Source organism: Doryrhamphus excisus, linkage group LG7, assembly GCF_037039965.1.
Source record: "Doryrhamphus excisus strain RoL-2023G ecotype Guam linkage group LG7, RoL_Dexc_Guam_v1.1, whole genome shotgun sequence".
Taxonomy (NCBI): Eukaryota; Metazoa; Chordata; class Actinopteri; order Syngnathiformes; family Syngnathidae; genus Doryrhamphus; species Doryrhamphus excisus.
The window spans coordinates 7042625-7328496 of NC_136363.1; the positions used below are offsets into that span (position 1 = coordinate 7042625).

General features: G+C 42.0%; 17 protein-coding genes and 3 long non-coding RNA genes across 38 annotated transcripts in view; 11 read left to right on the forward strand and 9 right to left on the reverse strand.

Moving 5' to 3' along the window:
- Positions 1-2032: 2032 nt before the first annotated feature.
- Positions 2033-15099, forward strand: col1a2 (collagen, type I, alpha 2). Its single transcript, XM_058047741.2, has 50 exons — positions 2033-2239; positions 3890-3891; positions 4497-4532; positions 4731-4814; positions 5114-5170; positions 5245-5289; positions 5374-5427; positions 5508-5561; positions 5650-5703; positions 5782-5835; positions 5924-5977; positions 6065-6109; positions 6199-6297; positions 6373-6426; positions 6561-6659; positions 6840-6884; positions 6959-7057; positions 7141-7194; positions 7285-7392; positions 7470-7523; positions 7599-7697; positions 7782-7835; positions 7918-8016; positions 8103-8156; positions 8244-8297; positions 8410-8463; positions 8702-8755; positions 8848-8892; positions 9419-9517; positions 9685-9792; positions 9878-9931; positions 10019-10072; positions 10301-10354; positions 10447-10500; positions 10612-10719; positions 10808-10861; positions 11892-11945; positions 12033-12194; positions 12270-12377; positions 12468-12575; positions 12662-12715; positions 12798-12905; positions 12984-13037; positions 13128-13235; positions 13321-13374; positions 13503-13610; positions 13694-13937; positions 14018-14202; positions 14307-14549; positions 14671-15099. Exons 1-50 carry the CDS (start codon positions 2170-2172, stop codon positions 14815-14817), a joined length of 4056 nt encoding a protein of 1351 aa, XP_057903724.2. The 5' UTR covers positions 2033-2169; the 3' UTR covers positions 14818-15099.
- A 1423-nt stretch (positions 15100-16522) lies between these two features.
- Positions 16523-25952, forward strand: casd1 (CAS1 domain sialic acid O acetyltransferase 1). The gene is made up of 18 exons (XM_058047767.2): positions 16523-16769; positions 18471-18567; positions 18676-18796; positions 19348-19392; positions 19481-19543; positions 19612-19656; positions 19741-19864; positions 21431-21645; positions 21735-22154; positions 22220-22309; positions 22385-22504; positions 22572-22728; positions 22797-22876; positions 22951-23052; positions 23135-23275; positions 23835-23912; positions 23992-24084; positions 24587-25952. The coding sequence occupies exons 1-18, from the start codon at positions 16547-16549 to the stop codon at positions 24860-24862; spliced, it is 2490 nt and encodes an 829-aa protein (XP_057903750.2). The 5' UTR covers positions 16523-16546; the 3' UTR covers positions 24863-25952.
- sgce (sarcoglycan, epsilon) lies at positions 25871-35782 on the reverse strand. 6 transcript variants are annotated; one of them, XM_078791981.1, is made up of 14 exons: positions 35764-35782; positions 35446-35631; positions 33811-33906; positions 30634-30756; positions 30252-30409; positions 28660-28732; positions 28012-28210; positions 27771-27933; positions 27491-27705; positions 27178-27204; positions 26759-26947; positions 26570-26613; positions 26345-26382; positions 25871-26215 (listed from the first exon to the last, which is right to left on the reverse strand). In XM_078791981.1, exons 2-14 carry the CDS (start codon positions 35480-35482, stop codon positions 26165-26167), a joined length of 1413 nt encoding a protein of 470 aa, XP_078648107.1. In that variant the 5' UTR covers positions 35483-35631; positions 35764-35782; the 3' UTR covers positions 25871-26164. The 6 variants fall into 6 exon arrangements, with proteins under 6 accessions (XP_078648107.1, XP_057903772.1, XP_057903774.1 ...); XM_058047789.2 differs by lacking the exon at positions 35764-35782 and having other exon boundaries at positions 35446-35728; XM_058047791.2 differs by lacking the exons at positions 26345-26382; positions 35764-35782 and having other exon boundaries at positions 35446-35726.
- A 2433-nt stretch (positions 35783-38215) lies between these two features.
- ppp1r9a (protein phosphatase 1, regulatory subunit 9A) lies at positions 38216-74351 on the forward strand. 4 transcript variants are annotated; one of them, XM_058047742.2, is made up of 19 exons: positions 38216-38694; positions 40205-41681; positions 53913-54045; positions 54491-54611; positions 56141-56245; positions 57809-57944; positions 61455-61607; positions 63242-63295; positions 63855-64084; positions 65657-65753; positions 66368-66503; positions 67789-67868; positions 68531-68657; positions 68736-68799; positions 69004-69046; positions 70451-70564; positions 70722-70745; positions 72154-72336; positions 72714-74351. In XM_058047742.2, the coding sequence occupies exons 2-19, from the start codon at positions 40350-40352 to the stop codon at positions 72879-72881; spliced, it is 3300 nt and encodes a 1099-aa protein (XP_057903725.2). In that variant the 5' UTR covers positions 38216-38694; positions 40205-40349; the 3' UTR covers positions 72882-74351. The 4 variants fall into 4 exon arrangements, with proteins under 4 accessions (XP_057903725.2, XP_057903727.2, XP_057903728.2 ...); XM_058047744.2 differs by having other exon boundaries at positions 61458-61607; XM_058047745.2 differs by lacking the exon at positions 70722-70745.
- A 611-nt stretch (positions 74352-74962) lies between these two features.
- On the forward strand, positions 74963-77629 carry asb4 (ankyrin repeat and SOCS box containing 4). The gene is made up of 6 exons (XM_058047796.2): positions 74963-75348; positions 75429-75728; positions 75913-76155; positions 76224-76471; positions 76530-76643; positions 76713-77629. The coding sequence occupies exons 1-6, from the start codon at positions 75039-75041 to the stop codon at positions 76899-76901; spliced, it is 1404 nt and encodes a 467-aa protein (XP_057903779.2). The 5' UTR covers positions 74963-75038; the 3' UTR covers positions 76902-77629.
- On the reverse strand, positions 77229-84769 carry pdk4 (pyruvate dehydrogenase kinase, isozyme 4). Of its 3 annotated transcripts, XM_058047808.2 has the most exons (11): positions 84441-84769; positions 83984-84125; positions 83019-83090; positions 81782-81966; positions 81526-81615; positions 81207-81284; positions 80772-80848; positions 80601-80699; positions 80396-80509; positions 80007-80120; positions 77229-79855 (listed from the first exon to the last, which is right to left on the reverse strand). In XM_058047808.2, the coding sequence occupies exons 1-11, from the start codon at positions 84556-84558 to the stop codon at positions 79709-79711; spliced, it is 1236 nt and encodes a 411-aa protein (XP_057903791.1). In that variant the 5' UTR covers positions 84559-84769; the 3' UTR covers positions 77229-79708. The 3 variants fall into 3 exon arrangements, 1 of the variants encoding a protein (XP_057903791.1); XR_009119413.2 differs by lacking the exons at positions 77229-79855; positions 80007-80120; positions 80396-80509; positions 80601-80699 and having other exon boundaries at positions 80779-80848; positions 81766-81966; XR_009119414.2 differs by lacking the exons at positions 77229-79855; positions 80007-80120; positions 80396-80509; positions 80601-80699; positions 80772-80848 and having other exon boundaries at positions 81258-81284; positions 81756-81966.
- A 620-nt stretch (positions 84770-85389) lies between these two features.
- On the forward strand, positions 85390-128790 carry dync1i1a (dynein cytoplasmic 1 intermediate chain 1a). Of its 4 annotated transcripts, none has more exons than XM_058047778.2 (17): positions 85390-85648; positions 85977-86110; positions 86180-86294; positions 87376-87463; positions 89313-89372; positions 89441-89556; positions 104002-104094; positions 107660-107834; positions 107955-108054; positions 108126-108251; positions 117008-117154; positions 118548-118661; positions 118736-118869; positions 119291-119435; positions 120896-121036; positions 123546-123671; positions 128114-128790. In XM_058047778.2, exons 2-17 carry the CDS (start codon positions 85991-85993, stop codon positions 128222-128224), a joined length of 1911 nt encoding a protein of 636 aa, XP_057903761.2. In that variant the 5' UTR covers positions 85390-85648; positions 85977-85990; the 3' UTR covers positions 128225-128790. The 4 variants fall into 4 exon arrangements, with proteins under 4 accessions (XP_057903761.2, XP_057903763.2, XP_057903764.2 ...); XM_058047780.2 differs by having other exon boundaries at positions 107663-107834; XM_058047781.2 differs by having other exon boundaries at positions 104005-104094; positions 107663-107834.
- LOC131102298 (uncharacterized) lies at positions 107667-120474 on the reverse strand. Its single transcript, XR_013627684.1, has 3 exons — positions 120124-120474; positions 107894-108061; positions 107667-107817 (listed from the first exon to the last, which is right to left on the reverse strand). It is a non-coding gene; the product is annotated as an uncharacterized LOC131102298 (long non-coding RNA).
- Positions 123489-157411, reverse strand: LOC144899519 (uncharacterized). Its single transcript, XR_013627683.1, has 3 exons — positions 157356-157411; positions 128689-128754; positions 123489-123674 (listed from the first exon to the last, which is right to left on the reverse strand). It is a non-coding gene; the product is annotated as an uncharacterized LOC144899519 (long non-coding RNA).
- A 25579-nt stretch (positions 157412-182990) lies between these two features.
- On the reverse strand, positions 182991-184904 carry sem1 (SEM1 26S proteasome subunit). Its single transcript, XM_058047862.2, has 3 exons — positions 184738-184904; positions 184191-184284; positions 182991-183110 (listed from the first exon to the last, which is right to left on the reverse strand). Exons 1-3 carry the CDS (start codon positions 184811-184813, stop codon positions 183068-183070), a joined length of 213 nt encoding a protein of 70 aa, XP_057903845.1. The 5' UTR covers positions 184814-184904; the 3' UTR covers positions 182991-183067.
- A 31242-nt stretch (positions 184905-216146) lies between these two features.
- dlx6a (distal-less homeobox 6a) lies at positions 216147-217573 on the forward strand. Its single transcript, XM_058047838.2, has 3 exons — positions 216147-216714; positions 216938-217131; positions 217205-217573. Exons 1-3 carry the CDS (start codon positions 216399-216401, stop codon positions 217442-217444), a joined length of 750 nt encoding a protein of 249 aa, XP_057903821.2. The 5' UTR covers positions 216147-216398; the 3' UTR covers positions 217445-217573.
- A 2673-nt stretch (positions 217574-220246) lies between these two features.
- On the reverse strand, positions 220247-222729 carry dlx5a (distal-less homeobox 5a). Of its 2 annotated transcripts, XM_058047832.2 has the most exons (4): positions 222645-222729; positions 221161-221419; positions 220759-220943; positions 220247-220600 (listed from the first exon to the last, which is right to left on the reverse strand). In XM_058047832.2, exons 1-4 carry the CDS (start codon positions 222687-222689, stop codon positions 220283-220285), a joined length of 807 nt encoding a protein of 268 aa, XP_057903815.2. In that variant the 5' UTR covers positions 222690-222729; the 3' UTR covers positions 220247-220282. The 2 variants fall into 2 exon arrangements, with proteins under 2 accessions (XP_057903815.2, XP_057903814.2); XM_058047831.2 differs by lacking the exon at positions 222645-222729 and having other exon boundaries at positions 221161-221867.
- A 516-nt stretch (positions 222730-223245) lies between these two features.
- ago2 (argonaute RISC catalytic component 2) lies at positions 223246-234972 on the forward strand. The gene is made up of 20 exons (XM_058047766.2): positions 223246-223486; positions 224323-224370; positions 225461-225641; positions 225729-225849; positions 225934-226115; positions 226263-226399; positions 226476-226610; positions 227194-227281; positions 227373-227520; positions 227598-227717; positions 227882-228004; positions 228105-228238; positions 228313-228497; positions 228581-228740; positions 228828-228918; positions 228997-229191; positions 229275-229409; positions 229489-229590; positions 229938-230137; positions 230211-234972. Exons 1-20 carry the CDS (start codon positions 223468-223470, stop codon positions 230317-230319), a joined length of 2613 nt encoding a protein of 870 aa, XP_057903749.1. The 5' UTR covers positions 223246-223467; the 3' UTR covers positions 230320-234972.
- A 3150-nt stretch (positions 234973-238122) lies between these two features.
- LOC131102299 (uncharacterized) lies at positions 238123-250439 on the forward strand. The gene is made up of 3 exons (XR_009119422.2): positions 238123-238301; positions 238408-238485; positions 250012-250439. It is a non-coding gene; the product is annotated as an uncharacterized LOC131102299 (long non-coding RNA).
- On the reverse strand, positions 238662-255445 carry pals2b (protein associated with LIN7 2, MAGUK p55 family member b). 2 transcript variants are annotated; one of them, XM_058047787.2, is made up of 14 exons: positions 255303-255445; positions 249422-249471; positions 248058-248314; positions 246248-246348; positions 245721-245873; positions 244934-245086; positions 244602-244829; positions 243094-243225; positions 242925-243021; positions 242032-242100; positions 241797-241958; positions 241519-241721; positions 239812-239940; positions 238662-239746 (listed from the first exon to the last, which is right to left on the reverse strand). In XM_058047787.2, the coding sequence occupies exons 3-14, from the start codon at positions 248191-248193 to the stop codon at positions 239570-239572; spliced, it is 1740 nt and encodes a 579-aa protein (XP_057903770.2). In that variant the 5' UTR covers positions 248194-248314; positions 249422-249471; positions 255303-255445; the 3' UTR covers positions 238662-239569. The 2 variants fall into 2 exon arrangements, with proteins under 2 accessions (XP_057903770.2, XP_078648110.1); XM_078791984.1 differs by having other exon boundaries at positions 248058-248326.
- A 103-nt stretch (positions 255446-255548) lies between these two features.
- Positions 255549-257937, reverse strand: npy (neuropeptide Y). The gene is made up of 4 exons (XM_058047861.2): positions 257814-257937; positions 257534-257721; positions 256586-256675; positions 255549-256458 (listed from the first exon to the last, which is right to left on the reverse strand). The coding sequence occupies exons 2-4, from the start codon at positions 257719-257721 to the stop codon at positions 256437-256439; spliced, it is 300 nt and encodes a 99-aa protein (XP_057903844.1). The 5' UTR covers positions 257814-257937; the 3' UTR covers positions 255549-256436.
- A 7989-nt stretch (positions 257938-265926) lies between these two features.
- On the reverse strand, positions 265927-268176 carry fam221a (family with sequence similarity 221 member A). The gene is made up of 5 exons (XM_078791745.1): positions 268100-268176; positions 267631-267804; positions 266723-266913; positions 266583-266653; positions 265927-266524 (listed from the first exon to the last, which is right to left on the reverse strand). The coding sequence occupies exons 1-5, from the start codon at positions 268156-268158 to the stop codon at positions 266195-266197; spliced, it is 825 nt and encodes a 274-aa protein (XP_078647871.1). The 5' UTR covers positions 268159-268176; the 3' UTR covers positions 265927-266194.
- Positions 268177-268487: 311 nt separating this feature from the next.
- On the forward strand, positions 268488-273562 carry ccdc126 (coiled-coil domain containing 126). Of its 2 annotated transcripts, none has more exons than XM_058047853.2 (3): positions 268488-268810; positions 270872-271336; positions 271415-273562. In XM_058047853.2, exons 2-3 carry the CDS (start codon positions 271108-271110, stop codon positions 271654-271656), a joined length of 471 nt encoding a protein of 156 aa, XP_057903836.1. In that variant the 5' UTR covers positions 268488-268810; positions 270872-271107; the 3' UTR covers positions 271657-273562. The 2 variants fall into 2 exon arrangements, with proteins under 2 accessions (XP_057903836.1, XP_078648111.1); XM_078791985.1 differs by having other exon boundaries at positions 268500-268519.
- Positions 273563-273796: 234 nt separating this feature from the next.
- Positions 273797-277632, forward strand: tra2a (transformer 2 alpha homolog). 2 transcript variants are annotated; one of them, XM_058047822.2, is made up of 9 exons: positions 273799-273986; positions 275153-275286; positions 275369-275525; positions 275603-275653; positions 275944-276132; positions 276381-276496; positions 276593-276751; positions 276817-276887; positions 276964-277629. In XM_058047822.2, the coding sequence occupies exons 1-9, from the start codon at positions 273951-273953 to the stop codon at positions 276972-276974; spliced, it is 924 nt and encodes a 307-aa protein (XP_057903805.2). In that variant the 5' UTR covers positions 273799-273950; the 3' UTR covers positions 276975-277629. The 2 variants fall into 2 exon arrangements, with proteins under 2 accessions (XP_078648112.1, XP_057903805.2); XM_078791986.1 differs by lacking the exon at positions 275603-275653 and having other exon boundaries at positions 273797-273986; positions 276964-277632.
- Positions 277633-282071: 4439 nt separating this feature from the next.
- The window catches only part of igf2bp3 (insulin-like growth factor 2 mRNA binding protein 3), a 13892-nt gene continuing 10091 nt past the window's right edge, over positions 282072-285872 (forward strand). The window contains exons 1-2 of one of the 2 annotated variants that reach the window (XM_078791987.1): positions 282072-283329; positions 283762-283822. In XM_078791987.1, the coding sequence (XP_078648113.1) occupies positions 283155-283329; positions 283762-283822 (236 nt within the window). In that variant the 5' untranslated portion in view covers positions 282072-283154. The remainder of the gene's footprint in view (positions 283330-283761; positions 283823-285872) is intronic. The other variant, XM_058047786.2, reaches the window with a different exon arrangement.

A 285872-nucleotide genomic window follows, 5' to 3' on the forward strand; every position in this document is an offset into this window, starting at 1 on the left:
TACATTCATTCATTCATTTTCTATCGCTTATCCTCACAAGGGTCGTGGGTGCTGGAGCCTATCCCAGCTGTCTTCGGGCGAGAGGCGGTGTACACCCTGGACTGGTCGCCAGCCAATCACAGGGCACATATAAACAAACAACCATTCACACTCACATTCATACCTATGGACAATTTGGAGTGGCCAATTAACCTAGCATGTTTTTGGAATGTGGGAGGAAACCGGAGTACCTGGAGAAAACCCACACATGCACGGGGAGAACATGCAAACTCCACACAGAGATGGCCGAGAGTGGAATCGAACTCGGGTCTCCTAGCTGTGAGGCATTTGCGCTAACCACTCCAAAGCCGTGCAGCCGACTTATTAACAGTAGATATTAAATCTATACTGCTGCAGAAGCTGTACACTGACTACTCTAATGATTGATAAGTGTATTTGGCTTCCTGTGTAAATTGGTGCTGTAAGAGTCCTATTGGTAACGTAGTGGTTCATGTAAAGCTGCTGCTTTTTCAATTTACAGCGACATCAATTACTGAGTCTTTTTTAAAATTTAAATCTCTTTAGTTTTTTTCCCATCTTGCCATCTGGCCAACAGGTGAACAGTCACCCCGGACAGGCTCCGCCTCGAAACCCCTGCATTTGCTGCTGCCTCATGATGAGAAATATGAGACACACAGAGTCTTGAGGTTGGTGGGGGGAGATGAGAGGAGTACCGCACATCTGGAGGAATCTGCCGGACTCAGATATGCCGTTAGAAAGTCAAAATGGCTGATTTTTACAGCAAAGATGAACAACTGCAAGTATTTATCTGGTATTTCCAGGCACTATCTGCCTAAAGGTGTCCTTTAGGAGAGGTCAAACTAGTTTGTGAAAAAAGCCACTCAGCTTCAACCAGATGTTGACAGAATTAGTATCAGGTATCTAAAACTATAAGTCCCGACCCACAGGGCTCCTTCAGATGCTTTAGTCGAGTGTTGAAACATCACACACTGATGATGTGGAGCTTCAGTCTCAGTTCTTTTTTTTTTTTCCCTCCCCGCTGCTTGAAGCTATCATGAGAATGTAACTGTGCATGGAGTGGGAGCTCGGCCATCTTTAAAACACGTTTCATCTCTACCCGCCCCTCCTTGCTTGCTGCTTCTTTTCTCTCTGTACATCTTCGTCCTTTCTTTGACTGAGGGAAGTAGCGAGGTGAATCTGGGAGTGTTCAATGGTTGCACAGAGGGGGTTGGGAGTGGAAGAGTCCATACAGGAAAGCAGCGAAAGTGAAGTGTCTCTTATAGGCCTCATTTACCAGGTCAATGTTTGTGCATATTTGAATATATACAGCATATATTCATGTATGTACATATAATATTGTGTGAATCAGAACTTGGTGTTCCTAGTGAGGGGATGGCAAGTCTGGTCATGTGGAGATGTCAGCTGTATAGTGAGAGAGCTGCAGTATATGTTGTATGTTTTATTTCATATACATTCCATTATAATGGGCTTTTCCTGTTGAGTGTTTCGTGGATCAAAAACATTGTAAAATTGTTTTTAAAATATATTTCATAACCAAAAACAAAGAGTTGGAATACTGACTAGTATGTCTGCAAAAAAGTAAACATTTAGAAAAGCTACAATACACTTAAAATCCAAAAGCCATTGCGCACCTTGGGTACATTTTACGCGCGGACGCGCAGCCAAAAGCGCGCCGAGTTGACCGCCCGGTCTCCCTGCGCCGCTCAGCTCAAAAGAAGAGCAAGACGTGGGCCTTCCTCTCCTTTTTAAGCCTCGACGCTGTCCACGTCCTCAAAAAGAATGGATCTAATTAAATCGATGCACTCGTCATCACGGCTCAAGTTTTGCCAAACGGTCTCTAGTGGTGGTGGTGGTGGTGCAGAGGAGGCTGGGAGATGCAGGACCACATGACTGACTGCGAGCGAGAGAGGGATGGGAGTCAGATTGGGTTTCTCCTCTCTCATTGGCCGGTGGGCCGACTTTTGACACGCAGACCCGGGACCCTCCTGCCATATAAATAAGCCCGATAGAACTTTATTATTCTAGCATCACGGCTGCAGGCTTCTGCTCAGTTTGGAGTTACTAGCGTCACCTCAACTGTATGCCTGCTTGAAGGTGGTTTAAAAACAGGGGCACAGCAGCACAAGGAGTCTGCATGTCTGCGTAGACATGCTCAGCTTTGTGGATACCCGGATTCTGTTGCTGCTTGCAGTAACTTCATACCTAGCAACATGTCAATGTAAGTTTCATTATCTGATCTTTTCTCTCATGGATATTTACACCCACGCTGCTTGAGGATCTTTTTTTTTGGCTTTGGTTTGGAACTTACATCAACATGAAGACAGCTCAAATCTTGCTGATATTTAAAAAAACTCGACGGAATGAGTTCATGCAGAGGAATCTTCTCTTTTTTTCCACGGATACAATAATTATCATAGGAGAAGTTGCACTCCTGAAAAAAACAGAAAGTTGTTATTGAGTGAGACATCGAAAGTAGTTGTCTAAGATTCATTTTAGTGCGATTAGATTTGTAGTTTTGGAAGAATTCAGAGATGAAAAGATTTGGGGCGTTGTACTTATTGTTCCATGCAGACATTCAGGGATGAAGATTTAGTATAGGAAAACTGCATGGGGTCCCCCTGGTGGTCACTAGTGCAAACTACAACTTGGAACCAAATTGATTTATTCATGTTTGATGTAAATTCAAGTAGAAATAGCACTAATATTATATTGTATTTTTTTTAATTTATCATGCAATTATTTGGGGGTTAGATTTGACTTTGTATAAATTAGAAGTTTAAATGTAATTATTGAAGGTTTAATGTAATTATGTAGAGAATATGCATGAGATGTGCGGTTGTAATGTAAACGTAGCACGTGTTTTAACGTTGAAATGCCTGAAACACTTTACATAAACAGCCTCAAGTCACCTAGTGGGTCCATTGGCGCCACCTTGTGGTGTATATAGGACACGACGCTTTCGAGTTCAGGGGGAGGTCCTGCCCAGCCAATACCCAACCAGAACCAGCTGGTCCGCATTCAGAGATGCAGAGATAGTAGCACTGTGAGATAAGACATAAAAACAATCGTCATTAAACAATTTTTAAACAATTTGAAGAACTAATTTGACTTACTTTTCACCCAAATGGAATTCATTGGCATAATATTCCACATGTATCTAATTCCTACCTGCAAATGCTGTAGTCCTAATGTCGTTTGCAGGCTGACTATACATGTCTAAAGGAGATGGACTGTATACATGCTGAGGCCTGTTCACAGCCTAATTCCAGCCTGGAATGCTTTGATTTACATTGTTGTTGAAGACATTTTAAAGTAAGCTATGATGAAGATCTGGTGCACATTTCTAGTAAATAAAGCTCCGCACATAACCTTGCAGTTCTGCTATCTGGTAATACAATGTATAAATAGATGTAAATGATATAAAATGACATTGTTGCTCTTAAGTTGCTTGTGTTCTAATGGAATATTCCCTTTTCTCTCCCCCACCCTGCTTTTCTCCCTCTGCCTCCTCTTCACCTGTCCATCACCACAGACTCGGTTAGTACATGCATGCATGCAATCATGAACACCACATGACTTACCTTGTCTTGCAACTAAATTCCCAAACGAAGGACACCTCTCGTACTGGTCCTCTTTTGAGCAATATCGACTTCAGCCAAACTTGTGCCCCCCTCGCCGAAATGAGTGTGTCTGGGTGAGGGTCCGATTGGCTAAAGACTGTCAGTGAAAGCTTAAACCGCCTGTGCTGAGGCGCCCGCTGGGGCCTGCATGGCACAAAGGATCCTTTCTAAGGGCAGCCAATACACTTCAGGATAATATCTCATTCCAGACCAGCAACTGAAGCTTGATTTCGATAGCGAAGTCAAAGCTGTACCTGACGATGGCACATTTCAACTCACAATTGAGATTGCCCAAACTATAATGGCGGAATACATGTTTGCAACTTCATCTGCATTAGTAGACTCTTGAAGTGACTTATGTGGACTATGATGCTCTAACTGCTGCTCCATCTACATGACATTTAGATGTTCAGTTATTGTATAGCCACACATGCACCTCATGCTTTTGCAAAGCAGACTTAAGGAGTGAAGAAATACATAACACTTACATGTATTTATCTTCTTTCCTTATTTAGGGCAGCATGAAGGTGAGCACATAATGTTGTTCTTATGTGTGCTTTAACACCACCAGCATGGCACATCACAGCAATAGCTTTAGCCTAGACGAGGTCAGAGGGCAATATTTTGTCGTGTCACGTCACTCGGCAATGTGTCCTAACTTGCTTGTCCTGCGTCTTGTAAGGTCAAGTTTGTTTACATGCACATTTGATATACATGCTGTGCGTCTATAGTGTGCTTTATTCAGTTCTATTTGGGCTACGTAAGCAAGGAAAGGAGAGGCCCGCTTTGAAGCAGTTAGGCGGCGAGACATCTGGTGTGTATTTTAAGCTGACTGACTGTGTTTTCCTACTGCAGGGCCCCCGAGGAGACAAAGGACCTCGAGGTGACAGGGTGAGTTCAAGTGATTCGGATCATTTTGAATATTGTCGAATGTTTTGAGATGTGAAACACAGCACGTAGAGTTAATTAGGTCAAGTCTCATTTTGCGTAGTTTGTGTACTTAATACCTGCAGTTACGCATGTCTGCTTGCTAATCATGGACATGACAGCAACACAAGCATCTCATGGCCACATTTCGCTCTTCTCCAGGGTCCCCAGGGACCTGATGGAAAAGATGGAAAACCCGGACTCCCCGGCCCCCCTGGCCCCCCTGGCCCCCCTGGACTTGGAGGAGTAAGTTTATATATATGTATCATATCATGTATTGACAGCGTGTGATCACCTGTGTAGTTCAAGTTCAAAAGTTCAAAAACACTTTATTTATCCCCGAGGGGCAATTTAAAGGACACAGAGAGTAGCATATGGAATAAAAATGTAGAAAATACATTGCAATTGCAAATTGCAATGTATTAATGCAAACACACAATCTGATCCAAAGGTCAGCCTTGTGTCCTCTTAAATGATTGACATTCATACTGTAGTATTACAAGCCTACACTGTGTCCATAATTGACCCCATTTTTGTTGTTGCAGAACTTTGCTGCTCAGTATGATGGCGTTAAGGCTCCTGATCCCGGCCCCGGACCCATGGTGAGGAGCGCTCAATTTAACCAAAGCTGATTGAATTATTTGAACAAAAATGCTAAACCATTGCTTCTCTTTAGGGTATGATGGGAAACAGAGGCCCACCCGGACCTCCTGGACCCCCTGTAAGTTGGCATTTTCACTCAAATCCCAGTTGTTGCTGTAACTTTAGCATGACTGATTGTTCCATCTTGGATTTGTTGTAACAGGGTTCTCAAGGACACACCGGACACCCTGGTGAGCCCGGAGAGCCTGGACAGACTGTAAGATTTTTTGGTTATATAAAACACTCCACCAAGCAATCCCTAAATGTTTGGTGAATAATATCGATTGTCTGTTGTAGGGCCCCGTTGGTCCTCGTGGCCCCCCAGGACCTCCTGGTAAAGCTGGAGAGGATGTAAGTAAACATTTTGTCAGAATGGCTGCACAGTAAAACTTAAAAGTTCTCTCTCTTGGAATTAAATTGAGTGATTTTTGGCTTTCAGGGTAACAATGGCAGACCTGGCAAGCCTGGAGACAGAGGTACCCCCGGCCCTCAGGTAGGCACCACTCATGCTTGTTTAGGAGGAATAATTAACAACACCTCTCGGTAATAGTGTGTTTTTTTGTAATTACAGGGTGCTCGTGGATTCCCCGGAACCCCTGGACTTCCTGGAATGAAGGGACACAGAGTGAGTGGAAGCTTGCCACATGGATGAATGTTTTTCGATAATAATAGCATATTATAAAATGTCTTCCTTTTTCTTTTGCTTGTTTCAGGGTTACAATGGCTTGGATGGACGCAAGGGAGAGTCTGGTGCCGCTGGTGCCAAGGTAGGAAAGCCATCAATAGGCAATATTCATCCTCCTCTGCTATTGCACATGTATATATTTTACATTGTTTTCTTTTTTCTCATGTAGGGCGAGCCTGGTGCCCATGGAGCTGCTGGAAGACCCGGACTTGTTGTGAGTGTTGCATCCAGCTCCACGGCCATTATATACTAGTGTTATTTCCTCTCACCATCCATGTATCATCCGTGTCTCCCCACATTTAGGGACCTCGTGGTCTGTCTGGTGAGAGAGGCCGTGCCGGCCCTGCTGGCCCTGCCGGTGCTCGTGGTGCTGATGGCAACACTGGACCTGCTGGCGCTGCTGTAAGTAGCTTCCCAGGGTAGAGGCTAATTTGGGGAGTTTACTGTACATTCTGACACTTTATTTACTCTGCGCAGGGACCCGTTGGTTCTGCTGGTGCCCCAGGTTTCCCCGGTGGCCCCGGACCCAAGGTGGGTCTATCTTCACATTCTATACTTTTTTAGGAGTTTAAATCAGTTGTAATTTAAACTACTAGTCTAATGTTGAGCAGTGTTTTATAGGGAACTGGAATGTGTATTGATTGGATGTATGTGCTCATTGACAGGGAGAGGTTGGAGCTGTTGGTGCCTCTGGTCCCTCTGGACCTCAGGGAGCAAGAGGAGAGCCTGGTCCCAATGGTGCTGTTGGCCCCGTTGGACCTGCTGTAAGTGCACTTTTTCATGCGTCATTGTCCGCTATCCATAGCCCTTTAACTATCATTTAAATCATGTATATTCCCTTTTGTGTTTCTCTGAAATAACTCTTTTCATCCTGAAGATGGAAGTGAATAATGTTGCTAGTATTTACACTTTGTTGAATAAACATTATTGATGCTCTTTCCTAGGGTAACCCTGGTGCTAATGGCCTGAATGGAGCCAAGGGAGCTACTGTAAGTCTTCAAATAGGACTTCTTTGATTTTCTGCAAAGTGATACTCAAGAGTCCATCATGGCTGCCGTTTTAGGGTACCCCTGGTGCTGCTGGAGCTCCTGGTTTCCCCGGACCCAGAGGAGGACCTGGACCTCAGGGACCTCAGGGTGCCGCTGGCCCCAGAGGCTTGGCTGTAAGTACACATGCCCAGAAAAAACATTGTGTACTTGGATAGTATTTGTACTGAATGCTTCTGTGTGTCTGCGTCGGTTTTAGGGAGATCCTGGCGTTCAGGGTGTGAAGGGAGATGTTGGTGCCAAGGGAGAGCCTGTAAGATTTACCACATCCGGCTTATGTTTTACCAGTTTTTTTTTCATGTCGTGATTAAATTCATTGTTCTGGATCTGCTGCTTTCCACAGGGTAGCGCTGGACCTCAGGGAGCCCCTGGATCTCAGGGTGAGGAGGGCAAACGCGGACCCACTGGCGAGATCGGTGCTAGTGGCCCTGCTGGTAGCCGTGGATCTAGAGTGAGTGACCATTGGAGTTCAGTATCATTTTTCTTGGATCACCTCTGACAGTGGTCTTGATGGTGTCTCTCCAATAGGGTTCTCCTGGTAGCCGTGGAATGCCTGGTGTTGAGGGAAGAACCGGCCCAATTGTAAGTCGAGCTTCACACGTGGAGTGAAACATGCTCCTCGTTTTTCTGACGTATCTCCTGGTCCGTCCCACCTAGGGCATGCCTGGTGCTCGTGGTTCCACTGGCTCTGCCGGACCTCGGGGACCCCCTGGAGATGCTGGCCGTGGTGGTGAGCCTGGTCCCGCTGGTCTCAGGGTGGGTATTTTGTGGAATTTCTCACGGATATCCCAGCACTCCAAAGTGAAATTGCTATAACATTCAACTTCTACATCTCAACAGGGTCTCCCCGGAAGCCCCGGAAGCTCTGGACCCCCAGGAAAGGAGGGACCTTCTGTGAGTGACAAAAATGCATAATTCAGTCAAATTATGTGTATATTTCATACTAATCACAAGGACTTCCTGTTTCCTTATCTAGGGTCCTGCTGGACAAGATGGCCGCACCGGTCCTCCCGGCCCAACTGGACCTAGAGGCCAGCCCGGAAACATCGGCTTCCCTGGACCCAAGGGACCTTCTGTAAGTAGACGCAATACCAATATACACAATATATAAACATTATATTTATGATATAAAAATCATCTTTCCCTGTTTGTATCTTTTAGGGTGAGCCCGGCAAACCCGGAGAGAAGGGATCTACTGGACCTACTGGACTGAGAGTAAGTCAGTTACATATTCTTACTATATATTATATAAATGATGATTTATTATAAGCAGTTATTGAATTGCGTGATCTCTGTGTGTAGGGTGCCCCTGGCGCTGATGGCAACAATGGCGCCACCGGCCCCATGGGAATTGCTGTAAGTATGCTTGCGGCCATTTAACAGTTTAAAGAAGTCATTTTGATGATAGCAGCTTCGTGGACTTTTAACACGGTGTCCTTAATCGTGGTTCGCTCTTTCTTTGCTACAGGGCGGTCCTGGTGAGAAGGGAGAGCAGGGACCTTCTGGCGCTCCTGGTTTCCAGGTTTGGATCTGTTTTGAGCATTCAGTCTGCATTCACATGTATAGATAAAAATGAGGTTTAATGCGTCAATCAGGTTTAATAGTAACAAATCATTCTCTGTGTTTTTTTTTTTAAGTAATCCTTCCTTTGTGATTACTTCAATGTTAGTTAATTCAATGTAACCTTGTGAAGCATGTTCTAAAAATATACTAAACCATTACCATTAAATGCCACTGAAGTCACTGCTTGACACATTCAGGGTCTGCCTGGTCCCGCTGGTGGCGCTGGAGAGGCTGGCAAGCCCGGAGACAGAGTAAGAAACCATCAGAAACACAAATATTGCAAACACAAAACCACTTTCAAAGCTTACGACGTGTACTAACCAGCATGGTGTGTCCCTAACAGGGTATCCCAGGAGACCAAGGAATCGCTGGACCCGCTGGTGCCAAGGTATGTTAGAGCAGTGATTTTCAACACAAGTGTGCCGTGAGAAATCGTCAGGTGTGCCGTAAGGAATTATTCAATATCACTTTTTTTTATTAATATGTATTAATAATTTTCTGCAAATATTATGTCATTGTTGCGTGTCATTGGTGTAAAGACTAGTAGAGCAATGTAATATTCGTCCGTGTGGCAACACGTAGCTGATGGCCTCCTTCCTCTAATAGACTTAGTGATGCACGTGAGAGGTAGTGGTGACATTTTGTAACACTGTTGGTTAAATTAGTATGCGGATCAAAAGGATCTGCTGTGAGGAGTCCGTAATCAGGAAAAAACTGAAAGAAGCAAATAATGTTGGTTATTGGTGTGCCGCAAAATTTTTCCAACGTAAAAAACGTGCCGTGGCTCAAAAAAGGTTGAAAAACACTGTTAGAGCATCATGATGATAATAACCATAGAGTATCTATTTACACACACACACACAAGACCCCGCGCTGCTAGACTTTCTGCTGACTCTGTGTGTGTGTTCTTACAGGGTGAGCGTGGTAACCCAGGTGCTGCTGGATCTGCTGGACCTCAGGGACCTATTGGAGCCCGTGGACCTGCTGGACCTCCTGGAGCTGATGGTGGCAAGGTAGGATGTTGGTTGTGGTAGACTAGTTTGGTGAAGGGTTGCTGCCAGGCTCGTAGTGCAACTGAGCGAAGGAGACCTGACACTTTAGCTTAAGCAGAGCATAAATATGAAGTTATTGTAGAGGAATCCTCTATTTTAGATTTTTAAAAAATCAACGTTACTTCCAGGGAGAGCCTGGCCCTGTTGGACTTGCTGGTGCCCCTGGACACCAAGGAGCTGGTGGCATGCCCGGAGAGCGTGGAGCTGCTGGTCCCCCCGGAGTCAAGGGAGAGAAGGTCTGCACCCACATAAAGTATTTTCATCCTCTGTGGAATTTCAGTGAAAGATTTGGCTTCAACTATGCTCTTCATCCTTCCACAGGGAGAGGTTGGACACAAAGGACCTGATGGCAATCACGGCAGAGATGGCGCCCGTGTAAGTGCATCTTCCATGCTCAAGCTCCTGGCGCTCCGATTTGTCAAAAAGCAGAGGTTTAACATCTTCTGCCGTCCTGCGTTCTAGGGTCTCCCCGGACCTGGTGGACCCCCTGGACCCACAGGAGCCAACGGTGACAAGGCAAGTGTTTTTGGATCATCACATGATCTCCTCTTAACCCCCGTTAATCAAACAATTATGCTAACAGTCAATTCCAACCAACAAGTAAGCAACAATGAAGGCTATATCTCGAAGAAATAAGAACCAAAAAGTAGCATTCATATCATGTGGTTTTGGTCTGGGCTTGGTATTATAGTAGATGTCCCACCATGTCCCATGTCCCCGCTTCATAGCAGTTGTCATTTGCAGGGTGAGGCTGGATCCTTCGGACCCTCTGGCCCAGCCGGAGTCCGTGGTGCCCCTGTAAGTTGCCATTTTTGTTCATATCAACCTTTGTATTGTTTTCAGCAGTCTCCGTTATTTTGCTGAGGTTGCATCTCTTTTTCTGTACATAGGGCGAGCGTGGAGAGGTCGGACCTGCTGGAGCTCCTGGATTTGCCGGACCCCCTGTAAGCCAGCACACTTACAAGCCATTCCTGTCTGAGCATAACAATCTTACATATGAGTAAACACTGAAATACATCATCAGAAAGTATTGCTAAGCCTGCTTGTCTCTACAGGGCGCTAATGGTCAGACTGGAGCAAGAGGAGAGCGTGGACCTGCTGGAGGAAAGGGAGATGTTGGACCCTCTGGCCCTGCTGGGCCCTCTGGACAATCTGGACCTGCTGTTAGTATACCGTTCATTCTGGGTTTTTTCAATTAAATTCACAAGACGCCAGTATGGATTAAATGTGATTATTTTACCTGCTTTTCAGGGTCCTTCCGGACCTGCTGGACCCCCTGGTGCCCGTGGAGACAACGGTCCCCCTGTGAGTATTAAATAATACAGTATAAGAACACTACTACCAGCTAGCATATATTTCCAAAAGTGGTTTCAGAGAACAGATTGTACAAATGTATACTTATATTCTTTACAATCATCAGATGAACTGAATGACATTTGTGGGTGAGCGCCATCAATGGCTGTCACTCACTCATGCCTGTCGCGCCCACATACACATACACAGTCTCAGAAAAGCTACCGACCATTAGCAGTCATGGCTGAGCAAGTACATTGGAACCCCAGCAGTACCTAACCACGCCAGCACCTTAATAGTGTTCCACTTGGACAATCCTATTACCCAAACAAAGGGTAGTATTTTGTATTCCTGTTAAATGTTTCTGTTACTACCAAGTACTGTCATCTTTCATCGTGCTGTTACAGCCCATTATTAGTCAAAACATATGCATATTTAATTATTATTGACTTAAATGAAGCATAAGAAGAAAAAATGTCTGATTGAACTAAAATACCAATTTTTCTAATGTATTAACTATTATTGTATTGTGAGAGACACACAAGCACCAGACTTGAATTATCTCACAACCGGCACAATAATCTCTAAACACAGTTGCAGGCCTTAACCCACGCCACGCCACACTAAAACTCAACTCTAAACCCCCCCGACATCACTTCCTGTCTGCCACTCACTCTGCTCTTTTAGGCAACACAGCCATAAGCATGACTCTTATTCATGTCTTGTGGCTTGTTTACTCATTATGTTATACACTATTACATAATATGAGTGTAAATGGTACTATAGGGGTGTTATTTTATGTCTCGAGGGCTCTAATAATGTTAAAGCCCCATGTAAACAGGTTTCACTATGAAAATGTTTCATTAATAAATAAGGAACCCTACTAATTCCAGAATCAATGAAGTGCAATAAATGAGGGATTTGTGTATTTGTATCCATGACTACATCTTGTAATATTTACTTTTATATTTCAGGTAAATTCATCTTTTATGGGATTTTCTTTTTAGAGGAATGATTGAGCTTGTGTTTTTTTTCATGTTAGGGTCTGACTGGTTTCCCTGGAGCTGCTGGCAGAGTTGGACCTGCTGGTCCTGCTGTGAGTACATTTTAAATGGCCGACACCAAGCATAAAAAATGATATTCAACATTTGATATTGTCGCCTCTTCCCTTCTCCACTATCAGGGTATTGTTGGCCCCCCTGGCGCTGCCGGTCCCGCTGGTAAGGATGGTCCTCGTGGTCTTCGTGGTGACGTTGGTCCCGCTGGTCCCAGTGGAGAGCAGGGTATGGTCGGACCCCCTGGTGCATCTGGAGAGAAGGGTCCTTCCGGAGAGTCTGGTCCTGCTGTAAGTTGGAGTGCACATGGTCACATGGTCCATCTTCATAATCGTAATTCATGCTGTTTTGGGTTTTGGGTTTAGGGTCCTCCTGGTCCTCCTGGAGCATCTGGACCTCTTGGACTTCAAGGATTTGTTGGTCTTCCTGGAGCTAGAGGAGATCGTGGTACTCCTGGTGGTCCCGGTGCTCTTGTAAGTACTGATTTCTGACTCTAAAACCTTCTTTGGAGCGTCTTTGAGACAAGTCATCAAATGTGTGTTACTTCGTTTTGATCATCGTAGGGAGAGCCTGGTAGAGTTGGACCCGCTGGTCCCGCTGGAGCCCGTGGTGCCCCTGGCAACATTGGCATGCCTGGTATGACCGGACCTCAGGGAGAGGCTGGACGTGAGGTACAGAGTCCGATTCACCTCCATGCTGTTTTGAATAGAACTTGTACAAGGGCTTGGTATTAACGTATATGCTGTCAAATTGACAGGGTAGCCCTGGTAACGATGGACCTCCTGGTCGTCCTGGTATTCCTGGAGTCAAGGTACTGTCCTCTCCAGCACCTGAACATGCATTGTACAGAAAATACATTCTGACCTTCACTTGCCCTCTTCTGATGTTTTTAGGGAGACCGTGGTGACCCTGGTCCCGGTGGTGCCATGGGACTTGCTGGTGCTCCTGGACCTGCTGGCCCAAGTGGAGCTTCTGGAAGACCTGGAAACCGTGGAGATTCTGTATGTTTTGCACAGAGAAGTTTTTCAACGTATTTCCATTAATGACTGATGATTGATGATGTCTTTCTGCATCAACAGGGCCACACTGGCCCCACTGGACCTGCTGGAGCCGCTGGAGCTAGAGGTGCCGCTGTAAGTAGCGCCATAACGCTGTCAAGGGGATTGCGGTATCGGAGTGTCATTCTGGGATGTCTTCAAACATGGTGCGTGCATGTGTTCTAGGGACCCGCTGGTGTCCGTGGTGAGAAGGGAGGGGCTGGAGATAGAGGAGAGAGAGGAATGAAGGGTCTTCGTGGACACCCTGGTCTCCAGGGAATGCCAGGACCTTCTGTGAGTGAAGCATACCTACCACCATCAAACATAATACAGTATTGTATTACTTCATTGTCATTTACAATGACGTATCTCCCTTTAGGGACCTCCTGGTGACACCGGAGCTGCTGGTCCTCATGGACACGCTGGACCTCGTGTAAGTGAAATGCTGATTCTAGTACTTATGTACTGGACTTGTGTATTCTCAGCATAACACATAGTAATAGGTATGGTATCATACTGATAGACATATGTGATAAAAAAAATGTTGATTTCCTTCTTCAGGGCCCCGCCGGACCCCACGGACCCCCTGGTAAGGATGGTAGAGCTGGTGCCCATGGTTCTATTGGCGCTGCTGGTGCTCGTGGAGCCCCAGGACACATCGGACCTGTTGTAAGTATATTTTGGAAAACCAGACAGATGACTTGTTTTACATGAAGGAGATTCATCGCAAAGCCTTATCTTGTCACCATTAGGGTCCCGCTGGACCTCCCGGTCTGCCCGGACCTCCCGGCCCTGCTGGTGGTGGCTATGATCTGTCTGGATACGATGAGTACAGAGCTGATCAGCCCGCCATGAGAGCTAAGGATTACGAGGTTGATGCCACCATCAAGTCCCTGAACACTCAGATCGAGAACCTGCTCACCCCCGAGGGCTCCAGGAAGAACCCTGCCCGCACATGCCGTGACATCAAGCTCGGCCACCCTGAATGGACCAGCGGTACGTTCACAATCTTCCAGAAGTCATGCTCTGTTTTAAATCGTGCAGAGTAACCAATCCACCATCTTCCTGCCCTGTAGGATTCTACTGGATCGACCCCAACCAGGGTTGCATCAATGACGCCATCAAGGTCTTCTGCGACTTCACCACTCGTGAGACTTGCATCCATGCCCACCCTGAGAGCATCGCCAAGAAGAACTGGTACAGAAGCACAGAGAGCATGAAGCACGTCTGGTTCGGAGAGACCATCAATGGTGGCACTGAGGTGAGCAGCACAGACGACACATTCGTGGTGCACCTTTTGACTAATTGTCACTGCAGTTCAGTGTTACAATTGTTACAAGTGTTACATGTGGTGTGTTTTTACAGTTCACCTACAACGACGAGACCCTCAGCCCTCAGAGCATGGCCACCCAGCTGGCCTTCATGCGCCTGCTGTCCAACCAGGCTAGCCAGAACATCACCTACCACTGCAAGAACAGCGTTGCCTACATGGATGCCGAGACCGGCAACCTGAAGAAGGCCGTGGTTCTTGGCGGCTCCAACGACGTGGAGCTGAGGGCCGAGGGCAACAGCCGCTTCACCTTCTCTGTGCTGGAGGACGGTTGCACTGTGAGTAGCGTTCTTTATCGTTATTCTCCGTGCACCCACTTAGCCTTGCTGAACACCATACTGAAACTGGGTCTCTTTTCCTCCTCGCTCACCCCCTCCTCCCCCCTCCTCCTCCCCGCAGAGACACACTGGTGAGTGGAGCAAGACAGTGATTGAGTACAGAACAAATAAACCATCTCGCCTGCCCATCCTCGACATTGCACCTTTGGACATTGGTGGAGCTGATCAGGAGTTTGGTTTGGACATTGGCCCAGTCTGTTTCAAATAAATAGACTCATGATAAATTAACACCCCAAAAGAGAGAAAGAACGAAAAAAAAAGAAATCTCTGCCCTTTCTGTGTTTTTTTTTTTAAATGCTGTTTTCTCACTGCGCATCCACTTGCTTAAGATGGGCAACTATCGGAGAGGACTGAACGGACTGAAAGGAGCGATTGTGCAATGCAAATTAATACAGCAACCCCAAAGGGACGCGGGAAAACACCTTGTTGTGGGACATCATGTCATCCTTTTGTAAAAAATCAAAGAAGTGTAATAAAAACGCTGAAAGTACGCATCACTTTGTGGTCTTTGTATATCTTCCAAAGAGGAGGTTTAAAACCACAATTTCCATGAAAATAAGGTTTAAACTACCTCATGCATGTACTTAAATAGGCACAACCGCGGATCCACAACAGAGATGTTTGGGCTTCTAATGCTTCAAGCGTATACAAAGGTGCTCGGTAACGTCAAGCGGAGATCAATGGTGCTAATATGCAGCTGTGGACAAAACCACTTGATTCTGTATTACTTTGTATTGATCTTTAAAGAGTCTCGCATTGGTCCTCTGGTACTCTCCCACTTTAAGCAGGTGGAATACTCCTAAATCTGATGTCTAGTGTTTTGTTTTATGGTTTTTTTTGTTTGTCTTGAAATTTTTAGTTTGTTTTGGGGTTTTGTTCAGGCTTTTTATCCTTCACACCCCACATCCAGAGTTCATACTGACATCCATTTTTTTTCCATCCCATTCTGAATGGATTTTAGGCCACTGATCTCTCTCGCTCTCGCTCTCAAACAAATGACATCACAAAGTCTATTGTACCTATTTTGTATATGTGAGATGTTTAAATAAATTGTGAAAAGTTCTGAAATAAAGCATGTCCAATGTTCCAAAACACACTACTCACTGACTTAAGTGCTTTCCTGTTGACACAAAAGTTGGTGTCACTTACTTTTTCTTTTAGTTTGACTGATGACTGACGGATCAACATCAGTGAAAACATGCTCACCTCATCCATGCCAATGTGTGATTACTAACATGCCTCTTCTTGTACGGTTGCATCCTCTATATGTCTTCTTTTCCTTGCCTATTACTGCTTTTGCATCCAAATAAATATGGATTGCAGTCAGCCCTTTGACATTTTCTAAATAAGCGTCTCATTCAGGAAGTTGAAACAAATTGTAAGACTTTATAGTCATAAGAAATAGTGTTATCCATTCAAATTTCGAATTTCATATATAATTCAAAGCAGCTAAAACAGAAATAACACCACTGTATTAGTACATTAGTATTCTGCGACCAACGCTGCAATCCTACGTAGACCTCCAGAGGGCAGTGTTGTCACTATTTCGGTTATGTCCTGCGCAGTAAGCCTAACAGCAAAAGTAAGCACAATGATTCAAATGTTGTTCTTTTTTGTCTTTGTTGGACTGGTAACGATGATGGTTTGATGAGGTATCTTCATGATACAAAGACCACTCGTCTTTGGAGAATTGTTGTCATTTAGACATTAAGGTAATTGAGAGGCTTTTAAAGAAGTGGCAGAAAGAGAATCGAAAGGTAGGTACACCATTCAAATAAGAGTCGATCAAGCAAGAAGGACCAGCAGTTAGCATTTTCTGGACATATGAACCTCCTGTTCAGAAGGTGGCGGTAGTGCACACCAAAGGCTGCTTGCCAACCGCCCCAATAAAGAACAGCCGTAGAAGAAGAAGGAGAACTACTCTGTTGCAGCCTAGGATGGGTCTGACGACGGAAGAAGGGAGGGGGGTCGTGGCGTCTGACGCGTCGGTGGAGCTCACAGCTGCTTGTTGTCATGGAGGAGCAAAGATGGCGGGTCTTGCCTATAGCCTGGGCAAGCGAGAAATAAACCAACATTTTACCATTAAAAACGCCAAGTTGATATCGCTGGCGCTTGTTATTTTACTCGTCATATTCCACGCGGTTTCGCGGTATTTTGGAGGTGAGTGGTCGCCCTTTCCTTTAAAGTTCTATAGAGCGAAGGCTTGACACATGCTAATGCTAAAGCTAGTAAGCTGGTTGTTTATGTCTACCTTTTCACCCACCTTGGGTGCAGTCCCGTTACGGTCACGTTACCTGTAAGGTGGAGGTGTGGCTTTCAAGTATGAAGTTAGATAGCTTTAGGCGACAAAGCTGACTGGTATTTGCGGTCTTGGCTAACACAGTCGAGCCAGCGCTAACGTTCACTTAACGGTGTTTACATGCTCCTGACAGCATGCTTGACCGCTTCACTTCTGCAAAAGAACTGAATGGTGAATGAAGTCCAGCGAAAACGGTTTTATTTCCGTTATCCACATAAATTTTGTACACTGTCATTTACTTGAACAGCTTGGCGGTAGGGGATTTTATTGCTTAAAACCCCGACAAAAGTCCTAACCAGAGTAAATGGAGAAGCATGGCTTTGCAACATTTTGCATTTTGAAATTGTGTTCACTTCCTGCGTGAAAAGGGGTGGGAAAGGTATCAGAGAATCATATGCTTCCAATGCTACCTTGTTTTTTCTGTTGTCGAAATTTATGACAACGACAGGTGTTGCTTGTTATTCCTGCCAGACATTGCAGGCTGTTTGCATCCACACCCACAACTCTTCGACTGCAGAAAGTCGATCACCTGTTGGTCTGTTGGAGCAACATCTTGTCCTCCTCCGCTATCATGTGGAGCCCAGTCACTGACACTGTTCATGCATGTCGGCTAGACTATACACATACATGTGGGTAGTGCATGCACATACAGTCATTGTGGGTTTATTTATGATGGACAATTCAATGGTAGCGAGTGCTGGCAGCTAAACTGTGTCAAATCGCTAAAAGTCACGGACAGCAAACATACTTAACTTGTGCGTGTGTTAATTTGGCACATTTGTGTTTACGTATTGGAAAATCTTTTTGAGTAGTCAGAGGTCCTAAATGTGACCTGTGTTGTGATTGGATGAGCCGGGACAGGAAGAGGGAGCTTTTTTGTGTGTGCAGACTGTGGTTGTATTTTGGTATGGTGTTGGTTAGGGCTGCAACCAATTAATGGGTCGATTAATTTTTTTTCCTGATTAATCAATATAACTAATTAAGAAAACTGACAGCATCAGAGGATATTTGCATATTTAACTGAAAACTATTATGATTATCAAAAATAGTTGTCGATTAATTGGATCATGGATTAATCGTTGCAGCTGTAGTTTCAGTTGAACGTGACTGTTTGGTTTGAATAAAGCCATTGTTCATGGACAAGCCAAACAGGTGTGCCTAATAAAGTGGCTGGTGATTGAATGTATATACAGCACATGGGATTGTGTTCGTGGGAAGGGAGCTTTGTTTACACGCGGAGAGCAGCTGCTGCATCTTGTGATGACACTAAATGGCCATGTCTCTCTGCACTCTGCCAAACCTTCCATAGTCTCCCTTCCTATTGATTGATTCAATTGCAGATGACTCTTCTCATTTGGCACACACAAATAAACGTCTGTCTCCGAAGGCTTGCTTTATTTTGTGCCCTTCTCCATAGCGGAGCCCAGTGTTACTGATAGCGCCGAGTGGGTACAGATAGGGGAAGCTTCATTCAAGCTGATGGAAATTATTTGAGAATGCAGAGCATTGTTTAGAGCCCGGTCTTACCAGTAGCTTCTCTGTGTTCTGCCCCCCACCCCCAGGCGGAGATTCATGTGAATGGCTGCTGTCCAGCGGACGTTACTTGGGGGAGAACGTTTGGCAGCCTTATGGCTGCATGATGCACAAATACAGAAGCATGTGAGTAGCACCAACTGTGGGGGATATTGTAAGTGCATGTGAAACTAAGTAGACAATGGGCCCTGCTTGTGCATTTGTAGTGTATGACTCTCTTTCTTTGTTTCACAGTGAAGCTAAAACATGCCTTTCAGAAAAGCGAGTGGCCTTTCTAGGAGATTCCCGAATAAGGCAGTTGTTTTATTCCTTCATCAAAGTTATTGACCCTGGTCAAAGAGAAGAGGGTAATAAGGTATGTGTGGTATTATGTATTGTATAGCAACGGGCAGTTTTAAGCCAAAAAAACAAAACCAATCATTTTATAAGAACTCGGCCTGTATCTCTTCCATTGAAATACAAACCAGGAAGTGAAAAGGCATCTCACTGTGTTGTGTGAAGGAGGTTAAACCTGTTTATGGTGTTATATTTGTATTAAAAAAAAATCATGTGTTGGTTAAGTCGTGGCATCGTTGTTTAGACATTTTGGCTAAATATATACGCCCACATTTGTTTCAGATGAGTCTACCCCCTTTTTTGGGGGTATATACAATGTCAATATAGCTGGGAACACAATATTCTGTGTGCCTTGGAAAATCAGTCAGCTCAGTTCTTCATGATCCGTCAATCAACTATGATGCCCATTCCTGAAATGCCATTCAAAGAATTCCAGTCAAACATAAACACGTAGCAACATACTTAGTATTAGTCAATTGCTACCCACAATAAAAGCTTTCCGGTTTGAGTTCAAGCTGGAGAGTCACGCTCTGTTTGTCCTTTTGTGTCCCCATGTCCGACCGACTGAAGCATGCAGAGATTTCTTTTGAAGAAAAGAGCTCCTCTCTTTACGTGGTGAGCTATTTGTAGATGTGTTTTTATATAAGCCGTGGCCATCATCTGACAGCAGAGGAAAAACATCCGCCTTTCTTTGTGTTTCAAGGACTTCCTGTGGTATCCTGAGGCAAATAATTCAATGAAGGAGCGCGTGATATCATGGACACGGGTATGTATGGATATTGTTGATTTTAATATTCTGAAAATGTTTCCGCAACTTATGCATTGTTTTTGCAGGAAGGTTCAGCAAAGCCAGATGTTGTCATCCTCGGTGCTGCAACGGTACGCCCTTAAAAAAAGAAGTCCAATGGCACATTTTTAAACTGAAAGCATCCTTCATTCTCGCTATTTCATTATTTACCACAGTGGTCTATCAAGTTGCATGGAGGCTGCGGTGAGACGCTGCAGCAGTACAAAGACAACATGACAGCCATCGGCATTCACCTGGAGAGACTGGCCAAGCATGGGGAGATCTATTGGGTCCTGCAAGGTCTGCTTCTAATTCACAAAAGTCAAAGAAAAATACGGCTGCTGGCGTTTCCCTTTCACCTCAGTGATGAATCTCCCATGTGATTGCCACAGTCATAGCGCATGCCATTTAACCACAGAGTTGACTTTGTGTTTTTCAGGCTCATTTGTCTTTGCAATCATCACAATTATGTTGTGCAGCAGAGTCTTCATCCCGATAGTCAACAATTACTGAGACGTTTGCTTGGCAAAGTAAATCTAAACCAAATGGTGCGCGCTCACAAACAGTGTCGTTCACTACATGTTAATAATACCCAATGTACCCAATCTGTGCATAAAAGTAGTGATGGAACTTTTTAATCTCCCTTCCAAGGCTGATGGCATTTCACAGTCCACCTGTGCATAGTTGCGTCCTCTGCTTATCAGTGATCTTGACGGACATGCGATTGTCCTTTTCAGAGCTGTCTTTCACGGTATGTGAGAAAACACAACAGGTGCCATAAATACTAGCGTCACAGGCCAGTCTGATGGGTTTTAGCCGGGCAAAATGGGTGAGCAGCTCATCTGACACAGTCTCCTTAAGTGCTTTCTCACATACCTCAGACCACACCCACTTTGCATCGGCCTGCATCAGTGCATTTATTGGGTTCAGATTGGCTCAATTTGGGAGAAATTAATAATTAATTATATAACGTCAGCTGTGACACTGTTTCTATTTTCTCTGTTGCTATATGCACACCGTGCTTGTCAATGATGTGTCCACAGTCTGAGATTGAGTTTTTGAAGGTATTTAAAACTCAAATGTACAGGCCATATTAGCCAAGCAAGTCATTTGAGGTTCTCCAGGTGGACGTTACCACTTGAGCCATCAGTTTCTGTCGTGCTGCTGAGATGCTGCTTACACAGTCCTTCAGGAGTGTTTCATAATGAGGAATTTCCTGTGTGGCTCCTCCACTTTCATTTGTAGGTAGGCTTGTGCTAAGCCAGTCTTTTGAAAACCTGTAGGGTCACTTAAAAGTCACCGTATATTCCAACGCCTTCAGTATTTCCTTCTTAGTTACTGGGGTCCATTCAACTATTGACAAGCTCTCGGATGTTACCAAGTTCTGCTTCCGCCTTTTGGATGCAGGTCCAAATTCCGATGGAGGTTAGAATCAGGCCATATATGGCACTGGGCGGTCTTTGTGGAATCTTCACATACTAAAATTGGTGGCTCTCCACTTGTGGGCACACACGGCATGAGATACATTGTCTTTGTATGTCTTCAGCTTGGAACCTGATACATCTGGAGTGAGCCAGATCATTCCAAACAGGTTCTTTTGCAGAGCAGAGTTGGCTAGTTTGATTCCATGTCCTGTATGTATGATAGACCATATCAACCTCATTGGATTATGAGACCTAGATCATCTCTCGTCTCAAGCTATTAACATCATTATTGTCTGATCTTGGTGCATGCATGCATCTTTGTTAGAATTTAGGCAATAGAGATGTAAGGTGGTGTAAGTTCTATGTGGTTGTGTCATTTCCAAAAACAGCCAATGAAACCCGACAGTTCCTCCTAAGTGACCTAATTACCTTTACCTTTTAGACCCAGTCAATGAGGAAGTGTTGCGCAGCGACAGGAAGATGATCACCAACCAGCAGTTGGACCAGTACAATGAGGCGGCCGTGCACGCCCTCCGCAGCAGCAAGGGTTCCAACGGGTCCGGAGTCAAGCTGCTCTCTGCGTCCCGCCTGGCGGCGTTGGAGATGATCAGCCAGTCAGACGACGGACTGCACGTCCCAGAAAGCAGCAGGAATGTGGTTCGTTGGATTCAAGTCAAGTTCACGCCGTTGAATAATATCATAATAATATCATAATGTCTGTCATAATAACTGCTGTGTCGTGTCAGGGAGCCATGGTCCTGATGAACGCCGTGTGCAACAAGCGCCTGAGGCCCATCGACGGCTCCTGCTGCCAGACGTTACCGCCGCCCAACTTCCTCCAGAAACTATCCGCGTGCTTCTTCGTGGGTTCCGCCCTCGTCCTGCTGACCCTTCACCTCCTCTGCAACAACCGCCACCACCGGCCCGTTCCGCCAGACGTGGAGAGTCTGGAAGAGAAAAAGCCAGCCACGGCAGCTGCCCCGCTGGGTCTGAAAGCCACGTTGCAGACCCTGTGCAAGATGGGAGTCATCATGGCGTACTTTTACCTCTGTGACCGGGCTGATGTGTTCATGAAGGAGCAGAAGTTCTACACACACTCCACGTTCTTCATTCCGCTCATCTATATATTTGTCCTGGGGGTGTTCTACAGTGAGAACAGCAAAGAGGTCCTGAGATAACTTTAGTTGTGCCTCCATGGAGACTTTACTGAAGTTCTTTCCTTTCCCCGCAGACCAAATTATTAAATCGAGAGCAAACGGATGAGTGGAAAGGCTGGATGCAGCTGGTCATCCTCATCTATCACATATCAGGAGCCAGCGCTGTGAGTCCTTCTAATATCATCACTACACACGTCTTAGGGACGGGCTTTAATACAAAGTCAATGACTGTCTTTTAGTTCATTCCAGTGTACATGCACGTGCGGGTGTTGGTGGCCGCATACCTTTTCCAGACCGGATACGGACACTTTTCCTTTTTTTGGCTGAAGGGAGACTTTGGACTGTATCGAGTGTGCCAGGTGAGACTTTATCTGCACAGGACAAAGCCATCAGCACGGTCAATTATTGTCTATTCTCTTCCTCCAGGTTCTTTTTCGTCTCAACTTCCTGGTGTTGGTGTTGTGTGTGGTGATGGACAGGCCGTACCAGTTCTACTACTTTGTTCCACTGGTCACCTTCTGGTTTGTCATCATCTACGGCACGCTGGCCATGTGGCCTCAGATCCTCCAGAAGAGGGCCAACGGTACGTGCCTGAGCTCAAAGACGTTGAAATGTGTTTGGATTTGAGCTTATCTTTTGTATTTTGTGCAGCTAGCAGCATGTGGCATCTTTGTGTCCTGGCCAAGCTTCTGGGCCTCCTGGTGTTCATCTGCATCTTTGCGTACTCGCAGGTCAGCCTTAAATACCTGCTGTCAAACCAGGCCATCACCTGTTCGTGTCATCATCTGGTCCTTGTGCTTCCTAGGGTTTCTTTGACAGTATCTTCTCAGCCTGGCCCATTTCCAAGCTGTTTGAGCTGAACGGAAGCATCAGTGAGTGGTGGTTCCGATGGAAGCTGGACAGATTTGTAAGTGGCATCCCATCACTGGCATCAGATGGATGCCATTTTTCCTTTGGGAGCCGACCGCTTTGGATGTGTTGTGTTGCAGGCGGTGATACACGGCATGTTGTTCGCCTTCATCTACCTGGTTCTACAGAAGCGCCAGGTGCTGTCCGAGGGCAAAGGAGAGACGCTCTTCTCAGCGAGGATCTCCAACCTGCTCCTCTTCCTCTCTGTCATCACCTTCATCGTAAGACAACTCTATAATGTTTCAACTTGGAACTTGTAGCTTTTTTACCTCTGTTTTATCGTTTATGGTGGATGCTCTGAAAGCTTTATTGTCACTGTAGTCAAGACATACAAACCAATGGCTGACCAGCATAGGGATTATCATAAAACAGAAGAATTCAGGTAAAAATGGAGGAAAAACAAAAACCCTTTGGCCAATGTCACAAGTAAACGTGCAAGAAATTGGTTGTGTTGACAACCACTTATGTTTACATCAGGCAATCCAAGGGGTGTTGACATAAAGAGGTTCCACTGTAATAATTCAGGCCTACATTTGTTACAATTTGTTGTGTCGATAATAAGTTATAGTATTAAGTTAATAATTTTGGTTGCAAAGGCAGAGCTGTGAGGCGCTGGTGTACCTAATCCTTCAATTATTCTAATTACTAAAGTCAACTGGCTTGATCAGGAATAATCTTCCTCAATGTCTTCATCTCGGTTACAAAATCATAAAATAAAAAAACCCCAAACCATATTATTGTGAGCAAAAGATTAAAGGCTTTCTTCTGCGTTCATTCCAGACATATTCCGTGTGGGCGAGCAACTGCAACAGCAAAAGCGAGTGCAACGAGATGCATCCGTACATCTCTGTGGTGCAGGTACGCATGCTCCTTCATGGATCCCGTTTCAAACCTTCACGCCAGGACCTAAGGGAGGTGTTTGCTGTGTCATCCTCAGATCTTAGCCTTCATTCTAATTAGGAACATTCCCGGCTACGCCCGCTCCATCTACAGCTCCTTCTTTGCCTGGTTTGGGAAGATCTCTCTGGAGGTAAGACAAACCCGAATGGCTCCAATGTAGAACTCAATGAAACGGGACTACACTAAATGTGCCATTAAAAATAGCAGATATGTGAGTAAAACATAGAAAATTGGGATTATAAAATGCTAATTTTAGCTCCAGTTTCATTACATTTGCATAGGTCCAACAATAACATAAAATATTAATAAGTGATAACTCATATTATGGACCTTACAACTATGAATGCTTAGAAACACTAAACCACCACCATTTGTCATCTCTATTTAATAATAGATTATAAAATAAAATATTAATTAGCTAGGCTGTGATGATGAAACTGTTGTCCTGCCTTGCTGCAATACCTTGGATTCTATGTACAAATATTGTAGTAGCATACTTGTTAAGATGAACTTTTCCTCTATATAATTATTGGCACATTATTTCATATTTGCAGTGTACACAAACACATGCCATAAAAACAGCACTTAACTTCTGTTTTGCTGCCACCTGGCGGCCAAATGTGTCCTTGCAGCTGTTCATCTGCCAGTACCACATCTGGCTGGCGGCAGACACCAAGGGGATCCTGATCCTGATCCCCGGAAACCCATCTCTGAACATCATGGTCAGCTCGTTCATCTTTGTGTGCGTCGCTCACGAGATCTCCCTCATCACCAACGACCTGGCCCAGGTGATCATCCCCAAGGACACCGCCGCTCTACTCAAGAGGGTGGGTGCCATGGGGGTCCTGGCTCTGCTGGTACAGCTGACGACCAGAGACAGCTGGACCAAGTTTGACCACAGGGTGTGACTGAAACCCGCTGACTCACTCTTGAGACGGTACGAGGGGGGCGGGGGGCGGCGGAGGGGCCACCTTTTTTGAAAGGCTGCTGAAAATGTGTTGTGAGACAACGCTGACTTTTCTGACTGCTGTGATAGTCACACACTGAACGACAACTTCCATGTAGAAGAGATTGTTTCAGCTCCGGACTGGACGTCCCTGCAGGGAAGGATCTCCTAACTACAAACTCCGTCCGCTTCTCAACACGTGCTGCATTCTGCTTCCACCGAGACTGTGTGAGTATTTGACTTTAAACAGGAAAATATGCAACACACAGACCGAGAACAAACCCCCCCACACACACGCCCCCTTTGACATATTTTTGCTAATAATGTTGGAGTAATCTGGTACTGTGGTCATTCTGCTGTAGCTCTGAAATTCTATGTGATATGTACAGTATTTAATTATTTAAAATGAAGCTTATATTTTATACTTTTTTTCTTTTATTTTGTACTTTTTGTCAAGTGAAGAAAAGTATTGCAGTGCTCCAGCTGTGTTTTAGTGCTCGGTCTGCCTCATAGAACACGACTCCAAAAAAGGTTAACAAGCAGCGCTTCACTCTACAACGTAGCCTCATGTACCAACATGTACCAACATGCACTGACTGGCCCGACTACCACGCAAATATTCTTTTTGTTATCCTCTCCGATTTAAAGGTAAAGGCAGGATTTAGCACTTTTATTTAATGTAAAAAATGAGTTGGACGTGCAGCTAATTTTCTGCACTCAATCCAACTTTTATTAAGACAATGAAAAGACTGATGCTTTTTTATATTTGTAATAATACATTATTACATGGATCACTTCCAGTCATGTCAGCGTTTCACTTGTTTACTTTCTCATTGCAGTACAGCGCTACTTTTGGTCTCTGGCCTTAATTGTTGGTTTTGGTAGTGTAAAAGCAACAACTATTTATACTCTTTGAAATGTTACACGAGTAACCTTTTTTTTGTGATGTCTTAAAAAAATGTGAAATGTATCCATATTTATAAATGCCTTTATTCTGCTGTTCATAATGTTGGTAATAACTTGATAAAATGTGCACTTTTGCATTCTATTGTTGTTTGTTTACTGAATATTGGGACAAAATGAGTGAATTAATAGTGTGCGTTTAGTGGAAAAATCCCTTTTCCTTGTGCAAAGAAAGTATAAATATACGTGACTTTTTGCAAACAAACTACAATATTGAAATGTTCCCTTTAAGACACTTTGGAGGCATGCTGATTGGCACAAACGTTAGTTACGTACGTGGACAAACATGGCATTTTTTCAGTTACAAATTCAGTGCTTCCGCCACCTTTCTCTCCTCAGGAATACCATTTACCTAAAAACAAGGAAAATACAAGGAGTTACTGCAAGTCCTTGCATGCGAATCATCAACAGTTTAAAAAAAATATATATATATATATATATATAGACCAAGTAGTCCAAATAAATGGACTTCCAGCCCTACCTCCAACCTTCTAAATGTAGACATGACATAGTTATCTCCTTTGTTAGCAGTGAAAAGAAAGAGGAGCGTGTTAATGCACCATGCACACCACAAGAGGGCGCACTCGCATCAAAATTAGTAGCTTTGTGATTACATAGCTGGAATTAAAAGTAGAATAAGACTGAGTCCAGGATTATTCCTACATGCAAGCAACGCATGCACATATGTCATGCAGGTAACACACACCTGATGGCTGCTGTTGTGGTATAGTAATCTGATTTTGCAGGTTCCTGAAGTAGAAATGCACATGCAAGAGCCTTAATCCACATGTGAAAAACATGTTCCACATATTTGTCTGCTCCAACTCATTAGGCCACATCATGGGACACCTTAAACCTCTTGAGGAAAAAAAAAATGATTAGAAGCTGTACTCACGTCTGCGTCTGCATGAGTGGCATGCTGGTGGTCTCGTAGTTGTCCGGGTGGATGGGCGGGACTACCTCTCCGCTGACGGGATTGAAGACAGGTAGCGTGGAGAGCGGCCATGAGATTTCCCGGTTCTTAGACATGCTGCGCATCTCTTTGGTGGACTTTTGGATGGAGCTGTGGTGGACCAGCTGGATCCTGGAGATGGTAGACGGTAGACACACACACGTTACATTCATGTTGTTCAGCCATGTCTTACATCACAGAAGCTTTTTAATATTCTTTTTAATTGTTTACTATTGAAACTAGATTTAGGGGCAGCCCACTAGATGAATGGATGCTAACACACAGAATGAACAAGATGCTGATGAAAAAAGCAAAATGGAGGACAAAAAGTAAATAAGACACAGGAGAGGTGAAAGACTTACGCTGATGTTTGCATGTTTCTTTTTTGCCTAGAAACAAAACAAAAATGGGTGAATTAAATACTAATAGCAGTAGTAACACACACACACACACACACACAGACATGATGGGGTGGACACGCCTCTCCCAAGCCTGTAAAAGGTGAAATGATGACATTGGGGTTGATGAACAGCCATCGCTATGGCAACGCTACACAAGTGAATGGTCATGAAAAGCTGCAGTTCCCGGTCCCAATTGGCGCTAACTCCCTAGCTCCCCCCCCACCACCCCCACCCTACCTGGATTGCATACCAAAATACAAAGAGACACACTTACACCCCCTCCCTTCGGCAGCACATAGTGTAGCCGAGGATGAAGAGGAGCGCAACCGCCACCGCGGCGGGGACAGCCAGCGTCACGATGAAATCTGTGAAGTAGTCCCGGCTCTTCAGGGACTCAGACGGGGGGTTGTACTCCCCGAATTCAGGTAGGATTCCAGGGCCCGGTTCGACGCGTGTAACGTACACTGGGACCACTTTGTTGATGTCGACCTACACGAGACAAATTGCATGTTAACTGCGTGCTAACACGAGGCTAACACGTGCTGCTTCCTCACCAGGGAGATTTTACACCAGTCGATGTGAAACTGAGCTCGGAACTTCTTGTCACAGCTGATGACGGGTTCCATCTCCTGGCTGCAGCGGAGCTGGTTGTGAGGGCTCTCCACCTCGCGTAGGCACGACGAAAAGGGAACGTCGGCACCAACCATCACGTACACGCTGTGCACAAGTAAGTCACATGACGCTTTCATGTGGTCTGCATCAGAGGTAAGATTTCTTACAGTCCTAAACGCTCACCCTTCCTTCAGGTTATTAATGGGCAGTGGCACACGCCCGCCGCGGTCTAACGCTGATGTGATGTTGATGGCGTTCAGGCGCTCGGGTTGCCATACGTTCTTCACGGCACCTAGGAAGTCCCCCAGCACCTCACTGGCCAGCATCTCCTCAACGTTCATGTTTTTGATGTAAAACTCAGCCTGGTAGGGCAGCGGGAACTCTGGCGGTGGAGATGAAAAGGCGAGAGAGAGGACGAGGGCAAATGTTAATCCAGAAAGCTCTGACCAGGAGATCTCGCCACATCCTGCTGGGCCAGATGGAGCATGGTAGTACAGTTCCATGTACAGTAGCACATACATGCACACATGTGAGGTGCTGGTCCAGGCATTACAAGGAACAGCTGGTTCCCTGAAACCGCCATCTTTCCACTACAAGATGATATCATTAATCGTGACGTGCCATTATCTCTTATTTTCATTATTAAATACAATCAAACATTGTCATCAATAATACATATAAAACATTAATCTTAGTAATGTCTTATATGTATTAATGATGAATATGTTTCATATAAAATGACACCATTCCACAAGTGATTTTACGCCCAGTGTTTAATCAGGCATGTTTGAGTGTGTGTGTGTGTTAAGCTCCCACGTTGGCGCTGCTTACCCTCGGTGGCCATGATGTTTATGACCAAGTTGTGCCGTGCCGTCTCGAAAGTGCGTCGGTTATAGGCGGTAATCTGCAACACACACAGAGGGTTGAGGGTTTAAGCTCAGATCAGTGAAGCTTATACAACAGCGGTTCTCTGGACGGGCCTGAGCAGGGTAGGCCTCTCTACACCCAGCCGGGACGCTGCGTGGAGGAGGAGCATGCTGGGACCACTAAGCCTTTTGGGAAAGGAATTTCTGCTGTAGCTTACAAAGAAAGCACAAACAACGTAATGGCATTAAGCCCAAAAAGCAGAACATTGTATCATGCTAATTACAGCAAATTAGCTGAGCTCATTAAACCAGCACTATATCTTTCACTCTGCATTGGTTCCATAGTGGAATGAAAGGACAGAGGGAACCCTCCTGTCATGTCAGCTTTTGTCACAGTACGTGGAGGCGGGGCTATGAGAGTGGATCCACAGGAAGTGGAGTGCTAGCAGTTAGCAAGCAAATGCGTGCAAGTGTGGATGTGCAGCAGAACCCACACTGTGTATGTGTATTTTTAAATGCATGAAATGGCGATGTTTGAGGGGTTACTATGTAGTTTTTTGGGGTTTTTTTTTTTTCAACGTGCTTCTAATGCCAGTGTTTGAGGGCGGTGATTTTTGACAAAAAACGTAAGAGGTTAGTATGTCGTTTTTTTCATTTTTTCAACTTGCTTTTAATGTTCTTTTCTGTCAAAAATAAAAGTGGAAACCTCACACACACTCAACAGGGGACCCAGAAGCATCCAAAGATGGCATAAAATGCCAGATTTTGAATTTGGTGATTTTTGAAAAAAACGTAAGGGGTTAGTATGTCGTTTTTTTTTTCATTTTTTTCAACTTGCTTTTAAAGCACTTTTCTGTCCAAAATAAAAGTGGAAACCTCACACACACTCAACAGGGGACCCAGAAGCATCCAAAAATGGCATAAAATGCCAGATTTTGAATTTGGTGATTTTTGAAAAAAACGTAAGGGGTTAGTATGTCGTTTTTTTTTCATTTTTTTCAACTTGCTTTTAAAGCACTTTTCTGTCCAAAATAAAAGTGGAAACCTCACACACACTCAACAGGGGACCCAGAAGCATCCAAAAATGGCATAAAATGCCATTGTTTGAGGGCGGTGATTTTTGACAAAAAACGTAAGGGGTTAGTATGTCGTTTTTTTTCATATTTTTCAACTTGCTTTTAATGCACTTTTCTGGTCAAAAAGCATATGGGGCAAGGTTTAACATTAATAAAATGGCGCTTTCATCGATATTACCCACAAATGCATCGAGATGAATCTAGATTTCACCCGCCAATTGCCATACCCAGTGAATGACCGATGCACTTGCATTGCACACATCGATTAATATCTAATATTTTCCACACCCTTAGTCTATACAGGCAACTTCTGTGTGAAGCTAATGTGTCTCGTGTCTTTTGTTGTTTCGGTTAGCAACATAAGATAATAGCATATACAGTGTGAAGTGACTATATTCTAGGGAAAGTTTTCATTTGTTTCAAGTGGATGACACACCTTGATCAGTTGAGAAATGGTGTCTACTTAGAATGGATGACACACCTCTATGACTGTGGGCTTGCCCACATGCTCGGCGGTGGGGGAGCCGTAGAGCACCCCATCACTATGAGGACTCCTCTGGATGTAGCGCAGCCAGCCGGGCCGGTCTGGGAAACCCATCAGGTTGGTACTGAAAGTGATGGGGTCGCTCGCGGCATCACCTGCGGGCACAGTATCTTAATGAGATGTACTCCAATGTTCTGACCTATCTAATGTTCATTTAGATCTACGGGACGGAATGTGAAAGTGTTGCCAGCAAAGCACTTTTCCTCGGGTGGAATATTATGAACGCCGCTTTAGCATTTATAGAGCATGACTTTCAACAAGCTGCATGAACTGTAAAGTATTCCAACACACTAAATCACCACATTTGGAAATACTCTACCTGATTTGGGGTAGAGAGGAAATTCCCCTTTGAAGTATTCTCTTTCCAAGACGTGGACAAACAACACTCCCGCTGATGGGTACACGTTGCGGTCTGCGTGGGACCTCGACAAGATGGTGAGCACTGAAACAGAGTTTGCATGTTTTACTTATTATCATGTTGCTAGTACGCTACTGATGATTAGTGTCTATGCTATTATTTGTATGGCTTTGAATATATAAATATTCCTTAAAACACTGGCATTAAGTCAAGGGGTCCTGATGGTCACAGACCGGAGTCCTGGAGCAGGCGCCATGGAGGAAGAAGTAAAGCAGAGACGCATTGAAGTGGTTTCATAATTTTCCTGGCCATTGCATTTTTGGAATAAGAAGGAGGAAACACAATCAATCACGTGTCCGCAATTAAAGGCTGGAGGTTATTTGTTCCTTTTTCTCAAGTCAGCCAGCCCTACTCTTCTACCCACTTATCATCCCTTCATTTCTATTTCCCCCTTTATGTCCTGCTGTGGGTGGGCACTCTTTCTTTAATCGCCATCGGAGACTGAGTGCACGAGAAAGAGAAAAAAAAAGAGGAGTGGGAAAAGAAAAGCAAGTGTGGTCAGGAAACGTGCCTGCAGACACACAGCTCGGCACGCATACAGTGGAAGTCTGTAAACATACTGTACATGTTTTGTATTCTCATCAGCATCAAACTGGCATTGCTAACCCAACTGTCACTATCACATAAGAAGGGGACTGAGGAAGATTCCAAGGAGAATCTCATGAACAGATTAATAGAGGATTTAGCTTCTAATCCGTGGCCACGAAAGAAGAAATCACCATTGTTGAGAGCGACCAAAGTCAGAGAGGTTAAAACAATGATGAAGGGTCACTGCTAGATTTGGATTATTAAACTGTAGTCTTGCTAAAGTGCATTGAGGAGCTGTGAGAAGTCTAAAGCGTGAGCACGCGCATGTTAAATGGGGCAACATCTGACACAGACGCTGACCCGGCCATATGTCTGATGTCCCTGAGGGCTCAGTCACAGCTGGGTATAATCAATGGAATTTTTCATGACACTTGCCATGGTGTTACTTGGAGAAATCAGGCCAGATTTTTCTGGAAATACTTTGGTTTGCATTTGATATGTAAACAAAGGATAGCATATCAATCAGCATTAGATAATACCCAACGTCGTGGCTGGTGTTTTTTTTTTTTACGACAGCACCCTAACATTACAAGACCAAAAACACACACAATGGTTGGTGCCCTCGACAAACCCACACTTACACATTCTATTCTATTACCCACCCCTTCAGTCAGCACACAAAAGAGACAAAGGGCCTCCAGCTTGCACTCAAGCTCAAGAACCGGCTATTCCATGAACAGCCCATCCACACATAATGTACAATGTATTTTTTTTTATGTCAATCACAATGGGTAATAAAACTCTAAAGGTGACTGCATGAGTATTATTTCATGTCTAGAAGGCTCTAAAAATATTTAAACCTGTATTTAGAAGAAAATAAATTGGTTTTCTATGCCATAACTACAGAAAATATACCTATACAATACAAGCAGTTTGCTAAATACAAGGATGAAGAGTCTTGAACCAGTCATGATGTGCTATATATATCACTATATTGACACTTACTATGTATGGTCAAATCACCTCGTACTTCGGTACGTGACAAAAATAAAATAAAAATAAATAAATAAAAAACTTTAATTATATTAGGAAAGCAGGAAGTGAACAAATGTAGCAGTTACTGATTGTAAAAGTACCAGATGGAGGGGTAGGATTTAATAAGCTTTGCTTCTTCCTACTCCTTTAGAACATGTGGAACTTGGAACTGATTATGTGATGCATTCAATTGTAATCTGATGCATGTTCAAATAAAATAAAACCATTACCATTACCAATTACTAATATTGAATTCTATTTTGTGTAAATTCACATGTACATGCAGGTCTGGAATCCTGATAAACAAGGGACACAGAGTTACATTAGATGCCTTCTGCTGTATTGTTTCCCCATTTTTGGTTAATTTTATGCAGCGGCGAAGGAAAAAAAATAACCACCGGCAGAAAAACAGTCCCCAGAGCTCTGTCTCGTGTTTTTATTATTATTATTATCAACGACAGAAAGATTAAATGAAACCAAAATGTGTACCTAAAGCAGCAAAGCGTAATAGCGTATCATCTTTCCAGGTGCCAGGTCTGCTCTCTCAGTGGTAGACGGAAGCAGGTTCGCTGTTTCGCTGTTAGCTACCTTCTCTAGCTAATAGGATATCAATGTGGTTGACTATGATGGACTGAGCCACTGTGAGGCTCTGCTGACAAATCATGGCATCCTGACTCTCTGCCAAGATGGTCTGCAGGGTTCTTACTGTATGTAATACATCAGCCATTCCCGGTTAATGCGTAACTGTCCAATGTAGACTGCGGCATCTGATCCAACAGAGCTTTCTAATGTATAGAAAGACAACAAAAAGGGCTGGAATGTGCAGCCAAGTGTCTTCTGCTAGTCATGTACAGACTTATTCTCTTTACATTTCAGAAAATATCACACTAACCGTTATTAAAAGTGATTTCCATTAATGACTAACAGGCCTTGGGGGGATTTTGGAAATAACTAACCTTGTGCAAGCTGAAGTCTCAGGCGTGATGCCATTGTACCTAAAGTAGCAGAGAGGCCTCCAGCAAGCTGACGCACAGTCAAGGCAAGAACATCCTTTAGTTCCTTCAGCTTCATGTGTGCAAGTCGCTCCAGTCAGGAGGAATGCATGTGGTGCTTTGGTGCTCAGCCGGGTCGTGAGGAAAACAACGATCGCTACTGTTGAGATCAACGCTTTGGCTTTGTGCCGGTGCTGAGTCGCCACTGAGAGCACAACCTGGAAGTGAAAGTAGACTGATGGCGATGGCAGAAGACGAGCAGAGCTGAAGGTAAGCTAAATCTAAGTCAACTATTATCATTCGCTAGTTTTGGAGTCAGAAGACTAGGCCCATGTGTCTCTATGACCATTTCAAGTTGAGTTAATCAGTTGGAGCCGGTAAACAACTGAAAACATTCATGCCAGTATTAATGGGGGGAACCAGCTGAGCGTGACATTGTGTTATGACAGCAAGGAGGAGGGCAGTGGGGAGGGAGGGACAGCGGGTCAACACATGAAGTGTACCACTGCACATGCCCACTCACCATTTCTGTACAAGGCTGTTCTCTGCCTCCAGCCCACGGTTCTCTCCTTTTGGACATGTCTCTCATGCATGACGCTACTGGCATGCACAATGTAGACTAGAGGATCAGTGGATGAAAGAGTGGCCATTTGTCAATGACAGAGCAAATTAATTATTGCAATACTTTCTTCAATTGCACCTAAACCTAACATAGTTGTGATATGACCATGAAGAATAATAGCATCTGAGTTCATTGTAGCAACGTCAGATTATAGGACAAGGACAGATTATATGATGATGGCAGCAGCTACAATTTAGGGCACCTTTTATAATGATTTGCATAACATTCAGGCCTGAATTTGCCTCCATTTTAAGTTTAGCGAGACATAAACAGCTTGTTGCCGATATAAAATGAGGTTATACAGCAAAACTGGTGTTATGAATGAATGACAAGCTTACTAAATGTAAGCTTTGCTGAACAATACACATAAAACAACAATAAAAGGTGGAAGAGGTGCCATTTTTTTGGTTAAAAAAACGTTTATGTCTTGACACTTTTCTGATCATGTTTGTTCGCACTTTGTTCAGCAGCCTTTGAACACACCATAGTTACTGTGGGATGCACTAGCCCACAGGTGTCCAAAATTTTACAAGCGAGGGCCACATAGTGAAAAATGAAAGGATGCAAGGGCCACTTTGATATTTTGTAAAGCTAGCTATTTTGTAAAAATAGAAAGACTTATTTATTTAATAATTCCACTGCATGCAAATAAAATGTTATTTTTCCTCAAAGTTTAAGATGTATTTTTCTCGTGTAATATTTTGACTTTATTCTCCAATTCTGCTGTTTAAAAAAATATAATTTTACTAATATTTCAATGTCATTCTTGTTAATTTTCTTATTATTATATTATGACTTTATTCCTGTAATAAAACCTTTTCCTCAACCTATTTACAACTTTGTTACAACTGTTATTTTTGTTAATATTTGAACTACTAAATTGCATTATTTTTACCCTGTTCTTTTTTTTAAGCCTCTAGGCTGTGTTTAGGCATATTTAAACCTAGATTATGCATTTTGAACAAGAGTGGACAACAATCAAAGAGAGAGGGTTATGAAGCTGAATCTAACGTAATATTATCAACTAATTGCAACTTTTAATGCAAATGTCAATCCGAAAACTGTGTTTGCTAACATTCTAGTATGGACTTGCACATTTTACAATTATTTACATTAACATTCAAAGCTTAACTTGCCTCCATTTTGTAATATTTAGTAGCCTTATGTTGTGAATGAATGACAAGCGTGCTAGAAACAAACAAAATGGGTGCTCCAATTATCTTTTCACAGCTGCCCACACGAGCCAATTACCATAAACCTGTCATTCAAACCAAGGCACGCGCCATCACATATTAATTGTTATTTTAATGGTAGTTTACAATGAATAACGTGTCACGAAGCAACGCAATGAAACAAGCCAAAGAGTGTTATTACAGGTTTAGCGTTGAAGGCACTCCACCCGAATAGCGGTTAAGCTGCATTTGAAACGTTAGCCATTTTCCATGACCCTTCCACTGCGAGCTAACTAGCTAGGTAGCTCGCTAGCAGGCTTCCTGTCATGGAGACCGCATCGAACGTCAACATTTCGTTACATACCGGTCGCCAGCCACACCGCGACGACTGCAGCCGACATGGTGCTTTGTCCTTTGTCCCGAGTCTCACATGAAGCTAGATGTTTCTTCTCAAATCGCCACTGGGTTTGACAACCATGATGTTAAAAAGCATCCTGCAGCATTCCTTCCTCCGCCTCCTTCCTTCGCTCTCACTGGCTGGCTGACACATCTGTATGGAAAAAGACGGCCGTCACTAAAAGGGGAAAATGTTGTAAAATACTGGTTGGGATGGAACGTTCTATTTACACCACGCCTTCAATATCATCAGGGAGAGAAAGAAAATATCTCAAAAATATTTTACCCCTTCTTTTAGGGCACAAAATACGCTTTTTCTCTCCTCAATTGACCTCAAAGACGACACTTTGGTCCAGTGAGCCACGTGACTGACTTTCCAAATATGGAAGTTAGCTAGATAGCTAGCTAGCTAGATCTTACTAACATATTTAAATCGTTTTTTATTAAGATAACAGACTTTATTTAGCCCACATTGGGGAACTTGGCAAACAGTGGCAATAGAAAATAAACATGATGTAAAAGGGATTAAAAAATACAATACAAGTAGTTGGTACTCCGGTTTCCTCCCACATTCCAAAAACATGCTAAGTTAATTGCCGACTCCAAATTGTCCATAGGTATGAATGTGAGTGTGAATGGTTGTTTGTCTATATGTGCCCTGTGATTGGCTGCCCACCAGTCCAGGGTGTACCCCGCCTCATTCCCGAAGACAGCTGGAATAGGCTCCAGCACCCCCGCGACCCTCGTGAGGAAAAGCGGTAGAAAATGAATGAATGAATTAATACAAGTAGGAAAATAACATAATGCAAGATTATACTGTCATTTTTGACAGTTTGCTTATATACATTACAGCATTTACTCCTTTCATATTGCCCCTTTATTTATGTGGTTGTTCTGTATGACCAGTACACGGAACAGCAGATAACAAAGCTCTTTCCAATTTTCTGATTTCTGAGGTAGCATCCGAAACGTAAGAGATGTTTGAAAGGGAAACCCACCACATTTTCTGTAATTTTGCAGAATATCTGTGTGAAAGGTTTTCTCCTTAGTGGCTAGAACCCTTACATTCAGCTGTATAACCGCTAAGACCTTAGCCAGAACAGTCTGTTCAGACCCCCTGCAGAGATGGTCCCATCAGACAGATGGTCATGTTTTGGCCCCTTGGCTCCTAATCAGGGCTGCAGGGCCCTTTATTCAGCCCCATGCTCTCTTGGTTAATGACCACTAAAGGGAACACTTCGATCCAACAAACAAAAAATCTAATAAAAAAAAAAACCCACACTGCATGCTTCCCTTGCCTGCTGATTCACATCCATTGGCAGTGTTGCCGTTCTGTTCTCACCCTTGCGATTATTTTTAAGTTGCTTAGCAACATCACCAGCGTTGAGGCTGTGTGACACGACGCTCCTTATATAGGTCAATGCATCCTTTAAGATGTGTATGAATATCGTATATGAAGCTTGCGAATAGAGCCCTGATTTGGACAGACTGTAAGCTCCTCATGTGGTGTTGCCAAAGTACATTTGGAACTACCAATACTCTTTTTTGTGTATTTGTAAGCTTTTCTGGAATCATGTTCAGTATTGAATTGTATGTAGCAATGCACGGTGCAGCACAGCCAGACAAAACACATTTTAGGTAGTTGTAGCATTGTGGATGCAGCAGAAAACAGCAAAAATAATAACAGTTAATAACGCCAAAACAACAAACTTGGCTATCAGGGAGGCGAGCACTGGTAACCGGGGGTGGTTGAGTGATTCATTATCAATGTAGTATCAATACCATGTGTAGTATCAGTATCGGATCAATTTTATATTTTATTGTTGTGTTGTTGTTAAATATTATATTGTTTACAAAGAATCCAGATCATCCTCGGGAGTGTGCTCCCATTAATGAAAAATTTTATTTTTGCAAAGAACATGCGTGAATTCAGCGTTTATGCTGTTGTTCTTGTCTGTTTTTGTCCCCCTGTTGTCCCCGCACTCCCCCCTCTGTTTTCTTTTTTTCTTCTTTTCTATCCCCTCCTGCTCTGGTCCGGGCGCTCCAAATTTGCACAACAACGAAATATCTAATAAAGCCAAATAATACTAATAGTATAGCGCTTTTCAAAAATACTCAAAGACGCTTTACAGAAAAATGGAGTTGAATAAAAGCAAGTAAACAGAGTAAAAGATACAAATAAAAAACAACATTCATTTGTTTATACGCAGCTAAAACACGGGTAAAAGCGGGACACAACAGTCAGGTACAAAAAGTTAGACATTAAAAACAGATTTAATACTACTACTAATACTACTACTAATAATACTATTTACAGTGTGTACCTGCACAGGCACACTATGCAAGAATAAAGCTAATATCGCTTACTTTTTGGATTTCATTATGTCTCCCAAGCAAAGAAAAGGAAAGCCATCACCATGGAAGTGACAAGGGACCTCATAAAATAGCCAATATTGCCAATATTGGCCGTTTTTTGCCATATATGTTATGAGATATTGATTTTTAACTGCTCCAGATGATTAGTTTTGTAGTTGATTAGTAATGAAGTGCTATAATTCTATCCTTTGCAGTAACAATGTACTATATATTTATAGATTCACGTTAAGCAAGTTGCACATAATTCATCCATCCCGCTAAGCCATATTTTCCACATATTCCCGAGTGGTCCTTGACCCTGCTTACCCCACCCACAGCCCACTGATGTGCAGCAGGCAGCGTGTGAAGTTGCAGAAGCTGCGTGCTGCTATTTGTGCCAGACTGCAGCCCACCGCGCAGGCGGCCAACAGCTTATCGGACCAAACCATTCCAGCTCTCCGGGTTCTAACACCTGCGGACACCGGGCGGTACACTAAAGAAAAAAGAGCTTATATTGCGGATACGGGTGCCTACTTTGCGGTACCGTGGGAGTATTTGGGACGCTGCCGCCCTGTGGACATCCGCAGCCGAGGAGCTACGGCGATGATGCGCGTCCAAGCTGCGCCGGTACCCCCACGGTGAGAGCGGCAGCATCGCACACCGCCTGCAATGGCGCTGTAGCCGCTTCCGAGTGTGTTCACAAGGGCTCCGTAGTGGACTGGGACTCTTTTAAAAAAAACGTGGGCTGGAAATGTTCGTTTGTAAAGGTTGTGCAGCGAGAGCGTTGGAGTGTTGCTTTGTGCACGTCTAGGTGCTTTCACTTCATGTGCATCAATCGTCAACCGGAGCCGAAGCCATGACTGTAAGTGGGACTCTTTTGTTATTGTTGCTGCGTGGGATTGTGGTTAGGCGTTAAACTTATTTTTTTTTACGTGTGCAGTGTTGTGGTAGATCCTCCCGCAGTCAGTTAGGTCCGTAAACAGACACATAAATGGAACCCGAAGCTGTCATATTGTATGCACTGTGGCTGATGTGCATTGCACCGCCTGTTTGTCTCGTCCAATATTATTAAAAACCCTCAACTTTCCTCCATGCAAATGTCCAATTCCCCATGCAGGTTGGGACTCTTATTTGCATTTGAACAGTATGCGTTTTTACACACACAACATTCCAGGGTGCACAATCCAGCATGGTAAACAATGAATATTAAAACAGGACACTAGATTTCAGCCAATGCTGCTGCACGTCACAGATCAGAGTATGTATTGTGTGTGTGTGTGTGTGTGTGTGTGTGTGTGCCCCTCTCTGCCTCCTCCCCCTGGAATGTATTGCCAAGCAGGATTAAACATTAATGGATGTAGGTATGGAATTTTTTAACTCCTGTTGCCTTCCATCCTGGTGGTACAGAACATGTTAACACTTTCAGTTCATTTGGTGTGTGGGTGGTATTATTAATGAAGTCATCCTTTACAGTATTAAATGACTTGACATACTATGAAAACATGATTAAGTAACCAGTGATGTGATAGTTTTTTGTTTTGTGTCTTAAGGACTGCCATACTTTTCATACTAAACTGATAAGCTCTTTACAACCATGTTGCTTTTTTGCGTTTATGTAATGAAACACATGTTTCAAGTAGGGAAGTCCAGTAATTATCGGTACAGCGAGTTATCGACCCGATATCAGCATAAAAATGCAATATCCACTATATTGACAGTTGCTATGGTACCCATTATGTCATTGTATGGTCAAAAAAACCCCAAAAACCTGTATTATGGAAAGCAGGAAGTGAACAAATGTAACAGTTACTGATTGTATAAGTACCAGATGGAGGGGTAGGATTAAATAAGCTTTGCTTCTTCCTACTCCTTTTGGACATGTGGAACTGTGAACTGATTATGTGATGCATTCAATTGTAATCTGATGCATGTTCAAATGAAATAAAACCATTACCATTACCAATATTGGTTGATATTGGTATCTGTTTTTTCCCCAATCTTGAACACTGATAAATGATGTATACAACATATATGTGTTCATTCCACCACAGGAAATATGTCATGTCGGTATTGGAAATCGGCATATTGATTTTAGGCAAGCCAATATCGGACGTCCCTAGACTCAAGTATAAATTCGGTGACCTATTATTCCCACTTCACATTGGGCTACATGAGTATAAAGCAGCCAATCACTGAACAAGCTATAATAGCTAGCTTTAAACTGAGGGACGAGTCTAGAATTATTATTAAAACCTGGATTTTCGTTACTTTTGGTCAAAACGGTGCAGAACATAGTGCCCCCTTGATGACACGTCTATGTTGCATGTCTTCCATAGATGATGTCTCCTTACAAAATGTCTCTGTCTCCGCAGGTGTGAGCAGTCCTGAAAGAATTGGAAAAAGACCCCAAAAAATCGATTTGGCAGCACTGCAGTAGGTCAAACGAGGCCGCTCACTCCTGCGTTCTAATGAGGCCACGGCGATGCTGACACCCCCACTGAATTCAAAGACATCATCATGCTGAAGACGGAGGCCACGGCGGAGAGGACCAGCCTCCGGAGTGCCTCCCCTCACCGCAATGCCTACCGGGCCGAGTTTCAGGCTCTCAAGAAGGCTTTCGACCAGCCTCAAATCGATGGAAATTCCAAACCGAAGGACCTTGAACGAGCGAAACAACCGAGGGGCCGCCAGTATGGCACACATGTCAGTCGGATTAAAGACATGTTCATGCAGATGGGCTCGGAAAATGCCAGCGGCAAGACAAGAGGGCAGGATGAGACCTCACCTCAAAAGCTGGTCAAGCCCACTAACTTCATTAACAAGGCTGATGGATCTGTGATAAAACTCCAGCATTCCTCATCAGCGGAACGGGTAGGGGGCGCCGGAGCAAAGTTCTCTGAAACCAGGAAGTTGTTTGAACAGCAGTCACGTGATCAGTCCCAATCACCAGTCTATCCTTACGGACGTGATAAAAGGGGTTCCCATGAGCACCTCGATGATTGGCGGGGTGCGAGGTCCAACAGAGGCAGTACGGACTCGCTGGACTCACTGTGCTCCAGAACCGAGGCTTCATCGCCGACTGTTAGCCAACTTAGCGCTGTTTTTGAAAATGCCGACCAACAGAACCAGGGTATGCCCTTCAGAGGGGTCAGCAGACGGGCCTTGTACTCACCGGACGGGTTCCATCGCCAAGGAGGGGATCTGAGTGAGGATGACGCACGACAATCGCCAATACGTGGAACGTACCGTAATAGGATCGGGGGTAAGTTCCCTACGTCGTTGTCTGCGGAGGACCTACTGAGTCCAAGTCCCGGGGTGGAGACCGCAGAGCGAAAACCGGTCCTACGAGACATGGAAGACAAAGCTGTAAGGAGGCAACTTGCTGGTGCCACCACCAATGGAAGCCAGTTTAATGGCTCGTGTGATGATGAGGAGGAGAAAGCCTCGGGAACAAGACAATACATCGAGGAGGACATTGACGACTCAACTACTGATGTGATTAACAACAAACATTTTCAGGATGCAACCCCTGAGGTCACCCCAAGTTCTCCAGTTGACCAAGAGGATCTTACCAGAGAAGACAAGTCTACGGAATCACCCAAAGAAGCAGAGGAACCTGATGAGGAATACACCGGGAATGAGCGAGTGATTTTTAACGCAGACGGGGACGCATGTTACCAGGGTTGGGGGGAAAGTTGCACTGACCCCGAGGACGACTTATATGGCGATGATGAAGATATTGTCTACGATCCGGGCTCTGATATGACACAGATTCCTGGTCTTCCAGAGGAAAACAAAGAGGACATCCCTGCAAAGAGGAAGATCTGCTTCAGCACTGCTCCTATTACTGTAAGTTGGGCGCCAATCAAACACCTAAACCCTTTTTAGGTCTTTTCACAAGTAGATTAGAGAACAGAGAAAGCAAAGCTTCCTATGATTACTACGCGCTTTATGAACCTTGTCCTTGTTAGACCTTGGTTCTCCACGATACTAGATAAAACACATCATCATGATCATCTGTGGAGTTCTGGGTTGTGGGTGTTTTATGACCCCCCCCGGGAAACAGACCAGCATTCACGAGCATCTGCGCATGTGTTAGTCGTGCCGGTTGTTCACCTACACACTTTTTCCACACATGATGGTGTGTTGCCAATCTCTTTCAAGTCAGCCATATCTCCACATATCTGCAGGTATTGATTCCAATCAGTCTACAGTAGGTTACATTGTGCGTCTCAGTAGTTGTTGCATCATCTGACTTGGAGTTTTGTGCTTATTTTGGACACAATGAGGCGAGTGTAGGTTGGGAATTGCGAAAATGGATTTGGAAGATTACGGGAAATATTTTCCACTCGTAATCCTCAAGCCTTTAGAATCAACAAGCTTAACGTTTGTGGTAGTAAACAGCATATTTCAGTGAAATTGTGTTTTTTTAAACTTCTTTTTAGGGTGGGTGTGGTGACTATCGATATCGTATATATTGATTTCCTATGTGGACTAAAGTAAGTATTTTATTATAATATTTATCAGAACACAAATAGAACCAAATGGACGTGCTCGCAGTTCCCTTCAACTAAATTCATATTTGCATATGTATCATGATGTAGAGGCACTTATGAGGAGATGTTTCTGTGCAATTTTACACACTACAAGTATTGAGTGTTGCCATTAGTCATCATTACACGGTTTGGGATGCTACAAGCACTAGATTTAAGTCATTGTTTTTTTTCCAATGTGCAGCTTAGTCCCAATATATCTTTTTAGAAACATCATTTCATTTGTTGAAGTAGTTGATGTTGTACCTCATAAATTGAAGCTACGCACATTTTTGTGGTAGTAAACCATGTGTTTTTTTGCACGCAGACAAATTGGGACATAAAAAGACACTGAGGTCAAAGATAGACACTCCTATTGGTGCTGTCTCCTATTTAATGGCCTGTGTTTTCTATGAAAGGGACTGACGCTCATTCATCATATAGAATATTTAAGACCAGCACACGCGGCCTCACAATCAGACATGCACCCCCTCCCTCATTTCCATCAACCAACGCCCCTCCCCTCAGCACACAAGGCACAAACAGGGTTCTGTCTTTTGTTCGTCCATATAGTGAAGGAGACAAAGCCATTTTTTTTGCAACCCTGTACGAGTCCAGCTTGACCCCCCACAGGGAGGGGACCGCGAGAGAGGCAAAAAAGAAAAATAGCCCACCATCTTTTAATCTTAACACTTCTTGTAATATTTCTTAGTGGCGCTCCCTAAAGCGGATAAATCATTTTAACATCCCAGCTTTGCAGCCTTAATTGATTTAGAAATCAGTCAGTGCAGCTGCTGGGAAGAGATGATGCAAAACAAGCTTTTTGGCAACAGTTTGTCAACAACCTGATTGCCGCTGTTTGAGAACAGCATTTACAGTACTCTTTTTTTTGTATTCTTAAATGAATGTTTAATATTAATAGGGGTTACAAATGCTTTAGTGGCAGGTATGCCTACATAATCATGACATCTGCTCCAAATATATCACCAGAAAATAAAAATAGATATCAAAAATGTAAATAAAAGAATATAATAAAATCAGACAAAAATATTACCAATGTTAATATTTATATGAATATTGGTATTATTAGCAATACTATTGAATATATATACATACAAATATATTAATTTGGTTAAAGTTTGCTTTTTTGACACCCACAAAACGGAAATATGAAATAAAAATAAAATGCAAATAAAATAAATATTTAAATGTGTATATTTTGAAATAACAAAAAATTAAATATTTAAAAACCTGAATAAATCGGAATGATGATATTTAAAAAATATTTTAATTCTAATTTATTTAACATATACGCAAGACATACTAGTAGAGTGAAAAAACTATGTCAAAACATCCACAAAACGGAAATATGAAATAAACATAAAATGCAAATAAAATAAATATTTAAATGTATATATTTTGAAATAACAAAAAATTTAATATTTAAAAACCTGAATAAATCGGACTGATGACACTAAAAAAAAATATTTTCATTCTAATTTATTTAACATATTCGTAAGACATACTAGTAGAGTGAAAAAACAATGTCGAAACGTCCACAAAACGGAAATATGAAATAAAAATAAAATGAAAATAAAATAAATATTTAAATGTGTATATTTTGAAATAACAAAAAATTAAATATTTAAAAACCTGAATAAATCGGAGGGATGATATTTTAAAAAATATTTTCATTCTAATTTATTTAACATATACGCAAGACATACTAGTAGAGTGAAAAAACAATGTCAAAACGTCCAAAAAACGGAAATATGAAATAAAAATAAAATGAAAATAAAATAAATATTTAAATGTGTATATTTTGAAATAACAAAAAATTAAATATTTAAAAACCTGAATAAATCGGAGTGATGATATTTTAAAAAATATTTTCATTTTAATTTATTTAACATATACGCAAGACATACTAGTAGAGTGAAAAAACAATACATGAATAAATAAGTGCCATATAGGTAATATTTACAAGAAAATTAAACACATGAACTAATATTTTGGATCACATTAGATTGTGCAGGTGTATCTACAATCTATATTTTTAGTCCATGATTCCTTCCACATCCTTTCACCGTAAGATACTGACCCAGTGAGAAGTGACTTTAGTGGGCTATGTGAGGAAAAAGACAGCACGCCTTCCCGAAGGCACTGACCTACAGAAAAGAATCCTATCACATGTTCATTCAAGCAACTGGTTTTTATCCTTGGCATTAGTCTCTCTAGGTCGCCTTGCTCATGCCTTCGGATTGATGTGCCGCTTACTCAAGTCACGCTTTCCATGCCCCCCTTTTCCACATCGCGATGCTTTTATGGCTGAGAATAGGATGTTTCATGAGGGCGTATCACACTTATCGCCATTCACTTGCTCCTGTCTGGTAGTCAGGGTGTCAAACATGTTTGATCAAACTTCCATCTCACACTTGAGGCCTGAATTCTTTCTTTGCTTTTACTTCCTCTCTTATCGACTCGCACTGCAGGAGTTTGACAAAGCAGGCCCTCTCCCTCTGCATGCTTGTTTTCACCCTCTCCTCCTTCTCTACTTGAAATCAATTTATTGCATGGAGGGCATTTTTATCTCTGGTGATATTTTGCTAAAAAAAAAAAAAAAGAAGAAGAGTGAAGCCCATGTGGAGAGTGGAGCTTCAGGTAAACAAACAGTTCCATTAAAGGCTCCTCCACTGGATGGATTAGTGAATAAAAAAAGGGGTTTGTCTATTAGATTGTGCTGCTGCTCCATTTGGGGACTGCTGAGTAGTCTCATCAATATGATAGATGTGTGTCAGTCCTCTTCCCTGTGGCAAAATGTGTGGACTGCATTATTTAACTGGCGTGGTTTGTTATAAAACCACACCAGGTCCCTCTACTTCTGAAGAAATAAACGAGTCTGATGTTTTACATTTGTATGATATGGTCCACAGGGGGAATTTGGTGTCTAATACTATGCGGCGGTCCCTTTTAATTCAATGCAAGGGTGTGAATTGCTTAATTATGGCCATGTTCTAATCTTGTGACACATTGACTCGCGAGTCATTAAGGAAACAATGACTCTTTCTTTGGCCAATCACGAGCTACAAAGCAACAAGCTCATCTTATCTTGGAAATAACGCTAAAATCATCACACAGCAGCTTAACACTCAAAAGGTAGTTAATGTGGAAAGTGTGGGAGCGTTTCAGACTAAAGAGCAAGTTGAACACCTCCGCCGCACCAACACACCAACAGCACCTCCAGAAACATCTAGAATGGAGCAAATGAACATAGGGCAAATCAATGCGACTAACATTAATACGCCTTGCTAACATAATATTAGCCATGTGGAAGGCTACGGTTCTCTTCATTATGAATACAGTTGTCCCTCGCTACTTTTGCATCTTTTTTGCAGCCAAGTTTAATTGGACAAAAGCCCCCAGATTCCTCTAACACAACACAGAAATATGCAGTGCTCTTGAAAGCCTCATTAGCGTACGGCGCACTGTGCTTATTAGGAGGACGGAAGGAGACAGATATGAGTTGTTCATTGTTCTGTGTGAGTTCAAATAAAGCACACACACACACATAATAAAGATGTCAGGATTCCCTAGCCGGAATCTGTCTATTGTGCCCCAACTTTAAAACAATCCATTCTCCACAGAGACCGAGTCCCCAACACGTGGATGCTTTATTTAAGCTCTTGACTAGACTAGTTTGTTGGGCGATACTGTGACAAGACAGCGTACGAAAAGCAACACAACAACAAGCTTTACATGTTTTCTGCACCTCCGCAGTTTCACAGCCTCAGCAAGTACTTTAGTGGAGCATGAAGGAACAAAAAGCCATTCTCTAGTTGCTGATGCTTGGAATCTGAGAAATTGGAAACTAACACCCTTGCCTGTGCCATTTTACGCTTGCAGCTCGGACTTAAAAGTTATGTCCAATGCTGATTTGGGAGCTAAGTTGACAGCTTCATCCTGCTCCCTGAACACACCACATCGTCGTTATCCACATCGACGTACTGTAGCAGTTTGCCTAAGTCAGGGGTCTCAAACTCAATTTACCTGGGGGCCACTGGAGCTAAGGTCTGGGCAAGGCTGGGCCGCATCAGGTTTTCCAAAAAAAAAAACGCATTTATTAAAAACAGAAAAATATACAAACTATGTCTGTGCTTTGGTTCCGATTTTCTACAAGAAAAGCTCTGATAAAACATTCCACTGTTCTCAAATATCTTCATTTTTATTTTTCTGCACAAAATAATATGAAAAATAAATAAACAAATCAAGAATAAAGAAAATCAATCAATCAGTAATAAATAAATATAATAATAATAATAAAACGGCAAATAATAAAAACTTAAGAAACCACATATAGTTGGTGGGTAGACAAATTATTTTTTTCTGATTAAAATGAACAAAGCATTATTAGAGCCCTGTAGACATGACAAAACACGACTATAGTCACATTTATACTCTTTTTTTATTTACAACATATTGCGCAACTGCAGGGTCTTGAGACACATGCTAACTCGCAAACTAGAGATGTAGCGACCTAAAAGGTAGCCTTCAAGTTATTTCCTTTAAACTTAAATAGCCAAAAACTTACCACTTCCACATGGATAGGGAGGATAACTATTAACAGTTATTTAACCTTTAACATGAACATTAATCAAACGTAATAATTTTTTCTGAGTACATGATACCATACAGCATCCATATCAAACTTGCGTGGGCCGCACTAACATTAAACTTTCATATCAAGGCGGGGGCCTCAAACTAGTGTCCTGCGGGCCACATTTGGCCCACGGGCCGCGTGTTTGAGACCCCTGGCCTAAGTCCTACATCGGCATACATTGCTGTTATAGCTGCTGTATCCGAAGCATCTCTCTTAATGCAGGCTTGTGATTCCCAAACTGAAATGAGGTGGGCCAACAGCCAAGAACTTTGCTCTCTGACCGGGCTCTGATTGTGAGGATTACTCCACTTTAGTGGCATCGTTTGGCACCATGATATATACAGTGGAACCGCAACAAACCCTTCTTGGGCGATGGTATGCTTGTTTCGATTTATTTATTTATTTATTTTGCCGAAAACTGATACGCCGATATTGTCCAACTCTAAATTTCCAATACCGATATCAGCTGATACTGACATGTGTAACATAACATATCCCCTGTGATTCAATGAACAGTATTTTTGGAATAACTGTAAATTCCTATTTATCTAGGCTATTCTATCTTGGTGTCAAGTTTGACGCCATTAATAACGGTCGACAGCAAAAAGCAAGTTGGTATTAAACAGTATTTTAGCTAAGCTTCTTTTCAAAGCGGCTGAATCCAAATCTTTCACTAACAGCTTGACTCCTTCCAAATGATCAAGATGCGTTGAACTTGTGTTGTCTTTACACATGAGATGTTTATCACTGAGGTGAAAATGGGAGTACAGTACATTAGTTTTGATTCCTGAGTTAGGAAAGCTCTGAGTTCTAGGTTGGATATATGGGTGTATAGTCACTGAATCATTCATGATTGGGTGTTTTTGTTTGCTTGTTTCTCTGCCACCTGATAATCCCACGGGGATGCAATTTTAATGATCAGTGAAAGTCGAGCCATGCCTTGCTTCCATCCTGGTCAGTTTTCACCTCATACTCTGTCATGAGCCTAATATTTACGTATCACCGCACTTTTATTTTAATAGTCTGGTCAGTGGAATGCCAAATTTTATACCTATCTCAGTGATCAAAACATGTATATTTTGTGGATTGTTGTGTTATGTGCGTTATTATTATTATTATCAAAACAAAGGGTAGTTCCAAAGCCGGCATATTGTGCCACTTAATTAATTTGTGGGAAAACCACGCTGCTTTGAACGCAACACAATGAGACACTAACACTAACAAACAACAAAAGGTTTGCCGTCAGGGCCAGCAAAGTCTTCTCTGCTGGCCTGAACACTATCAGAAGCTATCTATATTTTATGGCGTATCTCTTGGTTCCAGCACATGGATGTGTTGGTTAGATGTTTTTATTGTCCAATCAGATTTCATCTTGTACGTGTTGCCATGTCAATGTAATCTGCCCATGGTCTTCAGAATCAGTAATGCTGGACACTCAAAACTCAACCCAACACTCAATTGATTCTGATGTAACTTTATGTTTATTTTTGTCACTTCCAGCTGCAAAGTATCAGAAATAGTACTTGATATCATCTTGTTTTGGAAATGGAAACGCATCTCCTGTATTTACTTAATATAGACTAGAGGGGACTGAGGGCAGCAAGAAAACCGACAACTGAAGCAAAGTGGCCATTTCTAGCCACAAACGTCTGGACGTAGTACCTGTAAGTACCTGATTTTATAGTAAAAAGATAATCATAATAATACTGTAGTGGTGACCACGCCATCTAACACTGTTGTTGTGGTACTAGTAACCCCCCCTCCCTCTCCATCCATGACGATACAGACAGTGCATAAAGCAATGCATTGTCTCCCCTCAATGAATTGTGCTTGTTTACTATTCTCTGCCCCCATGTTGTAGTCTGGGAGCTCCCCTTTGTCGTCTTTGTCCACTTGACCGAGTAGGTGGGGGGTCATGGCAGTTGGCATCAACTCGTATTTTTTTTTTCATTGTATTATGAACACCTCAGCCATTTTTCCTGCTCACCAAAAAAGTGTAACTTCTCTTTGTGTGCACTCCTAAAAATAAGCCAATGCTGACTAAGCTTATTGGCGTTCCCGACATGTCAGATGTCAGTGTCAACTTCCTCACACGCAGGATGATGCTTGGTAAGATGACAGGAAGTTTGGCCTTCAACTGGACTGGTCACTCTCGCCCCGTCACTTATCTTTTACATAAGACTGCTCTCCCTGTCTTCACACCTCCTTATGTCTGTCAAGGTCAGTCTTAGACTCCCTGTGAGACAGGCATGCATTTGCCTCATCATCCCCCTCAGTGGCTGCAGCTTAGCGCGACAGGATGTGTGAGGGCGGGTGGTCACAGGTAGAATTAAAGCAATGACTGAGCTCCACTGTGATTTATGCTTGACATTATCACATATTATTCATTCATTCATTCATTTTCTACCGCTTATCCTCATGAGAGTGCTGGAGCCTATCCCAGCTGTCTTCGAGCGAGAGGCGGGGTACACCCTGGACTGGTCGCCAGCCAATCACAGGACAATTTGGAGTCGCCAATTAACCTAGCATGTTTTTGGAATATAATGGTAATGGTTTTATTTAATTTGAACATGCATCAGATTACAACTGAGTGCATCCCATAATCAGTTCACAGTTCCACATGTCCAAAAGGAGTAGGAAGAAACAAAGCTTATTAAATCCTACCCCTCAATCTGGTACTTTTACAATCAGTAACTGTTACATTTGTTCACTCCCTGCTTTCCTAATATAGTTTAAGTTTTCATTCATTCATTTTCTACCGCTTTTTCCTCACGAGGGTCGCGGGGGTGCTGGAGCCTATCCCAGCTGTCTTTGGACGAGAGGCAGGGTTAGTTTAAGTTTTTTTTTATTTAAAATGTTTTTATTTATTTGATTTTTGTCACATACCGAAGTGACAAAACCGGAGTACCCGGAGAAAACCCACGCATGCACGGGGAGAACATGCAAACTCCACACAGAGATGGCCAAGGTTGGGATTGAACTCTGGTTTCCTAGCTGTGAGGTCTGTGTGCTAACCACTCGACCGCAGTGCAGCCCTGAAGCATTATTATTTTAATAAATACGTATTTTCATATACTGTACAGTGGTTCACAGGCACACATTTTGGGTCAAAGCACATCATTTATAAGTGTACTTACCGCTGTGACGCACTGATGTATCCTCATCAAGCGTAGTTCAGCACTTCCTTCAATACACCATAGTTGCTGTGAGAAGCAAAAGTGAAACTTATATATACAACATGTACACCTTCATTCATCAGTGTTACATTTTAGACTTGAAACTTGCAAATGTTTATCCAAAATCAGTTGATTTCACTCATACTATTTTTTTTGTCTTTGTTCAAGTATTGGACCAGATTGCACAGGTGTACCTAATGAAGTGTCCTATCAGTATGTTTGTGTGCATTGTGAGGCTTTGCGGTGAGATTTCCCCTGGGATTCGGTCTTATCACTGCAGGCTCCATCCATTGTGACTTGAAGAGACAGCAGTGTGGACGAAGGCCCGTCAGAAGAAGATGGAACGCAAAGGAACGCAAATTTCTCCCATCTTGAGACACTATTCAACTTTTCTCTCCTACCAACTGACCAAGTCATCAGTTGCATATCTGTGTGATGCTGCTCTAAGCCGTGCATCTAAGCCATCTCTTGGACTCTTCCTATGGAATTGCTACTCCTTCAATCCCTCATCACCCACCCACCATCCACACTTGCAGTGTCCTTTTCTGTATTTAGAACCTCCTCCACATGTGCTCGCCCATTTTCTGCTTCCCTGTGGGGATCTGCTCTTTCCTCCCACTGGGAGGCTGACTGACATTTTCATTTTCATGCTAAGATGAGTCTTCAGCACACTTGTTTTGTTACACTAGCATGTATAGACTCGCACCTGCAAGGAAGCCACAAATCCCACATGCATACCTTTTCTTTCTATTGTTGCCACCAGAATGCCTGGCATGCATTTTCTGCAAACACATAAGAGGCACAAACGTGTGGGGCAGCTGCAGCATTGGAGTAATACACCAAAGGGACATCTAGTTATATATTATTTTAACAAGCCTGTCGTTGATGACACCTATTCCGCACGTCTTCTTTTCAAGATTGACCCTCATCTGTCCTCAATCCCTCTTCCTAACCTCCTCCCTCATGCACATGATAATGTGTTTGTAGCTCCAGCCTTCAGTGACTGAGAAAAGCCATTAGAGCTAGCACTGACTGCCAAAAAGGTAGCATCTGTGCAGTTACGAGAAACCTCCAGGAGCAGTCAGTCATCACTCAGACGGCCGCCCGATGTACAGCATCTCAATCAATCAGCAACAGAAACAACCTCAGTGTTACTCGGATTAAGGAAAAATGTATTGGATTTATTGGATCTGACTGATATTTTAATTGGGGAGGCTTAACAGGGATTTGTCCTAATTGTATGTGTGTGGCGTATACTAGACTTTTCCATCATTACGGCTTTATACAATATTATTTCATTATAGTGATGCATTCCTTGTTAATTGGTACCAGACCCGACCGAATTGAATATTTACAACCTTCTATGTACATTTGTTTAACATTATTGGAGCCCCCTACACATGAAATAACACCCCTATAGTAGCCTTTACACTGGTTTTATCCAATATAGTGGACGTAGTAACAGAAAAGCAGCATCATTTATGATATAAATACGATTTGTGCTCGTGTGTGTTGCTGTAAATGTGTTCGACTGCGAGGAGAGATGAGTGCAGGGCAGACAGAAAGTGACGTTGGGGGTCGAGTTACGGCTGCAACAGTACAGTGCGGATTATTGTGCTACGCCTGGTGCTTTTGTGCCTCACAGTACATTATAGCAACTACTGACCTAGTGTACAGTAGAATACTACATAGTGTAGACATAGTGTTAGGGAAAGCCTATGTACGATGTGCATATTTTTAATAATAGGCTGTTTTCAAGCACAAAACAGCATGTATATTTATATATTTTATATATAGCATGTACATTTATATTTTAACAGCATGCATTTATTAGTATATGTTTGAACAATTGGAAGAGTGAAGCCATGAAATTTGAAGCACAAACTGGCGAGGGATTACTATAAATCATTGAAATGCGATGGATTTTCATCTCATTAGTTTTTTTTAATATTACAATGGAGTAGTAGTAATTAGGGATGTCTGATATTGGCTTTTTTTTGCCAAAAACCCTTATGCCGATATTGTCCAACTCTCAATATTCCGATACTGATACCGATATGTGTAAGATGACACACTGTATAATGTGGTTTGAATCCCATAACAGTATCACCTGATATCACATTTTATGCTGATATCGGACATCCCTAGTAGTAATAAATACTACCGCTACAGTAGTTTCATATCATCAAGTAGTACAGTCAAGTAAACTGAAAAAAAGGAACTTTTACAAAATATAGTACATGACTTTCTGCCTTGTGAGGATTTTAGCACTTATGTTTATTTGTGTTGAGTTCCCCAGAGGCAAGACCATATTGGCGAGATTATTGTGTAGTTTGTATTTGTTTGCCTCTGAGGCATGACAAGATGGAATGCCTAATTGAGAGGGCAAACCCCCCCGGAACACAGGCCCAAAACATTCTCATTTCCAGATGAAAAAGCCATTCTTGCTACTCTTTTAGTACGCTTTAACCCAAATGTTTTTTTTTTTAATATTAATATCCTTATAGTTTTGTGGCTATAACATTTATGATAAATGACTTGTTTACCATCAAAACAATTTTGTAGAGCTGTGCACAAAGGCTATACACACACATACTCAGTGTGTGTGTATGTTTGAGCGTCAATAATGCATGGCTGCTGATCACGCTGAATGATTGATGACAGGAAGGTCAGACAGAGCTCACACGGAGGAAAGAATAGAAACAAAGCTGCAGCGGCGGAAAGTCGCATCACAGTGTGCACCAACTTTTGCAACCAGTACATCGTTTGCATGTATGTTTCATTTATTGAGCACCTGCGGTTTGGCTTTTTGCATCGTACATGCGACAACAGAGCACGTTTCTTGGAGGCAGCTTGTGAAGCAGCGCTCAGCTAGCTCTCAACAGCGATAGCGCTCTCCTCCTTCCCCGGTGAAGGGAGCTGTGAGGGCATCCTGCTGGCTGGGATGAGATGTAAAGTGACAGCTGACTCTTGGAGAGGAGGAGAGCCTCTCGTGAGGCTTAGAGAAAAAGGAAACAGCCCTGAATGCTTCTGTGTAGTGCAGCATGTTGTCAGTAAATATGCTTATCTGTGGTTGGGGGAGATTTGTGGAATATTTGCAGCAGTTTATTTCACTTTGCATGTATTTATTAATACAGATTCTAATCCCACGAGGGCCACAACATCAGCCAGACCCACATAATGAAATGAGAGCCTTTCTGCCATTGCATAGTGATGCAACAATGCCAAGAAGTGTGTTTATTAATGTGGTTATATATGCAAGGGTAGGGGGTCCAAACCAGGCCGCATAATAAAACATCAAAGATTGGACGGGCCATTGATTTTTTTTTTAGTAAGTGCAAAAAAACAGCCTGCAGCTTTGTGATATTAATCACACTTTTTTGTTGTTATTTTACCGAATATTTGTCACACATTTTGACATTTAAATTTCCTTTTTTTATATTATTTTATATGATTTATTTCGATATTTTGACTTTATTCTCGGATCAACCAATTTACCAAAAATTGCAACTTTATTTTTTTATTTTTGTGCCTTTTTTCTGTAATATTTGAACTTTAATTATTCTTATTTTTGATTTAATTATTTTAAAGTTAATAATAATAATAATAAATATTATTTAATTATTTTAATAATTATGTTTTTTCCTCATATTCCAACAATGTTATGTTGATGATTGCCTTTCATACAGCACTACAATGTTTGTTACCTCTGCAGGTGTTCAACACCTACTCCAACGAGGATTATGACCGGCGTAATGAAGAGGTGGATCCCGTGGCTTCCTCAGCGGAATACGAGCTGGAGAAGAGAGTGGAGAAGCTGGAGCTCTTCCCTGTGGAGCTGGAGAAAGGTGGGAAGGAAAATATTACAAAAGGCACAAAAACCCTTTTGTGAGGTGTTGGATTTCCTAAGAGGTCCATGCAGATTTTCTTTTGTTCCGTTTCCCTTTTCTGTCGTTTATTCTTTTGGATTGATGCTTTGATGCTGCATATTTAAACATAAAGCACAGCGCTGGTGCTTTTGTTGTCCATTTGTGGCCCTGACCTAAAATAGAGTGGCTTTGTGTTGTGGGTTATCACCTTCCAGTCACTGTTATGTAACTGTAAGCTCTTATGAATAATGAATGTGGAATACAAATGGGGAGGATAGCAGACAGGAATGGAGCAACTCTTGTGTGAGTGAAGGTCAGCGTACGCTAAGTGGAGGTCCCTTCCTTCGTTTTCATGAATAAATCACTATTTCATATGTTACCCATGTCATGCTTATTTGTGTGTTCCGTACAACTGTACCTCCAGATGATGACGGTTTGGGGATCAGTATCATCGGGATGGGTGTGGGTGCAGATGCAGGCCTGGAGAAACTGGGCATCTTCGTCAAAACTGTCATCGAGGGCGGAGCTGCAGAGAGGGATGCCAGGTGAGGCTTGTTCTCTTATTATCCCCCCCTTTCCCTCCCCAGTTCCTGTCAGATTTAGCAGCAGGGGTTGAGATTAGATCCACGCAGAGAGGCACATGTGATGGAATATGCAGAATGGTGTCTCTCCTGATTGGATTCCTACATTGTGCATGAAAGCGTGCTTCTTATTATCCGAGCAGAAGCGGAAGTGTAGTGGTTCACGTAACTGACATAACACTACATGTCCCCTAAATGGCTCTGTAGTTGATTTGCCGGATATCTGTGACAAATAAAAACCCTTAACACCGACTGTAAAAGCTCTACAACAACACACTCACGGTTCAGTTAGTACCGCTCCATCAGCTGTGCGCGTATGTGGACGCTCTTTTGCTGAGTCGGGTTTCATGGTCTAAGGCGCACAATGGCATGCAGACGGATCGATGGGCTCGACCGATGCGCACTGCTACACTGTGTGCGGCTATGGTGACACACCGTCACGTTATTTTTTTTCTAATTCACCACCCCGTCACCGTCTTTGGCAATGTTTATGCCAGAAGCAGCTGCAGTGGATGGCTGACACACAACCAGCGTGTTGTGTTAGGTGGATGTGACAGGTCTGTTCCACGTCTGCAGTGTCACGGGTAATCCCGGCTCTGGAGCTGCTGTACACTCCAACATCCATCAATTTTTCACTTTGCGTAGTCTTTACTGGGAGGTTAAATGGAAGTCATACATGCGTCAAAGCAAACACTAATTATCAGGGCGGCACGGCGGTCTAGTGGTTAGCGCGCAGACCTCACAGCTAGGAGACCAGGGTTCAATTCCACCCTCGCCCATGTTCTCCCCGTGCATGCGTGGGTTTCCTCCCACATTCCAAAAACATGCTAGGTTAATTGGCGACTCCAAATTGTCCATAGGTATGAATGTGAGTGTGAATGGTTGTTAATCTATATGTGCCTGTGATTGGCTGGCGACCAGTCCAGGGTGTACCCCGCCTCTCGCCCGAAGACAGCTGGGATAGGCTCCAGCACCCCCGCGACCCTTGTGAGGAAAAAGCGGTAGAAAATGAATGAATGGTTTTAATGCAGATGTGAATGATAATCAATGAAAGGGATTTCACTCACAATTCTGTTGTTCCTATGAATAGGAGATGATCTGTAGCGGTGTTCATCTGAGGTCATCTTGTCAGTCCAGAATGGACCAAACACGGCGGTTGTGTTGTAGCTCAGGGCGAAAGGCAGGCTGTGGCCACTGTGTCCTTGTTCGACCTCCATGTTTGTTTAGTGCCTCATTTCCTCCGTCTCGTGGATTCTGGAGCCATCAGAGGGGATTTTATTCCTGACATCAATCCCAATCCTGAAAAATAATGTGCATGATTGGCCACTTTTGTCTCTCCCCTACTTGTCATGCATGTCATATTGACATGTCCTTTTCTATTTTCATTTTCAAGAAGGAAATTATGAACTATATGAGCTGTTTTAATTCATGCAGAGACAATTATATTCACTCTCTCGCCTTTTAAGTGTCTGATTTTCTTGTCCATGTTTTAGGATCAAGGTGAACGACCAGATAGTGGAGGTGGATGGCACCAGCCTGGTGGGTGTCACACAGAGTTTTGCCGCCTCTGTCCTGCGGAACACATCTGGAACTGTAAGGTAAGTAATTATATTACACAATACATCATAGTGTATTGAGAATATATAAAGAAAAACAGCAGTGCAGAGAAAATAAGCAATTTAAGACAGATTTAAGAATGGGTGGCGGACAGGAAGTGACATCGGAGGTTCAGAGAAGAGTTTAAGCTTGGTGTGGCGGCCTGTAATTACTATTATGTTATTCTCATAGTGCCCGTTATATTTTACCTGTATTTTACTATTTTTACTTGCTAAAAATATGTACAATTTGGTTAAATATGTTTATTTTTTATACCGAGAAATTCCAGAAGCGGTACAAGATGCTGAACTAATGGCTACAGTGTGATTTCAGTATCATCGTTGATATGATATGAGAGTACATGAAAGGGTTAAAGTGTATCACCAGACCTCTTCCAACTCCGAGCTTTTCTCTCGCTCTCTCCATCATGTCACCCTCCTCTTTCTCGGTAAATCCTTCCCTCTTGGAAGTTTTACAGCCGGCTGTCCTACATTAGACGTTTTATCTATATTTAACTTTTCAAATTGTCAAGGTTGTGTAGTTTGAAGTCCCATCCACATACATCCAATGCTTGTACGTTTTTATAAGATTATATACTGCACTCAACCAAATCACAACAGGTATCCAGTGCAGTACTGCATCTTATTGTACTTCGTAGATGCACCCAATGTTGTGACTGTCCAGCGTGCAGTAATAAAAAATGGAATCGTTACAGATAGAAGGTCTGTCGGCAGCTTGTTTGTCCTCCTTGCTGTCCAGAGGTTTCCACCACTATGACTGTGTATTTTTCCTTGCTCAGTTGTTCCTTCACATGTAGATCAAATTATGGAAGCAGACTTTCAGTTGGAGCGTAGCGCCATGTCTGCATTGCCTTCATATTACAGCTACACCGAAAGGACACACACACAGTTAGTTATAGGGTCCATCCTAGAGTAAAGCTTACTTGGAATAGTCTGCAATATATATAACCTATTTTCAATGTATTTTAAAATAGTTTTTGCAAACGGGGGAGCAATGACCGTGAGATAGGTCTTTAGCTCCACTGAAAATGTAAAAAATCTTCCCATTGATATTTTACTGTGGGTTAAAAAACACTCTCTGGCTGCCATTTTCAAGAAAACACAGCCAACAGCAGAGAGCAGCGGTCTCAGATTACCATTGTAGATCATAAAGTTGTTTATTCATTCATTCATTCATTTTCTACCAGCTGTCTTCAGGCGAGAGGGGGAGTACACCCTGGACTGGTCGCCAGCCAATCACAGGGCACATATAGACAAACAACCATTCACACTCACATTCATACCTATGGACAATTTGGAGTTGCTAATTAACCTAGCATGTTTTTGGAATGTGGGAGGAAACCGAAGTACCGGAGCTCACCGGAGTACATGCAAACTCCACACAGAGATGGCCAAGGGTGGAATTGAACCCTGGTCTCCTAGCTGTGAGGTCTGCACGGTAACCACTCGACTGCCGTGCAGCCCACCCTAAAGTTGTGACGTGCGAAATTCAAAAGATTGTGTCCTAAAAGTGTCGTAAAAGCAACACTCTGTGTGTAATTGCAGGTTTGTCATTGGGCGAGAGCGACCGGGCCAGCAGAGTGAGGTGGCCACGCTCATCCAGCAGACCCTGGAGCAGGAGAGGCGACAGCGAGAGCTCCTGGAGCAGCAGTACGCTCACTACGACGCTGATGATGATGAGGTAATGACTATACTCAAGATGATTCAGTCGTCTTGGGTGGGGGGCGTGGCATTGACGGGAATGCACACCACACACTTCATGAGAATTCCATAATCAGATATTTTAAAACCTGAATTTGTGTCCTATTCTTCTGCAACTATAGTACTAAGAGTCAAGGACATGGGAACTGCTGCTTTAACACACGCCCACACCATTCCACCATAATGTCCCTCTATGATTCTGCAACACTAACACGTGCCCTGCCTTACATCAATCAATACATAGCGGGCGACCGCTAAACACACACCACTGTCACACACACACACACACACACACACATCCCTTCCCTCTGCTTGCTTGCTTTCATCAGTGGCATTCCAAGTCTCCCATTTCATGGTGGGCAGTGCAGAGAGGCTTGTCATGCACTGGAAACTCTTCTCCAGGCCATGGAGGCTTCTCTCATGGCTGACATAATCCCAGGAACACACACACATGAAAGGCTGTCTGTTCTAATTAAGGTCCTTTTGGAGAGGGACTTCATGGACTGAACAGTCACGTTTGGACATGCAAAGGAACACCACTTCCTGTATCGTCCCACTGTCTGACACCATTTCACATTCTATGTACAATGTTCAATGTGGGGCACAGACCTCCACCAAGGCATACAGTCCTAATTGGATTTGCTATTAGAATGTATGCATTATTCGCTGAAAAAAAAAGAACTGTATGTCCTTCGCTGACTTGCCAAATATATATTTTTTTCTTATACAGCTATGAACATGTATTGTGTCCTGCGTCTTGATTGGCTAAGAGACTGTAGACCGTGGCCTGCCAAATATACATAAATGTTGGATTACTAGCAGTGTTACTCTGAAGCGCTGTATGTTTGCAAGTTTTATCCCTGACAACACCCACAATGTCGGCGAAATGTTCCGCACAGACATGTATGAGAAGATACGACGACAGGAGCAATATGTTTTAACAAGGATACAGAAACGCAACAGGATGACGAAGAGGCAGGTAGTCAGAGGAGGGAAATAGACTAGTCACTTAATCATTTCTTGTGTCCAACCTGGTTATTCATTCATTTTCTACTGCTTTTCCTCACGAGGTTCGCAGGGGTGCTGGAGCCTATCCCAGCTGTCTCCGGGCGAGAGGCAGGGTACACCCTGGACTGGTCGCCAGCCAATCACAGGGAACCAACCTGGTTAATAATTAAAATTATAATCAAGGTTTGTAATAATAATAATAATAATAATAATAATAATAATAGGGCTGCAAGTCGAGTGGTTAAATTAGAACTTTTTTTGGGAGAATATACATCCGATTTATCATCTATTTAACATCACGTTATCTTTTGGCGGCACGGCGGTCTAGTGGTTAGCGTGCAGACCTCACAGCTAGGAGATCCGAGTTCAATCCCAACCTCGGCCATCTCTGTGTGGAGTTTGCATGTTCTCCCCGTGCATGTGTGGGTTTTCTCTGGGTACTCCGGTTTCCTCCCACATTCCAAAAACATGCTAGGTTAATTGGTGACTCCAAATTGTCCATAGGTATGAATGTGAGTGTGAATGGTTGTTTGTCTGTATGTGCCCTGTGATTGGCTGGCCACCAATCCAGGGTGTACCCCGCCTGTTGCCCGAAAACAGCTGGGATAGGCTCCTGCACCCCTGCAACCCTTGTGAGGATAAGCGGCAGAAAATGAATGAATGAATTAATAATAATAATAATAAGTCCAACACCAATTTTCTAGCAATTTTCAATCTGCATACAGATTGCTAACACTTTGTGTTCATTCATAGCTTTGTAGGATAAAGCGTTACAAAGCATTACCCAGATCTAAGGGGCAATAAGTAGAGCTCATCAATATTAAAATGGCTATAAATTTTACAGCAATTCCTTCCCTGGGTGGGATAGAATGAAGGGTAATTCTCACTCTCAACGCCGCGTGGCCTGATGTGACAGACAGCTCTTTATTGGCATCCGGTCCCAAGAGAAGGACGCACGTCTCTCACACAGCAGCCTACTTTTATGTGGAATTATTAGTCATCTGATACACAAGCATTATCATATGTCGTGTGTTAAACGGGAATGTGCACACTTGAGGGAAATTGTCAAGGCATTTTGTTATGAATATCACTAGTTTGCTTGTTTCACATGATTTTAGTGTGGATTAATACTGAAATATCGATATGCCTTTATGCTCTAAAATCGATTCTCAAATGAAAATATTAATACTTGAATATGCTAGAGTATATTCTTACACTTTACACTTTCATTCTGGAAACTCGATTAACATAGTTTTTTGTTGCCACGCCCATGGATTCAAACCTCTTTCCTGCAATGATGAATGTAGCGCCCGTTTATTCATCACACTATAACGTTGTTGTGGCACTCTGCCTTCATTGAATGGGACCCTAATATAGGATGCTGGTGCCATGGCAACAGACGGGCCTATTGTAGCCATGCATGCTAACATATCAGGCCTGTTATCTGAGTGGGATTTGGATGAAGAGCAGTGCAAGGACGAGGGATGAGAGGAGGAGGAGGGCACGCTACCATGATGGGTGCGATATCTGCATTTTTGTGAAGGCAAGAGTTTACACATCAGATGGGTTGATTGATGGTGTGATGATACAACGGTGCTCTGTCGGTCATGGGCCAAATCAATTCATCGACTGATGCTCTTAGATGCAAAGGCAATGGATGCCACTCTTTATCTCAGACTGACATACATGCAACCTCATGTGTAGGGAACATTAATGGGATCTTTTTAAGCCCCTATTCTAACCCAACTGTCATTTTAGGGAAACAGAATGGGTTATGTAGATTTTGTAGCATTAAAGCAGCATTATTTATGCGTGAAGTGAAAACGAGGAAGTCGGAGGAAGATGAAAAGCTGACTTTTGGGAGAGCTTTGACATGCAGTGTGAAGCGGATCTGACTCATGTAGCCCGAAGAAGAAGAAGTTGTGAGCTATAGCAAGTGCTGTACTACTGTTTCTAATATTTTGGTTATTTATATTTGAGGGGCTGAAATGAGTTTCCTCCGTAGGGTAGCTGGACTAACCCTAAGAGATAGGGTGAGGGGCTCAGAGTAGAGCCGCTTCTCCTTCACATCGAGAGGAGTCAGTTGATGTGGCTCGGGCGTCTAGTCCGGATGCCTCCCGGACGCCTCCCTGGTGAGGTGTTCCGGGCATGCCCAGCCGGGAAAAGGCCCTGGGGCAGACCTAGGACACGCTGGAGGGACTATGTATCACAGCTGGCCTGGGAACGCCTTGGTGTCCTCCCGGTGGAGCTGGAGGAGGTGGCCGGGGACCGGGAAGTCTGGGCTTTCCTACTAAGACTGCTGCCCCCGCGACCCGGACCCGGATAAGCGGAGGAAAATGAATGGATGGATGGATGGACATTTGAGGGGGAAAAGGCGGTTGGGACAATACAGTGCTGCAAAACTACACCCACAATCATAAACTTCCCGTATGAATACCTCTTTCCTCCATCCTTGCCGACTTTGCACTTCTTGTCCTTCAAGCAGACAGGTGAGTACGCCACGGATGACGAAGAGGCGGGGCCTACCGCGGCGAGCGGGGAGAAGAGCATAGAAGTGTTCGACCTCCCGGAAACGGATGACGTCCTGTCCCCTTCTGATTTGGACGCCACCAAACTCTACCAGAAATTCAGAGAGGTAAATAGAACTTTTTTTTGTGGAGAATATACATCCGATTTATCAACATCATGTTATCTTTTGGCGGCACGGTGGTCTAGTGGTTAGCGCGCAGACCTCACAGCTAGGAGACCAGGGTTCAATTCCACCCTCTCAATTCCACATCTCTGTGTGGAGTTTGCATGTTCTCCCCGTGCATGCGTGGGTTTTCTCCGGGTACTCCGGTTTCCTCCCACATTCCAAAAACATGCTAGGTTAATTGGCCACTCCAAATTGTCCATAGGTATGAATGTGAGTGTGAATGGTTGTTTGTCTATATGTGCCCTGTGATTGGCTGGCCACCAGTCCAGGGTGTACCCCGCCTCTCGCCCGAAGACAGCTGGGATAGGCTCCAGCAACCCCCGCGACCCACGTGAGGAAAAAGCGGTAGAAAATGAATGAATTAATGTTATCTTTTGTACTTGAGCAAAACTAAAATGGAAGACTTAAATAATGGTTTATTCTCTGCCGACTTGTTTATGCTGCTGCCGTGATGTGTCTGTAAACAATGTAATTGCACTGCACGCTCCACCGGTGAAGCAGACAAGCGGAATACAGTACATATGCAGTTGCCATGCATTTACATTTGTCAGTTTCATGTTTCACTGACCCAGAAAGCCAGCAAATTGCTGCTGACTTTTTACATTCTAATCAGGTCAAGATGCGCTCAAATACCAAATATGTCGTACAGAGCTTTGAGCAGACGTGGAAGGAATAATCCTGCTTTATGTATGTTTCGTTTGGATTATGCAGTCAACTTTTTGGAAACATCACTTTTTCTTATTTCAGCTTTGTGCGATAAAAAGGACGTCATCTTTTTCTCATTAGATAACAACATTCATTCATTCATTTTCTACCGCTTATCCTCACAAGGGTCGCGAGGGGTGCTGGAGCCTATCCCAGCTGTCTTCGGGCGAGAGGTGGGGTACACCCTGGACTGGTCGCCAGCCAATCACAGGGCACATATAGACAAACAACCATTCACACTCACATTCATACCTATGGACAATTTGGAGTTGCCAATTAACCTAGCATGTTTTTGGAATGTGGGAGGAAACCGGAGTACCCGGAGAAAACCCACGCATGCATGGGGAGAACATGCAAACTCCACACAGAGATGGCCGAGGGTGGATTCGAACTCGGGTCTCTTAGCTTTGTGACCTGTGTGCTAACCACTCGGTTAGTGCAGCCCTAGAACAGATTTACCTTAATATTTTGATTTTATTCTTGTAAAATGACGACTGATTCTTTTTAAAGTATATTTTTAGAATGTGCTGCGGTCCAATAAAAAAATAGCCATAGACCACAAACATCCCCCGGGTCGCATTTTGGACAGCCCAATAAAATCTAAAAGTGTAAATGAGAACTGAGAAGTGTTATCTTAGTAATGGTACAATTTTGATGAATAAAAGTATGAAAAGTTTTGTTTCAAAGTTCAAATCTCATCCTATGCCCCCCTGTTTTGCCTCTCCCCCGAGAGAGCATGTCATCGCTGCTATTGGACCGTCCGCCTCGGTCCGTCACATTGTATCGAGCCTGCCCAGCCATGCGTTTGATTATCTGACCGTCCTCTCTCTACTCCTCTCCTCTCCTCTATTCTCTCTTTTTACCAACAGCTCCAGATCAAACACACGGTGACCGAGGCCGAGATCCAGAAGCTTAAAAACAAGGTAGGCCATCAGAACTCCTAATGTGACTTGTAGGTTGGCTTGGTTAAAGTTTTAAGTTTTGAAATGCATGGTAACTTTGGATGCACCATTTGAGAATCCAAACCTTTTTAACCTGATTGGAGAATGTTTTTTTTTGCAGCAGCACTATTAACTGTGTATTTGTATTCATTGCTGATATGCTGTTGCATTGTTATAGTTATGTACAGTGTGCACTCATTGGCTGCAACGTAATTTGTGAATTAATACCACTTCCACACTAATTAATTCATTTATTTGATACATTTTTCAAAATCCATGTATTTTTTTAATAAATAAATTTTATTAATTCATGTATTAATAATTATAATATATAATAATATTAATATTATTAATTATTAATATTAATACACTACTTTTTTAATTAAATAATTAATAATAATAATAATAATAGTATTTATTTCAGGTAATAAATGTTTCATGGTATTAATTCATTATCATTATTTTATTATTTATCATTTATTGATTTTTTTTACTATTATTTTTCGACTTTATTCCAAAGTATTCATTGCATCTCTTCCAGCTTGCCTCCGTAGAGAGGGAGAAGCAACGCTGGGAGAAAGAGAAGAGCCAGCTGAAGGCCAGCATCGAGGAGAACAAGGAAAGGATGCTGAAGCTAGAGAGCTACTGGATCGAGGCGCAGACCCTCTGCCACACAGTCAACGAACACCTGAAGGAGGCCCAGGCGCAGTATCAGACCTTAGAGAAGAAGTACAACAAAGCCAAGAAACTCATCAAGGACTTCCAGCAGAAGTATGATCAAATGCAGTACCTTGCCTTGCTTCACGACAGTACTGCCTCCATAATATAGCACTCACACATGTATTATAACTCCTACACTTGAACCACGTGTACATTTCTAAACGAGTCCCTTGCCTCCATCTTGACACTTAATGTAGTCAGATGAATAATGTCCAAAGAATTCCTTTTACTGCAATCTTTGCTTGCATCAGCGCGCACAGAATGTGAATATCCTCGGCAATCCCATCTGTCAGGCAGCGTTACACTTTTTTATAGGCAAGATCTTATCCCATCACGGCACAAAGAGCTGACTTTCCACTCCTCTGCGGCACAACTTGTCGTTTTGTGAGCCCCTTCACAACTTCAACTGCTCTGCTCCAGTCTGACTACATCTAATTGGCTCTCAACCTGCAGGCCAAAGCCAGGCGAAAAACAGACTGATCTGTAACAAAGAGATGTCTGCAGAGGAAGAACTACAGTATGGGGGGAGTTGGCATGCAGGAAAAAGCGTCAGTGTTTTTATAGACAGTATGCCGATTTCCAGGATTTTCTTCCAAGGGGTCGGACATGGGCCAAGGATAAACGCATCACAGTCGTCCCTGGCCACTTTACGGTTCAAATTTGGCAGCTCCTTTGCAGCTTTTCAACAATGCATTCATAAATCATGGTGCTTTGTGCTTGAATATAGTCAAAACGTATGCAAATTTAAGATATTGGGAGGTACTTTTTTTGCCAAATGGTCAAATGTACTAGAATACAAATAAAGTATAAGGCATTCGTATTTTACACTATTCACCAGGTGTCAGTAATGTCACTGTAATTTTCGGTGAGACACACAAGCACCAGACTTGATCGCACAATAATCCAGAATAAATCCCAAATAAAAATGCAGGCTATTGTTAATATGATAATAGATAATAGATAAATGTTGATTCCTGTCTGCCCCCCCACTCACCTCGCCTTGGGAACACATTAATAACAACACATACAGGCACAAGTCTTATTCATGTCTAAAATGGCTTACTTACTCTTATTATGTCTACTATATTGCATAATACGAGTGTACAGTTGACTATAGGGGTGTTATTTCATGTTTAGTGGGCTCTAATAATATCGGAAAATGCATTGAGAAAGAGGTAAACTGGTTTTCTATGATGTATGCTGTCAGATTATAGTAAATCATGAATTAAGAATGTATGTGTATATACACATGTAATACACAAAAAGTGTATATACAATTTTTACTGTACATTAAAGATATTTACACAAAGACATTTTGGAAAGTAATACTCACATAAATAATATCACTAATGTAATTGCATTACATTAATTTCATTTCTTGGCTAGTATATTTGGGAGTATTTGCTTTTCACATTACGGAAAGTCATGAATTAAAAAAATAGTATATTGCTAAAATTTCATTAGATTTTACGATATTATTTTAATTTTTTTACATTAATTATTGGACAGTATTATCCACAAAAATTATACAAACAAAATATATAAATACAGGACATTATATATTTAGTTAGTATAGTCCTGCTCACCACTGTTCGACCACCTTGTCCATTTTTCCACCTCCAGGGAGGTGGAGTTTGTCCAAAAGGAAGACGCAGAGAGGAAGCGACTGGAGGAGGCGGAGAAAGCTCACCTGGCTGAGATCCAGGAACTGCAAGTCAGGGTAAAGCCTGCATATATTATCTGTTTATGTCTGACGTTTTATGTAGTTATTCTAAATACGTCTGCCAAATTCTTCTAAGTGGTCTCCAAAGGAAACTAAAGGAAAAACTAAAGGAAACTAAATATTGCTGCAGATGTTGTGATGCTAAGCTAATTAACTCTGCAGTTCCTTTAAAAAATAAAAATAAAAATCAGCATCCCTGTGAGATTGTATTTTTGTTTTTCTTTTGCAAAGCTGTCACGCCTGTCCTCATAGCATGTGGTCAGCTCTGTTGTCACACGTCAAGTTGACTTTTTTTTTTTTTTTTTTGCTTTCCTCGCCGTATAACATGACAGAAGTGTTATTGTCTGCTCAGCTAGATCTCCAGTGCGGCCAAATGTGCTGTATCATTATTATTCTTCACACATGCAGGCTGCAACTCCACCTAGGTTAAAAACACACAGGCTGGAGTGAAGGCAAAAGCTCCATTCACTGTTGTCACATTTTTATGCTGATATCGCGCCCCTTGTTGCCGTTACCTGTTCACATGCTACCAAGGGTGTCAGTCATCATTTTGTTCAGGTTGTACCACGCGCACAGCTGATTAACATTGATCGGCTCCCTCCTCTCACCAGATTGCAACATTGGAGTCAGAGCTGATGCAGCTGATGAAGCAGAACAACATCCAGGTCAACAACAACAACAGCAACAGCGCCGAGAGGCATCGCGCTCTGCCGCACAGTCCCATCAAAGCTGCGGCGCCAGGCAGAGGTCAGTGTATCCCCGTATTAATGCTTCAAAAGGATCAAGCGGCAGATAATGACTATTAAGGCTCTGTCTGAACAACAAACTTGAAGCCTGTTTATACGGGTTTTTTTTTTTTTTTTTTTGCTCTCCTCTCGTGCTCAGTTGGCTTTCTGTCACACATGGTAAAGTGACATGTCTGACCAGTAGAGGCAGGATAATGGCGTGACTGAATCTGTTCTGTACTGATCCAAATGACGCCGGCCTATTATGCAATATTAAAACTGAGGTGGCGAAGGAGACAGCTGGGACATGAGAGAAATGGGAGCATGTGGGAGGAGAGAGAAATCTGCAGACAGAATCTCTTAGAAATGAAAATTGGTTTGGTGTAATATGACATATCGGTGCTTGTAATCTCAGTAAATGATATATATGACTAATTAATAACGTTTGGAATATTTTAATTCCAAGGTTGGAATTAAAATATAGATTATAACTTAGCTTGAAAACAATGAAAAACGTTGACCTGACATTTCTGCGATTTTGTATTATTGCATCAGCAGCCTGAATCATTATTAGTCATACTCATTTCTGCAAAGTAAGATTCCCTATTTATAAATCAAATATTTTCATGACCTTGTAAATACGGGTTTTAACATTATTAGAGCCCTCTAGCCATGAAATAACACCCCCATGGCACCTTTAACTTCATTCATTCATTCATTTTCTACCACTTATCCTCACGAGGGTTGCGGGGAGTGCTGGAGCCTATCCCAGCTGTCTTCGGGCGAGAGGCGGGGTACACCCTGGACTGGTCGCCAGCCAATCACAGGGCACATATAGACAAACAACCATTCACACTCACATTCATACCTATGGACAATTTGGAGTCACCAATTAACCTAGCATGTTTTTGGAATGTGGGAGGAAACCGGAGTCCCCAGAGAGAACATGCAAACTCCACACAGAGATGGCCGAGGGTGCAATTGAACTCGGGTTTCCTAGCTGTGAGACTAACCATTCATCCGCCGTGCAGCCCCCACCTTTAACGTGTATTATCCAATATTGTAGCTATAACAACAAAAAAGCCACAAACGAGCCTAAGACATACATAAGTAAGGCTCATGCATGTTGCGGTAAAAGTGTTCCGGGACTAGAGGCGCTAAGTGGGGAGCGGACAGGAAGGTTCTTGGAAAATTCAAGTTTTAGCTTGGCATTGGATTCCAGCTGCAACCTATTGTGAGATAAGTCTGGTGCTTGTGTGTCTGACCAACTATTGCAGTAACTTGTTTTTCTGTGTGTGTGTGCGTAGAACTGAGGGAGGGCTCTCCCCACTCACCCAGGAAATTGAAGGGCTTCAGAGGAGACAGCATCAGTTCCACGGAGGGAGAGGTTTGTGTTTTACCACACACACACACATACACACACACACACAGTTGAATAGAGTGAATAGAGCTCATCCAATTATTTCCCTAGTGGGGACCTTCCTGCATGTCCACACAAAGATAGACAGACAAGAATGTGCATTCCGACAAGCCTCTGGATCACACAACATGTCTTCAAATGTGTCCATTATCACGAAAGCAGATACCCCCCCCCCCCCCCCAACCCTTATTATACCATAAAGGTCAACACATTGTGTTTAATGACTGTTAGTGTATCACGTGTCTCTAAGCTCTATTCCTTCTCTTCATTTAATGGATTAATTGCTGCGTGTCGCTCAGCCGCACTAATTGAGTGTACGGCGCTGTCACATCTCGTTTTCCCTCTGCGACCGTGATGAGAGCCGCAGTATGTTTGTGGATGAAAGGCTCTCGTCTGGGTAGTGTTGTCACTTTTAACACAGCTTGAGACGGGAAGTAGTTCAGATTAGATAAACAACTTCAAAATCCCGATCGGCAGCGAGTCAAAAACACGGCTTCCGAGGGGGGAAAAGAGTAGACGGAATTATAAATGGTTGAAGTTTGTTTTGTGAGGTTTTTTTACTTTTCCGTTCTATTTTGCTTCTTATTTTTGTAACTATGGTCCTTCAACTCACCCCTTTACATCCTCAGGTTTCAGAGGGGCGCAGCAGTCCAGCGCATAGTCGCTCCGGTTCCATTCGTAGTGTGTCTTCTGTGGATGGAGCGGCCCCCAAGGGTCCGGCCAGTGCTGAAGGCTCCCCCCGGCGACTCAACGAAGGTTCGAACACCTGTAAGCACATCACAGCCACAACATTGGACTGTTAGAATAGTGACCTTGCAGTGCTTTTGATCATAGGTTGTCTTGCAACGTCGAGCCCCTCTCGACGTGGGGAGGAGCAGAGACCCGCCCCTGATTCTGGGTGAGATGCTGAACACTTTGAGGGTGTTGCTGTTTTTATTATTATTATATTATTATTAGAAACAACATCAAGTGATAAACAAGTGATATCTACCTTATCAAAGCATTAACAATATTGGAAGAAACCAAAAAGGGTTGTATTTTTGTTTTACATCAGATATGATTATTTAGTAAAGTCAAGTGATTGTGTATTAATGTCTTTCAGTTGCACTGAGCCATCAGCAGAGGACAGCCCACGGAAATTCAAGGTAAAATTGCAACAAATATACATTATTGGACATTTGATACATTATTTTAATGCAGTGCTTCTCAATTATTTTCTGTCACGTTCCCCCCTAAAAGACAGAAATATCCCCCCGGTTTGAAATACTAGAGGAACTGATAATATTTATTCATTTTTAAATAATTTTTTTGCCTTGTTTTAGCTCTGAATGAATGTTTGGATATTGTATTAGAATGCATCTTTGACTCTGTTTTTACTCAACTCTATTTTTATTTCTTTTTCTCTACTGTAAAGCGTCTTTGAGTACTCTGAAAGCGCTATACAAATAAAATGTGTTATTATTATTATTAATCTGTACTGTACAGACTGAACAAGCATATTCAAGAGTCAAATTGCATGTTGAGTACGTACTGGAATTTTTTTAAAAAGCCTCTTCTGTTCCCCCCAATGGGGGCCCCGCCCCACTGTTTGAGAAGCACTGTTTTAAGTAACATAAAACCCTCAGAAGTATTTACAGTACGTAAAGTGATAAAGTGAGTTCAGGTAATCTGATTTCAGTAACTATTTGATTTAAGACTAGTCAGTGCACAATTTGTTTAGCAGTATAGGTTTAGTGAAATCACGTCACACAATGTTGTGCTTCAGAATGTGGATCGTACAGATTAGAATTCATGTTTCCCCAATGCCGGTAGCGCTCATGCAGCCCCAGACCGTGACTTAGATTACTTACCAGCTATTAAGCTAGTAATGGCTGTGTGTTGAGTCATTTTCAGTGGATAGTAAATCACGGTCTACTCTAAAGTACATCCAGGCTTCATTTCTATGGTAATGTCTCCTGATTATATACTGTAATAATACTTGCACCTAATGTTGTGGCTAGAGTACATATAACTGATGTTGACGTTTATATTTTGTCTTAAACAGACTTTGTTTACACGGCCACACTTCTTCTCCTATTCATATTACCTGGTACTGTATTTCATGTAGTATTTAGTGCTGTGACATTTTAATTCATTCCATTTGGGTGATTCTGAAGGAAAATCTATCAAATCATGTTGAACGTCACGCTAACTAGGACACGGACTGGCATCATTTCCTGCAGTACCCCTTGAACAATGACCGATATGGCCAATCCTGTCTTTATTAGACTCCTGATGAACTTTTACTGAATGAATCAGTCAATTCATACGCGGACATAATCAGCGCCGCATCGCCTGATGCACCCACTCTTCATCCTGCCTCCTTGTTTAAACCCCACAGTGAATAACCCAGCCTTGATTACATTTGCAAGCTCAACACACTAATCAATAACATTTCAAGGAAACATCAATAACATAGAGGCCTTTTTGTCCAATTAAGGACATTCAGCCTCCCGGTGCTCACAGATGGATCCCACTGTGAGTTTCTAATTGTGTTTGTGCTTTATCAGGGACCCACTATGAGTGAGGATCTGAGTGCCAGCAGCAGCAGCTCGGTGGAGATCAGCGGGCTGCTCAGCGAAGCCAAAACTTTGGGACACAACTTGGCGCTCTCTTCTGATGAGGTACGCTCTCTTAGGAAATGCTGCACATGAGTCATCGTTTAATGCATCAGACGCGCACGTCTGTCTGATCAATACACAAAAATCATGCGGCTTATTGCACTGTTTACAACCCGCGTCTGTCCTTTTGGTTTGTTTTTTCCTGTGCTGCCACTTGCAGAGTCTGGATATGATAGATGATGAGGTGAGAACAATAAATGTTTATTCTCAGTACTTTTCTTTCATTTTCACAACATTAGGTGCACCAGTGTTGATCTAAAATGTGTTTTTCACAACGCTAAATGCTATGTTCTCCCGTCAGTCTTCTTCATTTACTCATTCATTCATTTTCTACTGCCTGGAGACATCCCAGCTGTCTTTATTAGAGCCCTCTAGCCATAAAATAACACCCCTATGGTCACCTTTAACTTAATTCATTCAATTATTCTCTACCGCTTATCCTCACGAGGGTCGCGGGGAGTGCTGGAGCCTATCCCAGCTGTCTTTGGGCGAGAAGCGGGGTACACCCTGGACTGGTCGCCAGCCAATCACAGGGCACATATAGACAAACAACCATTCACACTCACATTCATACCTATGGACAATTTGGAGTCACCAATTAACCTAGCATGTTTTTGGAATGTGGGAGGAAACCGGAGTACCCGGAGAAAACCCACGCATGCACGGGGAGAACATGCAAACTCCACACAGAGATGGGCGAGGGTGGAATTGAACTCCTAGCTGTGAGGTCTGTGCGCTAACCACTAGACCGGCGTGCGGCCCTTCTTAATTTATATTTACTAATAATAATGGGGCTGCACAGCGGTCGAGTGGTTAGCGTGCAGACCTCACAGCTAGGAGTTCAATTCACCCTCGGCCATCTCTGTGTGGAGTTTGCATGTTCTCCCCGTGCATGCGTGTGTTTTCTCCGGGTACTCCGGTTTCCTCCCACATTCCAAAAACATGCTAGGTTCATTGGCGACTCCAAATTGTCCATTGGTATGAATGTGAGTGTGAATGGTTGTTTGTCTATATGTGCCCTGTGATTGGCTGGCGACCAGTCCAGGGTGTACCCCGCCTCTCGCCCAAAGACAGCTGGGATAGGCTCCAGCACCCCCCGCGACCCTTGTGAGGAAAAGCAGTAGAAAATGAATGAATGAATGAATGAATATTAATAATGTATTATTTTTGATAGCACTTTTCAAGGCACCCAAAGCACCCATTGTTCATTCACTCCTCAGTCACATACTGGTGATGGTAAACTACCTCTGTAGATACAGCTGCCCAGAGGTAGTCTAATGAAAATGTGGCTGCCAATTTATGCTTACGACCACCAAACATTGATACAGCAGCGTGAGCAGCACTTGTTGAATTCTTCACAACTGGATTTGTTCAGGTTGTCCGAGCAAGCTTCATCAATTCATGCTTAAAGTGAGCCAAATCACACTAAATAACAGGTGAAGTCTGAGAACTCGGTGCAAGATCCAGTGGAGAGAATTCTTATTCGTGTCATACAATACAGGTCTTGTATTGTATTTGATTGTTCATTTAAAAATCATGGTCAAATATGATTGGGGTATCACTGTGTTGGACTCACCAAGCTTCATCTACAGATCCTGGATGAAGGCCGGCTTTCCAAGCAGTATCAGTGGCAGAACCGCAGCGTCGCAGAGTGGACCATTCAGCAAGTGTCCCGCTGGCTCATGGGCCTCAATTTGGAGCAACATATCCCAGAATTCACTGCCAAAAACATAGATGGTGAACAGCTGCTACAACTGGAAAGTGCTGACCTCAAGGTAAATGTAAATAAGGTAAATCAAGGTAAATAAGTACCTGAGGGAGGTAGTGCTGTTGGATCTGGGGTGTCCAAACTTGCATGCAGGTTGCATGTTCTCCCCGTGCATGCGTGGGTTTTCTCCGGGTATTCCGGTTTCCTCACACATACCAAAAACATGCTAGGTTAATTGGCGACTCCAAATTGTCCATAGGTATGAATGTGAGTGTGAATGGTTGTTTGTCTATATGTGCCCTATGATTGGCTGGCGACCAGTCCAGGGTGTACCCCGCCTCTCGCCCGAAGACAGCTGGGATAGGCTCCAGCACCCCCACAACCCTCGTGAGGAAAAAGCGGTAAAAAATGAATGAATGAACATCTGTGTTGTCCTTATTCCAGGTCCTTGGAGTCACTTCTTCCCAGGACCGCACCTTAATCAAGAAAAAGATTAAGGACCTTAAGGTTCTGATGGAGAAGGCCAAGAGGAACCGTGAGAAAGTGGAGAAACAACGTGAGAAACTCCGAAAGAGAGAGCAGGAGCAGCAGCAGCAGAAAGAAGCCCGATAAGACAACTTGTATCGCGTATTACTCGCGGGTACCGAAAGTCAAAAGGCCCCACAAATGAACCGTGTGGGATACCTTCTTACAGGTTTAAGCTCCAAAATTACTGTTGGAGATTTTGGGGAGAACTTTTTCTACCACCAAGCAATTTAAACCAAAACAAAAAGCTGGGTTAAAGGATTCTGCCCTTTCATTTTGTCTCATTTTACATCGATTCTTTTTAGGCATTTACAAAATGACTCTCTTCTAATTTATTTTAATGTTTGTTGCTGTTCATCGGTTTTATTTATTCACCTTCAGAACATGTGAAATAGTCATTGCATCTTTATCCTATATCCAATGCAGAGCTACCTGTTTTAGCCCTCCCAGGACCTTTGGATGCATCAACCCTGTACAGTGATGATTACTAATGTGCCATTTTAATAATATTCCTCTTTATGCTACTCTGATACATAGATCACTAGTAGAACATGGAATGATTCGACAGAAGCTGGACCATACGGAGGCAGTGCTCGGATATCACCACTAGGTGTCGCCATGCTGCTTTGTTTGACTGGAACTTTCCAACACTGGAAGTGCAAATACTGTAAATGTAACTTTAGGTCCTTGCAGCATAAATGTACCCAACACTTTATGACTGATTCTAATGGAGAAATTTGTAAATGACCAAACCTATTCCATGAAAAACAAATACAAAAAAAAAATCACCTAATACTTCCCTCTGATATATACAGTATACTGTTGCTTGTAACCCGCTTTGACCTCTTTTTCTATTCACTTTAAATACCCAAATGCTGCCTTTAGAAATTTTAGAAAATTTCCCCTACAGTGATCTTTTTTTTTCCTGACAGACAAATCACAAATGATGTAAGACTACAAATATATTTAGGACGGCAGCCATATACAGTATATATATGATGTGTAAGGTTCTCCTCTGTGCTCAGGCATTGTGATAAAAAAAAAATCTCAATATAGACTTTGATGTTACACTGGAAAGGACATGCAATCCCTACCAGAGCAACACTGTTTGATTTCTTTCAACAGGATTCCGATTAGTTGCTTCCGTGCAATAATGCAGTCCATCTTTATTTATGTATGTATTTAAACTAAATCACAATTATTTATCCTGGATTGTGGAATTAATTTCCTCTCCAAATGTTATATAAATTACTGTTTGAGCAAAAATGTTAAGGCATTTTAAGAAATTTGGGGATGCGTACGGGAGAATTTATCCCACTTGGTGTGATGAATCCAACGTATATAGATGAGACACTGGTGCTCATGGCAGGCCAAAACAAAAACAATGTTTGAGTCGTGCCCATAAAGGGCTGAGTTGACATTTTGTCTTTCACATAGTTGCCACAGTATGCTTATGTTCCTCTTCCTTTATCTTGCTCAAGTTTTTTGCATTCTGAAAAAGTTTGAAAGGGCAGCTATGATTAACCTGTCACACCCAATAAAATGTGCTGTCACTGACGTGTTGGATTATTCTTTACAAAAACTGGTGTGATTTTAGGTAGTGGTTGGATTTTATTCGCCCCCCCCCCCCCCCCCCCCACACTAAATTATGTATTAAGATAATTGATATGAAGGCCCTCTGCCAAGTCTTGGGGTCATAAAATAAGCTGCCCGTCCACAGGAGGCCCATTTTGCAAAAAGGGGGCGCATTCTCTGCAAATGTGCAAAGGATTCTCACAGCTGCCATAACCTATTTAGCACCAAATCAGCACGAGTGAATTGTTGCCATGATGTCTAACAGCACACAGCAGAATAAGAGAATAAACTGGCAGAATCACTCCCAGTTTAGTTTGAGTTCACAGCAAGAAAAAAAATCCATATTAATCCTGATGTTTAATATTCTGGCTCCGCTCATGTTCTATCTGTCCCAAAACTGTCATGGAAATCAGTTGGGTAGTTTTTGGAATGGGCTGAAAACATTACTAATTAGCATGTTAAAATGAATAGCTTTCAGCATGTGGCCTGCAGACTCCCTGACCCAAATTCAAACACACAGGCTCCAGCCCTGCAGTCCCTCCCCTTCTATTTATATTTCACTCTGCTTCAATTTCTTTCTCCTGCCACTTGTTGCCTTGCGTTGTTTTTGTTGTTTTCCATCATGTGGCTTATGGCGTGGAAACCTTTGCAAAGCTTCCAGTGCGGGTAATGCTTGAATCTTTCATTATCGTTCTTTGCACATGTATTTCCAATCTCCTCCATGCGGTGAGAAGAGTATTTGTGGCTGAGTTAGCTGGTGTAGCTAATGTAGGCCGAGGGCCCTCTTGTCAAGAGGTGTTCATGGAGGATTTGAGCTCGAAACAAGTGGCTGTCAAACAGCTGAAGCAGCAGTACTTGGCGGCCTTGCAGACCAACGATGCACAGGAGGTCCTCCGGATTCTGCACACGAGCAAGCTCGATATTGACACTGTGCTGGAGGTGGAGGACCCTAGCATGGTCCTGGCTTCTTACAAACAAGGTAAGGTAAACCATTGTGTAGTTTATCCACTAGATGGCGCTAGGAAGTCATACATGTACAGTGTGTCTGATTCGCAACAGGGTACTGGTTACCAGGCTACAAACTGGAGAAATCCTGGGCGATGGGTCTTCATGTTTGCATGATGAACAACGATGTGGAAACTGCACTGGTACTCCTTGAGGAAGGTGCTGCCGTTAACCGAATGCCCAACGGGAAGACGCCCTTGCACGTGGCCTGCGAGGTGTCCAACGCCGACTGTGTGGCTCTGCTCTTAGAGCACGGCGCAAAGGTCAACAGTCTGTCACTGAGCGGACACACAGCGCTGCACTACTGCATCACCAAAGAGTCAGTGGAATGTGCCAAGTTGCTCATCCTGAAAGGTTAGTAACCTTAGTAAGGGTTTCTGTGGGTACTCTGGTTTCCTTCCGTATTTGTTTGTCTTTCCGAATGACTGATGATCATGACTGTGTCAAAGCACATTGAGAACCTTGAAGGCAAAAAAAAAAAGCCCATTCATAGGTTTGTACCAAAAAGACACAGGAATCTCTTTCTTCTCTCATGGAGGTGCCAAAGTTAACGCCCCCAGCCACAACAACGAAGAAGACACACCGCTACACACCGCAGCCAGATTTGGAATCCCAGAACTAGTGGCCCTCTATTTAGCCCACGGAGCATATGTAGATGGACTCAACTCTTTCCAAGAGAGCGCCCTGATGACCGCCGCCTTTTGGGCCTTTGACCCCAAAGAACAAACCTACAGCCAAGATCACCATCTGGTCGCCCGCCTCCTGTTGGATCACAAAGCAGGTCTGGATGCAATTTCCCCTCATAATCAGTATACAGAACAGCAGGCCTATTTTGATGTTTTCTTGCAGATGCCAACCTTCAAGAGGAGGACCAGAAAACTGCTCTGCACAAGGCAGCCTGGAACTGCGATCATATCTTGATGCAGATGTTGCTAGAAGCCGGAGCAGATACACGAGCCATGGACATGAACGGCTGCTCTCCCATTCAGTACCTCATCAAAGTGACTGATGTAAGGCACACGGCCTTACCTGAGATCTGCTATCAGCTGCTGCTCAACTACAACGCAGCTAGGATCTATCCACCACAGTTCCACAAGGTACGGAGACCATGGTGGTGGATTGGAAAGCTTGGGTGTATCATGTTTTCCTCTGCAGGTCTTGCAGTCCTGCCACGACTACCCCAAAGTTGTCGAGATCATGGTCAACTCTTATGGACTTTTGAAGCCTACAAGAAAGTGGAGAACTGCCATTCCTGATGACTGCTATGAGGTAACTCCAAAATGAAGACTTTCATAGATTCGCCTGTCTTTTAATCATGTTTTCTCTGTCCTATCTCAGCGACATAAGGAATTCTACGACTCTTTGTACGCCGTTTGTACCAACACCCCTCGTAGTTTGCTGCACCTGACCAGATGTGCCATAAGAGGCAGTATGGGCGGCGGCTGCGAACGAGGTGTAGCTCATCTCCCATTACCATCCAGCATTAAGAGCTATTTGTTGTTGAAACCTGAGGGGATACTGTACTGACTCCTGGACAAAAGAGGATGTGAACTAAGAACATTCAATACCAGTCGGGAGGATGACAAGCCTTGCTACTTTCTCTTTACCTACCTGGCAACCAGCCTGCAGATATTTGCAAGAACAAACACTTGACAAACACAGTGGACTGCACTGCATACATAAGTAGGGACGTCAAGAGACACTTCATGGGACAGGACGATACACAAGAATGAGATGAGATTTTAACATTAAGAAAAGAGCAAGGAAAAAATATGAAAAATAAATTACCTTGAATTGCTCCTCACAAGGATATGCCACTGTGTATGTCACTGGCACTGTCTTCACCCACCGAGATTGTATGACTGAAAAAGGGGTTCACTCCGTTCATTCTGTTGTTCTATGGAAGAAACGCGTCAAGGTGCTGAAACCAATGCATGGAGTATACCATCTTCTTGTCTGTTTGGGGGCGAGAGATGAGGAAAACAGACACGCATGCACATGGCAATACATTGAAGCCAGCAAAATTATTGAGTTAAATTTACATTTATGGTGTGTTCAATTAATTGATCTATGGGAAGCATACTTATACATAAGCCTGCTGAAGGACTGACTGTTGCCTCATGTAACAAACTGGTCTGTTTGCCCGGTATTTGTACCGTAAAAAGTGTTGCTGACGCACTGACTGCAAAGCAAACCGCCATGGGGCAAAATAAAGTTCCGGTTGATAGCAATTTCTGAGAAAAGCTATTGAATTTGACCCCGTACCGGAAGTCTGCATCAACAGTAAGTTCCATCCTTTGTGTAAAACTTGATTTATTTCATATATAATGTATTTCCTGCCCTGTGATTGGCTGGCGACGAGTCCAGGGTGTACCCCGCCTCTCGCCCAAAGACAGCTGGGATAGGCTCCAGCACCCCCCGTGAGGAAAAAGCGGTAGAAAATGAATGAATGTATTTCCTGTGTATTTTTGCGTGTATAAATGGAGTTTACCTTATTTTCAATGGAAAGGAATCGGTAAAGTACCCATTATTAATTCCTTTCAAAAGTAAACACAAATGTAGAAGAAAAAACAACTTTCAAAACTGTCCTCAAGTACCCTTGTGCTTGAGGTCCTTCAGGCAAATACTTTTGGACTAGACTACAGTTGACGGAACATTATCTATCTGGCTGGCGCTATCATGCAAATAATTGATGTGAACATAACCAGGTTGGGTCATGACATAACAGCCCACTAATGAAGGGAGCAAACATAGCCAGTGGACTGTGTCTGCTGCATCTTCCTTAATACACACTGTGATGGCACGTAGCTCTATGAAATGTTTGCTTTATCTAACTGTTGCCAAACTGTGTACGAATCTGCTGGAGGAAAGAATAACACTTTGGAGCAGTGGTGTGGTTTTTTTTTTTTTGTATTTTCTTAGTTTTGTTATTTTATTTTTGGGGGGTTAGTGTTGAACCAGATCATGATGACAGAGACTTTGTTAACTTGTGAAATGGAAACCTTTAGGTAAGAGGAAATGTATATAAATGATAATGAAATTAATACAGGGAGAGGTAAAAATGCAATATCCAGCTTCCCTAATATGCATATAAAGTGATGTATTGTTTGTCAACATACAGTAGAGTATATGCGGGTTAGTTCCAAAGGTCATTTGTTATTAGATAGCACTTCCTCCTGGCTACAGTAGGAAAGTGCTCACGTGCAAATAATACAGCATCTCTCCTCTTATTTCAGTTGTTCAAACATCTTCACATTACATAACAGCACATCTACTTTTTCCATATGGAATTGAACATTCCTGGAGTACATTCACGCAAATATCTCACCTGGCTTCAGTACAGGACAGGTCCTATTTGCTGATATTTTTAAAAAGTCAAAAATACTAAAATATGGCACAGCTCAGTTTACATTCATCAGCGGTCTTATCCATGAAATTTTCCAGTGGTTGAATTTGTTTAGATTGTTGATGAGTTGGGCCACAACGGCAGAGACATATGACAGAGAGAGTGACTATGTAGATGAAGGCAAATAGTGAAATCAACAAATGAACAGAACCATGGCAAAATACTGGAGGGGTGGTTCTGTTTGGAATAGGCCTTTTGGTTGACATTCATATGACCTCAACTTGATGACTTGACGGGAAGCAGAGTGTATACAGCTAAAAGTAAAAATGTCATAACTTATTTTAAAATTAAATAGCATTTTTCTTTTGTATGTAAAACAGCTACCACCTGTGTTGAAGAAATGTTGCTCCCAAACAGCAGGTTGCATGTTAGCTATGATATCGTAATTAAAGATGCTAAATGTAAAAAGCTAGGTAGTATCTGCCGGTCCCTTTACCAAAAGGATGAGATGCCAAAGGCTGTTGCAATAAACAAAGAGTCAGTACTTCCATGAAAAACTGTAAAAAAATAGTCAAAAGTTAACTGTACAAGATTGTGTAAAAAAGTTAAATAAAAAGGATCTTATGATCTGTTTTACTATGCTGGATATTAAAGTGATGTGACAACACTGGCTTTTACAAATAGCACCTTTAACACAGTATTTGTTTTATAACCCGCTTCTGCACCACCTACAAATGTAATGAATCTGTTTTCAATTTAAAAGACCGTCAATTATGTGCAAGTCTCCAGAAACATTATAGATTTCTTTAAAATGAAAAAGCATAATTCAACACAGCTAACTTCAAGGGGTGAATACGTTAAAAGCGGATAGTGGCAAATGGCCACTCAATTGAAATGATGTCACTTTCTGACTGGAACTGGCCAAACTCTTGTTTCCTCTATTTTTTTTTTCAGTCCCGTTATTTTCTGCACTACCTCCTTCAATCCATTATGAGTGTGTCCTCTCGCTTCTGCCTAGCTTCTTTGGCTCCTTGCTCGGCATGCACCAGTCGTCGGCCTCCGTGGTGGCCTGGTAGTGGCGCAAAGCCGACTTGTTGAACACGGGCAGCCTCTCCACCGACTCAGAGGACAGGGCCTGTGAAGGAGTTCAAACACATAAGAGCGCTGACAAAAGGGCAAATCCAGTATCATCTGTGTTACATCATTCCTTGGCACGTGTCGAGGCTGCGTACGTGAGCAGCTGATGGGTTATTTTTGACATAGTTGGACGGCTGTGCTGTTGTCACCTTCAAGTATATGACAGCTGAGGTTCCATAGCCCTCCATCGAGTAGAGCTGCAGGTCTCCTTGGAAATACCTGGCATACAGACGGGAGATGGGGAGGCCGTAACCGAAACCCGCCTGGGGGCGGAGGAAGGTAAGATCAGGATAACAACCCTACTGTGTTTACAGTAGGAAGTTAAAACATTAAACAAACTGTTAAATAGTTAGAGATTGCTTTGCAGTTTTTGGACTGCACCTTGTAATATGCTGATTAACAAGATGATTAAGATGCACCGCTCCCATAACGCAATGACACAGTGCTGGATGTCATGTTTAAAAAGCAAACACAAGCTTGAGGTGTTAAGAAACACAGTCAATGGGAATCAGAAGGCCACTAAAGCGCTAAGTCTCACCAGAGGAGCGTTGCGAGCATTGTCTATATGTACAGGACTGGGAGCTGTGGAGTACATGTAGCTGAAGAGACGCTCAATCTTCCTCAGAGGGACTCCTCCTCCTCTGTCAGACATCTAAAAATAAAAGAAATGAAGGAAACACATGCTATGTAAGGAAATAGATTACTAGTTTATCTACAAGGTCATAACTTTTGGACTTATCTACCTTGATAGTCAGGTCCTCAGCGCCCAGTGAGACTCGTACTTTGATGGCAGGCAACACTGGACTTGACTCGTGGGTCTCTACTGTAGCTCGCATGGCATTCTGATGGGACAACATAATACAGGAGGTCGTCGGAGTGTTTTGTTTAGCCTGGTATGCTATTGCTAACTGTACCTTGAAGAGCTCAAACAGCATATGGTAGAGGTGCGATGGCACATAAACAATGTGGAGGGGCTGGTCAGGGTTTTTGGCTGTGTGACATCGAGTAACATGAAGGGGGAAAAAAAACACAACATGTTGGAATTACAGCAATTCACACTTCACTCTATCATGTTGTTTCATCATTTAATATACGTCGCCTACTAAGTGTCACTAATGTTACTGTAAGCATCAGGTTTGATCACCAGAACAACAGGCTTTTATTGCAGGTTTGAATGATCCAAAACAGGCTACCATTGCGGCCATAACCAACGCAGTCACTTCCTGTCCACCGCCACCAACACACACAAGCACGAGTCGTATTTATGTTGCAAATGGCTTATTTTTTGAGACAAACTTATGGCAAGTTCTCAAGTAAAAATTCATTTAAATATACGGCAAAGTACTTACAATTGACTTGTGTGATTTCCATTTCAGGGGAGGTCAGGTAATACTGCTCACACAGCATCTTTGACGTTTCATATGCATCTATGTGGAAGAAATACAAGTAACTCGTTGTGTAAACATTGTGTTTTCGCTCCCTTAAATGAACTCTTCAACCCAACAAACAGACCCGTTTATGTCCTGAATATATAGCACGCACTCCATCCTTTATACCCACTATAAAAATTTTGATTAAATTCAGACATGAATCTGTACAAACAACTGGTGCTTGACAACAGATGATCCATCTAGTATGTGTCTGGAGGATCGAACCATCATTCATTACCTTTTACAACCTCCCCCACATCGCAGGTGGGATCAATGCCACCGATATGCTTGGGGTGGGCCGGGTTCACGCTGCCGTCGAAGATTAAAGCTACAGGACACAGTGCAAAACAACGCTGAAGTCAGTAAAGTGCACACGAAAATAAAATGAGTATATTTTATAGACAACAGTGGAGTGCTGTGGGTCGCAATGAAGGTTTCTAACAAAATCTAATGTGATGATGAACTCACTGATAATCACCGAGTACTATACTGACTGTGCTGGTTCATGAGCATGCGTGTGGAGATGCGGCTCATGTAGAAGCGGTCCAGAAAGTACTGGACATTCTGGTTGGTCACGGGGTCCACGCCAAAGGCCTCCTTGTACTCCACCACACCCTGAGCCATCGTGGGCACCACATTGTTGTGCCGATTGCGGATTGTAATCAGATTCTGCGTGAAGCTGAGGATAAAGACATGATGGATATAGTGTTAGTATTTGAGCTATACACCAGAACGGCTTAAATAAACAACACAAAGTGTACGTTGAAAAAGGGCATTAATGAATCATCACCGTCTTTATGACCTTTATGATTTTTATTGGTGAACAAAGGTTGCTGTTTTATTTATTTCCACATGTGGAACACATAGTATAACTGTCATACGGAATATGCGGGTTACTTACACACTAATATACATGCAAAACATTACCAGTTTACAAACCGCAAGGCATTCTGGGAAGCCCACACGCACATACCTCCAAAAGAAAATTACCCAGCATGCCTCGAGGGTTACAATTCCATGTAAAACAGTATTGTTTTGCAGGTATATTATAGTGTAAGCATTCGTTTTCATACCTGTGGAGTCCATGTTGTGCAGTTATTTTGTATGCCCCACTTTTATTTTTATGTTTATTTTTTATTATGCTTTTGCTGATTGTTTGTTTGTGATCAAAATAACTTGAAAAGGTCCGAATGGATTTCGATGACATTTTCAGGACTTGTCAGAAATGGGATATAGAATAACTGATTAAATTTTGGGGGTGATCTGTATCACTGTCTGGATGATGGATTTTTTTTTAAATGACCATTGTAGGCCATTTGTGCATTTAACTCCACCAAAAATGGTCCAAGCACAGTTCCATTTATTTTTGGTTGCACCGTGAACGAGTGAGGCATTTGGTTTGATGATAATAAAACTGACCTCCTAAAGCAAATCAGAGTTATCGACAGCAAAGCCTTGATGCAGCAGTGTAGACCATGAATAGACATTTTCACGGGCCTCTCTATTACAGTTAGTGAATAGCAAGGTTCTATTGTGTAATCATTTTGTAGGCACTCATTTCTGGTTGTGTAACAGTATCTATAGCCACAATAGCATCATCAATCTTTTGACAGTAGCTTTTTGGGACTGCATATAGTGTATCAGCTGTTTGCAGAAGTCAGACAACTCAAGCCAGTTTTTCTTTACAACAACCTGGACTCTTGTTTATGTTTGTGTGAGTGGATTCCTTACCTAGTCAGGACGTCTTTATCATTTGGATCTTTCTCTAAAAACTCTATAAGCTCCAACAAACTCTGTGAATACCTGAGGGAAGCAAAAGGAAACAACCTTTCAGAATCATTCAGATTGTTTATATGTGTAAGGCTTCTTGCAAAATCACTAAAAAGTTCTTCATGTTAGATATCTGGAGTTAAGGGCAGTGAATGAAGGAGACTGCAATATGGAACTTGCGAATGACAGAAACACACACACACACTCAAGTGCAGGAGAAAGTAGGTGAAAGGTGAACAGCAAGGATGTGTCTTTGTCGGGCTTGCCCGTGAACTGACCTCCACTTCTCTATTTCCTGTTGTAAAAACATAACTAACATAACTACTAGTTTGCACTCATCTGAAGATCATTAGGATGAAACTGTGCTGCAAAAATCAGATTCTTGAGCAGCACAAAGGGTGCAGTTGGCACGGGTGCCAAATATAGCGATAGGACACCGTTGGGGGAATAGTGGGGGAGGGGTGCTGACCTTTTCTTGTGACTTCACGTGACTCGTGCACAAACACATAACAAGGGAGTGATGACAAAATAACCGTCATACTCGGGAAATGTCTGTCATGGAAGAGTGCTTTTCTGGCATACTTGTACGGAATTGCAAAGAAAGTTAAGTACTGTTTACTGAATGAATGAATGTCAAATTAGTGTGATTCATTGCCTTGGGATGGATAGGAAGGTGAATGAATGGGAATGACTGATGTTTGGGTGTTCCCTCTGTGTGCATCATCTTCTATACTTGAGGCCATGTACGCACAAGTACCTTGATATGAACGTGTACGGCCTCAAACATGCGAGTGTAAACCTGCCCCGTCTGAATGTTACTGCCGGAGTCAACAAAACAACAATGGCTGACACAAACGACCACAAAGATGCGTGGCATTTACTTTTTGAAAAAGTTACTGTAAATTATGATGTGTGGCGTATCCTACCAACTGGTGAGGAGTTTTAGGGAAGGAGTGCTGAGGAGCTTGTCCGGGAGGAAATCAATTTCCTTCATGATGTTAGCCAGTCTGACAGGGAGCTCCTGCCGCAGGAACACAAAGGAGGTCTTCTCACACGCATTGGCCGAGCCTGCAGTCACGTGGGGGGGGGGGGGGGGGGGGGCATAAAAATTCACTTAGCAAACAAACAAACTTTGACCCAGTTCTGTCAAATCTAGTGATTATGGATTTGAAGTAGCCTTGTCTCAAAGGTCCATTGATTCCATTGGGTTTTTTTATCTTTTAAATCCACAGAAGTGGAGAGAACTCTTGGAGTGTGGAGTACAAAATACCAAAAGTGCATTTTTTTTCTGAATCAGTATGGATGGTCTTCTTTCAGCAAAGCTACCCTTGCATTGAATAGAAGAAGACCCTGTCCAATAAATGACAGACAAAACACACTTACCGAAGTCAATGAATTGCTTCATTGACAAAGGCGATGGAGAGAACTTGGAAAACCTCTCCACTTGCTTGGGTATGCTGGCCACCGAGCTGTTTTTCATCAAAAACTGAGCGAACTTCATGGTTGCTGTTGAGATGCCCAACTGTCAGCGCGCAAGTGACATGTTTGGTTGCTGCCTTTTACCTAGCATATACACAAAAAAAGAACCCCCTTGGCTAACATTGTCTCATCTTTTAAAGGTGGCTGCTCTCAAATCTTCGTTTACTCCAAGCCTCTTCGACTCGCGTGGTTGAACCCTTCAAAATGAACTGTTTGAACTGTTGTTGGGCGGAGACGATGACAGATTGACATTCAATCGCACCAATGGCCGCCGTGTTTGCTGGACGAGGGCGGATCTTAAGTGTAACGTTTTTGCAAGGTTGGTAGCATTGTTCCCCAAACCAGCGACGAAATGCATCAATTACATAAAGTGCTATATGTATCTTCTTTTACGAAATTACGTCACAGTAGCTTAACTGTAGGTAAACTGGTACAGGCAGGCATCACAAAAGCGACGTACAATGATTGACATGTCATCTGGCCAATAGTGGCATAAAACGCGGTGACGTTGCACAGATATATTGATTTACCTGTAGTTTGGCCAATAGGATACGTCTACAACCAAAGTCCTTGAAATAGGAGCGAGGACAAACACAGACGCGAGTCAAGGCGCAAAGTATGAATTAAGAATGGATGTGTGAACAATTTTCAAATCCCCAGAGAGTATTTGTGTTAAAATATACAATTTGTTGGCTAAATTAGGACGTCTGGTCACCACATAGTTGGTTAATTCACTTCTCCGTGTGTCCAGAAGATGGCAGTGTAGCAAAAGCCATTACAAAAGAACTGTAGTGAACTTCTCCGTGTGTCCAGAAGATGGCAGTGTAGCAAAAGCTACTTACTATAGGCGCGTTCTTCTCACAGGGAGGTGGGATTTCCTCCTCCGTCTCAGCATCATCATTTTCCATCCTCCTTTTGACCACCTGCTTTATGTTTGATTAGTCACCCACCGCCGAGATGCTCTGTGTCAATCGCTGCTCTCAGTAGCAGGTATATTAAAACAGCTCGGTTTAAATGTCATTTGGATAAAGGATGTGCTAAAACCGCTTGGGCGCAGCAGTGAGACAGCATCTTTTTCCGGTGATACGTCATTATCATCACGCGTGGACAAGGTACGAGTGGAACGTTCTGATGTACATTTGCTAGTATGTTTTTTAACGTAAGTATAAATGTGTAAAGGTTAGAATGTGAGTAAAATTGACAGTTTTTGAAGCTACCATGTTGGTTAAAGGCAGACGAACTTGGCGTTGCAATGCTATGTTAACGTAGCATATGATGCATGGTTACTTGTTCTGAATTGTGGAGTGCATTTATAAGCAGTGAATTATGCAAATGAGGTCTAATATAAGAAAAAGGCCCATTCTCCATCGTGTATGATATAATAATCATACACGGTGACATGTGCATTTTGCATATAACATGGTGTCATATTTCCCATAGCCCCACTGAAGACCATGTCAGACAAAAGTGACCTAAAAGCAGAGCTGGAACGCAAAAAGCAGCGCCTCGCCCAGATCAGGGAGGAGAAAAAGAGAAAAGAAGAGGAGAGGAAGAAGAAAGAGGTCACCAAAAAAGTAAGTATGCTGCACAAGTGGGCATTCTCTCTATTTTTGGTATATGGAAAAAGAATCTTCCTGTTGCAGGCAGAAAGCCAGCAGAAGACAGACATGACCCCAGAGGATTCAGACTTGGACCGCAAGCGTCGAGAGACTGAGGCCCTCCTGCAGAGTATTGGCATTTCACCTGAGCCGCCCCTAGGTGTATACACTTTAATACCTTTAACAATGAAAATATGCTATAAGGATATTGTGAGTTAGCTGTCTCATTGGAAGCCCTTCATTTAGATCAGGTGTCTCAAAATCAATTTACCTGGGGGGCCACTGGAGCTAGGGGCTGGGCGAGTCTGGGCCGCATCAGGTTTTCCAAAAAAAACCAAAAAAAAACGCATTTATTAAAAACAGAAAAATGAATAAACTTTGCTTTGGTTCCGATTTTCTACAAGAAAAGCTCTGATAAAACATTCCACTGTTCTCAAATATCTTCATTTTTATTTTTCTGCACAAAATAAGATCAAGAATAAAGAAAATCAATCAATCAGTAATAAATAAATATAATAATAATAATAAAACGGGAAATAATTAAAAATTAAGAAACCACATACAGTTGGTGGGTAGGCAAATTATTTTTTCAGATTAAAATGAACAAAGCATTATTAGAGTCCTGTAGACATGACAAAACACGACTATAGTCACATTTATACTTTTTTTATTTACAACATATTGCGCAACTGCAGGGTCTTGAGACACATGCTAACTCGCAAACTAGAGAGCTAGCGACCTAAACGGTAGCCTTCAAGTTATTTCCTTTAAACTTAAATAGCAAAAAACTTACCACTTCCACACAGATAGGGAGGATAACTATTAACAGTTATTTAACCTTTAACATGAACATTAATCAAACGTAATATTTTTTTCTGGGTACATGATACCATACAGCATCCATATCAAACTTGCGCGGGCCGCACTAACATTAAACTTTCATATCAAGGCAAGGGGCTCAAACTAGTGTCCTGCGGGCCACATTAGGCCCGCGGGCCGCGTGTTTGAGACCCCTGATTTAGATGAATCTGACTCCTTCCTGCTCTCTGAGAAGCTTTCTCTAGTGGTCTGATGATGCAACAACACCCTTCAACACTTGGCTGTGACCACAATTGGGTCACAGCCATAAAAGATGGAGTTATTTTTAATGCATCTGTAAAAAAAAAATAGTCAAACACAAGCGGTGAACACGAGCTGAACATCCCGTAATGTCAAACCACTATTTTTGTGATTTTCTGTAGTGCCAAATCCTTTGTCCCCGTCCAAATCAATGAGCACACCCAGCGAAACGGGGAGTCAGGATTCAGCAGAGGGGGGAGCAGCAGGCAGGTACGGTACAATACAAGGCACTCAAGAACATTTGAAGCATTTCAACCAGCATAACGTACACCACATTATTTGATTTAATACCATTATGATGCAGGCCAAGTGTCATGTATCCATGTGTTCTGGGATGAGAATAATATTGCTTCATTATGGTTTATTTTGACATGTATTCTCCCTCTTGTTTTGCTCATGACACCACAGATTTAGGTAAGAATCATTATAGTCTTCTATGTGCTGTGTCACAGTGTCTGGTGTTCTGATGACCACTGAACGCAAACAGTACCCTCTGCGGCTGTTAGAGAAAATATAATCCCAAATACATCCCGTCCATCCAGCGAACTAATTCTGACAAACATTTTACTGCTCAGTTTTGAACAGCGTTGCTTATTTGATGTCTAGAATTATGTAAAATATATTTAGTTGGTTGTAAACAAGTTTCTTATGCTCTAGTTATAGGTTATCACATGGCTACCATGATACTGGGCCTGATACCAGACAAACCATGTGATGATCTTATTATCACATACTATTTAATCATGAGCTTATTATCACGTACTATTTAATCAAAAGACCATTTTGTTTCCAGAAAATGTTCAGTTTATTACATGTATTATATCTAAACAGTGTAAACACAATAATTGCAAAAATATTTCAACAATAATATTTTATCAACAGTCTTATCTTATCAATGTCTGACAATTAAAGTTCCATTAATCAAGTTTGGGTTTTTTGGTGACTGGAGAAGCACTAGGCACTAAGCACTCGTGCGCTGTTCTCTGATTGGTTGTTTCACGGGCACGATACCAGAGCAGCGCGCTCTGAGTGGACATCTACGGGGGCTGATACTGGACATGGTTAAACTCTATATTTTATCAGTATCACTGCCCTGGGCTTTGACACAGTATCATTTTGGCTTTTTCCCGTATCATTCATGGGCGGTTTCTAGGGGACAGGGCCAATGAATACTGTAGTATGTGATAATCATGAAAATATTTCATTTAGAAACATGGTCGTGTCAATCGAGGGATTATTGTATTTGGAATAATAACATTTTGGTGGAGACACCTAGATTGTATGCCCCGTTTGTAAGTCTATGAGCACTGTATCTGAGGTATCAATCAGAGTTTGCATTGCATCATACCGAGAGGTGTTTCTTACATAAGATTACCATCACTTCAGTATCCCGACAAGGATGATCGAAACACATTCATTCATTCATTTTCTACCGCTTTTTCCTCACAAGGGTCGCGGGGGGTGCTGGAGCCTATCCCAGCTGTCTTTGGCCGAGAGGCGGGGTACACCCTGGACTGGTGGCCAGCCAATCACAGGGCACATATAGACAAACAACCATTCACACTCACATTCATACCTATGGACAATTTGGAGTCGCTAATTAACCTAGCATGTTTTTAGAATGTGGGAGGAAACCGGAGTACCAGGAGAAATCCCACGCATGCACGGGGAGAACATGCAAACTCCACACAGAGATGACCGAGGGTGGAATTGAACCCTGGTCTATGATCGAAACTGAACAGTAATATCTTTTTGTTGTAAGGGTGGTCATCAAGCACGTCACGTCTGCTCCACACTGGCAGCTATCTGTTGAGGTGTTTGTGTGAGTGATAATACTTGTGTGTAGCCAGGGTTGGAATTCATCAAAAAAAATATAAAAAAAAATAATTGGTGAGCTAGTTGTAGTACCTGGAATGAAATACGCTTGCTTCTCACAAATCCACTCTGGATTGATTCATTGTGAGCATCTCCATTTGTGGCGGTGTGTGTTTGTGCCAATGTGTTTTGTTGATATAACTGTTGGTTTATGCTCTCTTACCCCCTCCGCTGGCCATGCAAGGACACTGCAGTGGGACACAGACCCCACTGTGCTGCAGCTGCAGGCTGATTCTGAGCTTGGGTATGTAACATTGCAAAAACATAGCATGTAATATTGCATTTTGTAAACACCATTTATTTGTTTCCTAGGCGAAGGTTGCAGAAGCTAGGAGCCTCTAAGATAACACAGGTGGATTTTCAACCAAAGGAAGTGGTCTTGTACAGCAAGGAGACACAAACCCCGCTCACTGCCCACCTATCTGAAGGTAAATAGTGGTGTTCAGCAATAAATAATAAACACAAAAGAGTCTCACGGTAAAATCGTGCAATTATGATATTTTCAGGGTCAAGTATAGAGGGGCTCCAGAAGTTAAAGGCACAGGGTTTCACGTTGCGTTAAACTGTCCTCTTTGGGCGATTAAATTTGATACTCCTTTTGGTTAGCCAAGTTCACAGCCTGCAAACCTGGAGTGATTTAAAGACCTCACAAAAACAGAGAAAGAGGGCAGAAAGACAATGTCTGTCTGTCAATTGTTGTGTCTTGAAACATAGCGCAGAATGGTTGTGACTCCTGGTTCTAAGTAGAAACAGGCAGATACTGTAGATGGAAAGATGACCCCAAAAATGATTCCTGATGGATGTTCTCGGCTGACTACGTTTCTCCAAGTGTGTTTGGATATTAATTGAGGCGTGTGAGGTTTTGTATGCATATGCACTGTGAGTCCTAAGCATATCCATATGGTTAAAACCAAGGTTTGATTCTACACAAATTTGTTTTTATTGGACAGGTGAAGGGTAAATCAATTTAGAACAAAAAAACAACTGTTGGCAGCGTACTTGTACACCAATGCAAACTACAAATGCAAAGCAGTAATCCCACACCGCTCTATCATGTATTCATTAATAAATCAGGCTGTTTTGTGGTTGAATATGGCCTATTATTTGTAAGAAATATGCATAGTTACGCAACCCCCTAACATACACACAAAAAATGGTTTAAAACTCAAATCCGAACCCACAACGTCACTTCCCATCAGCCCCCCACTCAGCTCCACTCATCCATTTAGAGCAACACACACAATCATGCATATTATTATGTCTACTATATTGGGTAATACAAGTTTAAATGGGGGTCGTGTGGTTAGCGCGCAGACCTCACAGCGAGGAGACCCGAGTTCAATTCCACCCTCTGCCATCTCTGTGTAGAGTTTGCATGTTCTCCCTGTGCATGCGTGGGTTTTCTCCGGGTACTCCGGTTTCCTCCCACATTCCAAAAACATGCTAGGTTAATTGGCGACTCCAAATTGTCCATAGGTATGAATGTGAGTGTGAATGGTTGTTTGTCTATATGTGCCCTGTGATTGGCTGGCCACCAGTCCAGGGTGTACCCCGCCTGTCGCCTGAAGACAGCTGGGATAGGCTCCAGCACCCCTTGCGAGGATAAGCGCTAGAAAATGAATGAATGAATGAAGCTTAAATAGGACTATAGGGGTGTTATTTTATGTCTAGAGGGCTCTAATAATGTCAAAATTCATATTTAGAAGGTTTTCAATGCTCGAACTACGAAATCATTCTTTTTATAAACAAGGAATCATACACTTAATCAATGAACTATAATAACCGAGGGATTAATTTTAAACTGAATACCTGTATGACCTTGTATTGGTTCTCACTAAAGTCCGCCATTTTAGCTAAAACTGCGGGTGGCGAGTGTGTCTACTGTATGTCCTTAGTACACATTGTATGCACATGGTGGTGATGATCTATTCCTAGATCTGTCAAGGAAATGGGAGGGGCAAAGGCGGGATGCTGATGAGGACAGATGTATATGTGTGTGTGTGCTTGGCGGTTGCTGGTAGAAGGGGGCACTGGAATCCTGCACACCAGACCATGTATTATAATGACAGGAAGCAGGAAGTACAACCCCTACAGTCACATGGCTGCCAGCTGTCTTAGCAACTAGAGGGAGGAAGATAGAGAAGATGATAGAGAGTGACTGAGTGTGTGTGTGTGTACGTGTGTAAAAGAACATCTGGGAGCCAGAACCGAGGCGTGCTGGTCTATAGGGAGCTGACCCTGGCCTTAGGAGACCTTGCTTTGCAGATTACTACAAAGCCAGTGTGTGTGCAGCAAAGAAGAAAAAAAAAGTGATGTTACCACCTGCCCGTGTTTCTGGCTGTCTGGCCGTGTGTTTGTTTAGCCCAGATTTTGTTGATTACTCGATCTAACACAAACAACATTCTTAGCTTCCTTATTCCGTGCTGTATTCTGAAGCTATACATTAGACCTGTTCAATTCCTTATTTCTAAAATCACAAATTCTTCATCTTGCTGATATAGTTAATCTTCAAACAGCTAAAATCCTGCATAAGGCTAAAAATAACCAATTACCTAAAAATGTCATTCAATCTCTACAAGAGAGGAGAAATATGATCTCAGGGAAGAACTACATTTGAAACACTTATATGCTAGGACTACGTTAAAAAGCCATAGCATTTCAGTATGTGGAATCAAACTATGGAATGGATTGAGTAAAGAACTCAAACAATGCACAACGATGAGCCAATTCAAGAAACAATACAAGCAGTTGATGTTTGCTAAATACAAGGATGAAGAGTCTTGAACCAGTCATGATGTGCTATATATATCACTATATTGACAGTTGCTACGGTACCCATTATGTCATTGGATGGTCATATCACCTCGTACTTCGGTACATGACAAAAAAAAACAAAACACAAAAAAAACGTAAAACTATATTAGGAAAGCAGGAAGTGAACAAATGTAAAAAAGTACCAGATGGAGGGGTAGGATTTAATAAGCTTTGCTTCTTCCTACTCCTTTTGGACATGTGGAACTGTGAATTGATTATGTGATGCATTCAATTGTAACCTGATGCATGTTCAAATGAAATAAAACCATTACCATTACCATGAAATACATGCACATTTGTCTGTGATAATCCCCGATCTGCTACTTCAGGTTGTTAAATACTCTTATTCTTTGGTTACAAGACACTGGGATGGCTGTGTGTTTAGTCATTTTTATTGGATAGTAAATCCAGTTTAATTTCTACAGTATTGTCCTTTGAGAAGATATAAATGCGAGGGGGGCTGCACGACGGTCTACGTAGTGGTTAGCGCACAGACCTCACAGATAGGAAACCCGAGTTCAATCCCTCGGCCATCTCTGTGTGGAGTTTGCATTTTCTCCTTGTGTGTGGGTTTACTCCGGGTACTCCGGTTTCTTCCCACATTCCAAAAACATGCTCGGTTAATTGGTGACTCCAAATTATCCATAGGTATGAATGTGAGTGTGAATGGTTGTTTGTCTATATGTGCCCTGTGATTGGCTGGCGACCAGTCCAGAGTGTGCAGGGTGTGCAGGGTGTGCACTACGGTAGATAGAGATTGGAACAATATGGTGAATTGTTGATAACATACAGTAGTATCTTGGTTTTTGTCATTAATAAGTTCTTAAATGCCACACGAAAAACAAAATGGATGAAAACCGAGGCAGGAAATAATGTAAATCCAGGTAATCCATTCCAGATACCCAATGTATGTATTAACAAGACACATTTTATAGAGAATACTTATAAACAATGCAGAATAGTTCCAAATGACGCATGTTGATGTGGACTTTCCGTACAGCCTGGTGAGATCAAATTCAACAGCATTTCTGACCTTCTTCGCCAAAGTGCCGGCACTAGCAACTTTCCTTGGCCCCATGGCAGGCTTTTTGAAGAAAGATACAGTAGACCAGGGGTCTCAAACTCAATTTACTTGGGGGCCACTGGAGCTAGGGTCTGGGCGAGACTGGGCCACATCAGGTTTTCCAAAAAAAAAACCAACCAAAAAAACGCATTTATTAAAAACAGAAAAATGAGTAAACTTTGCTTTGGTTTCGATTTTCTACAAGAAAAGCTCTGATAAAACATTCCACGGTTCTCAAATATCTTACTTTTTATAAAATAAATAAACAAATCAAGAATAAAGAAAATCAATCAATCAGTAATAAATAAATATAATAATAAAACGGCAAATAATTAAAAATTAAGAAACCACAAATTGGGTAGACAAATTGGGTAGACGAATTATTTTTTTCAGATTAAAATGAACAAAGCATTATTAGAGCCCTGTAGACATGACAAAACACGACTATAGTCACATTTATACTCTTTTTACATACATATTGCGCAACTGCAGGGTCTTGAGACACAGGCTAACTTGCAAACTAGAGAGCTAGCGACCTAAACGGTAGCCTTCAAGTTATTTCCTTCAAACTTAAATAGCAAAAAACTTACCACTTCCACACGGATAGGGAGGATAACTATTAACAGTTATTTAACCTTTAACATGAACATTAATCAAACGTAATATTTTTTTCTGGGTACATGATATCATACAGCACCCATATCAAACTTGCGCGGGCCGCACTAACATTAAACTTTCATATCAATGCGGGGGCCTCAAAATAGTGTCCTGCGGGCCACATTTGGCCCATGGGCCGCGTGTTTGAGACCCCTGCAGTAGACAAACTGAGTAGTGCATGAAAACCTAGGCAAAATTTCAACAAAAACTGAGGTTTGACTGCCCAACAGATGTTAAAAGAATTGTAAGGACGAGTGACAACTGTAGTCCGTAAGATTAGTCTTGAGTGTGATCTCTATTAACTGTTATTAGGAACAGAATTCCCCCTGTGGATAATCCTTAATGATATTACATGTAACTTAAGTGTTGACATTGTGTGTGTGTGTGTTTGTGTGTCGCCGTCGTCGTAATTGCTTTAAGACTCTGATGCTTGACTCAGAGATTCTCATGGCTTCAAGTCCTTTGTGAACTTCTGACCTCTTCCAGTTGTGTTTCAACATACAAGTTTATGTGTGCGCTAGATGTCACATTTAAGTTGACGTGTGTGTGAAGTTTGCGCATGTGACTTTTATTTCTGCCACTTAATGATGAGGCTTTTCACTTCCGTGACCAATTCCATTCCCTGTCATCGTCATGAGTAGCCGTCTATGTTTGCTGACCGTTTCCCCAACAGCTTCTCAGTCATCGGTTTGTCCCGAGTGTCCATTGTGTCGCTCAATCAGATTAGGCCCAGTCACGGTTGGCTCCAGTTATTTACTGTTTGCTTAATGGTTTTGAATGGGGATGCTTGTCGTGCACTTGCCTCAGGACACAGCAGGGAAATAAAAGCTCGAAAATGCTGTGTGATAGTAAGCTCATCTACTGAGGTCAAACAAAGTGTGTGTGGACGGTATAGTTGCATGCTTATGCTACTGTCCGTGTTAAAGCGCTCCATATAAAAGAGTCTTTATTTCAACGTTTTCCATTCAAAAGCTGGGGTCATTTTTTGAATTGGCTGCCCCACTATTTGAAAAGCACTGATATATACCAAGGAAGGAGATGGAAGTCAAAAATCTATTATGGTTTATGCCAACATATTTCATTTACATCGTCAAATGGTAACAGTATACATTCATTCATTTTCTACCGCTTATCCTCACGAGGTTCGTGGGGGTGCTGGAGCCTATCCCAGCTGTCTTTGGGCAAGAGGCGGGGTACACTCTAGACTCGTCGCCAGCCAATCACAGAGCACATATAGACAAACAACCATTCACACTCACATTCATACCTATGGACAATTTGGAGTCGCCAATTAAACTAGCATGTTTTTGGAGAACATGCAAACTCCACACAGAGATGGCCGAAGGGTGGAATTGAACTCGGGTCTCCTAGCTGTGAGGCCTGCTTACTAACCATTCAGCCCCCCACCTTTAACTTTAACCTTTTACAACCATTCACACTCACATTCATTCCTCATTCATACTGCCAATTAACCTAGCATGTTTTTGGAAACTGGAGTCTCCGGAGTAAACCAGTAATACACATGCAAACATGCAAACTCCACACAGAGATGGCCGAGGGTGGGATTAAAGTCAGGTCTCCAAGTTGCTCAGGTCAGGTCTCAGGTCTGCGTGCTAACCACTCGGCCGCCGTGCAGCCTGGTAACAGTATGTATGAGTAAAAAAAAACAACAACCTCCAGCCTCACTTCTATCCAGATTCTCACCAAATTTGAGAGAGCTATGTCTTCATTAGGCTGCACGCTGAAGAGTGGTTAGCACACAGGCCTCACAGCTAGGAGACCCAAGTTCAATTCCACCCTCGGCCATCTCTGTGTGAAGTTTGCATGTTCTCTTCCTCCCACATTCCAAAAACATGCTAGGTTAATTGGCGACTCCAAATTGTCCATAGGTATGAATGTGAGTGTGAATGGTTGTTTGTCTATATGTGCCCTGTGATTGGCTGGCGACCAGTCCAGGGTGTACCCCGCCTCTCTCGTCTGAAAACAGCTGGGATAGGCTCCAGCGTACCCGTGACCCTCGTGAAGATAAGCGGTAGAAAATGAATGAATGAATGTCTTCATTAATGTTGCTACCAATTGCTACACCACAATATCCGGACTGTTGCATTATTTGCCCCACACAGCAAACAGGCGATTAGAGCATAATACGGCCAACATTTCTTTCTATCTGTCTTTGTTTCTCCATTCAAACCTCCTTTGGCGGTGATCACAACTCATGTCTGGACTCAAGTGATCCCAGTCTGCAGATAACTATCGCTGGGTGTGCTTAGGCGAGATGTTGGCAGTGGATGGAAAGGTCAAGGAAATTGTAGGCTTGCGGTTGTGCACGTATCCATGTGTGCAGTGTGAACGTGACCTTAGTAAATTGGTTCTGCTCAGTTTTGCCTTAAAAGAGCTGTAATGGACCACAATGGCACTTGCAAAAATAGAAAGAAACGTGGAATGTGAAATGTGAGCAAGGGAGAGAAAAAAAACAACAACATAGGTCCAAAATAATGCATAAAATAAACTTGTTTTGCCCTCAAATCATTCAATAACACAAAAATAACAGCTAGAGTAAAAAAAAAAGACATTGAATGTGTCACATACAACCTGTGGCTGGTTCCACTGTATAACATAAAACCAAATCCACTTTCTGAGGCCTATCTCGAGTCACCTTCCGACCTTCCTGGACCACCAGACTTTCAACACACAGGAGGAAACCCTGAGTTATGATTCCATCAGTAATTGTTTGCAGTGAAGCAACAAGCGGGCCATCAGCAAAACAGCTCCTTGTGTGTTCTAATGCGATATTGCAAGTTTGGAAAAACCCTTCTTAGGGTTAAAAGTTCACGGAGTCTGGAGAGTGGGTAAATGTTTGTGCATCTGTCTATCCTCTTATAGTGTTTTCTGGACCATTAGCTTTCAGGGTCTGTACAGCTTGAGTGTATAGTTGGCCAGTAATTCACTCCTTAAGTATATTTACTGCAAGAAAATGCTGGCTTTTGACATGCTGTGGATGGTAATTGCTGCTAATTGCTTAAAAAAAAACACTTCTAAAAAGACACCCTTGCGCTTTACATGTGTAGTAATGTAAGTATTACATTTCATAAAAGTAATCATTACTTGTCCTGTACCGTACCGATCGCTCCAACAATCTAAAACTGCAAATTGATCTACTTAGGTGTTTCAGCATCTTTCACACAGCTTACATCGATTTATAGTGGAACATCTGAGGCCGAAAACACACATTTCCCGAATAACAAGTCAGGGAATTAGAAATAATCTGTTCCAGTGTCAAATAAAACATTTCTGGGTGGCTAAAATGCCGTGAAATGCAAACCCCACTGTAAATGTAATGAATCTTTGAATCATTTGGAGTAGAGCACATGTATCAAACGTTCATCCGGACTGTTGGCACGCCTTATGGACTTTATCAAACAAAGTGCTTGCAGCGATCTGCGTAATTATGCAACTGGAACCAATATTACATATAACAGATTCAGACTAAAAGTCAAAATAACGGACAGCACTTCAACAATCACAGCCTGTTTGTAAAAAATAAGACAGTCAAAAATCATCATTTTAACTTCAGCAAAGCATGCTGGGAGATGCGTAATATGGAAACTCTTCCGGGGTTAAACAGGAATGGTGGCAGAGCCGGAAATGTTTGATTGGGGTGGCCAAGGTGAGACAATTACTCACATAGCAGTGGTAATAAATTGGTACCTGAAATGTGGGGTGGCCGGAGAGTGACGAGGGGTGGCTTCTCCCAGTAATCTCTTGTTTAATGCTGTTAATCTGTTCCAGACCCGACCAAGTGGATCACAGTGAAGTTGGATTCCTTATTTCTAAATGGAGTATTTTTGTAGTTAGAGCATAGAAAACATGTTTATGACCTTTTTTTGGTAAACATTATTAGAGTTCTCCAGACATGAAATAGTTACCCAGTGGGGATCTGTCGGCGTGTTTACATGCTCATCCAGGAAAAGCATCGATTGCATGTGCTGCTTAGTGAAGTTTACAAATCCAAGACGTGATCCGTCAGGAAGGTCTGACGGTGTCGGTCTTATGCCAAACACTTCCAAGGTCGTCCCTCAGCCCCGAGTTCTCCTTTGTGTCCAGTGAAGCAGCGCTGCAATTCCAAATCAAAGTGAATGTAACACACGCCCCATCAATATGAAACACACATGACTGCGGGCTTTGTGGCCACTTTTCAAGGTTCTGCAAAGAGGAGTGCGGTTTCATGAGTTTTGTATGGTTAGGTAGTTACTGTATATGCTTCGCTATCTGGGTGTATGCAGCCACATATGGAAGTCGTTCTCTCTTACATTGTTGTTGTTCCAGCAAGGCGGCTAACAACAGGCCGCATGCATGTACGTGCGTGTGTGTACTTGTGTTTTCCGAAGGCAAAATTCACATCGAGGCTAACCACAGCGCACGGGAAGCTGAACAAAATGTACTATGTTTGTTATATTACAAATTTATTCTACTGAAAGTGTATGGAGAAATTGTCACTTTGCATTTGGGGACTGTCTGACTTTAGTGGAACGTCAGAGCGGCTTCTGGAAGTATGTTGTGAAAAGCCATGTCGAAAGGCATTCCGAATGAGCCACAGATGACTGTAATTTTCCCTCAGAGCAGCGTATATAGTAAGGTACGCGGACCCCCGATGCATTGTCCAAAAGAATATTTATCACCTCGCCCTTCAATTCTTGACTTTTTGACATGTGTGCCAGTTTTAATTTGTGTGGAAAACAACAGAGGGCCTAGGACGTGTACTTGGGTGGTCCACAGGTTGTCGTTTGAGAGGGTTGTCGGTTCACTGCCAGTTTAATGTCCATTAAACCTTTCTAAAAGTGGTTGGTGATTGTAGTTTTACACTTTCAGTAGGGGAAATGAAGTTTAAAAAAAAGTGTGAGGCAGCTGCAAAGGTTGGCATAAACATGTTATGTCTGTGGTGGTGGTGGTGGTGGGGGGGGACATTAGCAATTCAATATGCATTGAAATGGTCTGTTCGAGTTGCAACTGATCCGCGCCTTAATTTCCAAATCATCATCATGGTTTATGGCTTGCCAGTTGAGCGAAAAGAAATGTGATGACTGTGCCGGTTCACTGTGCTGCTGGGGTTGGACGTGCTATATTAAAGTTCTCCAGTAGGGGGCACTCTTGGCACATACAGCAATGCTCAAAAGGCGGTCTGATACTCTGCCAAGTGTCAAAGGTTTTCATAAATAGGATTACATTAAAGCAGTCATTTAGTATTAATAATTTAATGTATGAATACAGGCGCAGCGGACTTTTGTAAATGTATTAATATAGTTGATCTGTATATTATATTATTAGGATTATACATAACCGGGCCTATAAAAATCTGGCCACCCACCATTTATTAAAATAAGAGCCAACACCACCGCCTTGCAAGTGAGTGCACTCGGCCGATCACCGAAAGACACACACAGATTCAAACAACTCTTTCTGAGTGACACAAAACGCCTGCATGGCGGTGATTTTATGTAAGGCCTTTCTGTTGCTCTCCTCTCTCTTTTGACAGTTTGGAAAGTTTGAAGTCATGGGTTTTAATCAGGGCCTTGCGGCTGGGCTCAGAGCATGCCGTGGTGTGGTATGATGGCTCAGTTTAAAGATGTGGGTCTGGGCCGGGGGCCAAGCCTGGGTGCCACTGCTTAGAGAGAGCGAGAGAGAGAGAGCGGAGGGAAAAGATAGGTGAGAGGATCAGTCTGCTGCCGCTGCACACAGCAGAGTGGCCCGCAGACCACCAATGGGCTGAATAGACTCCTTTAATGGAATGTGATTATGTGCGGCCATGCACGTGTGCAAACTTGTACACATTTCATTGTTCTCATCAGTGTGAAGAAATGCGGTGGCAAAAACTAACTCAATCATCCTGTGGCTTTTTGGTCTCAGCATTTGACTCAGGTCCTGCTGCTAATGTGTGTGTATGTGTGTGTGTGTATGCATGTGAGAGAGAGAGCCCTGCGGGGGAAATATTGACTTGATAAACCATGAAGAACTTAGGTTTTGTTTCCTATTAAGGAGACATTTAAAAGGAGAATCATCCAACTTGACCTTTTTAATGGTCTTGTTGCTTTTCTTTTTGCATTATAATAAACAACCTAAATAAATTAGATACAAAAATTTAAAAAAAAATTCCACAGAGTGCAGCATCCTAAAAATCAAAGGAAGCAAGGGTCCATGTTAGTATTTTTGGGTATTATTTTTTTTTTTGTAAATAGCAGCTTTTTTCTTTACATTTTGCCCTTTTTGTCTATTTTTCCCATTTTTGGCTTATTTTTACTTCTACCCTGGGCTGCACTTTGGACATAATATTAATATAATATAATATATATATAATATAAACATATTATACTGATACGGGATGTCCCGATAAATATTGGTACTGATAATTATTGGCCAAATATCAGTATCAAAATGTCATATCGGTCGATATCGGTATTAGATTTTTTTAATACTATTTTTTATACTATATAATATAATATATATTATATAAAAACACATTACTAATATATAGTAATATATACTATATATTACTATATATATACTAATTATACTAATATCCTAATTAGTATAATCATTAAATATTAGTATTACTATTATTAAGTATTATTAAGTATTAGTATCCTAATTATTAGGACATATCCTAATTATACTGCATTTCCGATAAATATTGGTACTGATAATTATTGGCCCAATATCAGTATCAAAATGTGATATCGGTTGATATCTGTATTAGATTTTTTTTTTTCTTCCCGATCCTGAAAACCCATTCCACCACATGTTACATGTATCGGCTGATATCAGTATCGGATATATCGACATATCCCTAATTATACTGCATTTCCGATAAATATTGGTACTGATAATTATTGGCCCAATATCAGTGTCAAAATGTAATATCGGTTGATATCGGTATTAGATTTTTTTTTTCTTCCCGATCCTGAAAACCCATTCCACCACATGTTACATATATTGGCTGATATCCGTATCGGAAATATCGACTTATCCCTAATTATACTGCATTTCCGATAAATATTGGTACTGATAATTATTGGCCCAATATCAGTATCAAAATGTGATATCGGTCGATATCGGTGTTGGATTTTTTTTTCTTCCCGATCCTGAAAACCCATTCCACTGCATGTTACATGTATCGGCTGATATCGGTATTGGAAATATTGACATATCCGTAATTATACTGCATTTCCGATAAATATTGGTACTGATAATTATTGGCCAACATCAGTATCAAATGTGACATCGGTTGATATCGGTATCAAATCATCATATGATTATATATATATATATATACATATATATATAATGATTATATTATATGATATCATATCCTTAATTATATCTTTTTCAGGCAACATTTAACTTGCTGTTGCAAACACACACACCTCTGTACTACAAGGATTAAATAGCTGTAAATTGAATGCATAAAAAATTCCCATGTTGCATGGGGTTATATATATATATGCAACATGTGTATGACTCCAACAGTAAGAGTTGTTCTCATCGGGACTGTTTTGTGTGTGTCGTGCCAGTGCCACATTAGAGAAGTCTTTCAAGTCGAGCTGGCCTCCTCCTACTCCTCTGCGTAGTGCGTGTGTTGTGGTCTGTTCTCCAGCCAACCTCCCAGGACCCCTGCGAACTATGTGTTTATGTGTGCGTGCCACTACAAGTGCATTTATCATCATCCCGGGTTATTCCCAGTGCATAGCATCCCCCAAAATCCATCTGCTCTGTTTCCTCCACCACCTCCACTCACATACATAGCAACTCTGATTTTATTAGGATTAGCACATTTGACATGTGTAGAAATGACAAAGTCTGCAAAATCCAGCTAGTCCTATAATCGTCTCTGTCGTGATACGCAAAAGCTGTATGAGGTAAAGGCTGTTAAAGTGGAAATATACGTACATACCTCTTGTCAAAATTCCGATAGGAAACAGAGCGGTGTATTGCTGGACGTTATGTCTTCTCCAAACCTTCCGTCTGATGTCAGGCGGCGTTAGCCTGCACACATCAGGCAGCATTTCCAGCAGATGGATGCATGGAACTTTCCATACCTGTGCAAAATATCATGACGTGAGTGTAAACCACATGAATGTCACACTTGGAATTATAAATTTATATCCATAAACATCTCAATTGCTATGTAAAAAAGTAGTTAGCCCGTTCTGCAGGGATAAACCATTTTAACCTGTAGGTGAGAAGACAAGCATCCCTGTTTAAACTTATCTAGCTTATAGTAGTATGACCATTTTTTTTTTGGAAAAATTCCATCTGGTCCTCACAGTGTCTGCCGAGAAAAATTCTGGCCCTTGGACAAATGTCTGTAGATGTCTGTAGACCGACCAACAACATGAACAGTGACTGACAGTATTCCAATTTTGATGGAAATGTCATCACAATGCATTGGAAACACAACTTTCTTTGGCCCCATGGCATGTTATTTAGCATTCACACTGAATCACAATAGAAAATGCACTGAACAGTAAGTCCGGGCAAAATGTTAGTGAAACTTACAAAAATCAGGGCATACAAAAACCGAGGTTTGCCCGTATTTATATATCCATCCCTATCTGGTCTGGCCTTGTCAGATGAAAGTGTATCACAGCAAAGTGAAGTTAACTTTAGCCTCAGAGGTTCCCCTTCCCTTTACTCGAATCATTTATCAGCAACGAAGACCAACTTCTCAGCGTCACACTGGTACAACTCAAGCACACATGAATGTATGTTTCCATCCAAAAGAAACAGTGCTGATATTTTTGGTGCGGGATCGTGACAGAGGAACTTGATGTATGGCAAATGGCAGCAACATCAACCATTCCTTCATGGGAGAACTGGACTGTCAAGCCATCAGTGAGGTAACCCATCGGCCATGAATCACACAGCCTCGCGCTACAGTATAGAGAGGCCTTGTGGCCCTCCTGGGATTTGACAGTTTGATCGCCCCTTCGATGCGGTCGATCTGTCCTCTCTTCTCGCTCCTCCCATCTTACTCACCACACATTCCTTAACCACTGGTCTGGACATGACAGGGTCAAGAAAATAGGACAGACATAACAGAGGGAAACAGGAGAGGATACCATGCTTATGTTATTTTTCCACAGTTTGCAGAGTAGTCACTGATGCAATGAGCTAACTGGAGTACTATATACATTTGGAAGGACCCAACTTGTTATTTGTTGTGTTTTTTTCAAGATGTGCACGTCATATGGAAATTAGACATCAACAATAACAATAAAGAATGAGATTGGCCGTCTTGACTAGCAGGTGGCAATGAGGTCATGAACAGCTTCGGCGACTTGGCGAAGTGATAAACAGACTGTTCATCCGGCGAAGCAGCAACTTTAAGCGAGTGCTTTAACATTGCCCAAGGCCATACTCCAGCTGAGTTAAACACACCCTGACTGTGTGTGTGTGTGTGTAAAGGGAGGGAGGGTGTCACGTCTGAGAGTGTGATGCAGTCACTTCCTTCCACTGGACTAAGCGCCTGTTGTCAGTTTGACCCTGCGCCAGTTAACCCCTTACCACCCCTGGTACTGTGGGCGAGGGCCCCGTGTGTGTGTGTGTGTGTGTGTGTGTGTTGGGAGACCACAGGTGTCTGGCAGCAGTGTCGGGGTAGTCTTCAGAGAGCCCCCCCCCCCCTCCCGACTCTCAGCATCTGTTTTAGAGGGAGGCCGCAAAAGAAAAGAGGAGGGGAAGTTGGCAAGGGTTACCAACACACGGCCTGAGGGGTGTTGTGGGGGGGTTTCGGGGGGTCAGTAGCTGACAAGCAGGTGTCTGTGTTGACAGTAACCTTTCATGCTTGAACTCCCACCCGCTTCCAAACACACACTGTGAAGAAATCCTGCAGAGTCAAGTGTAATTGCCGAGCCTGATTGGAGGGAATGTAAAGGGAATCCCCTTTTACTCACACATCCCATTGCGTGGGGTCAAAGGTGACGGAAAGACATGAAGGGGAGGCCTGCACACAAGTAGTTCCTATTTCCTTTTTTTTTTTTTACATGCATATGAGCAGTGCACACATGTGGACCACATGAACACATGCTAAGCACAGCACGGAAATGATTTTGTTTATGTTTAAATGCACATACTGCTCAATTTCTACACTCATATCGGGTCCCTCAGGTTTAAAATAAAAAAAAGTGGAGCAAATGTTAGAAAGTCAGGTGTACCGTAGTACATGTCTGGCAAAGATTATTTTGGTAAGAAAGGGGGTGGGAGGAGGGGCACAGCGGGAGGTCAAAGAAAATTGGAACAGCTGTTGATTAACACAAGCCACCTCTCCATCTCTTGTTCTTTTTCTCAGTAGAGGAGGAAGACGAAGATGAAGAACTGATGGAGTCAAAACCAGGCCCTGAGCTGGAGCTTCAGGATGAAGATGACAAGGAAAATAAAGAAGGTAAAGAATGGAGCAGGGACTGCAGTACTATAGTGACTCCTGTCTTTCCAGCCATTTAAAAAAATACTTTTGAACCCTGTTGGAGAGTTGGAGCCTATCCCAGCTTATTACACCCTGAATGGTCAGTCAGTACAGTGTTAAGGAAAAGGAAAAAAAAAGATTAAAATTGAACAAGGGCTGCACGGCGTGCGAGTGGTTAGCACGCAGACCTCACAGCTAGGAGACCTGAGTTCAATTCCACCCTCACATTCTAAAAACATGCTAGGTTAATTGGCGACTCCAAATTGTCCATAGGTATGAATGTGAGTGTGAATGGTTGTTTGTCTATATGTGCCCTGTGATTGGCTGGCGACCAGTCCAGGGTGTACCCCGTCTTTCGCCTGAAGACAGCTGGGATAGGCTCCAGCACCCCCTGCGACCCTTGTGAGGATAAGCGGTAGAAAATGAATGAATGAGTGAATGCACATTGAACAAAAGTGACAAAATAGGAATGTGTTAAATAATAATGATAATAATAATAATAAGTGATGAACAAAATTATGACGATTACTGTAATTTCTGCTACAACAGAGCGTACTCGTATATAAGTTGTACCCACTATATTTAAAGAGACAAAAAGATTTGTACATACACTACCGCTCAAAAGTTTGGGATCACTTGGAAATGTTTTTGGCTAGTCTTGATATGGCTTTTTCTTGCTATGAAGTCCAGCATCCTGAAGTCCTGCTTCACTGTTGATACTGACACTGATGATTGACAGCTACTATTTAGTGCAGCTGCCAGGTGACGACCTGTGAGGCGTCTTTGTCTTAAACTACACACTCTCAGATATTTGTCTTCTTGCACAGTTGTGCAGCGTTTTTGTGTCCTTGTTAGACCCAGTTTGTGCTGCTCTCTAAAGGGAGTAGTTAACAGCATGGTAAGAGATTTTAGTTTTAGTTTTAAATTTTTAGATGGCTTTTCTAATCATCTATTAGCCTTATAAAATGATGAACTTGGATTAGCAGCCATACCAGGAGATTGATGCAGAGGACTGACAGTTGTTGATAGTAGGCCTCTATGCAAAAATGTACATCCTTCTTTGAAAATCATCTCATTCATTTTCATTGTTTGTGAAATTGATATAAATGTTTGCGAAATGGAAAAAAAAATAGTTTTTCTTTGGAAAACATGAAAATTTCCAAGTGATCCCAAACTTTTGAGCGGTAGTGTATATATATATATATAGTATATTTTGGCATATTTGGCATATTATATTTTGTACACAAACAGTGCATGTGATAAGGCTAGTCGTTCATCGCTGTCCTCATCCTCCTCCTGGAAAATAAACCACTAGTTTAAGGAAAAGTAGCGTCTTATACACTGGAAATTATGGTATGTTATTGTCAATGGGTGGCCGCACGGTTGGGTGGACGAGTGGTTATCGCGCAGGCCACACATCTCGGAGATTTTCCGTTCGGGTATCTCTATGTTTGCATGTTCTCCCCGTCTGTGCGTGGATTTTCCAAAAACATGCTAGGTTAATACCATAGGTATGAATGTGAGTGTGAATGGTTGTTTGTCTATATGTGCCCTGTGATTGGCTGGCGACCAGTCCAGGGTGTACCCCACCTCTCGCCAGAAGACAGGTGGGATAGGCTCCAGCATACCCGCGACCCTCGTGAGGATAAATGGTAAAGATGTGTGGGTGTTTCTAATGTTGTGTCTGGTTAGTGTATATGATTGCATCCAATCCCTTGCACGCGTTATGTCCCTTGACTTCTCACATGTAAGCTGTTCAAGCTGTCACCAAACACGGCCCCATTGTCTGCAACCGTGTTAGCGAGTGTATCAGATGGAAGAGTGGGAGGTGGGGGGGTTAGCTTGGGGTTAAGGCTCATCCGCCGTATCAACTCTCTGGCATGTAGAGGTCAGCGCTGATGAAAAACCTTCCACATGACCCCCGGACCGTACTTCAAAGCCAAGAACAACAGAGCGTGTGCGTATGCTTCTGTGGAGTTTTTTTTAGTAATAAGGAAATGCACTCAAACGCAACACATAAAGGACTTGATGAGAGATGACCATATTCAAATGCACGCATGCATAATCATCAGCGAGCCGTGCGTGACTCGAGCACACACATATGCAGTCATAAACACACAGTCATCCGTCTCGTCTCCATCGCGGCCCGTTAGAAGGTCCCCCCCCTTTGATGTGTTCCACTCTATTCGGTCTTTTCTGACAACTCGTAACAAACACAAATGGATGAGGGGGATCAAAGTCAAGAGGCAGGGGAAAGGTCCGTATTTGTGTGTTTGAGCACACCACGCTCTAAAATGCCGCGTGTGTGTGTGTGTGTGTGCTCGGGGACAGTGACTTCAATAAGTGAACGCCATGCTGTGCAAGCATTATGTTCAAAGGGAGGCCGTATTGTTTTTGTCCGTTTTATGAAGTTCTTTACTGTGGTATTTTATTAAACCTGCATTACGAACTGTTTGTAGTTCATTAGGTCCTGCTTGTTGTTCTGGATCTGGATCCGCTGAACATGCTACAAGGAGCACATGATGTAATAATAATAATACATTTTATTTGTATAGCGCTTTTCAGAGTACACAAAGACGCTTTTATGTAGTCTTCACTTGTCATCTTGTTGGCTATCAATATTCGCTGACATTCTATCTCAGAATGATCTTTAATGGCCAACGGTCATGAAGGAATTCTGATTGATTAATATGATTGCTGATTACTATACTTCCCCAGATTTGTTGTACTTAGTTATTGCTGTTATGCTTATAGTCGTTCCTCCTTCATAGAGATTAATTATATATATTTTCAAAGTTAGAGTATAGAAAATGTTTTATATATTATAAAATAAAATAAAATAAATGCCAGTCCAGGGTGTACCCCGCCTCTCGCCCGAAGACAGCTGGGATAGGCTCCAGCACCCCCCGCGACCCTCGTGAGGAAAAAGCGGTAGAAAATAAAATAAAATAAAATAAAAATTAGAACCCTGTAAAAATGAAATAACACCCCTATAGTCACCATTACACTCCTATTATTTTTTGTTTACAACATAATTCTCAACTCTTATTCTGGAGGAGCAAGCTAGCCAGCTAACAAGCGAGTGAGCTAACCAGCTAGCCTCAAATGTATTTCTTCTAAGCTGAAAAAGAAACCAAAAATGTACCACTTCCAATTGGAATAGGAGAACCTTTTTTCACTCTGCATCCATCGAGTGCAAGGTGAGCTAACGTAATGTGACATTACTGCCACCTAGTGACCAGAATACAACATATCAGGTGTATTTCAATTTGTTTTGTGTCATAATTGATCATAGTCTAGCACAGAAAAGCGATCTTTTGGTGGAAAAAAGCCATATAGCGAGGGAGCGAACCACAAGACTGTGATGGAGAACTGTTCAATACATTTTCAATAGGATATATAATTATTTTCTCTTCATTTTCATCAAGTTCTGCCATCTCTTAACCAAAAAAGATGAAATGTTAAGCTCTGCTACTTGTTTTTATTGGCCAAATAAGGATGTAAACCATATTGAAAGTAAGAAGACATCAATTATTCCTACCAGCAGGTCCTTTCCCCACGCTGCGGGAGCTGACGGAGGAGGAAAGGCAGCAGATACTTCACTCTACTGAGTTCCAGAGTTTCTTCGACTGCAGCATCCGGGTGATGGAGAGAGCTCTTGCCGAAAGCAGTGACATCTTCTTCGACTACAGCGGTCGAGCCCTGGAGGACAAGGAAGGGTGAGTCTGGTATGATTACGTCTTATTTGCGGATGCGGCGCTACAAAGAAAAGGTGTACCGTAACTCTTAGTTGTCTTGAAGCTGGTAAGATTCACGTCATCCCTGTTGTGTGTTTCTAGAGATCTAGCTGGAGGCTCCAGTTTGTCCTTCAGTAGACTTTTCTATGATGAACACTGGTCCAAACATCGTGTTGTCACCTGTCTTGACTGGTCCCCTCAGGTGAGACCTTCATTTTATGAAACAACACAATATGATCATTATTACGTTTTACTCTCTACCTTTTACCGTAGTATCCTGAGCTGCTCGTTGCCTCCTATAATAACAATGAAGATGCCCCACATGAGCCAGATGGTGTCGCCCTGGTGTGGAACATCAAGTTCAAAAAGGCCACACCAGAGTACATCTTTCACTGTCAGGTACACTCTGCTTTCCTATTCTATTGAAGGGGTGTCCAAAGTGCATCCTTTCATATTTTAGTATGTGGACTTTGGTGGGAAAAGTTCTATTGAATGCAGTAATAGAGTAACAACCACATTTGGTACATTTTTACTGACCCCCCCCAGTCTAGAAATTAACTCCAATATTTCTATGTTTGGCTTAAGACCACCAAACAAAGCATCCACCATCTTCAATAATGCGCACGCTGCTACCGGAGGCCACTTCTCTGGGGGAGAAATACATTGACAGGTGTGATGGTAATAGCAAGTGACAGTTAGAAAATGGTAGACGCTCGGTTGATGACTGACGGATGGGGGCGGGGGGAGACCGGGGAGCCTTTGCAGAAACTTCTGGGTAGTAAAATGATGTGGCCTACCACTTCCTAATCTGACGCCACAACATGTGTGTGAGTGTTGGCCCACCCACAACGATGCTTGCCGTGTTTGATGTGAGCCCTCCCGTGTTTCCCCAATTACGACCATGGGTAGAAATATGGAAATTCATTCATTCATTTTCTAACGCTTATCCTCACAAGAGTCGCGGGGGGTGCTGGAGCCTATCCCAGCTGTCTTCGGGCGAGAGGCGGGGTACACCCTGGACTGGTCGCCAGCCAATCACAGGGCACATACTATAGACAAACAACCATTCAGACTCACATTCATACCTATGGACAATTTGGAGTCGCTAATTAACCTAGCATGTTTTTGGATTGTGGGAGGAGTACCCGAACACAAGGAGAACATGCAAACTCCACACAGAGATGCCCGTGGGTGGAATCGAACTCGGGTCTCCTAGCTGTGAGGCCTGTGTGCTAACCACTCGTCCACGTACAGCCTAATTATGGAAATCATTCATTCATTCATTAATTTTCTACTGCTTTTTCCTCACGAGGGTCGCGGGGGTGCTGGAGCCTATCCCAGCTGTCTTCGGGCGAGAGGCGGGGTACACCCTGGACTGGTGGCCAGCCAATCACAGGGCACATATAGACAAACAACCATTCACACTCACATTCATACCTATGGACAATTTGGAGTCGCTAATTAACCTAGCATGTTTTTGGAATGTGGGAGGAAACCGGAGTACCCGAATACAAGGAGAACATGCAAACTCAACACAGAGATGCCCGAGGGTGGAATCGAACTCGGGTCTCCTAGCTGTGAGGTCTGTGCGCCAAACACTCGTCCACCGTACAGCCTAAATATGGAAATCATCTACAAAAAATATCAATATTGGGAGCATCGATCACACTGCTTGGCCTGCATGCAGCTAGCCAGTCTAATCCAACCTCTTCTGTCAGCAATTCATTGTTTGACTGCTGTAATTTACACAGCTGCTCAAATCTGGTGGTTTTATGGATGGATTGTATGGATTGTATGTCCATTTCTTAGTCCAAATATGTCTTGTATATATGACTTTATCAACATGCGACTTTCCGAACCTATTTAGTTGTAGTCATAATGAAATATTGTTTGGGCAAGCAAGTGATCCATGCATGAAGAAGGGGCAGCCAAGTCCACGCAACAGTTGAGCTGCATTGTAAAGCTTGCAGGACCACATTTGCACCTGTGTGCAATAAAAATGATTTCAGAAAATGACGCACAGCACCTCCATACAGACACTGTTTACAGGTTAGGTATGATCAGTGCATCACATCAGAGCAATAATATCCAAGCAGGATACATGTTATACTTGAAGTTGCACACCCTTATCATATGTCACTCCTGTGACTGTTTGCACGACCTGGTAAAATATTTAGCAAAAAGACGCTCTGTAGCGATCGGAATGGATTAAATATTTATTGAACATGCATGAATGCTGTGCCATTTCACCCTTCTCCAAACCACTAAGCCCCACTTTCTCGATGTTGTCCTCTTCCTTTGTTTGCACTCCACATCCCGTTTGAATTAAAAGTAACAAATATTTAATATACTGTCCATCCCTGATCAAACAAACACAGTATTGACTGTATATGCATGCAGTACACCAGGGGTCTCAAACTCAATTTACCTGGGGGCCACTGGAGCTAGGGTCTGGGTGAGGCTGGGCCGCATCAGGTTTTCCAAAAAAAAAAAAAGAAATTTATTAAAAACAGAAAAATATACAAACTTTTTCTGTGCTTTGATTACGATTTTCTACAATAAAAGCTCTGATAAAACATTCCACTGTTCTCAAATATCTTAATTTTTATTTTTCTGCACAAAATAAGATGAAAAATAAATAAACAAATCAAGAATAAAGAAAATCAATCAATCAGTAATAAATAAATAAATATAATAATAATAATAAAACGGCAAATAATAAAAACTTAAGAAACCACATATAGTTGGTGGGTAGACAATTTTTTTTTTTCAGATTAAAATGAACAAAGCATTATTAGAGCCCTGTAGACATGACAAAACACGACTATAGTCACATTTATACTTTTTTTTATTCACAACATATTGCGCAACTGCAGGGTCTTGAGACACATGCTAACTCGCAAACAAGGGGGCCTAAACTAGCGTCCTGCGGGCCACATTTGGCCCGCGGGCCCCTGCAGTACACGCATACACATATGCATGAGTTGGTTTGGCAGATCCTTTCTGTTGGCGTTGGCACACCCAGAGAAACGCTTTCATGGCATTTCATCCATTTTTGTTTATATAACATGCCCACAGAAGGATTTTTCATCTGGTGTATGGATAGGTAGATGGTTGAAAGCTATAAATGGGTGTGTGTGGGGGGGGGGTGATAGAAAAGAAAGACAGTGCTGCTGAGTCTTTGGGGTTTGTGGTTGATGTCTGGTTCATTTTGGGGCTTTATTGTTTTAGGCTTACAGACGGTTTGATGTTTCAGTTGAGGTTTTGGTCTCCTATGTTTTCTGCAAAGCCAAGTGAATGGGCATAGAGATGCAGAAACAGTCCTTTCAAATGCAGCTTGCTTCCTGTTTGTGCTAAAACTGTTTAGATTTGGTTTTGGTGACATTTAGGACACTTATGTGGTCTTAGTGGTCTTATTTGTGAGATTATGTTGAGGTGCTGTTGCTACTAAATAATGCAGGTGGTTATTGAATTAATCGTTGGTTATATTTGGCATCCTAGTTCTCCGGGCTTTGGACTGGGCACTGGACATCTCTAGTAGAGGGGCATTGGATAAGCTAAAGCCTATCCCAGAGTAGATGCTAAAAAAGGTCACCAGCCAATCAGCGCACATACAGACAAACAACCATTCATACTCACATTGAATATAGATTGTAAATATTTTCAAGGGAGTAGTAAGGCATCTTCCTTTAATACTGTAATTGCTGGTGTAAAGGAAACGATTTTATTACTTTTGAATTTTTCTAAACTTTGAACCCTGGAACTGATACTACGGTACAGATAATTTATGGCTAAATTCTAATCTCATTTTCGCATAATGCATTGCACCTGAGCAACGCATTAATTGGGGTGCTGCAATGACATCAGCCCTTTTCTGGGATCTGGGCCCCTCTGGCTCCCCCTGTTGGACAGAGACAACATCGCAGTGCCATCTATCCATTTTCTTTTTGATGGCTATTTTGTTGAGGCAAAATGTACCGAGTGCCATTCTAGTAAGTAAGTGTGTTATAAATTGGAGGTCTTAAATCACAACAATACTTTTTTTATTTTTGGAGAGTCGTCATACTCCAAGTGCTTCTTGTGAGAGGCGTAGCTGTCCCGGCCAGTGAACCTATCATAGCCTCATCCCAGTTAGGTCCAATCTTGTAACTTCACACCAGCCTCTCAAGTGGGCGAAGTCACTCCACATTAAAGAGCCCGTTTGACTTAAAACCAATGCCCACCCCCCCACCCCCCGCCTTAAAACCACACGCTTCCCAGTAACAACCCCCACTGCTACTGTCATATCCCATTGAACTCAGTCAATTTTTCTGTATTAATACCTCCACTGCCTCACATGTCTCCATAGGCCTTTTAGCATGCGGTTAACTGTTGATTAAGTACTGACGAGGAGAAAGCAGAGACAAGAGTTTGAGGGACTCGATCGACAACCTTTGTTAACATTGTGATGGAGGACCAAGAGGCGTTTGATGTGGTACTGAACATCAGCATGTAAGTTTTCTATGTGATAAAGATAATTTCGGATGATGCGTACATAGGAAGCCGATCCAGATGCAGCACTATTTGTTAACTTTAATACAGAAGTCATCACAAGTAGTGATCCCTTCCTATGGGGCAGTTATAATTGAGCGCCATGAACCCTGTCTAGCAACAAGTGAGGGGACTTGATCACCGGAAAAACAGGACTTTATTGCAGGTTTGAATAATCCAGGTACTGTGGTAACCCACGGCAAGTTAAACATGAACTCTTCCTGTCCAACAGTGGAACCCATTTAGTCTTATTGGGTGTCTTAAATGGCTTATTTTCTGTTATTATGACTACTATTTTGAGTAATACGAGAGTAAAGGTGACTATAGGGGTGTTAATTCATGTCTGGAGGGCTCTAATAATGTTTGAAATTTTATTCAGAAAGTCGTAAGCAGGTTTCTCTGCTCTAGCTACTACCACTAATCCTTTATTACCTTTCTAAAAAAAGAGTTCTACTTGTCAGAAATTCACTTATCACTGTCAGGTCTAGGATCAATCAACCACAATAAATAAAGGATTACTGTACTATATTTTAACACAATGTAACCTAAATAGTTTAAATGATACCTTCAAGGGACAAAATCATAATAATAACGTCCTGATCATGAAGGTTAAAATTACAAATTTACAGTGAAAACTGAAGTTGATTTAAATATTTATATATAAATACCACCAGTTGATAATATTTAGTAGATAAACAGCGAAAGCTACAATAAACCATAAAGGGAAAGAGAGAAGTATTTTTAAGGCTTTTATTCTTGGCCTGGTTAAAATAGAGACCGTGCCTGGTATTTTCTTTTTCCGAGCCTAAAACCGCAGAGTGACAAAATGTGTGGGGTGTCATAAACGAGCAAAGTCAGGGGAGGTGGTGGTGAGGATGGGGGCGTGAGGGGGGAGGGGGGGGCAACGCAGAAGAAGACATATCCATCTGGTCCTGATAAGGCAGAGTGGAAAACAGATGAGTGCGGTGAAGATGGAGCAGTGGGCTGGATGGGGATGGAGTGTGGATCTACAGTATCTGCTGTCTGTAACCCCCCCAACCCCCCACCGCCCCACTTGACTTCACTTCCTATTCTTTTCTCAACATCTCTTCCTCTCCAATATGACTTCAGAGGCCAGGAAAAAAAAAAGGCAACAAAAGAGGGAGTGGTCCTCGCACGCCAGCGTCCTTTTCTCTCTTTATCATTCCTTCATTCCTCCCTCATCCTTCACCGGGTACCGTCTTTCATCCATCCTTAACACAACACTTCCCATCTACATTACCTCAGTTATATATTCAGTATATTCAGGCATGGCTTCCACTGCTACCTTTCAACCTGTCACGCCCTCCCTCACCCTTCACAACCTGCCTGTCAAGTGTTGCTGTGGGGGGTGGGGGGTGGGGTGGTCCGGCCCGTGCTGCATGCAAGTTGAGAATCATCCACAAAAGCCACATGGTGTTTGAAAAAAAAAAAAAAAAAAAGAAACGTCAAGCCTGATTTGGCAATGCAATCACATGTGAGAGCTGTTACGGTGTTATTTAGACAGATGTGCTGCTGGCGTGTCCAGAGGTATGAATAAAAGAGTGGAAGGAAGAGAGTAAGATGCTGTAGAAGGATCGACTCCTAATAAATGCAACAAATACATTCAAAGTTATTTCGAGTAGTAGACGTGCTAACCACTACCACACCATGCTGCCTCCCTCAATTCATTATAATGACATTACTAGCACATAAGAAGTGCTGTTTATTTGATTTTGCTTTGCTGTTATTAGTCACACACAGCAATAATATCAATGAAGATAATATAGGTTGACCATATTTGGATTACCACAAATCAGGATACTCGGACCGGCAATGGGATACCCAAATGAGACTACTCAAAGATGTCTTATAGTGCCTCATAGAAAATGTTTATATTAAAAAATAATAGCTCACTTTTTAAGTCTTGAATCTGTTAGTTAACTGGACCTGAAGACAGCTGGGATAAGCTCCAGCTACGCGCTAGAAAAAAATCATTCATTTTCTACCGCTTTTTCCTCACGAGGGTCATGGGGGTGCTGGAGCCTATCCCAGCTGTCTTCGGGCATGAGGCGGGGCACACCCCGGACTGGTCGCCAGCCAATCACAGATGAATGGACCAATAAACCACAAAAAAATATGAAATACAGTCACTCCTCCCCAATACAAATGATACAAATACAAATAATACAAATATAAGGCATTCAGAAGATGCATTCAAAGACGTAATGATATAGCCAAGGTCCCCAGGGGTATACTAACTGTCATAGGGGATACATGAATAAAAATGAAAGTTACGCAACTGTGAACGGTTTGGGAGCCTCTGATATATAATATACTACATTGGTCACTAGGTGTCAGTAATGTTACTGTAATGTTGGGTGAGACACACAAGCACCAGACTTATTTCAAGTACACGTCCTGAAAAAACAGGATGTTTGGTCAACCAAAGATAATAAAATGTTTATGTATTAATGTGTTTACCGCTGGTTATTGAGGTGAATGATCATCTCGGTCTCAAATGATCTCAATCACGGGCCAACGTCTTGTTAGAGAATAGCAAGTTGCGCCAACAGTCGTGAAATATTGAACAGTTGCCACTGTCCTTTTGAATTAGTGGTACACGAGATGAATGAGTCGTCCTTTATTTTAGCCTTCCGTACTCGTCACACTCCTTAAACAAAGACAATGATTGTTGTGGTGGCGCTATAGCGACGCATGTTTGTCTCCAATGAGTTTATGATGGAGGCAGAGACTTCAAACAGCAGTCAGTCAGACAACCACAGTGCTTATCTTAATGTGCATCTCAGTGAAGTAAAAGATAGTCGTTCATGTACGTATCATCCATGTATGGGAGTGTGACAGATCATCCTTGTGATGCCACCGCACTTGATATGTTCAACACACACGCTTTGAACATTTCTATTTCAATATCTTTTGACCGGTTCGACTCTACTTGCGGCGTCAACGCAGCCATATCCCTCTTTATCTAACCGTATAAATAAACTGTTCATCGAGGGCCTCCTTCGCCGGCTTACGAGCAACTTTATTTTCACCACAGAAGTTGAGTTTATTTTGAGTTCTGACATCTGAGTCCCGCGCCATTCCTCTGGAAGCCAGGGACTCTTCAGAAGAAAACCATAAAAAGAGAGAAAGAGTGTTTGCTTTCCTTCTGGTTTCTTTTCCAGTCTCCTTTACAAAGTGTACTCGGGTTTGGAAGTCGGCTGTTGTGCACATGGCGCAGTAGTCGTCGGCATTGATCAAATCAAATCAAATCAACTTTATTTGTATAGCACTTTTCCTGCAAAGAAATGCAACACAAAGTGCTTTACAGAATTAAAACAATTTCCACAATTAAAAGGAAAAAACAATAAAACAAAAGAAAGCCCTTCCTTCCCACCCTCCATGCTAGACCCACACACGCACACACACACGCAAGCACACAATCACACACATTAGGGAGACATGGCATGGCACTGAGGAACAAGGAAACACCACCTTTGGGGCCGTCCACACTGGGAGGAGCTGCAGGCCGTGCCATCGGAGGACCAGCACTCCGATAGACGGGCGGACCCCCACATCAAAGGGAGGAACCCCCAGCCAGCCGTGTCGAAGGGACCCAAGGATGGCACCCCCTCAGCAGACCCGACACAGCCCCCAGTGTGGAGGACCCCTCTGAGGAAACACTGGAGTTAGAAGCTTAAGACTAAGAGCATAAAATAGGACTAAAAAGATAAAAACATAACACTGGAGTTAAAAGCTGAAGACCAAAAACTAAAAATATGACTAAAAAGATAAAAACAAAACACTGGTAAAAAGATAAAAACAAGAAAAGTTTACAAATATTAGTTAAAAGCCTGATTAAAAAGAGGGAGACAAGTGGGGATGGCGGGACGAATGGAGGCAAACTGACAGCAGTAACGATATAATGTAAACATATTTTACACAATTAGAGGTTTTCAAATTGTAACTGTAGGTTTTTAACGTTAGTGTAGCATACAATGCACAGATTGAAGGTCTTGTTGTTGCATGAATATGTTGGCTTATGGATAAAAGGGGTGAATACATCCTAGCAAACAGTGCATTGCTTTTTCCCCCGATCCTAAGAATAGATGCTACAGTGGCTGTGGGTCAGGGAGTGCTGGCTGGAGCATGCAGAAGCCTGAAGGGGAAAAGCAGTGAAGAGGAACCCAAATGCAATAAACACTGCATTGGGAGGGTGTGTGTGTGTGTGTGTCTTTGAGGGGGTGCGCTTGTCATGATGGAGGCTACAGTGAGCGCTCCAGTGGCTGCTGGGGTTTTTGATGCTGTAATGTGAAACGGCTGAGGGGGAAAGAGGACTACAATTCCCCTCTTTGTCTGGCCTCCGCCCCAGCGTCACCCCTTCTTGGCGGAGCCTCGCCATTGCCAAACTCATCATCTCTCGGCCGTCTTGTCTCCTCATGTCTGCCACCCAAAGCAAAGCCTTCATCGCTCCTCCCTCCCTCACACTACAGCTAGTGTTACACTTCTCTGGTTCATATCTGTTCCTCTGACCAGTCCTTGTGTTCTCATCACCTTCCCCCTATCCAGCATCACACCACAATAACATGCTGTTATCTCGCTCTCCTCATCCTCTCTTTCCGCAGTCTCCAGTGGTGTCTGTGGGTTTCGCGAAGTTTCACCCCAACCTGGTGGTAGGGGGCACCTACTCGGGGCAGATTGTCCTGTGGGACAACCGCAGTCACAGACGGACCCCCGTCCAGAGGACTCCCCTGTCGGCTGCTGCGCACACTGTAAGCCCGTCATAAACAGAAGCTGATGACCACAGTACAAAAAACTGAAGTATAAATTGTATATACTATATTTCCATATACTGTCAATATATAAAAACATATACAGTATATATTTCCACTGCCATGTTGACACCACTACACACACAAGGATCCGCACACTTCACTCTCTGACCCCCAATAAACAGCTGACCCATATACTTCACACGGGTAACATCATAAGAACCAGAGTCATGTATAATCACATCTCCAGGCGGTTCGGTAGATATACACACACGCACACACCAACAATGCCGTACACACAGTTGGCTTAAAGTATATGCCGAATAACGAGGCCTTCGCTCATGTCCTCTCCACTCAGGCAGACCAAGGCGGCTTAGCGTGGTGCTGATTGCTGAAAGGATTCTTTGTGTGGCCCGGGACACAAATCAATTACTACCCAGTAATGACATTATGGTTTCACACACTCCTGTGGATTTGCACAGCAGTAACCAGATGTAGAGTCCATTTAAAGGCGACTGCACTGAGCATGGGAGCCTGCTAGCGCTACCAACGTAATGAATGATGTCATGACTATAAAGGTAGAATTTTAGGACACAGCTATAATCTATGTTCTAAGGCTGAAACTATGTATATAACTGGAATGTAAAATCTGCTATTAATGGTAATTCTGCTTCTAAGGCGGTGGAGCTGAAACTCTGTATATAACTGTACAGATGTACAGCAAACATCTGTACATCTGTACAACTGTACTGTACCCACACAGCTGCTCCGGTCAGAGAGCCACAGCCATTAATAGCGAATTTTACATTCCAATTACAGTTACATTTTACATTCAGTACAGTTGTGTTGTACAGATGTACAGATGTTTGCTGTACATCTGTAGAACTGTACTGTACCCAAACAGCTGCTCCGGTCAGAGAGCCACAGCCATGAATAGCAGATTTTACATTCCAGTTATATACATAGTATCAGCTCCACAGCCTTAGAACTGTACTGTACCTACACAGCTGCTCTGGTCAGAGAGCCACAGCCGTTAATAGCAGATTTTACATTCCAATTACAGTTACATTTTACATTCAGATGTTTAGTGTACATCTGTACTGTACCCACACAGCTGCTCCGGTCAGACAGCCACAGCCATTAATAGCAGATTTCCGATGTCAAGTTCAGTGCCCTCCCCTCCTGGAAAGTGATATGGTAGGGGTTGTAATATTGTTTATTGTAGAAATAAATTGTACAGGGTCATTATAGCATTGCTAAATCAACTAACAGTGCCCCAAAACAGTGATGTTATTCTTAAATATTTTGTTTACTATAACTACATTTTCATAGTATTTTCTTGTATATAAAATATACTTTTTGTGGCCATTTTGTGTATGCTCCTTGTATGTAGCACCCTGTGTACTCTGTGAATGTGGTGGGCACCCAGAATGCCAACAACCTGATCACTGTGTCTACAGACGGCAGGATGTGCTCCTGGAGTCTGGACATGCTGTCTCAGCCTCAGGTACGCAACACACGTCAACGATACAACATCGCATAATGTCATATGTCATGTACTGTATGTGTGTGTGTTTGTAGGAGACAATGGAACTGGTGTACAATAAATCCAAACCAGTGGCAGTAACCGGCATGGCCTTTCCTACTGGAGATGTAAACAATTATGTTGTAGGGAGTGAGGAGGGCACGGTGTATACTGCATCCAGACATGGCAGGTACAGTAGTTGAACACACACATAGTGTATATACACATGCTGTCATGCATGTTGCATGTTAAAAGTGTTTACTGGCGCCTCATGGTTGTAAAATGTCAGGTTCTAATTAGACATCAACAGTTCATTAATGGCTCCAGGATAGGCTCCAGCACACCCGCATGTAGATGGAAAAATTGGCTAAATATTTTAATGTCTTTCTCCAATTTTGAGTATGGAGGGTTTTTTTTTAACCACAGAGATCCTGCATCTACGTACCTATTTAGGCACCTGTGCCTTTCACACAGAACCCAGTCAAGTGTGCTACTTCTATAGAGTAAGAGTATGGACATAGGTATAGGTGGTCGACATATTTGCCTCAGAGCTACGGAGTCAATGTCATTCAATGTCATCCATGCCATAACCTGTTCTCTTCTCCTTTTAGTAAGGCGGGGATCTGTGAGATGTTTGAGGGCCACCAGGGGCCCGTGACAGGGATCAGCTGTCACAATGCAGTGGGCGCTGTTGACTTTTCCCATCTTTTTATCACTTCCTCCTTTGACTGGACCGTCAAACTTTGGAGCACTAAGGTGGGTGTATGTGGGGAGTTTTTTTTTTTTTTACCTTACCATCCAACATGTAGGGCTAATCAAATTCACACCAAGGCTGGGCCTATTTATTACGATATTCTCTAAGCTAGCAGGGTGGAGGAAATGACTGTTATTTAGCCTTAGCGGAGGTCTGTGCTTTACTGAGTGCTCTTGATATTATTATCTGATTGGTTCCACCACATTTACAATAAGTGGTACTATTCATTTTGGTTTGCTTTGTTTAGTACAAATCACACCAATGAACCTTGATCAGACCCGTGGTTCGGATGAATGCGTCAACTATGTATGTACAGTAAATAGTGTGACCTCATACCGCAAAGGTGTGAATAGTTTCTAACTCAATTCAATGCAAGCACTTGAATATACTGAATCTTCTCAGGCGACAATATCATACTGTAGAAATGAAAACTGGATATACGAAAAATATTGGACGCTCATTATGTTTACATTTTACAAATTGGTACTTTTGGAACAATTTAAAAAATGTAAAAAACAAAAGGACAAAATATGTCTAAAAACACCATAATTTCCGGAGTATTAAGCACTCCGGTATTCAAGAGGCATCCACTATAGAGAATATAAGAGGAAAAAAATTTGTACATATGTAGGCTGCACCAGTCCATCAGCCGCCAATTTGTGTGACACGGTTAATTAAACAGAATCCTACCTGAAAAGTCATTCGGCTTCAGAATTCTCAGAATTCGTTCGTCACACACTTTGTCAGCCTCCCTCTCTCTTTTGTTGTTCCGGTGTCATTGTCATATTGATGCAAATTAGACCTTTTGCTTGAGCTGTTTCCTTTATCATACACTCATCCGGCCTGTCGAAACCTGTTGATGACAGTGGATACGCTATAAAGAAAGACATGCTATAAACCTTGCAATCCTAACGTCAGCGCGATGTTCCCGGCATCACTCGTTAGCGCAGATGATGAGAATCAAGGCACTTTCTGCCGCAGTCCAAACAGAAGCTGGAGTAATTCTACACTTAAGATTTGTCACATCTAGTAACCAAGATCGCTGCATAAAACTTAAATTTACAAAAGTATCAATATGCAACCATCTTTGTATTACATGAAATACTGGGGCAAAGTGGGAGAGGAATTGATTTTTTTTTTCCTACATCATGCCATCCCTCTGTCAGACAGCTGTTGTGTTGAGGTTACAGTACACCTTGTGGAGGGGCGCACTCTTTCATCTCTCCCAGCGGTTTTATGGCGCTGTGTGAATGTGCTAGGCTTTTTAATTAGGCTGTACACCCAGACAGGCCCCAAGGCTGAGGCAGCGCCACTCTGTCTGAAGCTCGCTCACTCCCTCGCTCCGTTCTCTCTCTTTTTTTTCTTCTTTTTTTTCCAACGTCTATAGCCAGTCAAAAACTGTAAGCCTGAACACTGACTCTTTTTCTCATCATAAACGTTGTGTGATCGTTCTTTTTTTCAGCAAAACAAGCCTCTCTACTCTTTTGAGGACAACGCAGATTATGTGTATGATGTCATGTGGTCACCTGTGCACCCTGCAATCTTTGCCTCAGTGGACGGCATGGGTCGTCTCGACCTGTGGAACCTCAACAATGACACAGAGGTGTGTGTTTTTTCCATGATGGATGGGTGACTGAAGGTCATCATGGGTGTGTTTTCTCCATGTTGATGTGTGTGTGTGTGTGTGTGTGTGTGTGTCCTGAGGGCCCGTTGCTACGCCTCGACCTGAACCACACAACCAAACACCCTAGCTTTCCCCTCCCTCGTTGCCCCGTGGGCGTTTCCCACAAGCCCTGGCTTTAAATCACACAGGGTGACATCTTCTCGTCCCCGTTCCCTCCCAGCTACCATGCTGACATTCCTCCAACTCCTGTACAACATTCACGCAACCTCAGCATCGCCACTCCTCTCGGGCCTTGCAATCACACGCTGGAGACCGAAACGTGTAGGAGTTAAGCTGCAGGATGTGATATTTATTTGGAGATTCATCAAATACTTCAGTCTTGGATGATTTATAACAAATACTGACAAGTGAACAAATCAAACAGGTCCGGTCAGGATGAAACCTCCTCAAAATTGTTTGGAAATATTGCTGATTGATGTCACACCACTAAATAAAATGTCAGAAACTACACAAAATGTAATGTATGCAAATGTTTGTGATACTTGACAGTAATCCCTCGTTTATCACGGTTAATTGGTTCCACATCTGGTCATAAGTGAATTTCCGCGACGTAGGACTCAAGCTGGTAACTCGTAGCACAAGCCTGTTCAGGAAACACCCATATAGTCACCTTTATCCTCATATTACCCAGTATAGTAAACATAAGATTAAATAAGCCATTTACAATATAAATAAGACTTGTGTGCATTGCTGTAAATGTGCTACCGTGCTAAAGGAAAGGAAAGGAAGTGAGGTCAGGGGGTCGCCATAGTAGTCCGTGTTCGGGATTATTGTGAAATAATTCAAAGCCTGCTGTTCCGGCCATCAAGTCTGGTGCTTGTGTGTCTCACAGAACATTACTGACACAACATTTTCAAAATATAGCAATAAATCATGCTGTTTCGGGCTCAATATGGCTGATTATTATTATAAAAAAATATATTGCTTACTTGCACATATTTTATTATTATAATAATTGAGCTATAAAACATTCATTCATTCATTTTCTACCGCTTTTTCCTCACGAGGGTCGCAGGGGTGCTGGAGCCTATCCCAGCTGTCTTTTGGGCTTTTTGTACACCCTCGACTGGTCGCCAGCCAATCACAGGGCACATATAGACAAACAACCATTCACACTCACATTCATACTTATGGACAATTTGGAGTGGCCAATTAACCTAGCATGTTTTTGGAATGTGGGAGGAAACCGGAGTACCCGGAGAAAACCCACGCATGCACGGGGAGAACATGCAAACTCCACACAGAGATAGCCGAGAGTGGAATTGAACCCTGGTCTCCTAGCTGTGAGGTCTGCGCGCTAACCACTAGACCGCCGTGGCGCCCCATAGTAAACATAATAAGAGTAAATAAGCCATATACGATATAAATAAGACTTGTGTGCGTTGCTGTAAATGTGCTAAAGCGGACAGGAAGTGAGGTCAGGGGGTCGCCATAGTAGTCCTTGTTCGGGATTATTGTGAAATAATTCAAAGCCTACTGTTCCGGCCATCAAGTCTGGTGCTTGTGTGTCTCACCAAACGTTACTGACACAACATTTTCAAAATATATCAATAAATCATGCTGTTTCGTGGCTCAATATGGCTGATTATTATTATAAAAAATTGCTTACTTACACATATTTTATTGTAATAATAATTGAGCTACAAAACAGCATGATTTATTAATATATTTTAAAAAAACGTGATTGTGTGAAGCCACGAAATTTGAAGCGTGAGGTGGCAATAATAATCACTGCAATATTGACTATGGCTAACGAATGCAAGCCGATGATGAGTAATGATGTCATCAGCAACGCTGGGTGGTGGATGACGGCTTTCCCATGGTTCCCTCAACAGGGACCTTTTCTTCCACAGAGGAAGAGTTCATTATAGACGTCCTAACTGGCCTAACAATGTGCTTTATGAGAAACATTTACTCTCTCTCTCTCTCTCTCGTTCTCACACACACACACACACACACAAATGTACAGAAGGTACACACACACACACACACACACACACACAGTCTAATAGCAACAGACTTCCATTGTTAGCATCATATTAAAAACACACAGTCATAACAGCATTAACGGAGAAGTGCAGAGCGCCTGGTTCTCATTTCCAGCAGATATCCACACACATACACACACATTTATATACAGTCAATTGAAAGCGCTGCGTTCCAATCTACCGGGGCGGAGCAAGCGGGTTAATGGCAGTCAGTCTGTGGTTTGTGCTGCTTTAAATACGCAGCAGCAGCTCGTTGTGTGAGGCGACGTGATGCCAAGGCCTCTCTGTCTCCATTTGTGACATATGTCAGGCTCGCCTGCCACATGTCAGGAACGGTTTATACGCAAAGCCTTCAAATGTTGTGTGTTTTTGAAGCTTTTAAAAAAAAAGTACAACACAAGCACACACAATAAGAGATGTAATGTGGTATTGTGTGGCAGGTACCCACCGCCAGTGCCACTATCGAAGGTGCGTCGGCCCTGAACAGAGTGCGCTGGTCGTCTGGAGGCAAGGAGGTGGCTGTGGGAGACTCAGAAGGACGGGTGTGGGTCTACGATACCGGAGAGGTACTAAATAAGACACACAAAAATGCCATAGTGTTATATCGTACGTGGACATATGCAAGGTTACGTCTCAGGTCTTTGGATTTCAATACTGAAGCCAGAACAAACACTCAAAATGCAGATAAAAAATGTGAAAATGACAACTGTCATGAACTGACAGCTGTTACTCCACATATCATATTTGACAGCATATTTTATTATATACATCGAAACCTTGGTTGTGTGTTAACATTTCTGAGCGTCAACCACTGATGATATCAGTGAGACGTTGAGAATAAAGTCGTCAAATTCCGGGAATAAAGTCCTCAATTCACAAGAAATTTAAGATTTAATTTATGAGATTTATGAATTTATGAGACAAAAAGTCATTAATCTGAATGGCAACAAAAGTTACATCCAGCCACGGCAAACCAACCGAAGGTGCTACAAGATCCATTCAAAGCCTGTATGACGCAGCTTCGCACCCCCTGCAAAAACTTGTAATATTCCGAGAATAAAGTTGTTCAATTTTTTAGAAAAAAGTTGTCAATTTTTCAACAATAAAATCTTACAATTACAAAAGAAAGAGTCATAATATTCTGACAAGAAAGTTGTACATTTATGAGAATAAAGTCGTATATTTACAAGAAAAAAAGTCATACATTTACGAGAATAACATCGCAATATTAGGTCGTAAAATCACAAAAAAATTTATGAGAATGAAGTCATAAATGTAAGAGACAAAAAAGTCGTAAATTTACGAGAATAAAGTCGTAAGTTAGAGAATAAGTCGTAATTTACTTTATTCTCGCAAATTTACAAGACAAAAGTTGTGAAAATTTTTAGAACGCCGCCATAAATTTACGAGACAAAATGATGTAAATTTACAAGAGAAAAAGACGTAATATTTTGAGAATAAAGTTGTAAATTTGCAAGAAAAAACGATAACATTTACAAAACAAAGGTTGTAATATTCTGAGAAGAAACTTAAAAATTTACGAGAATAAAGTCAGAAATTTACAATAATTTTTTTTTGTAAATTTCTGTGAATAAAGCCGTAAATGTAGATGTCATTGTGTTGTACATGTCAGAGAGAAAATACACTTTCCTCTTGCTCCAGCTTTCCTCAAGCTTTTATTTATAATTATAAAAAAAAAAATATTATTAAAAATATTATCAGCATAAATAGATTAGAATGTCTAGCCCTTCTCACTTCTGCCCTCCTAAGGGCCAAAGGTCAAGTCTCCTCTTTTCATAGCCGTCTAATTTCTTCTCGTAAATTTCCGACTTTATTCTTAAAAAAATATTTGTTTTCAATATTTTTTTGTAAAAGAAAAAATATGTGCCTTAATAATTGGAATGTTCCATGCTTTAACCATGGGTGTATTTGTATTTACTGTGGGTGTAAATAATGACTTATGACACCAGGCTGACATTGACAGGGTATATAGGCTGCCAGAGATCTGATTCATATCATATCTATGACAAATGTTCTTCTGGATGAATCCCACAGACCAAAGTCTTGTAGAAAGTCTTCCCAGAAGAGTAAAAGCACTTTGCTTCCTGTCGGAGTAATGTTCCAACACTTAGGTCCGTGTCGTGTATAAAAGAGCCCAACAGTTTTTGGAATTGCCGGTTGTTAAATGAAACATCAGAAATGCCTTTTTCATGGAGATGCCAACATGTGGCGGGAAACAATGTGGTAAATTGCACATAACCGACTTCACGCTGTGAACGCTGACCTCTCGTGATGTTTCATGTATGTTTGGGCTTCTGGTGAAAGACAAGCAAAATGAGCTCAAATCATCAAGTACTTTATGCAACGGTAAAAGCCTCCAAAAGCACCACAACGGATCCTTTTAGGACTTTTAGTCCCCCGTGTTTACCCAAATGTCACAACTGCTATGGATGCGTGTGTTTGATCCCCCCACGCCCCCTCCTTCTTCTTCTTCTTCTTGGCGTTCTTGTAAAATCGCCTCCGCATGACTTCTCCATCGTCACAAAGCGGCCGAGCACGCCGCCGATGTTAGCGGGCGGGCTTTTTAAGGAGCGCTGTGTGTCTGCGCTTCAGCTAATTTTAGCACGCTCTTGTTGTAAGCAACCGCCATAACAAAGCGTCATCACGAAACAAAAGGCCTTGATGCTCACGTGTACGGCCTGGTGCTTTAATGATGACCTATCACTGTACTTACAGTATTTATATATGTAAAGTACAAATGTACGATAACAGCGTAATCCCCTTCTATGATACAAATACACAACACTAAAACAATAGCAACTATAACAGTAATAATTATCATTTTGTCCCAAGTTGCTTACTTTCTGTTATTATAGCTACTATATTGAGTAAAATAAGCCTAAAGGAAACTATAGGGGTGTTATTTCATGTCTAGAGGGCTCTAATAATGTTTATAAACATATATAGACATATCTCTAACGATGAAAATATTCCATTTATAAATAAGGAATCCTATTACGAGGGGATGGCGGTCTAGTGGTTAGTGCGCAGACCTCACAGCTAGGAGACCGGGGTTCAATTCCACTCTCGGCCATCTCTGTGTGGAGTTTGCATGTTCTCCCCGTGCATGCGTGGGTTTTCTCCGGGTACTCTGGTTTCCTCCCACATTCCAAAAACATGCTAGGTTAATTGTCCATAGGTATGAATGTGAGTGTGAATGGTTGTTTGTCTATATGTGCCCTGTGATTGGCTGGCGACCAGTCCAGGGTGTACCCTGCCTCTCGCCCGAAGACAGCTGGGATAGGCTCCAGCACCCCCGTGACCCTCGTGAGGAAAAAGCGGTAGAAAATGAATGAATGAATGAATCCTATTACGTGGAAGTTCACTTCTCAGAGTCTAGTCTGGAACCAATTGACCACAATAAACACAGGATGACTGGTGTATAAATACTACATTTCATAAAGTCAGTAAAAACACAACATGATCATGTCTATAAGGGCAGAATTTTTCATGCAACTTTTGTATGGGATGATGTAGCGAATGTACAAAATGTTGTGTACAGTAATACTTAGCTACTGTGCCGCCTCGATTGGGGGGGGGGTGGATAGCTCTAAATATTTACGCTCTTCCTCAGATTCTTTTTTAATTACAACCTGAGCATAAAGTGGCCGCAGAAACCCTGGGTGGCGGCCATAATTTCTGTCTTGCTAGCTCGGACCCACACAGAAGCACTCCAGCAAGACATTTCGAGTGCACTACCACCAGTGACGTGCGGTGAGGTTCATGGCTGGTGAGGCGCTGCCTCTTTTGGAGGGTTGCTCATTAAGAGAATTGTTTTCAAATACTTCTTAGTCCCATTTATTTAACTGAAAAATGTTGTGTTCTTTTGAATTTGTTGCTGTCCAGTTGTCAAAAAAGCAAAAACTCTGGTTTTTCATCTCTATGGAAGAACGGCCGTGACAAGCACCAGCTCACAATGCTCCCGTATTACCTGATTAGCAAGAATAAGGATGTTACGCTTACATTAAAGACAGAGTCTGCAGAAATAAATGAGCAGTTTTTATTGAAGAAAATGTGAAAAATACTAGGGATGTAGAATATCAGCAAAAAATTTGATATCGGTTGATATCGATCACAAAAACATGATAGATGTCATGTTACACAGGGCTGCACAGACCGTGGTTAGCGCACAGACCTCACAGCTAGGAGACCCGAGTTCGATTCCACCCTCGGCCATCTCTGTGTGGAGTTTGCATGTTCTCCCCGTGCATGCGTGGGTTTTCTCCGGGTACTCCGGTTTCCTCCCACATTCCAAAAACATGCTAGGTTAATTGTCCATAGGTATGAATGTGAGTGTGAATGGTTGTTTGTCTATATGTCCCCTGTGATTGGCTGGCGACCAGTCCAGGGTGTACCCCGCCTCTTGCCCAAAGACAGCTGGGATAGGCTCCAGCACCCCCGCGACCCTTGTGAGGATAAACAGTAGAAAATGAATGAATGAATGTTGTGTTCTTTGGGATTTGTTGCTGTCCAGTTGTCAAAAACAAACAAAAAAATGCTAGTTTTTCATCTCTATGGAAGAACGGCCATGACAAGCACCAGCTCACGATGCTCCCGTATGACATTTCTGTAAATTTTATTACCTGATTAGCAAGAATAAAGATGTTACGCTTACATTAAAGACAGAGTCTGTAGAAATAAATGAGCAGTTTTTACTGAAGAAAATGTGAAAAATACTAGGGATGTCCGATATCAGCAAAAAAATTAGATATCGGTTGATATCGATCATGAAAACCGGTATGAAAAAAATTTCATGATAGATCTCATGTTACACATATCGGTATCGGCAGTTATCGGTATCGGTAATTGAGATTTGGACAATATCATTTTTTGACAAAAAAAAGCCAATATCGGACATTCCTAGAAAATCAGAAGTGGAGTAATCATCCCGACTATGACAACAAAGTCCTTTTTACGGCAAACATATTTAATCGTATTTTCCCTCCAGCTGTCAGTGGCCCACAGTGACGACTGGACTCGCTTTGCCCGTACACTGATGGAGATCCGTGCCAACCGTGCTGATGGCGAGGAGGAGGGGCCTATGGAGCTGGCTTCATAGAGCAACGCCTTCAAACATCTCAGTGTCGACTGTAGCATGTTTACTTTGGGTGTGATTCTGGTGTGCTGTTACTGTATGTTCTGATAGCGCTCCCCTGTACTGTCTATTATTGGGTGGGTCATACCATACTCAAGTGGGAAAAGCCTAAGACCTGCAGTGTGGCATAGTGAACCTCCCCTGGAGCATATGTTATGTACTCTCCCAATGTAACAATTAAATATCAATTCATTTTGCCATCAAATGTCCCACAAAATCAATTTCTCAAGCTGCTGTGCCTCCCTTCTGCCTTGGAAATCGTAATCAACTGTTTACAAACATCACCATCACTTCACATCGTACTTCTTGCATGCGCCACATCCCATGAGTATTCCACAGATGATATTGCGTGCTTGTCACATGTGGGTTTTGGCGTCATCTCGGTGTGTAACTTTAAAATTCCATCACAGATGACAACAGTTTCATACCTGGCAATGCGGAGAGCTTGTTGTCTTTGGTTTCCTCCTCGGCTTTTACTTCAATGTTTGTACACCCTGGAATAAATAGACTGTGTATGAGCACACGTTCAATTCACTGGTCCTTTTCTATGTACACATCTGCACAACAGCTTTGAAATGCTAGTAATCCAATGGTTTAGGTTGTTTAGTGGGTCATGTTTAATTAACAGCTAGAAGTGTGCAATGGTTATTTGTCATGTCTTAGGTCAAACTTAATGTGCATCAGAACTAGCAATGCAAGGTTCAGTGTCAAAGCGAGGGTCCAAACACCAACACCGGTCCATTGTCACGAGACCATGTTACATATACCGTATTTTCCGCACTATAAGTCGCACTTTTGTTCATAGGTTTACTGTTCCTGTGACTTATAAATTAAAGACACCTTTTCTGTTCATGTTTATTTTTTGTGTAGCTGAATAACCATTGTGTTAGCATATCTTACATCTATTCAGCCTGTTCTCTATTCTTTTATTGTTACAACTTGCCTTCCAAGAGGACGTAATGTCTGTTTTGGTCAAGTAGTTTGTAAAATAAATTACCCACAAAAATGTGACTTGTACTCCAGTGCGACTTATGTATGTTTTTTTCTACCTAATGATGCATTTTTGGCCTTGTGCAACTTATACTCCGGAGCGATTTATAGCCCAGAAAATACGGTACTTTAATAGTAATCACTTCCACAACAACTCAAGTAGTTTGTAAAATAAATTACACACAAAAAAAGGCGACTTATACTCCAGTGCGACTTATGTATGTTGTTTTTTTCCTACCTAATGATGCATTTTGGCCTTGTGCGACTTATACTCCGGAGCGATTTATAGCCCAGGAAAAACGGTACTTTAATAGTAATCACTTCCACGACAACTCAAGTAGTTTGTAAAATAAATTACACACAAAAAATGCCACTTATACTCCAGTGCGACTTATGTATGTTGTTTTTTTTCTAACTAATGATGCATTTTTGGCCTTGTGCGACTTATACTCTGGAGCGATTTACAGCCCAGAAAATACGGTACTTTAATAGTAATCACTTCCACGACAACTCAAGTAGTTTGTAAAATAAATTACACACAAAAAATGCGACTTACACTCCAGTGCGACTTATGTATGTTGTTTTTTTTTCTACCTAATTATGCATATTTGGCCTTGTGCGACTTATACTCCGGAGCGATTTATAGCCCAGAAAATACAGTACTTTAATAGTAATCACTTCCACGACAACTCAAGTAGTTTGTAAAATAAATTAGCCACAAAAAATGTGACTTACACTCCAGTGCGACTTATGTATGTTTTTTTTAACCTAATTGTGCATTTTTGGCCTTGTGTGACTTATACTCCGGAGCGATTTATAGCCCAGAAAATACGGTACTTTAATAGTAATCACTTCCATGACAACTCAAGTAGTTTGTAAAATAAATTACACACAAAAAATGTGACTTATACTCCAGTGCGACTTATGTATGTTGTTTTTTTTTCTAACTAATGATGCATTTTTGGCCTTGTGCGACTTATACTCTGGAGCGATTTACAGCCCAGAAAATACGGTACTTTAATAGTAATCACTTCCACGACAACTCAAGTAGTTTGTAAAATAAATTACACACAAAAAATGCGACTTACACTCCAGTGCGACTTATGTATGTTGTTTTTTTTTCTACCTAATTATGCATATTTGGCCTTGTGCGACTTATACTCCGGAGCGATTTATAGCCCAGAAAATACGGTACTTTAATAGTAATCACTTCCACGACAACTCAAGTAGTTTGTAAAATAAATTACACACAAAAAATGTGACTTACACTCCAGTGCGACTTATGTATGTTTTTTTTAACCTAATTGTGCATTTTTGGCCTTGTGTGACTTATACTCCGGAGCGATTTATAGCCCAGAAAATACAGTACTTTAATAGTAATCACTTCCACGACAACTCAAGTAGTTTGTAAAATAAATTAGCCACAAAAAATGTGACTTATACTCCAGTGCGACTTATGTATGTTGTTTTTTTTCTACCTAATGATGCATTTTTGGCCTTGTGCAACTTATACTCCAGAGCGATTTATAGCCCAGAAAATACGGTACTTTAATAGTAATCACTTCCATGACAACTCAAGTAGTTTGTAAAATAAATTACACACAAAAAATGCGACTTACACTCCAGTGCGACTTATGTATGTTGTTTTTTTTTCTACCTAATTATGCATATTTGGCCTTGTGCGACTTATACTCCGGAGCGATTTATAGCCCAGAAAATACGGTACTTTAATAGTAATCACTTCCACGACAACTCAAGTAGTTTGTAAAATAAATTACACACAAAAAATGTGACTTACACTCCAGTGCGACTTATGTATGTTTTTTTTAACCTAATTGTGCATTTTTGGCCTTGTGTGACTTATACTCCGGAGCGATTTATAGCCCAGAAAATACGGTACTTTAATAGTAATCACTTCCACGACAACTCAAGTAGTTTGTAAAATAAATTAGCCACAAAAAATGTGACTTATACTCCAGTGCGACTTATGTATGTTGTTTTTTTTCTACCTAATGATGCATTTTTGGCCTTGTGCAACTTATACTCCAGAGCGATTTATAGCCCAGAAAATACGGTACTTTAATAGTAATCACTTCCATGACAACTCAAGTAGTTTGTAAAATAAACTACACACAAAAAATGCGGCTTATACTCCAGTGCGACTTATGTATGTTTTTTTCTACCTAATTATGCATTTTTGGCCTTGTGTGACTTATACTTCGGAGCGACTTATAGTCCAGAAAATACGGTAATTATTAGGGATGTCCAATTATTATTATTGGCACCGATAATTATCTGCCCGATATGAGCATAAAAATGAAATATAATTGTTTTTGCTGCTCATGAACACTGAGATTTTTTAAAAAATGGTGTATACAACACATATGTGTTCATTCCATCACAGGAGATATGTCATGTTACACATATCGGTATCGGAAATTGAGAGTTTTTTGGCAGAAAACCAATATCAGCATATTGGTTTTCTGCCAAAAAAAAAAAAAAAAACTATATCGGACATCCCTATTTATTAGATATTGAGGTTTGACTAATAGCCTTCCATGACACTTCCACTCACATAGCACAACTAGAGGTACTGTTAATGTAGACCACACATACACGCACAATATGTTCGGAGTATCCTTGAACACACCTAATGGTCGTCTTGTGACATGTCGTTTGGATGACGAGCAGACAAGAGGTGTGTTTGTAAGTTGGAGATACATACAGTACATGGTGTTGGAATGAAACTGTCATTGAATAAAGTTATAGAGTATTAGTTAAAACTGCATTTATGACATTTGACCTCTATTATCACGTATTTCTAAATGACTACTGTAAGGGGAATGAATTGCTACTCTTACTAATTACAAATGACTAACTCCTTATCATGATGAATTGCTTCTTATGTAATAATGAAAGACGGCGAGTAAACAAAGCTGCTTTCCCTCAGTGGAGATGTTCCGGCCACCCTTGGACTGCATCCCCGTGGAGAAGCATACAACAGCTCCTCCATACCGCCAGACGTGTTTAAAATCACATCTCCAAATCAGCAATCTATTGAAATCTCAAATCTAATCAAGCATTTCTGATTGAGGGGGTTGTATTATCGTGCTACACCTTCTTCAAGGTTGTTAGTGATCATGCGGGATGTGCACCACACACACACACACAGTACAGTATAAGCACGGCCACAGTGTATTACATAAAAAGAAATCCAGTGGCAAGGTCATTATTTCATCACTAGCCCTTTTTCCCTCTGCTCCTTCTCAGAAGGGGGGCCAGACAATGGAAGGTAATGAGAGCAATGCACACTGTCAAAGTGACTGGCGGACTGAGGCCAGTGACTACATTGCACCCCCCCGTCCACTTGTGCATGAATGGGCTCAATCATCATTACTATCAACTGCACCTCTTGACAATTTACTCCTGACTACTTTTTGAGGCGAACTACTCAGGAGGTCAGCCACGGCCACCTGGGAGAGACTGACCACCCGCACCCGGCCACCACATGACCATGTAGTGTAGCACGTATGTGGCTTCCATGCATACTCACAGTTACATGATTTTCTGGAAGGTATCACTTATTTGGATGGGAAATCACAAAGTACTCAGACCGGTAAAGCTGCTTCCACTCAAGTCAAACATTTTAAGTAATAATAACATTTGCATATATATTTATATGTGAGTAATATTTACTGACATGTAGATATGTATATTTTTACATTATTTTCTGCATAAATGCACATGTAAATGTTATTACTTTTTATTAAATACTATATGTATTTTTAATTATTTCTGTTGCGATTTTCATTTTTTATTTGTATTTTATTATATTCAATATGAATTCACCCTTTTATATGTCAGTAACATCTTTTGATTGAATGATAATTAATGAGTTCAATTGTATTTTAGCATTAAAAAATCTTGCTAATATATAAAATAGTAATAATTGATCTATATTTATATATTAATATTCAAAACTTTAAAAATAATATGTAATATATTAACAATATTTGACCTTATTTGTCCTTGCTTTAAAATTACATTAATTAATTAGATTGTATTATTCATATTATTAAAAATGATTTATATATAATATTATTTAAATACACACAAAATACATTGAATCATATTTCAATTATTAATAATATTTATTTATTTATATTTGAATATTATTTATATCATTAATCCTATTTATAATATTATTTGAATGAATGAATTACAATTTTACCTTTAGTTGTTTGCAAAACAAGGAAAAATAACACAAAATGTGGAGAATTTGTGCAAGAAATTTGTGGCCATTAGTCAATAATGAGGACAAATATGCTTTTCTGTACATCTCCTTTCCTTGTGCAATAAAATGAAAGAAAAGTCCCTTTCAATTGGGTTTTAGACACCGTGTGGAAAGTAGTTGTAGTTTGCAGCCTGTTGTGCTGATTTAGCTCATTTAACACCACGAGGCCACGTTAACCTCAGCAGTAACGTTATATATCGTGTAGCATCACAAGTAGCACACAGTTTGGGAAAGTTTACAACCCCTGATGGACCGCGCAGCATCCAACGGCTCCATCTGCGAGGCTTCCAGGCCAGCGGTGACTTTTTCACCGACGCAGCAATGATGCTCGACAAACCGAGCAAGTAATTCAATTTCCTGCGCGGACGCTGAAACACTAATTGCCAAACTGCTGAAACCGCTGATAAATAAATGTGGAACAGGGAGGATAAAGTGTCGCAATGATGACAAGCAGGCAGAAATCATGGCTCTGCAGTCTGTGACTTCCAGTCTTGTGGTGAGAAAGCAAAGAAAAATGGAATGAAGGATTTTTCCGAGTCGACGTAGAACAAATCTTTATGCAAATGTTTCATGTTTCCACGATACCATGTGACATACCCATGAATCACTTACACTATAACATATCAGGACCAGATGTGATCAATTCCTCATGAAAACCATCAGGCTTACTGGCTCACTACTACTGCATGTTTAGTACATCTTCCAAAACGTTGCACACGCCTGCAGTCAGTCTTTGTACGTGCATGAACAACACATTAGGGTTGGAAAGCCACCCCGCCGGCATGGCTGCTGGCAGGCTACAAGAAAACAGTCCCCCAATCAGGCAGCGGCGCTCCAATTAGCAGCGACCGCCGTGGAGCCTGCGGTCACAGGCGGCCTGGCTCCCACCGACATGGATCTCTCATGCCGTCAACGCCGAGAGCCAGCACTTCCTACTTTTTGGTTGACCATGGAGGTTTTACAAATGATTTTAGACATTTTAGCATACAAAAGTGTAGTGTCATACTTCTTTTTTCTATTTTCAATTAATTATATAATCATTATATAATAATTAAAATTTTAAATAATTCATGGTTGTTCTTCCATAGAGATGAAAAAACTGCATTTTTAAATTTTTTTGATGAAAAAATATGTTTTTAAATGTAAGATTATTATGATTATAGTATTATTATAATTATAATACAATTATTATTATAATATATTATTATTTATATATATTTATATATATATAATACAATTATATATAATATTTCTATATAATATATATATAATAGAATTATATAATAATTAAAAATGTAAATAATTCATGGTTGTTCTTCCATAGAGATGAAAAAACTGCATTCTTTTTATTTTATGATGAAAAAATATGTTTTTAAATGTAAGATTATTATGATTACAGTATTATTATAATTATAGTATAAGTATTATTATAATTATAATACAATTATTATTATAATATATTATTAATTATATATATTTATATATATATAATACAATTATATATAATATTTCTATATAATATATATATAATAGAATTATATAATAATTAAAAATGTAAATAAGTCATGGTTGTTCTTCCATAGAGATGAAAAAACTGCATTCTTTTTATTTTATGATGAAAAAATATGTTTTTAAATGTAAGATTATTATGATTATAGTATTATTATAATTATAGTATAAGTATTATTATAATTATAATATAATAATTATTATAATATATTATTATTTATATATATTTATATATATATATAATACAATTATATATAATATATATTTATATATATTATTTATTATATATTTATATATTTTATATTTAATATATATGCTTATATATATTATTAATAATATTTTATTAATATTTTTATCTTTTTAAATTAAAACAATAATTAAATAATTAAAAAATATTTTATTAAGGGCTGTCAAAAATAATTTCTTTCATTAATTGGGTTACATTTCTTCACATAATTAAGGGGTGCGCACCAGATCAAGCAAGCCGGTGTGTTATGACGGCAGACGGAAGCACAGTGCAGCATCCCCACACAGTCACACATATTATAAATATGGTTTGTGACGTATTTCAGCAAAACAATGGAGGATGCCTGCTGTAGATGATCAAATTTATTGGATTCCCTGGTGTCACCACCTTAGTACAGTAAGTAGAGTCAACAACAGGCCTTCAGCAGGGCCTTTTGATTGCGGATGAGCCTTGTTTAACTCTGGTGAGGGGATGCTTTGCACACACACACACACACACACACACACACACACACACAGATAACCAGGCTATCATTTTCCCCCCTTGGTGTCTGCATGTCCCTTCTGTTGCCTGGCAGATCGCCCGGTGCTGCTGAAAGCTCTCCAGGTAATGCTGTCGGCACACACTTTCATCCATGTCGCTACACTGACAGCTTTCCCCCGGCGATGAATGGTGGCGCTAGAGCGTAAGCCAACCTGCGAGCTCCGTCCGAAGAGGAGGCTGAGCGTCAGGATAATTAGCCTGACAAAGGCGGCTCTGTGCCTGGGTGCAGCCCCGGCGGAGCCAGGCCGTCTGGGGCTTGCAGGCCGTAGCTCGTCTCCTCCGCCTCCCTGCACTGCATGCTTTATCAATGCACTTTGTCCCCTGTGCGAGATGCACGCGAGAGTGTGCACATGACTCGTACAGGTAAGCCAGGTTATATCGGTGCGCACATGCCAGCACGGTCGTAAATTACCGAGACATGTTGGCGAGACAAGAGGAGGCTCCACGTGCTTTTACAGCCTTGTTAAAAAAGAGCCAAAAGATTTACTGAAGCCTTCGGTGAAGTCCACAAGTACCTGCTTTACAGAGGTCAAAACCTGGATCAAGTTCATTCAACTCAATCCAACTGGCATCATTGATCAGCTCTTATGATGCTACAAATGGATTTAGCATGCAGTGTGAGGATGCTCATTCAGGTTGATATCTTAGTGAGCACAGGAAGTTGCACACAAACAAACAAACTGGTCCTGAATCATGCCTGTGTTATGCCCCCCCCATGAGGCCGAAACTCAACTGGGGGATTCCCCCCCGTGATGCGACAGCTCCTCGTCTCCATTTCCATCCTGCTAAATCTATTTCCTGTTTACAATATACGCCCTAGCAACATTTCAATGGGTATTTAATTGTTAGAAATGACATAAGGTCATGGCGGAAGATCTGAAACGATGCATTTACAACATTGGTTGTGTATGACTTTACACCAGTGGAGGTGGAACAAGCATCGAACCATCAGCCTTCTGTTTTTTTGACGACCCGCTCTACCTGCTACACTGCGAATCCTACTAAATGGAATGAATTTCCCTAATGTCGCCTGCTACAACAGCCTACATTAGTAGCCCAGAGAGGTCACAATATTTATACATGAATGATACACTATATTTGGCCCCGATGTGACATTCTAATCTTCCACGCACTTTCACACCACAAAGGGTGCACTGTAATTTCTGTGCACTTGGAAAATACCACTTATTGCAATTAGCCTTAAAGACAGCTTTTAGGCGTGAATTGTGTGTGGTATTGTTGGCACGAGGTCATATGTACAGTCAATAATTCAATTATTGGCTAAATGTTAATGGGATTGAAATATCATAGAATGTGCACATGATGGATGCTTTGGGTGAAATATTTTTATGCGGTAATATAATTATATTTCCTGTTTTAACTAATATATATACTTAAACGTGTCATCAATTAGTAAATCACAGTCTGCAAATATAAACTGACAATGAATATAAACAATAAATTCAGAATGTTATGTAAATATTTGCATGTGTCCAGTGAGTAGACATTTACCAGCATATCCAAAGCAGCAATTTGGCACCTTGTAAAGTCCAGTGAAGCACAAGCACCTGCTGGCAGAGTGACCCTTGACCCTGATGTGACCTCTGCAAAAAGAAATATGATGAATAGAGAGTGAATTGCAGGACTATAGTGTTTAATCCATCAATATACGTAGGTCGGAATAGGTCGAAATATACGTAGGTAAAGTCAATAATTCAATTATTGGCTGAATGTTAATGGGATTGAAATATCATAGAATGTACATATGATGGATGCTTAGGGTGAAATATTTTTATGCCGTAATATAATTATATTTCCTCTTTTTACTAAGAACACATTAATATAAATACTTAAACGTGTCATCAATTAGTAAATCACAGGCTGCAAATATAAACTGACAATGAATATAAACAATAAATGCAGAATGTAAATATTTGCATGAGAGTGAATTGCAGGACTATAGTGTTTCATCTATCAATATACGTAGGTCGGAATAGTGCTGGCTCAGCCCCCCCGCCCCCCCAACAAGGACCAGCACTTCTGTTCCAAAAAACAGTACTTTACAAGCAGCAAGTTGAGACTAGCGTCTTCTTGGTCTTATGGGGAAAAGTGGTAGCTGCACTCGTGACGAGACGAATGAACCTGACAACACTGGAAGCTCACGCTTGCGATGTTTCAGCATTTTTACCAAATGTCTTTTCGACTCTCTTCCCGTGTCGTCTATCTGAACTATTCTCACCTTTTCTTACAGCGAGTGGTCGCCAACAGCGACTGTCACTGTGAGCAAAAAGAAGGAACAGGACATCCAAACCAATTCTGCCCCACCTTTGTTTGCTGTGATGTACATCATTATCCCTGTTAGATCTTGTCCTCTGTCATCATGTTGCCCCCACAATGGCGTCTTTCATATAAGTTGCTATTAAGGAAAAGGTAGCGTAGCAACATTGGTCCTAACTATTTCAGAGCTCCAAACACACACAAACAATATTAAATAGAATGGCAGTGATCATGTTTATTTATGACGTCTCTTGTTTCTTGATATGCAATAAAGTCAGTACATCGGCATAGTGGTGAATATGTTTTTGTGAGTGGGCCCCACACTGAAAAATGAAAAGATGCAAGGGACACTTGCAACACAAGTACTGTATCTCTGCTTTGTGATACAGGTGAAAAAGTATATCATTAGTATGGTCTTTTTGTCCACCATTTTAATTTTCCAAATATTGCAGCTTTCTTCATAAATAATCTTTATGTTCTGTATGTAATATTATGACTTTATTCCCATAGTGCCATTTACTTTTCTCCAAACTAATTAAAAAAGCAACAACTTCATTTTGTTTTGTTTGTTTCTTATATTATGACTTAAAAAACATTCTTTAATATTTCAATTCAGTGTTAATAAAATTTGTTTTCATAATACTACAGGTTTATGTTCATAAAATTGCTGCTTTTTTTCTTATTAGAGTCCATTTTTTATTTTCATATTTTTGCTTCTTAAAATTTTTTCCCCCAATTCTGCTGTTGTTTTTTTATTTTCTAACTATTTCTCTTTGTAAATTTTCTTCTCATAATATTATGACTTTATTCCCATAATACCATAAAAAAGAATTTAATTATTAATTTTTAAAAAATGCGTTTCTTATGACTTTAAGGAAAATATAATTTTCTTTAATATTTTAATTAGATGCTAATAAGATGACATAGTTTTTCATAATATTAGAGATATTATTTTTGTAAAATTGCTACTTTTTTTCTTTTTAGAATAAGAACAATTTACTTATTTTTTATAAAATTACAGCTGTTTTTCCCATTTTTGCTGTTGTTTTTTTTATTTTCCAACAATTCCAACTTTCTCTTAAAAACTTAAATTGGTTTGTTTTTTGTATGACTTTTAAAAACTAGTTTTAGTTAATAATTAATATGATGCTAATAAAATGACATTTTAAAAATAATATTACAGGTTTATTTTACAGATGAAAATTCTTGATAGAATACAATATTTTTTCCTTAATATTTTGACTTCATTTTCATAAAATTATAGCTGTTTTTTCACATTCCTTTTGTTGTTGTTTTTTTCCTCTATTCTTCAACTATTCCATCTCTCTTCTTGTAAATTGTCTTCTAATAAATCATTCATTTTCTACCGCTTATCCTCACGAGGGTCGCGGGGGTGCTGGAGCCTATCCCAGCTGTCTTCGGGCGAGAGGCGGGGTACACCCTGGACTGGTCGCCAGCCAATCACAGTCTTCTAATAATTTAAATTTTAATTTAAATGATACTTTCAGATTGTGCCAATGAAAAAAATGTGCTTTTGACTGGTGATAAAATGTTTTTAAAAATAATCCACATATATGATAACCCAGAAGAATCCCACTTATGTTTCTGTTATTGTTTGCCTGCTGATTCGGATTCATTATTTCGACCCTGCTGCATTTTTGTGCCATTAGAAAAGTGAGGAAGTAGGATCATAACTGTCTTGCCGTGTGTGGCTACTTTTTTAACAGACTTTGGCATCCATGCGGGCCAGACAAGAGACTTTCACGGCTAACTCTTTATGACTTGTTTTATGGAAATAACCCAGTTGATTACACGCTGGCTAATAGCACACGCGTTAAGAGGCTATTGCTGCTGGCCTCCAGCAGCGCTGGCCCGCTTCCCCTGGATGCTAAATGGACCGGAGACACTGTTGTGAACAAACAACAGCACTGTTTGGAGAGATGAGCTGGCAATTAGGCCTAAAAAAACAAACACACACAGATAACCTGAGAATAGGAAAAAGAAAAACAAATGGCTTGTGCGGAACCACAACGATCCAAGCGTGAGACTAATATAGGCAACAGACGTCATTGAGGTCATGACATCACCAAATGGAAATGCCACGTGTATTTTGTATCATGGTGTGCACAAATTGAAATAATATTTAGTTTACATCCCAATGCATAGCATCCTATGACATTTGTGTGTTTATTTACTAGTGTGTATGTTATATGAGATACCATGAATTGATTATTAATGTCAACAATCACACGACATGATTCAGCTTCATACAAAAGGAGTCCAGAATATTCAATGACAGATTCTGCCATCCGATTATAAATAAGAGTTGGGAAGCTGAATTGCGGCTGCATGGTCAAATGTCAGAGGGGGGAAGACGGGTCAAAATGAGACAGCTAATGAGATTTGGTAAGTGGGACCAAAGCAGACAGAGGAGAAGTTTAAACAAGAAGAGGTTGAGTTCAACAGAGCTGAAGGTGGTTATTACAGAGTGACAGCGTCGGCTGCTCTCTGATGATTCCCAGGTAATTACAAGGCAAGGTGATGCTTGGAAACCTGCAACGGGAAGCACCTCATGCACACAAGCACAATGTTTCTCAGATCATTTGATCAAAATGAATGCTAAGTTTAAATATGAAAAAGTAAGAAAACTAATCTCAAAGTTTTTCTGAGCTATGGTCTCAAACTTTTGATCAGTGGATGAGCAGCCTATTTCACTGTAATGGTGGTTTGTGATAAATTGCTTATTCAACTTATTCAACATTTAAAAAAAAAACTTATTCCCATGTCTTCAAGCATTTTGAAGCTCTGCTTACAACCTCCTTAATATCAAACAGTGCAAAATGTCACTTTTTTAACTGGTCTTGAAACACAGGAGCTGCTATCAGCCACAACTCACACCAGTCACATGTGATGTAACTTATATGCATCTTACCATGAATTAATACATTTTTGAAAACCAGCAATAAAGTGAGGGATAACTTTGACAAAGTACAGGAAGTTTCCAAATCGAATAACAATAGTTGGCGTTTGTGTCCACCATCATCACACATGTTAATTGAACTTCTTCCAGCTGCAAAGCAAGAAGCTAGGGTATACAATAGCTAGAAGCTAGGGTATACAATAGCTAGAGGCTAGGGTATACAATAGCTAGAAGCTGGGGTATACAATAGCTAGAGGCTGGGGTATACAATAGCTAGAAGCTGGGGTATACAATAGCTAGAGGCTGGGGTATACAATAGCTAGAAGCTAGGGTATACAATAGCTAGAGGCTAGGGTATACAATAGCTAGAAGCTAGGGTATACAATAGCTAGAAGCTAGGGTATACAATAGCTAGAAGCTAGGGTATACAATAGCTAGAAGCTAGGGTATACAATAGCTAGAAGCTAGGGTATACAATAGCTAGAAGCTGGGGTATACAATAGCTAGAAGCTGGGGTATACAATAGCTAGAGGCTGGGGTATACAATAGCTAGAGGCTGGGGTATACAATAGCTAGAAGCTAGGGTATACAATAGCTAGAAGCTAGGGTATACAATAGCTAGAGGCTAGGGTATACAATAGCTAGAAGCTAGGGTATACAATAGCTAGAAGCTAGGGTATACAATAGCTAGAAGCTAGGGTATACAATAGCTAGAAGCTAGGGTATACAATAGCTAGAAGCTAGGGTATACAATAGCTAGAAGCTAGGGTATACAATAGCTAGAGGCTAGGGTATACAATAGCTAGAGGCTGGGGTATACAATAGCTAGAAGCTAGGGTATACAATAGCTAGAAGCTAGGGTATACAATAGCTAGAAGCTAGGGTATACAATAGCTAGAAGCTAGGGTATACAATAGCTAGAAGCTAGGGTATACAATAGCTAGAAGCTAGGGTATACAATAGCTAGAAGCCTGGGGAATACAATAGCTAGAAGCTGGGGTATACAATAGCTAGAAGCTAGGGTATACAATAGCTAGAAGCTAGGGTATACAATAGCTAGAAGCCTGGGGAATACAATAGCTAGAAGCTAGGGTATACAATAGCTAGAAGCTAGGGTATACGATAGCTAGAAGCTAGGGTATACGATAGCTAGAAGCTGGGGTATACGATAGCTAAAAGCTGGGGTATACAATAGCTAGAGGCTAGGGTATACAATAGCTAGAAGCTGGGGTATACAATAGCTAGAAGCTAGGGTATACAATAGCTAGAAGCTCGGGTATACAATAACTAGAAGCTGGGGAATACAATAGCTAGAAGCTAGGGTATACAATAGCTAGAAGCTGGGGTATACAATAGCTAGAAGCTGGGGTATACAATAGCTAGAAGCTAGGGTATACAATAGCTAGAAGTTGGGGTATACAATAGCTAGAAGCTAGGGTATACAATAGCTAGAAGCTAGGGTATACAATAGCTAGAAGCTGGGGTATACAATAGCTAGAAGCTAGGGTATACAATAGCTAGAAGCTCGGGTATACAATAGCTAGAAGCTGGGGAATACAATAGCTAGAAGCTAGGGTATACAATAGCTAGAAGCTGGGGTATACAATAGCTAGAAGCTCGGGTATACAATAGCTAGAAGCTGGGGAATACAATAGCTAGAAGCTAGGGTATACAATAGCTAGAAGCTGGGGTATACAATAGCTAGAAGCTCGGGTATACAATAGCTAGAAGCTGGGGAATACAATAGCTAGAAGCTAGGGTATACAATAGCTAGAAGCTGGGGTATACAATAGCTAGAAGCTGGGGTATACAATAGCTAGAAGCTGGGGTATACAATAGCTAGAGGCTAGGGTATACAATAGCTAGAAGCTAGGGTATACAATAGCTAGAAGCTGGGGTATACAATAGCTAGAAGCTCGGGTATACAATAGCTAGAAGCTGGGGAATACAATAGCTAGAAGCTAGGGTATACAATAGCTAGAAGCTGGGGTATACAATAGCTAGAAGCTGGGGTATACAATAGCTAGAAGCTGGGGTATACAATAGCTAGAGGCTACGGTATACAATAGCTAGAAGCTAGGGTATACAATAGCTAGAAGCTGGGGTATACAATAGCTAGAAGCTCGGGTATACAATAGCTAGAAGCTAGGGTATACAATAGCTAGAAGCTAGGGTATACAATAGCTAGAAGCTGGGGAATACAATAGCTAGAAGCTAGGGTATACAATAGCTAGAAGCTGGGGTATACAATAGCTAGAAGCTAGGGTATACAATAGCTAGAAGCTAGGGTATACAATAGCTAGAGGCTAGGGTATACAATAGCTAGAAGCTAGGGTATACAATAGCTAGAGGCTAGGGTATACAATAGCTAGAAGCTAGGGTATACAATAGCTAGAGGCTAGGGTATACAATAGCTAGAAGCTAGGGTATACAATAGCTAGAAGCTAGGGTATACAATAGCGAGAAGCTAGGGTATACAATAGCTAGAAGCTAGGGTATACAATAGCGAGAAGCTAGGGTATACAATAGTGAGAAGCTAGGGTATACAATAGCTATTGGGGTCAAATTACACAAAAAAAAACACAGCGTTAATCCTAAATCGCATCTCCTGAATGAGTTGTCTCAACTATTGGCTGGCTCCGAGCCTGACACTGTGGTCCAAAGCTTTCACAGCTAGCAAAGGATACAAACAGATTCCATGTATAGCGGGTGGACTAACACACTTCTACGTGTGTATATGTGTGTCAGGTAAAGTGGCAGGCAGAGTGCGGTGCCAGCCAGCATTAACACAGGGGCCTCAGCCAGGATGAAAGGAGCTGTCACTGCATCTCACAGGGGCAGGGGGGGGGCTGTGGAGGGAGAGGAAAAATCCATCTATCCACACTCCTCTCCTCTCTATTTATCCTCTCACTATGCTTCTGTTCTGGTTCTGATCCACAAGGAACGTCTAACAAGCTATTTCTCACATGACTTATAGCATCCAGAACAGGGTTGTGTATATATTGTGTTTAAATCTCATAAGGTCACCTGAATGGGCCAATGGAATCATTCATTCATTCATTTTCTACTGCTTTTTCCTCATGAGGGTCGCGGGGGTGCTGGAGCCTATCCCAGCTGTCTTTGGGCGAGAGGTGGGGTACACCCTGGACTGGTGGCCAGCCAATCACAGTGCACATATAGACAAACAACCATTCACACTCACATTCATACCTATGGACAATTTGGAGTCGCCAATTAACCTAGCATGTTTTTTTTTTTTAATGTGTAAGGAAACCGGAGTACCCGGAGAAAACCCACGCATGCACGGGGAGAACATGCAAATTCCACACAGAGATGGCTGAGGGTGGAATTGAACCCGGGTCTCTTAGCTGTGAGGTCTGCGCGCTAACCAATGGAATCATGTGTATCAAAAAAGACTTCCTTTCATTTGGCTGAAACAACCACTCACAATGTGTTTGTGTGGCTCAGATGACATTGTATTGATTTTTAATGTTTTTTTTCCAATCAGATTTCAGCCTTTATATGTAGCCATATCAATGTAATGCCCAGAGCCTTCACAATCAAAGGTGCTGGCCCAGGTACTATTTGCAATGGGGCGATCAGATTTCGCCTGATGCCGATTCGACATCAGCATTTTGGCCATCCTCCGATTGATTGAGAACGAACCTGTTTAACAAGTTACACCCACAATGGCTGACTGAGGAGAAAAAATATATTTCTGGTGTGTCGATGTGATTTAGAGAAAACAGATTTTTGTCAAGTTTTTAGATAAATTAATAAAATTTAAAAAATAAATTAATATTAGACAATTAATAAGATGATACTGGCTCTCACAGTGTCTGCTGATGGCCCAGGCACCAAATACCTGATATTAAGTATGCAGGTGTGTGTATGTTTTCACATCCAATGTTATCGTGGGGACATTTTGGCTGGAAAACATGCTGGTCTGTTCACTCTGTTAGACTGTATGTCTGTCATGCATGAGCATCATGAGAAAAACCTGCACAGTTTGTAGCGCTTAGGCTGTTTTCAGTGCAATCTCTGCACATTCCATCAACAAACCGTGACATGGCATGTGTGTGTGTGTGTGTGTGTGTTTGACTGTCAGACAGGGCGTCACTCAGATGTGTCTGTGTACTTTCGCCTAAAGCATCATTACACCACTGTGAGCTCTGAAGAGAAGACTCCATGAAGAGAGGAGGCATCACTGAGTTATTGTGACTTGTGGAGTTCGGACAGCGGGTGACTTTGGTTAGCTTTCACAGTAGTGGGAGTTATTGGAGTATTCATACCCCCTTGAAAAAAAATCAAAATCTAGTAATGTTCAATGATTTTCTACAATTGGGCATGGATGTGAGGAATACACCTAGATTCAGTTAGACATACGTAGTTGTTATGTAACAATCCAAATTGGGTTGATGCGGATGATAACATTTCTATTTACAAAAGTATTCATACCCTTCCTCAAGTACAAAGTCATCTGTTTTTCATTGTTCATGTATTTTGCCACTCCCAAGATAGAAGAAGAAATGTTATACAACAAATCCAAGTTCCTTGGACCCTATAAATTGAGAAGGATTGGTGAGGTCACTGTCAGTTCCTAGTTATCGCAGGATTCTCCACAATAGTCAAGCAGAAAGAACTGAGTGAGGATACTGTGGATGCACACAAGGATGGTTTGGGCTCCAAAGCAATATCTAAGCATTTCAGGTCCATACAGCTACAGTCCATGGCATCATTAAGGAGTTTAAAGAATTCCAGACAGTGAAGAACCTGAAAAGACCCCGGAAGGAAGACTAAAGTCTCGGCCGGGCAGGCAAGAAAATTTGTACTGGTTGCCACTATTGACCCCTGTATCACATAGTACATTGTCTCTGCAGTGACAAGGGAACCAGTATCTCAAGACAGACACTCAGAGGATATTGAATAGGGCACGAGATTTCGTCTGGACTCAAAAAAATAACTGGACGAGGTAAAAATCTCGGCGAGCTAGACAGGAACCTCGTTAAAGTGAACGGCATTGTGCGGAAAGAACAGTACATCGGGATCCTCCAGGCAGAACATCCCAACGCTCTGCTGCGAAACTTGGATGTTCCAACAACATAAGGACCCCAAAAATACCTCCAAAAAAGTGGTTTGAGGACAATGCAATCAATGTTTTGGAGTAGCCAAGCCAAAGACCGGACCTCGACCTTATCGATAATCTGCGACGGGAACTCAAGGTGAACATCAGTGCAGGAAATCCATCCAATCTGAAGGACCTGGAGAGAATTTCAAAGGAGGAATGAGCCAAAATCCGAATAGAAACACACCGTAACCTGGTAGTCAACTACCTACTAACTACTAATGTCTACGCCATTGATTATTGACTTGTGTCATAAACCAGGGTATGAATACTTCTGAACGGGAGATGTTTTGCACATTTGGGACATAAATCCGTTTGGATGAACATGCATGCATACATGACGTCGGCGTACTGACACATTGCCTTGCATGTATGAGCTTTAAGGCTCGCTCGGGCGCCACACCCAGTAGCTGTGGCACCAGACCTATCATTAGGAAAACGACGAGATGATTAGAAAAAAAAAAAAAAAGAGTGCTGCGGTCCCCCCACTCTCTCTCTCTCACACACACACACACTTCTACTGACTTCACATGAAGCTGCGTGTGTTCGACCCTGCAAGACGCTGATGAAGTCGACTGATGTGGAGCGAGGCAACATCAGCATGGAAGAGGAGAAAGAAAGGTGTAAGGAGAGGAAAAAAAGAGGGCTGGATTCCCAGAGTAGGAAAAAGTATAAAAGCAACCAAAACATTTCTTCAGAGCTTAATTAGAAGCTGGATACAAATAAACACAACACAGTAAAAAAAAAAACACAGCTTGGGGTCTTATCTATTTGAAACTAAGTGAGTCAAGGTGGACACATTAGGTACACAAACACTTTCTTCTTTCCAACATAGAGAATGTTTACTAGAGTTCCAGGAAATGATGATATTGAGTCCAAAACAGTATTGAGTGCTATGAGCTGCAGGTGTCCTCTTTATGTTCCTTGTAAGAATAGGAAGTGTACCATTTATTTTTTGTTTTTTTTCGCCAAACACAGTGAGCGCTAGTACCATGCAATCATCCATCCACTCTTTTTACTACGATGGTCCGCTATAGCGACCGCATTACTGCAGACACTGAGGATGGAAAAGTGTTGATATCACTGCACACCAGTGTATCCTATAATATGTTCATTTTAATTATTTCATGTAAAAAAAGTTGATTCAATTGGGTGGTTAGTGTGCAGGCCTCACAGCTAGGAGACCCGAGTTCAAGTCCACCCTCAGCCATCTCTGTGTGTGGAGTTTGCATGTTCTCCCTGTGCATGCGTGGGTTTTCTCCGGGTACTCCGGTTTCCTCCCACATTCCAAAAACATGCTAGGTTAATTGGCGACTCCAAATTGTCCATAGGTATGAATGTGAGTGTGAATGGTTGTTTGTCTATATGTGCCCTGTGATTGGCTGGCGACCAGTCCAGGGTGTACCTGTCGCCCAAAGACAGCTGGGATAGGCTCCAGCACCCCCTGCGACCCTCGTGAGGATAAGCGGTAGAAAATGAATTAATAGATTCAATTTCTTATCTCAAATAAAGCATTTTTTGTTTGTCATTTTATAAGATATTAGATATTCTATATGTTTACAGAAAGTTTGTGTCCTGTTAAATTGCTAAATTAACACAAAGCAATAATATGTTCAAGTATGCCGTCCTTCCTCCGGAGAACATGGTTTGTTAATAGCAAGTATGTACCTATAAGTACACTGTTTGATTGACAGATGATGCAGTGACATCCTTTGAATGCACCATGAAGTACTCCAGACTGAAGTACTGTCATATCATATTAAAACATTGAAATTGCCATAAGGTGCATGTAGAGCATATCCAGCAATGATGTGAGCCCGAAAGGAAAAATGTGAATCCTTGATGCTGCTTCCACATTCTTTCCTCTTTCCTGACAGTGAAGGCGTTCCAGCTTATGTTACATAACTGCTGTTTGGCACTCCTGGGAGCAGTCTGGCCATCTCTCCGGAGCCAGACTTTTCTTCCTGTGTGTCACTGAGGTCTTTCTAATCTGAGCGCCCTTTTGTGTTTCCGACAGAAACTCAAGCGTTCAACTTTCCTCCTGGGAGATCTGCACTGTCAATCAAAACCTTGATTTTTTTTTTTAAGGTGGAAGGGGGGGGGGGGTCGCCATTGATTCATAAAAGCTGTTCTTTCAGTTCTCCTGAACAATAAAGACGCAGACACACCAACCCCCCCCCCCCATTCTGGACGAGCGAGCAGGTATTCATTAGGGACTTTATGGTATGTGTCTACCTGCAAGCCCAAGTCGTCGCCTGCATACCTGTGTCTGCTCTATGGGTGCACGAGTGTGTATGAGTCTAGACATCAGCACATGGTGACACAGGCCTAAAAGTATGCGGTGTTCGTTGTCCTGTGCAGAAAGTCCCCAAGCAGCCAGGTAATCACTTCAAAAGGAAACAGGTCACCAAGGAGGTGAAGTAAGCCCTCCTGCCCACCTGACACTTTTCTTCTCATGCCTCCCCTTTTGTCTTCTGTCACCACCAAGCCTTTCTTCTTCTTCTTTGAAAAATCGGAGAACCTACTTGAGTCTTATTTTCACACATTTGCTTGAATTTTTGGCTAATACCGTGCACTGCCTTGTGCCTGCACAGTACTCCAGCATGACCCGGTAACCATGGTAATGCTGTAGTTGCTGTGATATGCCAAAAAGCATCAGCGCTTCAGTGGTGAGCACTTTGGCACCACAGAATGTGGAAGGTTCTAATGGCGAGGATAAGAGCTATACTGAGGTGAGTCCTTTGCATGTGTACAGTAAATGCCATAGTTGATCACTTCAGAAGTTCTCGCGCAGACCTCACAGCTAGGAGACCAGGGTTCAATTCCACCCTCGGCCATCTCTGTGTGGAGTTTGCATGTTCTCCCCGTGCATGCATGGGTTTTCTCCGGGTACTCCGGGTTTCTTCCAAAAAGATGCTAGGTTAATTGGCGACTCCAAATTGTCCATAGGTATGAATGTGAGTGTGAATGGTTGTTTGACTATATATCCCTGTGATTGGCTGACCCCGCCTCTTGCCCGAAGACAGCTGGGATAGGCTCCAGCACCCCCCGCGACCCTCGTGAGGAAAAAAGCGGTAGAAAATGAATGAATGAATGAATCACTTGAAAAGTTCTCAGGGGAAAAAGTACATTTCGAGGTACCTTGGAGTTCATTGTAGTGGAACCTCGACAGTCGCTGATTCCAAGATGGACTAAAATCTGGAGGAAAATGTCATACAAGACATTACCCATACCTCAAAAGACTCCGGTCAAGACTCCAACAGAAGGACAAAAACTTAAAACCGTTTCATCACTTGCTCAGCGTGTTTTAATATTTGTGCATAATTAACGCATGTGCACTATGTCAGGCCACCCCTTTTTTAGTGTTGAAAACAACTGAAGACTAGACTGTGGAGAAAGAGTAAAGTGACCCTTTAAGAGGATGAAGTGGATATGTGTGAGGGATTTATGTTAAGAAAGACGTCAAAGCGTTTTTAGCCACGTGTCAGACGGACACAAACATAAAGCAACCCAAGGCGACAGACTTAATTAGAGAGAGAAGAAGCGATGGCAAAACCATACCTCCTTATTACACTGTCTCCCTTGAGATAGAGGAGGATGACAAGGGAGGAAGAGGAGGAGTAGGAAAGACTAGTGGGGAGTCCATCACAAGGTGGGCGACCCAAGCCCCCCCCCCCGCCCTCACTCTGACTCTTCTGATCACTCAAACAGGTACAAAAGAATCTCCATAAGTATGTCCAGAGACAGACGGATGAGGGACGACGGGAAAGATAGCGGGAAGAAGAAAGAGTGGGAGCATTTCTCTTTAAGCAGAGGACAAACTGTTGCTCCTCCAGGCTAAGGAGAGGGCAATAGAGGGGCCATTGTTCTCCCTCTCACAACCTTGTCTTGTGAGGAACACAGGATGAGGGGCAGGTAGGCTGTTGGGATGAAGGTATGCAGGGAACCAATGGCCCGTGAACTTTACCCCCTGCCATTGACACAAGACTGAGAGGCAGCGAGGAGTGTTGGTGTTCACACAGAAAGGTTAGCATAAAAACGGACACGTGTTGTGGAAGGAACCCACAGAAGACACACGTATGTAAAGAAGAAGCTGAAGCTTTGGTAATATGCAGATAATATGTCATTATGTAAATACAGCCTGGTTGGCGCTTTTTGGCGCTTTTTTCACAAGGCGGAATAGGAACACTTTACACTAACGTAGACTAAATTACAGTCGTTAATGAAGAACCAACCTACCCAACCCTAACCACTACTCATTAGTTCTTCATTAGTTCATCGGTAACTACTCTAAATGTATGTGCCTTAGTCATTAGTTCCTCATTGGTTGATCATTAGTTCATCGGTAACTACTCTAAATGTATGTGCCTTAGTCATTAGTTCCTCATTAGTTCATCATTAGTTCCTCGGTAACTACTCTAAATGTATGTGCCTTAGTCACTAGTTTCTCATTAGTTCATTAGTAACTACTCTAAATTAATCTTCATTAGTTCCTCAGTAACTCCTCTACTCATTAGTTCTTCTTATTTTGTCCTTCAGTAACTACTCTAAATGTGTGTGCCTTCGTTCCTCATTAGTTCATCATTAATTACTTGGTAACTACTCTAAATGTATGAGCCTTAGTCATTAGTTCCTCATTAGTTCATCATTAGTTCCTCGGTAACTACTCTAAATGTATGTGCCTTAGTCATTAGTTCCTCATTAGTTCATCAGTAACTACTCTAAATTAATCTTTCTTAGTTCCTCAGTAACTCCTCTACTCAGTTCTTATGTTGTCCTTCAGTAACTACTCTAAATGCGTGTGCCTTAGTTCCTCATTAGTTCATCATTAGTTCCTCGGTAACTACTCTAAATGTATGTGCCTTAGTCATTAGTTCCTCATTAGTTCATCAGTAACTACTCTAAATTAATCTTCCTTAGTTCCTCAGTAACGCCTCTACTCATTAGTTCTTATTTTGTCCTTCAGTAACTACTGTAAATGCATGTGTCTTAGTTACTCATTAGTACATCATTAGTTCCGTGGTAACTACTCTAAATGTACGTGCCTTTGCCATTAGTTCCTCATCAGTTCTTAATTTGTAACTTGGTAACTACTCTTAAATGCATGTGCCTGAGCTGTTAGTGCCTCATTAGTTCATCATTAGTTCCTTGGTAACTACTCTTAAATGTATGTGCCTTGGTCATTAGTACCTCATCAGTTCTTCATTAGTTCCTCAATAGCTGCTCTAAATTAATCTTCCTCAGTAACTCCTCTACTCATTAGTTCTTATTTTGTTCCTCAGTAACTCCTCTAGATGTATGTGCCTCAGTCATTAGTTCATTGTTAGTTCTTCCTTAGTTCATCAGTAACTACTCTAAATTATATGTGCCTTAGTCATTAGTTCCTCATAAGTAAATAATTGGTTTGTTCGTAACTACTCTAAATGTGTCTGCCTTAGTTCCTCAGTAACCCATCTACTCATTAGTTCTTCTTTAGTCCTTCAGTAACTAGTCAAAATGTATGTGCCTTAGTTCCTCAGTAACCACTGTATTTTTAAGTACCTTATTGTAAAGTGAGACCGGTGCATCCCATCAGGTCCAGTCTTAGCTGCCTATTTTTATTCGTTTTTATACCTTTAAAACACACAGAACCTTTGGAAACCACTGTTCTAGCTTCTAAATGCTCTATTTTGTGTTTTAGAAGTTTCAAACCAATCAACGTTTTTAAATGAGAATAGATTCTTAGATTCTAGAAAGAAAAAACTTCCCTCCACCTGAGGTACCTGTTGCTTTGTCTGGTCCCTCAAGTCCTGACCTTTTGACATTGGGGGAGGGAATTGAGGAGTGCACAATATATATGTATATATGTATATATGTGTGTGTGTGTGTGTTTGTGTGTGTGTGAGAGAGAGAGAGAGAGAGGGGTGGGGGTTCTCCAGAACAGGTCCATCTGTCAGAATTAACTCTGAGGTTTCTTTTTCCCCCTATCCTTCCCCCCCCCCCGCGCATTCACTTCCACTTCTCCCATCCTGCCCAATGACTGATGACTCTTGGCAAGGAGTATTAAAGGGAGACAAAATACAAAGTCAAAATGGTACAAAAAAAAGGAAAGAAAAAAAATCAGAGAGGGGAGTCGAGAGAACAAGCAGAAGATGGAGGGAGCTGCGGCTAGCTGGCCGACAGCCTCTGAGGCTTAACCACAAGGGCCTAAAGTGGCTCATTGTGGTGGGACTGGCGTCTGTGTAGACTTGGGTCCCTTTGCTTTCTCCCCTTTGGCCCCAGACTGATCCAGTACGTCCAGGCCAGGGCCTCACTGGAGCGTTGGAACACACCATGGGGAACGGACCAAATGGGCTCAGACCAAACAGCCCGCCAAAGCCCTACTGACTGTCAACTCTAGCGGCTGCAGTGAAAAACCTTTAATGCTATGGATTTGAGTGTTTTCTTTAAGACTTCAAGTGCATGTCAAGGAGAGGGAAGGCAGGGATTTCTGGGAAGAAAGTCTCTTTGTAAGTTATATGCTATGGAAATGTGACTTTGGTATGGATTTTTGCACTACTTCACTAGTTCCATTCATCTTCTACACCGCTTGTCCTTGTTAGGGTCACGAGTGAGATGGAGCCTATCACAGCTGAGAGGTTTACATCCAGCCAATCACAGAGCACATATACATAGATTTACACTAAGCTAATTGAAGTAACCAAAACATTAGAAACACCTCTCAATATGACGAAGCACAGAACAGATCCAATTGATGTACCATATTGATATTTATGAGGAAGTGTTGCGTGAGCAGACTTGGCTCAAGGAAAAGTAAATGGGTGTTGGAAAGGAGCTTTAAATAAGTGTTTGGCCAGTGTAAAATCTCTGGTCATTGTATAACCTTTGCACAGCGTCAGTCTGTGGTGACTTCATGATTGAAGACATTTCCCTGCCCTCAATGTGAAACGACTTTCACTTATGACCCAGTGAGCCAACTGATCTAAAGGAGTCGTTTACACCGCCATCCAAGCAAAACAAAGACATCCAATACTAGGAATGGAACCTATTCAGCCTTTCTGAATCTTTTCATCAGATCGCTATATGACGGTACTTGACTTCCCCAAACTGAGAGAATGGGGAACACAAACCCCCTCCATTTTTCCTGAGTAGAATATTCGAGCTATTATCTGTCACATCGTCAATCGAGGGCAGCAGAGAAGGCTATTAAAGTATCCCCTTGCCCAGGAATAACAATCCCAGGCTGGGGCTACGATGTTTTGGAGCACACACTAGAGGTGAGGGAGCACGAGGGCGATGGGATATTATTTTCATAATAAATGCAACATGACATCATGTTTGTCTTTATATCACAAACTACAGTTACAGCCAAAAATAGTGCCAATGATTTTGGCCATGCCTGTATGGAAAACAAGCAAAACAGCCTAATTTATAGTCATGGCCCAAAACAATGGTGTGCCAATATTTTTGCCTGTGACTGTAGATGACACTGACTCTTCAAAGCCAGAAAGTCCTGAGATGAGCCCCTTTGAGGGGACTCTTGAGTAATGCAGTAACTTAAGTGCTGAGCTTTTGTTGGCGTAACAATGAGCAGGTTGACTCTAGGTTGCCTTACGGTGGAGGAGTCCGCTTTGTTTGACCCGCCTTATAAGCAGCAGACTAAGGTTGTGACAAAGTCGTCATTGACTTGAGCTATTAACCCGCTTGGAGGCTCAGTTTACTCTCATTCACATACTGTACATAAGAGGTGTCAAACTCATTTTCTGTTTTGAAATAAGAAGTGACGTAGAAAGTCAAGGTGACAAGCAGACCTTCAAGTGGAATATGTTGTTGAATGATCAGATAAAATTGACGTTTAGAAGAACTACATTCTGGGTTTTCAGTCACGAAGGAAAAATGTGACGTGCATGATTGACACACATTATTCCAAAGCTTTTGCGGGTCACATAAAATGATGTTGTGGGCCACATCTGGCCCACAGGCCTTGAGTTTGAATGGGAGTGTGAATGGTTGTTTGTCTCTATGTGCCCTGTGATTGGCTGGCGACCAGTCCAGGGTGTACCCCGCCTCTCAACCAAAGACAGCTCCAGCATAACCCACCCCAGTGAGAATAAGCTGAAGGATAATTACAATGCATTTTTTTTTGGGGGGGGGGGGGGCATGGAAATCTATCTCATGTGAAAACAGGCTCTCCAGACAATATTGTTAACAGGCATGTTACACAGCATACACACTCAGCAATACACGCTACACATGCATAGTACAGTCAAACTTCGTATATCAGATGATTGGGTTTCCGATTAAACTTTTTGTCTTCAGTTGCCTCACTTTTCAGAAACTGCCTCTCTTTTCGTACACTATTGCACGTAACAAAGTAGTCTGTTTGCCCTGTACTGTAAAACACGCTACGCTGATTCACCGTCTGTCTGTGCAACTGCTTAGTAACCCACCACAGGGCCAAACTTTGTATATCAGATGATTGGGTTTCCGATAAAACTTTTTGTCTTCAGTTGCCTCACTTTTCAGAAACTGCCTCGCTTTTCGTACACTATTGCATGTAACAAAGTAGTCTGTTTGCCCTGTACTGTAAAACACGCTACGCTGATTCGCCGTCTGTCTGTGCAACTGCTGAGTAACCCGCCACGGGGCCAAAGGAAGTTGCGAGTGCCAACAATATGTTCATTGTCATCATGAATAATGATGATTTTACATTGTTTTCTGCATGTAAAACTAAAATGCATTTTTGTTATCATTTTGGGTTTCTGATGGGATTTACATTATTCGCTGTAGGAAAGATTGCCTCAGTTTTCATTGAACAAAAACCGAGGTAGCACTGTACACAGAAACCAACACAGACAAATTGTATTAAAATGGTGTATTGACAAATACAGTATGTACATACTGCATACAGGTTTATGTGTGTGTGTGAGGGCCAATACAAAATTGAGCTAAGCACTGGCAGTCCCCAAAGAGGCCTTAATGACTTAAGGAGGGGTTGGTGGTGCCACTGTGGGTTGTGCTGAACCTAGCCTTGGTGGGAACAGCCAGGGGAGTGTTGCGGGTCTTGGTCTGGAGCTTAGTACTTTCCACACCCCTGATAAGCCCCCAGATAGCATCACGAAGCTACACAACATTGGCTCCAGGGCCATACAGAGCGAGTGCAAATTGGTTTATGAAAATAAAATCTTTTCCTGTCAGATTTTAGAGTCTCTCAAGCAAACTAGTGCCAAGGTGTGTCCCTTCCATTAGAGATTGTGTATGCTGTCCAGCATGGACATTTACATGGCAAAAAAAAAACAAGTTACCCCCCACAACACTGTCAATTAGAAAACTAAGGAACCTAATAAAATGGATTCTTGACAGGCCTCATGGCATGACAAGAAGATCCCACCTGAGATGTTTCACATACGACACAGTTGAGGGGGCACCATCATGATCTGGGGAGCTTTTTCTTTCAATGGAACAATGGAGGTTCATGTTGTGCAGGGGCGTCAAACGGACGCTGGCTATGTGGAAATGTTGCACGGGGTATCCCTCATGACTGAAAACATTTGAGGATTGATGGCAAGGGAAGTTTTTTTTTTAACTGTACTTTCACATAACCTGTACGTCAAGTTCTTGCATGCACTCTTTCTTCTCAAGGACAACAAAATGTTTTCCTGCAACATTTTCCGACTACACAAAAAAACAGAAGTAAATTAAGTCTTTTTACGAGGTGGAGGAAGTGGTAAAAGTCCAGAAAATAGAGAGGAAAGGTAGGAAATAAAAAAAAGAACATTCCAGAAGACTCACAAAATGTTGCGCGTGAGCTCCAAGTTGTGAAGCGTGACTAAATAGGTATGATCGATATTTTTTCTAAATGTTTTGCCTGCTTTTTGGAAAATCAGGTAACAGTGGAGGCTTTTATTGACGGACCAGACCTTTCACTAGATGGCACTGTTTGCTTTGCAGAAGCATGCCGGCTCAAGGCTTCCAAGGGGGGGGGGGGGGGGAATAGAAGCTTTAACTGCTCCAAACAAGAGAAGAATTTTGTATTTGTTTATGTCTTGTATTTATGTCCTGAATGGCATGAGGTCCCCATAATATCAAACACACCATCCTCCTGGACGGGAGTGTGTTGCTTATCAATTATCATGTTTGTTGTAGGGTGCTGTTACATTGTTATGACCTTCTACAACACTACTTTGATGCATCTGCAGTGTTTATGGGCTTTTAACTGCGTGCATGTGTGTGTGTGTGTAGACTTTATGCACATCACACCAAGATGTCTGGTCAGAGAAGTAAACAACGGAGAGAATGACAGAGTCAACAAGGTGTTTATGAAATGGGGGGAAAGACACCGACACAAGGCACGAGGCAACACACTCAAAAAAATCGTGACACACACGCACACACACACACAAATAAAGAGTAAGAGGACGGACTGCAAAGCACCCCCCCACCACCACCCCCATCTATCTCTGTCTCGATGGGCCCATTTCGCTGGCCTGCTTGGCTTTGACGCTGCCACAGAGGTTAGACTTAATGACATGTTGGGGAAGAGACAGAGACGTGAGGGGAGGGAGTGAGTGAAAGAGGAAGGGAATGGAGGGAGGGAAGGAAAGAGGACGGATGAAAGGAGGGATAGATGGCTACATGGACGGGGAAATGCAGGGTACAGAGGGATAGAGAGCAGTTTTACATGTGATGTGAAATGATTTCATTAGGAGATATACGTATATTAGAGATGCTTGATATCCGCTTTATTGTGTAGCACTTCATTTGGGATACTGATATCTAGGCATCTTACATCTGGTGTAATGAATGAACAACATTATGTATCTTTTACCATGATGGCACTGGATGCATTTCACAAAGAAACATTGTTAATGCAGAATAAGACAGAATAAGTGCCTGAAAAAAATGGTATTGACAAAGTAACATGTTCTCCTACTACCAACAAGGTACTACATTTAATTCACAAATAAGAATCAAATGAAGTAATGCTGGCAACCTACAATTTGGAAAGTTGCACAAACATCCAGGGTGTATAAGTATAAAGTCAAGTCCAAAGTACAACTGTACAAATACTCAGCATACTGTGTGGATATCACTATCAATATCAACCAATATCACATTTTTGCGCCAGTATTATAATATTAAAATTCAGAGGAGCAACTCATTGAAATTCACTGGGATAACCCGGGACTGCAGTAAATGGCAAAAACCTACCGCAGTAAAGCATTCATCCAGAAATGATGCGAGTGTGCGCCGCCTGATGATGATGCTGATGGTACACATGATGCTCTGAAGTAAAAACCACTCTGGGCCCGTTTCCGGTGCATAAAAGCATGTGGCCGGCATGTTTGAGATGCATCTGCAATGAAAGCAAAAAGAGACGACTGTAACTATTTGATAAAACATGTTATTTTACATATGTATTGAGCCAAGTGTGTGTTATTGGTTGTAGTTTGTTAGAGGAGTGTGATAATAACCATAGCACAAGTGTGACATACGGATCAAAACAGAAACACCACTTAGTAAGATGCACTATGGAAGGACTGCCTAATGTTATGACCAAGGAGTGTTTCCAAAGCTACAAATTGATGCCGTGTTTGCATGCATTATTTTAATTTATGAATGCAAACAACCAATATAATAATCAATATAACATTTTGACATAGTTCTTGTATTAGATCTCATTCAATTCTGCAGGAGTACCAAATGACGTATACCCCATTAGTGTCATACAATTAAATACACATTATTTCACTCTCATATGCAACTTAGACGGGCCCCCTGTCCCAGAGCCCCTTCTCAGGTGTTAAAGCAGACATCGAGGCCCGTGTCGTCCCATGAGCGGTGGCCTGCCTCAGTGGGGAGTCACAGGGGCTTTTCACACCGTCCCGAGTTAAAACCACTTGAGGGAGACCCGCACAAACACACACAGATAGACAGACGTGCACATACAGGCAAGATGGCTAATCAACTAACTGCTCAGTTTTTTTTTCTTCTTGCACACACACTCAAAAGGCCCACAGGGACATTTCCCATCAGGATTTTGAAATTAGCAGCCATTATCTGCGGTACCTGCAAGCACAATTCTGCAGAGGGACGATGTCAACAAACCATGATACCAGTTCTTACTTGGACTCAAACACACCTACAGCAAAATCTACAGCAAAGCAAAATTAAAGCATAAGATAAGTCATAATAAGCAACGTACTACATTTAATTAGCCAATGAGCTCTTGAATCATACCAGCAACAAGAGTTCCTTGAGAGCTGTTCTTCATATAGTAATCATAAAGCGAAAGTGTTCAATTAGTCAACCAACACTTTTTTGGTTTACTCTTCGCTTTCACTGATTGTTGGTCAGGCATTCGTGTGTATTTTTAAGCAAATAATGAAACAATTAATCAGGGGAAAAATCAGCAACAAGAGGCCCTGAAATATTCATTAGTTAAAGAGACACCATATATATATATATATATACATATACATATATATATATATTGGATAATGTTTTTAATAATGAAGCATATAATTACGTGCTAGAAACAAATTGCTATGCTTTAATCCAAGAAGCCTTTCTTTCAAGTTATACATTGCGACAAAATGTACACTCCCGTCCTCCTGACTTTGTAGTGGCTACTGCTGGAGGTACGACTCAAGCGTGTAGTACTACCAAACCAGAAATTGAGAGTTCAACAATATCGGCATATTGGTTTTCAACAAAAAAAGCCAATATCAAACATCCCTAAATTCAAGTTTAGAACAAATAAATTAGAGGCTGACTACCGTAGTTAGCTTGGTAGGTTGCTATGTGCTATATCCCTGCATCGATCCTGTAGCCTGCACATTCCGAACAGTTGAGCAATGTGTTAATAATAATAATAATGTGTTAATAATAGTTGTGACTATAGGGTTGTTATTTCATGTCTACAGGACTCTAATAATGGTAAAAACTGTATTTAGAAAGGGATTCTATGCATTACCTATGAAAATATTCCATTTATTAATATTGAATTTTGCGGTAGTTCACTTATCACAGTCTGGAACCAATTAACCGCAATACTATATGCTGTATATTTTACCGGTATTATCATGTATTTACATATTATGTTGAACAAGATGTGTTTTCTGCAGAATACATGACCTAATTTTTATTTTTTTTGTACAAAAATACAAACCGTGAACACAAACGTGTGGGGGTCCAGTATATTCGGAAAACACTGCAAGCATGCTGAAACATAACAAGACGCAATATGCGACAAGTCAAGGCACAGCCGACAGCGTACGATAGCTAAGCCTTGGCCAGCGTCCACGTGTGCGACTGGAAAAATGCATGTAATTGGTGAGAATCTCTGGTTTCCATCAGGACAGTAATTGGCCAGAGAGAGCCCTTGTGAGAAATATGCGGCGGGCGCAAACGTTTTCCCTGATAATCCCATCTTGTGAGCGTCTGGCAGCGGTGTGGTTAAAGTGGCACCAAAACAAAATAAGCACACACTGTATGTATAGTAGGGAAGTATAGAGAGGAAGTAAAGGGTGGCAGGGTGTACTAAAAAGAATTATTGAAAATATAACTTTAACATGCACACTTAAATCTGAAATAATTATTACAGCACATTGCATTATTATTATATAATAATAATTATATTATTATTATTATTATTATTACTCTGGAAGTTATGTTATTACCCCATGGTTGAGAGCCTTCTGTTATGAGAGATTCCCCCTGCAACATCTCCACATCACAAGCTGCCGTTTGACACCCCTGTGCAAACTGAAGCTCCATTGTTCCACTGAAGGAAAAACTTCCCAGATCAAGATGGCGTCTGATGGTTATTAGACTTCGCTTGGCACTAGCAACAACCTTCATTTGGGTAGAGGATGGCCCCGTGTCTTAACATACAGCCAATCGGATCCTCCGGCTCAAGGCTGGTTCCATTTTTGAGAGTCTATCTATTGCTTCACTGTTTCACAGTTTGAAATTTGCAGTAGAAAAAACAAAATGGTTGAATATAAAATGCAGGATTGTATTTGGGGGGAAAAAACAGGATACAGTATGTAACTTCAGTATGTAAAACTGCAACACCACACATTTGGAAAACAAATATACATATGGTGGGAATAAATCAAATGCAAAAGCATGCATACGGTGCTGAGAAACACTTTGCATCCAATGCATGTATGGCTGCCCACATCTGGACTAGGTTATATGTCATATAAAAAGCTCATTCAGATGCATAGCGAGCGTGGATGCAAACTTGGCAAGGCGCGGGGACCTTGCGTCACCATGCAGTTTGAGTCTAGACATCATATTGAAAATGGCTCACACGCCACAAGTGTGAACCATAATCACTCAAGCGCTTACAGTACATGCTTCAATTTAGTGCCAAATTCAATGAGTATAGGTTAAAAAAAAATTATGTATCATTGATCATCAACAGGGCGGCACGGCGGTGGTTAGCACGCAGACCTCACAGCTAGGAGGACCAGGGTTTGATTCCACCCTCGGCCATCTCTGTGTGGAGTTTGTATGTTCTCCCCGTGCATGCGTGGGTTTTCTCCAGGTACTCCGGTTTCCTCCCACATTCCAAAAACATGCTAGGTTAATTGGCGACTCCAAATTGTCCATAGGTATGAATGTGAGTGTGAATGGTTGTTTGTCTATATGTGCCTTGTGATTGGCTGGCGACCAGTCCAGGGTGTACCCCGCCACTTGCCCGAAGACAGCTGGGATAGGCTCCAGCACCCCCCGCGACCCTCGTGAGGAAAAAGCGGTAGAAAATGAATGAATGTATGAATGTGTACAAACATGAAGATGATGTGCTGGTGGAGGAGAAACAAATATTTGGATAAATCAAATCAATTTCTGGGGGAAAACATAAGGTAGTTTGAATAAACAGATAGCTTAGCACTATGATTTGGACAACAAAACTATGTTGGAGAACGTCACTAAGAAGAACATCACTTCCTGTTCGACTGTACTATGTTTTGTTATGTTTTACTACGTATGTTCTTCCCCTCTCCTTCTGTATCACTCAGAGCATTGTGTACCACTGCGACAGTTTGTTCTGGTGAAGGTAGGTCTCAAACAGTTTAAAATTTGATGAAAGCAACATTATTATTGAACTATCCATGCATCCATTTTCTATGCCGCTTATCCTCACTAGGGTCGCGGGTATGATGGAGCCTATCCCAGCTGATTTTGGGGCGAGAGGCGGGGTACACCCAGGACTGCACATATAGACAAACAACAATTCACATTCACATTCATACCTATGGACAATTTGGAGTCGCCAATTCACACATTTGTATTATTTGACTGTTTCCATCCACTAAGGAAATAAGTTGTAAATAAGTATTGTGGAACCTCAGTTAGCATAACCTCAGTTAGCATTCATTCATTCATTTTCTACCGCTTTTTCCTCACGAGGGTTGCGGGGGTGCTGGAGCCTATCCCAGCTGTCTTCAGGCAAGAGGCGGGGTACACCCTGGACTGGTCGTCAGCCAATCACAGGGCACATATTAACAAACAACCATTCACACTCACAATCATACCTATGGACAATTTGGAGTCGCTAATTAACCTAGCATGTTTTTGGAATGTGGGAGGAAACCGGAGTACCCGGAGAAAACCCACGCATGCACGGGGAGAACATGCAAACTCCACACAGAGATGGCCAAGCGGAGATTCGAACCCAGGTCTATTTTTGTTGCTTGTTATAACTGATCAATTGAAATAAAAATACAACAATATGATAACCCATTAAAAACCAGGGAGCCAAATCAACAACCCAGTTACTATAATTACATAACATGAACTCTGTTTTAGATTCACACTGCAGCATGGTTCCCTTCTGAAAACAATTATCAAATATGTCTTTCTGCTTGCTCTAATTAACACCTCAAATGTGTTGGCTACAAGCTATAACAAATAGCATCTGTGTACCATTTTGTAAGTCATTATTTTTCTTTTTTTTATTATTAGTGATTATGACAAAATGTCAATCCCCGGAGAACAATTGGACGCTGATTAAGACTGAATGACACATGGCAGAACTTGTTCGAGCCGTGTTGGCGTCTCCTCTCGCTTATGTCCCGCAGCCTGAACCCACTAAGCTTCCACAGCCATTGGAGTGGAGAGACACTGAACATGAGTCCTAAATTACAGCCTTACTAAAGAAACAAAAACAAACCAATAGAGCGACCTGTTTCTTATTACCAAACAAGCTGTGGCGAACGAGCAGGGGAACGTAGGAAAGTGGCCATATTTACATCAGCTCTGCCTTACCTTACAGAGGGAGACAGCTTAGGCGTTGTTGTGTTTTTTTTCTTTACACTTTAATGAGGCAATAAATATACAAGTCTTTAAAGGGGGAGGCCGCTGGAGAACCTGTCGTTTATGTGATCTGCTTTTATAGACCTGTCAACACTCCGTCACATTTATTTATTTATTATTTAGTTTATATTCTGGCTCGGGTTCAATACCGATTTCATGCATGGTGTTATGTTGCAAATTTTATGAGCGAAACAAAAAAAATGTAAAACTCACAGCCCGTGCCGCCTACATGTTAGAAAAATGACGATGGTTATTATCAAATAAAATGCTTTTACAGAGAAGTAAAAGAAAAAGAAATGAAGACTAGAGACGTTTATTGAATAAGAAAACAAATGGGGCTTTAAAGCAACGTAAGCTACAGCCATTAATGCTCGTAATAGGCAATAAAGAGTGCAGTTCTTTATATTTCCTTAGTGATTCCAATCAAACCAATGGAGAAAAAGGGGGCGAATGCTGCAGTGTGTCACAATAAAGCAACTTTGACAAGCCTATAATCTCAGTCAGAGGTTATTTACTTTTAGAGGAATGGAAGCCCGCTGCAAGTGGCACACACTGCACTCAGTGTTTGCGCGTGGCGTGATGCACTTTTTTTTTTTATGTTTTTCATGCAATTTTCCACTTGTATGCAAGCCGCATAGCTCACAGGCATCAGGATATTCATTAACCTTTAAAACAGCAGACCTTTTAATTTGCCACAGAAGAAAACGTCACTCTAATTGATCCTTTTAAATAGGAAAATTTACATATGTGCATAAATAATCGCCTGCAATGAACACTGTCAACAGCAACGATTACAACAAAATGTTTAGCGGGATGGGCGCCCTCGCATTTCAAATCATGCCTAATGTGCTCACGCTTCACATATACAGCAGGCTGGCTGGCATTCCATTTGTTTAAGTCAATTAGGCAAATGGGAAATAAGCAGCGGTAATAAATGTCGTTTCTCCTGCAAACTTCTTGGCATGAGGGTAATGGTGCCAATCATCCACATCTACAGTAATAATCACAATGTGCAAAATAATGGCAGGAGAAGAAGCAAATGTGATCTTTTTGCATCCGTAATTTGATTTATCAAACCTGAAACTGTTTGCGGCCCGTGTTCTTATATTTATACATAGTTTGGAAGCAAGTGCAAACTGCGCAGTGTTACGGACAAGTGGCCTTAGTCATTGTGGCTGCAAAAAGACAGGTGCAATGACTGACGACAGAGACAGGTGGACAGGAAGTGAGTAGAACGGTAGAACGTGTTTTTATTAAAGGGGACCTATTACAGTAGTTACTGAGGAACTAATGAAGAACTAATGACTAAGGCACATAGATTTAGAGTAGTTACCAAGGAACTAATGAAGAACTAATGACTAAGGTACATGCATGTGGAGTACAGTGCATCCGGAAAGTATTCACAGCGCTTCACTTTTTCTACATTTTGTCATGTTACAGCCTCATTCCAAACTGAATTAAATTAATCTCTTACCTCAAAATTCTACACAAAATACTCCATTATGACAATGTGAAAAAAGGTTTTTTTGACAGGTTTTGAATTTATTAAAAATAGAAAACAAAAAAATCACATTTACATAAGTATTCACAGCCTTTGCCATGAAGCTCAAAATTGAGCTCAGGTGCATCTTTTTTCCACTGATCATCCTTGAGATCTTTCTACAGCTTAATTGGAGTCCACCTGCAGTAAATTCAGTTGATTGGACATGATTTGGAAATATAATAACTGTCTATATAAGGTCCCACAGTTGACTGTGCATGTCAGAGCACAAACACCAAGCATGAAGTCAAAAGAACTGTCTGTAGACCTGCGAGACAGGATTGTCTTGAGGCACAAATCTGGGGAAGGATACAGAAAAATTTCTGCTGCTTTGAAGGTCCCAATGAGCACATTGGCCTCCATTATTCGTAAATGGAAGACGTTTGGAACCACCAGGACTCTTCCTAGAGCTGGCCGGCCTTCTAAACTGAGCGATCGGGGAAGAAGGGCCTTAGTCAGGGAGGTGACCAAGGCCCCGATGGTCACTCTGTCAGAGCTCCAGCGTTCCTCTGTGGAGAGAGGAGAGCCTTCCAGAAGGACAACCATCTCTGCAGCAATCCACCAATCAGGCCTGTATGGTAGAGTGGCCAGACGAAAGCCACTCCTTAGTAAAAGGAACATGGCAGCCCGTCTGGAATTTGCCAAAAAGCACCTGAATGACTCTCAGGCCATGAGAAACAAAATTCTCTGGTCTGATGAGACAAAGATTGAACTCTTTGGTGTGAATGCCAGGCGCCATGTTTGGAGGAAACCAGGCACTGCTCATCACCAGGCCAATACCATCCCTACAGTGAAGCATGGTGGTGGCAGCATCATGCTGTGGGGATGTTTTTCAGCAGCAGGAACTGGCAGACTAGTCAGGATAGAAGGAAAAATGAATGCAGCAATATATAGAGATATCCTGGATGAAAACCTGCTCCAGAGCGCTCTTGACGTCAGTAGACTGGTCATGTACCTTGACCATATAGACAGTAGACATTAGCACACAGCCAAGATCTCAAAAGATTGGCTTCAGAACCACTCTGTGAATGTCCAGGAGTGGCCCAGCCAGAGTCCAGACTTGAATCCGATCGAACATCTCTGGAGAGATCTGAAAATGGCTGTGCACAGACGTCTCCCATCCAACCTGATGGAGCTTGAGACTTATTGCAAAGAAGAATGGGCAAAACTGCCTAAAGATAGGTGTGCTAAACTTGTGGGATCATATTCAAAAAGACTTGAGGCTGTAATTGCTGCCAAAGGTGGATCAACAAAGTATTAAGCAAAGGCTGTGAATACTTATGTAAATGGGATTTTTTTGTTTTCTATTTTTAATAAATTCAAAACATGTCAAAAAAAACCTTTTTTCACATTGTCATAATGGAGGATTTTGTGTAGAATATTGAGGTAAGAGATTAATTTAATACAGTTTGGAATGAGGCTGTAACATGACAAAATGTAGAAAAAGTGAAGCGCTGTGAATACTTTCCGGATGCACTGTAATTACCGAGGAACAAATGAAGAACTAATGACAAAGGCACATATTTAGAGTGGTTACTGAGGACCTAATGACTAAGGCACATACATTTAGAGTAGTTACAGAGGAACTAACACAAATGTAATGACGAATGTACAAATTTAGAGTAGCTACAGAAGAACTAATTAAGAACTAATGAAGAACTAATGACTAAGGCACACAGATTTAGAGTAGTTACCAAGGAACTAATGAAGAACTAATGACTAAGGCACATGAATGTGCAGTAGTTACCGAGGAACTAATGAAGAACTAATGATGAAGGCACATATTTAGAGTGGTTACTGAGGACATAATGACTAAAGCACATACATTTAGAGTAGTTGCTGAGGAACTAATGAAAAACTAATGACTAAGGTACAAATTCAGAGTAGTTACTGAAGACCTACTGGAGAAATAACAAGGAACTGATAACTAAGGCACATACATTTAGAGTAGTTACTAAGGAACTAATGAACTAATGATGAACTAATGACTAAAGCACATACATTTAGAGTAGTTGCTGACGAACTAATGACAAACTAATGACTAAGGTACAAATTTAGAGTAGTTACTGAGGAACTAATGAAGAACTAATGACTAGGACACAAATTTATAGTAGTTACTGAAGACCTAATGGAGAACTAACAAGGCACTGATGACTAAGGCACATACATTTAGAGTAGTTACTAAAGAACTAATGAACTAATGACTAAGGCACATACATTAGAGTTCAATAGAGTAGTTACTGAGGAACTGATGAAGAACGAATGAGTATATTAGTTACCGAGGAACTGAAGCACATAAATTTAGAGTAGTTACTGAGGAACTGACAAAGAAATAATGAGCAACTAATGAATAGAGTAGTTACTGAGGAATTAAAGCACACACATTTAGAGTAGTTACTGTGGAACTAATGAAGATCTAATGAGTAGTTACTGAGAAACTAAGGCTCATACGCCGAGAGTCATTACTATGCAACTAATGAGTAGTGGTTACGTTACGTGTGACAGTAATAACAAATGGATAAAAGGCTCACCGAGTGTCTTGAGTTGGCAACTGGCATTTAACTCAGAAGCAGAAAACGGATTAAATATCAAGATTTCTATGTGATTAGGCCGCTTGAAGAAAAGTCAGACATTAATAAGGAAAGGTAACTGAGCATGTTGTGGTAAATGAAAAATGAGTTGCACTTTCTCCAAGTGTCGGTGTTATGATAAATCCGACTTCATCTGCCGCCTCGCCACAGCAACACAAATGCCCACATTGCACCATCAAGAAAAAAAATAAACACAAACAACCCACTGAGGGCCCCTTTGGGAGAGACCTGGACCACGCAGTCCAGCCCTTATTATGGAAGGCCTGCTTTGCAGTTGCATTATGAATATCACAAATGGATCTTATAATTACAGAAGGGATCAGTGCTAATAAGTGGCCCCAGAACATTCATCCATGAAACCTATTTTAAATTCGAGGGAAGGGTTGGACACGATTGTGTTTTTCTGTGCTTTGCAATTAATTCTGTTGCTAATTGAATTGAGAAAAAAAAATACATTGAAAACATAAACAGTTTTGACCAATTTGAGGAATTTCCGTTTTACTATAAGAAAATCAATAGAAATATTTTTAGCCTCGGGTATCTCTGCAGTGCTTAATTCATAATAATATGTTGTCACACTTTTTAACGCTGTCAAAAAAAAAAAAGTACAGCTCACACAATTTGAATATTGCACTTCGCCATACTGCGACATTGATAATATTTAATTACTTTTTAATTGCACTGCCTCAATTCCCGTCAAGTCAAGACCAATTGTTATTAACCAAGCAGGTAATTCTTAATAGCCGAGCATGGCTGATGGCAAGTAGGTGGAAGGGGGCACAAAAGCACACTGCTGCGTTTGTAGATTCATTGTGAACAACAAAGCTGACTGAGCTTGTAAGGCTGCTGGAATACTATCAAATTCATGAATAATGTTCATTTCTTGGTGGCAGATGTAAAATACGCTCGTGATTTATACCTCAGAGAGGTTAACAAAGACATTTACGCGGCAGTGCAGACACAGAACTGAGGAAAAGACCTCACATCAATTTACATGCACTCTGGACGTCCCGTCTGTGTTTTCCCAGACACACATAATCAGCATATTAGTGTAACCGAGTAGGCCGCTGATCACGATGGGATTGGACCAGAAAGTCCGGACAAGATCCAGGGGGCATCTCTCTGACAGGCCCACTGCTTAACTTTTCTACACACAGCGGCGCAGCCAAGGGAGGAAGATTATGATGGTTGATTAGCAGCGCCATGTCGGCGGGAAAATGATTACCTTGAGAGAGGGGGGGTGAGCGGGTGAGGTCTTACTTGTTTCTACGCAAACCAGCCTCAAATCAACCAACAACCTCTCCCAACCATCAACTGCCGTGGCTTGAGTCCAGCTCAGCCCATGGACGCAACCCAGGATGAACTTGGAGAGCAAAACTGAGTCATCCTATATTCATGGGATGAATATAGGATGACTCAGATGAGGGTCTGTTTGGAGAATTTAGCTGTATTTGTTTATTATGAAAAACATTATTGTTATTAGTGACAGAGCAGAAAGAATTCGATTTTTCATTTTAGAGTATTTTCGAATTGTGACAAACGATTCAGCCCTAATAGTGCTATCCAATCTCGTTCTTTTTCTCTTTCTTCCCTCTCCTGTTTGAAAACCAAATTTTATTTTAGTGCTAGTTGGCAACACAGTGAAAACCAGTTCTCCTCCCATTCTGTGTGGAAGTGGTAGGTTTTTAACTTCTTACTTTGTCCTTCTTTCCTCTTCGTCAGTTTACCATATATATATTGGAGGCTGGCTGCACGGCGTACGAGTGGTTAGCGCGCAGACCTCACAGCTAAAAGACCTGAGTTCAATCCCACCGTCGGCCATCTCTGTGTGGAGTTTGCATGTTCTCCCTGTGTATCTGTGGGTTTTCTCCGGGTACTCCGGTTTCCTCCCACATTCCAAAAACATGCTAGGTTAATTGGCGACTCCAAATTGTCCATAGGTATGAATGTGAGTGTGAATGGTTGTTTGTCTATATGTGCCCTGTGATTGGCTGGCGACCAGTCCAGGGTGTACCCTGCCTCTCCCTCGCCCGAAGACAGCTGGGATAGGCTCCAGCTCCTCGAGGGTGGAGCAAATTAAACAGATAATTTTTGGTCTGTTTTGGTCATTTTTTGTCCCTGTTTAAAGCGATTTCTCAAATTTGATTCTCATAAACAAGTTGTAGGGAGGCGGCACGGCGGTCTAGTGGTTAGCGCGCAGACCTCACAGCTAGGAGACCAGGGTTTAATTCCCACCCTCGGCCATCTCTGTGTGGAGTTTGCATGTTCTCCCCGTGCATGCGTGGGTTTTCTCCGGGTACTCCGGTTTCCTCCCACATTCCAAAAACATGCTAGGTTAATTGGCGACTCCAAATTGTCCATAGGTATGAATGTGAGTGTGAATGGTTGTTTGTCTATATGTGCCCTGTGATTGGCTGGCGACCAGTCCAGGGTGTACTCCGCCTCTCACCCGAAGACAGCTGGGATAGGCTCCAGCACCCCCCACGACCCTCGTGAGGAAAAAGCGGTAGAAAATGAATGAATGAATGAAAGTTGTAGGGACCCACAGTGATGTTCATTACTTGAAAGTCTATTTTGCATGAAAAAGAACCTTTAAAGGAATAGTTTGGAGGTTGTATGACATCCCCATCAGCAGTGTAGTACATCAACAGTGACATTTACCCCACTTCGTCCCGTAAGCAGAGTTCTGGTTTGTTTTCGTGTGGAGGAAAGCAGTTCCGGCACACGAACAGAGAGCGACTGAGAGGTCGGACTTTTTTGTGGGAAACAGTGTGATGCAAATGTATTACTCTTTAGAATGGAAAAGGCTTAACTTAAGAGAGCCCAGCAACTGATGGGAGATCATAGAACTTCATGTCAAAAAATCTAAACTATCCCTTTAAACTGTTGTGAGATTATATCGCCTGCCTATGCCAACTGTGTTTTTATGTTTAAAACACTTTTAAACAGGCAAGTTGCACACTCTTCACAATGTCAGCTGAGTGATGCCAACACAACATAATCTCGCCAGTCGGTGATGCCACTTGTAGTATATTCCACACAGTTTTGTTTTTTTTTATCTTATCTGATCTTCGTCACCTAGCTGTTATCCCTTCTCAGCAGGCATATAACTACACTCCTCTGAAGCAAAATTCAGGTTTGGGAACGTTGTTTACAAGTAACATAAATGCATGGTGTGGGGTAGGCCCGGCTTGATAGAAAGACAGCTCTCCTCTGCTGATAGTAGTGGCAAAGAGGAGCAATAATCCCCCTGTACCTGGCATCTTGATATTATTACTGACAGCCTTCCACCCACCTAGAGTGCACTTGCACACTGACACACCTCTGCGGCAACACACACACACACACATACACACAAGGTGAGTGCTGGTAGCTGGTATCTGTTTGGTGTCTCAGAAAGGACACCCACCAGTCTGAGTGCAGAATGCCCACAAGCAGCTGGCAGAAGGCTATTTTCCCAGCATGCTTTCTTGTCAAAGCTTTTTTTTAAACCTCTAAGATATAAAGATGCAGGAAGATGAGACAAAGGAAGGGAAAGATTTAAGATGGAGGAATTGGACTTCCACATAAGTGGGTGGGGGGTCAAAAGTGCAGCTATTTGTGGCCCACGCCACACGTTAAAAGTCAAATAGTAAAAGATAAGTCAATATCTAAAGGACACCTGCATCGTTTCTGTTAAATTCTGTAAGTCAGTGCCCCAAAAGCACATGTACTGTAACAGAAAGTGAAACTACTAGACAGGTGAATGAAAACGTAACATCTCCCGTCGTGCTTTCCTACGAGAGTTGAGTCAAAATATTGGAAAGACGGTAGCTATAGGAACTATTACTATACCGTACCACTCATCTACCAACCTAAAGTGACGTAGCTGCACATAATAATAATAACAATAATACATTTGTATTAGCGCTTTGTAGAGCGCTTTTCAAAATACTCAAAGACACTTTACAGAAGAATGGAGTTGAATAAAAGCAAGTAAACAGAGTAAAAGATACATTAAAATACAACATTCATTCGTTAATACACAGTTAAAACATGAGTAAAAGCGGGGCGGGGCACAGCAGTCAGATATAAAAAGTAAACCATGGCCGGTTGAAAATATTTATATTTAAGTCCGTTCCTGAAGTTCACATGGAGAAGCTGAATGCTAAACTATACTAACTAACTTTAACCCATCACATTTCAGATTCAGGGCCTGCTAGCCGGCGCTGAGGTACATACAATAATAATAAAAACATGTAAAAAAAACTGCTTTAAGTTCTAAAATCCTTATGTCCTAAGATCTCAATGTCTAGTTTCAGTTTTGATTTCAGCTGTCGACAACCGCTTAAGTCGACATGAACGGCTTCCGCCGTACGCATATATTCCAAAATTATTTCCTCAACTTTTTCCTTGCAATTTCTGTCCATTTCCTGTGCAAAAATCAAAATGAGGTTTGTATAGAGAACCTGGGTCATAGGTTCCTAATAGATTAAGCCTGATGGTACAGCCGCCATTTATCCTGTTCCAAAGGCGCACAATGCAGCCGAGTGCTCCTGAATGGCACGGCCAATTACAGTGCATGTGTGTGTTTTTGTGTGCGTGCCTTGCTCCTCTCTCTCCTGCGTTTTTTTTCCCCAATTCCAACCCCCCACTACTCCACACACACACACACACACACACACACCTTAAAGCAGATGTAATAGTTAGGAACGACACAGCCATGTGCACTTTGCTCTTTGTAGAAGCCCAGGTGGTTACCATGGTGATATTTTTTCTCCTTTTTTTTATACTTACCCTAACATTTTATTACCCATCATTATGTATCATTAAATACATACATATTAATGCAAAAAACAGGGGTGGTGGTGGTGAGGATTGCAGGAGAAGTAAGTGTGAAATTGATGGAGGAGAGGGGTGCATCTACAAAGAGGGAAACAACTGAAGCGGCCTTTGGTGGTTTGATGTCTCCTCACCATATGATTGAAGTATGAACAACACCGTGTGCACTCCAAAGCATTCACAGTCATAGGTCGGTTTAATTAAAGTACAAATCAAAGGGATAACATTATACTGTATGCATGTCGACACCCTTGGCAATATACAGTATCAGCTTCCAGACCTCCAAAGTTACTACTATCTTACAGCAAATCATGTGAGACACACATCCCTACCGTCAGTCAAAAATAGTGCAGAAAGCTTCTGCTATTTCTGCAAAGACAGGTCAACTATGCGCCTATTACTCTTTCATGATCATAATTGTACACCACTGTACATGTGTACATGAGCATGTGTGAATTTACTCAAGCGTTGTATCAAGCATGAATCGGCTAAATCATCATCTATCCTCTGTGTGTGTGTGTGTGTGTGTGTGTGTGTAATCAGCTCTTATGCCATCTCCGTGAGTGTGATCATCAACGCTGCAGCGATTAGATGATTAGCTGATCAACTTAAAGCTAAACTGCAGCTATTTTGCTAATCAATTAGCCTTATCACTATTAAGCTACATTATCGCTAAAGCTGTTCAAGCACGCTTGACAGTAAAACAAGACCGCTTGACAAAAAAACTGAAGTGCGGGTCATTTTTGCAATGGCGTGGTTTGAGTATTTTTGAATGGATCCTCTGACATGCTCGTGGGGCTGTTGGAAACTGAATGATTTGTTTTAGTTTATGCAGCGGTGTGCCGTCGGGGCCAGCAAAGCCTTCTCTGGTGGCTGAAAGACTACCACGAACACAAACCTACATTTATAACTTAAATTCTAACACCTGTCCCATTAAATTGTATTCAGTAGTAGGATTCAATGTTGACAAATAGTAGTGAGAGCATAGAAAATCTCTTTATGGCTCTCTTGATACAGGTTTTCACATTATTAGAGCCCAGTGGACATGAAATAACACCCTATAGTCCCCAGTTACACTCCTATTATTCTTTACTTACATCACATCGCTCAGGCTACATGATGACTGGAGGGATAGGCAGCCGCCATTGACATAGTAAGTTAGCGAGCTAACTAGTAGCCTCTCCAATTTACTTATTCTAGATCTAAAGTGTTTCAGACAGTATGGGGAAAGAAGGCAAAGAAGGCGAAAACCACTTCCACACGGAATGAGAGGAGAACCTTTTTTCCACTGGATCTCAACCATGGCATTTCGTCTGGGCTCTGCTGGCTCCATAGCCATTATCCATGCAGTGTCATGTAAGCTAACGTCATGGGTCATTGATCACAACACTACATATGACTTGGCTTTTAATATTTTTTTCATAATAATAGGCCATAGTCAACCACAAAACAGCAATAATTTCTTATCTCTCTATTGGGTTTTTGTATATCAAAAAAGTAAAGTCCCCAATACGGGACATGGCATATTAGTTTGTATTCTGCACTTTGATGTATTTCCATTTCAGGTATTGAACATTAACAGGACTATTTTTGTGCATTTTTATTCTTAGATTCTCAGCGCCGTGAGAATTAAAAGCTATAGTTCCGTCCTCATAATTGGCGGAGTAAATGCTTCCTGTACTTTATTTACCGCATCTCTAGTCCATCTGCGCTTTTTTGCTCAGAGGGGGAAAAGGTGCAAAGAAAATGTGACGACTACAAAAGCAAAGGTTAACATTACTCACAGCATAAAAACAATTTAAAAGGGAGCAAAGGGGCTCTAATGGCCCAAGCGTCTTCAAAGAAAATGTATTTTGTGCTCAAAATAATTCATAGCTTTTTGCCGCAGTGGCTTTTCAGCTTCCCGGAGGCCCAGCATGAGACGCTGTATTTTTCCCAGCAGGCTCTCTACTCCTTTCAAAATGGCCTTTGGCAGGGTATATCTCATATCCCCTCCAAATATTGACAGCCTCGAGTCCATGGCTTATTGGAAAAATGGTCGTAAGTAATGTTTTATCAGCCGATACCATCTCCACATGCTGCTATTTTCTCGCGTCGTATGACAATATTTTACAAGATTAATGATTTGATACGTGACATTTTCATTTCCCGTGGCTGTCAATCTGCGGCAAGTAACTCACTTACTTGTGGCATTTAGTGTAGGATGTGTGTATAAACACATTTGGGCTCCTCGTCTTTTATTCATGAGATGCAAAGAGAGCATAAGCGACCGCGTCTCAGAGGTACTGTAGAACTCTTTCAGTTCAGCTAAAACGGCCTTCAGATTTTCGTCCGTCGCTCCTACTTTTAGCAAGGATTCTGCCACCGACTAAGTGGGTAATCATGATAAACCGTGTAACCTTTGAACTTCCACGGCTGCAGGGGTCTCCTGCCCCGTGTCCCCAAGGGCCCACGTGTCCTGACAGCATGAGCGATGAGTGGCGGACGCCTGTCTCAATCGGCTATTTTTAACATGGAGCCTCCAAAATAGAGCCCAAAACCCTAAACAAATGATTACTAGGCCACTAGGGTCTCCCCTATTGACCAGCACGTCGCTATTAACAGCCAATAACGGAGGCCCACTGGGGTCGAAAGGTTTAAAGGCTTTCTAATAAAAGTACGGTGGGCATGTTGGATGTGCTCTCGAGGAGAAAAAAAAAAAAGTTGTGTCTTACTTTGAATTGCTGACAAGTTAATAATCCCTTCTCAAATGGCTCCACCGCAGCAAAATGGCCAGTTTGTTCTTATACTTTTATTGCTATCATCTGTCAGTCACTCACTCACATCTTTCCTAAGTCAACTAAAACAGCTGCACAGTCATGTTCAAGCTTTATTTTCATTTTTTTTCAAAACCAGGATTCTTATTGTAATGCCTAATGGAGGCCAAAAAGAGTTGTATTTATGGCATGATAATGACATTCAAACGTATAAGACATTTTTGGTCTGTAAAAATCTTGCGGTTACGGGCTTTGTTCTTGAGTACCACTACTACATAATAGTGTTTCCCAGCCACTTACTCCTACTGCTTTGTCATTTTTCACATGTGGGGAATAGAGAAAAGTGGTGATCCGTCACTTGACATCTCAACAAGCACTGACGAGCTATAAAACGGGTGGCTTATTAGTCCAAAAATGTGTCAAGGAAGTACAGTTACAGAAGAAATACTGGTACTTTATCTATTACATACGTGCATCCTGACAAATAAGAGGAAAGTGAGGTTGAGGGTGGCATGTCAGTAATTTGGTTATTGCAACATTTCATTCATCAAACCTTAGTCATTATTTTTTGCATAGAGTCTGTTTTTATGTTCGATATTTAAAAAATATATAGATATATACAAGAGAAAGTATGCAGTACAGTTCTTCCTTCCTTGGAATATGAATCAAAATGAATTATTCTGCTCTTTTTTTTTTTTTACATTTTAGAATCTTGACATTAGATAACCCGCGTGTACCTAATTAAGGTTGTTTTGTTTTTTGCATAAAGCCTGTTTTTTCATATAATATTTAAATATCTGTGACTTTAACCCATGTAGCACCTCTTAATAATCGTTTACAAATCCTGAGTAAATATTGAACATGTGTGAAATTATTTTTGAAAAAAAAAATTTTTTTCAGGACAAATTAGGAAACAATACAAAGGGGGGGTTAAGAACAAATGGCTCCGTTTCATTACAATTACAATTGTTATATTATGCAAAATGGTTGTTTGCATTAATTGTACCATATCATTTGCTGCGGTGTCAAACATGGAGCTGATTAGCTAAATAACAGTCCACTGTGCACTGCTGTATATTGAACAACAATACAATGTCATCAGTCCAATCAGTTAGTTGTCAGGCATCATCCTGCAAACAGCATATGTGTAATAGAGAGTGACAGGCTGCCTTTGTTTAGTCCACAATAACGGAGTGTTTGAATAACTTCTCAATGACTTTAAGTAAGCAGTCCCGGCTCGCTCTGCTTCCATTCAGCGGTGCAGCGTGATAACCCAGATTGACGTCTAGCTTGGATTGGATGGTGGATTATTCCAAACATTGGGCTGAGTGGACTTCTCCGTGGTTTCACCTGTGCTCCAAACACACACAGGAGGGCACTTCCTGCACACGCTTTACAAACGCAGTGCACATCCGCATGTCTGGATATGCAAATGCACGTGTGTGCACTCATAAACATGGAACATTTAGTGGATATCTGCCAGCTGTATGAATTCATTCAAAGTGCCAGCTTTGCTTCCTTTTGGTGAAATTCCGCCTCAAGGTGGACTGTCTATGGAGGAGCTTCTGGGGGAATCTGTTTAGTATCTTTCAGTTGTGATGAGGCAAACACTAACCATGCCTTCAGGGCATCTGGGTTGGCTACGAGACTTGGGTGGGAGCTGTGAGATGGTCCAGACAGGCATTGTGGGCCGGCTCAAGCGCTTCCCTTTCACAAAAACAAGGACCCACACTGAAGCACACTCAGACCCTGCAACCCGAGAGGGCACAGGGGTCCTCTGGCTGGCCCGGGCTGGGATAAGTGAACCCAGATGGGAGCAGGATGAGGGAATGAGCAAGTGGGGAGGATGAGGGGGAGGGCCCCTCCGTGTGCACCCCCCCCCCCTCTGGTTGTCTGTCAGATTCCTGCACTTTCTCATAAGCGCTGATCACAGACGCCTGCGTGTGCGACGTGCATTGTGGGAAATGATCAGAGGGGCATTTGCCTTTGAAGGCGAATGAGAGCAGCAGCAGCAAATCTTTAAGTCTTTTCCTGTTCCTCTTCCTGTCAAGCTGCCACCTGGGCTGAAAGAGGGAGCGATGGCGTGATTGAGAGCATGCTCACGTTTGTCTTAATTGCTTAATTGAAGATCCTGGTGATGCATGGAGTTTTAGACTGTGGTATGAATAGTGTGACTAAATGATGTGGATAGCTATTCATTTTAACAGTAGCTTGATGCTGAGCTGTCACTCTACAAACGGATCCTATGCAGTACCTGTTCCCTTTGAAAGAAATCATTAAAAATGGGAATATTGACAACTTCCATGCAATAGAACCATACCTGGCTGCACCTGTCAAACTATATCATAACACAGTTATCATTCATTTGTGCTTTTTCATGCCACATTATGTCGCTGCAGCAGAAAAAAACAGGAACACAGGAAGTGTCTTTTCTGGCACGATCCATACTGTAAAAAGTCCACGCCTTCTCTCAACATCCCTGCATGCAGAAGATATCATTCAAAAACAGTCAAACGGGAAGGATCTGGCATTCATTAGTCTTTAAACATGTCTTGGTGGTGAACTATCCTGCATATCCTAAACCGACAAGTATTTGGAAGGAAGTCATATATAGTTTGTGTCGGCGTGCTAAAGGAATGGTAACTCCACAAACATGGCAGAGGCAAGGGTGTCACAAGATCTCGCAAGGTTAAAATGCGACAAGAAGTCTAGTGGGTATCATCCTGCGTTGATAATTAATCAATTAATCACACAATAAATGAAAATGAGTGTGTCTATGTTCCTCGTCCGATACCGATTTGGCACTGGTATCGGATAATATGTCAACAATACCCAACCATAGTCTGGCCTGTTTGTAAACTTCCCATTCCTGTCCCACCTTTCCAGCATTCACGATTACGAGGGCGTCCTCCCCAGCTCTGGAGCTGGCTTATTGGAGGGGTGACTTGGCCCCCCCATCAAAGGCAATGTCAGTGCTAGTGCTGCCCACGTGGAAAATATAAGAAAATGCATATATTTTTCTTCTGTTCTTCGGCATGTCTTCTCACAAGTTTGTTCACGTCACTTTTCAAGATGTCTGATTTCTACTGATTCCATTGATATGGGTGGTGTAGCCGTAAAAACATGGAATACACTGTAGCCCCTCTTCCACTAAAGATGTATTTCCCACCAGGGACCTGTGCACTACCTTGTTTGTCACCACCAATCTGCTACTCTCCCTTGATGCCATCCAGGTGCCACACCGCTGAAACTCACACCGGCCTCTTTGTTTGCTTCACTTGAGGTTTACACTTTACGGTACAAGCACACATGCACTCCCGTCTGCGCTTGCGGATGCTCGTTCATGTAACTGGAATAAATGAGACACGTTTCAAGCTCAACTTTAACCTGCTTTGCAGATTGGTCGTGGGGGAAAAACATCATTCATTCATTCATTCATTTTCTACAGCTTTTTCCTCACGAGGGTCGCAGGGGGTGCTGGAGCCTACCCCAGCTGTCTTTGGGTGAGAGGCGGGGTACACCCTGGACTGGTCGCCAGCCAATCACAGAGCAGTAAAAACATCAATACCGCAATATATTACCAATACACCAGCATCAGATATCGATACTAGCATGGACAGATATGTAGCACAATGAATTAGCAATAACGAGTATGACTCTATTAACAGCAGCAAAGTCACATACTGTAAATATGACACTATAACATGTAGTTTGTATACATCAGGTTGACTGTAACCATTTGAGTACCATGTCGGCATCAGCTGACCAAACAGCACGCACCTGTTGCCTGACTCAATGTCCCGTCCATGCGCCTGCATTAATGCGCTCTGGGTGCATCCCAGCGTGAGCACGTGCTACACCTACGCTGAAAGCATGTGTGAAAAGAGATAAATGGCGGAGTGTTGTTGTTGTCCAGAGCGCAGACACTCCGACAGGCGCTCACACATGATTAATTGTTTCCTCGTTTCGAGCGGGGACCGGTTGGACTGTGGCTGGGCCAAGGCCTCCCACCCTGTCCCTCTAGACGTGTGTGAGTGAGAAAGTGATGAAAAGCAGAGAAGAAGAATGTAATCTCTGTCAGTGTGCTCTACTTTTTTGGGGGGAGTAAATACAGTGATGTTTTATGTTCCCGCGAATAAAATGATGCGATGTTTGTGTTTGACATGGTCTCGCTCCCTCATGCGGCGATGATGCAGATACTGTGACATGCAATTAATCACGTACTAATTACTTGGTCGGACAACTTGAGGAAGCTGTTGCATGAATGGTGGCTGCACACTGATTCTTTTGGTCAACACCGCTCAAGCAGATCTGAAATGACTGCTGATTGATTAATTACAATTATCAGAGGGTTGATAATTCCCCAGTGATGATAATAACATTAAGCCTGCTTTGTTGCTTCTAGCGTCACGGTGGCTAAATCGAGGTGTTGTGCCATGTCTAGACACCTCTAATAATGTTACAATTTAGATTTGTCATGGATGAATAAAGCAATATCGGATTTGGTGTTGCTTAGTGTTATCGGTCAACAGTGTTTCATATTCCACAGGATTTATGCTCATTTTTCCCCCTTTGCGGACTCCTGTATAGCAGCTACACATGATAACCAGCACAGAAAGCTTTCTAGTTCTTCCAGAATCTGCACCTATTCAGCTGTATTTCATTTGGATTTTGTGCTTCCTGTGAAAACGGTCTGTTTTAATGTATTCCACCCACGGCCCGCCTCCAGGCACGCCTACTTCGCTGTGGTTGGTCACACTCCCAAGTGCCGCTAGCTGTGAACCCAACTTTATAGGAGTTGATAATAAACGGCGATTTATGAACCATTATGGGTCCCCTTTAACCTATTTTATGCTTTCCTTGTGCTTCATGTTCTGCAAGATGGCCCATGTCAGAAACTACATGTCTACAAGCGAGGCACTCCTAATGCATGCTGACATCAGATTAAAGTCTGCCGTTTGCGTAATGACATAAGCACCAGGATAGTGTTAACGTGAAACATACCCATCTGTGTGCCTACATGTCGGACCGGGTTAAAACCTGGACGGGCGTAAGTGACAGTGAGGCCACGGCAGCATCATACACCTCTTCGATGATCCGATGGTCGGGTGCAATTGCTCTGAGAAAAAGAAAAAATCAGAAGAAAGTGTGAAATAATACCCGCTTTTTCAATCTGTGTGAATATTTCCATAGCATATGTGACATTTAAGGTCAAATGCTCACTCAACGGTCAACATGATGGCTTACGTTTCCAAGAATCACAGTAATGATGGTGTCATATTATGCTATTTTGGGGGAATAACAGGCAGCGGGGATTGCTTTTGGTTGTGTTGTTTAGTGAAGCAATAGACGTTATATTAAATCCATGTATCAGCTTTCTGCAGAGAAACAATTAAATGTAGCGTTTTAATCAAATTTCAGCGCCATTTCTTTGCTAGAGAAGGTCATGGATGATTTCCATGATATAGAAAGTAGCCTGTGGTCAGTTCAGACTGCTTAATTCAGGCAGTTAGGCTGCAAGAGACTTGCAACAAACAACACAAGACACTGATGTCTTATAAGGGACCCTCAGTCCGGCCTTCAGGTCTTTTGATAGGGCACTCGCCAGCATCCTTTGGGCCTGTTTCACCCCCACAATAAACAGGCAGGCCTTTGTCACCAGCAGGAAGGGGGGTCTGGAGGGTTGCTCCTCGTTATTATTTTCTAAAGTAATTACACCTTATTATCTGTGTTTATTTTAGCAGGGGTGCAAGTGTGCAGGTGTGGGCCATTCGGTCGACTCAGTAGTGCGTGCACCCCCCGAGAGTCTTTTTTTTTTATTGCGATTAGCTCTCTCGCTCACTCCACTCCATTGCTACTTTTTTTTTTTTTTTTGGGGGGGGGGGGGGGGGTTTAGTAGTAGCATTGTAGCCCAGTTGCTAATTTCAACCCGACAAAAGCAACGTGCAATTAGGGCTATTATAGCAGCAGCTGTGTGCTCCCCAGCCGCACGACGACAGCGCCGTCTTCTCCCTGGCTCCGAGAGTTTTTACAGAAGCATGGAACGGTCAAAGTGGCCTCCAGCATGTGCAGGAAAGACAAGAAAATAAGGCCTGTGAGAGTGGTGTGTTTCTTCAGTGAAGACGCAGCGGGGAGTCTCGCCCACAGGCTCGCGGGCTTTGAGAACAATGGATCTGCCATCTCCCAACGTGAAGCGTTATGAAAAAAAAAGGCCTCGCCGCAGCTCCATTGGCTGCTTGCTCGCATGCAGTCATGTGGTTCACCGCTGCGTGGGTTGATTTGCAAGTAGGAAAATGCTCTTTTGAACTAGAAGGGGCACACGCAGTACAGCACAGACCACCGCCATGGCTGAAGAATTGCAATCGCATCTTCATAAACACTTGAATAAGCATCCATTTTGTCAAGCATCATCATTTAATAGTGTCTTTCTTTGCTGCCTACAAAGATTTTCAGTTTGATTTTTATTAAAATGTCTTTTTCAATCATTTTCCATTTTCAAGTCATAGAGGTCCCACAATCGAAGTGCTCTTAGTAAGATCTGCTGGGACCATGCCGTTTTGTCGATATGTTGCTTTAGTGATAGGGTGTGTGTCTCCAAGAAGCACTATTGTGCACTTTTTACTGTATTCATACACAGTAATGCTGCACATGTCCAGTGATATAGATGCCATATAGCAGATAAAACAACATAACATTAAGAAGTGGGACAGGAGAGCATAAACGTAAGCAAAACTAGCATAGTTATGTCTGCTACTGTGCTAACATTACACTCGCATTTTAACAGCATCATCATGTTAGGTTAACGTATTATCTGCAAACAAAAAAAAACCTAAATGGTCAAACTTACAGTAGTTTACGCGCACATTTTAAGATGTGTAGCGAAGCCTGTTGGTGCATACACTGGGCAGACGCATTCCGCGTGGTATCATCTCCTCGAGGAAAGAGGGTTAAACCAACTATTTGAACACTTCTCTCAAAAGTGGAGGATTTTTCTTATATTTTACATACAAAGCCTATTTTGTGATGCTATATTTAACATTAATTAATTAATTAATTATTAGTCAAGCTCTAAGACAGGAACCAAAAACCTGCTTTTAAGATAGTAATAATTTTTCTTCTACCTCTCCGAACTGGGCATCATTAAGGAGACTGTGTCCAAAGAGAGCATTATAATGACTGACAACATAGGATGTAAGCACACAATTAGTTTCCTAATTTCCCTCAAGGGATTATTAAAGTCTATCCATCCATCTGTCTGGTGAATATATGGATGGTCGCTTTTTGGCACCTCTAAAATCAGCACAGAGAGAGATGGCTTCCATATTTAAAATGCACGTGTTCAACCCAGCAAATTATCATCCTTTCATCAGTCAACATCAGCTTTCACTTTCATGTTTGAATCAGGAGGGGTCACAAAAGAAACAACAAAATGCTCGCACAAATTAAATAGCTGATTACGCAGCATCAAAGACAAAAACTATAGTGCGGAGGGGGTGGGGTATGCAGGGGTTGAATACACGACGTGGGCCCGTGGAGGCCCTCACTGCGTCAAACACAAGGGAACAATCTTACCTCTCAGCACAAACAAAATGGCCGAGGGTTTGTCTTCTGTTGCTCGCACTTAACGATTACCTCGCTTGAGTGCCTTCACAACCAGCCAATAATAATCAACAGGGCCGTGAGGGGCACAAACACACACAGCTATTGTTAATTGAAAAACATGCCACTGGTTCATATCGCATTTATAACACATTGATTTCTGTCATTGGTATGTGTATCACCACTGATAGTTACATAAATAAACAACACCAGGCCAAACAACATTAGAACCACTTAGCTACACATCTGAGATCCAATACATTAGCCCATATAAAAATGTGGTGTAATATTGTGTAACTCTTATTGGATAGCTAAATAAGGTACCCAAATCACAACATGGGTTGGCAGAAATCATGTATTGTCTATGTAAATAATCCAATTTGAGAGTTAGTTCCCATTTGTGGCTTCATCCGAAGGGGACGAAAGCTGATCCTGCTCACACTGGCATCCATTTCACCACATTAAAAGACCCCCAGAAGCCAGAAAGGACAAAACACTGCAAGAAAACTATTTTGCAGAGGGAGCGTGGAGAGGATAAATTGGCCTCTGGTTCAGTACAAGAAACCCCGCTGTGCCGTGCGGAAGAGCAGGGCCCGACTGGCAGCGGAGGCAGGCCCAGGCAAGGCGGACTCGAGGGCCCCATGCTGGGACCCCCTCCCTACCTCTGACAAACACGCCAGTGGATAATCTCTCCTTCAGGGTCTTGGCCCGGTGTTGCAGGCCTGAAAGGGGAAGGGGACTACACTGTACACACACACACACACACACACACACTTCAAGTAGACAGCACTTTGACAGCTTCAACACAAGCTAAAAGTATATGTTGGGAATTTTTATGGCAACTGAATTAGTGTGCTATAGGCTGCATGTCAATGACAAGAATGTACACTAAAGTCAATAACTAATTGCCTTCATACACTAATGAATCATTTTTTTTAGATATTTTACATGAAAGCAGTTTAGGAACAAAAAACTTGATAACGTGCCAATGAATACAAGTTAGCGCTTTTCCACTTGAATAATTCTGAGAACTACTTATTACAGATCTTTTAGGGCTGCAAATATGTCAACCCAAATAATTCAAGCAAGACGACAATGGTATCAAAATGAGTAAATACAAATAGACAATGTTTTCTCTAAACCTTTTACTTCCATCAGCAACTCTTACAAAAACGAAACAAATGAACACATGAAAGAACACCTTTTCTTCTCTCTTTTGTGGCCAACCTGTAATATTCACATAGAAATGTCCATATTATCCAAAGCTGTCCCAAAACTCGTCAGCGACTACGACGTCTCCATCTTGTAGCCGTGTTTTTCTAGCTCGGCTCTGCAGGAAGGAAAAAAAACAATATGTATAACTTAAAATTAATTGTCACTTAATATTGGAAAAACATTACAGTCCGTTAAGATAAAAGGTCTGGCAATGATGTGCAAGCATCACTTAAAGCTGAACTTAGAGGACACTTTATTAGATCTACCCGCACAATACTATAGCATTTAAAACAGGTGTTAAATTCTGTCTTTGTAAGGTAATAGTGCTCAACACTGCATCATACTGATGCGCTACTAAGTTAGTTGACCAAAATAGAGTAGAACCTTGGTTTTGGACAACGTTTTGTGTTAAAATACGTTACTTATCGTACAGCTAAACTGGTCTGCGGAGTCAAGTGCTCAAACAAATGACCCACACGTCTCTGTGAAGAATGGATAGTGGGACACTATAGACAAGACTTCGGCCAGGTCATCCTTTAATCATCTTCATGATGTGTTTGTGTGTGGTTTGTTTGTTCATAGAAGACACAGAATGATGAATAACTCGTATCTGTCTCCTTCCTTCCTCCAATAAGCACAATGTGTAAAATGTGCCCTGAACGAATAGGCTTTACATTATTTCTTAGAGAAACATGTATTGTTTTGATCATTTGGAACATAATTACATAAAACAAGGTTCCTGTGTCATACAACAGTTGTCAATATGATGCACTGCAAACAACAACCTCAATAATAAAGAGAGGTGTAAAATTAACACCTCTTTAACCGTGTCAAATCACAACTGAGCATTCTTATCGTCACACAACTTCAAACGGATCTCATGGTGCATTTCTAAATTCTCAAAAACAACATGTAAGTATATATAAATATATATATATATATATATATATATATATATAAGTATATATAAATATACAAATTTCCCCAATGAGGGACAAATAAAGGCATATCTTAATCTTAATAAAAAAAGATTTCTGCGTATTGACTAAAAGGACTTGCAAAACATTCAACCCGCTGCTTTTAACTCATAATGTAATTCCTAACTATTTACAGTGCTTCTATAAGCAATGTCATTCCTACCTATTTACAGTGCTTGTGTAAACTGTAATTCCTAACTATTTATTGACAAACATACCTTAACTGGTTTGAGAAGTCATCCTCCACATTGTCATCATCCCAGTTGTCTTCCCAAACATGTGCATCTTCATCCTCGTCCAGACCTGTCCAATCTGGATAAATTCATAGTGGACCGCAAACAGCACGTTAAAAGCGGTCTTGACCGAAGCAAATGATGAGAAGGTGAAAAATAAGTCTTTAAGCACACGCCTTGCCCAGTTGTCGTAACATAGCAAGTAACACCGTGTACACACACAGTGGAGCGGGTAAGCTGCTAGCTAGCATTATAGGAGCTATTGTCTGTCAATGTAGTCATAGCCATATACTGTCTATCAATTTTAATATGAACATACTAACAAAATATTACAAGATATAACGGAGCGCTATGCTCTGCCAAATAAAAGGCAAGTTAACTAACCATTCCTTCAATACTATTTCGCTAGCATGGCTAGGTATTGCTAAAGCTAGCATGACAAGGCTAGTTGAGTCACTGTCATACGGTCGAGCATGCGTTAATAAAACAAATATTTGTCACAGCATATACATAGAACTATACATATACTAACCTTCAGCTGGGAATTCTTCAAACTCATCGTCCTCCTCCAGTAAACCCAGGTCAACGGTTTGCTTTTTGTCTGACATGCTCGCCGGCGGGATGCGAGGGTGCTCACCCGTTGCTGTTGAGTGACTGACGAGCAAAGGATTGTGGGAAAGAGAAATGCTTCAAGCTGGTCACAACTGCGCGGAATGCGCAGTGAAGCGCAGCATGCAGCTTTGAATGGTATATACAAGCGATTACTGAAGATAAAGCATAAAATAAGATATTGACACATTTTCCGAATACGTTTGTGTACAATCAAATAAAGCATCGTATATTTTATATAATAAATAAAGCATCAGCCACAGTTTGTAAATGCATTCAAGATAAATGAGTACTACAAAACCTCTAGTATACACAATGAAGACATCTGATGACAGATGGAGCTAACCTCAACCTAAGAATATTTTGGTTTTTGTACATCATTATGTCATCATCCTAAGCATTTCCACATGACAGTGCCGCAACATTCCTAGGCAAGTCAGAGAGACATGTTTGTTGGAGAAATGCATGAATGTATATGATATTATTTGGGTTTTTTCTTCATCAAATTGTGTACACAAGGACTTGGTATGAATGGGGGGAAAAGCATGCCGTGCTTAAAAGGCTACGTTTTCATCCCTTGCCAGTGCAATTGACAAAAGCATGACTTATGATAGAGAATGTGGAGTTGACTGTGATGCCAAAGTCCCTCAATCTTTGCAGGTGAAGCACCAGAAAGTGTCCTTCTCGTCCGCCCAGCATACCTGAGACTGCAGTTACATTGTGGCTGGCGCCTGCAGTCTCCCAGCCCCCCCCCCCCCCCCCCTCCCAAAAAAGAAAGTAGTGGGGAGGGTCACAAAAGAGTGGCTACCACAGTACATACAGACTCCATCCACCTTGGCTTGTGTCTGAGTAGCAGCATCACATTTCTGTCCTTAGACAGAGCCCCCTGGGGAGGGACAGGTCGGCAGCAGCTACAAGTACATTGGAAGAGACACTGTACATTCCACATAGATACTGTCTACTACGGTTCTCTTTATTATAGGCTTGGCTTGTAGCCTTGAGACAGTGAGTGCACGCTGGGGGGGGGGGGGGGGGTGCAGGTTTGAGAATGTATACAGCACAGGAGGATTACCTTCCAAAGGGGTACCGCCATCCGTCTGCTGTGTCGTCTATGCTGCATATGCATACTTACTCTAGACCAGTGAAACTCAACTGGTGGGTTAATGACTCAAATATACCTAATGTTCCACGCTCACTGAGCAACGTTGTCAAGCTTGATTAGGCGAGGAAAGGCATCAGGTGGGTCCGTCCGACACACAGCTGTAGATATCTGCTGGAGAAGAGCGCACCATAAAGGGAGGACAGCTTATATAGAAGACATTTTAATAGCATGAGATGAATTGGGGATTTCTTCGGGCCTTAGATTTGCTGTTGGGTCTGTGATCTATGATGACTGGATAAACAACCAATACTGGGAGTACATCTTTCAATTCAACCTACCAAAGGTTAAAATAAAACTTTGTTGCATGTAATATTGTACAACCACGGCAAAAAATTAGAAAAAGAGGTCTATTGTAATCTATTCCACCCACGGCCCGCTACCAGGCATGCCAACTTCACTGTGGTTGGTCACAGAGTTCATAAATGGTACAGGAGTTGATCATAAACGGCTTTTTAAAATGTCAGCTTTAAACATACAGCCATATTTGTTGGAACCCAAATCTGATCCGGAAATAGAGACTGGACAGTCCAAACTTTCTCAATTAAAAGAGGTTTCTTCCAGACGTCCAGATTTTATCATTAACGTTAAACAGTTATCATACTGTGTAATGATTTTTGCAGGACTACTGGTGATTAAAAAAACTAATATAGAGCCAATAATTATGGTGGGAAACGGCTATTAGCAACCCCGCTTCCTGTATGCACACTCTATAATGCTACACATGCAAGCGCTTTTGCTCTATGACTTACACAAAATAAACTGCTTTCTCTTCTGACTCTTCCCCACGACCAAGTAAAGTTGGAAAGGCGTCTGGCTTCAGCTAGTTTGTTGGCTAGTCCAGCTGCATACTGGCCTGTGCTCACAAAACAGTCCAGTGTGAAATGCCGTTGCCAGATTAAAATGCATTTCTTTTGCTGGTCGGGAATCCAGAACTCCAACCACTTGGATGGTGGCATCTTTTGGAATTATAAACAAATGTGGCTTTCCCTTACAAGCCATTGCTAGCAATGTAAACCGAAAAGCAGAGCTTGGGGGAGGGCAGAGAGCTTATTTGGTTTATAGCCACAGCCATATAAGGAAGTCTGCCTCTTTGTGACATCACAAAGGGGCGTTTTTACCACGTCTTCTGAAACCGAGCGTTTTGAGCCATCCCAAACGTCTTTCAGGGCTCACTTCCAAATACGTAAACCTCATTATCTGAAGCGTTGGTATGGTTTAACACCAAAATACAACATTCTAACTACATTTATAGGTCAGAAAAGTTGAAAAAGCATAATGGGAGCATTTTTAGCAGCATCGTTGACATTGCACATCTCTGTTTTTCTCACTAAATTCCTGTGATGAACTCATCAAACCTTAAGAGGGGAACGTGATGAGATATATGATCTTAAAAGGCAGTGATCATGACTTAGGAGGCTTAACCTTTCAATTAATGAAGCAAATCCCAAGAAAAAACATGTAAGCTTTGCTCAAAGGAAGTCTGCAAGGATCAAACTATGCTTCCAGGATATGTCTGTCAAGCTCCTGTATTAAATTTAATCCCAGCCAGTCAGTAAGTCTGCTCTATTGTCTGTTGTGTGGCTGCCTTTTTGTACCAAAAAAAAAAAAAAACGAGTGGAGGATGTTGATGATCTATGTAGTCCTAAAATGGTATCAAATGGACTTAGAGAATAAAAGCGCAATGATCTGATTTAGAAGTCTCTATTCATTGAGACGTCTGTCAAGAAGAATTGAACTTTCATATTTTGCCTCCCCTGTCCATCTTGAAACGCTCTGTCATCCTGGGCTTGAGGTACAGTTTACCGAGAGCCTAATGGCCCTTTATGATGCTACAATCTGATGCCTGTCCTGTCTGGCCTCCAAGGTAATCCTGTCCAAATCAGTGGCTTAGCCCTGCCGGGGCTTAAGTTGCATATTTTGTCTTTTTTTTTTTTATCAGGTCACTGCTGATAAATGCTATCAGCGGGGGAGAAATGAAATATGGGGGGTCCAACTGAAATCAGAACAATGACATCTCTATTGGTGGATTGTGTAATGTAGAGAGCAGTGCTGAAAACAGCATAGACATGATGGTTCATGCTTGGGAAGACAGTGTAAATATTCATTCTTGTAAGAATCCCATCAGGAGTTTTGCCACCAGCTGCTTATAATGATGTGCCTTGTCATTTCCAAGCAAGTCTGATGCAAAAGTCAATGAAATTTCTCTTCCACTTCCACTTCCTAGAGAGATTCCTGCATATTTCAGATAGAACTGGTGGCTTGTATGTTGTGATAAACTACAGTTCATTCATTCATTCATTTTCTACCGCTTATCCTCACGAGGGTCGCAGGGGTGCTGGAGCCTATCCCAGCTGTTTTCGGGCGAGAGGCAGGGTACACCCTGAACTGGTGGCCAGCCAATCACAGGGCACATATAGACAAATAACAATTCACACTCACATTCATACCTATGGACAATTTGGAGTCGTCAATTAACCTAGCATGTTTTTGGAATGTGGGAGGAAACCGGAGTACCCGGGAGAGCATGCAAAGATCCCCAAGTGGAGATTCAAACCAAGATATATACTGCATGTTTAGACCCCTCCCCCCAAAAAACAAAATTTAAATCAATTCCAAAAAAAAAAGAAAACAATTTATCCCCAGTGTACTAACAGTGTAATAGCCCTGTGTCCATGCTCCAATGCCCTGGCCCTATACTGTATGTGAAAAAGCACTCACACGCTCTCACCATAGGTGATAACCCCCTCTGTGAAAAGCACTCTAATTGGAAGTACCCATTATCTGCAAAGTCTACCCTTGTGCTGACACGAAGTCATTAGCTTAAGTTGTCCTCTGTGTAAAAAACTCATTGTATTTTTTATTTTTTTATTTTTTGGTATGATGAATGGAAACAAATGTTCATTGACTGCTGCTAATAAATGAGATGGATGAAAGAATGGGAGTAGCAACAACACAATTAGCAGCATTAAAAAAAAAATACAATATGATGTATAATTACGGAAATAGATTGATGTAAGGCACCTTTCTGTTGGCTTGAGACAGGTGTCTCAAACTCAAAATTTACCTGGGGGCCACTGGAGCTAGGGTCTGGGCGAGGCTGGGCCGCATCAGGTTTTCCAAAAAAAAAAAACTTATTTATTAAAAACAAAAAAATAAATAAACTTTGCTTTGGTTCCAATTTTCTACAAGAAAAGCTCTGATAAAACATTCCACTGTTCTCAAATATCTTAATTTTCATTTTTCTACACAAAATAAGATCAAGAATAAAGAAAATCAATCAATCAGTAATAAATAAATATAATAAAACAGCAAATAATTAAAAATTAAGAAACCACATATAGTTGGTGGGTAGACAAATTATTTTTTTCAGGTTAAAATGAACAAAGCATTATTAGAGCCCTGTAGACATGACAAAACACGACTATAGTCACATTTATACTCTTTTTATTTACAACATATTGCGTAACTGCAGGGTCTTGAGACACATGCTAACTCGCAAACGAGAGAGCTAGCGACCTAAACGGTAGCCTCCGAGTTATTTCCTTTAAACTTAAAAAGCCAAAAACTTACCACTTCCACACGGATAGGGAGGATAACTATTAACAGTTATTTAACCTTTAACATGAACATTAATCAAACGTAATATTTTTTTCTGGGTACATGATACCATACAGCATCCATATCAATCTTGCGCGGGCCGCACTAACATTAAACTTTCATATCAAGGCGGGAGCCTCAAACTAGTGTCCTGCGGGCCACATTTAGCCCGGGGCCGCGTGTTTGAGACCCCTGGCTTGGGAGTTCATTTTCAAGTGCGTGTATTGTGCTGTGACGAGTCCACGGATCACGCTGTCCATATAATACCTTCACTTAAACACTTTCACTGCCTAACAAATATATCCTGCCTTCTTTTTTTGTGTTGTCCACATGCTATTTTAAGCAGCTAATTACATATCCTTGCTGCATACGTATCTATCATCGCTCCCTTTTGTCTCCCGTCTCCTATTCCCAGTGGTTTCTCCGTCGATCACACCCGCAAAGAGACACTCCTCCCTCTCTCCCTTGTTATGTATGTCAAAGAGTGCATGTCCCTCAGCGGATGAGTGACAAGACCTGCTCTGTTCTTCTTCCTCGACTGTCATCAGGGTGCAGCCGGCAAATATGGAAATGAGCAGATAGCAGAGGTGAGGGTGACAGCTCACCTCACTCTTTCTGTCGGGTGGATAATTACCTACTCCACGCTTTGCAGATGAACTTTTATCTGCCGTGCGGATTGGCTCAAATGTCCCAAATACGTTGCCTATTGAAGCCCCATTGACAGATGATTGATTGAGACCTAATGCCAGGTAATCCTGGTCTTCTCATTGTTGATCTCTCACTGACTAAATGTCTACAATTTATACTGAATCCCATGCACATAATCCCGCACATGTGGTCATCCCAAGACCAGGAAAAGTCTACGTGATTGATAAATGAAGCCCCCCCTTCCCTCCATGCTGTTGGGCGTCCGCTGGGACGGGGGGCCTCAGTGTGTCTGGACAATGTACAGGAAACCTGGGACAGCTACTTATTAAGTAGTTAGGGCTTCAAGACGAGGCTGCAGACAGCCAATGCCGGTGGTCACCTGGACCTCCTTTTTTGGGGGGGGCTTTGGCATCCCTCCGTCATCCGTCAGATCTGACTGTGGTTTCATGTGTGAAATGAGACACAATCCACTCCGTTGAGGTCAACGGTTGTGTGTTTGCTCAGCCTGCACGGGCAAAGAGGTGTAATTATTTGTGCTTTATCAAAACAACCCCTGTTGTTTTTATTTGTTACCAGTCCAACTTTACCCAACAGATAAAGATGCTTTGGTATTAAATGCAGTGCTTTCCCAGTCCCTATTAACATTCGATTGGCTTAGTCATCGGCGTTATTGTACTGCAAAGGAAACCTAATGATAAAACAGCAAGGAAGGTGTAGGCATTACTTTCTCCTGATTGCTTCTTCTCCTTCATTGAATTCTAATACCAAGGTGTACTGTGTCTGTTTAATATCTTTCAGGCAGAGGCATTGAATTGCAGAACAAAAATAACACAGACGAAATACGTTTCAGTCCGATTATAAAAAGCTGTTTATTTTATTTTTTATTTGTATTATTCTAAATATAATTTGCTATTTTTAAATAATTTAAAAATGCATTTTTTGTCATTTAATAACAATTTTAATGTTTAATTTAATTGGTTTGGTATCATTTTTAAAAATGACTTTTATGCCGTACAGCTTTTCTGACTTGCATTTTTGTACCCATTCTTGTGACCAGTGAATTTTATTTTATTTTATTTTATTTTATTTTATTTTATTTTATTTTATTTTATTTTATTTTATTTTATTTTATTTTATTTTATTTTATTTTATTTTATTTTATTTTAGTTTAGTTTAGTTTATTTTAGTTTATTTTAGTTTATTTTAGTTTATTTTAGTTTATTTTAGTTTATCATTAAAAAAATTAGTGCTTTACTCCATGCAGTTTTTGCTGTTTTGATGGATTTACTTTATGTCATGAATTAATTAAATTAATCTATTTAATTAGATTTAATTAAATAATGAATGATTATGAAATAATTTAATTTATATTGATATTTTTAAAATTTAATTACATTTGCTTACCAACAAAAAAGCCTTCTCAAACCCAATGATAAAATGCTCCACTCCATCTTTGCAGCTCAACCAGTGAAAGGAAAAGTGATGATTTGTCATTCATCCTCATTGAACACAAGACAAAAATCTAATTTACGTCATAATTGCAGCCCAATTTCTCCACCTACACCCCTTTTGGCTACTTTTTCTTGGTAGTTACCTCAAGTAGCCAGTAAGACATGACATACGATCGTCCAGCACCTTCAATTCATCAGACTGACAGAAGCCTAAATAGTTTCATGTGTCGAAATGAAGCTGAGGCTCAGTTGTCATGCAATATTTTTTTGGCCCTGACTCAGAACGAATCTGATCTTGAATCAGCCTTCATTAACAGTGCAAAGCCGGTTTAGTATGACTGCCAGGTACAAGTTTCTTTTGGCCCGTGTAGTGTTTATAAAACTCATAAAACCGAAATCAAAGGCACCGATTCCTGAATGGGATGTAGGAAAATTATTTACAGGCAAATAAAGTTGCGTGCGACCGGCTTAAAGGGCGGCCAGTTTTGGTGTGTATGGTTCTGTTTAGTTCTCCCTCAAGACTCTTGTTAATCCCTCACACACTCGCTTGCAAAGTTTGGCCGGAGTAAGCTTCCTACGTGGAGCCGGGGAAATAAATGACTGTTTTATTGAAAGAAGTCAGTACCTTCCCGCCTGTTGTACAGACACACACATGTGCATCATCACCGCTTGATTGTCGGTGACCTCGGCTGATTAAACTGGTAAAGGGGCAGCCGGTCATGCAGCTGGCGGTCTGGCTGTGCACAGCCGTGGTGCAAAGACACGGAGAAAGCGTAAGCAGGGGGCTGCGACGGGCCACCGAGCACTGTGCTGCACTTGTTGCGCTGATTGACACTTTGGTGTTGTTGGAATTGTGTTCATTTTCTGATGATTTTTATTTAGGTTAAAAAGATACAAAACGTGTTTACGCAAGCAGAGGTAACCATATCCAATTTGTTTGCCATATTGTAAAAACAAAAGGAAAACATTTGTAACGGTTAATGTCAGCAAAAGAAGGGGGTGCTGGGCACTTGGTGGGTGCACTCAGGGGCTAGGGGGGTCGGGGCCAGGTGGGTTGACTGGCGGGGTTGGTGGTGTGCTTCAGCAATGTCCTGGGGTTTTTGTTGGGGTGTCCGATGTTCCCACTCTTCTTTTGTTGTTTTGTCTTATGTAAGATTCTGTGATTATATGTGTGGGAAAAAAAAATCACATATTGAATTGGGCACGGTGATAGAGTGGTTAGCGCACAGACCTCACAGCTAGGAGACCAGGGTTCAATTCCACCCTCGGCCATCTCTGTGTGGAGTTTGCATGTTCTCCCTGTGCATGCGTGGGTTTTCTCCGGGTACTCCGGTTTCCTCCCACATTCCAAAAACATGCTAGGTTAATTGGCGACTCCAAATTGTCCATAGGTATGAATGTGAGTGTGAATGGTTGTTTGTCTATAGGTGCCCTGTGATTGGCTGGCGACCAGTCCCGAAGACAGCTGGGATAGGCTCCAGCACCCCCGCGACCCTCGTGAGGAAAAAGCAGTAAAAAATGAATGAATGAGGACATATTGAATTGGTAACTGCTATGGCGTGGAGAAGGGGTAGGATTTGATAAGCTTTGCTTCTTCCTGCTCCTTTTCAGACATGCGTAGTAATGAGGTGTTGTGTGTGTGCATGTATGTGTATGTATATATATATATATATATGTAGATATGTGTGTATATATATGTGTGTAACATAGTATGCATGTCTGAAATAAATTAAGAGAAGAAAGAAAGAAAGAAAGAAAAGAAGCCGTGTGAAAGTGCGCCGGGCCAAGCCTGAAAGAAAAAGGCTGAGTTAAAAAGTCATCAAAATAAGTTTTGAACAAGAAGGAGCGAAGAGCAGTGTTGAGTGCTTCAAGGCCAACTTGGCCTTGCCTGATGACAAACCGTCCTGCAGTGGGACAGGATGGTTCAGCCAGCTGGTTGGCCCCCCCCATCACTCGCTTTGATTGATGGTGTTGATGTTCTAAATCGGCCGCCAACACACCGAGAGTACAGGACTTGTAATAGTGTGGCTGCAGATTGGCCCTGAAGATAGTAGGAAGTGGAAGTGGAGGGAGTGGGGGTGGGAGGGAGTGGGGGTGGGAGGGAGGGCTACAGGGGGAAAAGGACACGTTCCCATGCATACAGGAGAAGGTTGTGTGAAAATGCAGCTGCAGGCTTAAAAGAAGTGCCATGAAGGAAAAAAAAAAGTAGGCTTCGCTACACATCTTAAAATAAAGACCATAGCGTTGCTCACTAACCGTCAATCAGTGGAGATGTACGTTTGAAGGTTTGACTTATCTTAGGCCAATAGGCTGACCCAATTTGTGAGCGGAACTCACATACTGTAGCTATGCTAACATGCTAATTGAAGGATCAGCAAGTTTTTGTAATCGAATTTGGTCGTCGGAGGAGCTGGACAAAGTAGCTAGGAAGAGCGAAGCCAACCATTAAGAAATATTCCATACATGTGTAGTGTCTTTTTAGAGTAGGGTTGCAATAGAATAAAATTGTTTAACTTTTTGTTTTTACATGCGTAAAACAATCCAAAATAACTTGTGCCGGGTTGGACGAGACTAATCGTGATTCTCACAGCCTTTATCAATGTGATGGTACGCTCAACTTTCTTTGGCCCCGTGGAGGGTTATTTTATTTTTATTCAGTTATTCCATTTTGTGAAGAGATACAATACGGCAGGGGTCTCAAACTCAATTTACTTGGGGGCCACTGGAGCTCGGGTCTGGGTGAGACTGGGCCGCATCAGGTTTTGAAAAAAAAAAACAAAAAAATGCATTTATTAAAAACAAAAAAATTAAAAAAAACTTTGCTTTGGTTCCAATTTTAAATACGGGCCGCGTGTTTGAGACCCCTGAAATACAGCGTAAACTGACTAGTTTGTTAAGTGTAATATTGTATAAAAACCGAGTCAAAATCTTGTTGAAAATGTCCGACATTTGCCTGAAAATACATGGTTTTGTGTGTCGCAGTGATATCTCTACAAAGCCTATCAGGGATCTTCATCACGAAAAGCATAACTTTTGAGGTCAATGCTCAATCATCGCTGCAGGGGGAAAAGTTCACCCTCTCTGTAATTGCAACAGGAGCTCCTTTATCATACTTTTCACATTTCTTTGTGTTCAACACCGAACCTTTGATCATGTAGTTCTCCACACACGCAAAATGGGGGAAAAACAAGGCAGTTGGAGTTTATATTGGATAGGCTCCCCCTTCATCTTTGTCTTGTTATTACAAAAGGGTTTTAATACAAAGGGTCCAATTGCAGAGAAAACAACAAACCTGCTACCAAACGTAACATCCCATCATTTGAGCCTTGGATGGGATTCTTACTAAGCATCATAACATTGAATACCATGGATGTTTATGTACTTTACAATAGCTACACATTTTAACTTGTACTTGGAACAAAGTAACATGTTTTCATACACAATAAGTAAGATTATGATGAAGGGGAAGTTGCTCTATAATATAAAAATATCAATCATCAATGAAAGTGCGACTCAGAGATGATACCTTCAAGATGCGCAAAACACTGCAACATGTTATTTGTTGATTGATCGGTTCGTTTGCTTCAATTGTGCTATTAATTCATCTTAATAAGATCTCAAGAGAGCATAATGACTTCCATTCTTCTCCGGAGCTTCAGACAGTTATGATGTGGCCTCAGGGCGTCCGCAGTGGTGTCATGAATTAGCCTCATTGTTGATAGAGTCGCATGTATGGACGTTATTTGTTCATGTATTGAAGCAACTGTTCATGGAGGGAATAATGCTAAGTCAAGTGATTTGTTCCAGAGCCAAACATTGAACATCATTAAGTCATTATTACTGAATAGATATTTAAAGTAACAGTGTTTAAAGGTACAGGATATTATACATCATGTTGTTTTGCGGTTAGGCTAAGAGTATGTATATTTAAGGTATTAAGGCTAAATTAAGGCATGAAAATGGCTAAATCAACTCAATTATAAATATAAGACACTCAGAAGACGCATCTGTGTCAGTAATGTTCGGTGAGACACACAAGCACCAGACTTCATCTTCAGAACAGGCTTTTATTGCAGGTTGGAATTATCTTGCAACAGGTACAATAATCTCGAGCTAAAATGTTACTCTGAACCCTCAAAGTCACTTCCTGTCCACCCCACGTTTGAGCACCAGAACACATTTACAGCAACACACAAGCATTATGTTTACTATATCAGCTAATTAATCGGCTGTTAGCATGGAGGCCTCACAGCTAGGAGACCCGAGTTCGATTCCACCCTCGGCCATCTCTGTGTGGAGTTTGCATGTTCTCCTTGTGCATGCGTGGGTTTTCTCCGGGTACTCCGGTTTCCTCCCACATTCCAAAAACATGCTAGGTTAATGTGAGTGTGAATGGTTGTTTGTCTATATGTGCCCTGTGATTGGCTGGCCACCAGTCCAGGGTGTACCCTGCCTCTCGCCCAAAGACAGCTGGGATAGGCTCCAGCACCCCTGACCCTGGTGAGGATAAGCGGTAGAAAATGAATAAATATGAGTGTGAAGGTGACTATAAGAGAGTTACTTCATGTCTAGAGGGCTCTAATCATGCTAAAAACTGCGTGGTGGCATGGCTCACGAGGTACTGAACCCCCAGTTCAGTAGGTAAATGTGCTAACAGTGTCAAAGAATGCTTTGGAGGTGAAAAAGCACAATACAAGTGAAAGACTATGCTAGCTAAAGAAAAACCAAAACACACTAGCATGTGACTGAAGCTGATGTGCGTTATGACTTATACAGGTATGAGAATAAAGTATACAGTCTACACAGTATACACAGTACACACACACATACAGAGCACAGTATGCTTTGCTGATGTATATCATTCACTCTTGGAACATTTTCTCCCTGAATCAGGACACAGCTCGCCGTACACACACAAACACATACATCAACGCCCGAGATCCTTGGATAACTTTGTTCACTTTTCACCCTTGGCAGGCGAGTGCTGCACAAATGACAGAGGCAGAATGGGCCTTACAGCTGTGTTTCTTACCCGCCCCCTTACACACACACACACACACACACACACACACACATACACAGTACAGTAGTGCAGAACATAATAGTGAGGTAACCATAGCCTTTTCTCAACTGCAATGCTTGTGTATGTGTGTGCATCTACCCCCCCAACTCTCATCCAAGCCTATCTCTCTCCTCATGGTTCCTTTATTCCTTCCATGATTTCACACAGACCTCCACTTACGCCATTGTGCTGAGAAATACAAAAATAAGAAAGACACGAAATCGCCTCGCCGCCTTTCTCATCCTAATAAGCATCTCCGACGTTGATAATTATACGTTCAGCACCACAGCGTGAGTCTCTTGGCAGCGTCGGCGCCGGCGAGAGCGCCATCGACTCTGCTGTCGAGGTGAGCAAATGCGAGGAGTGACTGACAACGTTTCTCCTTCTCGTTAGGAAGGGGAGGTTGAACTATACGAGCAGGAACGTTGCAAAACAAGACTCTTCCTGTGGAACAATGATTCCATATGCATGTCGGAGCTTTTAGTGTTTTGCTGTTTGCAGTCACATTAACATGAGCATTAGCATTAGCTATCTGATTGTTACATTGAGATTCAAACATCGCTCTTTCCCTCTATTTTCAAAAATGAATTATTAAATGATCGCTGTTTTGTGGTTGACTATGGCCCATTATATGTAGTATACTAAATACCCTTTGGAACATTATTAGAGCCCACTGGACATGAAATAACACCCCTATAGTCACCTTTATAGTCCTACTGCCCGATATAGTAGACATTTTTAGAGAAAATACAACATATTTGTCATAAAACACAGTTTACGGCCTTCTCGGTACCCTTTGTAACATTATTAGAGTAGTCTGGACATTAAATAACACCCCTACAGTCACCTTTACACTCCTACTACTCAATATAGTAGACATCATTAGAAAAAAGAAGATATATTCTGCATAAAACATGATTTACCACCTTCCAAATACCCTTTGTAACATTAATACAGCCCTCTGGACATGAAATAGCACTTTGTTTGTTATTCCTATATAGCAGACATAATAAAAGCAAAAACATTTTAGGCATTAAGAAAGCTGTTCACCACCTTCTAAATTGACTTTGTAACATAATTAGAGCCATCTGGACATGAAATAACACCCCTATAGTCACATTTACACTCCTACTACCCAATATAGTAGATATAATAAGAGAAAATAAAATATATTAGGCATAAAAGAAGGTTTGCGACCTTCCAAATACCCTTTGTAACATTATTAGAGCCCTCTGGAGATGAAATAACACCCCTATAGTCACATTTACACTCCTACTACCCAATATAGTAGATATAATAAGAGAGAATAAAATACATTGGGCATAAAACAAGGTTTGCGACCTTCCAAATACCCTTGGTAACATTATTAGAGCCCTCTGGACATTAAATAACACCCCTATAGTCACCTTTACATTCCTACTACCCAATATAGTAGATATAATAAGAGAGAATAAAATACATTGGGCATAAAACAAGGTTTGCGACCTTCCAAATACCCTTTGTAACATTATTAGAGCCCTCTGGAGATGAAATAGCACTCCTATTCTGTGTGGAAGTGGTATGTTTTAGGCTTCTTACTTTGTGGTTCTTTCCCACTCAGTTTGTACAACTTTTGTATGTATAGTATAAGGGAATTGGAGAGGCTAGTGATTCTGTCGCCTGAGCAATATTCATTAATTCATTCATTCATTCATTCATTCATTTTCTACCGCTTTTTCCTCACGAGGGTCGCTGGGGTGCTGGAGCCTATCCCAGCTGTCTTTGGGCGAGAGGCAGGGTACACCCTGGACTGGTCGCCAGCCAATCACATATAGACAAACAACCATTCACACTCACATTCATACCTATGGACAATTTGGAGTGGCCAATTAACCTAGCATGTTTTTGGAATGTGGGAGGAAACCGGAGTACCCGGAGAAAACCCACGCATGCACAGGGAGAACATGCAAACTCCACACAGAGATGGCCGAGGGTGGAGTTGAACCCTGGTCTCCTAGCTGTGAGGTCTGCGCGCTAACCACTCGTCCGCCGTGCCGCCTCTGAGCAATATTGTGTAAAAAAAAAGAAAAATACAAGTGTAGAGGTGACTATAGGGGTGTTATTTAATGTCTACAGGGCTCTGATAATGGTTGTTTTAAGCACTATAGAAAAGCAGTGTTGAAAAACAGCTGTTTCTTATTCATCTCCCACCCAAAAAAAAGAAAACCTCATTTGCACCTCGGTGTGTATTCCGTGCGCCAGAAGTGTACAACCTCCACCAACATAAAACCGCTTTTTCAGGAGCCAACTTCTAATTGATATTTTTCCACAAACATCATCCACTTCTGCAGCGGCCTTAAATCTTAATCATTGCTCTCGACTAGACGTGACATCATGCGTGGCAACAGGTAGCACAGTTGGTTCCACGGGTCTTTAATCATGGAGATTGCCATCATAATGGTCGAGCGGGCCACTGGTTCACAAAAGAAGGCTTCTCTGTGTGAACGAGGCAGAAGAAAAGATGCTGTCGGAATGGGATTGACTCCCAATAAAAATCAACGCGTCCACATCACCCTTTCTTCCGACTCACTGCTTGGGTGTTGTGGAGTCACACGGTTATTCCACTAATCCTAAAAAAAACGTCTCCTTGGTGCTTGCAACCCAGAACAGCCATTAATCGGCAGCACATGGCGATAAGTTATGGAACGGATTATGCGCCTTTGCGGTGCATGTGGTCCGCTGCTTTTCTGCCGTGGTTGTGTGGCATTTCGGGACAAACTAATGAGGAAAGCTATTTGTTGCATTTGACATGTGTGAGGAGGAAGTTTGTCTATATGTGCCCTGTGATTGGCTGGCGACCAGTCCAGGGTGTACCCCGCCTCTCGCCCAAAGACTGGGATAGGCTCCAGCACCCCCGCAACCCTTGTGAACACATTTACAGCAACACACGAGCATTATGTTTACTATATCGGCTAATATGAGTGTGGGGCTGCATGGTGGACGAGTTATTAGCGTGAAGGCCTCACAGCTAGGAGACCCGAGTTCGATTCCACCCTCGGCCATCTCTGTGTGGAGTTTGCATGTTCTCCACATGCATGCGTGGGTTTTCTCCGGGTACTCCGGTTTCCTCCCACATTCCAAAAACATGCTAGGTTAATTGGCGGCTCCAAATTGTCCATAGGTATGAATGTGAGTGTGAATGGTTGTTTGTCTATATGTGTCCTGTGATTGGCTGGCCACCAGTCCAGAGAGTACCCCGCCTCTCGCCCAAAGACTGGGATAGGCTCCAGCACCCCCGCGAGCGACCCTGGTGAGGATAAGCGGTAGACCATGAATGAATATGAGTGTGAAGGTGACTATAGGGGTGTTACTTCATGTCTAGAGGGCTCTAATAATGCTAAAAACTGCGTGAAGTCATGTTCTTTGTTTATTACCAGAATAACTCAAAAACAGTATTGTCTGTCCGTTCTTCCGAAAAGGTTTTCCTTGCCGCCAAAATCCGTTTTCTACACCAGCCATATTCAATCAGAGGCAGCGGTCCTCCAGCCCCTGAAGCACTCCTTTGGGAGAGCCCACCTCTGAGACCCTTGCCTCCCGCTCTCTTTAATACAAATGCGCCGCATGAATTTAACACCCCTGCCACTGAAACAGAGCGACACAGTGTAAAGACACTCACACGTGCAACAAAGCGCTCACCTCCGCCTCCTCCGTCGTTTGCCTGGCTCCGTGTTATTACTGGCACCAGCTTGGACGTATGTCATCGAGGAGTGCAGGCCCGGTTAATTGGGGCTACCTCAAAAAAAAAAAAAAAAAAAGGACGGTGATACTTATTGGGTTGTCGGATGTCATGTGAGCACATTAACATGCAAAATAGTTTCCGTGCGAGAGTCAGAAAATGTTACCGTGCGCGCTCTCCAGAGATAATTGAAGTGCCACCTACATTGTCAGACATGGATGCTGTCGCCAAGTCTTATTTATTTGTTCAAATTTTGTGAACCAAGTGATGACCTCTTCTTATGCTTAGTGAGGTCATTCATAACATCTTTGAAGGTGGTGATGTACAGGTGGGATTGCGTAACTTAGATAATGAGGCCCAATGCTAGCATCAAGTGCACAGTGCAAAGGACAAACGCAGCATGGAGAGAATGTTTTTGTCGGTTTATTTTTAAAATTTCACTTTTCTTGGCATTCCCGTATTTTGGAATGCAAAACATTGCGCTTTCATGCTTGGTGTTAGCATAATAATGTTAGCATGTTCGTATTACTTGCATTTTTATCTATTGTCATGGATAGACATATACAGTAAATAAACATTTAGCACTATCATGCTTGTTGTTAGCATGCTAATGTTAGTATGTTAGTATTACTTGCATTTTTATCTGTTGTCATGGATAGACACATATAAATGTATTTATATAATTAATTATAATGTAATTATATAAAGACTTAGTACTATCATGCTTGGTGTTAGCATCGCTAACATTATCATAGTAGCATTTGTATCCATTTTCATCGGTACATAGATACTTATATAAAGACTTAGCACTATCATGCTCGGTGTTAGCATTGCTAACATTAGCATAGTAGCATTTGTATCCATTTTCATAGGTACATTGATGCTTATATAAAGACTTAGCACTGTCATGTTTGGCGTTAGCACTGCTAACATTAGCATAGTAGCATTTGTATCCATTTTCATAGGTACATAGATGCTTATATAAAGACTTAGCACTATCATGCTCAGTGTTAGCATTGCTAACATTAGCATAGTAGCATTTGTATCCATTTCCATAGGTACATAGATGCTTATATGAAGACTTACCACTTTCATGCTCGGTGTTAGCATTGCTAACATTAGCATAGTAGCATTTGTATCCATTTTCATAGGTACATAGATGCTTATATGAAGACTTACCACTTTCATGTTCGGTGTTAGCACTGCTAACATTAGCATAGTAGCATTTGTATCCATTTTCATAGGTACATAGATGCTTATATAAAGACTTAGCACTATCATGCTCAGTGTTAGCATTGCTAACATTAGCATAGTAGCATTTGTATCTATTTTCATAGGTACATAGATGCTTATATAAACACTTAGCACTATCATGCTCGGTGTTGGCATGTTAATTTTATCATTGTTAACATTAGCATAGTAGCATTTCTAGCCATTTTCATAGGAAGACACTTATATAAACACTTGGCACTATTATGCTATGTGTTTGCATGCTAATGTTAGCATTGCTTGCATGCTGACATTAGCAATAAAATAAATGTAGGCATGATATCATAATCATAATATGGCGGTACTATGAGGGTCGGCGGAGGTCTTTTCTAGTTGTGAATGTAAGTGGAAATTGGCTCCACTTAGCAACATTTTCCAGAAAACATTTAATTGCTCATTAGAGTCAGTGTTTAGTTATTGTAAAAGATGCAGCTTAGCTCTGACTTCCTACCATGGAGAGAGAAAAGTTGTTTTTCTAATGCCATGGTTACCAGACAGTGTTGAATCTCTCTGGCTTTTTGTATCTAACATCTAAGACATCAAATTATGGTGGCTTGTAATGTTGATAACTTTGGATTCATGTCCCATAAAAGACAGAAATGGACACTGACTGGAGACAGGGACAAGTATATATCCTGTCAATCCAAATAGTCACTAACACCCAGAATAAACAGCAACAAGGTGGGCTTTCTTCCCCTTAGAATAGGCGTCTCTGAAACAGTGTTTGTGGCTTATTTACTACCCACGCTTTGCACACATCTTTTAACGTCAGCAGCCTGAATACGCTGTTGATCTTGGAGTATTTCGGTGTTTGGTGTTCACAATCCAAACCCGCAATCCGAGTGACTGACAGTTCAGTTTTGAAAACTCTTCTTTCGGCTTCAGATGACTGCAAATAAATGTCATTTATCCTCCCTTACATGACTGAACATAAAATAACTGAACGACCTCAAAGGTTGACACAATCCTTTCAATTTCCCCGTAGGAAAACATGGAAATAGAAATAATCTGTTCCGGAGTCAAACTGTCGCCACCATAAAACGCAGCACAGATCATGTGTTTTGACATAGATACCTGTTACACAAGTTTAAAAATAAGTTGCTAGTCAGTTGCTCTTTTAATTCAGCACGCAGTAGCCAAAGCAGAACTTGCAATGAGCTTGTCAACACATCAGAAAAAAAAAATCCCTGTAACCATCACACAGCGACTTAACATGGGCCTGCCTAGGAGATGATCCGTCTCCAAGCAAAGCCGACTTTCCAGTGTACCTTCTTCTTTCATTTGTGTTGCATTGGCCATACAGGCCACACAGCTCAGAGACTGGAGCTCGATTCCACTCTTGGCCATTTCTGTGTGGAGTTTGCATGTTCTCCCCGTGCATGCGTGGGTTTTCTCCGGATACTCCGGTTTCCTCCCACATTCCAAAAACATGCTAGGTTAATTGGCGACTCCAAATTGTCCATAGGTATGAATGTGAGTGTGAATGGTTGTTTGTCTATGTGTGCCCTGGGATTGGCTGGCGACCAGTCCAGGGTGTACCCTGCCTCTTGCCCGAAAACAGCTGGGATAGGCTCCAGCACCCCCGCAACCCTCACATTTTTCCTTGCTGATCATCACTGGGATCCCAAACTAAATACACAAAAGCTAAAGAGGCCAATGGAAAAATCTAACAATGCTAGGGCGACTTTGACTTTGACATTTTGGATTAATATAATGAACTCATTCAATCCTAGCCATTTTTCAAAAAACAACCCTTTCAGTGCAATCCATTTTTAGACGATTTGAACCTACCAAAAGAAATATTAGACTCCCATCTTCTATCAGAAAATGTTTGTTTGTACCTTTTTCCTGCTCTTTTGTAAGCAGCAGTAGAACATAGTGTAGGTAAGTTTCAGGAAAATATCAGTTTCCGACTAAAAGGGTTCCCCTTTAGCATAACTTTCACTTCAATTTAGAGTCGCCAATTAACCGAACATGCATGTTTTCGGAATGTGGGAGGAAACCGGAGTACCCAGAGGAAACCCACACACACACACGAGGAGGATATGCAAACTCCACACAGATGCCCAAGTGGAGATTCGAACCCGGGTCTTCCCGATCTCTGGGGCAATCGGGTGATATCGGTATCAGAAATTGAGAGTGGGACAATATCGGCATATCAGTTTTTGATATGCCGATATCGGATATCCCTAATTATTAGGGTTCTAATTATCAACATTCCCCATTTTTGCTGTTTTTCATTCATTCATTTTCTACCGCTTTTTTCCTCACGAGGGTTGCGGGGGTGCTGGAGCCTATCCCAGCTGTCTTTGGGCGAGAGGTGGGGTATACCCTGGACTGGTCGCCAGCCAATCACAGGGCACATATAGACAAACAACCATTCACACTCACATTTATACCTATGGACAATTTGGAGTCGCCAATTAACCTAGCATGTTTTTGGAATGTGGGAGGAAACTGGAGTACCCGGAGAAAACCCACGCATGCACGGGGAGGATATGCAAACTCCACACAGATGCCGAAGTGGAGATTCGAACCCGGGTCTTCCCAATCTCTGGGGCCCTCGGGTGATATCGGTATCGGAAATTGAGAGTGGGACAATATCGGCATATCAGTTTTCAATATGCCGATATCGGATATCCCTAATTATTAGGGTTCTAATTATCAACATTTCCCATTTTTGCTGTTTTTGTTTAATGATATTTTAAGAAACCCTCCTTTAGAGGTTCTCCTTGCTGATCAGTATAACTAAATTGAGGATAAGTGGTGTAGAAAATGGATGCACGGATGAAATTTCACAACTTCTTTGAGTATAGTTTGTCTTTTCCAAATTGAATTATCTACTTCTTTTGAATGGAATTAGCCTTTTGTGGTTGGCAGCGATGCCGCACGCGAATCCAAACCCTCTTTATCATCATACAATCGTCCTCCCGCACACACAAAGACCATTGTCTTCGCTTGCCTGCAGAGTATTCTGTCCACTTCACACCTGTCATTCTTCTCTCTCCCCAAGCAGAATGTTTTTTAACAAAGACCAGCACCCACATTTCCCAGAGAATGAACAAATGCACGATTGTCCAAAAAACACAAAAACTACCTTATTATTGTTTCACAGCGGCAGATTTATGTTGTGTTCCCGCCGTGAATCACTCTAAATGCCTTCCATTGTCATGCTCGCTGCAAGTTTGACTCCATTTTTCAAGCCGCTGCTCCTCGGTGCAAAGCAGTCGATTGTTGGCCTGGAGCAGAGCGGGTTGCGGTCGGAGGAGCGACGGTGCCAACACCTCCAAGCATGGGTCCATGGAGATTACATTTTAAGAGCTTTTTAATGCTCATTAATACTTCTGGCTCCTCTGGGCTTGAGTTCTGTCTACTTCTCCGTGCGGCTGACAAGGAGCTGTGCCAACAATATGAAACACTACAAGACACCCGTTTCTTTTCTTCTTTGAATGGAAGCTTAATAAATGAAAATGTGAAAACAGACCAATCACTGTGAATTAGAAAGGACTGTTGATACTACACACGCACAATTAATACCTCTTGAATTCATTAGAAATGGAACAGACACAAATGGGTGTATGTCATTGTAAAACAGTATGGCTCTATTTTGAAACATTACACTCACTTTTATGAGGCGCTGCTTTTTTTTTTTAACTTGATAAAACATTGCCAACCAGCAAAACTACAGTGCATATTCTCGGTTAAAGTGGTATAGCAGCGGTCGGTTTTTACGGACCATTTGTGATGTGTCCTCGGCCACGGTGTTGCCAGTTGATGAGAGCGGGATTGGGTTTCAATTCCAGCAAACCACGAGCAAAAGTATGTTTTGATATTATTTTGTTTATATGAGCTAAACGTGCAACTATGCTTTGTGGTGAACGGATGAACGGACATGTTTTGCCAGCAGCTGCCTCTCTTCCAGGGAGGAAGACTTTGCGGAAGGAATATCAGCAATGGAAGGTCGTAGGTCACTGATGCTGACTGACAGGGCCTCGTCACGTTCCTATGTATGTCATATTGGAAAAGAGTACAATTGAAATACAGGAAGTGAACAAATGTATGATATATTAGCATATAATGTATTCCAATGTAATGTTCCAAATAAATGAAACCATGACACCAAATTCATCCAACTGTACAACATTTTACCAATATTATCACATATTTATGAATTATTACCGACTTATGGTGAACGAGGTATGAAAAACCGCCTTTTTGGAGTTTTTTCAACATTTTTTTAATATTATATATTTGCGTCTCATAGAAGCTGAATCATAAATGTCTTTGAAATATTCCCTTTAAATACATTAAAATATATATATATATAATAATATATATAATAATAAATAAAATATAAATAAAAATAAAATAAAATAAAATAAAATAAAATAAAATAAAATAAAATAAAATAAAATAAAATAAAATAAAATAAAATAAAATAAAATAAAAAATGCTGCAGGGCGGATAGGTGGTTAGCACGCAGGCCTCACAGCTAGGAGACCCAAGTTCAATTCCGCCTTCGGCCATTTCTGTGTGGAGTTTGCATGTTCTCCCCGTGCATGCGCGGGTTTTCTCCGGGTACTCCGGTTTCCTCCTACATTCCAAAAACATGCTAGGTTAATTGGCCACTCCAAATTGTCCATAGGTATGAATGTGAGTGTGAATGGTTGTTTGTCTATATGTGCCCTGTGATTGGCTGGCCACCAGTCCAGGGTGTACCCCGCCTCTCGCCCGAAGACAGCTGGGATAGGCTCCAGCCCCCCCGCGACCCTCGTGAGGATAAGCGGTAGAAAATGAATGAATGAATGAAAATAAAATGAAAGTTTTTGAAAATTACTTTTTCAATCACCCTGTACATTAAATTAAATACACTTATTTAATAGAATTTTCTTGTTTTACTTTGTTAATTTTAGCTCCATAATTTTAATTGATAAAAAAAATAATTACTTAAATATCTGCTCAAACAACAATTCCTTTCAAAACCATATTATTATTATTTCCCAAATAAACAGTGAGCATCTTCTCGCACCTGAGCAATGATGAGGTCCCAAATCAATTTCATCCACTTACTTTAATGATTACATTATAAACGGCCACTCTGAGGCATTTAAACCCGCGTGGTCTGACATATAATTGAAAAAAAGGGAGAAAACATTGATTTGTTTTGGTTGTTGTTGTTACAGGCTAATCGTGTGGATTTTTTTTTTTTTTGCTTTTTTACTGATGTGCTGCACTGTGAGAAAGGGGGATGGTGGAAATTGGCTTCCGCACCACCACGCCTCATAAACCTATTTTTTTTATACATTTGGACTGGCGTGCAGCGATTATTTGTTGGCTCTGAGTCAGTCTTAGGGGAATACAGCGTACTGCGAGAGTGTGTATGGGATTGGGGGGGGGCATGGAGACGCGAGCATGGAGAGAGAAGAGGTGGGATGAACTCTAACCAGGTGTCAGCCGTTGCCATGGCATTCCATCAGGCGACGACTCATCGGTCGCTGAATGGCATTGGGGGGGCTGCTGGTGTGGTGGCTCCAAACTGGAACATACATGATCTGCTTGGGGGGGCGGGGGGGTCCAGATACCAAGGATAGTTTCAGTATCATTTTTTGTTTTTGTTCATTCATTCATTTTTTACCGTTTTTCCTCACGAGGGTCGCGGGGGTGCTGGAGCCTATCCCAGCTGTCTTCGGGCGAGAGGCGGGGTACACCCTGGACTGGTCGCCAGTCAATCACAGGACACATATAGACAAACAACCATTCACACTCACATTCATAACTATAGACAATTTGGAGTCGCCAATTAACCTAGCATGTTTTTGGAATGTGGGAGGAAATCGGAGTACCCGGAGAAAACCCACGCATGCACGGGAAGAACATGCAAACTCCACACAGAGATGTCCGAGGGTGGAATTGAGGTCTGCGCGCTAACCACTCGACCGCCGTGCAGCCTGGTTTAATTCATATTTTTCGATATTGTAATGTTGTGTACAAATATCTCGACTAGTTATTTGTTTATTTATTGTTTTTCAGTGCGAGACAAGCATTGCTTTCCTGTGCTATGTGTCAGTACACTTGTAACAACGTCTAGAATGCATAACTGGCACACTTCCATACTTAGACTGAGCAGTTTGAGTGCATAACGGCATTGAAACTACACCCCAATTTTGGGATGATTACATTCATGGCTAAAAAAAACAACAACATCGCACATAAACTAGTCTGTTCTGCATTTTTTTTTAAATGAACACGACTGCTAAATAACCCGTCATGGGGCAAAACAAAGTTGTTTAAGAATGTGAGAAAGACGACTGAACTCAAGAAAGAAGTCATCGCATAGACAGGTCTTTCACTGACAGGTCTTTAATAAAACAGAAAAATTATTCTAAATATTAATTTATCCATTTTATTCATCATTTTTCATAATTATTCTCAGGAAAATTATTTCCTTTGAAAAATCCATTCTTTGGTTTCGTTTGAACTTTTGGAACAAATGAATGAAAACAAAAGTATCTCTATCAGTACCTGGATGCTGTATTCAGTATGCCGCAAATGGTGAGGAACCACCCTCAGTCCACCCAAGTCATCCTGGGGTGGGACCAATTGTGAGGTTGCAATTCACAATTTAAAAAAGGAGAGAAGAGGATAGGAGGCTTTCGGGAAGACCCAGGATCCGCTGAGGGGAGCTGCGGAGACAAGGAAACCTAGACTTCTCGATGGATGGATGGATGGATGGATGAAGAAGTAGAGAAATCCTCATTGCCGGATATATTCGATGCCAGCAGGGAGTAGAGTGCATGTTTTAACCAGGCAGAAGGTTTGTTTTTGGACAATAAACTCCACTGGTAGCAGTTGCGCCAATCAGGATCTTTGCATGCTCGTGACTTGCTTAGAATCCCAAATGTCGGTGACATTTTGTCTTCGCCACCGTCACGCTGCTCTGGCGTGATTATGCCCGCCACTACCCATGGTTTTCATGAATATCAACCTTGGGATTGCTGTGTGTGTGTGTGTGTGCTGGGCGTCTACTGTACGTGTTCACAAACAGGGACGGAGTATAGCGACAATTCTTAGCAACTGTTGCTATGTGTAACATCATTGAACTGCACCTCTCGCTCGCTCTTCAAACACAAATGACTAATCCATGGCTGAGCACACTGAAAGCTCTCGGCGCGGCCTCTGGAGCCGCTCGACGCCCCCCCCTACATCCCCCCCTGTGACCCTCTCCTGGATGTTTCCTCATTACTTGATAATATATTCACGCTTATGCCTCCATAGCGTTCGCCCTGGTCTCGTAATGGGAGGAAGCAGCAAGCTCTTCCAACAAGCTTGGCCCAATTTGCGCTTCATTTTATTAACAACAAAAAAAAAACAGGCAGCCCAGCTTTTGGCGCAGCCTTGCCAAAGCTCACCAGGCTCCAGAGTGCATATTGCTGATAAATTCCCCGCAATGTGACGGCAGGATAGAGTCTCTCAGCATCAGTGGGGTACCTCCGCCGGCCCCCAGGAGATGCTGTCATTATGCATGTTTGCAATCATGGCAGCTGAATACCCTGGCTGGAAGCGAGGAAGAGGACTGGCAGCTTTGAGACTGAATGTTTCTGCTCGTCTGCCGTGTTTGGAGCTTTCTGAAATGCATGCGCTATCATCGCAATGTTGTGTTTACCGCAGCGGGAGGCAAACAGAGAGTCAGAGAGGAGAGGCGCGGAAACGCCAGACACAGTAAAATGAGCAAAATACATATATTAGGATTCTTTGTATTCAACACACACAAGCTAAGCAGAAAAGGCAAAACTCATTTGAATATAAATGGAAGACAAGCAGCGTTTACCCCCTTTTTTTTCTTTTTTTTTTGCTCACCCCATGCATGGAAATATCCAACCGAAGGCCCCAGACAAGTTTAGCATGGAAGTCAGGATGTCAGTGTTAATTTTCTTCCTGTTGCTAAGGAGACTCGCTCGCTCTCACACAGAGGGCCCTGATTCCCTCCCCCATGGTCACTGCGCTTTCAGTCAAAGAGGCTTTTCTCTTCCCCCGACTCTTCTCCGTTGTGCAATCAGACATTGAGGAGCATCTCTGCTCCGGGTCTGCTGTGTGGGCCCGGAGACCCCAACATCTGGGAGCTGTGTTGATTTCCACTGGGGAGGGAGGGAGGGAGTTAGGGATGTCTCCCCAGTGAGCGATTCAGAACAGCTACTTTAACACACAGCCAATCTTCTGCTGTGATTATCATGCTTGTGTTTTGCTGGGTGTATTATACGGTGAGTAACACCCCCCCCCCCCCCATCCCCCTCCACGTAAAACTGCACTACAACGTTGCAAACACTCCTTCTCTGTCACTGCCTGTAATATCACTGGTAAAGGAACAACAAAAATCAATTGCTGATGTATTCACAATATTTAATGATGCTGTTTTACATCAGGCGGCACGGCGGCCTAGTGGTTAGCGCGGGTTTTCTCCGGGTACTCCGGTTTCCTCCCACATTCCCAAAACATGCTAGGTTAATTGGCCACTCCAAATTGTCCATAGGTATGAATGTGAGTGTGAATGGTTGTTTGTCTATATGTGCCCTGTGATTGGCTGGCCACCAGTCCAGGGTGTACCCCGCCTCTCGCCCGAAGACAGCTGCGATAGGCTCCAGCAGCCCCCGGGACCCTTGTGAGGAAAAAGCTGTAGAAAATGAATGAATGAATGAATATTTTACATTAAAAACACATCTTTTTGTATAACATATTTAAGCATTTTTGCTTAAAAATAAGTCACTTCTTTATCTGCCGAGAAAGCAAGAAGAAATATCTTAAGGATCTTAAGGATCATCCATGACCACATTCCAACTGTATAGTCGGCAAGCACAGATGGATTCCCTGGTATATTTTCTTCATTGCCACGCAGCTCCATTGGCAAGGAGCTTCGCCACCAGCTGCTTATAATGATCTGCCTTGTCGTTTCCAAGAAAGTCTGATGAAAAGTCAATTAAATTTCTCTACGTGCATCTCCATGACCCAGCATGCCTTTCGGCACTTGTAAAGAACAGTTACATGGTATGTTTACCACAGAGTTGTATCGTTTTGTTGCACCGTGAGTAAGTATGTGGTTCTCTTTAATGAGCACCCATAATTTTTTAACCCAAAATGTATACCCACCCCTGCTGTTGACAGATCCCAGTCAGTAAGGTTAACTGGATTTACATTGGATTCCTATGTTTACCAGCTTTCCACTGATTTCATGCATTTTTACTAATAACTACAATACATTTTTACCGCTTTTTAATGAGTTATGCGAAGGCAACTTGCAAATAATGGAACCAAGACCAAGATTCCAAGTAGTTTATGTGAAATACAGTCTGTATTTATGTTCATGTTTGTGTTCATGTTTCATGTTTCATGCATGCAGTTCCCTGTTCTAGTTGCCATATAAGCTACAGTGGACACATCATTGGAAATAAATACATTATTTTGCACCTTTTTGAAAGTTCAAAAATTTGAAAATCATGATGTAGGAAAAAAAATAGTTAAGAAAAGGGTATTTTGTGAAGGAGTTTATTGTCTTTTAAAGGGTATGATACAATGTACATGCAGATATATCAGAAAACAATCCGATTAAGAGTCCATATAATGTTGGGGCAAAAAAACACATCCCAATCCAAAACACATGCAGCAGTTTTGTCCTGGAAGATTTTGCATTCAGGTGATAAACATATTGTGTTAAATTCCTCACACAAAATGTCAAAGGCACATTTACACAATCACGCGCTTGCCTTAACATGGAAAATCCTCCAACCAAGACAAGAAAGGGACGTCTTTTTTGTGAATCTGGCTTTTCCTGGAGGGCCGCAAAACAAAATGACAGGGATTTCACCGCTGAATCCTTTTAGCAGGCCATTGACACATGAACCAGGGTAAAAAAAAAATAGAGGGAGAAAAAACAAGAGCAGGAATGAAGCATGGAGGGGGGGAGAGAGTAGACAACCAATTTGGGAGTAATGCAACTAAAAACTGACAAGTGTAATTTCATCCATCTGGGCCGATGTGTAAAAAGCGCTGGCCTGAACATTCCCCATGATTCCCCCCCCCTGATTGATCTTCCCCGAGTCTGAAACACCTATTATTAGCCACCAGTCTAATAGCACCAGGATGGCTCAGCGCTCTCCCAGGGGCCAAATCTCCGGTCATCTGCCCCTCACTCACCACAGCTGTGGAAGCCAACCAAAGGGGAGGGAGATGGAGGGTGGTGGAGCTGCCAAGAGGGGAACGGAGGCATACCTGTTGGGGTGAGTGAAGGGAGAGAATGGGTAAAATGTTCACTCACCCTTTAGGATAAACATAAAACCCAATAAAGTGTGCTGTTGGATTTGAATGAGTCAAAAAAATGATTGGAAAAAACAACCTGGATGTGTTTCCGTTTCAATAAAAATAATGTGCTCTTTAATTAAATCATAAAATTCACACTTTTTCCCTGTATAAAAATGAGCTGTAATGACTTCCATGCTTTAAATACATTTAAAAAACATCAAAATTAATCATAAAAAGCCCCTTTTTGGGGGTGATTTTTCTGGGATGGCTAAAAGGTCACAAGTCGACTGTTAATCGTCTCTGTACTCACTATGATTGATTGTGCTCTGGGTGAGGCCTAATGCATTTTCAAGGGCGATGATGACAATAATTGGCTACCTTCACTTCACCAAAATGGACCAAAAGTCCTAAAAAAAAAATCCATCCACTCAACACTGACAGAGCAAAAAGCTTCTCTATCTGAGCTTTCCAGGGCACGGACTAATCATGATGATATTATGAGGCTCCACCTGATGATGTGGTCCAAACCATTCTCACTGCATATTCATCATTTCATCCCCGCCTATATAATCCAGACGCTTAACACACCTTGAGTTTAAACTTTCTGAACCAAAACCTGACCCCCAAGGTGAGTTTCAGGTGCAAACAAAAGTGTGGCTATCACCTGCCATGAGAACTTGAGCATGCTGTGTTTTCAGCAGGTGTGACTTCCTTTTTCACTGTGCCGCTTTTCCGCCTCACTTCACATTGGGCTGGTAAATCCTCTTTTTAGTGTGCATGCATGCAGTTGAGCGGCACTTTCTCCCTGCTGGGGTCATGGATTAGAGCACCTCATTCATTGGTTATGCACCATGTAATGACTATGTATGAATTAATTAGAGCATACATAGCATTATATATCAGTTAGATTGGGATGCATATTGCTAACATAAAGTTCCCGCGTCAATTGGTGCTTCCAACACTATTTTAATCCACTACTTCCGGTTTCTTTTTATTACGTGTCAATAATACCTACTATATGTAGCATGGGATGCATATTCCAAACATAAGGTTACCTGTAAATAGGTGCCTCCAACACTATTTTAATGCACTACTTCCGGTTTCTTTTCATTATTTGTCGATAATAGAGTCGCTTTTTGGGACAAAAACTCAGGAACTTGAGAGGACCGTGTATAGGCTTCGTTTACTGATCAAAACAAAAAAACCGCCAACTTCTATGCCGCAGTCGCATTTTCTTGACGTCATCCGTGCGCCCAATCTCCAGGCATGACCAATGAGTTTAAACCAAATTAAACTGTTACAGGAAATATCAACGCAAAAAAGTGCATAAATAGGAACGTTTTTTAAAAAATCCTTGAAATATTGCGAATTAAATATATTTTTAACGAATTCCACGAGTAAAATATTATTTATTACGTTTTCCTATACACTGATATTCATGTTTGCAATTATTTGTTGCAAAAAATAAGTACTTCTTCCAGCTCCTGGTTAAGTATCTCTTTATTAATTCAATTTTTAGTGTATGGATGATGAAAAGGAGCTGTAATTATCCAGGTGGGGTGATGAGTGCAAGTGAAGCAGGCCTGCATATGGGCCTTAAACAGCATTAGAGGCCAAGCATGTCATTTGCAACCACCGCTGTAATAATAATTACAAATAAATAAATAAGGAGATTAAAAAAATGGTATCTGTATTTTCTCCCCCTTTGTTTACCAGGGGATTCTTTTTCATCCCCTCCTCCACCCCCACCCCCCATTTCGCGCTAATTCATTTCAATGGCTTTCGAACGGGAAAATGGAAATGTTGCTTCTGCCCTCTATTTCAGTGGCAGCGTCCTGGCAACAGAGCAATTTTCTATCATCAGGGATAAACGGCTTCGAACAGTACATTCTGACAAAAAAAAGGGTGGGGGGGCTGCATGATTGCTGCCCTTCCTGTCTGTCATCTACAGCGAGCAAATCCTCTCTTCTTCATAGCGACCACTGTGCTGTCACACATAATAATATCGTGCATTACATCAAGGTAGGGGGGGAAAATGGGGGTCCATGCCGGGGTAGCGCCATGTTTGAAGATTTCGTTTCTGTTTTACTATTTGAGACCAAAATTGATAGTGCAGCATCCTAATTAGAATGAATAAAATTAATTAAGGACTCCAATAGATGATTTACTATTACCACGCAATCGGAATACATCCCATGCATTGTGCGTAAATTCCGTGCGTAAAGGTTGCTATTTCTAGTGTGTGTATGTGACATGATGTCTCATAAATGCCTCCCGGCCCTGTCCTCCTCTTTGGCGACAACCGCCGGAGTCTCTCTGCAGCCAAAAGGAGGTGCTTTCTTCCACTGGGAGCCAGTCAATAAGCTGTTAGAGGGAGCCTGCCGCAGAGCCGCAGAGCCACACATGTGATTTACACATGGGGCCACATGCTAGATGCGGTGTTAAACGTTAAAAAAAAACGCAGGAAACGTGAACATTTTCAAGATATCTCACTCATAATAACAATGTAAGCATGTAATGTAAAAAAGCATGCTGTGCCTATTTGAAATAATCTCCCCATGTTTTTTTACGCAAAGCAGGTCGGGCTGCCAGGGGAATTCCATGTTTGATAAGTGATTTTAAAGAGTCATTCATCAGTGTTCATAAGACACACCACTTATATTAAACAGCCATTGATTGAGCTGTGGGTCAATCATCTACTTAGCGGAATAAATTGTTGTTTTTTTTTTACATTTTTGGCTTTTGAGAAAGCTAAAATACCGTATATGGTAAAAAAAAATGAATCAAAATCTGACTTAAATGATGACACTAAACATCACAGTTAGTGGGGTAGTTATGTCTACATTTTGGGACCAACATCAATAAGAAAGAGCAAATAAAATCAGTATAAACTCTTACCTTCAGCCCTCCTCACACCATTGCCCTGTATTTATAAATACAAATAAAATGGAATAAATCCAAATGTATGAGTTCCATGCAGCCCCTGCCTTGTGCTGCCTGCTCCGCTGCTGCTGTAAAATGAATATCCGGCTGCCGAGTTGTTGCACTTTTAAATCACACAAAAGTAAATAACAACCGTTAGTTGACGATAATAGCAAGGTAGCAACTTATACAGAAGGGGAGAAAAGTGAAACTAAACGCTGGCGTTTAGACGACCGTTCGTGATAAGAGGATAATTGAGGCGACACTGGCGTGTAATTAGGGTATAATTTATGCTATATCCACTTTTATTCCACCCTCCCCAAAAATAAATTGAGTCCACCATCATTACCAGGGAATTGTTCTAAATTTTATGGCTGCAATTTGAGTAAAGTGTGCCCGCTAATCAAAATAGGTCTTCGTGGTACCTTGACTGAACGTAATTACTGTATTTTCATGGCCTTTTTATGAGACGGTTTAATGCTATACTCTCCAGAACAGGAAAATGACGCTAAATGTGATTTTAATGTTTTTTTGCAAATATGATTGAATTCGTTGACTATGTCAGTGGAGACTATGAGGCCTCACATATCACCAAATGCAAGTTATTTCAAGGATATGATTATGGTTTCATTTTATAATCTTTATATGGAGCAATTTTCGGCCTTATAGTGAGGAAAATATACCTGAAAATGTAAAAAAAAAGTGTCATAATTAATATGGGAATTTGTACAGTTTATGTTATATTTACATGTCAATTTTTCACTGAATAAAAATGATTATTAATTGATTAAAGTGATTATTCTAATCTCATTTTTGTGCGTTTTTAATCATGATTAGTTTTGCATGTGCACGTGCAGTTGACGCTTTCATGTATGTAATTAATTCCGAGGAAAATAGAATAATAAGCATACAATATAATGTGCATTCTGAGTGGTGCGTCATGCGTAATTTGGGTGTTTGGGTTTGGGAAGAAGAAGAAGAAGAAGAAGAAGAAGAAGAAAAAGAGAATGAAAAGCGATAGGGCAATTCCAAGTGAGCTCAGCTTGTCTGTGGGAATTAGGCGTCTTTCCCACCCTATATTATTCCCCCTCGTCGTTGTAGCAGGAGCTGGTAAGGTGGGTTAACTCCAGCTCAAGTCTCCCCTTGCAAAAGCGCACAGCCCTGCATGATGACGTCGACTTGAATAACCAATAGGGAGGCGCTGCCCTTTGGAGACAAACCATTTTACTTGTAGTGTCTGCACCAAGTCTGCAAGCAAGGGCGCAATTTTAACAGTAAAAAATCTCCCACCTCTTCTAGCCGACTTTAGGGTGAGAATACCAAAGAGGGGGGATTAAAGACGCGTAATTCGGGATAACACCAACGAGGCTGAGGGAGAACATCCGCGACAGGAGGAGAGAGAGGAAGCCGATTTTTTTTTCAGTCTTGAGAGAGAGGAGGGTGAGTGCTCTCAAGGCAGGAAAATTCGATGATGACCATGACTACGATGGCTGACGGTCTGGAGGCTCAGGACTCGTCCAAGTCTGCTTTCATGGAGTTTGGGCAGCAGTCCCACTCGCAGCAGAGCTCGCCGTCGATGGCCGGCGCCCACTACCCTCTGCACTGTCTCCACTCGGGATCACACCACCACCAGCACGACAACACCACCACCACCACCGCCTACCCGGCCAGCAACACCTACAACAGATCCTTAGCCTACCCTTACGTGAGCCATCCGCACCACAGCCCCTACCTGCCTTCGTACCACAACAACACGGGGGGACAGACAAGGTTAGACGGCGCAGGTAAGAAAAACACCCCCCTCTTTTTTTTTTTTTTTTTTAGCATCCTCACCAGTCGTGCGTAAAAGCCACCCTTTATACTCCCCTCTGGGTGTGATCATGTGCAACAAAAGAACATTGTAATTAGCGTTTAATTGACGTGTCATTACCGGGAATAACCCCAAAATATGACAGCTTTAAGGGTTCATTGTGTCTGAATAATAACAATAGCTTCTTTTTGTTGCAGAGCAGCAGAAAACGACAGTGATTGAAAACGGGGAGATTCGTTTTAACGGGAAAGGCAAGAAGATCCGTAAACCCAGGACCATTTATTCCAGTTTGCAGCTCCAAGCCCTGAACCATCGTTTCCAGCAAACCCAGTACCTCGCCTTACCGGAACGGGCCGAGCTGGCGGCTTCTTTAGGACTGACACAAACCCAGGTAAGGAGAGGAGAAACGGAAACTAAATGAAGAATTAATCCCGGTAATGACTTGTTGATTGTATGGTGTGCAGGTAAAGATCTGGTTCCAGAACAAGAGGTCAAAGTTCAAGAAGCTGCTCAAGCAAGGCAGCAATCCGCACGAGAGCGACCCCATGCCGGGTTCAATGTCCCTGTCCCCGCGGTCACCGTCCATCCCTCCAATATGGGACATCTCGGCATCATCCAAAGGAGTAAACATGGCGGCCAACAGCTACATGCCGGGTTATTCCCACTGGTATTCCTCCCCGCATCAGGACTCAATGCAGAGATAGACTGGGACTGCGATTTATTTGGGAGTGGACGCTGGAAGGGAGAAAAGCATCTCTCGGATCAATTCTGCACTCATAAAAAGGAAGAAGAAGCACCATTTTCCCAAAAAAAAAAAAAAAAGAAAAAAGAAACCATCACCAAATATTGTCAGTGACATTTGAGCCACGTTTGGGCAAAAGACTTTTGACATGTGGATCGTTGTTTGGTTTGTTTGTAAATAATCAGTCCACTTCACTTTACTGTACATACTCTTTTTATGTTCTGTCAGCTCAAAAGTGTGTGCTTTTAAGAAGAAAAAAATAATAAAATAAAAACAATCAAGGCTCATATTGGGCCAACATCGCATGCAGTAAAATGCCATCTTTATGGGTGCCTTTGGATTGCCATCTGAAGCACCCCCACCTCCCACCACCCACCCCTTCTGAATAGAATAGAGCGAGGAAATGAACTTACCCTGCACCGCTGCTCCCCTCCATGCAGGTCCGGCTCATCTTGTCATTTTCACCCTCAATTATTGCAAGTATTGACTAAATGTTTTCTCCCGTCTGTGCGTCCTAATGCAAGCCGTTAAATGCCAAACTCCGCGGGATCGATGCGGAACAAAGCAGCCAGCTGCAGCGGCGTTCAATATGAAGGAGATATTTGGGACAATTTGTGGGTTTTTATCCAAGTGAGGCTTTTTTTTTCTCCCCCCACTCTTTCTCATAAATGCAGGCATAATTAGGGTAATTTTTTGATGTAGCCCGCTGATTACAGCGTTTTTACCGTCAAAGATAATTACCTGTAATTTTCTACCACTTTAATACTAAAAAGGCATCTTTATTTTGGTTTGGAGGTAGCACAGATGGAACAAAGGGGGGAAATTATTCCGTTATTCATATACAAATTGCCGAAAAGAGAGAGCGCGCTGGGGATATTATCTGAAATTGCTGAAAAGCTTGGTGCAGCTGTCAAAGTCGTGGATGCCCCCACTGGCGTACATTCAGGCTACCTGCAGACCCCCCAATAGTCCCTCCCCCCCCGCCACACACACACACTGCGGGGGGCCTGTCTGCTCCTGGCCCATGCAAGCATGCAAGCATGCAAATGCGAGTAAACATAAACAAATATAATAAATAAGACCTTTCAGGAGATAGATATTCATAATATATTCATGTGAAAGTGCATTGCAATGACGTAAGAGGTGTGGCACTATTATTAAAAGTAGCTCTACACCTCTGCAAAGTATTTTTTGGGGAGGGTGGGATATAAATACACACAATTTTAATATTCCAAAGTAATTTTTGTATTGTCATGCAAGTATACCTAATGAAGTGGCCCACTAGTGCATATCAAATATATATCACTTTTCACAGACACAAAAAATACAAATATCCCATCAAATAAATGGAAATGTCACACCCCATAATAAGACATGCAGGAGATAATATTCCAAGTGCACCATCTTACCTCCCTGTCGGTAAAAACGAAATCTCTCACTCCCGGTGCTTCAATAAGCAAATCCAGGTGGGAAAAGTGTTTGCACACCAGCGGTAAGCTCTTATATATCGCCCGCAAAATTAGCTGTTATTACTGTCACTGTTTAGTGATGGCGAGCTCGGTTAGAGAGAGGAGAGGAGGTTTTTTTTTTTTTTTTTTTTTAAAAAGGCCCTCTGCAATCAAGAACCATGCGCATCTTTGCAAATTATAGGTAATTGTCAATGTCCAGATTATGATAATGGAGGCCCCCTAAATCCTGCACGGGGAATAATTACCGTGGATTGTAATACAGTTGTATTAGCTGTGCAGTAAAACTAACTGTTATTATTTTTGACTCGATTTTACAAAAAAACGCAGGCGTGGTGGGGTGAGAGTGGGGTAAGGTGGGGGGTGTTGAGTGGAAAATATTCGGTTGGGAATAAACGATCACTCTCCATATAATGGCAGCACTAGTGTGCATATATAGAAGCGGGAAGCTGGTGACGGTGTAGTCTACTGCGGTGCACGTGAGGAACAAGATCCGGACATGGCAGGTGGATCTCGGAGGAGACAGAATCCACCCAAATGCGTGCAAGGGCCTTTGTGCGCATGCTCGGGGGAAATTCAATTAGGTGCCTTTTCCAAGCCTTAAATATGTCTTCTAAGTGGCGGGGTTTGTTTAGTGGTTTTGATGGTGGCGCTGGTGGTATATGACTATGGCTGCTAATAACATGGTGATTTTTGCCTTCCTTTTTTTTTTTTATTTTACCCGGAAGTTGGGCTGCGGCCGGGAGTGCAGGAGCTCTGGAGCCGGTCTACCCCCCCACAGGAATGCGGATTGTCTCAGATCTCAGTGCCGCCCCCTCTCTTGCGAATTCAAAGCGACTAATTGTACAGGGTGGCACACACACACACACACATACACACAGTCTCGTCTATACAATACTTTTACAAAAATGGTCATGATAATTCACTGGGAAAAAATATATATTTCTTCTCAATTGTGTTATCGCAAATCTTATTCATAAAAATTGAAATAAGCGGAAGCACGTGCCAAGCGACAGATCATCTGAATAATTAATCTTATTTACCGAACAGCTGTGATTTAAGCATTAAAAAAAAAAAAGTATCACCCGAGGCTTTGTGTTATTTATATCTGTGGGATCGGCTGGGGTAAATAACACGAGAATGAGAGGTTCCAGTGTCCATTTAAACGTTTAATAGTCTTCCAAAATGCAATAAATTACATGCACACATTTACACATTTTACACGTTTCTTCTATGACTGTCAAATACATTGCATATTCCCCTGAAATGTCAACACGAGTCCCATAGAAGGTTTAAAAAAAAAAAAAAAGTGAAATGAACAACATTTTTTTTCTTCAATATAACGTCCCCGCTCCGAGAGCCAATGAGTGTTGTATCGAGTTTGGGGTCTGCAAGTGGGAAGCCACCGAGCTTCCGGCTGAGGTGGTGTACCAAGACCCCGAGCTTTCCAAAAAATTTGAGGCCGACGTGTTGATGTTTTGGGGCTGCAGGCTGTGAGGCCTGGAGGGCCCGTGTGTGTCCCAAACGGCCGGGGACTGTGGGGAGTTGCACGCCATGGGGTCGCTGGAGCTCGGGCTGTGTTCCGGCGGAAGCTCGCCGTTTTTCATGATCTTCTTCATTTTAGATCTCCTGTTCTGGAACCAGATTTTCACCTGCAAAGCGGCGGGAAATTGAGGAACGTTAGTATGGCTCGTGAGGGGTTGGGAATAAATATGAATGCAGTGCGTAAATGTGCACTGAAACGCATTTAATTAAAATTGTAATCATTAAAATGGCAATTTAATCAAATGCATAGCATATAACATCTCACCTGTGTTTGCGTGAGCCCCAGTGAGGCAGCCAGTTCGGCTCTCTCCGGCAGGGCCAGGTACTGGGTGTTTTGGAAGCGCCTCTGCAGTGCGGCCAGCTGGAAACTGGAGTAGATAGTCCGGGGTTTTCGCACTTTTTTCGGCTTCCCGTTGACCATTCTTACCTCAGGCTCCGCAATCTCCTTTTCTGGAATAAAATAAAAATGATAAATGAGCATACCACACTACCGTTTGCTCGTATTAAACGTTAGAAAAATGAATTAAATTTAAATATTACATGCATCCTGCAGGAAAAAATAATCTAAATAATTCGATTTAATAATAAAAGCTTCGTTCTTAAAATGACTCAATTTCCGTGATTCATGAAATAACCAAACACTATATAATAAGTGGAGTGGTCTTACCTTGTGGACTCGGTTGAGGTCTGCTGTAGGAGCCAGGATACTGGTGGTAAGCTGGGGTAGTGTACGAGCTGTAATCTGTGTAAGATTTGGTCGCAAAACTTCCAGCGGATCCATTTACGCTCGGATACTGGTACTGGTACGCATTCAGGGGCTTTCCGTAAGAGGTGGAAGTGGGCGAGCAGTAGCCGTGAGAGACTCCAGCGGCGGGGCTGTAGTAACCAGAATCCGTGGCGGTGGACTCGGGTAAAGTAGGAGATTCCTGAGAGGGATGGTGCATGGTAGAAAGCTGGAAGGAATTCTGGAAATCTGCTGGTTTAACACTCGGGATTCTCCGGTCAAATACTCCAGTCATACTTCACAAGGGAAGGTTTTGTTTTGTTTTTTTATATATAAAAAATCGTCAATCAGTTAAAAAAACGACGCAGACTGGCTCCAAAGTGGAAACTACACTGGCATTGTGGAAGTAGTCTCAGGTCGTCGGGCTCTGGTGAAGACTGCAGCCAGACGCGCAGGAAAGACTTGGTTAAATCCTAAGCGCGCTCTTACGCACTGCAGGGAGGATCTGGTTCCATTGGCCAGGGCGCAGCTACACAGAGCTACACCCAATTCACACTGCCAGCTTCCTTACGGGGGGGAACCACCCGGCTGTGTGGCTGTACTGCTGTGTGGAATCAATTAAAGTGTTGGCAATGTCGCCTATATAAATGCTTTGCGGTATTTATACACTAAAACGAATACAATTACAAATGCGTATTTAGTAGCTAATTTAATTTTAAAAGCATATTTCACCATCGTATGTTAACAGAAAAAATAGCTATGAAATATGAGCAAGTTCATAAGTACCACATATACGTTTTTGTATATCGATTTTGATGCATTTCATGCTTCTTATCCTGGCAAAGTACAATAAAGAAAACACGACTAGCATCCAGTGGTGCACAGCGACGCTTAGCGTTGTAGTTGTGTAACTGCACGGGACACCATTTTAAGATTTTGAAAGCCGGAAGTACGTCAACTTAGAATCGAGTACCCGGATGCGGTTAAGTACAAACAGATATTTAAAATTAAATCTGAAATATCGAACGTTTAAAGGTAGAACAGGCACTTTCGTTGTCAAACTCAAAGTTGTATTACGATAAGTACAGTAACAGGCAGCAACATTAGGTAACCATAGTGACCTAGTTTAATATGAGTCAAAGTTGTCCCAAAAACACATCTTTGTCACCAACCAACAATGAACCCAAATACAATTACAACCACAACAGCATTATTGGGATTGAACCTCTATAGTACAGTAGTCCCGATTGTTATGCAACAGCTTGTGGTTTGGGCAACAATTACACCAAACGTCGGTAACTGTTGCGATAACAAACATAATCGTCATTCTATTCGGCAACAATATACCAAACGTAATACATTTTTCTGCCCAAATGTTCATATCAAGCTATTTGACTTTTGGCGCGTTTTCATGCACGGGCACTTACCTGGTTCCATGACCCGGAAGTCCTTCCATAGAGAAAGCGCGCCATGGTTGTTGACGTATTTATACATTAAAATAATTATTTAAAATTTTGTACAGCCATTTTAACCGTGTTCCGTCTCGGTACACATTTGTGGTATTAAAACATTATATTTCAGAATGACGACGTTTTTTGCTTTTTATTTCACGTTAATTGCGACTCGTGTCAATTACGTCATTTGTTGACTGGTAAAAAGTTGCTCTCTTTGAAGTTTAAGATTTAAAAAATATTTTAGTCAGTCACACTCAAGCGGTAGACATAAAAAGTAAAGAACTATTTCAAAGATCGCATGTAAGAATTAATAGAATAACTGTCTAATTCTGGGTTACCGGAAACAAACCAATTTATGTGAATAGAACAGGAAATACTCAAATTCCTCTGTAAAATCCCATTGACATTATATTTAAGGTGTTAGGGGAGTTTCGCTAAGAGATGAAAAAATACAATATATTTTTATTATAAATATTTGAGTTCATTTTGGGAAAAGATCAACATGTTAAGCTGAAGCGGATGTAACCGAAGCCGGAAGTAAGCGGAAGGTAACCGTCTCGCTTCACCGAGCTATAAGCTAGCTTTTCACTCCGCTACCGTTTTGTGAGTTGGGGGGATGGGGACGTGCTGAGAATGAGCGACTCCAAGTATTTACCAAATATAAGTATTTCTCAACTCGGATTCCCGTCTTTTGTACAGATAACTACTTTTGGACCACGTATGATTTTCGATTTGAATTTGCAAACATAAAGTGGAGTATTTTTACGGCCACGACACTGGTTTAAAAGTCGACAAAATGTATTCCACTGCTGGAGGTAAGTGGCACCAAGCTAACACAAGCCTCGGCTAAGTGATGTAGCTAGCAAAATGTACACAGTAGTTACAATATAATAATTTACCAAACCTCGTGTGGAAATATTCGTTTGAAGGCGGTTTCGTCGAGGCATTTCACACAAACCACTCCGTCTGTCCTTTCGCTTTGTATTACGTGGGGCATTAATTGGAGAGCAAGCTTAGCTAACTTAGCGTGCAACAACAAGCTGCTATTAGCAAAGTTAGCTTCGAGCGTACCTTGCTCACCGAAACTTGTGTGTGTATAGATAGCTTCCAAATGCTAATTGTGGGTTCGTTACTGTAATATTATGGCTCATTTCAGCATTTATATGGGTAATAACTCTTAATAGTTAAACATGATTTGAATGAATAATTAGCGCCTTGTGATGCCATCTAATCGTATCACCTATCTTAGCTTGGGTGAAGTTGTAAATAAGCTTATGTTACATTTACTCTTAAGCCTTGTGATATGCGTGAATAAACAATAAACAGAAGCTTGTGTGCTGTAGTTGGTTCACATTAGACGCTTAGCAAATTTAGTTTTTTGACGCTTTTCAACTAGTTTTGAAATATTCTATCAGTCGAGATGGCATCGAGCACACCCGGTATATTTTACTTATAAGGTTTAGAATGGGTGGCTCCTCATTCTCAAGATTAGCAGCTTGTTTCAACACTTCTGGCTGCACGGTGATAACAATTTTGCAACAGTAGTTGTGCACTTAAACGTATGTGCACAAGCTGTTGGGTGAAAACGACACCTGGTCATAAAGCCAAAAGGAAACAAAACTGTATTAACCTGTATTTTTCTCCCATTTAGCTACTGAGATGTTTGAGGGAACCCGTTCCTCGGGGTCAGCAAGCTCTGGTAAGCTGAATATACTGCATACTTCTAAGCCCTTATCACTGTATTTGTAAAGAATGAACCAGTATGGGTATCCCATCTAATAATGTCATATTTCCAAAACCTGTCAATATGCTTCAAAAGTAGCATATTGACAGGCATGAGAATGGAATCTGTCAGAGATGATGCGTTCAGGTTTTGCTGGTCCGGTTTGGTGTGCGAGCTAATTGGAGAATTCTGTCCAAAGCAAACCGGTTGGGCCGCCAATTTGTTGTGGCTAACAATAGCTAAACGGTAGCACATGCTAGCAAGTTGCAGTTCTACAAAAGGCGCTAAATAGGAAATAAATATTAGCATTAGAATAAGATGTTCCCATTTGCACCATTTGGCAACTTTGCTCTACCCAGTTTTTCTTGGTGAGTCAGTTTTGCAAAGCGAGTTTGTTTCCAAGGCAACCTGCTTTAAAAAATATTTTTGGTGCGATATATTTTGAACGACTCTTTTTCTTCAGTGAAATGATTGACATGGACAAGAATGAACACTGATTGGGTGTAAGAACACACAAGACATGTCTCAAGCATTTTGACGCTAAGATAACTGTTTAATCATTTAAATGACACGCACCATTATTCGCTTTAATCACCAAAACATTGCAGATGCTTATCACCAATTTATTTGTGCATGTGTCCTACATTTCTGTCTGCTAAACGCGGTTGTTTTGAGTCGCCCACTCAAAGTGCTGTTGAAGATACTCGTTTGCAAAACGTAATGGGTCGTTGGTGAACGATGCGGCTCTTCTTGGCAACTCTTTCAAGTGAACGAGGCGGCTTGTTTTTCTTCTCAGCTTTTCTGTTTAAGCTGCACGGAATTGGTCAAAATGTGTGTTGCTTTATGTGTCGACACCGTTTCAAATTATCAATCCACATGCTATTCTTTTTATCAGTAAAGCATACACACTCTGTTCCAGCCCATCAATTATATCAAGTGATGCCTTATTATTATTCAATGTTTTTCATCTGTTTTGTCGGTTAGCTTCTTGCTATTTACAAGCACTCCTTCCTCATGCTGTATAACTTCTGAAGTTATTTTAACTGTGTGTGCTTTTCTGTTGTAGACCCACCATCTTCCCCCGTGCCAGAATATGTGTTCAAGCCCCCCTTGAGGCCAGACTTTGGTACAGTGGGCAGGACAATCAAGCTGCAGGCCAATTTCTTTGAGATGGAAATCCCCAAACTGGAAGTTTACCATTATGACATTGACATCAAGCCAGAGAAATGTCCCAGGAGGGTCAACCGGTGTGTATGAGTTTGTACTGGCGTGTTTTCAATGATGCTGTCAAAATGAAAGGATGATTATTATTTGTTTGGTTTTCCCCTTCCCAGTGAAATTGTAGAGCACATGGTCCAGCACTTTAAAACACAGATCTTTGGAGATCGAAAGCCGGTGTATGATGGCAGAAAGAACCTGTACACTGCCATGCCTTTGCCCATTGGCAGAGACAGAGTAGGTCATTTTGTAGGATGCCAGTAATGTGCCAAAACACAAGATCTTTTGTCAAACATAACCTTTTCTTTATTTCTTCCTCAGGTTGAGCTCGAAGTGACCATTCCTGGCGAGGGCAAGGACCGCAGCTTCAAAGTATCCATCAAGTGGGTGTCATGTGTTAGCCTGCAAGCTCTGCATGAGGCCCTGTCAGGGCGGCTACCCGTTGTCCCCTTTGAGACCATCCAAGCGCTGGATGTGGTCATGAGACATTTGCCCTCTATGAGGTAGGTCGGAAAATACTGAAGTTTTGAGTGCTATTGTATTGAATAAAATTGAGGCTTACAGACACATTGAAAGTGGTCAAATTTAAATTTGAGCCAAATGCATCCCTCACGTGTTTTGACTTATCCTCGGTTGATTTCCTTTTTCAGGTATACTCCAGTGGGCCGCTCTTTCTTCACTCCCTCAGAGGGATGTTCGAACCCCCTGGGAGGCGGCAGAGAGGTGTGGTTTGGCTTCCACCAGTCCGTCAGGCCTTCTCTTTGGAAAATGATGCTCAACATTGATGGTAAATTCCACATGGACACTTGAAGTCAGCTTTCTGATTCTAGAGCGTTGGTTCCATTCAAATGTTTCTTTTGCAGTTTCTGCTACCGCTTTCTACAAAGCCCAGCCTGTCATTGAGTTCATGTGCGAGGTCTTGGATTTCAAAAGCATTGAAGAACAACAGAAGCCCTTAACAGACTCTCAAAGAGTTAAATTTACCAAAGAAATCAAAGGTACTCTGTGCATTACTTTTTTTTTTTATTAACATACCTTTTCCTTTATACCATAGCCATACGAAAGGTAGAATGAGCCAGAATGCCATTGGAATGAAGATTGTTGGTTTATTCTTACATATTCTAAGGGCATACTATACTATTGTTGTGTACTAGACATAAACACTATGTGACAATGTGTAAGTAAGTCGTGCGGGAGCCTATGCACACCATTTTCGGGTCACAAATTGCACGCCAAGTGCCTAATTTATGCGTAAACAGAATGCAAACAGCCTACAGACTAGTCCTCATGCTTTTCAGGGAAACATTGTTTAGGCAAAATGCGTGCAAGTGTAAATACCATACCACAGGCCGCCAGGCATGCACAGTACAGAGGTGCTGAAATCCAGTACAAGCCCCTGAAGTGCCAGCTCCTTTTCCTTAAAAGTATTCAAATGGCATTCAGATCCTCTCTCGAATGCGGTGCAAATTTTGAAACATTTTAAATTCTGGCTGGTTCTGCTTGATTTGTGGTTAGTGTGATGGAGCTTCCTTTATGCTCTGTCAAATTAAACATAACGTTGGGTCTGATTCTTCCATGTAGGCCTGAAGGTGGAGATCACACACTGTGGACAAATGAAGAGGAAATACCGAGTTTGCAATGTGACCAGAAGACCAGCCAGCCATCAAACGTAAATTTAAGCCCAATGTTTTTTTTCTTTAAATCCCCCTCTGCTTGGTCATGCTAAGTTTTCCTCACCTCATGTCCCATGCTGCTCTTAGGTTCCCCTTACAGCAGGAGAACGGCCAAACTATCGAATGCACAGTGGCGCAGTACTTCAAAGATAAGTACAAGCTCATGCTGCGATACCCTCACCTCCCATGTCTACAGGTGGGACAGGAGCAGAAGCATACCTACCTGCCTTTAGAGGTAAGCCACTTTGTTGTTCCAATAGCTTCTCAGGCACACACAGTTTTGTTCAGTACCTGTTGGTGTATTTCTTCTAGGTGTGTAACATAGTGGCTGGACAACGCTGCATCAAAAAGCTGACAGACAATCAGACCTCCACTATGATCCGTGCCACTGCCAGATCTGCCCCGGACCGTCAGGATGAGATTAGTAAATTGGTGAGTAGCGGAGTATCAATATGGGGATTACAAATCATGTGGAGTATAGAAATAATGGTATTTGAGAACATGAGTAGACAGAGGTACAGTTGCACAATTAAAGACCATGTTAACTAGAGCTTTGTGTGCAGGGCAACCTTTTAAAATACGTGTTTCGTTTTTAGATGAGAAGCGCCAACTTCAACACTGATCCTTATGTCCGTGAATTCGGAGTGATGGTGAGAGATGAGATGACGGAAGTGAACGGCCGTGTTCTCCAAGCACCATCCATTCTGTACGGAGGCAGGGTATGTTCGTCTCCGTCAAAGTTTACAATAATGTTGATCACAGTCTCTGTTCTGGAATGAGTGCTGAGAAGCGTTGCATTCGTTGTCTTTTATTTTCCAGAACAAGGCAATAGCCACGCCAATCCAGGGAGTGTGGGACATGAGGAACAAGCAGTTCCACACCGGCATTGAGATCAAAGTGTGGGCCATTGCTTGCTTTGCGCCACAGAGACAGTGCACTGAACTTTTGCTCAAGTGAGTGACATTCATAGCTAATTGCAATTAGTGTGTAGGCACAGACACGGGAATTAACTCGTTGTGCGTTTCAGAGCATTCACAGATCAGCTCAGGAAGATCTCCCGGGACGCAGGCATGCCCATACAAGGCCAGCCTTGCTTCTGTAAGTATGCCCAGGGTGCAGACAGCGTGGAGCCCATGTTCAGACACCTCAAGTACACATACCAGGGCCTCCAGCTGGTTGTCGTCATCCTACCAGGAAAGACGCCCGTCTACGGTGAGGGAATCATGCATATCTTTTTCTCAGTGAATTCATTCAGGATTCTATGCTCACCTTCTATGCACTGATTGGTGATGCAGCTGAGGTGAAGCGTGTTGGAGATACAGTCCTTGGCATGGCCACACAGTGCGTGCAGGTGAAGAATGTCCAAAAGACGACGCCACAGACACTCTCCAACCTCTGTCTGAAGATCAACGTCAAGCTGGGCGGCGTCAACAACATCCTGCTCCCTCAGGGCCGGTCAGTGCGGAAATATTTCTCCACCAACTCATCCCACTGATGTCTCTGTATCTAATCGTATGTGTCTACTGCAATCTTTTTTTTTAGGCCTTTGGTGTTTCAACAGCCTGTCATCTTTCTTGGTGCTGATGTAACTCATCCTCCTGCAGGAGATGGAAAGAAGCCGTCTATTGCGGCTGTAAGATACACATATTAATGATTAATGAGAACAGCGTTGGATGAATTGTTGCTCAACGGGCCTTACTTTACTCTGCAGGTTGTTGGTAGTATGGACGCCCATCCTAGCCGATACTGTGCCACAGTTCGGGTACAGCAACACCGCCAGGAGATCATCCAGGACCTGGCCACCATGGTGCGAGAGCTGCTCATTCAGTTCTACAAGTCCACACGCTTCAAGCCCACGCGAATCATCTACTACCGTGATGGCATCTCTGAGGGCCAGTTCAATCAGGTGACACACAGCATCAAGCAAAATGCCATTTTGTTGGACAAATACCCAGTTAGTTTCTCACTGATTTTGGTTGATACCCACAGGTTCTTCAACATGAGCTACTGGCAATTCGAGAGGCCTGCATCAAGCTAGAGAAGGACTACCAACCTGGTATTACATTCATAGTGGTCCAGAAGAGACACCATACCAGACTGTTCTGTACGGACAGGAATGAGAGGGTCTGTATTTTTGATTCACCTCCAACGATATAGTCTCTTATAAGTTCATTGTAAAATTTGTTGTTGCATTTTTATCCAGGTTGGAAAGAGTGGAAACATCCCTGCAGGCACCACCGTGGACACCAAAATCACTCACCCATCCGAATTCGATTTCTACCTTTGCAGTCACGCTGGCATACAGGTACAGCTGGAATAAACTCTGGATTGAATTTATGTGGAACATCAGTAACGTGTCCCACAAAAATAAATACTAAGTTACGGGTGTGTCGGGTGACCAGGACACCAGGTAGCGACATACTAATTTTACTCAAGATTCTTTACAATGTTCATACATTTAAAGTATGCCTCAGCTACAGTATGTAGATACAACATTTGTTATATTACAAAATACAACCCCAATTAGACCCCAATTACCTAATTGCAGAATTTAAAAACAGAAAAATATATATCTAAACCATATTTGATTTTACTGGAGTCGACTTCCTGTTGTGAAGACAGAAGCTGCATTCTCAATTTCCCACTCGGCAGGGTACCAGCCGGCCGTCCCACTACCACGTGCTCTGGGACGACAATCACTTCTCCGCCGACGAGCTGCAGGTCCTCACCTACCAGCTGTGCCACACGTACGTACGCTGCACCCGCTCGGTTTCCATCCCGGCGCCCGCCTACTATGCCCATTTGGTGGCTTTCCGTGCACGCTATCACTTGGTGGACAAAGAACACGACAGGTAAGAATCGGCAGCCGTGCGACGGCACATTCGCAAAGTGAACCCGCCTTGCATGTGGATTTCTTCCTTTCAGCGCCGAGGGCAGTCACACATCCGGCCAGAGCAATGGGCGCGACCACCAGGCCTTGGCCAAAGCCGTTCAGATCCACCAGGACACCCTGCGCACAATGTACTTCGCCTAAGACTGCACGGCACCAGGTTGGCTCGGGCGAGACCCCACTGACAACACACACTACCCCTCGCTGTGTGTTGCTTTTACAGCGTGATCTCTCCACCTAACACAACTGGCAGGTACCCTCAGCCCATCCAAGCCAAACTGGCAGTCACAACTTGCAAAAGAAGTCCTCTTTCTTGGGGTTGGAGCTATGTCCTTGCTATATATTTGTATATCTTGTGGGGAATTATGTTGCAAAGTATGAAAGGAGTATTGTTATTCAATGTAGTGCTTTATGAATTAGGAGAAGCACCTCACCTCCCTATTTTTTTAATCATGTCAAAAGCGTTTCATTAGTTTGACACGTTGTTGTTGTTATTATTATTATATTATTATTGAACAGCCAATCACAGCAAAGCGCACTGACAAGAATGGGTACTTCAATCAGGACTTAAGTACTTAAGACTTTCGCATAGGGGCACTATGTGATGAAAGTGCCATTGAGTGATCACCTTCCTCTTACGTTTGTTTAATTCTTTTTCAGTATTTGTCCCCAGTGACCATTTTATGCCAAATCTGGGACAACTTATGGAATCCTGATAACCAACACTTAGAATTTCAGAGGGCTTTTAATGATGTCATAGAACAGATGTTTTAAGTTTTGACTCTGATTCAACTTCATTCCCGTGTTGAAATAACGTATTGGGACTGGTTCCCAGCAAACATACCTTTTTTTTAAATACTCTGAGCCTTGTTAAGATGCACGATTTACAAATCAAAGAGGGGAACATACAACTGTCCCCATGTCTTTCTAGAGATTGTTTTTAATTGGAGTCATTTTTTTCTAATGAATTTGCATGTAGCCAACTACTGTTTTCAAAAATGTTTTTTTTCCCTTCATAAACAACCCTCTCTATTTTTGATGCATAGTGGATTCAGCAGTGTCTTTTGAGTCGGGTGTTGGTGTGTTGTTTCCATAGCGACACATTTGGTACAGTGGCCTAAAAGCTGCAATACTTTAAAGAGATCAAAATTCCTTTACAAAAGAAACATTCTCTCCAAAAGCACGAGTATGTTTTTTTTATGCAAATGACTTTCTCAAAGTCTTTTTATGATGAGGTATATTTTGAATAAATCTTCAGTGGAGACTGCCGAAAGTAATGTTTTTAAAAAACAAATGCCCCAAATGTTATCTAAATGAACACTATTTGTGTATAGAGTCCAATGCAAAACATTCTCTTGCCTTTCAAAGACTGTTAACAGTCTCAAGTCAGTCTTGGACTTTTTCTATCGTCCACTTTTAACAAGTCTAAGCTAGCAAATGTTCCTAGTAGTAGTGGATGGGGGTGGATGTAGTCTATATGTTCTAACTATGCATTGTTTTTAACCAAGAGATTTTAGCAGGGGGATGTTTCACTCACCCCAAGCTGGTGTGTTTATAACTGTAGATAGGGCGCTTTTTAGTTGGTTGTTAATCAAGTTGCATTTAGTCGCTTTTTGTGTGGTCCCTTTGTAACTGTGTACATTTTCTAGCCGGACAATTGGGGGCCTGCTCTCAGCCAAATCGGATTATAAAACCTTAACATGATAAGCATATTCAAAAAAAAAAAAAAAGACAGGAAAGCACAAAAAGGACCCTGAACGAGACGTTTTCACTGTAAAGCACCTCACTAGCTTTTTTTTGGTCAATATCAATAAAAAGAGACTTATTCTCCCCCTCTTACCTGTAAAACAACTAGAAATCCGACTGACTGTGTTTGTGGGGCATTCTGAACACCATGTACTTGATATTTACTGTTATGATGTCAATATTGTTATTATTGGTGCTGGTCTCAAAGCATGTACATTTGGATGCACTTTTGATAGCATAGCATTGGTATGAGCTCCAATAGGCGTGTCTGTGTGTGTGTGTGTGTGTATGTCAATACGTTTTGAAATGGGAGTTTTGGCCATATTGTGACACTGGTGTAATTGTACGGAAATGGCCTTGTGTTCTACCTCTTGTTACCTGTTAAAAGTGGAATGGTAACATCACACTGCTGGCCATTTCTGCATAATTGCCCTTGCTATCGATCTAAATGGCATTTGTTTTTGGAGTCTTGCAATGACAGATGATTGGTATGCGTGGTGGTGAACACGCGTAGTGTTTTCATGTAAACTAATAACGCGGCGAGGCGAGGGAATGTGTGTTTTATTTTCTCCATGGGGGCTTCAGAGCGTTGAGCTGCACGACCAAATTCTTGAAGCATGTGTGGTTGATATTCGCACACCATTTTCCCTTAGTTCTTTTCTATCAATTAACTCTATGCACCAAAAGTCTCTTGACACCTTGATTTGTTTCCGCCGATCCGAGTCGTTACAACAAGCGATCATTCCGTACTTAAACTAAAACCTAGAGTGCTACATACACAAAGATGATTGTGAGGTATGTAGTGTTGGTTCTGGCCTTTTGACGCGACTGTTCTTGTCTCTTAAGGACTGCAAGCCCTTCCCAGTCCAGTTACAAGTAGCCGTTTTGGAAAGACCCTACCTGGGGAAGTATAGCGTTGGACGAAAGTGTCATTCTTTGTTTCAAATCTTTTGTTGCATCTTGGTGTTTGACTTGACCTACTACTATACCAGCACCTTAGAATGCCAGAACGTAATTGCTTGTACCTTGAACTATATAACTCCAACTTTTGACAATGTTCGTTTTGCACTAAAACAACAATGGACTTTGTAGCTTTTTTTTTTTTGCAGCATTTAGGTGATGAATGATACCTTTTTTGTACTTATAAAGAAAGCAGTAGATGCCGTGGGTCGCCACCGCCAAACTGGCCTTGATAGCCTTAGCCCATGCTAATAGTAACAGTGCTGACAGTTACCATCTGCATCCAGCATTCTTTTTTCCCCCCCCAGAAATATCTTGATGCCTTTTTTTGAAATGTTATAGCTTGAGAGATGGAGGCGTTTACCCAAACTGTCACTCGGTCCTCATTCAGGACTGCAATAAAGCTAGGTTTCCACCAAGCGGTGCAGCTCAGTTCCGTTTCAGCACTGAATGGTTTTAATTGGCCTGTGCTTCTACCTCTAATTAAACAATAAATACATGTTTAGTATACCTGTAAACGACATACAACTAGGTATTGTAACACGGAAGAATGAATTTACTGTCAAGTATAGTCTTCATGCTATGAAGTGCACTACTTGGCTCCAGCCAGCAGAGGCGCCGTTGAGGCCATCCACGGTGGAAAACTGAGCTGCATCCAATATACGTACATATCAATACATACCAAGGAGGAATTTAACCTCTAACCCGCTACTAATGCTAGCCGCATGGAGGAATGTGGCACCAAACGTACCTATTTTTTTTACCTGCATTTCACATATACTTAATTTAAATAAAATGCACACATTCACCTTACCTAGTCTTGCTGCTTTTGGTGTATCTTGGTGCGGCCAAGACGTACTAAATGCCTGACATAAGCTAACTGAAATGTCATTTCATGATGCAGGTCTTTCACATGCACAGGAACATTGTGTTAAGCATTCCAGCATACAAGCAGGCACATTTCAGTATGCCCATTAAGTCAAAAACCATGACCCCTTTCCCTTCATTGCTCCTGATAACAATGAATGTACTTAGTCCCTGTGTGCTTTGTAATGTTATGTCTATCTTTTTACATTTCTGGCCTCTTTTTTTGTTTTATTTGGGGGAAGTATTTGCATGATATAATTCATTTGCAACCCCCCCCCCCCCCAATGTCCCAAATGGGTTTTTAGCTTCTGGGAGAGAATTGTCTGACTTTTGCGTGTTTAAGGGGGTTTAACATACAGTACAAGCAGTGTGCGTATTTATAGTGGTAGCCCGGTTTTCGTTATTGCTTAAACCAAAGTTATAAAAAAAATGATGTTAATCTAATGATTCTGTTCCATGCACCCAAAAGTATGAGCAAAAATGCATTTTATCGAGAATAATTATACACAAACAGATTAGAATGTCTAGCCCTTCTCACTTCCGCCTTCCTTACCTCACCCCCCTACACCAAATGTCACGCACGTACAACAATAAAGTTTACATTTACGACTTTATTTGAACATTCGTAACAGGCATTTTATTTTTCTTGGAAATTGACCCTTTTTTTCTTGAAATTTATGACTTTATTCTCTTAAATTTGTGATTTTCTTTTCAATGTGGCCCTAAAACTGAGTCGTAAAAAAAAAAAAAATGACAAAAACACATTATGAGAATAAAGTCCTACATTTACGAGAAAAAATAGGCATAGCCTAAGAAAAAATTACCAAATTTACTAAAGCAATATTACCCCCTTTTTTCATAGCTGTCTCAGGCAATGCCTATTAAGATTTTTTTTTCTTATGAATATATAACTTCATTTTCATGAATTTTCAACTTTTCTTGAGATCTCAAGATTTGTTTTCTAATGTGGCCCTAATACTCAGTCATATTTTCCTAAGCCAAATCGGATTTGTCGTTGAGTACAAATTCAAGATTTTCCCACTTTTTGTGTCCACATCTGTGTGTGTGTGTGTGTGCGTGTGTGTGTGTCACGAGAGGTGTAGATTTCATAAGCAGCCCAATCAGAAGTCTCCGGTCTGTGGCATCCATCGTTTCAACTACCGAGTTTGTATTTTAAAGCGTTTTAAAACTCGTTTGGGTTTTTCTTACCAGCTTGGAGTGCGATGAAAGAATAGAATTAAAACCTACCTCAGAGCATAGTAGGGTGCTAGCTAACTTATTAGCCCTAATAAACGAAATCCCAAATCATAGTGACCAAACATATACAAGCCCATATCATGTGCGAGCACTGTTAGATCCATAAGCAAAGCATCGTGGATGGTAATGGACCACATTTCTACTAATTCAAAAGGTTCCCTTCAGTTCACTTTGGGATGGTTAGGATCCGTGAATCGGAATCTGATAACATCGTCTGCATAAATTAGCGGTAGGAAAAAAAAAACAGATAGTGAATGACTTGTCGGGCAGTAGCATTCGCTCTCAACACAACAGCTTGGGAGTAACGAGTCTTGGGTGTCAAACCTGTTCCACCTCTGATACTACCTCCAAATCACAGACGTCAACCAAACCCGTTTAAGTCAGACAGTGGCTGCTTGCAAAGTGTCATACCGTACTGTACACGAGTGAACTCAAACGGTGCAGTTTGGTGGAAAGGAGAATGAATCCACTTCAGTTTTGGTTTGGTCCCATGTGTGTTTCCGGGATGGATCAATGGTTGGACAGCAATAAAGTCGAGAGGGTCCTCCTGGTTGGATTGGGATGTGTTGATCTGCGGTAAAGATGGCTCATATGACGGGATTAGAGATTTCCCCCTTTCCCGGAGCTTTTCTTCCTTTGACTCACCTACTCACTCCAGTGACATGAGATGCAGCCGTGATACAGAAACCTTCTCAAAAGAGGAGTTTGTTCAACTGTTGAGCAGCTAAGATTAATCAAAAAGCTTTTTTCTCTTCAAATTTTCTATCACTGGTCTACAATTTTTTTTTTTACTCAATCTGCTTCCGAGATAAAAGTGGCTAAATCGAATTTATTTTAATAACATGAACTGTGCTGGTTAGCTCATGTATTCAAGATATTTAACAATATTGTTTTACATCAAAATCGCATCAGTTACCACCATAGATTAAGGCATTTTTTTTGCTTAAAAATTTTATTTAAAAATTGAAAATATTTAAGTTGCACTTTTATCTCACAAGAAATAAAGAAGAAATATCTTAAATGATTGAATATCTTCTGAAAAACAAGCTAAAAGTAAGAGATCTTTTCTCCATAGAATGCAAAAAGTGCATCTTCAGTGGCAAGGTTTGCCACCAGCTGCTTATAATGATCTGCCTTGTCCTTTCGAAGAAACATCAATTAAATTTCATGACATGCATGCATTTTGTCCACTTCCACAAGAGAGATTCCTACGAATAAAAACAAATAATTTCATGTCTTACAAACAATTTTTGCACAAATTAGCATAAATGTCCTATTTTGAACCTGATAACATATCTTGGAAACTGTAGCCAATCTGCACTTCTGACTTACTCTTTCCGTTATGTCACTACTTTTGTTCCGGAAGCAGCATATTTTTTTTCCAAAATTGCTAGTCGTCTTCTCTATTCATGTCAGTTTGGTGTTAAAATGTGGTTTCACTCCACAGTCCAACCGCTACTGCAATAAAAGCATTCCACAGCGAGGTCGTCGGCCGTTCCACTAAAAAGCATACGTGTCCCATCGACCCGCCATGTTCATTATTGCACCATCAGTATTTGCGTTTTGCACTTTTTCAAACGCAGTCTCAAACACGGCCCCACTCGGAGCCGGGCGCAAAGTCAAGAAAGAAACTGACAAAGTATTTTACGCTGTCAGGAGAAATATGACTTTTTTCTAAAAAATGAATTAATAAAAAAGGTTGATATATTGATATATATTATATATAGATCTATACATCCATTCATGAAGTACCTCATATAAGCCTGATATATGCTGCATTGACTTTTTCCCTCTAGTGTACTTCATCATGTCCAATAAAATCAGATATTTTCCCAGTGGGGGAGGTTTGAATTCAAACAGGCTGTGTCTCGTCTGTCATATCTTTGACTTTGCAATTATTCGTCTTTTGCTCCAAAATCGGGTTTGCGTCGACTCGACTTGGCTCATGGCTGATGATGGCCGAGCTGGGCGTTCCTAATCCAACCTCAGCTTTCTCTTAAAATAGCAGCAGATCTCCTCATCAGGTCCACGTTTGCTGCACGTTCCACTTGAACAATTCACCGACAATCATATTCAGTTGGACAGCCTCACTTTCACACCCTTTTTTGTTGTTGTTGTTATTATTATTATTATGACTTTCATGTCAGCCATAATGGAAAAGCAAGCAGACCAAAGTATGAATTCAAACCTCCCTTCATTTGTGTGCGTTTGTTTGATTCTAATATCTCCCTTATTTAAACCATGACATGCCAAAAGTGAATTTGCAGTCATTCCTGTCCTGGTGGTAATGATTTGTGTGTGTGTGTGTGTGTGTGTGTGTGTGTGTGTGAGAGAGTTTGTTGCGGGGGTCTTTATATATATTGCTGATTTCTAATTAACTCACATCCACTTGCTCAGCTCCTTTTTTTTTTGGTGTTGTAAAGTTTGTAAAGCGTTTTGGTTTCTACTTATGTTTTCCTGTTTATTTTGTTGACAGTTATGCTTACAGAAGACAAGATATGCTGTAAAACCCTGTTAGGACACAATGTGAATACGTATCACTTAATATAGCTCTCTCTTTGGCTTGACTGTAAGTTACATTCATTAATAAAAAAAAAAAAATACAAAAAGAATGAAAGGTGTCTTTTCTTCTGAGGCTTTCTGTCATGTTTCCCAATTTTTATATTGGGGATTACAAAGTGGCAATAAATGTATTTTTAAAAAAAAGTCTGAATATTGAATGCTCCCAAAGTTGTACAATTAAATGAATACATTTTTAAAATTTGAGAATGGCACATTAAATAATTATATATAATATTAAATATTTAGAAAAAGTGAATATTAAGTCTAAAGTTACAATATTAAATCGATATTTTTTTAGAGACAAAAATTGATATTAAAGGATCCCAAAAGTAGTAGTAATAATACATTTTAAAACAAAACAGCAGGCTTCCCTACATAAGACGAGTCAGTGAAGAAGCTAACTTTAATAATGTTGCTGTTAGCACTGGAGCTCACATGCTAGTGTTGCTAACGTTTGTGTTCTTAATGTTGCTCATGTAATGTGAATTTATTTATTTAAGGGTTGCTAGATCTGCTAGATTTTCTTGACGGAAATCATGTGAATGGCATCTTCCTTTCAATACCGATCAACTGTTGCGAGAACCATTGAAGCCTTTCCTGCAGGGTAGTGTCTTACCTTAGCTAAGGTCTTTGGGAGTGTCGTCCTCCCGCCTTCCCTCGAAACAAAAGCAAACACTTCTGCCCTGTCGAACTTCACGACTACTAACGCATGCCATCGAAACTATCTTACGGGGGTAAAAATCTTTTAATACGACATTTGAAGAGCAACACTTGACGGAATATGGTAAGTTTTGGAGGCTAATGTGGCTAACCCTGTATCCCTGTATGTGTGTGTGACAGTCGGCTAAGCTAATAACTCGAGGTGGGTCTCAGCTTGGAAGTCTCATTTTCTGGAAGTCTCACGAGTTGTCTTCAAAAGTAAGTCAATTTATTTTTGTTTAAAGATTATTGTAGGTTTTTTTTTCAAACGTAATCAACCGTATTTATCAGATATGTTTTTTAAAAAAAAACTCTTCAAACCAACTTAATCGGCGACTTTGTTGTCATAGTTAACCTTGTTTATATTTCCCAAACTCATTACCCTAAATGTGCTGGTCGTACCTTCGGCAGCCGCTAGAGGGCAGTACCTCCAGCTACTGTGCAGTTAAGACACAAGGTGTAGTATTTTTTTTAACCAATTGTGAAACGCAATCACCTTTTATTTATTTTAAATTTGCAGATAAAAATGTAGAAACACATTTGGGTGATTTATGAAAACACTTCCAAACAGGCAGCAGGTTGTCTACAATGTGGCACCACCAGGATTTTAAAAAACCAAAAACAAACTAGTGTGAATAAATAAAGACATACACTTGAATGAAATGACATTTTCTTCTGCAGTCTAAACAGAGTTTTCTCCTTAGCGCGTCCAAGTTGAAGTGAAGAATAGGCAGACGTGAGGACCTTTTTTTGTGCAACGTTGTAGGAACATGTTGGCTTGGAAAAGGTTGTAGTCCAGACAAGCAGGCAGGATCGTTGGTGACAAAAGTACACTAAAAACAACATTTAACAAAAACTACAAAAAAAAAAATCAACAGTGTTTGATCATGAACATTGAAACGTTCGCCATGTTTACATCCACGATGTTCTCTTCCCGTCGTCTCCCTCGTTATATTAAAGCTAAGTCTCTAAATATGTCTATTGCCATCGCGGGCTAACAAAGATATTTAACTCACAAAAAGACCAAAGAACTACAATAAATAAATTATTTAAAAATTGCCCCCGATCTTTCATTTGTGCTGCAAATCCACATTGAATACAAAGATCTTTCATAAAAAGTTATAAAATAAATAAGCGCTCTTTCCCTTTGACTTACAAATAGAAAAAAGCTGCAGGCGTGCAGGCTCCAGAGGATGGAGAGCGAGACGATATAGCAGGAATATTTGTGTTATTTTACAGGAGTAGCTCTTGGTTTTTCCTCTTCGGCCCTTGCGGTTAGAGATGCGCACACACGCACACGTTCTCAGTACACCCAGTTGACGGGGACCCACTGAGGTTCACCGCACAGTTTATCCACGGCGGCCTGTAACGTCTCGAAGGCTTTGTCCAGGTTGTCGTTTACGATGGTGAGGTCAAAGTAGTGGCCGTACGCCCTCTGGATGCGGGCGCTCTCGTCCACCGTCTTCCTCAGGTCCACATCCTGCCGACATGACATTCAAGGTGAATTTGTGAGAGTGAAAAGGTGAATGGTGATTTCGGTGTTACCGTGAGCTGCTTGGTGGTGAGGCCGGCGTCCACCACGGCTTTGTGCATGGCCTTGAGCGTGTCAAAATCAGGCGCGGCGATGAACACCACGTAAGGCATGAACTCTGCCGTCTTCAGGACCTTTAGAGCCTGGAGGTGACCCACAGGAAGTCGTCTTTATCAACAATGCAATGACATTCGCCCTAATACAGGGGTCTCAAACTCGCGGCCCCCACCTTGATACCAAAGTTTAATGTTGAAATGACAGCTTAAAGCTGTGTGCGCACCGGACACAATTAACATGATTTTGCCCCGCCCATAGTGTTGCCCTACCCTGTTACCCCGCCCTGTTTTGCTTTGGATTAGCAATGAAGCTAAAGGCTTATGACGCTGGGTACAAATAAATGCAGGAAATTATTTGGAATAAAACAGAAAATACACGTCAAGATAAAGCATCTCATCAAACATGTTGTTAAAGTTACGACGCTGCTCCCAGATGGAACTGAGTATGATGCTAACTTGCTAATTGGGTAAAATTATTAAGTTTAATTAATGTTCATGTTAAAGGTTAAATAACTGTTGATACTGTACATTTGAATCTGAAAAAAATAATTTCTCTACCAACTGTATGTGGTTTCTTACGTTTTTCTTATTTGCTGTTTTATTATTATTTTACTTATTTATTACTGATTGATTGATTTATTGTCTTTATTCCTAATTTGTTTATTTATTTATTTTATCTTATTTTGTGTATAGAAAAATAAAAATTAAGATATTTGAGAACAGTGGAATGTTTTATCTGATATTTTGGTGTGGGAAACCAGGACCAAAGTACTGAAAAAGTGTAGGGTATAGCAGAAGCAAAAGCATTGAAGATAGTTTTTTTTATTGATTTTTTTCCCAGTTTTTAATAAATGCGTTTTGGGTTTTTTTTTTTGAAAACCTGATGCGGTCCTGCTTCACCCAGAACCTAGCTCCGTTGGCCTCCAGGTAAATTGAGTTTGAGACCCCTGCCCTAATATCAGTTGGTTGATATCGTTCTCAGATTTTTTTCCCAATCATCAAAACCAATATGAAAAACATTCCACCACAGGAGATATGTCATGTTACACATATGTATCAGCCCATGTATATGTATCAGATACGTATAATACGTATCTGCATGGGCTGATATCGGAAATTGAGAGTTGGACAATATCGGCATATTGGTTTAGCCAAAAAAAAGCCAATATCGGACATCTTTACTCAGAACCAATGTTGTAATAGCTTGTAGTGTATAACGTTCAATCATGCAGACGTAGCTAAAACCACCCGATAATCCACATGTAGCTACTGCCATCTTGTGAACTTAATAAAAACGACATCAGGAGGTTGCCTACAGCCACAACTCAGAGCATATTTAAGCCATAAAACGGCCATAAGGTGGCAGAAGTGCATTCGATGAGAGCTCGGAGTGGATCTTTTGCATGTAAAAACACACTGGACAGCAGGCAGGATGTTGGAACAAGATGGAGGAGTGTAGCGTGCAGAAGGTTAGGCATTGTAGGGAAATTTTAACGCACAGTTCTAAATAGTTCATGTTATATTTGTAAATACATTATTGTGGTGTAAACAACCCATTTTTGTATTGTTAGTTACATTGCCATGGTTACACAGAGTGTTACCAAGTGTAATGAGACGTATCCATTGACATAACGTGGATGGGTTCCCAATCAAGGTTCCCCCTACCTGTGGGTTGACATCCAGGATACACGTCCGCCCTGTGGCCACCACCTCGTGAATGGACTCTATCTTGGTACCGTACAGGTTGCCGTCATACTCGCCGTGCTCCAGGAAGCGGCCGGCCTTCACGTCCACCTCCATTTCCGTCCTGGAGGTGAAGTGGTAGGAGTTGCCGTCCAGCTCCTCGTCACGTGGCCGCCGGGACGTGTCTGTATCACACCACAGTGATCAATCACTCAAAAGCGTCAGTGTGACGTTGAGACACGGTAGTGCTGACGCCGTACATGGTATAGTGGTGCCGAAACGGCTGGGTTGAAGGACCATGAGTCGGTTCTTCAGGCTTCGTCGGCCCACTCCCTGAGCACCAATCAGAACGAGCGTCTTTCTCTGGAATGGGGGGACTTTTGCTACCTCCTCGTAGATCTGCAACTCGTGCCTGTCGAACTCTTATGCCAAAACATCCACCTTGTCAAGGTCAGGGTACAATTAGGGTATCGGCAAGGATCCCAAGAGTCTGACCTGCATTCTTGGCTGTCAGATACATCATCTTCTTCTTCTTCTTCCCAGCGATGGTGCCACACAGGATGCCTGCAAAACAACACCCATCGCTTCAACGTTTCAAGCAGCAGCAGAATGTAGCCACTAGAGGGCAGCGTTGCTACACCGTTAGTACATGAACTACAAGTTCCTCAAGCCCAACCAGACACGCCAGATGGCCTGGTTCACTAATCCAACAGCAAAAGAGGCTATAGAAACCCTTTGGAAAATGGTGACCACAACATCAAGTAGGCCTGCACCTGCTAAAAAGTCATATAAAAAGGCACAATTATGAGATAAGAGAGTCATTATAATGAAATGATGAAAATGATGAGATAAAACTGGGCATGTGCCAACTGCAATGTGGTTCCATTGAAGGCGGCGGCAGTTTGTATCTCATCATTTCCACTTTTTTGTCATTATTAATTTTTATCTTGTTATTTTAACTTTTTGTCACATAATTATGACTCATAACATATTTCATAATTCATCCATACACTTTTTTTAAAATAAAAAGTCAGTATTATGAGGAAGAGAAGCGAAATTACGCGATAAGTCTAAATTCCGAGATTAAAAGTCATGATTATGAGGAAAAAAAGTAGAAATTACGGGATAAAAACCTGTCACATGACACTATTTTGACGTTTTTGTCATACATCTCATAATTTGTACTTTTTATTTAATAATTGTGCCTTTTTTCCTTTCAGTGGTGGAAACAGGCTTCCTAACTTGTCATTTCAGAGTAGATGCATTTTTGTTAGCTGTGCTCCCATCACACTAGGAGAGGTGTTTCTAATATTTTGGTCACTCAAAATGAACAAAACACCACTAAATTGTTGATACAGTGCAAAAAGAATGGTTTTGTGTGCTACTACCTGATCCATCAAAGTCCCGGGGAACAAAAGCCTTCCTCTTCTCCTCCAAGAACTGGCTGGGTATCAGTCCTGTGGCCCCGCCCACCACATGACACGCCTATGAGCGGTACGACATGATGCTTGTCACTTGGAATGTTTATCGTGTTTAAAAGGATGGCGGAAACCTCACCTGCCACCAGTTGGGATCTTCTCTGTTGACAATCTGAAGGATGTCAGCTCTCTTGAAAGCCATGCCCGCTTCCCGACAAGGGATAAGGTTGTCGTTGGCCGGGTCGTAGTCAAAGTACGGCCGCACGTAGACCTGAGAGACACATGGACACACGTTGTGCCCATCATCTCACATCGTCATTCATTCAAACGTGATCTATCGCGGAATCTAATCGAATAATTACAATGGTCTCTTTTGTTGCAAATGCTGATCTAAAACTGGGCGGCAGTAGTTAGCGCGCAGACCTAACAGCTAGGAGACCAGGGTTCAATTCCACCCTCGACCATCTCTGTGTGGAGTTTGCATGTTCCCCCGTGCATGCGTGGGTTTTCTCCGGGTACTCCGGTTTCCTCCCACATTCCAAAAACATGCTAGGTTAATTGGCCACTCCAAATAGGTATGAATGTGAGTGTGAATGGTTGTTTGTCTATATGTGCCCTGTGATTGGCTGGCCACCAGTCCAGGGTGTCGCCCAAAGAAAGCTGGGATAGGCTCCAGCACCCCCCGCGACCCTTGTGAGAATCAGCAGTATAAAATGAATGAATGAATGATCTAAAAACTGGAGAAGTCCTCAAGCTAACTAGCTACTGTATTTCAGCTGTTTTTTTCTATTATGCATGGTGGCAGTTTTAATTCATAATTTCCGTGAGGAGCCATTGCATTGATTGTAAATGTCCAGGTTGGATGGTCGTGCATGAGCTAGACCGCAAGAGCGCCAGACCCCTCTATTCCGAGCATGCCACCACCACTCACACAAGTCAAATGAATCGAACCTCAGACTTCAAGACCAGACCAAACCACTAACTGGTTCATATTAAGTTGATCCATTGAAGGCAAAAGCTATTACTCGATTAATTAAAACAATAACCTTCAGATTAATCGACTAAAAAAAAAAATCCTTAGTTGCAGTCCTGGTGTCAAGCTGTTGATGTAAAGGAGGTGGCCAATCTCCAGCTCACATGCTGACACAGCGACAGAATCTCGTTCACACCCGTTATTTCCCAGATCGCATCGTACTGCACCCGCCACAGATGTTCACGCTGCGCCAACAGCCGGGGCTCTTGCCATTTGCCAGGAAGCGTAAGTCCTCTGTCTGATTGAATTAAACAAGCAGCCAGAGGAAGCGGTAAAACCAGCCAATAAAAAAAAAAGGGAGAAAATACACTGCCTGAAGCCGCAGAGCAAGATGTGATTCTGCATCGTCTCTCATTCCCTTTTGTGCGCTTCACTGACTCGTGTGTGTGTGTGTGTTTACAGCTCCCAATGTCTTGAAGAATTGCCGAGCATCAATAAAACAATATATTAGAAGACTAGCGAGGGAGCATTCCAGGATGTGACCTAGATAGCATGTGGAGTGTTATTAATAGGGTTGACATTCCAGCATAAGGGATTGTCGGAATGCAGGACACCAGCGTTGTACCACTGGCCAACATCTGCCTTTCATTACATCAGCATTCGCCTGTGTGTACCTGCGGGGGTGCAGGGGCGTCGCGGTAGCTCGGGAGTATTTTGAGGGTGATCCCCCCGCTGCAGTCCTTCAGCATTTCCTGCAGCTCAGTGGGATTGTTGCCCACATCCTTGCCGTTCACTTCCTTGATGATGTCGCCGACGTGAAGTAGCCCCTGCCTGTCAATCATGCCGCCGTGGAGAATTCGGGCGATGACCAAGTCGTCTTTCTCCACGCGAAAGGTTACACCCTGAAGGGGAGGGGGGTGCGGAGGAGTAGGGAGGTGGGACGTGACCTTTGCTCACACAACTCTTAAAAGATTTAGTCTACACGAACGGATGCGGACACACTCACCAGAGGCTCCCCGGCCTTCTTTCGGATGCCGATCATGCGCACGGCATCCGCCTGCATCAGCGCGCTGTTCACCGCTGCGTCATTGGTCATCTCGGCCGGGGGCGGGACTTCGTAGCACTTGGAGGCCACCATGTCATGTGCCTCAAGAAGAGACTGGGGAGAAAAAGGAAGATTATGTAACGTTATGCAACCTGTTAAGACATTTCAGTGTTTTTGGACAGAGCATTAAGATTCACGAGCTGCTGTTATTTATTTAGTATTTACACCACTGCTGCAACAACCAAAAAAATCTTAAAACTAAGGTGAGGAGTTCGCCTCTGTAAGTCAACAGAAGCAACTAAAAACTAATCATGGAATGGCTAAAAGCCCAAATATGGATTATGAGTAAATTAATCCAGTCCAGGGTGTACCTAGCCGAATTCAACTGGGATTGATAAACCCTAGTGAGAATAAGCGGCATAGAAAATGGATGGATTTAACATCCACTATCCACACCTAGACCAGCTCCAGTTGTGTTAGCGATGCTGTCTGAGAGTAAGTGGTGAAAATGTCACGCGTGTAACACTAGTATGATTTAGACAAGACTTCCTGCTCTCACACGCCCTCACTAGGTCAGCAGGGTCTTATCTTGCGGGTTATGTAACAAACATCTCTGATTGGCGTTGGTGGCTTAGTTTGCCTCACACGTCGCCCTCTTATTGGTCAAGTCAGTGCAGAGGGAGCGCCTGTTAAAACGTGGCTAGCATCCCAAACATTACATCCACAACATCGTTAATGACGAGCTCACCTGGAAGTGCGGCTCCTGCAGGATCTTGGACAGTTCGGCCGCGCTGTCATCTTTGACTTTGAGGCTGCTGATATCGCCCAGGATCTCCGTCACCAGCTCCATGTTGTTGTCCTGCACGGCCTCCAGCTTCACCTCCTCCAGCTGTTCATGAGCCTGGGAGAGACGCACACACGCTCAGGGAGGGTGGCTTTGCCTCACGGGTCGTGGCTTTTTTTTTTTTGTAATTGTCTTGGCATGCTGCCTACTATGTGCAAATGTGAAGTAGTGCCTGAAGCGTATGCTTTTGCTCAGTGAATGTGTTAAAGTTCCAAGTCGACAATGAGTTTGTGCGCATTGGAGCTGCAGTGCATACACAATCAGCCAGCAGATGCAGAGTGGCGCCGTGTGTGGGCTTGTTTCAGTCTCCGAGCACGGAGCATTTAGTTGATTAAAGCCTTGCGCTACTTCAAGCCGGGAGGCAGACGAGCTTCTGGTTCCTCACCTTCACCTACTACATGTGTGTGCTACCTTAACCAGGGCCAGCGTACAATGGGACTTTCCATGATGCCGCGCAGGAAGAGCAGGTCGATGTCTTTGGCGCCCCCGGTGGTGGGAAGCTCACTTAGATTGTCTGACACCTGCTGCACGGCTGAGATAGAAGACAAAGAAGCAAACGAAGCATCGTTCACAAACTATTGGAAATCACTAAACTCTTTAGTACTACACTAATTCTCTCTAACAAATTGCGGTGATTGTTCAGAATTGTTGCCTGTGCAAGCAAGTGCATTTGAGGACCATTCCGGCCCAGAGAATGTGTGTACACCTCTGTGCCTTTGCGGTATGATGGTATGTGGGTGGTAAATATGTCCATTCAAGTCAGACTGCACAAACCTGCTCCCCTTGGACACATTCTAGGAACTAGACCGGGCATGATAAAACTGAAATCATTCCAGTTGGTGACGGAGCGTTGAGAATCATCTCATGAAGTTACCAAACCAGTTAAGGACACAACTGCATTGAATTCATTGATAAAATACTAATTATTGTTTATAGACGCTGTTAATTACCAGTGTGTTGATAATAATCTGGTTCTGGTCAGCATAATTGACATGTCTGTTGTCATTTGTCAGGTTTCTCCATTTTCTGGCAAAAAGTTGACGTAAAAAGACTCTCTTACATTAGCTAGTTTAGCAGAGCATGCTGTATGAGTGTGTTTACATCGTGTTGCATTTCACCGCTTGTTAACGGGCGCTGATGTTGAGCAAGTTGTCAGTGAAATGAGGACGAGAGGCATGTTTATTCTTGCTCCCAGCTCGTCTAAACCGTCCGTAGACATTCTCAACGCACACAACACACTTCCGGTCTTTAAAATATCTTATAAAGCAACTGGAATTGTATCGGTGGCTACGTCTTCCTTAACCACAAGCATTGGTATTCCAGTTGGTTTGTAGCAATGTGTGCAGAGGCTGACAGGCTATTAGAAAAGTTAGCCAAGCTACACCCCGTTACACAAATACTGGGCAAAAGTAGCCAATGCGACCCGCTTTTACTCTTGTTTTAGCTGTGTATTAACGAATGAATGTTGTATTTTATTGTATCTTTTACTTGTATGTACCTTGTAATGTATCTTTACTTGCTTTTATTCAACTCCATTCTTCCGTAAAGTGTCTTTGAGTATTTTGAAAAGCGCTATACAAATAAAATGTATTATTATTATTATTATAATGACATATTGCATTGATCAATGGAAGGATTTTTGCATTTAACGGATGGACATTTTATTCAGAAAAACTGAATTTGGGAAGAAATATAACATATTTCATATGGCTCTAAGTTTGCATCACCATTGCTTCCAGCTTTCTGGGAACAATATTGCTGATAGAGTATGGTCTTCAAGGCATGCTGTGGAGGTTTGTGTGGAAGAACTAAACCACACTGACATTAAACACCTTTGGAATGAAGACTAGAACAAAGATTGCAAGCTAACCCCTCACAAATGCACACAATCTTCCACAGACACACTAAAATCTTGTTGATCTTCCCAAAACAGCACAAAGGGGAGGATTGACTTCATACTTTTACTTTTTTCATACTCCATTTTTGCCTCCTGTAGTAGCCAGGTGTCTTAGTATTGCTGTGCATATAGTGTGTTTAGTGAATACCAATGTGGATGCTCATAAGAATTCCTAAGGCAATGTGAGAAAAATCCCAGCAGAACAGACCTACAAACGTGTACGTTGCTCTGGTTGAGCTCCAAATGTGATCAGATCAGAGCCAAGCACACATGTAACATCGCAGGTACATGCCAGATGAACTTTCTGGAGAGCAAAAAAACAAATGGCTCCAGGCCTTCCTCACCTCCAGATGTGTCTGCACCCTGGTTGGCCTGGACGGCCGCAGGAGGCACCTCCACTCCAGGCTGCCCCGGGGGCGTTCCCTCTTGCGGCGCCTCCTCCTTCCGCGCCGCATTGGCGTCCTCCATGGCCGTGACCATCGCCGAGGCCTCCTCCTTCTTCCTCCCCGCTGCCACAAGTATGCAAACCGGTCCAACCACCCGCAGTTGTGCAACTACTGTAGTCTGTTCTCTGGTCCAGTTGTCCAGAACTGCTCAGCCTCTACGCTCAGAACTGAGTGAGGACAAAGACAGCAACATTAGAGCAAGGTTAAGATGGGAGGCTATCAAGGGATGTTTTGTGACTGTAACTTGTGAGGGACATGCATGGAAGCTGGATGGCATACACAGATGTGCTCCTGTGTTCATCCCTCCTCCTTTGTGGCTTTAATACCCTGCCTTCCCACACCCTCACCCCCCCAGCCGCCCTCTCTACGCACTTATAATCCCACAATCCTCTCCTGCCACAGAGGGCTTGCGTGTGTAGTACCCCTTCTTTTGTTTGCCCCCACGACCCCACCCAAAGTTCAAGTGCTGTGCCCACACACACACACACGTCGATAAGTTATTATGTAAGTCAACTTACATAAGTGTGGGCTTGACCCTACATTCTCAGTCTCTTCCTCCTTGGAAGATCCCCCGCCCCCTTATGTATAATATATATATTTCATATAAAAGGTGAATATTTTGCTAATACTTTTAAGTAGCATTTAAAATATTTTCTTTTTCAGATATTCAAAAAATCTAAATTTATATAATAAATGAATTTAATGTAAATTAGTACTGACCAGGTCATTCCAGTGCAGCCCAGTTTAATATGAAGCATAAAAAAAACAGGCTCCACCTCTTGAACGTCCATGAAGCGCCGCCCACACTGACACAGCTGTACATGAGGCGTTAATCCGACCGACCGGCCGGCCAGCCGGCCCCGCCTCTCCCTCAATTTGACCAGTCCCTCCATCCCCCAACCTGGGACGGTGGATTTTAATCCGCCCACAAAAGCACAGGATTACAAATGTGCCTTTGCTCGCTATGTTGAATGGACAACACGGCTAACAGTGTTGCTGTGTGTTGACTTCAACATCAGAATAAAAGGGCCTATGCTGCTAAAAGGTAAACAAACTAAATATTCATTTGCACTCCATTCTCACAGGCAGACCCCAAGCACACGTTATAGCTAATACACACACTGAATGCTAAATAAATCTGCCAGGCAGTTCTCCCACTGAACCCATAAAGCTATGTCAGCATGTAGAAACATTTTCCTGAAAATCTCCCGTGTGTAGTAGTAGTAGTAGAAAAGCAGACGCGCTGAGGAAGTCCTATTTACCTTTTTCCACTCGGTGTAGAACAGTGTCGGCCTTCCTGGCTGCCTGACTCCTGCACACAGAAGTGGAAGGAGAGAATGTTTGGTAATCATACTTAAGGGCCATCAATATTCCCTTCTACAAGAATCCATAAAATCTCATTTCCCTTTCTCCTCACATCAACTTGGTTACTTTGCCCAGTGGAGAAGTCATTCATCTGCATGTCTCTCTGTCGCAAGACACACAGTCATCCAGAGTGATTCATTTTCCACGCCTTTTAGACGATCCTGCATCATCATCTGGCGAGGCACTAAAGATGTAGTTGAGGATTTCGGTGTGAGCAGCAGCAATGCGAACAAGCATGTACAAAAAATGCGTACACATTGGCAGGTATGTATCAGGATCTACTGCAGCTGCAACTAAAATAATTAGTTTGAAAGCCCTCATGGGATTGCTATTCCTACTTTTACCAGCCCTGAACATTGTTCTGATCGCCTTTTGGCCTTAAGCAGCTGCGTAGTGTAGGTCAAGTGGAGCCATTCTACACTTTCCAAGCTTAAATGTGATTACTTCCCACAGATGAAGTCCACTCATCACCCGCTCTCTCTTCTAGCTGCACCACACTGCTGTCCCCTCCCATTGAAGATAATTACTCCTTCACTGAGTATCACTGCGAGGGACAGAGTGAGAGGTCGATTCATTACGCAACAATCAGGCTCGCCACACTCACTGGAAGTGAAAGATATCCCCTGGAAGAATGTTAATGGGGGGGGGGGCACTGGTGGGCAATTCTTTGCCAAGTCACCCGCACGGAAAAGCATGCAGCGGGGACAAGCAAAAAAAAAAAAGTCAGACAATAAAGAGGAGCTCACAAAGGAGATGAAAACGCTGAAGAAAAGGATAAGGAGGGTTGCAACCTGATGTGACAGGAATGCAGGAAATGTTTGGGGGAGTTGCATTTATCTAAAAATACGAAAGGAAAAGGGGAATGGGAAAAGCTTTAAAAAATCTTGTGAGAATGACTCAAGAGAAGACCATAATGGGATGCTTGTTTTCGCTGAAAATAATAATAATAATAAAATTATCAGTTCCACAGTCAAATTGCTGAGCTGTCATTGAACTGTAATAATAAGTTACTGCAATTTCCGGTGTATAAGACGCACCAGTGTTTACACCGCGCCCGCTGAATTTAGAAAAAAAACAGATTTGTATATACTGTATATAAGCCACACATGTCCACGTCATAAAATTGCATATTGTGGTGCGCACAAGTCCTATAACGCAACTCACAATGAGCTTGTTAATCTATCAGAAATCGCATAAGGTTATTACTAACTATAACTGACACAGTGTCATCTTGGAAAGAATACAAAAATCATCATACAGCAACTTAACACTTAAAGGTTGGTACGAAATATACAATTCAAGTACCGATATGAGTTTAGACTAAAAAAAGCTGTTATAATGATGTCCCATCATGCATTTCTTCCCAGCAAAGCAGTTCATTGGCCATGGCTGCCAGGGCGCTGCAATAATTCATTCAGCTGCCTAGGTCCATCAGAGGGAGCCTCCCCTGGTGGACAGACTAGGGGTTCCTCGTCAGACGAGTGTTTGTCCCACCTAATATGAACCTAAAGTTCATAGTCAAGTTCATAGTCTTGTTGTGTTTGATTAAATTCCCTGAGAATACAAAGGATGGATTAAGCATATTCACAGGCTTATTATCTTTGTGTTTTAGGCAAACAAGATTTGCACACACATCCGCTTTGACATTGGAAAACAGTGATTAACATTTTTGTCTCTTTTCTGAAATGTTGCGGACTAAACTACTAACTGTTTGCGTTTGGTTCATGTTGATTTGGACCATCCAGGACTTAACCCAGGGGTTGGCAACTTTTAGCATCATGTTGCAGACCCCTGGATTATACTGATATATATCTGCCATTATATCACCGTATCATTTCCAGGACAATATAGCGAGGTAATGTAGCTCATAGATGTCTGTATGTGCCCTGTGATTGGCCGGTGACCCCACTAGCTGTGGGGATCTGTCGCAGTGGTAACAGTGGTATCAGTCTTGGAAACATGAATACTTTCCCATAATGGACTAGGGCAGGGGTCTCAAACACGCGGCCCGCGGGCCAAATGTGGCCCGCAGGATACTAGTTTGAGGCCCCCGCCTTGATATGAAAGTTTAATGTTAGTGCGGCCCGCGCAAGTTTGATATGGATGCTGTATGATATCATGTACCCAGAAAAAATTATTACGTTTGATTCATGTTCATGTTAAAGGTTAAATAACTGTTAATACTGTTAATTTTAATCTGAAAAAAATAATTTGTCTACCCACCAGCTATATATGGTTTCTTAAGTTTTTATTATTTACTGTTTTATTATTATTATTATTATTATTATTATATTTACTTATTACTGATTGATTGATTTTCTTTATTCTTGATTTGTTTATTTATTTATCATCTTATTTTGTGTAGAAAAATAAGATATTTGACAACATTGGAATGTTTTATCAGAGCTTTTCTTGTAGAAAATCGGAACCAAAGCAAAGTTTATTCATTTTTCCGTTTTTTGTTGTTTTTTTTGGAAAACCTGATGCGACCCAGTCTCACCCAGACCCTAGCTCCAGTGGCCCCCAGGTAAATTGAGTTTGAGACCCCTGGTCTAGGGTTAGTGTAATGTGCAACTTCACATGTGACAATGGTTTAGATTTCATAGTTTAATATGACCTACAGGGCCATGTTTTCCTTAAAGGAAGTTACACAGTAAAACAAAAGCGTGTGTTGCTTCTAAAAACAAAGAGAAACAGGTGACTGTGCTTGTTACATCAACAGAGCACAGATCAGATTATTTATATCAACATTCCAAGAGCTTTTGGTTGCATCGTATTATCATAAAGGTTAAGCTGATGATGCACGAGACTGCCTCTTCGTCCTGTCACAACCTCATCCCAGACAGTGGCCTTTTAACAGGAAGTGGTCACCATCCAGCCTAGCTGCCATTGGCCAGCCCGGAGGGAAGGACAGACGAGCCAAAAAAAGCGTCCGGCTGCCAAGCAGGCAGATGATGGATAGCTCATGGATAAGGGATTATAGAGGATCAGAGGGCTGTTTTTTTTTTTTTACTTATGTGCCACATGTAAATTTTAAAAGCAGCGATCAACATCACCGGGTCATCGCTGTTCCAATTCCCCCTGCTCCAGTCACGCTAGCAGGGAATCTCTCTCCTGAGTCGACATCTCAGTCTCATGAAGTTGATATTCTCTTTACCCCATGTGTGGCACCACAGAGCTTGGGGGTGGGGGGGGCATATTCTCAAAGCAGCTGTCACTACCGCTTCCTCACAATGACCTGACAATCACAAAGGAGGCCTGGGAGATCCATGCTGTCTCTGAGCCCAGATGTCGCTGGAGGGGTTCGGCCCAGGAGGAGCAATTATAAACTTGGCCGTGGAGAGTGAGGCACACCTTCATGCACATTTACATAAGCAGGGTGAGAAGGTGTTGACCGTGTTCCTTCATTTTCTTTACATACGAATATATATCAGCCACATCAATCCCCCGAGCGTTATCGCCTGTGGAAAGGCAGAATTGTGATACCGCTCTTGGATTAGACGGTGAAGGTGTACTCAATATAACTTTTGACACTAACTCCTCCCCGCCTCTTCCATCCAGACCAAGCCTATGTAGGTCACTCCATGAGTTCAACGCAGCCGCACAATAAGAGGATTACGCCGCCGCCCATAAAATGGCCGAGTAAGCAAATGACGATCAGAATTATATGAATCATAACCGTGCTTTAACCAGTCATCTCTCCTATATTCCATGGATGTGTGCCTTATGTTGTTTAATGGGAATTCATAGAAAAAGTTATGCAATTAGTAAAAAAAATGAGGACAACACACTTTGATTAATGAATGTTATGTACGTCTAATATAATTCCTTAGTTGATCTAAATAATTCTAGTGTTTTCACGGTGTGGAGAGTATCTCTGCAGTGCTTTGGATTTGTCTCCAAAGCTCACTCCGGCATATTAATGCTCCTGTTGATCGGTTTTTGAACGTTTCTGTGATGTCAGTTGATGCATCAGTGCTCCTTCGTCAACATAACTAAAAATGACCCAATTCTCCTTGTTCATGTTGGAGCCGGTGGAGAGCGTGTGCTCTGCCATGCAGCTCCGAAGGATTTCATCACATGACAGTCCACTACTACTTTGGCACGGAATCCACACCGCTCAGCCTCTCGTCAGGTTGTACACGTCCAATTCAGAATGAGCCTCAAGACGCATGTTACAGCTATGTTTCTTAGTGGATGTATGTGTTTTTTCTTCTTTGTTTGTTTGCCCACCGTATCCTTTTAAGGGAACATCTATGAATCCTGGCAAATCAGCACAATAGGCTGCAGTCTGGTCTTATCGTGTCACTTGATAAATTCACTCTCAGTGTGGCTTCCTCATTCACTCGTGTTTACCAGCAGCAGTCCATGATAACCGCTTGCGAGGCAATGATGTGTTAACAGCAGCATCGGGGAGGGAGGAACGGGGCAGGAATGACTGATGATGCATCTTTGAATGCGTCTTCGATCTATGGACTGGTTTAGCTCTGTATTAATAATGAAACTGCAGGAGCTGCACGGTGATGTCGGGTTGTTTTGATTTTTTTTTAAAGCTAGAATGATGCTAAATCATTTCACTTTTCATTGGTCGATTTTGAATTACCCAGGATCTTTTTTCCTAGGTTTGGTGCTTGTGCATGAGCATTTTGATCAGGTCAGGGAATCTTACCGTGCTTAAGGCTGGATAACTAGTCATACAAACTGTACCTGGTGCACCCAAGCATGATGGGAGTTTTTGTAGCATCCACTAGCATCACAATACTGACCAATTACTCCCACTTTTCCCAATTGGTTTTCCTTCATCCTGTTGGTAGCAACAAATCCACAAAAATGCAGACGTCTGCCTCATCCCACCCCTGTAGAACAATAAAGGTCATGCCGGATCCTGGCACAGGTCATTATGGCCCCTGCCTTGAGACTCGTATACTCTAATGCAGTCTACTCTCCTTCCTCCACTCTATTAGATTCAACTCATCTGATTAGGCTCTTATAAGATCGAAGGGAATACGAGAAGACACATAAATTTGTGTTTCCAAGCAGCAGCCCCCCCCCCCCACCCCTCCTTCCCCCTGAGTCTGGTGAGGCGGCCCATCCCGGGAAAGGATCCCCCCGGATGTTGGTATGTAAATGGACTTCCCCCGTCACGCGAGGCCAGGGTGAACTGCTTAGAAAGGTTACCAAATGGCCCTTTGCCCCACAGTGGACCATTTCCTGATATGAATTAGTTCTGACATCATGTTGTCAATTATTATGCGATGGCCTTTTCAGGGGAGAGTAAAAATCAATAGGAGCATCCGCTTGTCCACTGTGGGCATTCAGTGAACCATTCAATATGGACATAGTTGATAAAGTTTTCACAGGTAATAATGATGAAAAAGTGCACTTATTTGCAGCATGTTAGGTACACTATGTTGTGTATTTTTGATAGGAATATTATAGTATTCCTCCTCAGTGCCTCATCCCGGTGTCCATACAGCTGTACGTTCGCACCAATCTCGCCACATATGCGGCCATGTTTCGGTTTTTTTTTTGTGGGGTTCCCCATCCCACATCTTTCATGTTATGTACACACTTCCATCGGGGACACGTTGGCCGTGTGCAGGAAGGAAGAGACACACGTCCATGTCCACAATAGAACACACAACTGACAGCTGCTCACGCGACCAACCCCCTCAACCGCCTCAAACTCCACTCACACGACAAAGTGTTTGTCTTTGCATCCTAAATACAACGGGACAAGTCGCTAAAATGAAGCAGGGAACGAAAGCCGTGTCTTACCTTTACCGCGCGGTGGGTGTCCAAACGTCCCGGTTGGACATTCAAAGACAATCAGACCCCCCCTCGGTCGTCTCTGTCCTGGTCCCGCAACAGACTGCCAAGCGAACACGGTGCCAATCACGCACGTAGGCGCCGCCTTCCGCGCGACGTCACAGTAAAACCGACCAATTGCAGCGATGGATTAAGCTACACTTTGTAAACACACACACACTCGGTCTCTTGTTCATTCAACACGTTTATGCAGGATAATTTCATTTCACAGATGAGCAGTACAGTAAGATTTATGATCCATAAATATATAAATTGATAGATGAAAAATCACAAGACAAAGAGACAACCATACTTCCACTTTAAATAATCTAGTCTCCAATTGGCAAGATCGAAAACATACAAAATATCCCTCTGTTTAATGCACTGAACAGATTTTTAATTATTAATTAATTTAGCATTATTGTCTCCTAGACAATTCAATTGTCTGCGACCTCATTGTTCATGGGGGTCATGTACACATCTCTTACTAAACCCCGATAAAGGTGCAAAATATCCCCAAACTCTCAGTAAACACTTTTACCTGGATAAGCAATTGTAATGTAATTGCAATAACACTTGTAGAAAGTAGCAGCTACTAATTATGTGGCCACAGGAGGGAGCTATATAACCAAATTGTAGTTTAACGGTAATGCTGGCAAAACGAGCCTACTGTACAAAGTAGGTGATAGTTTAAAAACCACCAGTGTTAGTGTACATATTGAATCACTTTTCCTGCTTATATTGTGCAGAAAAAAGGCTTACAGAAGTCAAAAGTCATTTGAATAGATATTTAATATCCGGGTGTATTTTATAGAGCCTATTTACAAGATTGTACATGGAATAGGCAAGATAATTGTGTTCAATATTGTCGTTTTCAAGCAGGGACTATTGTGAAAATGATGAAAAAGTAACACATTTTTCAAAGAATTCATCTTTAATTGCACAAATATACAATACAATTGACATACCCACTCCTCCTGTTGACTTGCAACATTCACAGATGACGACTGTGGATCAAGTATTTACAATTTGACAGTGTCACAAAGCAGCAGAACTGTAGCAGATGGGTAAGGAGGAGGAGGAAAGTGACAGAGGCGGGTGTCATCACCACAATGATGGGTCATATCTGGAAAAGAGAAGAGAAAACAGAATGGCCATCTTGAAGAGATGTGTACTCACTGGATATGCATGATGCATTTTGATCCAACTATTGTACTGACTCTCAGATTATTTTTCAAATACAAAACACAGACCTTGACTGTGGAAGGGTGTCTGTGCTCTCCTTCAGTAACAGCTCTGAGACCAGTGTGTCCAGTATCTCAGGACTGGACCTCTTTCCATACCTTGGGATGCAAAGATGCAAAGATTATTAAGGTGGCATCAACTTCAACTCCATGATAACAGTATGGAGAAAAAACACATAAAGTTGTCTTTAAGAGCAAAAAAACACACCCTAATTCTCTGCATATCCTTTTATCTTGTGTCCAAGTGAAGAAGACAGAACACAGCATGCAGGGATTATTGCAAACCCGGGATGTCATGCTTCCTTTTCTGCTTCTTAGGTGATAAGCCTGCAGTAACGAGTTATCTAGATATCCTACAGTCTGAATACAGCATGAAAACCACAGGTCCATTAGGTACACCTGTGTGATGTATTTTTTGTTATATATAAAGATATGTAGTTCTCTAGTTCAGATCAAAAGATCAAAACTGTACTTCTGCCATCACTGTAGCGACCGACTTTACATAAACGGATACTGTATTGATCCTCTGGTTGACTTTGTTATAGGAGACGCGTTTACAGACAATACAGCAGGAATAACAATATAAATAGGAATAAACGAAGTGAAAAGAAAGCTGCAAATAAAAGCCCATAAAAATACACAGGGGGTGCATTCCCTGCAAATGCGCAAAGGATGGGCAGAGGGCACCACAACAGCTCAAGGTAGGAGAGAAAGACAGTGAATAACAGCATGCAGTAATGGTACAGCTGCTCCCTTTTGGTTTGATCCCACTCATGGTCACTTTTAATTATTTGTCAATTTGTTATTTTGCACTGCAAATAATTAGTTTGCTATGTATTTGTATGACAATTCTGTATCGGGCCCCGATTTGCAACTAAAAAGAGATAAACACACCCACATAGGCACATTATTATGTTATCATGACTTGCGTGTGTATTTAGAATACTAGTATAGTACCTCTGTCTTGTGATGAGATTGATGTAGTGTCTCAGGGCTGAGTAGTACTTGGCCAGGTCTTCCGCAGGGGCGTCCTCCCCAGGATTCTCTGGTTTCACCGGGTAGCCTGCTGCCAAGGTGCCCAGGCACAGCAGCGCCCACAGCAGGAAGCCCAGGGTCCCCACCCAACTGATAAAGTTAGAATGCATCTACATGGAGATAGTAGAAAAGACATTTCCTGATTCCTGCATAATTGCACGGAGGAGAAAATCTATCTTCATGACAATATCAATATACTTACATTTCCCAGGGTGTTGTTGGGTTGTCTGTGCGCAATGCTGTTGCGTCTCCTCTGATCTGAAGTGTGCCTGGTGCGCACTGGGGGCTTTATATGCGCGCGCCAGACGCGCGTCAGAGCTGCACTCGGTGCTGCTTTCCTCCATGTGAGCGTCACCAGTGATGCTGTCATTGCTTCTGTGTTTTCTTTTTTAACTGTCTCCGCTCATTAGTACAACAGTCAAGCCAAAATAGTCGATATATACGTGACGTATAGCCAATAAATGCTGATTAGACAGCTAATATATGTTTGATAGTATATATTGATGGAGTCTTTGGAAAGATTCATTTAACCAAATGTGTTGTTTTCATTCATTCATTCATTTTCTACCGCTTTTCCTCACCAGGGTCGTGGGGGGTGCTGGAGCCTATCCCAGCTGTCTTCAGGCGTGAGGCGGGGTACACCCTGGACTGGTCGCCAGCCAATCACAGGGCACATATAGACAAACAACCATTCACACTCACAATTTGGCACTATGGCAATTTGGAGTGGCCAATTAACCTAGCATGTTTTTGGAATGTGGGAGGAAACCGGAGTACCTGGAGAAAACCCACGGGGAGAACATGCAAACTCCACACAGAGATGGCCGAGGGTGGAAGTGAACCCTGGTCTCCTAGCTGTGAGGTCTGCGCGCTAACCACTTGACCGCCGTCATAGTAAACACAATATAATATACTGTAAATATGTCAGACAGCATAGAATCACAGCTTCCATTGTTCTGTTCCATTGTTCTTCTAATGTCAGCCTCCTGACCAGAAGAAGAGAGACCACTCTCAACTGCCTTTTGTCGTTGTCCTCCTCAGACGATATCCCTCGCATTCTTTGGTGATGTGTGTGATGACAATACCTGAGAAGTGTTTCTTTTGCAGATGTGGCGGGCTTTGATCAGCACCTTTCTCTGCACATCCGGCACAGTCCATCCTACCTTTGGCCTTGTTTCCTCAATCTGTGAGTTAGTTTCTACCCTTTTCTGTTCTTTAATAATCAGCAGTAGAACATGAGTAATTTTCAGTAAAATATTAATATATTAATAATATGTATTTAGGGATGCACGGCGCTCGAGTGGTTAGCGTGCAGACCTCACAGCTAGGAGACGCGAGTTCAATCCCACCCTCGGCCATCTCTGTGTGGAGTTTGCATGTTCTCCCCGTGCATGCGTGGGTTTTCTGCGGGTACTCCGGTTTCCTCCCACATTCCAAAAACATGCTAGGTTAATTGGCCACTCCAAATTGTCCATAGGTATGAATGTGAGTGTGAATGGTTGTTTGTCTATATGTGCCCTGTGATTGGCTAGGGACTGAATGGGACTGGATGAATGAATATGTATTTAATATGCATTAAAATATTATAATGTAAAATTTCACTTTGACACAAATTTAGCCATATATATTTAGGCAAAATGTCTAAACATTATGCCACAAGATCTTTTTTTTTTCTTATAAATACAACACTATGAACAAATGAATTTTCACATTTGCAACTGAAGAGTGTGTGTGCATTTGTGCACTCAACCTTACTTGGGAAAGATTTTGTGGGAAGCCTAAATGTATGATTTTAGGCCTAATGTGAGGTCCTATGCAGCACATTGTTGTGCATTGCTCCAGTACCATGGTGTACTTTCTGACAGCAGAGACCCCGATACTAGTGTGTGTGTTTAACATACACACACGATTGTGTTGTCGTTCCAGATGGCAATCATGTAGTGATTCTTCCTCACAATGACTTCTATGCAAAGTTGCAAAAGAGTGGCGGTAATACACTGCACTTCACAAGAGACCTCTCACCAAAGGATGCTCGTCATGTTGCCTGAAATATTCTTTTTGACGAAATCAATCCCTCATTTTCTTATATACCGTAACTCCTCCCACCAAAGAGAAGGAGAGGCAGGAACAAAAGGTCTAAATTTGAATATGCAGACATGAGCCTAAGCTCCAGGGAGCACATTTAACATAAAAAAATCTCAAATAGAAGTTCAATGAATGTGCTTCATTTACCTCCCATTCATCCCCACTCTTGTACGTCAGCTCCCAGCCATATAATCTAGCAAAGTCACTTTTCTTCGTCTTAAGTTGCGAGGAGGATGTTGTGAGGGCCTTTTGTGTCACACAGGATGCGCTCCAAGCGAGATGAGGAATGAGACACAAGTGCGAGAACAAAATCGCGGCCCTGATCATGATGATTACCGGCAGGAATTCGACTTTCTGGGCCTCTTCAGGAGAGAGACACATTCAGGAAGTCAACGTCAATGGGCCTGACACCTTCGGCAGCTCGGGCCTGACTAACTGTCAAAACGTGTAGAAGTGCGTCTACGCTATATCACATGTCGGAGAAAGTTGAGCGGTCAACTGATGGTTGGTCTAAACATTGGAGTGACACCTGAGTGTCTTGAGTGTATGAGCTGATTTCACAACTCGCTAAACGTGATGCATCAATACACATCCATCCACGAGGTGTCGGCGTCGCTCGTCTGTGCAGGTGAAGTCGCTCGGGAATGTTTTTACATACTTTATACTCAAGGTCGGAACTTTGGGTTAAAATCATTGCCTGTTCGGAATGATGTGATTATATTCAGGGGGTTAAACTGGCTGGATCGGATTTTTGGGGGTGTCATGACCCCCATATCCTTGCAAATTACGTAACTGTGTATACTGTGCATTCATGCTATCTCAATCCATTTATATTTTAGAAGGCGGTTCTAAATAGAGCGCCTCTTAAACGGCAAATTATTTACCAACTTTAGAGTGAAACTACAACCACAACAACAAAGTACACCTCATTTTAAGCTATCTGTAAAAAAAAATGCATTTTTCTTTTGTTTGTGTTGCTGTTCTGTCGACTCAATGGTTAATCATCATACCCAATTAATCGACATCTATTTTGGTAATCAAATCATCTTGTTTTTTATATAAATATGTACATTCCTCTGATTTCAGCCTCTCAAATGTGAATGACCTAACTTATTATGCTTCCGATTAATCAAAAAAAAATTTATCATTATTGTGCTTTTGTTAACAGTTGACAGTTTATGATTAAACATTATGTTAACAGAATACTCAAGCAAGAACCTGGTATTTGGAATGGAATGGCCTTTATTTTCATTATACAAGATGTACAACGTGATTGGAGAGCTTCTCCTTTCAGTGCAGTAGTCAAGTTAAAAAAAAAAGTATACAAAAGTAGAGTAAAAAAGACATATCTTTAACAAGATATACGTATACAAGATATCCAAAATATGCACATAGTATTGCACAGGAGCATATGCAGGAGCAGACATATTGCAGATATATTAATTTTAGTGCAATGATAAATGGGTCATAGTGTAAATAATGAGTGGTTTATACAGATGAGTAAAGTCACATATGAGTGTATTGTATTGGGTTGTTAAATAAATAAATATGTTAGAGGTAGTAACAGAGGCAGTGATGGAAATATTGCACATTTACATTACATTTGTGCCCTTATTTTAGAATAAAGAGGCGTTTTAAAACAAAAATCAGATTCATTGATTAATCGAAACAATAATCGACTGATTAATCGGTTATTAAATTGTTAATTGCAGCCCTAATCACAAAAATCATCAAAATCTGATCCCAGTATGTTGTGTCACTGTGTGAAAAGCGCCCTATTCTGTGTAAACGACTATAGCGGAGAAAGGACCTCTGAAACAGCATACATCTTTGATTGGTGATTTGGAGAACACATGACATTCTAATCGTCTTCCACTGATGGATAACCCCCGAGTGAGCTCCACACATGACATGGATTACATTAGCCGACCACATCCAATTTGAGCATCATTAGCAATAAAATTATTGGGACCTCGTACACACACAGAGTTTCCACTGAGGCTCAGTCGACAACCAAAGGCCCACAAGAGAGAAATATATCAAAGATTGTTCTGAATAATTATCTTCAGATCAACATAATAAGTTAGTTATTTCCTACAGCAGGAAATGATCTCATGTAAAACAGGAGCTACAGTATGAGGGGCTTGTTATTATTGCACTACAGCTTACTGTTATAGGCTTGATATATACCGTTTATCCTCACTACGGTATGCTGGAGTCTATCCCAGCTGACTTTGGGCGAGCCATTCACACTCACATTCATACCTACGGACAATTTAGAGTCGCCAAACCCAACACACACAGATACCCAAGCGGAGTTTCGAAACCATGTCTTCCCGATCTCCTTTAAATCATCTGCTCCTATGAAAGTGACAGTAGTAACTAAGCAGCATAGTCTTTCATTCATTCATTCATTTTTTACCGCTTTTTCCTCACGAGGGTCACAGGGGGTGCTGGAGCCTATCCCAGCTGTCTTCGGGCGAGAGGCAGGGTACACCCTGGACTAGTCGCCAGCCAATCACAGGGCACATATAGACAAACAACCATTCACACTCACATTCATACCTATGGACAATTTGGAGTCACCAATTAACCTAGCATGTTTTTGGAATGTGGGAGGAAACCGGAGTACCCGGAGAAAACCCATGCATGCACGGGGAGAACATGCAAACTCCACACAGAGATGGCCAAGGGTGGAATTGAACCCTGGTCTCCTAGCTGTGAGGTCTGCGCGCTAACCACTAGACTCAGCACAGTCTTATCATAATATAATAATAATCATTGTGATTTACACTCATAGCTACCATAAAAATATTAGCATTAATCACACTGAACAAAACAAAACAAATGAAACGGAGAGGTTTAATGGCGCTGGGAGACTCATTAGCATCTTTTCCAAGGAGAACCTTGCACAATAAGTTTGAATGCACATTTCTCCTCTACATAGACATCTAAATTGCTGCTTTTCTGTTCTACGGTGGTGACACGGAGCACGGTTGTTATTTAAAGCCTCGGCAGGCTAGCGTTCACATGGTGGTGGTTACCGTGCATTAGCAAAGGAAGGAAATAGTTGACTGATGCGTACATTTTTATTTCGTCAATTTTGTTCCCCACCACATCTGCTTCCAGGGTGAATGCAATGCACCTGATAAGTTCCTCTGATTGACGGCTGAGCAGAAGGTCGCGCCACATTGTAAGCGACGCGTTTGTTTGGCTCAGGTGTGACGCGCACGTCAGAGTTGCATTGGAGGATGCCTGTAAAGTTACTGGCAGACAGGTGTAGACAAGACGCGTCGTAGAAAAAGGTCCTCGGTGTCAGAATAACGACAGCTTGACTGACAGATGCAGGAAGATTAGATGATACCCCGTGATCAGACATACAAATGTATTGTTTTTCCACAGGCTGAATGATGGAGTATCGTCATTTCAAGTCTTTATCTATGTTTGCATAAATGTCATGATGAATGCCTGTGAATAATCAGTTATTACAAAAATGACTAACTGACCCATTGGAAGCGACATATTTTTATGCTATTTTACTTTCACTTGAAATTAGTTAGATGCGGATTTTGGACTCATGAATACATGGGAAACACATTGTTCAATAAATCATTAAAATGTTTTAAATGCAAAATAACAGATTTTTTTAACCAGTCCCATCTGGGTAGCAGCTGTACCATTACACCACCAAGGACTGATGATTGAGCAAGCGAATTGGTATTTTATCCATCAATTTTCTCTACCGCTTATCCTCACGAGGGTCACAGGCATGCTGGAGCCTATCCCAGCTGTCTTCGGGCGAGAGACGGGGTACACTCTGGACTGGTCGCCAGCCAATGACAGGGCACATATAGACAAACAACCATTCACACTCACATTCATACCTATGGACAATTTATGCCTCTCGGCAGAAATGCGCATCTACCGAGAATGCGCCCCCTTCTGCAAAATGAGGCCTCCCCATGGATGTGTACGTATAAAAGTATGAATTTGCACTCGAGCTGCAAAGAGCAGAGGTGTTTGTCATATTTTGTTTCCCCTATTTAGCTAGCAGAGGGAGACAAATGATTAGAATCACCGCTCCGTATAGCACCACGACAACCACAATAATAACATCTATTATGCCTCTCTAAGGGAGCACTTTCTAACAGATATTTTAAAAAAAAACTTACATGCCCTGTTAGTTGTTATAATACTGCATTTTTTAAATCATCGCCATTTACAGTCCTAAATTTTTGTACATGCGGTTATCATTCTCCTTAAGTCTAACTGTAGTTGGAGGGTATGCAAAGTTTTGTTTATTTGTTTATTACTCGCTGACTTTAGGAGAACCCCCCCCCCCACCCACCCCAAAAAAAAGAGCCCCGACACTTATTATTGTGATATGTATTATTTTAGAGTGGGTCGGCGCCCTTCTCCTGCACATCCACTTCTTCTTTTCTTAATTTATTTCAGACATGCATACTATGTTACATTATTCTTTCTCACATATACACTTACAATACAATACACTTACAATATCTATTTATATATATATATACATACACATATATATACATACATATACATCCACACATATGTACATATATATACATACACATACATGCACACACACAACACCTCATTACTACACATGTCTGAAAAGGAGCAGGAAGAAGCAAAGCTTATTAAATCCTACCCCTTCTCCACGCCATTGCAGTTACCAATTCAATAAGTGATTTTTTCCACACATATAACAAAGTCAGCGGTGGGCAAATATTTCGACTCGTGGGCCGCATTGAGTTAACAAAACACACACACACATACATGCTATTTTATGATTATAATTTTGTTTGAATTATTTGTCTAATTTTATCTGTAAAATCGTTATACTATCAGCTGCATGTTCTCATGTCCTTTTTTTCAGGAGCACTTTAAACAAACTATAATTTAAATTTACAGTTTTTTTTGTTCCAAGTCATGTTACCAGTTTGTATGTTAAAAGTTGAAATACTGAGAAAGCCACTGACGGGCCGGATTCAAACGCTAGGTGTGCCGCATGTGGCCCCCGAGCCGTAGTTTGCCCACCTCTGCACTAAGTATTTCTTTGCATGCTAATTACCGCTTTAAGCACTGATTTGTAGTGCTGGGTCTGTCAGTCAAGCTAGGTGTGGTTTCTATGGGGATCAGGCAAGGCTGGTAGTCATTTCCTTCAGGCGACAGGACTAAATAAAATACTGTTGTCTCCTAAATGAGGTTGCTATGCAGAGGCAATTACTTTGTGACACTAATAATGTGCGTGCATGGCCTCTTCAACCTGGGGAGGGATGGGAGCCAAAGTGGAAAGAGGTCAATAAAAACATGTAAACATGTCAGCTTTCACATGGAATCCCTTCCACTCACACCCCCCCCCTCCCCCGATTACTACGCTGAGACTCAGGTGCACACTTCACGTCCTCCACGAGCCAGCCACATTCCTTGCCTTCAACGCCACCTGTTCACCGCCATCACAACACAGGTGACCCCCCCTCAGCCAGAGCTGATCGAGTACGACAGTACTACGAACACTCCAGGGGGGAGCGAAACCTCATTTTGAAGCGACGTTAGTCCTATTTTATTTAAAAGAGAATAAACATGGCTTGCCTCAATCTCCATTCACCATGTGGATTAAATCAGCAGTCGTCACTGCTGATCTGCCGTGAGGAATGGGATTAATCAATGGGCGCCAACCAAACACTGCAATCGTCACTCAACGTGGATCTGCTGTTATTTTGGTGATATGTTGTGTGGGCGTCTTTCTTACCCCAAGAGAAAATCAAACATAAACATTTACATCTTTAAACTGACCACCAATACAATATTTTGCTAGCTAAATGTGGGAGGAAACCGGAGAAAACCCACGCATGCACGGGGAGAACATGCAAACTCCACACAGAGATGGCCGAGGGTGGAATTGAACCCTGGTCTCCTCGCTGTGAGGTCGCCGCGCTAACCACTCGTCCGCCGTGCTACCCCCTAACTGTTATGATAATAACACAACTTTGTGAAAAAGGCTGCCACCAAATCAAGCAGTTTAGGACAAAACAATCACAAAAGATGCCAGTGTTGTCAATACAGGCTTGCCGTTATTGGTAACAAAGCAAATTAGTGTCATATATGGAATTCATAACATTTCTTAAGTAAACTGAGGGGCAATAAAAAACAATCTGTGGACCAAAAATGGCTCCCTAATCGCACTTAATCACACGCTAACAGTTAGAATTTTTACTTTTCAGTTGGTCCAATTTCAGTCAGTCCACTTTAAATAGTGGAGAACAATACGTCACTGATCACATCTAGAAAATATCTATTGTTTCATCCAGAGTCAAATGGTGCTTTGTTCAGGCTTTGCACAGATTCCACTGATAACAATAAATGTTGATTGGCTCTCTGTGGCACGGCGGATAATCACCATGGTTGCAAGAGAACAAAACGACTGCACATTTTTGGCCTTTATTTGCGATTGGCAGTACATTATTACTATCCAGAAACAGGTGGTCCATGATGTGAACACTTATTTGGTCTTTTTACTGCATACGGAGCTGGAGACTGATGCTGAACACTGCTGGCTGTCATCATCTGACTCCTGACCTGAGTAATACAACATACGGTATTGCATGAGGTATTGGAAGTAGTTACTCCGATAATTATGAAAGGATGTAAAAGTGCCTGCTCACATGACCCGTTAGCACCCAAAGCGAGATAGCCATCCAGCAAGGAACTGAACCCTGTCAGACCCCCCATCGCAGCGTAAGGGACGTCCCAGCCTACCGGGCGACCCCGTGCCTCCCTCTCGGACTTTGTTTCCACCTAAAAGGAAAACATCTTACTCGTCATTAAAGGTAGTGTCATAGAAGGTTCAGCTTACCATGGTGTGGTGATTGAAGCTAGGTTGGCCACACCCACATGTATACGGGCTCCGGAACCCAGAACAGTCACCTGAAAAAGAAAACTGTTATTTTTTTGTTAGCTTTTTTCTCCCCTCCACATTCGAGGTTGACAACTCACACTTTTCGCACATATGACCAGCAGCTTCAGTGTGATCCTGAGGTAAATGTTTACACCTGCAGCGAACCGGCGCCGCCCCAACGTGGGGGACATACTCATAAGCAGGACAACGACATCCCCTGACACAACAAGGCAGGGCCAAAGGCCTCTCGGAGGGAAGGACCTCAAAGTCTGTCTTATGCTGCTTGTATCTGGAAGAGACCACCTTGCGGTTAAATCCCAACACCATTCTTTTACATCACAGCCAGGGTGTCCAAAGTTTATTATTTATTCCAAAAAGGTTATAAACATGGAGGCCTGGGGCCAGACTCTTATTATTTTACTTTACTTTATTATTATTAACTTATTAGGACCACTTTTTTAGACTTTACCATGACATATTCATTCATTTTCTACCGCTTTTCCTCACGAGGGTTGCGGGGGTGCTGGAGCCTATCCCAGCTGTCTTCGGGCGAGAGGCGGGGTACACCCTGGACTGGTCGCCAGCCAATCACAGGGCACATATGGACAAACAACCATTCATACTCACATTCATACCTATGGAAAATTTGGGAGTCGCCAATTAACCTAGCATTTTTTTGAAATGTGGGAGGAAACCGGAGAGAACATGCAAACTCCACACAGAGATGGCCGAGGTTGGAATTGAACCCTGGTCTCCTAGCTGTGATGTCCACGCGCTAACCACTCAATCACCGTGCCGCCTACCATGACATATAATCATTTTAATTAGCAACAAGGAATTGAACAAAACCATGACACAATGAGACAGCTGGAGAAGACACCAGGGAAAAGAGAAAATCGTCTTGTTGACACAAACACAGCATGACCAAATGAAACACCGCCATAATAAACATATGCTTAATTGTTGGTTCTCCTTTTGCATGAAAAGGCTAGCATGTACGTACTACCTATGTGCACAGAAGCACTGCGTCTCCGGACCAATCAGCTTGCAGTCGATACCTCCTGGTACACCAAAGCTCACATACAGCCTGTTTTGTATTCGCTGTGGGAGTATTTTCCTCTTGTACTCCTCATATTGCTCGGGTGTAAACAGTTCGCCTCCATCGTCATCACCCACGATCCTACAAGAGACACATTTGAGCTTTGTTTCAGTAAAAAAATGCATCATTTAAGTAATGCCTTGTGCGGTTTAACAGGATTATGTTATGGTTAAATATCAAAATCCATTTGAAAGCCTTTGAATGATCTAATAAGACCAAAATAATTAGTTATTTTCATATTTGAGTGGATTAGAGCTCTTGATTTAGAACAGTGTGTTCCCCCCCATTCTGTTTATTCACATTTAGCTCATCAAAACACATTTGAACATCACTTTAAGAAATGACCAAAGTCATAAATTGTGACAATGTAACGAACCGTGTGTACTCCCAATAGTCATCCACTGCTTTTAAGGCTGAACTGTTCAAGGATTCCATTGGCGATAAAAAAATAAATAAATAAACCCCAAATTTGAAGCTTGTCTTCTATGAAAACACAACGTGTCAACGTAATGTTGCTATGGAAATGACCTAGGGTCCCTCTAACGGCCGCTTACGGTACTGCATTCTAACTCAAAATTCGCCTATAAAACGTTCTTTCTGTAAAAGTTGGCAGGGTAAAATGTATGTGTTGTTGAAGCTCTCTAATGAATTGAGCTGTTTTTTTATGTAACATATCGTCAATTAGCTGTTGTTTTGTTGTTTTCGTCTGCGGTGGCGCGCGAGGAACGCGGAGTGACCACAACTCCCATGATGCTCAGCGACGAGGCAAACTGACTCTTTAAGGGGAACCATGACGGTCAGTTCAGATGCATGCTTGTAATTTGAGCCGTCGTTGTGCACTTTAGCGGGGTGAGCTACATACCGTTTGACGGAGCTTAGCATAATAAACGTCATAGGAGTCAAAGTGGAAAGCCTGCAAGTGTATATAATACATACAGAGAGAGGGCGGAAGCATCGACATTTTTTTAACCGCAACATCAGCTTACGTTTGCTTCATTATTTTTAACATCCAGAAGGTTATGTTTGGACCCTGCGACATGGCTCTTATAGCGTCAAGTTCAAGATAACCTTCGATGCAGGACCTGAGGTAAATGAGCATAGTTGTTATATGTGACATTTTCGTTAGCATCTATAGCTAACACGGAGTTATTGTACTAGCTTCCTGTCAACTTCCTTCTTTCCTTTTAGGGTTGTTATTTTTTTCCATTTAACTATCTTTATTACATTATACACTTCTTTCCTGTCTAATTCAGGCGTGACATTGTGAGCAAGTATTTGTTTGCTGTCATCGTTTTGTTAGACATTTTATACATGCCACTGTTTGATGTTATAGTCAATGTTTAACCAGTGTTTGCCACTGTGTGCCCTATCATACCATCTGGTTTGCGAAGAAATGGACCTAGAAACTAGTGGTGCGTTCAATGTCTCCTAAATACTGGGACGTCTGAAGTGAGAAGTTGTAAAGTACAAATGAAATGAGAGGACTCCACTTCCTCTTTTTTACACATTTTGCTGACGGAAAGGGTGGTGTTAAGTATTCTGGGAGCATAGGGGTGGGCAATACTTCAAATTTTCAAAATTTTGTAAGGAATATTGCTGAGAACACGGTGGTCCATCGGGTCAAATGCCAGCAACAAATTGATATCATCACGCTAGTATCAATCAGATATTAATGAATACACCCTTTTAATGTTTGGCTGTATTGAATAGCATAATAATAACAGAACCATACATTGTTGCTGTGTGGATGCTGGTGTCTATTTTGATAAATGCACCATCACACAAGTATGACATCGAGTCATATGATATATGACTCGATGGGGTCTGTTGCACATCGATTTTTCATATTTTTACCAGTGAACTTTGACCTTTCCCTGCTCCCTTTGAAAATGTACTGTGCAGATCATGAATGTGACTCTTCTAATAGCATTCAGTGTATTGTTAATGTCTATATAAATGTGCTGTGCCGCTTTGGTTCCAAATTACAGTATGCATGTTTTTAAACCAAACAATGCCATGTTGTGTAGTTAGATAAGGTATAAAATATCACAAAAGCAGAGGCGGAGTTTTGCATATATGGCCAACCTGACACTATGGATAGATTACAGTTCTATGGGACCACCGCTTCCCAATGTAGAGTATTCTTTTGTGTGCTTAGATTGCAGTCTTATGGGACCTCTGCTTCTCAATGCCAGATTATTCTGTTGTGTGGAGCGTTTGGCTGCCATGTCAACCATCTTGGCTCTGTAGCACTATGGACATTGTTTTTTTTTTTCTTTTTTTAAGATGATAGATGTGGCTTAAAACTTAGGTTCCTTTGCCACAGTGTTTTGCATGCAAAAACAAGATGCTTAAGGTAGCGCAGTAAGTGTGTTGTGTTGCAAGTTTGACCTGCTTTTCCACCTTTTGTGTATTTGTCTGACACATCAGTGTGACATGTGTGAAGGATGTGAGATTATTTTTTCGCCACATACAATACACCTGTCCTTATCATTGCGACTCAAAACATACATACTGATGTTAGCATAGTCGCCGACTGCAGAAGCAAGGAGCTTTGTTCACAGATCCTGCTGTTGCCATTAAAGAGTTTTCTTGCGGTTTATTAAAAATCTGCTTATTAAAAATCAGTGCCAGAGGCACTGAAAGAATGTGTACCCTCATTAGGCTCACGTGTCACCTAACGGGATCTAATACAAGGGCTGCAAAAAAAGAACGATACTGTATTGCCCTCTAATGTAGCTAAATATGGTAACCTTGCCCTTGATAGGGTGTGCACGTACTCCTAATAAAGTGAATGCATGTCAGCCTGCTATTAAAAGCGATCACAAAATGGATACTGTTACCTCTCTTTTCATAATTTATTCCCTCCTGCCGGGGCTCAATAGGAGGTGAGGCTGGCACATCCAACATTGAATGGATCTGTTGACAAAATTTTGAATAGTGGGAAATAATCGCCTAAGTTTAGCTGCCGACCACGCTAATAAAGTCATGAATGCAGCTTATCTGATGGTGCTCACAGTCACAGACGTCCAAGGTACGCAAGGGCATTCCGGAGAAGGGATTACAGTAAGAATCTCTACAGTAAGAACTTGTTAAATCTGTGATGCATGAATCAATTTCTTTTCTTTACCTTCTCTGTTCTCCACAGGCAAAAAAAATGGCAGCGGACATCCGATATCTTAGCCCATTGATGACCGCTGGTGGACCATTGATGACCGCTGTCTGAGTAGAGCTCCCGCTCCTCCATTGTGAAGTTGTATCTTCTCAGCTTTCATTGGATACACACCACTGAAAGACAAGAAATGTAGCAACTGCCAAACTCGTGGGCTTCATCACATGCAATAGCAGCATCCAACCGCTGCTTCCCCGCCAACCCCCACTACCATGCTGGGCAGACGCAACATGTCCCAAAAGCTGAGTGTGGTGCTGCTGATCTTCGGCCTGGTGTGGGGACTCATGTTGCTGCGCTATACGGTGCAGCAGCCTCGCCACCAGAGCAGTGCCGAACTACGCGAGCAGATCCTGGAGCTCAGCCGGCGATACGTCAAGGTCCTGACTGAGGAGAACCAGAGGGCACCGGGCGGGCCGCGGGGAACCACCATGGCGGGTTACGGTAACAACTGCACGCTATTTCAAATCTTGACGGACAGCACATGTGGGAGCTTAATGACGTATTTTTACCCACACACAGCCGATCTGAAGAGGACCATAGCGGTGTTGTTGGATGACATCCTGGAGCGGCTGGTCAAACTGGAGGGAAAACTTGAGTTGGTGGTCAACGCCTCTGTCACCAACACCTCCCATGGGGGTGTCCTTGCTTCCGCTTCCACCGCCCTGCAAAGATCCTCCAAGCACGAGAGAGCCGGCGGCCATCCCTGGATGTCTCGCTTCAACCAGCCTCGCTCGCCCAGCAGGCCTCAGCTGCATCTATGAGCGTTGTTTAGATGCATCGACTGACTCTATGCTCTTAGCACAGCCCACTTTTCCTGAATTTATCCCAGGATATTCACAGAGTTGAAGGAAGGGATGCTTCTTTTTGCCCCTTTATTTATTTTGCCAAGATAGCAGAGTGCATTGTTTTGTATTTCTCTTTTGCATTTTTATAATAGGCCATATTTGAATCTGAGGACTTTTAGTGGCTGCAAAAGCTTTAACACATTCTGGCTTCAGACACGCACAGTGGAACTCGCCTATTTTGATCGATAACCTCTCTGTCAACTTGTCAATTACGAAAAAGTTGCAGCTTAAGTTGACGTCGACATACATGGTCGACCGCTTTTCTCAACATAGGAGAAACTTGCATAAGTCGGCCCCACTTACATAGACAAATCGCCTATATCAACCAACTTAAGTCCCTGTCTACTATTACTAAAGTGCCCACTTAAGTCGACATTCATGATCGACCACTTTTTTCGACAGAAGTGGAACCCACTTAGGTCTGTCCCGAGTCAACAGTGTTGTTTATCACCCAATTCATTTTGTTATTACTAAAAATGTGTCTGCTTAAGTTGACATCAACATTCATGATTGACCACTTTTGTCGACAAAGTATGTCCCGCTTCAGTTGACAATCTGTATGTCAACCAATTCATCAAGTCTGGGTCCATTCTGGTCTTTTTGCTAAAAAGTGCCCGCTTAAGTCAACATAATCATACATGGTCAACTGCCTCTGTCAACATAAGCGTAACCCATTTATGTCGGTACCGCTTATGTCAACATGTCTGTGGCAACCGATTAATCAAGTCCCTGTCCACTGTGTTCTTATTACTAAAAAGTGGCCGCTTCAGTCGACGTCAGCATTCATGATGGACCACTATTGTCGACACAAGTGGAATGCACTTATGGCAACAACTTGTTTGTCGACTAGTTCATCAAGTCCGGGTCCATTCTGTTGTTCTTATTACTAAAAAAGTACCCACTTAAGTCGACGACAACATAAAGTGATCAACTGCTATTCTCCACATCAGTGGACCCCATTTAAGTCTATTCCGCTTATGTTGACAACTCGTCTGTGTCAACCAATTAAGCCTCCATTCCACCATGTTCTTATTACTAAAAAGTAACTGCTTAAATCGACGGTGACATTCATAACACACTTAAGTCCGTCCCGCTTATGTTAACAAGCTGTCTTAAGACATTTCCTATATTGTCCTATATTTCTATTATTCTCCCAGGTCACAAGTACATTTTTTGGTTCTGTCGACAACCGCTTACATCTGTCAGCCAGCCAGCCCACGAGGAGTGTCAACATCAACAGTACACCCTAAACCACCTCGCGTCAACCTGCTGAACCTAACAGTTTTCGCACAAATTAATTGTTGTATTTGAGGTATTGTTAGATAGAATATGGAGTCAGCTAATACTCTATTTAGCAATTAGCAATAGGGACAGCTAAATGTGTAGTCCAAAGAATGTTTGCACATCTCTGTCTTTACAGCGACAGATTTAATAAGATGAAGCCTATTTGACGCAAATCATGAGCATTTGCTTCTCAGCTAAAAGCCAACGGTGTATTTTTTTTCCGTCACTTGCCTTGGGTGTTATTGCACTCCAAGTGGAATGGAATGAATGTAGTGCACGGTCAGCAATTAGCACTTGGGCACTGTGAAAATGACTGACCATCTGCTTATATTACACGTTCAGGGTTCATGCTGCACTGTGACTGTAGACATTTTCTAAAAAAAATAATGGGCTCATCCACTTTTGGTGATGATGGTGAATATATGTGGGAGGTGATTGTGACGCGGGCAAATAGTTGTGACGTCTCATTTATTCAGCCTACAAATGATTGCTTGTCACACCTTAGACCGCCAGACTCAATAAACTGTTGTTCAAATGTCTCATTTTTAGCAGTGCAATAAATAAACAAGAGTAGAAAAGGATGGTGAGTTCACTGCAAGGCTCTGTACAAGATTTCCATAAAAATTTAAACTCTAAATTATTTTTTAATATTTAATTTTTAAAAGTTTTTAATTTGATTTTTTTCACACACCCCTGCTTTGTCGTATAATATCTAATGAGGCGTTAGTAGACGCTGGGTTTTTTCAAAGAAGGGGGCGTGCTAATCGGAAATGACGTACGCTCGCGTTGTACCTGAACGCGCCACACGCGCGCGCCATTTTCCTCGTCAGGAAGCGCTCAAAAACGAAAACATTTGTGTTGAAACACCAACCTCACCGTGTTTAACCCCACATAACTTTATCGTATCAACCTTAGCCGGCCTGAAAATGAGTGACATCGACGACGGGAACCACGAGAGACGGGTAAGTAGTGACAAGTCAACGATATATAAAAGCACTCTTTCCCCTGTCCTGGGTTGGCTGCCGACAACAACCTACAATTTGCACGTACAGTTAACCCCCTCAAAATGCAGTACGCTGACATTTTGTATGCTAAAACTAAATCTATTTAAAATGTTTTACTACACAACACATACCAAGGACGGTTTTTGCTTTGCTCTGATATGCTTTTACAAGGAGCTAGCTAAACTAGTAGATGTTAGCTTTAGCTATCGCCTTGTTGTTAGCTTAGAGTAGCCATTATTTTGTATCTTCGGGCAGTATTACAGTCCTTTAGCATGAATGCAGACATTTTTGGTCGTATAAACACTTAAAAGTTCGCCTTTGGCCAGGTTGTTTTAACTGCCATGTCTGACATTTTGCTAATGGTAAGACTCACCAATGTGATAACGTAACTGAAATGCATTCAGTGCTTTTTTTTGCTATATTCCGGACATAATCAAATCCTATCTTAATTTTATTGAATGTTCTTCTTTCATTAAGGTAATTGCTCGTGAAGGATTTGAAGAATTTTATCCAAGAATGACGAAGACAAAATTCCAAGATAAAAGAAGGCTATTGAGAACATGTACAGAGCAAAGTTGGAGAGGGAGGAAAAAGTGACGGAAGATTGAAGGCAAATAGAACACTAACCGTCTAAAAATTTGGCTGAAGAGAAACACACGGAGAAAACTGAAAAACAGAAGAACGAAGAAGAATAGAAAAGCGGATTGAAAGGAGTAGCGTGTAAAGAATCTGGAAGAATGTGTGTGTCCCTAGGTTAAGTAAACATGTTGCTTTGTGTCACCTTTGTCTTTTCTTTTTCATGCTCCCATTCTGTAAAATGGCAGTTGCATGTTGGATTTCCCCCTATAATAGTCATATAGTATATAATATTGTTTGATGGTTCATGACAACCAGTCGTAACATTATGTACACTTGCACAATCTTGGTATATCCGTGATATGTTTCAGCGCTATTCACAATAACAGACATTCAATGAATGCGTCTTCTCATCAGATTGTGCATGTGTACCTAATGAAGTGGCCGGTGTGTGTAAGTTGTATTTGATATTAAGTTTAAATTTGTTATTGTGTCAAACACACACATACGGACACAATAAAGGGTTGAACTTTCTGGTGTGGCAATAGGGGTCTCGCTCCCCATCCAAATTGGATCGTGGAAGTCCAGCTCGGCCCAAGTCAAAGAGCAGTTCGAGATCCCCGAGTGCATCCCGAGCCGCCAAACGCTCTGTGTCCAGATCCCGCTCTCGATCAAGATCAAGGTAAGTTATGTATCATTAAGGTGTGAAACACCATCGAAAAATGTGTTCACTCATCCACCTGGTTTTCTGTTCTAATGTTTAGGTCTGGGTCCCGGCGAGACTCCAGCCGTCACTCACGATCTCGATCTCATTCCCGCCGACGGAGGTCCCGTTCTCGTTCCTACAGCCCAGACTCCCGCCGCAGGAGGAGCGAGAGCACCTCCCCGATGTCGAACCGCCGCCGTCACACTGGCAGCAGGGTGAGTCCTGCATATGATATTATTCTTATATTGTTTTTTTTCTCCCCATATTAACCCCCCCTTCATTATATCAACAGAGCCATGACACAAAAGAAGCAAACAGTCATGGCGGTGGTGCTGATGTTAGGGTATGTGGACCTTCTGGCATATTTTGGCCAGGCCTGATGTAATGATGTTTATGTGGATAAACATGGGAAGTAGTGTACATTCAATGAGACACAGTATCCAATGTACAGTATATTGTATTTCCTCACCACACCATTAATTTAATGTATGTAATTTCCCTCCATGTTCCAAGTACTTGAGCCATAACCAGCTGCTTTTAAAGCGGTTTATTGTACTGTACCGAGTAGGGACATGGGGTTTGTTTTGGTCTAATCAACCTTTTTGTATGCGCTTGTATTGTTGACCCTTCCAGGAGAACCCTGACCCCAACACATGTTTGGGGGTATTCGGCCTGAGCCTGTACACCACAGAGCGAGACCTGAGGGATGTGTTTTCTCGCTACGGTCCCCTGGCCGGGGTCAATGTGGTGTTCGACCAGCGCTCGGGTCGCTCCAGGGGCTTTGCCTTTGTTTACTTTGAGAAACTGGAGGATTCCAAAAAGGTGTGTTTGTCCTTTCTCTATTTCATGAATAGATGCTTGCACTCAGACTGTTATTCTGTCATGTCGGGCCGATATGAAACACTAATGCAGTCGCAGATTTTCCCTTTTTTAAAGGCCCCTGCCACAGTTGAACGTGAATGTGATTACCCCAATGCACCACTAGGTGTCTGTCTTGTAACAACCAGCATCTTCCAGGCTCATGACTCTGAGTTTTCTAATGACAGCACTCCTCTCTTTGTGTTTCTCAGGCAATGGAGAACGTCAATGGTATGGAGTTGGACGGCAGGAACATTAGAGTAGATTATTCACTCACCAAACGGCCTCACACCCCCACACCCGGAATTTACATGGGCAGACCAACTCAGTAAGACCCGCAGTCATTTTCACACTGTTACTTTTTTTATGTTTTACATGGTCAGAATTGGCATTTTGGGTTGTCCCCCCCCCCCCCCCCCCGTAGCAATGGTGGTGGTGGCGGCCGAAGAGGGAGGGACTCGCATTATGACAGATACGACAGATACGATGACCGATACGACCGATATGACAGAAACGAGCGTTATGAGCGATACGACAGATACGACCGATATGAGCGATATGATGAATATGATTACAGATACAGGTAAGTCATAGCGATGTTTGTGTTTTCAAATGTCCTTATTTTAAACTCCACATGTTCCACCGCAGTCGCAGGCACTCCCCATCGCCGGGTTACGGTCGATACAGGTCTCGCTCACGGTCTCGCTCCTACAGCCCACGTACGTGTGATCCATACAAATACCTTTAGTGTCACCATCATATGATCGTACCAATACCTGCGTTTGCTTTTTGCAGGGCGATACTGATGTTCTGCAACCAGCATGTCTTTATTCACAGGACACCCCCACATCCCCCTTTTGAGTTTTTGTTTACATACAATAGGTGTCTTGATTTGTTCGTGTGAGCAAAGAACCTTTTTCTGTAGTTTTCATCACAAGATGGTAGTTTTGGTTTAATACTCCAACCTCTTCCGGTAAGTACAAAGTAAAGTAAAGGTGTGTGTTCACACTTTTTTTTTCATGGGAAAGTCATTCCATGAGTTTCTTCTGTGATCACACACTTGTTTTTTCCCCCCTGTGTGCGTATGGAACTACAAACCTGATATGCATTACAATACTTGTGTGTGTGTAATATTGCAATACATCACATAATACAAAAAGGAAGAACCAAAGCCTGTTTAATCCCACTCCCTCCCCAACCCCACCTGTTTCACATCAATTGCAATACATTTGTTCACTTCCTGTATTCCACATGTACTCTTTGCTCATTTAAAACGATATGGTAGTATAACAATGTGGTAGTCAAAGTTCTTGTGTGGGAGTTGAGATGTGTGGGTGAGGTGGGAAAACAAGCAAGGAGGAGTTTCACAGAACAAGCCCGATGCCAGGATGTTGTTCCATGTTCACACAAAGTTAGGTTAATAATTGGGGGGGGGGGGGGGGCACACTGTTAAGATTCTCTTAAAGTTAACACTGCTTCCATTCAGTTCTACATCAATAAAAACAAAGTGGAAAAGACCTTTTAATACCTTTTTTATTGGGTGTCTCATTTCATCAGCTGTCAGACATCAGAATAGACACAAAATTACACCGAGCTTTTCTTCCAATTTCTTTCCAACGTGAATGACAGGAAGTGAATGTCATTACACACTAAGCATGTGATCTGTTTGGTCCACAGTCATTCTCCTGCACTCAAACGCTTTCACTTGAGTGTCATGCAAAATGAGTTTATACACAATCTTAACATTGACGATAATGTAAGTAACCTGAAGGTAGGAAATGACTGAAATAATGGAGCAGTTGATTCAAATGGGGTTGGTCATGGCCGCTGACACATCACGGGGCCCCTCGCGGTTTATGCATCGCTTCACTTTTGATCATTCACAAAGTTCAAGGCTCCAAACTACGACACCTTTCACGAGACATATGGAAGTGCGCTTGAATGATGAACTTTATGCCATGATTTGGAACTTGGCTTACACCCTGACCAAAAACAATGCAGATCATTCATTATTGGTGACATACATTAGAGCAGTTGCTGCTGCCATGCAGTTGATCAGCGGCTGAAAGGTTATGTTATGTTAAAGCCATTCCTCACTGGTGTACACACAGAGGGAACATCATGTACTATATACGTCCTATGGCTGCACAGCAGGCTGGGCAGGTCTAATTGACAAATAAGCATTACACAGAGGTGGTCAGACGTATGGCGTGCAGGAGGATTTGACAGAAAATCAACTTTTATCAGTTATGTATGAACTTTTGATGAAGATTAACAGGGCTTCAGTGTTTAAGAACCACAAATAATGCAACCTTTGGGGCCTTTTAGGTACTGTACACACTAAAGTTTAAGAGGGCATGGTTAGATTATGGTTATGTCACATTACTAGAGTATATTCAGGTGCAAAAGTCACTTTTTTATGATTCATCTGAATGTCTTGTCTAAAAATATATATATATATATATATATTTCACTGGACTGCATACAGAAAGTGTGGGTGTTAAGTGTGTATTTATTAACCTGATCAATTCCTAGTATACACACACACAACATTAATTACATAGTTTTATGAATCAAAACAACATATACATTGCATTAGCAAACAATTCACCCTAATGCATGTAACATAACACCACACATTTCTATGAATATACACTCAAGAAAAATAATTTAATACACATTTACAGAGACTCTTAAATACAATTTCACATTCAATAAATACTGCATTTTTGTTACACCTAACATCAAAGTGTGAAAAGATGCAAAAGTCCACGTTTTATCTCTTTGGGCTTCACTAAGATCACACACAAGTTATTGCTGGGGTAAAAAGGAAATTTTACTAACAGATCACGGTGTTGATAGTATTTCTAAGATACTGAAAAGTAAATAAACAGCAAGGAAGGTGGATTTAGGGGTGTAAATATTCAACATAGCGTGATACTGGGCTACATGTTGGATTATTAGTACAATAAGATGCAACTTCATTTGAGTATCAGCTGATGTTTTGAAGATAAATTATATCTAGTAGACAGTAACTTGGTAAAAAAAAACACACATTTTAGTTTACCTTCTGACATTTTTGTACTAATTTACAAATTGCCCCTCTTAATTAAAAACTAAAGTTACAGTTGAAATAATCATTCCTACTGAACAAGACGTAAAAGTCAGGTTTTCGTATTTGTTGAAACATGAATAAAGTTTAGTTTTTGGCACAAGCCCTCCCCACCAAAAAAATTGGACAATCTTCCTTTCAACATATGGAAAATACAACCCCTTTTTAAAAACAGAAATATTTCCAAAAGTTAGCTTTAACTCCTTTTTTCAAAGCAAGGCATGTGTTTGGATGGGGCGGGGGCAACCACCGCCATTTTACTGACCTCTCACAGACGCTTAGGAGAAGCACAACAAAAATGGAGGAAAAAATAAACACATCCTGTTAGTTTGTTGCGTTTGTAGCTTAACGTGGAGGGGGCACTCATGTTGTATGTTTACATTAAAAAAAGACTTTCACACCGCGTTACGCCGAGACGCCTCCTCGTCCACGCTAACTGTCAAGGAAGGCTCAACATGGCGTCCACTCTCACTGGATGTCTTCTCTTTACGTATGTAAACACTGCATATACATCAAATAAGAATTAGACTAAGAAAGAAAAAATAGGTCATCTCACCGGAATCCATAGATTATGGGGGGGTTGTGAAAGAGGGAAAAAAGCCTAGACGACGACTTTAACATGAGTGAGGCCAAGAAAGCATGCATAGCTACACTAGAAACATCCCAAAAATGGAGCTGAAATGTATGCCGACATAGGACATAAATGGGAGTCTCCAACTTTATGCCCCTATGGAATGACTGCATGGAGGGAAGGGGGGGGGGGGGGCTGAGGAGGCGTGGAGACGTTCTGTACATTCCTCTGCGATACATCCACTCTTCCTCCACATGGAGCCCTTTGCACACACGCACACAAGCAAGGCTTTGCCACCATGCATGACTTCATTCAAGTGGACGTGCACGGCTCACAACAGCATGGCTGCAGCTGCCTATACGGATCTATATGCAACCAGCCTCCATTCTTAACCGCTCGGCGCCTCATAAATCCGCACAATTTCTACAAACATAACTGCATCGACATAAAACGTCAATATTGTAGTGTGTGTGAGAGATTTATGGACTAAGTATTGATTCAATCACTTGGTTAAAAAATATGTTTAGAAAGTTTTCTCGGGTTATCCCACTGCAGGGTATACACAAATTAAATGTAAAAACCCATAGCAAGAAGCAGCGCTCATTTTAAATGAATCTATAGCTCCATATTGCCTGTTAAAAGTAACTAAATGTAAACACAACCTGGAGCTGAGCTGAGAATTTGACTTTTTAAAAGTCTGTAAAGTTCCTCCCCGGCTCATATTTCGTTACATCGCTGTAGTATGAGTCAAAGTTCAACAGGCTAAACGTGGACTTAAAGGCATTATTGGCGGGCTGGTTCATATAGAATAGTCGCTCTGATTCAACCAATCAACGAGCTCGCTGAGGCCGAAGCCAGCGGCAGAGGTGGGAGTGGCTGTGCTGCCCTCTGATTGGCTAGGAGTACCGACCAATCAGAGCAGCAAGTGGTGTGCGGGGAGGAAACCCACTGAAGGCAGACATGGCCCCGCTCTGATCCACTCACTCGAGGGCCCCTACTACTGTTTTTTTTTTTAAACCTCTTCTCTTTTTTTATTTAAACCTCCCCCAAGTTAGCATGTAAACCAAAGCAGGAGTTGCAGTCAGACACACTGTCATTTTCTCCTTCAGCCAGTTATTTACGTCACTACTGCTACACCACCACCATAAATGTATCTTCTCATCCACCATGTTTGGCTTTTTTGAACTTTTTCCCATGTAAAAAAATAATCATTTTAACTTCTCACTTACATAGCTCTACTTTTTAAACATGCAATGAAACACCCCTAAAACACACAGTGGACTACCAAATCTATAACAATCACTGCACAACACAGTAAAATCATGAATTAGATGTTTATGTGATGCCGAGATGGTGACATATACAGTACAGTGTCAGGAAATGGGATTAAAACTTACTCAAGCATAAACTCTTTTAAGCAGTTAAGTGCTTATGTCATAGTCCAACATGATTTCATAACAATAACCATGCTTCATTTGGACTGACACTGTTATTGATTATTGTATAGCTGTACTTTGCATTTGGAATATTTGGGTTATGTTATGTAGTGCCATAATAGAAATACACCATAGCAAAACAAGTACACACCATTGTAAAATAGCTTGAGATGTATGTCACTTTGCATAGCTCAGGGGTGTGTCTAAAGTGTAGTGGTGGGCATTTGGACCATTGTGGAAATAAAATTAAACAAAAAAGGGGGGAAATAGTAGGTGAAAAAGGAACAATATAAAGAGAAAATGCTGAAATGTTAGCACTAATCCTAAGCTAAAAATTTATGTCATGCATATATGTATTTTTACTAATTACACAATTTAAAAATATGTCAAAACTTGACTGGGAAAAAAGTTTGGACACGTTTAGCATAGATGGTTGATATGTAACGCAGTGCAAGAAGAATAAATGTTCTGACCAGTATTGCAGTTGTAGCTTGCAGTGCATCAAGCTAAAATCTACACCACTGTAAAGTACCAGTACAATAGTAAACAATAATAGACTGTGATGTTGTCAATTCAAACCATAGTGTGGCGTTATTATGCTATAATTTGATACGTCTCATTAGGTAGCATGTGATTAACCAACAGGTTCGCTATTCCCTAGGTCGTGACCTTTGACCACACAAAAGACAAGATTTGGAATAATACGCCTCATATGTTCCAGTTGGGCCACATACGTTAGGACGCCATTTTGTAGCCCCTCCCCCTTCTTCTCGCCACGCCAATATGGCAGCCTGGACTCGCCGATGGGCGTTCCATTGGACGTTGTCGTTGCTTAAGTAGTCCACAAAAAGCGAGAAAGTGAATGTATTTCAGCTTATGGCTCACTCCGGCTAGCTTTGTTGAAAAACTTTGGGAGTGGAAGCAGCGAGGGGAAGATGGACGCCCTCATTTGAATAGCAATACGTGTCATCCCCACGTTGCACGAGGCCCCCAAAGTGAGTGAGTTGTACCGGTCACTCTCATTTTCTTTCTTTATTCAAATTATCTCTCATATCGTATAACGTTTGAACATAATATATATCTGTATATAGCACCATCATTTATGAATGGCCCCACCTCCTTTCTGTGTCATCCCTCCATTTAGCAGAAGCAACACGAGCGTAGCCGTGCTCGTGCGCGTGCATGTTTTACTATAGCTGCACGGACCAATCAGAAGGCAGAGACACGAGCCTAGCAAAGATACACCATCTTTTTTTCCAGCTCAGGTTCTTTTTCTTTTTTTTATAAAACACATCCACTCCCCTTCCTTTCCTCCTCTTGCTGCTGCTGTCCCCACCCCAGATTCCCGAGCAATTTTCCCCAATCCCAAACACTTAATTGAGCAATTGGGATTCCTCACGTGTGGGCTGATTTGTAGTTTGAACACGTGGCTCATTCAAAAAAACGCGTATTTTTCCCCCCTCCTCTTCTTCTTCTTCGCCTCTTCTTCTTCTTCTTCTCCTTGTTGGTTGTAGTCGACCCAGAGGCGGGCGCCTGCCTTTACCGTGTGTGTGATATTCTCTGTCTCTTTGCCAAAAAGGCTTCGGAGGAAGACACAAAGTAGTTTCTCCTCCTTTTTTTCCTTCCCCCCGTCGTCGTCGTCATTTTGAAAGATTAATAATTAAGCGTTTATTTATTGCGCGGCTCAAGAGAAGAGGGGCGACGAGGGAGCGCGAAGCCAGTGCGAGGCTGCCAGTTTAAATCTATCTGTCCACTCAGTTTTTTTTATTTTGCTTTTTTTATTTTTTTTTATACTCCAAACAGTGCACACACCCGCTGTCGGAAGCATAGAGGTGTTTTTTGTCTCTTTTCTTTTTTGGTTGTGAACATGAATAAGCTATACATTGGCAACGTGAGCGCAGAGGCCAGCGAGGAGGACTTCGAAACTATCTTTGAGCAATGGAAGATCCCCCACAGTGGTCCTTTTCTGGTCAAGACCGGCTATGCCTTTGTGGACTGTCCCGATGAGAAGACTGCAATGAAGGCAATCGATATTCTTTCAGGTGAGACGTGAACAAGTGTGTTATATACCTCTATTTGCATGCATTATTGTCCTCTATTTAAAAACAAATGCAGTGCCTTATGTCTGTATCGAGCCTTGCTGCTGGGCCCTGGTCCGGGTTAGAGGTCGTCGTCGTGTGTGTGTGTGTGTGTGTGTGTCTGTTGCTGCTTTTTTAACTATCCGAAAACCCGCTTTTTAAATATATTTTAAAGCTTTCTTTTGTGGATGCAAGTCGCTGTTGGTGTTGTGAAGCCATTTTGCCCATGCTGACACACCAGGTGGTTTAATTGTGTTGCACAAATGTAGGCCAACTATGGAGCACACGTTTGCCTTTTTTTCTTTCCTCTAAATCCTTTTAAATGCTAGAAATGTCACATTCACTACCCTTTTCATCAACTAACTGAGTGATTCTTGATTTATTTTATTTTTTTAGGTAAAGTTGAACTCCATGGGAAAGTTCTCGAAGTGGAACACTCCGTGCCAAAACGTCAAAGGTAGCGTTTTAAAGTTTTTATAAAGTTTGTTTATGTATTGTTTTGTTTAACGTGTCCCCCTCCCCCTAAATGTTGTGGGGGTCAATGAAAAGGGGCGTATGGTTGTTGTAGCTAACCCCCCTCCTCCTCCCCTTCGCCATGACTGTGGGGTGCTCAAAAAACGCCTGCCTTTAGGCGCAACCGTCACATTTTTTGCACATATTTCCATAAAACGTACACACACGGGTTTTTTTAATAGCCATCCAAGAAAAGGTGCTTCTCAAACTATGATGGCTGCACAGATAACGCCATTCACGGAGGCAAGGGGTGCAACACAGGCCTTATGGAGTCCTCCATTTGAAGGATCTGCTAGTCACTGCTAGCTTCCGCCCTCTTCTTTGCACAATGTGCAGCTCTCTCTCTCTCTTGCATGAGATGGACTCCCAGACGCGATGTAGAATTGGAAGCTTGGGGCCCAAAGTCACGCAAAAACCTCGTTGCACAATTTCCCCACGCTCCCACTGTAGTCGCAATTTAACGATTTGAAGGTGGAGCTGAAGCAGTGTCGTATTTTTCATTTAAATCTATATATATATTTTATATTTAAACAGCTTTCGTGTGGTAACGTAATTGATTTGTCATCCTAACGATCCACACCGTGCATCGTGTGTAGTCTGCTTGAATTATCACTGCTTTTAAAAATACAAAAGTCCAATTTAAAGACTCGTAGGAGGACGTTTGGGTGTTTAAAATGGCTGGGAGTGACTTTTTGGAAGTATGCAGATCATGGCAGAAATAATTATTTTTACTGAACTGTGTTTCCCACCAGAATGTCGTCAAATCATTTCTATGGTTTGTTTGTAGGCTTTAGGTTGGAATTTTGTCTTGAATGAATTAAGGTGTGTTGAGTTTTTACACACAAGTGTGTGTGTGTGTGTGTGTGTGTGTGATTAATGCAACACAGTCGTCCTCTCAACATGAAACTATTGCTAAGCAGAGCAACATTGTATATATTGATAGTATAGACTACACACACACACACACATGCTGGGCCATTCTTTGCATTCTGCAAATATCAGCTGGGGGGCTGGGTAGGAGGGGGCTTGGCCAATCACCATGCCTTTAACCTTTGGACTCTTTAGGAAAAGGAAGTGCTATAAGCAGGCAGGGGGACATGCAAGCTGTAGTCCTGTTTGGGGTTAATAAAGAGCACTTAAAAAGGTTAAAACAGGCTGTGAGAATAAACTAGTAATGGTGAATGTAACAAATGTCATCAAATGAGATCTTGTCCTGTGGAGGGGATTAATTTGTGTGTCTGTTGATATTTATGATGAATTTATTTTTGAATCTAAAAAAATGAAATGTATTGACTATTTTTGTTGTTGTTTTTTCTCTGAATTTAAATTGTGCAAAAAAAAGTCCTTTCAAGTAAAATGGTTGGGTCCTATTAAGTTGAAATTTTAAAATGCATATGTTTTTTTAATTGTGAAAATTCATTGTGCAGTTTTGACAGATTTGTGATTAGTGTGTAGGTGTTTATGTCCTTAGTCACGTTTCTGTACGTGGAAGTGGATAAAATGCAGCAGGCATCACAAAATCCCCGCTGAGTCACATGTACAGGGGAAAAAAAAGATGGCGTTGGCTATAAGAGGGAAGTGTGGGGGGGGGTCATGGCTGTTCAAGTACTTTGAAAAAAATCTATATATTCTGAACACTTTTATTGTTACTCTGGTATCATATTGAATCCTAATGTGTCCTTTAACTAAAAGACACACGTGGATTTGGGAATTTTAGGTCACAAGGTCACTGTGGGGCCCACCTACCCCCCCCCCCCCCAAAAAAAAAAGAAAAACAGATTGAACCGTACTGAGAATTATGAATGTGGCCCCTTGTTGCCTTTTTTATTTGACTTTCTACGTATTTTGTCAATGGAAGTTTGGGGGCGGCGAAGACCCAAATGCGCAACAGTCCTTTCAGTTGAGTCACCTCTCGCTGATATTCAACTCACTGGAATGTTCAGAGGGAAGCCAGTCCCTGAACGTATCTTTTAGGGGCTCTTGTGTGGTGGTGA

Excerpts from the sequence above, each read along its gene's own strand:
- col1a2 (XM_058047741.2), top strand. The coding sequence starts at position 2,170 with ATGCTCAGCTTTGTGGATACCCGGATTCTGTTGCTGCTTGCAGTAACT. Across the intron at positions 5,562-5,649 it reads CTGGTAAAGCTGGAGAGGAT|GGTAACAATGGCAGACCTGG; the intron begins GTAAGTAAACAT and ends TTTGGCTTTCAG. Across the intron at positions 13,038-13,127 it reads CTGGAGCTAGAGGTGCCGCT|GGACCCGCTGGTGTCCGTGG; the intron begins GTAAGTAGCGCC and ends CATGTGTTCTAG.
- casd1 (XM_058047767.2), top strand. The coding sequence starts at position 16,547 with ATGGGTCTGACGACGGAAGAAGGGAGGGGGGTCGTGGCGTCTGACGCG. Across the intron at positions 16,770-18,470 it reads GGTTTCGCGGTATTTTGGAG|GCGGAGATTCATGTGAATGG; the intron begins GTGAGTGGTCGC and ends CCCCACCCCCAG. Across the intron at positions 23,276-23,834 it reads TCTCTGTCATCACCTTCATC|ACATATTCCGTGTGGGCGAG; the intron begins GTAAGACAACTC and ends CGTTCATTCCAG.
- sgce (XM_078791981.1), bottom strand. The coding sequence starts at position 35,482 with ATGTCGGCTGCAGTCGTCGCGGTGTGGCTGGCGACCG. Across the intron at positions 26,383-26,569 it reads ACCACAACAGCAGCCATCAG|GAGATAACTATGTCATGTCT; the intron begins GTGTGTGTTACC and ends CTGCTAACAAAG. Across the intron at positions 26,216-26,344 it reads CTACATTTAGAAGGTTGGAG|GTAAATGGTATTCCTGAGGA; the intron begins GTAGGGCTGGAA and ends CCTTGTTTTTAG.
- ppp1r9a (XM_058047742.2), top strand. The coding sequence starts at position 40,350 with ATGCTGAAGACGGAGGCCACGGCGGAGAGGACCAGCCTCCGGAGTGCC. Across the intron at positions 54,046-54,490 it reads CCCTGTGGAGCTGGAGAAAG|ATGATGACGGTTTGGGGATC; the intron begins GTGGGAAGGAAA and ends CTGTACCTCCAG. Across the intron at positions 67,869-68,530 it reads TCAGTTCCACGGAGGGAGAG|GTTTCAGAGGGGCGCAGCAG; the intron begins GTTTGTGTTTTA and ends TTACATCCTCAG.
- asb4 (XM_058047796.2), top strand. The coding sequence starts at position 75,039 with ATGCTTGAATCTTTCATTATCGTTCTTTGCACATGTATTTCCAATCTC. Across the intron at positions 75,349-75,428 it reads CCTGGCTTCTTACAAACAAG|GGTACTGGTTACCAGGCTAC; the intron begins GTAAGGTAAACC and ends GATTCGCAACAG. Across the intron at positions 76,644-76,712 it reads TTCCTGATGACTGCTATGAG|CGACATAAGGAATTCTACGA; the intron begins GTAACTCCAAAA and ends GTCCTATCTCAG.
- pdk4 (XM_058047808.2), bottom strand. The coding sequence starts at position 84,558 with ATGAAGTTCGCTCAGTTTTTGATGAAAAACAGCTCGGTGGCCAGCATA. Across the intron at positions 81,285-81,525 it reads TGTGGGGGAGGTTGTAAAAG|ATGCATATGAAACGTCAAAG; the intron begins GTAATGAATGAT and ends TCTTCCACATAG. Across the intron at positions 80,121-80,395 it reads ATGCTCGCAACGCTCCTCTG|GCGGGTTTCGGTTACGGCCT; the intron begins GTGAGACTTAGC and ends CTCCGCCCCCAG.
- dync1i1a (XM_058047778.2), top strand. The coding sequence starts at position 85,991 with ATGTCAGACAAAAGTGACCTAAAAGCAGAGCTGGAACGCAAAAAGCAG. Across the intron at positions 117,155-118,547 it reads TGTCGGCTGCTGCGCACACT|CACCCTGTGTACTCTGTGAA; the intron begins GTAAGCCCGTCA and ends CCTTGTATGTAG. Across the intron at positions 121,037-123,545 it reads ACCTCAACAATGACACAGAG|GTACCCACCGCCAGTGCCAC; the intron begins GTGTGTGTTTTT and ends ATTGTGTGGCAG.
- sem1 (XM_058047862.2), bottom strand. The coding sequence starts at position 184,813 with ATGTCAGACAAAAAGCAAACCGTTGACCTGGGTTTACTGGAGGAGGAC. Across the intron at positions 184,285-184,737 it reads TGAAGAATTCCCAGCTGAAG|ATTGGACAGGTCTGGACGAG; the intron begins GTTAGTATATGT and ends GAATTTATCCAG. Across the intron at positions 183,111-184,190 it reads GACTTCTCAAACCAGTTAAG|AGCCGAGCTAGAAAAACACG; the intron begins GTATGTTTGTCA and ends TCCTTCCTGCAG.
- dlx6a (XM_058047838.2), top strand. The coding sequence starts at position 216,399 with ATGATGACCATGACTACGATGGCTGACGGTCTGGAGGCTCAGGACTCG. Across the intron at positions 216,715-216,937 it reads GACAAGGTTAGACGGCGCAG|AGCAGCAGAAAACGACAGTG; the intron begins GTAAGAAAAACA and ends TTTTTGTTGCAG. Across the intron at positions 217,132-217,204 it reads TAGGACTGACACAAACCCAG|GTAAAGATCTGGTTCCAGAA; the intron begins GTAAGGAGAGGA and ends TATGGTGTGCAG.
- dlx5a (XM_058047831.2), bottom strand. The coding sequence starts at position 221,512 with ATGACTGGAGTATTTGACCGGAGAATCCCGAGTGTTAAACCAGCAGAT. Across the intron at positions 220,944-221,160 it reads ACCTCAACCGAGTCCACAAG|AAAAGGAGATTGCGGAGCCT; the intron begins GTAAGACCACTC and ends ATTTTATTCCAG. Across the intron at positions 220,601-220,758 it reads TGGGGCTCACGCAAACACAG|GTGAAAATCTGGTTCCAGAA; the intron begins GTGAGATGTTAT and ends GCCGCTTTGCAG.
- ago2 (XM_058047766.2), top strand. Across the intron at positions 226,611-227,193 it reads ATTTACCAAAGAAATCAAAG|GCCTGAAGGTGGAGATCACA; the intron begins GTACTCTGTGCA and ends TCTTCCATGTAG. Across the intron at positions 227,521-227,597 it reads ATACCTACCTGCCTTTAGAG|GTGTGTAACATAGTGGCTGG; the intron begins GTAAGCCACTTT and ends TATTTCTTCTAG.
- pals2b (XM_058047787.2), bottom strand. The coding sequence starts at position 248,193 with ATGGTCACGGCCATGGAGGACGCCAATGCGGCGCGGAAGGAGGAGGCG. Across the intron at positions 243,022-243,093 it reads AAGATCCCAACTGGTGGCAG|GCGTGTCATGTGGTGGGCGG; the intron begins GTGAGGTTTCCG and ends TACCGCTCATAG. Across the intron at positions 241,959-242,031 it reads TCTGACAGCCAAGAATGCAG|AGTTCGACAGGCACGAGTTG; the intron begins GTCAGACTCTTG and ends TTTTGGCATAAG.
- npy (XM_058047861.2), bottom strand. The coding sequence starts at position 257,721 with ATGCATTCTAACTTTATCAGTTGGGTGGGGACCCTGGGCTTCCTGCTG. Across the intron at positions 256,676-257,533 it reads AATCTCATCACAAGACAGAG|GTATGGAAAGAGGTCCAGTC; the intron begins GTACTATACTAG and ends TTGCATCCCAAG. Across the intron at positions 256,459-256,585 it reads GACACCCTTCCACAGTCAAG|ATATGACCCATCATTGTGGT; the intron begins GTCTGTGTTTTG and ends TCTCTTTTCCAG.
- fam221a (XM_078791745.1), bottom strand. The coding sequence starts at position 268,158 with ATGGAATCCTTGAACAGTTCAGCCTTAAAAGCAGTGGATGACTATTGG. Across the intron at positions 266,914-267,630 it reads CAGTGCTTCTGTGCACATAG|ATACAAGCAGCATAAGACAG; the intron begins GTAGTACGTACA and ends GGTCTCTTCCAG. Across the intron at positions 266,525-266,582 it reads GCTTCAATCACCACACCATG|GTGGAAACAAAGTCCGAGAG; the intron begins GTAAGCTGAACC and ends TTTTCCTTTTAG.
- ccdc126 (XM_058047853.2), top strand. The coding sequence starts at position 271,108 with ATGCTGGGCAGACGCAACATGTCCCAAAAGCTGAGTGTGGTGCTGCTG. Across the intron at positions 271,337-271,414 it reads AACCACCATGGCGGGTTACG|CCGATCTGAAGAGGACCATA; the intron begins GTAACAACTGCA and ends ACCCACACACAG.
- tra2a (XM_058047822.2), top strand. The coding sequence starts at position 273,951 with ATGAGTGACATCGACGACGGGAACCACGAGAGACGG. Across the intron at positions 273,987-275,152 it reads ACGGGAACCACGAGAGACGG|GGGTCTCGCTCCCCATCCAA; the intron begins GTAAGTAGTGAC and ends GTGTGGCAATAG. Across the intron at positions 276,133-276,380 it reads AACTGGAGGATTCCAAAAAG|GCAATGGAGAACGTCAATGG; the intron begins GTGTGTTTGTCC and ends TGTGTTTCTCAG.